General features: G+C 43.8%; 7 protein-coding genes and 2 long non-coding RNA genes across 19 annotated transcripts; 6 read left to right on the top strand and 3 right to left on the bottom strand.

Annotated features, from left to right (window-relative positions):
• Positions 1-34: 34 nt before the first annotated feature.
• lbx1a (ladybird homeobox 1a) lies at positions 35-3,815 on the bottom strand. The gene is made up of 2 exons (XM_080868374.1): positions 1,908-3,815; positions 35-1,479 (listed from the first exon to the last, which is right to left on the bottom strand). Exons 1-2 carry the CDS (start codon positions 2,209-2,211, stop codon positions 959-961), a joined length of 825 nt encoding a protein of 274 aa, XP_080724500.1. The 5' UTR covers positions 2,212-3,815; the 3' UTR covers positions 35-958.
• Positions 3,816-16,882: 13,067 nt separating this feature from the next.
• On the top strand, positions 16,883-23,126 carry LOC308388131 (uncharacterized protein). Of its 2 annotated transcripts, none has more exons than XM_080868655.1 (2): positions 16,883-18,192; positions 18,863-23,126. In XM_080868655.1, exon 1 carries the CDS (start codon positions 17,201-17,203, stop codon positions 18,179-18,181), a length of 981 nt encoding a protein of 326 aa, XP_080724781.1. In that variant the 5' UTR covers positions 16,883-17,200; the 3' UTR covers positions 18,182-18,192; positions 18,863-23,126. The 2 variants fall into 2 exon arrangements, with proteins under 2 accessions (XP_080724781.1, XP_080724782.1); XM_080868656.1 differs by having other exon boundaries at positions 16,883-18,202.
• A 3,268-nt stretch (positions 23,127-26,394) lies between these two features.
• On the top strand, positions 26,395-35,837 carry LOC308388067. Of its 7 annotated transcripts, none has more exons than XR_013970040.1 (11): positions 26,395-26,909; positions 27,035-27,187; positions 30,980-31,100; positions 31,467-31,549; positions 31,851-32,052; positions 32,164-32,947; positions 33,045-33,192; positions 33,309-33,374; positions 33,622-33,803; positions 33,901-34,010; positions 34,497-35,837. It is a non-coding gene; the product is annotated as an uncharacterized lncRNA (long non-coding RNA). The 7 variants fall into 7 exon arrangements; XR_013970044.1 differs by having other exon boundaries at positions 26,395-27,187; positions 32,164-32,313; positions 32,875-32,947; XR_013970045.1 differs by having other exon boundaries at positions 26,395-27,187; positions 32,164-32,313; positions 32,804-32,947.
• A 1,212-nt stretch (positions 35,838-37,049) lies between these two features.
• LOC308388531 lies at positions 37,050-38,273 on the bottom strand. The gene is made up of 4 exons (XR_013970124.1): positions 37,920-38,273; positions 37,721-37,776; positions 37,552-37,589; positions 37,050-37,115 (listed from the first exon to the last, which is right to left on the bottom strand). It is a non-coding gene; the product is annotated as an uncharacterized lncRNA (long non-coding RNA).
• Positions 38,274-89,781: 51,508 nt separating this feature from the next.
• Positions 89,782-109,576, bottom strand: qkib (QKI, KH domain containing, RNA binding b). 2 transcript variants are annotated; one of them, XM_080868653.1, is made up of 6 exons: positions 109,013-109,576; positions 104,009-104,145; positions 103,697-103,813; positions 100,891-101,034; positions 93,913-94,000; positions 89,782-93,699 (listed from the first exon to the last, which is right to left on the bottom strand). In XM_080868653.1, the coding sequence occupies exons 1-6, from the start codon at positions 109,140-109,142 to the stop codon at positions 93,293-93,295; spliced, it is 1,023 nt and encodes a 340-aa protein (XP_080724779.1). In that variant the 5' UTR covers positions 109,143-109,576; the 3' UTR covers positions 89,782-93,292. The 2 variants fall into 2 exon arrangements, with proteins under 2 accessions (XP_080724779.1, XP_080724780.1); XM_080868654.1 differs by lacking the exon at positions 103,697-103,813.
• Positions 109,577-116,816: 7,240 nt separating this feature from the next.
• prkn (parkin RBR E3 ubiquitin protein ligase) lies at positions 116,817-134,804 on the top strand. Of its 3 annotated transcripts, none has more exons than XM_080869488.1 (11): positions 116,817-116,954; positions 121,003-121,166; positions 124,263-124,494; positions 125,125-125,240; positions 127,649-127,732; positions 133,117-133,232; positions 133,325-133,461; positions 133,652-133,713; positions 134,100-134,330; positions 134,406-134,523; positions 134,597-134,804. In XM_080869488.1, exons 1-11 carry the CDS (start codon positions 116,948-116,950, stop codon positions 134,698-134,700), a joined length of 1,371 nt encoding a protein of 456 aa, XP_080725614.1. In that variant the 5' UTR covers positions 116,817-116,947; the 3' UTR covers positions 134,701-134,804. The 3 variants fall into 3 exon arrangements, with proteins under 3 accessions (XP_080725614.1, XP_080725613.1, XP_080725612.1); XM_080869487.1 differs by having other exon boundaries at positions 124,263-124,515; XM_080869486.1 differs by having other exon boundaries at positions 124,263-124,560.
• Positions 118,417-120,224, top strand: LOC308388650 (uncharacterized protein). The gene is made up of 3 exons (XM_080869490.1): positions 118,417-118,690; positions 119,007-119,142; positions 119,425-120,224. The coding sequence occupies exons 2-3, from the start codon at positions 119,029-119,031 to the stop codon at positions 120,211-120,213; spliced, it is 903 nt and encodes a 300-aa protein (XP_080725616.1). The 5' UTR covers positions 118,417-118,690; positions 119,007-119,028; the 3' UTR covers positions 120,214-120,224.
• A 28,047-nt stretch (positions 134,805-162,851) lies between the features above and the next one.
• LOC308388647 (uncharacterized protein) lies at positions 162,852-185,011 on the top strand. Its single transcript, XM_080869485.1, has 19 exons — positions 162,852-162,937; positions 163,105-163,207; positions 163,276-163,436; positions 163,521-163,607; positions 163,755-163,905; positions 163,988-164,149; positions 165,135-165,244; positions 165,322-165,433; positions 165,551-165,579; positions 169,296-169,387; positions 169,466-169,580; positions 169,679-169,849; positions 172,711-172,781; positions 181,421-181,588; positions 181,661-181,779; positions 181,855-182,059; positions 183,458-183,665; positions 183,739-183,797; positions 183,876-185,011. Exons 1-19 carry the CDS (start codon positions 162,863-162,865, stop codon positions 184,108-184,110), a joined length of 2,433 nt encoding a protein of 810 aa, XP_080725611.1. The 5' UTR covers positions 162,852-162,862; the 3' UTR covers positions 184,111-185,011.
• Positions 185,012-209,052: 24,041 nt separating this feature from the next.
• On the top strand, positions 209,053-266,477 carry ubr2 (ubiquitin protein ligase E3 component n-recognin 2). The gene is given in 47 exon segments (XM_080869333.1): positions 209,053-209,178; positions 220,400-220,668; positions 220,744-220,822; positions 222,519-222,632; positions 239,601-239,731; positions 239,826-239,964; positions 240,133-240,195; positions 240,421-240,541; positions 240,622-240,729; positions 243,024-243,112; positions 246,123-246,285; positions 246,288-246,388; positions 246,790-246,953; positions 247,254-247,353; positions 247,442-247,570; positions 247,737-247,920; positions 248,000-248,061; positions 248,152-248,262; positions 248,339-248,404; positions 248,530-248,646; positions 251,145-251,205; positions 251,291-251,415; positions 254,231-254,283; positions 254,400-254,502; positions 254,590-254,638; positions 254,720-254,874; positions 256,513-256,615; positions 256,860-256,969; positions 257,062-257,145; positions 257,249-257,427; positions 257,689-257,897; positions 257,978-258,071; positions 258,141-258,302; positions 258,454-258,542; positions 258,615-258,675; positions 258,759-258,907; positions 259,023-259,078; positions 259,255-259,351; positions 264,017-264,084; positions 264,175-264,313; positions 264,403-264,490; positions 264,568-264,698; positions 264,778-264,886; positions 264,964-265,098; positions 265,224-265,394; positions 265,472-265,573; positions 265,669-266,477. Coding segments are annotated over 47 exon segments (5,415 nt in total). The 5' UTR covers positions 209,053-209,097; the 3' UTR covers positions 265,811-266,477.
• Positions 266,478-288,358: the final 21,881 nt, after the last annotated feature.

The raw sequence follows: 288,358 nt of genomic DNA, 5'->3' as shown, positions 1-288,358 counted from the left end.
GCAGCAACCAACGAAACTGTCTGAATTATGCGTGACAAAAGGGGTATAAACAGATGAAAAGACGGGTTAAGTCAATCCATCAAAGCGACTCGTAATTGAGAGGAGAGCCCTCCAACCATATGGCCTCTGCAACACTGCCCTTTGTGCGCACTGAGCCGCCGGACGGTGAGGCAGGCGGACACGCTTGTCTCCATATCGCGCGACGGTGTAGAGCCGCCCCCGGGGAAAACTACGGGTAGGCGTTCTTTTTCCCATATTATGTTCAAGCACAGCAGGTCAGAAGGTGAGTTGGTGTTTAGATGAGTTTGGCATTTTCTCCCCCACAGTCCTCCTCAACGAGAAGCCTTTATCTCGAGTAACTTCGTTTAAACAGAAATGTTACACTTCAATAACGCTTGGTTCACCCCGGAAATCATGTTGAGCAACGTGAGATAATCTGCATATTTAAAAAATGCATTTTTATTAACATTTGTACATTTGTACAATTTGTAGAGATGTCTGCTATTATGGTTCGTTTTTGTATTTCTAAAGGCACGTGAAGTGTTACAAAACATCAAACCCTATTTAAGCCATGTTTAATACAAGCAACCGCACTTGTTCTGTGCAGTTATCGTTTGAGGGCTGATATATCAAAAGGTTAAAAACAGTCTTCTCAAGCTTACAAACTGATTCACAGAAGCATTTCAACCGCTTTATAGCACAAAGTAGGCTGCATTAAATGTGCAGTGAAATCTTTCTGATTGTAACCACAGCGGCCAATCGACAGCAGTGTTAGATTTAAGTATCAGTGTTTGAATCTGAAGAGTCCACGCGTTTTCAGAGCCTGGGCCTGTTCAGCAAGGCTTTTGGCAAATCACAGCGGAGGCGTCTATTTTTGAATCGCACCGCTATGTAAATCCTCTAAAGGCTGTCTGTTACTATCGCGTTATTGGGCAACACGCGACTGTCTCTGTGTTATTTAGTCACCAACGTCAATCTCATCTTCATCATCCAAGCAACACTTGGTGGTCAGTCGATAGTCACCGGTCGATGCAGGTGATGGAGGTAATAAATGCAGCGGGTCTAGGGTGTCGGTGGTGTGGAATCTGGAAGAGATCTGGTGTTGCTCGGTTTGGCCCGGCCCAGAAATCGTCCCCTCACCCATACCTCCTGCCGCCGCCGCGGACTTCTCCAGCTCAGCCAGCTTGGAGAGCTTTTCAAAGGCCACAGCGCCGGCGGCCTTGGCGGACTCCACGTCCGCTTTCATCTCCTCCAAGTCCCGCTTAAGCTTAGCCCGGCGGTTCTGGAACCATGTGATGACCTGTGCGTTGGTCAGACCAAGCTGCTGAGCCATCTGGTCCCGGTCCGCTGGGCTCAAGTACTTCTGGTACAGAAAACGTTTCTCCAGCTCATATATTTGGTGGTTGGTAAAGGCCGTGCGGGATTTCCGCCGCTTTTTAGGGGTGTTTCTCTGACCGAATAGGGTTAGCCCGTCTCTGCCTGTAGAAATAAGATCATACAGAATGTAAAACTGGAATAAAACACACGTTTATAAGTCACTAAAAACAGTGTTACACAAAAGAAACCAATTATAAGTCACCAAAAACTCCAGTACGACATCACTGAAATGATTCCGAAATTCATTCATTCAGATTCATTCATTTAGTTAGCGTGCTTTGTCAAATTTCAATGAGCACATTAAAAAACATACAGCGGTTTTCGAATAGGAAAAAATAGCACAGGATCATTCTTTGTTTAGAAAACAGTAGTACTTACAATTAGGTACAAGAAATAACGCTGAAAGCTTTTTCTCCAAACATCTACGGATATTTTTCATATTTCAGAAAAATAAGCTGCTGCTGTTGCGGTTGTAACAGTGAGGATGTTCTCCTTACCTACAACAAGAGAGGAAGAAAACAGCCTTTTACCTTCAGCAGCCTGCAGGACGCTGACCTCCAGGCCTTCAAAGGTTTTGCTGGCCAGCTCCTCCAGCGCGCAGAGCGGGGAGGTTTGACTGAGCAGCACCCGGCTGGACACGCCGTGACAAGCCGAGGGCAACTTCTCTCCGCTGAGAAAGTAGCTCCTTTTCACAGACGGTTTGTTGAGAATGTCATCTATGCTGAAAGGCGTCAGCGGTTTGTTGGTGTTGACCGGTGGTTGAAGCTGATCCAGCGGACTGCGACTACTGCCCTCAAGAACAGCTGGACGTTTAGAGTCTCCCTTAGAGGTCATGACGGCTCAGCAGCTGACTGAAAATGTCAAAGTTTGGACAAGAATGAAGGAAAACGAGCCACGGCAAGGATCACAGGTGTAACCTCATATCGCCCACTGCCTAAACACTTCTGACTCCCAGACTCCCACCGTCTCTCTGAAGCACTTTTTCGGAGTGACGTACAATATGAATATATATAAGACTGGCACTCACTCGGTGAACAGCGATGCACCAAGAGCTGGACCGACTAACTAACATGTTATTGCGGAAGGCCATCAATTACTCACTTCACCCCTCCCCTTATCTCTCTCTCTCTTTCTGCGTGCGTGAGGGCGCGTGCTGGGGGGGAGCTCTGAGACAGAGCAAACAGCGAAGAACAGTCCAATTACAAATCAGAGTAGGCTCTGTTTACACTTTATCTGTAAAACGACATCATTTGTCACCAAACGAGCAAATGTGTTTATCAGCACGATATCATCGTCATTTGCGTACACGGTGTAAGTAGCACAGAATTACTCTTCAGGCCAGTTACAGTCAGAAACAGACAATAAGCAAATTAGAAAATGAGAATGCGTGCTGAACTGTACAGACAGAGCCATGCACGAGCGTGACAGCGCGTTACAAGGCTAGTGGCGGAGCAGAGCAGGCCCTACCACACCTCCAGCCTCGCCACCCCCGCGGTAAGACGAGCGCTCTGCCAAAATCAGCGTCAGGCTCCCCGGACCACAGCCCGAGACAGGAACACATGGACAAACTGACAGGGAGGACACCGAGCACATATTTTTTTATGCCAATTAATCCTAAATAAAATCCAGTCAGGAAGATTATAAAATCATTTGTAGAGATGATTTCTTCTAAAACATTCTGCTATCAAGGCAGCAGTTTTCTGACGGTAAAGTTTTGGTTTTAGTTGTGTAGAAATACGCACGTTATCATGGGTTTTTATTTTGTTTCCATATTTTCAAATATTTGTATTACATTATGCACAATATGAAACTTCCAAAAGAGAAATAATTCGAAGTTGAACAATTAGTTCATCGATTTACTCGAGCGTTTTTATTTAGTCATTTATTTTTATATTTTATAGAGTTGGTCACACAAAGTTAAAAGGTATGTGCCTTTTTCACATCATGCTGTGAGCACGTTATTTTTTTTTACATGAGATGATTTGCAGAAAAGCAGATAGAGACAAAATACTGTTAATCTGACTATCGTCAGGTTTTACATACAGTTACTGTCCCTCTATTTAGAAAGGCAGAGGCATCACGGTGTGATTATTTTACATGTAGTTTTTTTGTTTTGTTTTTTCATGTGTAATAATGTTCAACATTCACTGTAAAAAGAATAACCCTATTCAAATGAAAAAAAATGATGTCCAGTTGTCACATCCAAAATATTTGGCTTTATAGAATCCAAATTGAGTCACTTGATATGACCTGATACTTTTATGTTGATATAAACAATATTACTAGACTTGACTGAAACTTTAAATTTTGCATTGATCCAAATTGATTTTTTTACATAGAACCATATTTTAATTATTGAACCAAGCTAATATATTGAAATTTAACCAACCTAATGTATTCACATCAAACCAAATTAACATGAACTAATATGTTTGTGTTGAAGCCAGGTAATTGATTTACATATATTCAAACTATATTTTTTACATTTCATTTTATTTCAGTTCAAAAACGCTCTGCATTTCCTATAAAAAACAAGACAGTTGGCCAACCAATTATTTCAAAATTATTTATTGTTCCAAACCATTTTAACTATAATCAATAGAGAGGATTAGTAATATACAGATTTAGTGCTACGGCAGAAATGATTAGAGAAATGTTTGTTTTATAAAACCTGCAATCTTTTGAAAACCAGTATAAAACCTGCAACCTGTCTAAAACTGGCATAAAACCATTATAAAAACTCTTTTTAAACCAATTTGCAAGTAGAGCAGGGCGATATGGCCAAAAATATTTATCATGATATATATTTGAAAATTTGCGATAACGATATAACCGACGATATAATTGATGCGAGACAAAATACAACTCCACAACATTACTAGTGCAAAAAGACAACCTTCCATTTATTTTCACTTAAACAAGAAGCTGGTTTTTATGTACATTAAAGCTTTATAAAAATGTAACAGTGCAAATGCAAACTCCTTGCTGAAAGTTTAACCAAAAGGCATTTCCAGTAGAAATGGGCTGACATATCCTGAGCATAACCATATATAATATCCACTGAAGTTAAAAAGAGGTGCTTTGCAACATTAAACTGCAGTGTGCAGTACGCATTTTTCGGACCATAAGGTGCACGGGATTATAAGGCACATTAAGCGAAACAAAGCAGTCAGATAAATCAAACTTTATTAAACTCATTCTTCTTGCTTCCTCAACTTCTGTACCATTGATTCATTAATGTTGAATTCTCTGGCAGCTGCTCTATTCCCATGTTGTTGCAGTATATTAATGACTAACCTCGTATTGTGGATGGATTATCTCAGTTGTTCTCCTGACTGAAGTTTGGTCCGTTTACAGCATCCTGCCATGCGATTGCATTTGTCTCTAACCATGAAGAACCTTCACGTTAACTTTTATAAGTGGAAAAGTGTTAGTGTTCGTCCTCCAGCTTCACTGTTTATGTTATGCTAACATAGCTGTGTCGCTAGCGATCACGTAGCACATCATTATATACCAGCTAGCCCAACTTCAGTAACCCTACAAACGTCACTGCTGTTTAGTTTCCTGTCTTCATTTATGTTGGAAGTGATAGCAGAGCTGTACGTTTGATTTTTTTCAGAAATCTCTGTCAGAACATGCTATATCATGCTTAGGTAACTAGCGAAACTAGCGAGCTAACTTCCGCTAGCTTCCTGCTAACTTCTAACTCCGTTAAATGTAATAACTTTTGTTTTCATGGATGCCTGGAAGTTAAACTTTATAGTTACACCTGGTAAAGCAGCAATGCTGATCGTTTTATTAAAGATGAAAGAATTTAGACAGTTTTTAACTCTAAGTGATGCTGCAGTGTTGTTTGACCTGAAGTATACGGAGTTTAGGACCCAGATTACTCCCAGATTTAAGAGCATCTTAGTCCGACAAATATGACAATAACAATGGCCGCTTGCATGTTCTGCAAAAAAATGTGCTTTGTTGTGTATCTGACGGACAAACACCAAACCAGTTCCACATCACGGAAGTTGCACCATTTTTACAAACCAATTCTGGTTCATCTGTTTCACTCAACAATCGGCCATGTGCGTATGAAAACAAAGGCACTGCGCATGCGCGTTTTACTCCCATTCTATCGCGATATTTCATTTTCCTATCGTTGCCTAACATTATACCGGTATTACCGTGAACGGTATAATATGGCCCAGCCCTATTTGCAAGTACTCAAAAATGTTTATATGTGCACTGTGCCTGTACAATGTAAAAAAAAAAAAAATCTACACATGTATCAATGAAATCAACTTAAATCTCCCTTTCAAATGGGTGTTCTTATAAATTTTGAATGTAGAATACCACTGCAGGCCAACCAAGCAAAATAACCAAGCACACATGCACATGCATGTGCACATACACATCCACACATGCATGCAAACACACTACTGTGCAGTGTTAAGTTCACAATTAAGTTTGCGAATCTTAGAGGTCATCTTGTTAAAGTCAAGCTCCATCATAATCTTTTGAAGAGCCTCAAAGGTGAACCTGAATCCTCGTGGATATTCCATATTAAGAGCATAACAGAGTCCAAAGACCATTGCCACTCCAGCTGCCACAGAAGGCAACTCATTCAGGACTTCCACACCATCAATGATTATCCCGATGTCTCGAGGCTGATGTAGGAGGCTTGAGTTGTCCCTGAAGACGAAGAGTGCCATGGTGGTACTCTGCAGCTCTTCCTCAGCTTCATCTTTCTGGGATATCTTGAGGTAAAATATGGAACAAAATGTACAAGTGAAGAACTGAAGTCTGGCACACCTGATAAATCTTTGACCATAATAAACTACTATTTTGATAGTTGTTTGGTCACAGACTATTAGAACAATTATTTGACTAATCAGATTGTGAATTGCATAATCATTAAATTAAATCAATGGTGGAACATTTTCATAAATGTTCCACAAAGCCCAAGAAAAAAAAAAAGAAAACAATACAGAACCCTAAGATATTAACTTGATGAGTTGATTAATCGTTGCTGTCCTACATTAATCACTGCATTTAATAGCAGAGTTGTCAAATTTACATCAAGAGACTGCATCTCATGTAGAGACAGAACAGATATGGACATACCATGTATTCTTTTATCAAGTCCTCAACACATCAGCAAGGTGAATGAGAGGATAATGAGGGAGAGTCTAGATTATTATGAAATGTTTAAAAAGGATGTGCAGTGTAAATGCAAAATGATACCTGTTCAGATTAAATGAAAATGTATGCTTCAGCCATGGAATGGATGGAGCGATCTGTGGTTCTGAAAGCATACAGAAAAAAAAGAATAATGTTACTTCTCTATAAAACACATTACATAGAAAAACCAAGAAATACGTAACATGACATACCAAACAGTCTACAGACCAGCCATTAGCGACTAAGTTTGGCATAGGGTCAATTTTTTGCTGTTAAAATTAAAATTTCTTCAGAAAATGCACATTTTTCCGAGCCGCGCCTGAAAGTCAATTGAAGGAATTAGTCTTATGTCATTGATCTTATATGCTGGCTTGTTATTTCTGTCTCTAAATCATGCACATTAATAATTATCTTTTGCGCTCGGTGTACACACACATAACACACAGATATTTATATGAAGAGAGACAAACGTGCGCGCACAAACACAAGCTTGTGTCTAGAAACCGCGAGCTCACCAGAAAAATTCAAACGAAGCGGAGCACGGAGTTATACTATGAATGTTATGAACTATGAACTTATGCTAGCTAGCTTTATCCACCACCGATGCATCGTGGTAACGCTAGGTAGTTAGGCAAAAAGCCGTTTTTTACCAGTATACTAACTTGTATTCCCGACTGTGATGGTCGGTTTCTGGTAACCAGTTCTAACGTTGCGCAGGATAGCTAGCTAGCTTATAGCTAGCAGCTACAATCATGCAAAAATTAGGGGTGGCTGTCGACCAGTGGCGGCTGGCCCATAGGGGGCGCTCGGGCTCCGCCCCCCCAAATGTGGAGGAGTAAAAATATATATTTTTAAAAAATTCATCAATGATAGTTTTACTATGTGTGTGCCCATATACAGCCAGGCGTATTTTAACATTTTCACCAGCTGACTCATTAAAGTTCAACCAACAAACGGTGTTTTTCTTCTTCTGGGGCGCTCGTCAAAGCGCCCTTGATATGCAGCGAAATAGCCTATCATTAAATGGTTGCCAGGGGAAAATAATAAATATTTGACCTATCAGCGTCGCTGAATTAAATGGTTTGGGGGCGGTTAAAATTGCGCCCCTGCAGAAAACGCGCGAAGATTTGCTGTTCTAGAATTTTACCTCAGTCAGTAGCCTAAGTGAGCTATAAGGTCAGAGAGAGACGATGGCAGCGGTATTGTTAACGGTTGAGGCACAGCCTCCCCCAAATTCGGTTAGATCGCTTCTAACCTACCCTTTTGCCAGAAGGACAATGGCAGAAAAACTGCAAGTTAAAGAGTTGGGACCTGACAAGCCCGAAATTCAACTAACCCAGGCAACGAAGGAGAAGTCAAAAGCATACAACAGGACTTTTTGTCGGAGTTGGTTCCAGCGCATTCATTCAAAAAAAAAAAAAAATCTGTTCATGTTCATTTTTACAAATCTATACAAATGGCCAGAATATGGTTGTTCATTTTTACAAATCTATACAAATGGCCAGAATATGGTTGTTCATTTTAAATTTAAATTAAAATTGTGTTGTTTGATGTACTCATTAAATGGGTCATTTTAGTCGATATCATAAAAATTGCCCCCCCTGAGATTTTTTTCAGGAGCCGCCACTGCTGTCGACCCAGCTTAAATGGGGTTATTTTCTGCAATTTTGGCAATACAAATTATAAAAGCTTTTGTAACACACTTGGCTTTACTTACGTTTATTTTCAGATGAAATTAATCAAAGATGTGACATGATGTTTCCAGCAGCCATGCAGAATAAAAATGGGTCCCGGTCTATTTCTGGTGGGCGTGTTCAAGTGCAAATCACTTTGACTCAAATTAAAGATATTATCTGTTCAACATGAAAAGAAATATATGTTTTGAGAGAAATCAAAAACTTTGCGTTGTGTCCTTTGTACAGATATTTAGTTTCATCCAAATCAAAAGTGGTATTTTAAAATGCAAAAAGAAAGGGTTTCACAATCAAATCAATGATTTTATTCTGTTTTGAATGGCACTTATTAGATTGAATGAATGACTGCATGTTAGACTTTTTTCAGTGTTGCTATCAATACATTTTTCAAAAAAATGCCTCTCTGTGCAAAATGGGTTCAAAAACATAAACAGCTGTGGGATCCTGTTAGTCTGTGATTGAAACAACCCAGCGCTGCTATCGATGCAGGGAAAACCAATCCTGCAGGGAGACCTACCTCAGCTCCTGTGCAGGTGAAGCCAAAGGGAAGATTTGCTTCACCATATTTTCTAGTCTTTAGCTTAGAATGAAGTTGGTTTGGAAACATATTCAGCGACGCTTCATCTCCTGCTTTGCGTGTCTGTGGGCGCCTGTGCCAGCAGGGTCCAAGCGTTTTGTTTTTTCTTCCCCCCCTTTTCATACCGCGCCCCCCTGCAATGGCTCTGCGCCCCCCTTTGGGGGCGGGCCCCACACTTTGGGAAGGTCTGCATTAAGCTATCAGTTCCAACATTAACGATATACTTCACAGTTTTCAGTATTCCGCAATGTAAAACCTGGCGTGTTAGCTCAGATTGCCTTGAATTATTTGAGTTAATAAAATCAAACAGTTTAAGTGGATTTATTATTGTTAACTGAGTGACAGTGACTGAAGTACTCATAATTTAAAAACAAACAAACCAAAACCCCCCGAAGTAAAGAGTATTGAACTTGCGTACGTTATTTTATTAATATGAATTGAGCCAAATGAACTTGAATGCATCTTTACACAGTTTTTGTCATGATCCTGGGTCCTTTTGACCCAGCGTTTTGTGTTTTTCTCTTCACGATTTTGGTTCTGCTCTTCCTCTGATTAGTGTTTACCCTGTTCCCCCCGTGTGTTCCTGTATCTAGTCCGCGTTTCTTAGTTTGTGTCCTTTCATGTGTAAGTTCCTGTTTTATTGTGAAGGTCTGCGTCTTATGTGAGTGTTTTCAGTTTGCCTCCCTAGTCTCGTCATGTTAATCACTCCCAGCTGTGTTTCCCACCTGTGTGTGTAATCTCCCTGTGTTCTCTGAGTGTATTTAACCTGGCTGGCCCTTAAAAATGCATCCTTTTAAGGCCCTAGTGTACAAAAATGTACACGCCCCAAAAAGTGCTATAAAAACTTTATATATTCATATTTTTTTTCACTTTAAATTGGTCAGTCTTTTAAAACTACTTCTCCCTGAAATATTCATATGAAGTTTTAATTATATTTTCGTTGTTTTAACCCTTTAAATCCCAGTTTTATTACATGAGTGCCCTGTTTTTTTAGCCCCAAAAAACAAAAAAACTAAATATTTTCCAAAAAAAACATTTGAGGTAATATTCAATTGTTATTATAATTAGGCCTTTAGATGGACCAAAGATTGGCACCAACATTCATTTCGATCGCCTTTTTTTTTTTTTTTTCAAGACCAGAAAATGGTCTCCAGGCGGCAAATGCTCCTCCTCTAGGCCGAAATAAGTGCATCGTCCCGGGGTAAGTCGCGACGATCACCGGGGCACGATCACCCCTTTTTCCAGCACACACATCCGATACCACGTGACAACAAATACGTCATTTCCTGTTGACTAAAAAAAAAAAATGCACCCTCTCACGGTCCTAGGGGCCGAAAATGGTCCTGCCCGATCAGCGGGCGAAGCCGCTGCTGCACGCCGGAAATGAGGCTTCATTTCCCGCAGGTCTGTTTAAGCAGCCCGCTGTTTTCCAGCCCGGGGTCAAATGTGGAACAAGGGCGCCACCCGGTGGACAAATAAAAAAATTACAACTCTAAGGCCCGTCCTGCAAAACGAAACGGAAACATAAGTAATCACCAAGACATTAACGGTAATAATTCTGCAGTGAAAAATAGCGTTTATAATGGAAGTCAATGGGGCCGTAAACGGCCCCTAGGGCTCTAAGAGGATGTGTATTGTTAGCTTAGCCACTGAAGCTAATTTAAGGAAGTCAGACTTGAATTTTGAAATGAAATTATGCCAAACTTTTTTTTAGAGAATTTGGCTATATTCTATTCAACACAGTGCAAATGGCTTGTAACTGAAAAACTACAATGTACAAAAATGGTCCCAGGGCCAGCAGGGGGTTAAGTTGTATTTTCTGTCTTAGTAATTGCTGGTTCGTCTGTGTTGTTTTCCCTCGGTCTCCCTGCGTCTCTCCGTATGTATTTCCCCGGACCTCCCTGCATCTTTTCTGGTTTGTTTTGTTAGTTTTACCCAGTTTAGGTTTTCCTGTTTCACCTTCACCCACGCCATTGCTGTTTGTATTTTCTTTTGTTAAATAAATACTCATCTGCACCAGAGCTGCCGCATTTTGGGTCCTTTCTCCAATTCCACGCGTCTGCCAGCGCGGTCGTGACAGTTTTATTCTCTTTATTTGCTTCCATTAAGATTCATCACAACATTTCAGTTGTGACAACCCTAAACTTAGTTGTGTCCTGCTTAATTAAGGAAACTGATTGTCTTAAATAGTTTAAGCTGCAGCAACACAACACAAGCAAACTTGTCTGAAACAACTTAAATTTCCTTATTCAGCTGAATCTCTAATATTGACGGACACTTGACTGCGTGGCCCTTTTTTTTTCAAAAGGTATTCAAAACTTTTCATCTTTGCTACACTAACCTGTATTTCATAGTTCACCTCAAAAAATACAAATAAAAACTCCCCATGTTCAATGAAAGACTCTGGAAAACCTTTGTTTTCAGCAAAATATCACTTTTTTTTTTTAATCTGAGCTGGCATAAGTGAAAGCTCTTCACTCTGTGAAGTGAAGCCTCTGATCAAAACTAATCGGGGGGGGGGGGGGGGGGGGGGATCAATAATAACCCACATGGCTCTATAAAACACAAAAGTTCTGCTATCAAACCAGTCTGCTGAAACTGTATAAGCAACTTCTTTTGTAGTCCCCTCTCAGGGGCATCTTTAAGAGCACCAGAAGTACAAGTAATACGAGTTTTTATTCAACACACACACACACACACACACACACACACACACACACACACACACACACACACACACACACACACACACACACACACGACATGTGTTTCACAGGAAACTCCTGCAGGTACCTGAGCAACTGCTCCCTTCTGTGTTGCTTCTCATTTGTCCTGGAAAGTAAATAAATATTCAGCAAATGCATTATCACAAAAGAACACACTGTAAGCTAAGAATGAAGAGGTAAAGTTTCTGCTTTCTTAAAAAGTCATAATGAAGATAACAATTTTTTTTTTTAAACCCCATTTGACAGCTGTAAGGCTGAAACTGCCTTCTGAACTGGTTCCAGTGCAAACAATAATCATCAAAATGGACCCCCCCCCCCCCCCCCCCCAAAAAAAAAAAAAAAAAAAAAAAAAAAAAAAAAAAAAAAACCACAAACAAACAAACAAACAATTAAATTAAAAACTAGTTCATGTCTTAAATAATCAGGCCCCATCTGATCTTAATGACCTTGTAGTACCATATCACCCTATTAGAGCACTTCGCTCTCGCTCTGCAGGCCTACTTGTTGTTCCTAGAGTATTTAAAAGTAGAATGGGAGGCAGAGCCTTCAGTTTTCAGGCCCCTCTTCTGTGGAACCAGCTTCCAGTTTGGATTCAGGAGACAGACACTATCTCTACTTTCAAGATCAGTCTTCAAACTTTCCTTTTTGCTAAAGCATATAGTTAGGGCTGGACCAGGTCTGCTATAGGTTATGTGGCTATAGGTGTAGGGTGCTGGGGGATTCCCATGATGTACTGAGTATTTATTCTTCAGTCACCTTTTTCACTCACTATGTGTTAACAGACCTCTCTGCTGAATCACACTTATTAATCTCTGTCTCTCTTCCACAGCATGTCTTTATCCTGTCTTCCTTCTCTCTCTCCAACCAATCACAGCAGATGGCCCCGCCCCTCACTGAGCCTGGTTCTGCTGAGGTTTCTTCCTGTTAAAAGGGAGTTTTTCCTTCCCACTGTTGCTAAAGTGTTGAGGTCTGTTGAGGTCACTGTTGAGGTCTGGGAAGCGCTTCCGCTCCCTTAAGGCCAAAACAGAGAGAATGAGGAGGAGCTTCTTCCCCCAGGCTATTCGGGCCCTGAACCAGGTGTAGGACTGGACTCTCACACACGTCACCACACGCACCACCACACATTTCCTATAATCCTATAATTCCTATAATTTATAATCCTTGTCTTTATAATCTCTTCTGCTATTTGCACATTCTTTACTGTAAATTCCTAAGTTAATTTGTAAACTTTTGTAGTAAATTGTAAATATTGTAAAACTTTTCTTCTGTCATTTAATGGTCGGGCATTGTACAGCTACAAGCATTTCACCCCCATGTCATACTGTGTATGGTTGTGTGTGTGTGACAAATAAAATTTGAATTTGAATTAAAGTGCTTGCTCATAGGGAGTCATATGATTGTTGGGTTTTTTTCTCTGTATGTACTATTGTAGGGTCTACCTTACAATATTAACCCTTGTGTGGTGTTCATATTTTTGTTACTCAGCCAGTGTTCATGGGTCTGGTGGACCCGCTAGAGTTTTGGCTTTCCAAATTAACACTATCAAACAATTTTATGTTAAATTACTCAACAGATGTTTACTTCATCCCAATTACAAACCATATGAACAGTAAACATGGTTAATTTTTTCCCTTTACCTTTGTTAGATCACATTTATGAATTAATGTGCTTCTCGTTTTTTTTTTTTTTTTTTTTTTTTTATAAAATGTTATAAAAAAATAAATCCGTTATAATCAAGTGGAGTGAGTGGAAAGACACAACACATTTACACGTGAAGCAATATGTTTCACAACTAAATGAGATCAGCTGCTCATCAATGGTGACATTAGGCCCAGGGTTGTAAAACAGGGGGAGGTGGTGCACACACTTATCCCACACTGTCCTGATGGCAACTACCTTGTCTCTCTGCCGTCGAGCTGGTCTGTCGTCTCGGCTATCAAAACGGATAATCCTGGAAATTTTGTGGAAGTTTTCCAGAGACACTGATGCACGGAAAGCTTCTTGCCGGTTTCTGCATCCCACAGGGATTCTGTGGATTCCCCTTTGGACCTGAAAACTCCTGCAAGGATAAGAACCCCAAAGTAGGCCTTTGGGGTTCTTAGATGAATTTGGTCCATCTCCTTCCACCTCTCTCCAAAAACACACCGTCCTTCTAGATTACTGCAATCCAGAATAATTTTCTGGATGGAATCTGGGATGAAAAGCTCAAATGAAGACTTGATGTCCTGCACATGAGTAACTGTCAGCCGTGTTGGCCCTGGCTTATCACAGTAACAGCTCTGCAGGGTGGCTCATTTCTTGGGCAAGAAGACCATTCAATTTCACCAGTTATTGACATCCATATTTCTTCACTTGCTGTCTGGTGGGCTTGTTCTGGTCCTGGAGCTGGCTGCAGATGGGGTACTCGTCTTCGTTTTGTTACTAAATGGTGCTCAACCTCCTCTTCTTCAAAGTCACTGTCAGACTCTGAATTTTCAGATATGTGAAATATTCTGAAACCTCTTTGTCAACATCATCATCCAAAGCCCCTCTCTCTTCCAAAATCAATTGGATGGCCCTCGCAGCAGATAATCTTTTGCCATCTTGATCAGTTGTGATAAAGAACCACACTGGCAAAGTCTTATTTATAGTATTATGCCCCTAATTTGCATGTGGAGCCAGCAGGTCTGTGGACGACGCCATCAGCATGGCCCTACACTTCATCCTGCAGCATCTGGACTCCCCAGGAACCTACGCCGGGATCCTGTTTGTGGACTTCAGCTCTGCCTTCAACACCATCCTTCCAGACCATCTCCGAGGCAAGCTTTCCCAGATGAATGTGCCTGATCCCATCTGCCGGTGGATCACTGACTTCCTGACGGACAGGAAGCAGCATGTGAGGCTGGGAAAGAATGTCTCGGACTCCCGGACCATCAGCACCGGCTCCCCTCAGGGCTGTGTTCTTTCTCCCCTGCTCTTCTCCCTGTATACTAACTGCTGCACCTCCACCCACCAGTCTGTCAAGCTAATCAAGTTTGCAGATGACACCACCGTTATTGGGCTCATCTCTGACGGGGATGAGTCTGCCTACAGGAGGGAGGTTGAACGTCTGGTGTCCTGGTGCAGCCACAACAACCTGGTGCTGAATGCCCAGAAGACAGTGGAGATTATTGTGGACTTCAGGAAGCACACAGCCCCACTCCCCCCCATCATCCTGACTGACACCCCCATCACCTCTGTGGACTCATTCCGCTTCCTGGGTACCACCATCACCCAGGACCTGAAGTGGGAGCCCACCATCACCTCCGTCATTAAGAAAGCCCAGCAGAGGATGTACTTCCTGAGGCAGCTGAAGAAATTCAACCTGCCAACACGGACGATGATGCAGTTCTACACTGCAATCATCGAGTCCATCCTCACCTCCTCCATCACCGTGTGGTACGCTGGAGCCACTGTCAGGGACAAACAGAGACTGCAGCGTGTTGTGCGCTGTGCTGAGAAGGTGGCTGCAGACTCCCATCTCTGCAGGACCTGTACACCTCCAGGACACTGCGGCGTGCAGCCCGGATCTCAGCTGACCCTTCTCACCCTGGACACAGTCTGTTTGACCTGCTCCCCTCAGGCAGGAGGCTCCGGTCCATTCGCACCAGAACCTCTCGCCATAAGAACAGTTTCTTCCCCTCTGCTGTTGGACACATGAACAATAACCATATGACTGTCCCCGCCACTAACACATGACCCTACGCTGTGTCACTGCATCATTCCATGTTTGGCACTGATCACCACCTGCACTCATGTATATATCTTTCAACGTAGCACTCTTAATTCTTATTCTCATGTATATATCTCATGTATATCTCATGCACATATCTTTCTACGTAGCACTTTTAATTCTTATTCTTTTATTTTTTCATGTCTATTTAAGTGCTATTTATGACACTATGTTTGCACTGAAGCACCGCAGCAATTTCCTAATGTTGTAAACCTGCTCAACATTTGGCAATAAACCCCTTTCTGATTCTGATTCTGAATTCTGATTCTAATTTGCAGGAGGGACAGGGTATGAGAAAATAAAATTTGGATCCCTCAAGAAAGAGGGTAAAATGTGCGGGAATGTAAGAGCAGACGGTGTTGGTAGTTGAATTTTCAACAATGTGGCAACTTTGTGCGCGAGCAGGAGGGGAAGAAAACACTATCAGCAGCACCAGAAAGGAGGAGGACAGAGTGTGGGAACACAGGACCTGCACTTTCAACACTTTTATTAGACCTGGGTCCAGTGGACCCGAACACCTTGTATGTAATGTAAATGCGTGGGGGGAGGTACAGTATGAGGTCATTGAAAATTAGTTCGGATTTATGTTCTTCACAGAAAATAAGCCAAAGCCAATGAATTTCAGGTTGAAAAAATAATTAATTGTTAAATTTTTCTTTTGAGAAAAACTGAAAACGGGTCTCACAGACCCGAACACCATACAAGGGTTAAGGCACCTTGAGGCGACTGTTGTTGTGATTTGGTGCTGTACAAATAACATTTAATTGAATTAAAAACAATTTGTCTCGAAAATGAGCTACTACTCTGAGCTGAAGCTGATTTTGTTCTCATCTTTGAAGATTGAAGAGAACAAGCGTCAAATATGATCAATGAAAAAGTCTAAACCAATTTGTAAGTCCACAGTTTGGGCAGCAGTTAATCCCTCTGGTGTCTCTGCTGTGAACTCTTAGAAGCTTTCCTTACAACACACAGTGGTGTTTTTGCCCTTAATCCAATGCAACAAGTCAACAAGAAATAGTTTTATTATGGGAGTGTGATGTTCAGAGTTTGGCTGTAAGTTTAATAAACTGCTGTTAAAAACTCAAATGCAGGTTATGTATGAAATAGAAAATGCAGTTACAATGAACATTTACATGATGTGCTCCACCCTGTTCATTATTGCAGTTTTTTTTAAATCACAATTTGTCAGATGTTCTTTTACAGTGACTGAGCTCTGTCTCCTCTCTTTTCATAAAGGACGCTCCAGTTTATCCTACGCTAAAGGAAACAACAAGGGAAGCACTGAAACGCCATTCCGTAGCATTTGGCGCATTGGAACAGCTCTCATTATGGCTGCCCGACAGATACTTCCGGGTCACGTGTCTCAGTTATAACCTTTTCTAAGCAAAATGCACTATTGGATACCCTATGGAATCAGAACGATGCCACCTTGAAACGAAACCGAAAAAAATATTGAAACCGAAAAAAAATATTGTAACTGAAATAAATGTACTGAAAAATCTTGTATTGAAACCGAAAAAAAAAAAATTGATAGTGAAAAACAATTAATTGAAACTGTAATTTTTTTGTTTTCGCTTACAATTTTTTTTTTTTTTGGTTTCAATCCATTTTCCGGTTTCAACCATTTTTCAGTTTCAATCTGCTGGCACTGTTTTGGCGTCCGGGGGCGCGCTGGGTAGGGGCGGGGTTTCCGGCCCGCATGTATTTGCATACATTATAGAGGCCACTAGTGCTGACCAAGCGGAGACCCCCAAGATGGCGCTCTGAGCAGTCACGTATCGCTGAGCTCTGCGAACCTGGCCTTTTTTTAAATATATATTCCACACAGTGAACAGAGATTTTATTTACGCCTACGCAATAGTCATCCTTTACTTCTCATTTTGGTATCTATTTGTGAACCAAAATGAGCAAACCCGAGAAGAGAAAGACCGATTCTAAGAAGTTGCATGCTAACAGCGGCTCCGTTAGCAAGCTTGCTAATGTTAGCCAAGCTGCTCAGTCTTCTCTCGCTACTGAGATGCCCGCCGACACTAAAAATACTCTCATCGACTCCATGCACGACTATTTGGAGGCAGTTTCCGAACCGCTTCAGTATTCACGGATGGAAGAAGAGTTTCCCCCTCTCCCTATCACTCCATGCGCCTCTCCCGCTGGTAAGCTAAGAAAAATTGCGGATACGGAGACATCTACGGTTCTCTCCCAGCTCTCATCACTTACCATGTTGATTAACTCGAGGTCGGACACTCTTGAAAAAATGGTGAGTGACAACTCCATAGCCATCTCCGAGATGAAAAAAGCTGTCCAAGAGAACACTGAACATATCACAGCTGTTAAGGAGTCATTTGATGCTGTCTGTGCTGAGTTAAATGATATGAAGAGCAGAGTTGTCAGTGTTGAGGCACAGCTCGAAAAATATAAAGCAATCGCTGAAGCACAGGAAAAGCGCATCTCTCACCTGGAGAGCTATTCACGCCGTTGGAATCTGAAGCTCTACGGTCTGACCGAGAGGGACAAGCAGGACGTGCGGCAGGAGGTACTCAAAGTCTGTAGATCAGTCCTACCGGAGATGCAAGATAAATTACCCGACGTCGTTGACACCGTCCACCGCATCGGTCCCAAGAAGTCCAACAACGACCAACCCAGGGGAATCATCATTCAGTTTACATCCAGGATCTACCGCGATGCTGTCTGGCGCGCTGCGAAGAAGTCCACCTACCTGAAAGGTAACAACCTAAAGCTGGCTGAGGATCTGTCTCCTGACGACCGTGCCCGAAGAAACAGACTCTGGCCGTCTGTGGAAGCTGCGCGCAAAGAAAACAAGCTGGCGTTCTTCGTAGGAGGTCGTGCATTCGTGGAGGGAAAAGAGATTTTTCCACCCCTATAACTTGATCCAAGGTATTTTGAGGTGAAAACTGAAGTATCTTAAGATTAACTTGGTTTCACTGCCGTTCTTTTTTTGTTTGTTTGTTTTTGTTGTTGGACTCATAAAACGATCAGAGTTAAACTGATGCAGTTTATTTGTTATAAGTTTATTGGTCTTCAGTTTGGCTGCAATATTTTTGCTGAAAATGTTATGAGCAAGCTGGATAAGCTTCTTTTTATTTTATTTTGTTTGTTTGTTTGTTTGTTTTTTTAATTCTTTTTTTGAATAATTAGTTATTTAAATGGAGCAAGAAAATTTCTATTAAGCTCCCTTTCAATGCTCATATGTGAAGCATTTATTTATTTTATTTATTTATTTTTTACCACATTGGTTTTATTGTTTTAGGCTATTGTATTCCTATTATTATTCAAGTTCACAATTTCCTTACTCAGGGGTTGCAGTTCTCATCTTATATAGGACTCTCTTAAGTGACCAGGTTCCCAATTCAACTGTTCTTCATTTACGTGGTCTAAGCTTTTTCTTATTTGTCACTTTTAATTTTTGTTACTATCATTATGTCTTTGTCTGTTATTTCTTTAAATGCAAGAGGTTTAAGAAACAATGTTAAGCGTAAGGCTATTTTTTTGTTTTGCAAGCAGTTCAATTCAGATTTCTGTTTTATACAAGAGTCTCACTCAATAGAACAAGAAAAAACATTTTGGAGATCGCAATGGGGAGATGATCTGTGGATGTCCCATGGTACAGAGCATGCTGCTGGTGTCTGCATACTTAAAGGAAGATTTAATGGTAAAATCTTGAATTCTGACATAGATAAAGATGGGCATTACATGTTTCTAATAGTTGAGGCTGCACACTATCTATGTTTTAGTCAATGTGTATGTATAGGGAGAATAAACTATATTTTGATAGGTTGGAGGAGCGCCTACTGCGCTGGTTATCTAAATATCCCAATTCTTTTATTATTTTTGGTGGAGACTTTAATACAGTGTTTAACAGCTATTTAGACAGATGGCCTTCTAGAAGTTCAGACTCTAACTCATTCATAAGACTGTTTGCACAAAGATTCAACTTAGTCGATTCTTGGAGGGATTCTCATTCGTCTCAGATAGCTTATACATGGTGCAATAAGACTCAAACCAGACACTCGCGTATCGATTTTTGGCTTATCTCAAAAGATTTAGAAAAAGTTAAAACGGATATTTATCCTACACCACTCTCAGACCACAAAATGGTTAGCTTATCAATCCCGTTGTCATCCTCCCTAATCACTAAAACCTCTTACTGGAAGTTAAATAGTACCATTCTTGAGCATAAAGAAGTGATTTGTGAAGTTCAGAGATTCATTAAACTTTATTGGAGTAAAGCTCTCACAGATAATACATTTTGTAGTAACTGGGAACTTTTGAAATTGGAAAATTCTTTAGAAAATATAGCAGTGATTTAGCAGAAAAAAGAAGATCTGATGAGACGCAAGTGATACAAGAGATCACATGCCTTACTTCCAAACCAATAGACACCCTCAGTGAATCTGATAAGATAGAACTGGTTGACCTGCAGCACAGGTTAGATGAGATTTACAAACGCAAAGCTGACGGAGCATTTATTCGGTCTCGCAGGAAATGGCTCGAAGAAGGAGAGCAGAATTCAGCCTATTTTTTCAGACTTGAAAAGCATCAATCTAACACCAACTCCATCCTACAACTAAATATTAATGGGACAATTTATAATGATAAGGATACCATAGCAAAATATTGTTCAAACTTTTATTGCAAACTTTATTCTTCTAGTTATTGCCCTGAAGCTTGTCTGACTTTTTTAAATTCTTTAGACAAAATCACTCAGCTCAATGAGGAGGATAGTCAGCTTTGCGACAGATCGATTTCTTTGATTGAGGTTGCAGATGCTATAAAACATCTGAAGATTAACAGATCCTCTGGACCTGACGGCCTTACTGCCGAGCTTTACAAACAGTTCGCTGACAGTTTAGCCCCGTTTCTTTTAGAAGTTTTTAAGGAAAGTATGGATAGAGGTGCACTCCCTCCCACTTTATGTCAAGGTTTGATCACCCTCATTCCAAAACCAGGAAAGGATCCTTTGCTCTTAGACAATTGGCGACCAATCTCTTTACTGAATAATGATTATAAGATATTGGCACAAATTCTGGCTAATAGAATGAAACCTGTATTAGATAAAGTTATTGATGAGAGTCAGTCTGGTTTCATGCGGAATCGTCATATCTCAAACAACATAAGATTAATTCTAGACATAATAGATTACCCAGAACTTGTACAGGATGATAGTCTTATTCTTTTTTTTAGATTTCTACAAGGCGTTCGACTCCTTAGAGCATGAGTTTATTTTTACTGCTTTAAATAAATTTGGGTTTGGTCAGTCCTTCTGTAATGCCGTTCGGACACTGTATTCCAATAGTAACAGCTCCATAAAGCTTGCCACTGGTACTTCCCCAAGATTTTCTCGAAAGCGTGGAGTGAGGCAGGGTTGCCTCCTGTCCGTATATTTATTCCTTCTTTCTGTGCAACTCCTTAATTCGCACATTAAACTCGGTTCTTTAAAAGGCCTGGGGCCCGTTCTTCGTACCTCGCTAAGTAGGTTAGCCGGATTAGATTGTTGACGATTTCGCGTGATCCTGGATCAGTCGGTTCCCCGAAGCTCATCCGGGACTTGCTGTCATAGCAACAGAGCCGTAAGCGTAAACCTGCTCGGGAGCAGGTTTACTTTATGTAAACAGGATTAGATCGCGGCCACGCAGGTATGTCCGCGTCATCATACGAAAGCAACAGCGATATTCCACCACTGTTTCACCATAAATAAATAACATCAATGTAACTAAAGACAATGCAGCACCTGATCCATTTATTGATTTCACACAGGTCATTTCCTAAAAAAGGGAAATGTACTATTAACATTCTATTACATGTATGTGATTATTACAGATTTAATTCATATTTCAGAGTAGCAATTGTAAATTACTTCGTGTAATCAAGATGAGAGACCACGGCTATAAAAGCGAAGGTGGATTTGGGAAGCCTGTCGCAGCCATGTCCTGTCCGTATACGCGAGCCACCCATTGCGGAAGGTGCAAGATTGATAAGGAGAGTCCTCAGAATTCAGCGTATATTGCGGGATAGACAGGATCCTTTAGCTCAGCGCGACAGTGTGCTCATAGAGAGATATCGATTTTCCCGTGAGGGTATTATTCACTTAACCAACTTGTTGACGAGGGGGTGCAGGACCACCACCTGTCTTTTTTTCCTCTGCCCTTTTCTTGGTTGCTGTTATAAACAAACAGATTATTTCAGGGTCTCTTTCCAAGAGACTAAAAGCAATATAAGTGATAAATATTACCATTCTGTAGAATATTCTTATATTTCACTTTTACTTGTTCCCATGTTCTAGTGGGTCCTGTCGTGGCTCTAATGTGAAAGAGGATAAAATATAACATATTATAATATAATGTAATATAATATTGGATAATATAGTGTAATATAATAAATCTACCCTACCGCCTACTGGTGTTGGCCAGAGGGGCCGATGGCGCGATATGGCAGCCTGGCTTCTGTCAGTCTGCCCCAGGGCAGCTGTGGCTACAACTGTAGCTGCCTCCACCAGTGTGTGAATGTGAGAGTGACTGAATAGTGGCATTGTAAAGCGCTTTGGGTGCCTTGAAAAGCGCTATATCAATCCACTCCATTATTATTGTTATTATTAAATTACTTACGAGTTTAATTTGTCAGCAACTTCCTGCCAGCCCTCTCTCCTTGCTTTTGCAGCCTTTGCAGTGTTCCCTTGCGTTCTGATTAAACTCTGAAACTCCTGAAATCCCTCACTCAAGAGTTCTTGCTCTGCTGCCGAAAAATACCGAGCCGAGCGCGCTCCGTCGACATTTTCGCCGACCAATCAGAGGGTTGCCGATCAATGTTTCTACTATCGATGCGTGGCCCCTTTTACGACACCCAGTGATGTCACATTACTGCGTCCAGCTGTACTAATCGTCAACAGCAGGTGTGTTCGGGGAACCGGATTAGCGAGCTCACGGTTAGCGCGATGATTTGATCTTGGATGTGTCATTTGATCTTGGATGTAGTAAGCGACGTACGAAGAACGGGCCCCTGGTCATTGCTAACAGAGAAATACTCATAAGTCAGCTGGCAGACGATACAGCTCTCTTCCTCAGAGACGCCTCGCAAGTTTCAGTGGCCATTAACAATATACAGCCATTCTCTAAAGCCTCCGGACTTTCACTCAACCTGCATAAATGTGAACTTTTACCAGTTAAAAGTTGTTTAGCAACTTCAATTCATGGAATACCTGTAAGAAACTCTGTAAGATACCTTGGAATTCAAATAATAAAAAATGAGCAATCCAGATGCTCCACAAACTTCATTCCTATTATAGATAAATCCCAAAAAATCTTTAATCATTGGCTACAGCGAGACCTGTCATTGAAGGGTAGAGTTCTGCTATCGAAGGCTGAAGGTATCTCCCGTCTAACCTATGCTGCCCAGTCACTACATGTTGATAATACAACCTGTAGTCGATTAACAAATTATTATACAATTTTTTATGGAAAAATAAAACTCACTACTTACGTAAATCAGTAGCTTTAAATTCATATGATAAAGGAGGCATAAATTTTATTGATTTCGGTGCTCTTAACAACACCTTTAAAATAAACTGGATTAAAAAGTATTTAAGAAATCCCACTTCTATCTGGAACTTTATCTCACATCATGTGTTCTCTAATTTAGGCGGCCTTAACTTCCTACTGCTCTGCAATTACAGTATTCCAAAAATACCACTGAAACTTTCTCACTTTCATCAACAAATTCTTTTGGCATGGGCGCTGACTTACAAACACAATTTCTCTCCACAAAACTGTTTTATTTGGAATAACTGCAATATTATTTATAAAAATAACTCTTTTTTTAAAATAACTGGTTTAATAATGGAATAATCTTGGTTAGTCAGTTATTTAGAGAAGATGGACTCTTTTATAATTACTCTGAGTTCCTCAGGAGATACAATGTACCGATAACGCCTAAAGAATTCTCAATAGTGCTCGATGCCATCCCATCTGGTCTGTCCATGTTACACAGATGCTCCCACAGGGCTCCACTACAGGTCACTCCCCCGGATGTGTTACATTCTTCTCCTGGCAATGTTTGCTTTTCCTCTCATAAGTCTATAAATACCAAAATAAGATCTCTCTTTCAGGATGCAATGGTCTCTGTTCCATCAGCCATATTTTATTGGGCCAATTTTGTAACAGATATTGAATGGAAAAAAGTTTGGACTTTACCACAAAGGTTTTTCTTAACCAAAAAAATTAAAGAGATTTCCTTTAAGTTGATTCATAGGTTTTACCCTACCAAACAATATTTGTCCAAATTTATGGCTGAAATAAATGTAAATTGTACCTTCTGTCAAGAGCAACCTGAAACAGTTTCTCATCTGTTTTGGTCGTGTAAATTTACGTGTAAATTCTGGAAGGATTTCCACAAGTTTATTACTGACTTTGTTCTTCCTAATCTCCAACTATACTATAAGGATGTTATCTTTGGCTATTATAATTTTAAAGACAAGGACAATGATGCTTTCTTTTTTATAAATTTGGTTTTATTTTTGGCAAAATTTCATATACACAAAAGCAAAGTCCTCGGCAGAAAGCCTGAACTTCTTGTATTAAAAATGGAACTTGCACAATATATAAGGACAATCTCCTCATCAAAAAACACTAAGGCTCTCAAGACTGTTAACATCTGTAACCGATTGAAACTGCTAACTTGATTTTGGCTCTTGCAAACTTTTGTTTATTTATGTTCCCCTTAATTTATTTTATTTTTTGTACTCACTTTTGTCTCACTGTCCTTGTCACTCTTTCTGTTCCTCATTGTACTACCACAATGTCATCTTTTATTTGATCCCTGTTTTACTTGACTGTATGTCTATAATGTGATAAATAAAGTTAAAAAAAAAAAAAAAAAGAAAAAGAAAAAACTAGTGCTGACCAAGCTGCCATCTTTCTCTCTTCCCGTTGTCACTACCCGATCCGAGGACCATCTATTCTTTTTGTGCAATTTTATACAAATATTTTGGTTGGATTTTCATACCTGGCTTTATTCCAGTGGGATTCAAATTACCCCATTTACCTTAAATATGATAATGTTTGGAGTGTTTTTGAAAGAAAAGAAAGCTAATTATGGTGTTAATGTGTTATTAATCTTGTGTAAGTATTTTATACATAAATGTCGCTTTTTTAAGATTAAACCAACACTGGCTCACTGGAAAAACGACCTAAACCTATTGGTTAAATCTTTGACTTTAGTTAAAAAGAAAAAGGCTGCTTTTTTTGTTTCCTTTGTAGAAGATTTTGATTTAGTGAGTTAATAATCTGTTAATTTATGTGACCCCATTGTAACGCTAAGTTATTTAAGGACTAGTTTATGTCAATGGATGAATTTACTGACTGACGCGCAGAAGAAATAGTTCTTTATGGAGCCCAGATGGTCTTTTAGTGTTAAATTCATTAGTCTATTGAAGTGCTCTTGAACTTTTTTTATTATTTGTACAAGCAAAAACGTCAAACTTGAGCCTTGCGGTGTCTTTGTTTCCCACATACCAGTTCCCCTGAGAATGGCTTTGACTTCTGCAGTTTTAAATCATTTAAACATCATTTTACTAATATAAGACTTGGAAGCATGAAATTTCATTAGCTACTTAAGAGAAAATTGTTCACTAGTTATCTGGTTCATCATTTGGTTCTTAATCGTGTAGTGTATATAGCCTTTGTCTCAGATTCTATCATTGTATCCTGGTATGATGCTACTTAATGTTGGTTATTGTGGAGATGGTTATTAAATAAACGAATCTTAAATCTCAAAAAAAAAATATATATATATATATATATATATATATATATATATATATATATATATATATATATATATATATATATAGAATAAATAGGGGAAAGGGGAAATGGAACAAAATAATTAACACAACACACAACGTAAATGTCCACAATTAAATAATAAATCAGTGCTGTGATTTTTCTGTGCAAGAGTCCTTTTGCTAAGAGTCCTTTTTTTGGTCCTTTTCTTTTTAAAGTTCACTTTTAAGGTATTCCTCCTTAGGGTCCAGCTTCATACAAGGGGGAAATATGTCCGTAATCCAAAGACGGCTAAGTGGGGGAAAAGAAAGAATGGTCCTACCGGCTCGCCACTTCAATATGAAGAAGATCAATTCAAAGAGGGAAAAAAAACCTGACCTGTAGGTCAGAAAAATGTCCATTAGCACATCAAGTTCGATTCAGTTTACCGGTAAACAAGTATATTCTTCTGCATGTCTAGGTAACAATGCAAACCATAAATCATCATCAATCCATGTACAACAGTTAAATCATTAATCATCTTAGCTACGTAGCTTAATCTATACAGTCCAGTAGCGTTCGCTACAAACAATACAAAAACAACAATAAAGGAAAACAACTGTCTAACAGACAGCATAGCCGAATTCAAGGCAACACATAACAATAATCATTCAATCGCACTTTGTTTCAAAGTAAGCCCATAAAAATGCTTAAGTAAAGAAAGTGTTCAAAAACAGCGGTTTTTGAACCGGAGTTCTGCTTGCGGTGGGAGCGCTGCCGCACAAAGTCATTTTTTAATCGCGAAAACGATCGGCTGGTTACTGACAACCAAAGGTTGAAAGATATTAAGGACACTTACCGCTGAGTTTAAAGTTTAAAGATGAATTGAGGGGAGAAAACGCTTTGTTTCCCAACACCGTTCTAAATGCCATAAGCTCACAGCCACAGCAGGAGTCGAACCCGGAAGTATCCCTCCACAGCCGGTTTTCAGAGTTGCCGCGACATGGAAGGAGCCAATCAGAAGAGGGACCTCAAATCAGCTGACGTGGGTCATGTGACAGGGAGTAGTTGATATGGGTTACACCATCTTTATATTTTATTTTCACTATATATGAAAGTTGCTAATATGTAAGAAATGTTTATTCTCTGAATCTGTAATATATGGTGCATTTTGTTTGTATGTTTATATTACTAATAAAAAAAAAAACAAAAAAAAAAAAACTACCCGATCCGTACCGGAAACCCGATCGGTACCCCGCATGCGCAAATCTTACGTCACTTCCTCTCTTTGCGACATTCAATATATTTGAATGATGCGGTTAGCGCCCAGTTAGCTCTTAGCATTTCTCAACAGCTCTGCCTTCTTTTCGACTGCCCGGGACATTTAAACAATGGATAATCCGTATACAAAGAAATTCATGCTTTTCTCGAGCGTTCCCCGATTGAGCAACAGCGCCGTAAAATAAGAAGAATGGCGCCTAATTACAGAGTTAATAATGCAGACTTTGTAATATCTCACGTGTAGATTCATCAGCCAGATGAAGTGTTTACTGACAATTGACAGTGATAGCGCACATCATCATCACTATTCCAACAATCCTCTCCTCACAGACAAGCATAAACACACTCGACTATCGCTAAATCAGATTTAACACACGTTTGTAATGACGATAAATCAGTTTATAATAGGGTTTATTCGCTCGGTCAGCAGGTGGCGGTATCCTCGTACACTGGGGAGTAAACTGCCATTAAACGAACAGAAGAAGAAGAAAACATCTGCACATGCGCGGTACGGATCGGGTAGACCCGATTTGTACGGTCAGACTTTACACATGCGCAGTAAGGATCGGAGAGTCCTGATCCGTAACTTTCTTTTTATTTTTCGTTTTTGTCTACATTGTACTGAAATGCTTCATTATTGCAAACATTTTAAGATATACTTGTTATTCTTAACATCTTAACAGATACTCTGACCCATAACTATCGTAAAACGCTACGACCGGAAGTAGAAACCTTTCGCGCATGCGGGGTACCGATCGGGTTTCCGGTACGGATCGGGTAGTGACACCCGTCTTTCAATGGCTGCTTCAATTTCAGCTTGAACCTCCAAACCGCAAGTAAGTAATCATTTTTTGTCATCTTTTCTTGCTGTCCCACTGGACTGGACATTAGTTTAGTTTTTTTTAGCTACATCTGGTGAAGTTGTGGTAAAATGCTGGTATTAGCCTATTCGTCGTAGCAAGCTAGCCTGAAGCTAATATTTGCTAAATTTAGGGACACCCGTGTCTCTTCAGGAGTTGGAGGCCGGTGTTCTAGGAGCGGATCTCAGGATCTCAACAGGCAGTGTTGGGCAGTAACATAATACATGCACCGGCGTTACGTATTTAAAATACAAAATATGAGTAAATGTATCCGTTACAGTTACCGTTCAATAGGTGATATTGAGAATACAGTTACTTTGTTGAAATAAATGGATTACATGGCGGTATTTTCCTGTTTCATATGTTAGGCTATGGTCTCTCTATTTTTGGTAATTCCACGCTGGTGGAAACCAAACAAAACACGCAATAAGAGCCTCTAAAAATTATTATACAAAAATTATTTAATGTGAAGGCAATAGCAGAGTGTTACAGGCATCGCCCTAAAGAATGTAGCCTCATGGGCAGTGTAGTCCGTGCTGCAGGGAGAATGGACTGCCATACCCGTTATGTGTCTGTGAGCGAGGGAGGGAGAGAAAGGAAAAGTGCGAGCTGTCACGGAGCAGAAACGGGAGCTGGAAGCATGTAAATATAATAATAACCACTAAAGCCAAAAAGAGTGCCTGACGAGCCCAGCTGTAAGTAAGCTGTTAAGACTCGACTGTACACCGTATTCGTGTTTTCCTCCAAAACAATAAGCAGCCTTTCAACGCCTCTCTCTGTCTCTCGCTAGCAAACTTGACCCAGACAACAAAGTAAAGCTAGTTTTCAGCTACGAGCCCAACACGAACCCGACGTATTAGCCAGAGGTCCCTTTAATACGGTTCGGAGCCGCTGACCTGTTTTATATACGCGCTGAATAGTTTTCTACACGAGATCACTGCAAAAAGTGCAGCCTTACCTAATGTCCACCTACAGTTACTCATTTATATTAAGATTTTAACATCTAGTTGGTGTTGGTATGGCGAGTAGCCTTCAGTAATAGTAATAAATCACACAGCAATAGCACATTCATGTAGTTGTAAAGTATTCAGAATACATTAATCTATAATCTTTGGTAGAATACATTTTAAAATTAACCTTCCCAACACTATATATTAGCAATAGTATAGATATGTAAGTATATTACAGAAATGGGTCTATTATGGTATGTTACAATGTACACGGTATGAAGTATGTTAAGAATATTCTATAACTATAAGTATGTACAGGCTGTAGTGAGTACAAACTGTACAGGCTATGAACAGGATATAAATATGAAAAACTACAGAAATCTGAGATATACAGTTATACAGAAATGTGAACTATGCAAATTATAAACAGTTGTAGGATTAAAAATCATCATATGTACAGAATGATTATTTACACAGAGCTATACAGTAGTGCAGGTAAGTAATAGCTATAAGCTATAGTAATATCTTTAAGTCCTGTAGAAAGTTAAATATATGTTGTGCTCTCTGGTTACTCTGGTATGAATGACTCTGAATTACTTTATGATAAATAACACTATTGTCAAAAACAGTGAAAGAATTCCAGATCACAAGTTTTTAGTTCAAATACAAGTAACAACCTTTGAGTTTAATCAGGTTTTATTTAATTGTGTCAGAGAAAACATCATGTGCTCTTCATGTAGCTGAGTACATTCAGTGTTTAAAACAGAAGTTGTGCAGGTCTGAGATCAGCAGTTTCCTGAAACACCAAACTGAGGTCCTGTTAATGCTGATGTATAGTGACACAGTTACAGGGGTGATTAATCCTTTTGACTTTTTGTCTTTAAATTTATCAATAAAACAGCTGCAGCTTTCACTGACAGCACATGTGGTACTTTAACCTTTGTACTGTTTTCTTCAGTTAATTTTGGAGTTACTACAAAGACTGAAGATATAGGATGATCTGTGTGCTGTCACTGGGTGGTGCTGAGGTCTGAATCTGAGGACAGCTCCTGTAATCACAAACAGAATCATCACAAACTGAAATATAAAGTTTATCTCTCAAATCTGAAATAGAGCTGATCCTTCTCCGTCCTCACACACTCGGGATCTGAAGTTGTTCAGTCCTACAGTTCTGCCGACAGCTGTTTATTTTTTTATTTGTTTTAAAGGCTTTACTAACACATTTTCTAACATCATGTTTACCTTTGAGTTGTTGATGCTTTATAAATGGACATCTGCAAAGATGAGATGATGGAGCAGGTTTCAGTCGAGGTTCAGTCTGCTGCTGCATCCTGGTCACAACATACAGAGGTGTTATCAGCTCAGTATTGAACAAGAAATATTAACGTTTCAAATTATTTGTCCTAAAGGATGCAAGCTGTACAGAGTACTGAACATGTGACTTTGTGAACATAACTCATTAAAAATAATTTGGACAGTTTTTTAACCTGAATATTTGTAACAAACTCAGTAAAAAAAAAAAAAAAAAGCTAAAAAAAATAATCGGGGGAAAAATGTAACATTTTAACTTAAGCTGACAAGCGGAAGTAGTTGGTTTCAGTACATAAGTATCGGGCTTTGCTATTTAATCCGTAGGTATTGACTAATGAGGGGAATTTAAAAGTTGGCTTTAATGTCCTTCCACATGTGGAAAGCGACAGAAAACATGCTGCTGTTTGCACATATTTAATAATCAGCTCTGCACAGGAGCAGAAGCAGAGTCCAGCCCGTTGCTCTTACAGTATAATACTCATAATAAAAGTACAGTAACCGTGGTTAGTCACTGAGCAGCCCGGTGCGTTTCTCTTGATTTCTTTAGTCAGGGTAAATTCATTCACCTGCACGGGTTAGCTAAACGAACTTTACAAAACTAGTTTCCCCGACAGCCGAGTGCTCATCTTAGCTAGCTAGATTGCGGATTAGCTTACAAACACATTTAATTTAGCAAAAATAATGCGGTGGGGCCTCAGGTCCTCCTGTCCGGTAGTCCAATTTACCGAAGAACACCTCAGGCTGTCACTTTGAAATAGTCGGTAATGTAAACGCTGGACCTCTCGGCATCTGCCATTCCCGAACAGACACGTGCGAGTTTGTCCGTGACCGCAGCCGCGTCGTCAGTGTTTTCTCCAGAGCAGAGTGAAGCTGACCCCCCACCCACTAGAAACGTAAAGGCAAATAGGCGGAGCGGTTAGTGCTACGTTTGTGCAGATTTGTGCAGGTAAAATTAGCGTTTGTGCTGCTACGGTTTTTGAGATATTAAACTTTATTTTAAAGGTCATTCAAAGGTCACCATCCCCCCAGACTGCTCCAAAACAAACCAAAATGGTCTACTGTTTAGTGCTACGTTTGTGCTGATTTGTGCAGGTAAAATTAGCGTTTCTGCTGCTACAGTATCTGAGATATAATGATTTTAATTATCACGGCCTACGCTGTATAACACCAGTGTCTGTGGCAGTGAGTTTCAGCAGCTGTGGAGTTTTGCACTTTTTCTAGGCTTGCTGCATAATAACTTTTATTAGTTTACACTTTAGTAACACAATTTATTCAGCGGAAAGGTCGATATTTCTTTTGTTACTAGTGCAGAAACGTACACAAGGTAGGCTAAAGTTTTTATTTTTTCTGTGGCAAAACTGAGTTTCATGTGAAGTGATTCACGTATCCCTAAATTATTATTATTTTTTACATACCCAGTTGGCCTCTGTGATTTTGTTTTGAATTATATATGTTCATTATTATTAATGTAGCTGTCTCAGAAAAAATGAAGTGTTTGCTTTGATAGGTTGTTACCTACGTGTAGAAAACTGAATATTCCACAGCACCCAGGCAAGGGATCTTCAACCTGAGGCTCTAAAGCAACATGTGGCTCTCCGGCCCCTCCACTGTGGCTCTTATAAGACCAAGTAAGTCATTTTTTTATTATAAAGACAACAAGAAAGGGTTCTGTTAACAGTTTGTTTTTTAAATGAAATATCTGCATTGACTATTCACTGAATGTACAAGGCTTTTAAAAGTGATTTAATGTTTCTTAGGTTCAAATCTGTTTACTGTAATTTTCAAGTTGGTTGCCCATCTTTCCTAATTTTCAATTATTATGGAAAGGACTCACATAGCTGGCTTCATTTTAACAAATACTTTTTTCCGTTATAAAGCTTTGATGATTCATTGTCTTATCAAATCTAAAAATAAACATTTTTATTTACATTTCCATAGCTTACCAGATACAACAACTCATTTTCTAGATATTTATAGGCTCTTCCTTTTTTTAGGCTCTAGACAGGTTTTGTAGCAGCAGGGGGAAAAGGGGCCCTTTGAAATGAAAAGGATGCTGACCCCTGACTTAAGCCACCAGGTAAACACAAAACAAATACAGGAAAATTATTGACAGAAAAATGGAACGGGTACTTTCAAGGCTACGGGTGAAGGTGACTGGGTGTGTAAACGCAAATATACATCAGACTGACAAAGAAAAGAGTGTTAAAAGATTTTTAATTTAGAACTTTAACTTTATGTGCAAAACTGAACTTACTGATAACACACACTAGCCATTTGAACACATGTAACTGTAATGAACCAAATAAAACAGAAAAATGCAGGCAGCACTCATTATACTGTGTATAACACAGCATGGGGTTGTATTTTTTTCTTTTCAGATGCTCCTGTCACTCCATTTCCCAGGTCATCATAGCACTCCCACACACATGGAGCTCTCCTGCAGTATGCAGTGTAATGACCCAAACCATCAGTGGTCATCTTTCCATGGAAAGCAATTAATGCCCTCAAAGTGAACGACTTTCCTTGGAGAACCAGGTTGGAGGGAAATTCATTCAGTGGAAATTCTGTTTGGTTTGCAAGGTCAGTATCAATCCACACGATATCTCCAATGTTGTAGCTGTGAGTAACTGTCCCTGCACAGAGCTCATTTCCTGTGGTGCTGTCTTCTGTTTTGAATTCTGATGGACACAGAGATGGATTGGAGAGTGGCCTGAGGCAGGTAGACTCAGGTAGGCCAAGTCCTGCTTCCACAGCCGTGCCAAGATGAGCCATACCAGACTCTTTGAGGACAGAGATAGCAGGAGAAACAAATGGCACTTCCCTTGTCATCCCTTTGCTGAGGTAGCAGTGCTGTGAAGAGCAGTGTTTGGTAAAATAAACACTTGAGATGTTCCTCATTGTCTTAGCAATTACAGCAGAGATATTGCACTGAGCATCGATTTGGATCGCAGCAGACCTCAACGAGACAGCTTCAAACATTACACTAGCAGCTCTGCTCTCCTTCTGGGGCGATCGTGGCTCAAGAGTTGGGAGTTTGTCTTGTAACCGGAAGGTTGCCGGTTCGAGCCCCGGCTTGGACAGTCTCGGTCGTTGTGTCCTTGGGCAAGACACTTCACCCGTTGCCTACTGGTGGTGGTCAGAGGGCCCGGTGGCACCAGTGTCCGGCAGCCTCGCCTCTGTCAGTGCGCCCCAGGGTGGCTGTGGCTACAATGTAGCTCGCCATCACCAGTGTGTGAATGGGTGGATGACAGGTTGTGTAAAGCGCTTTGGGGTCCTTAGGGACTAGAAAAGCGCTATATAAATACAGGCCATTTACCATTTTACCATTTAGGTTTGTTGGGTCACACCATCTGTGGCAATGGCTTTCACCAGCTGCAGGACTGGGTTTTCACTGTCTTTCAGAACAGCATTTTGAAATGTGGAGCTGTCACAGAAGGCACAACATAAGCACTGAAAAAATGCATCAAATGCACAGGTATTGAGCACAGAGATTGTCGATTCCCCTAATCTAATAGGCTGATGGAGGTTTCCATTTTTTAATAATCCCACTTTCACTCTTTTGGCCCCAAAAGTTTCATCTGCATGGAGCCATTCGGTACATGAAGAGAGGTAGGAAGTCATCTTTCTTTTTTTGGGTGGAACAGCTAGGCCCCTCCAGTTCTCAACTGCATCCCCATCAGCCGGAAGAATGTTTGTGGCAGCATCAGATCCCACAAACGGGTGAGCATCCATTTTTATTTTGTCTTCTGCATTGTGAGTCGTCATGGATCCAGAATTGGCATCTGTGACTTTCAGTGATCCCACTGTTGGCTCATCTTTGACCTTTTCTTTTGCAGAACAAATCCGCATATTTCCCTCGATGAAGGAAAGATGACGAGCAATGAAGCAATTGACTCGAAGAGGCAAGTTGTCATGTTTGAAAAGGCCATGTTTTATGTTTTTGAACTCAGCTTCAACAGTGGCTGAACTTGCTGTGATGCTGGTGCTTTGGAAGAGAGGGACCATTATTCCTGTCCAGAGTGGCAAGTAACTTGCCAGTCTTATTATATGAGGAATAATCTCAGGGAGAAAGTGAATATTATCTCTATCCCCGTTTGCTGCAGCAGGTGACCTGCTCTCCTCACATATTTCTGTTACCCACTGTCGTAGGTCAGTCTGGATCTCATCCACTGAATCCACTCTCTCACTTTCCTCCGTCTGTTCATCTGGAATGATGATGGAGTCTTGAGCAATTTGGGCTTTCAAGTATTTCTTACACCTTTCTGAAGGAAGAGGGGCTCCAGAACTGTCATCACCTTCTGCCTCACTGAGGGCCACAACAGTGATAGCACGTAGGAGCTGTTTTGCATGGTCCAAACATTGAGACTGAAGAAGTTTTGCTAATGACCTGACAAAGAAATCTTTAACGCGATGTGTTTTCTTCTTCAGGCAGTCCCACTGGCATATCATCTTGATGCAGTGCGCAACATCAACCCTGATATAACAAGGGGGAGTTTGGCAGACTGGGTTCCAAGAAGGGCATGAAAGCATTCATTAAGGTAGGACTTCAGATCAGGATGAGGAGTGAAAGCCTTGACCAGAGCTCCCAGAATTGCCAGAGAAAAGTCACTCACAGCTTCCTTTGGCACAGGTGCACCTGCACGAATCCATTCTGTCAACCAGTTTGCGATGGCATTAACATCATGTTTCTCTGACAGCATTTGCACCACTGGGACACTGGGGCAATTGTTTTCTTTCAGAATACCTTGATAAAGGAAGATATGGCCAGATTTGACATTTGGTCTCAGCAGTTTTTTCACAACTGAACCAGTTGCATCAAAACACACAGTTGGGGGAGATTTTTTTGACAATGTCTTATAAACATGCATCTGTGTTTGACTCCAGTAGTGACAGAAAAACCTGTCCAGTCCAATATCTCGGATGCTACCACTGTGAGGAACACTATATTTTAACAATTGCAGAGATGCAATGGGGTCCTTATCTCCTAATTACAAGTCTTTTCTCTCTTGTTTGGCTTTTCGCAGAGTGGCCAAATTTGGAAGGTGGCTTGGCTCAGGATCTCCAACATCCATCAGATCTGCTGCCCTCGCTGACCTCCATACAGCCGGTTCCATTCTGCCCTCACACAGCTCTTTAGCGATCTGTTCACGCAGGTTTCCAGACATGAACCGCTTGGAGTGGCCAGTGTGCAGGGAGAAATCTGTATTTCTCATGAAACACTGGAGCACCATTGGACTATTAATTGCTGGCTGTCTGTCACCTGACATTTCTAACTGGCCATGACACTCCTTACAGTCGCCTCTGATGTCCAGATAATTATTGTTGACAGTTGGATGGACCTTTGCTCTACGGAACACAAGTGTACATGTATTTTTGATCTTCTTCCATATAAGATCGTTGATGATATGAGTCCAAGTGCCAGGTTTCAAAATTGTGTATTCCCTTTTTTGGGTAGGAGAAAACTTGTCATTGTATTCAACCTTTTCAGGAATAAATTTAACCCAGTCCTCAAAAGGGACTTCTAGTTCAAAAGCTTGACAGTTTTCTTGTCCAGGAGAAATGCAATGTGAATCTAACTCTCCTTCACTATTACTTTCCTGATCACTGATTTCCAAAGCTGACCAGATGTTGTGTCTATTTAGCTTCACAAAAGTGTACAGGGCCTTTGCTGACATCTTGTCTTCTAGCTGCTGACTCAGCTCTTTCCAGACTGATGTAGCTGGAGTGGCTATTTTGCCATTTTGGACTATGGCCTCTTTTGAATTGCAAAGAACTGCAAAAATGGAAACCTTGTCTACAGATGGCTTTCGAGACATCTAAAAAAAAAAAACACACTGATTATGATGGAGCAAAATGTGATTTCTGAACTATATATACAGCCAGGAGCAACCCCTCCCCCAAGTTCTCCACCAATCTACACTTTCATATTTTGTGGAATTATTGTTTTTAAGATGGAGCTATTGAATTTGTGAGTTTATTAAATTGAGTCTGAGTATTTAACCCATGTACTGTACAGCACTTTAGTCCAGTGTGCTACATGTTTTAAAGTGCTTTAGAAACTTTTTTCTTGGACATTTTTGAAAATGTTTAACATTGAAAAAAAATCCTTTTGATCCAGACAGTTAGCTATATCATGTATTAACTCAGTAACTAAAACCTCAGTATTTTAAATGTAAGCTTACCTTGTTCAGAAATCAGATGAACGCTGTTCTAAGAATCCTTCAGACACAGTAATGCCAAATAATAGTTTTTTCTGCCAGAAAATGTGTATTTGATGCAAAAGACTGCTAGCTTGTTCGTTTCTCAAAAAGTGTTCATGGGAGTGTAAAATGTTCAAATGTAGTTTTCAATAAAGTTTTTTTAATCCACTCTAAAAAAAAAAAACTCAAGCATTTGCATCGTGGTTTTATGAACAAAAAGTGATTGAAGTAAAGAAATTGAAGTTAAAAAAAAATACACTCATTACAAATTTAGCTAATTAAATACAAGAGGGTTTTTTTTAACAGAACTTTATTGAACAAGTGAACACACAAAGTGAAAGGTCATTTGAAAAAGACATTTTTCAGCAGTAAACCATAACAGGATATCTCAAATCATAGCAGCACAAACGCTAATTTTACCTGCACAAATCACCACAAACGTAGCACTAAACAGTAGACCATTTTGGCCCGTTTTGGAGCAGTCTGGGGGGATGGTGACCTTTGAATGACCTATAAAATAATGTTTAATATCTCAAAAACCGTAGCAGCACAAACGCTAATTTTACCTGCACAAATCTGCACAAACGTAGCACTAACCGCTCCGCCTATTTGCCTTTACGTTTCTAGTGGGTGGGGGGGTCAGCTTCACCCTGCTTTTCTACAGTCATTGGTCAGCACATGCGGGTTGGAATCCCCGCCCCCCCCCAGCGCGCCCCCGTACGCCAAAACAGTGCCAGCAGAGTGAAACCGAAAAGTGGATTGAAACTGAAAAAAAAAATTGTAAGCGAAAACAAAAAAATTACAGTTTCAATTAATTGTTTTTCACTATCAATTTTTTTTCCCGGTTTCAATACAAGCTTTTTCAGTACATTTATTTCAGTTACAATATTTTTTTTCGGTTTCAATATTTTTTTCGGTTTCGTTTCAAGGTGGCATCGTTCTGATTACATACATGGTTTGATAATCATGTGGGCTACATACCAGTGGATACCTAAACGTAAAGGTGTGTCAGTTGCAGAATACCCATGTGAAGTCCTGTATAATGTAAATACACACGAATGCGCGTTATGTTATTATTGGACAATAGCATGTCAAAATGCTCCCTAACTGCTGATATTTTTGACCGTTGTGGTGGCTCCATACAGGGAGTGCAGAATTATTAGGCAAATGAGTATTTTGTCCACATCATCCTCTTCATGCATGTTGTCTTACTCCAAGCTGTATAGGCTCGAAAGCCTACTACCAATTAAGCATATTAGGTGATGTGCATCTCTGTAATGAGAAGGGGTGTGGTCTAATGACATCAACACCCTATATCAGGTGTGCATAATTATTAGTAGTGATGGGCAGATGAAGCCCCATGAAGCACTGAAGCTTTTCATCCAATTGGTTCACCCCAACGCGAAGCTTCATGAAGCTTCATTTGCTCTAGCAGGACACCTACTGGACGTAAAAATAATAGCTGGCATGAATTTGAAGAGTGTGGCATTTTGCACACAGCCTGTAAATGTCAACAACAAAAGGAGTGTGTAAAACATGTATATTGTAGTGATGGCAGTATACTGTGTATATTTATAGTGGCAGTATGGGAAATGATTATTTGGAAATGCTTGAAATGGAAATGATCATTTACTGTGAGGTGAGGTGTGGTTGGGGTGTGGACAGTAGTTGTGCTTTTGTAACGTTGAGGTATGGACAGCTACACACTGAGGCTTTGAGCCTCAGTCCTGCCTGTTCACATTTTATTCTGTAAAAACTAAATTTTCACTGCTTTTATGACCTTTTTAGTGGGGAGCACATAGCTAGGATTTAATGATTTAACAAATCTTTTGAATCCTTTGTCCTCCACAATGCTAAATGGCTGGGAGTCCTCAATCACCATGCTGACCAGGTCTTCATCTATTTGAGATTGTTCTCCTGAGGAAAGACAATAAAGACAAAGCACAAATATAAATATCACACACGTAACTTATAACAGTTGTATAATATTGTTATATCATTTAGTAACATTACTGCATGCTATATTATCATTGCATTTGATGGCTCACCTGGTCTTGCTCCACAATCGGTGTTCCTCTTATTCTCATGCAAAGCTCTGTAGTGCCTAAGCATGGATGTTGTTGTTATATCCCAGCTCCCTGGCACATAGCAAACACTTCACCTTGTACAAAAGTCAAGACAGCTCAACATAAATTGTATTGCACCATCAGTATCATGAAAATACATCTTCTGTAGAAATTTACATACCTTGTTGGGAGGAATAAAATCAAAATGTTCCCACACAGGGGAGGACATCCTCCTCTTCTTAGCTGGCTCCATTCTCTCCTGACTTTCTCTCCTCACGCTCATAAACCTCCAAACGGTCTCCAAACTCTCTCTAACCGCAACTCTCCATCAAACACCCACATTTTGAATGAAGTCTGAGGGGTTTATATCGCTGTCATATCTCGCGGCAAAGTTCGAACCACTTCATGAACCAGTCACGTGGTACAGCCGGGCAGCGAGGCTTCGGACGTCATCATTTTCAGCTCCTCCCATAAATGAAGCAAGCCTCGATACGCGCTTCGCGGAAACGCCCCCTCCATTACTCGACACACGCTCCGAAGCCTCGATACAGAACGTCCCATCACTAATTATTAGGCAACGTCCTTTCCTTTGGCAAAATGGGTCAAAAGAAGGACTTGACAGGCTCAGAAAAGTCAAAAATAGTGAGATATCTTGCAGAGGGATGCAGCAGTCTCAAAATTGCAAAGCTTCTGAAGCGTGATCATCGAACAATCAAGCGTTTCATTCAAAATAGTCAACAGGGTCGCAAGAAGCGTGTGGAAAAACCACGGCGCCAAATAACTGCCCATGAACTGAGAAAAGTCAAGCGTGCAGCTGCCAAGATGCCACTTGCCACCAGTTTGGCCATATTTCAGAGCTGCAACATCACTGGAGTGCCCAAAAGCACAAGGTGTGCAATACTCAGAGACATGGCCAAGGTAAGAAAGGCTGAAAGATGACCACCACTGAACAAGACACACAAGCTGAAACGTCAAGACTGGGCCAAGAAATATCTCAAGACTGGTTTTTCTAAGGTTTTATGGACTGATGAAATGAGAGTGAGTCTTGATGGGCCAGATGGATGGGCCCGTGGCTGGATTGGTAAAGGGCAGAGAGCTCCAGTCTGACTCAGACGCCAGCAAGGTGGAGGTGGAGTACTGGTTTGGGCTGGTATCATCAAAGATGAGCTTGTGGGGCCTTTTCGGGTTGAGGATGGAGTCAAGCTCAACTCCCAGTCCTACTGCCAGTTTCTGGAAGACACCTTCTTCAAGCAGTGGTACAGGAAGAAGTCTGCATCCTTCAAGAAAAACATGATTTTCATGCAGGACAATGCTCCATCACACGCGTCCAAGTACTCCACAGCGTGGCTGGCAAGAAAGGGTATAAAAGAAGAAAAACTAATGACATGGCCTCCTTGTTCACCTGATCTGAACCCCATTGAGAACCTGTGGTCCATCATCAAATGTGAGATTTACAAGGAGGGAAAACAGTACACCTCTCTGAACAGTGTCTGGGAGGCTGTGGTTGCTGCTGCACGCAATGTTGATGGTGAACAGATCAAAACACTGACAGAATCCATGGATGGCAGGCTTTTGAGTGTCCTTGCAAAGAAAGGTGGCTATATTGGTCGCTGATTAGTTTTTGTTTTGTTTTTGAATGTCAGAGATGTATATTTGTGAATGTGGAGATGTTATATTGGTGTCACTGGTAAAAATAAATAATTGAAATGGGTATATATTTGTTTTTTGTTAAGTTGCCTAATAATTATGCACAGTAATAGTCACCTGCACACACAGATATCCCCCTAAAATAGCTAAAACTAAAAACAAACTAAAAACTACTTCCAAAAACATTCAGCTTTGATATTAATGAGTTTTTTGGGTTCATTGAGAACATGGTTGTTGTTCAATAATAAAATTATTCCTCAAAAATACAACTTGCCTAATAATTCTGCACTCCCTGTAATGTCCTTACAATGATAATCCTCAGAATCACCTCAGATCCAGCTCATACAAAAACTAATTTCTGCCTTTTTTTTTTTACAGCTCAGATTGATAACGAAGCAGAGACATTTAAGAGAATCAGGACTTCGTTTATCTTTGGTCACGTGATATTCAGAAGAACAATAAGGACCGCAACACGGGCTTCATTTGGATATGCCCCCTTTACTTAATACTGGGACATATCACTGACAGACGTTTCTCCCGTGAATAAACCAGTGTAATTTAAACAGTACTCTCCACTGAGGTGATCATTCTGCTAGATCATGATAGTATTTTTGAAGACCTGGAATATAAATGAGCTTGCCTCTAAAGGACATTGAATCAGCTTCTGTTGCTTAAATGTGCTTTAAGTAAAATAGATGCTTCAGTTAACACAAAAATGTCATTTTATAGTGCATGCTTGAGGGACATTTTTATGAAATAATAATAACATGATAGCATTGATTCACTGTTACTACTATTATCAAGAGTTGGTGTAACTGTCCCTGAGACAGTTAAAATAAAGTTGGTTATTTCATGTTTCTGTGATAGATTCATGCTCAATTTAGTTCTTTTATTTACAAGATAAGATGATAAAAGTGTAACATTAATTAAAAAACATGTCTAAAATATGTGATTACAAAATATGGGTTTGTTAAATATGTAAAGTGCTGTAAAGTTTGTATGAGGTAAAGTTTGTAATTGTCACATGACCAGAGTTTGGTTGAGAGCACAATCACGGCATTGTGGAGCTAGCATGGATACGTGGCTACAGATGCATCTACAGCCTCAGCGTTAATGTTATTCTGCATGTGGTCCAAGAGGCGCACACGGTATGGTTCCATGTATATTGTTTGTATAATGTTGCATACGTGTTCTACAGTGGTAATGAGAGGACATTTTTGTGATATCCATTATTGTGCATTTTTCTGTTCTGCTTGTACAAGACTGTTTATGGACACTGATATGAGAGACTGATAAGCTCAAAACATTTATGTTGTGTACTTTGTGTTTCTTCAGTTTTCACGGTGTCTGAAGACAATAAGAGTGAGAGAGAGAGAGAAATAAATTTCCGAAGACATCAGTATGATGCGTGGCCATTCTTTGTTGGACCCCTGTAGTTACAGTGAAAACGTACCGCCAACGTGGCTGGAAGTTCGACGTTAGAAGCAATGCATGTTCCAGAATAAGAAAAGAAGAAACGTTCTTGACAGCGCAGTGTGTGTGGTTCGAGAACACAGCGGAAAAGAGGCTTGCAAACTTAAAAAGAGGAAACACCATTATTGGCGCTTTGGACGGCAACGACCACGACTTCACCAATAGAGGGCGACATTGACCATCATAAACTACAGCTCTGCAAATCTCTGCCGCTGCACACAGCAAGAACTGTAAAATCCCTGGCGGTCTTCAAGGAAAAGATAACGGCTCTTCAGTCAGCGCCAGGTTGGGCTGTGATATATCCACAACTTCATGGAGAGGTTTGGAGTTTGGAGAGGTCTATTAAAATAATAATTTATTTTGTTTAAGAAAGGTACTGAGTTAAAGGTAACCAACCTGTCATTATAGCCAAAGTGTTCCCTTTTATTTTACAAGTGGTGTTGTTTAAGTATTAGTATTTAGTATTTATTTATTTATTGTCATTGTCAAGAACAATGAAATTGCGTTTGGGGCTTCCATACAACCCAAAAAAAAAGAAGAAAATAATAAATACCCCTTAAAACCCAAGTGTACATATTTAACCCAGTGTGACTCCAATGCAATAAGACAATCCTTAGCAATAATGTTCGTAGAAATTCAGACAAAGACCTGAGAAACATGACAAAATACAACAATGCAACCCATTCAATATTATTGTACTGTGAGATATGATATCAGATATGATAGTTATCTATTTAAGAAAGAGGGGGGGGGGGGCAGGAGGGGGAAGAGAATAAAGATATGATGCACCAATGCAGACCAGTTCATTGCTATTAAGAAGTTGGATATGGTTATTGTCCGTGAGAGGGGGGCAGAGAGTTCAGGAGCCTCACAGCCTGTGGATACAGGCTGTTGGCCAGTCTGGATGTTCTGGCCTGTATAGACCTGTACCTTCTCCCTGAGGGCAGCAGATGGAAAAGGTGGCGCACAGGGTGATGTTGGTACCGCAGGATACTGTGCACCCTCCTCAGACAGCGAGTGGGGAAGATATTACTGATCTCTGGCAGACTTGTTCCAATAATTCTGCCAGCTTCTTTCACCACCCGCTGGAGTGCTTGCTGATCGGCCTTGGTGCAGCTGGGGAACCACACTAGAAATCCATACGTCAGAACGCTGCTGATGGCACAGTTGTAGAAGTTCAACATCAGAGATCTGGGAATGTGTGCGCTCCGCAGTCTCCTCAGGTAGTAGAGGCGCTGTTGGGCCTTCCGTACAACTGAGGTGATATGGTTGCCCCAGGACAGGTCCTCGGTCACAGTTACCCCCAAGAATTTAAAACTGCTCACCCTCTCCACCGCCTCACTGCCAATGAAGAGAGGCAGATGGTTGTTATGACCCCTCTTCCGGAAATCTACAATGATCTCCTTGGTCTTTTTGGTGTTTAAGACCAAGTTATTGTCGTGGCACCATGACTCTAGTTGTTGCACCTCTGTCCTATAGTTTGTCTCATCATTGTTGGATATAAGTCCGAGCACTGTAGTGTCATCTGCAAACTTAACAATGAGATTGGACGCGCAGGAGGAAATACAGTCATGGGTGAAGAGAGTGTATAGCAGAGGGCTCAGGACACACCCCTGAGGGGCACCGGTGTTGACCACAAGGGTGGAAGAGGTGTTCTTACCCACTCTGACACTCTGTCTACGGTTAGTGAGGAAGTCCACAATCCAGTTGCACAGAGAGGAGTTAAGTCCCAGTTGGTGGAGTTTGGGACGGAGTTTGTATGGCCGGATGGTATTAAAAGCCGAGCTGTAGTCTACAAAGAGGAGCCGTGCATAGGTGTTCCTGTGTTCCAAGTGCTTCAGTAATGTGTGCAGCACTGTGGCGATCGCATCCTCGGTTGACCGGTTCTCCCTGTATGCAAACTGGTGCGAGTCCAGGGATGGTGGAAAAGCAGCTCTGATGTGTTTAATGACCAGTCTCTCCAGGCATTTGGCGGGAATGGGGGTGAGTGCCACAGGTCTGAAATCGTTCAGACATGTGACATTTGACTGTTTTGGGATGGGAACGATGGTTGCTGCTTTGAAACAGGATGGTACCAGTGAACAGGACGAGGTGTTATATATAGAGGTGAAGACGTCCGCCAGGTCCGCAGCACAGTCTTTTAGCACCCGGCCCAGCACTCCATCCGGCCCGGCCGCCTTCCTGGTGTTAATGCTCCAGAACACACGCCTCAGCTCATGAGTGCTCAGGACCGGAGCAGGGTCGGTTGAGGGGAGAGGGGACAGGACAGGGTCGGTGTTCTCCCTGTCAAAACGGGCATAAAAGAGATTTAGATCCTCAGCCAGAGTAGAACTGTCGGCTGAGGGTGATGGTGTTCTTCTTTTGTAGTCCGTGATAGCCCTGATGCCCTCCCAGACCTGCCTTGGGTTTGTGTTGTTCTCAAACCTGGCCTCGATACGCCTCCTGTGCTGCTGCTTGGCAGTCTTGATGCCTCTTCTCAGGTTGGCCCTGGCAGCACTGTATGCCTCCTGGTCCCCGGATTTGAAAGCGTTGTTCCTTGTTCGAATAAGTTGTTGAACTCCATGTGTCATCCAGGGTGGATTATTAGGGAACACACGGAATCGTTTCCAAGTTGTTACATTGTCCACACAGAAACAGATGTAGTCCAAGACAGTGGAGGTGTACCTGTCCAATGCGACACGATTGTCAGTGTCCTGCACCTTGAATACATCCCAGTCTGTGCAGTGGAAACAGTCCTGAAGCATCGGAATAGCGTCCTGCGGCCATGTTCTCACGGTTTTGGTTGTAATCCCAGTGCTCTTGATCTTTTGTGTGTATATTGGGTGTAGCAGAAGGGAGAGATGGTCTTTAAAATGTTCTAATAATGTTTAAGAGTTCAACTTAAAAGAAGAATAACAAGGGGTGTAGTTAAGCAAATTGTTGCAAGAATCAGATTGTACTGAGAATTGTATATTTGCCAGGATCGCATGTACATATAGCAACAACTTGTTTATGCAGCAGGTTTGCTGAAACATGTACAATGTCAGTAAACACAGAAAAATCACATATTGAAGAATGCAGAGAACAAATTGATTCCCTTAAGGAAGAGCTAAGTAGATTGAATGAACAATTGAAATTACACACTGATGATGTCGAAAGAGAGAAATTGGAGTTACTCATAGGTGATATTCATGCTAAAATAGAAATCAAGCAGATAATGTTGAAGAAGCCTGCCTCTAATACTTCAAGACTAGAGCCCAGGAAATCCTCAAGGGAGCGAAAGTTAACGCCCAAAATGCTAGAACTTAAGCAACAAGAGTTTTCTCAGAAGGAGAGTAAATTTATCAAACCAGATGAAAGCTGGAAAGAACAAGTTAAAGCTACACGTTCCAAACTTAAAGATGAGTGCTCTGACCAGGAATTAGCTGACATGATGGATACTGTCGAAGGGCTAGAGTCACAAGTGAAAAATACATACGAAAATATGAGATCGCAGTCAGCCCCTTCTACTGAGACTAGAAGAAAAATGGATTCCTGCACAGCAGTAACAGCGGACTTGATGAGAATACTTAAAGTACGTATGAGTGAAGTGGGGCAAGAAGAGTTTGATGCTAAGGCAGAAAATGCGAGACTTCACATGGTGCTAGACAGAGAATATGCTCGGTCAATATTTGGGACTACAATCTCCCGACCTTCTGTACGTAGCTGCCGCTCAAGCTGTTTATCGGAGCAGCAAAGCATCAATGTAAAAAAGGCAGAGTGTGCTGCACAGCTTGCCGCGAAGCAGGCCGAGATAGAGATGGAGGAGGCTATTGCTACACAAAGGCAAGAGCTTAAAAGACTAGAAAATCAGCGAGATCTTCAGGTAATAACTGCAAAGCTAAAGGCTTATTCTCAAGCAGATTCAAGTGAAGCCTGTGGAGAAGACAAAAGCGCACACAGTGCGGCAGTCAGTTGTCCTCCATTAGCTCCTGAAGAAATCATACCAGAGCAAACCTACAAGAATAATAACAATGAACAACCAAACAATAATAACAATGAGTCATTGTTAATGCAAGCCTTGCATGACACAATGGTCCTCACCAGACTTCCTGCACCTGAGCCCCCAGTCTTCTCAGGGGACCCACTTAAGTTCTTAGAGTGGAGCACTAGTTTCAAAGCTTTGATAGAGCGGCGATGCACAAATCCAGCTGACAGGTTGTTCTACCTACGCAAATACATCAGTGGAGAAGCACGGTCTGTATTGGAGGGAAGCTTTTACAGAAAGGATGACGAAGCATATGACCAAGCTTGGGAAGCTTTGAATGCTCGGTATGGCCACCCCTTTATAATTCAGCGTGCATTTAGGGAAAAACTGAACAACTGGCCAAAGATTGGTTCAAGAGAGTCGCTTAAACTGAGACAATTCAGTGATTTTCTGACAGCCTGCAGCAATGCTATGCCATACATCAAAGAACTGCAGGTGTTAAATGACTGTGAAGAGAATCAAAAATTGCTCCAAAAACTTCCTGACTGGGTGACTTCTCGTTGGAATCGTCGCGTCACAGTGCAGTTACAGCAAAAAGAAGAATATCCAAGCTTCAAACAATTTGCTGATTTTGTTGCACAAGAAGCGGAAGTTGCATGCAATCCTGTAACATCATTTCATGCCTTGAAACACACTGAAGAAAGGTCAGCTAGAGACATAAAGCGTCCAAAAGCTAATGCATACATCACAAATGTGAAAGCATCAGAGAGAACAACCACAGGATACAGCGGAGTGGAGAACAATTCAAATGAGCCTGATATAGAAAGAAAAGCAAATGCTTTGCTATCAAACTCAGTCACATGTATTTGCTGTGGAGAAAGCCATTCTATTCACAAATGCCAGATCTTTGCTAAAATGTCCGTGAAGAACAAAAGAAAGTTCATACTTGACAATAACCTGTGCTTTGGTTGTCTCAGAAGAGGACACAATTCAAAAGACTGTAAGCGCAAGGCGACTTGTGGAGTTTGTAAAAAACATCATCCAACAGCTCTTCACGAAGACCGTCCAAAGACTCCAGTGAACACATCATCACATAGAATGCAGGCAGAAGAAAACATATCTGCACTTTCTTGTTGCATGGACAGAGGAGATGGTGGGAGCACATCCATGATCGTGCCTGTGTGGGTTTCTTCAACCACCACTCCAGAGAGAGAGACCTTAGTGTATGCTCTATTAGATACACAGAGTAGCAACACTTTTGTAGATCAAGGGGTATGTGAGGAGATGGGGATGAGTTTAGAGCCAGTGAAGTTAAAGCTAACCACTATGATGGGAAGAGATTCCATTGTTCAGAGCGAAAGAGTTAGTGGGCTCAGAGTTAGAGGGTTTTCCTCCAAAAGCTTTATCAACTTGCCACTTGCCTATACCAGAGACTTCATCCCACCTGAACGTTCACACATTCCCACCTCTGAAACTGCCAAAAGATGGGAACATCTAATCAAAATAGCACAGGAGATGCCTGAGTTAATGGATTGCAAGGTCGGGCTGTTAATAGGCTACGACTGTCCTAGAGCACTGGCACCACGGCAAGTAATCGCGGGAGGTGACGAAGAGCCATATGCAATCAAGACAGACCTGGGCTGGAGCATTGTTGGCAGTTCACAAAAAATGGCAACATCAGCAGAAGTGACAGGCCTGTGCCATCGCTTATCTGTTAAGGAACTTCCACCCTTGACACCAGCCACCATCATCAGAGTGCTTGAGTCAGACTTCAAAGACACAGCTCCTGGAGAAAAGAGCATATCACAAGATGACATACAGTTCACGCAACTGCTAAATGAGAAAATACACCAGAATGCTGATGGGCACCTAGAGATGCCACTTCCCTTTAAGGCACGCCCTGAGCTGCCAGAAAATAAGCGTTGAGAAAAATCCCAAATTTAAGGACGATTATGTAAGGTTCATGGACAATGTCTTCAAGGGAGGTGACGCTGAAAGAGCTGAAGATGATCCCAGAGAAGGAAATATGTGGTATATTCCACATCAAGGCGTCTATCACCCGAGAAAACCGGAAAAAATCAGGGTTGTGTTTGACTGCTCTGCAAAGTACAGTGGCACAGCTCTGAATGATCACCTCTTGACTGGACCTGATCTCATTAACAGTTTGACTGGAGTACTCTGCCGATTTCGCCAACACCCAATTGCAATCATCTGTGATGTAGAGAAGATGTTTCACAGATTTCATGTAAACAGAGAGGACAGAAATTACTTGCGATTCCTGTGGTGGGAAAATGGTGAAACAAACACAGAGCCAAAAGAATATCGCATGAAAGTCCATCTTTTCGGGGCCGCATCCTCACCAGGCTGCGCAAATTATGCAATGAAGTATCTTGCGAGCCAAAATGAAAGGGAACATCCCACAGCAGCCAACTTCATCAGAAGTAGTTTCTATGTTGATGATGGGCTAATCAGTGTAAAAACTGTGAATGCAGCCATTGAACTAGTGAGAGATGTGCGGAAGGTGTGTGCAAAGGCAAGACTAAGGCTCCACAAGTTCATATCCAACAACAGAGAAGTCCTGGAGTCAATTCCACATAGTGAACGAGCTAGTGGAGCCCAGGATGTGGACATCAGCCATCATGAACTCCCAGTTCAGACTGTGTTGGGAGTAAGGTGGAGTGTAAGCAGTGACACCTTCTCCTTTAAAGTTGCCCTGGAGGAGAAACCAGTAACACGACGGGGAATTCTGTCCATTATAGCCTCTGTGTTTGACCCATTAGGCTTCTTGGCTCCTTTCCTTCTAATAGGAAAGAAAATTCTACAGGAAATGTGTCTAAAGAGCATTGGATGGGATGAGCCACTGCCTGGTGAATTGAAGCCACAATGGTGGGAGAGTTGGGTCACTGATCTGAAGAACCTGCAGAGACTCCAAATCCCAAGATGTACCTGAAAGCCTTGGGAAAGTCCAGAGAATAGAACTCCACCACTTTTCAGATGCGAGCAATCGTGGGTATGGTCAGTGCTCATATGTTCGGGTGATGAGTGAAGACCAAGTGCATTGCTCCTTAGTCATGGGCAAAGCAAGAGTTGCACCCACAAAAGTTGTAACCATACCAAGGCTGGAATTAACAGCAGCAGTGGTGTCCTCAGCAGTCAGCAGAATGCTAAAAGAGGAACTGGAGCTCAAATTGACCAAGAGTATTTCTGGACTGATTCACAGGTGGTTTTGGGCTACATTAACAACGAAGCTCGCAGATTTCACGTTTTTGTTGCTAATAGAGTGCAAAGAATCAGAGAAGCAACTGATCCTGCACAGTGGCACTATGTTGACACCAATCAAAATCCAGCGGATCACGCTTCCAGAGGCCTCACAGTAGCGGAACTCATCAGTTCAAATTGGCTCATTGGACCTCATTTCCTGTGGGAAAGAGAGCTTGTCACACCAGACTCAACTCCAGACCTTCTGGTAGGTGATCCAGAGGTCAAAACGACACAAATACTACAAACAAAGGTAGTAGAGGACAGGAACTTCTTGGAGAGACTCAAAAAGTTCTCAAAATGGCATACAGCAGTAAATGTAGTTGCTAGGATTCAGCAACTAGCCAAAACGAGCCAGAATACAACTAAGAAATAGAAAACTATCGAAAGAGGGTGAAAGGCTCAATAAACCATCCACTCTTGAACGCCCTATACATAAATTAGTGGTCCTAATAGAAAGTAACTAGAATGTTCCAGTGGAGCTTCTGTAAATGTGTATGGGATGGTTAAAGTATTAGGATTGACTTGCAAGTTTGTCACAATTAAGTACTGTTTGGTTCTGTAAATTCCTAGATTTATTCAAATTATTTACAGATTTCATAAATCATAGTAATTTGGTGGGAGTGTAACTGTCCCTGAGACAGTTAAAATAAAGTTGGTTATTTCATGTTTCTGTGATAGATTCATGCTCAATTTAGTTCTTTTATTTACAAGATAAGATGATAAAAGTGTAACATTAATTAAAAAACATGTCTAAAATATGTGATTACAAAATATGGGTTTGTTAAATATGTAAAGTGCTGTAAAGTTTGTATGAGGTAAAGTTTGTAATTGTCACATGACCAGAGTTTGGTTGAGAGCACAATCACGGCATTGTGGAGCTAGCATGGATACGTGGCTACAGATGCATCTACAGCCTCAGCGTTAATGTTATTCTGCATGTGGTCCAAGAGGCGCACACGGTATGGTTCCATGTATATTGTTTGTATAATGTTGCATACGTGTTCTACAGTGGTAATGAGAGGACATTTTTGTGATATCCATTATTGTGCATTTTCTCTGTTCTGCTTGCACAAGACTGTTTATGGACACTGATATGAGAGACTGAAAAGCTCAAAACATTTATGTTGTAAACTTTGTGTTTCTTCAGTTTTCACGGTGTCTGAAGACAATAAGAGTGAGAGAGAGAGAGAAATAAATTTCCGAAGACATCAGTATGATGCGTGGCCATTCTTTGTTGGACCCCTGTAGTTACAGTTGGATTGATCTGTCTTCTTCCAATCAAACCTCTTAATGCAACTAGCGTCTCCTCTACGTTCCCTGTGTACTTGTGCACCTTGTGGAAAAGAGTTTCGTTGGAAGAAGTGGCTGATAAAGACGTATGAACAACAGCAAAAATGTTCAGAGGCTCAGAGAAATATAAACTAGACATAGATGCAACAAACTGTATCAAAAAACCGACATATTAGCTGTTGGGCCTTATGTTGACAGTGCAGTAGCAGTAGTACCAGTAACAACCAGTAACCAGACCTTGCAGTCGCAGGATGGGTTCTGCTGCTACCACTAGCAGGGGGTATGTGGAGGTGGTCTGATTTGATGGTAAGGATGAAGAGCATGATCACGTAGTATTTCCTGTTCTCCAGATGTCTCAGTGCTCAGTGAAGGATAATGGTGATGGCACCCTCACTGGACCGATTTGCTGTATAAGCAAACTGGTAGGGGTCGAGACAGGGAGGTCGGCAGTCTCTGCTGAGACACTATCCGTTCGATACACTTCATGACTACAGATATGAGGGCTATAGATACGAAGTCATTAAGGTTTTCTATTCCAGCCTTTTTGGCAATAGGAATGATGGTGGAGGCCTTCAGACAGATGGCAATGGTGGCATGAGTCAGCCTGGTGAGGATTTGAGCACAGTCGCTGGGATGGGTCTCTGACCAAGCAAAGAAGGTCTTGATATTCTCTGCTAGACAGAGGTTGGGGGACTCTGGCCTTTGCAGGTGGTGAGGGCCTGGATGCCTCTCCACAAGCCCTCTCTCCACCTCCTGTAGGCCTCCTTGGCCTGCTCCTCCTCAGGCTAGCTCTGGCAGTGCTGTACAGAGAACTGTCCCTCGGTCTGAAGGCTGAGTTATGTATTCTGAACCTGTTCTTCACTTGTCATCCAAGGTTTTCGGTTAGAAAAACTCTGATGGTTTTTGTCACTGTCACATTCTATACAAAGCACTTAATGTAGAAAAGGACAGAGTGAGTGAAGGTCTCCAGGTCCTGCTGTTGAAAGATGGAGCAGTCTGACAGATCAAAACAGTCCAGTAGCTGGAGGAGAGCATCATCTATGTTTTAATGGCCCAGGTGCTTGGAAGGTTTTTTTTCCTGAGGCAGATGTAGGGAGGGATGAGTAGCAGGGAGAGGTGGGGGAGGGGTGTTGTTCTGTAGGGATGCTTGATGTTACTGTGGTCCAGTGTCCTATTCCCCTGGTAGTACATGTGTTGGTGGAATTTGAGGAGTACAGATTTCAAACATGTCTTATTAAAGCCCCCAGCAACAATATGTCCAGCAACAATATGTCCAGCAACAATCTGCAGCTGATTGTTCAGTAAAATATTTTAGTCTTCTATCTCAGTGATAATGGAAGACATGTTTTTAGTCTCACTGCCACCAAGTGGCCAGAATGTAACATGTAATCACTTTTACTCTTAATTTCACAGATCTTATGCATTAATATTAGTGTGTAACATTTGCTAGATAAATTGTTTCTTCCCATTATGTATACATTTTTTCTTCTCTGTTTAAGTAGGACTTAAAGTTTGGCAATCTTATAAGTATAAGTATATATAAGTAAGTATGTCTTTTTAAAAAGATGGGATACCAGCGTCATTAAAAAACCTTCACATCTGTGAGAGTGTCTCTCTACACTGTTAAAAGAAATCAGTGAAAAAACAAAACAAATCAGTAAGGCATTGTTACCAAAATGAGGAAAAACAAAACAATTATTCATGGGCATTCATCTAATCAGCCCAGAACTTAAACAGAACCTCTGAATGTGAATGCCTGATATTGCTCTTTCACAGATATATAAACCAGATATATTAATGTTAGAGGAGAAAAACTGTTACGTCTAGAAAGGAGACTGTAGAAGTTTCCAAGCCAGTAATGAATGCTCTGGTCCTAAGTGATAAAGTTTCACGCTGCAGCAAATTGTGTGCACAGTAATTATAGTTCAGAAATCACAGCCCAGCAGGTGGGAGATTGCCTTCCTGGCTTCATCTCGTTCTGTTTCTCAGCCAGCACTGACATACCTCACCAGACAGGCACAAAGGCGAGAAATTAAGAGCAAGGATACGTTGATAGCACTTGCTGATGTTACTGGCCAGGGGGTTACTGACAAAACAGGTTTTTGCTCTTTGTACATATCCCTAGCAAATTGTTGCTATAGATGTAAGAGTTCTTTAAGTTTTCATCAATCTCAATGTGTCACACATGCATGCAGAAACACATGTAGACATACACACATACAGAAGCACACTACCAACTGGCCGCCAGCACTGGGGAGAATGTACTGGAGCAGGGTGGGCAAGTATGGATCAGTTAGCAGGAAAGTTGTCATCAGTGTAATGGTCAGTCGCTGTGACACTCTGTCTCTGGCCCATTGGCTTCTCTGGTCAGATTCAATTTCAGCCAGTATGACTGTGAACTTCTCTCTCATTAGTTGACAGTCATGCCTCACTGCTGCAGACTTTGGGGGTCTGGCCAAATTTTAAGGCCAATTGACTTTTAATATGAATCACGCTGGGATGCCAAGGACTCATCCCATCGCTGGAAATTAACACCCTGGAGCCCACACACACACACACACACACACACACACACACACACACACACACACACACACACACACACACACACAAAGTGACTCACAAACAGTTATTAATGGCTTGACAGAGTAGTGTGATTGTTTTCCCTACAACTAGACAAGTATCATGTGGTGCAGAATATCACACTTTTGGTGTAATGTATAGTAAAGGCAGACTTTTCCATTTAAGGCTGTCAGCCCTGTACACAATACAAGTCTAGCCTCTGGCCTCATTCTTCTGCTTATTTAGTTTTGATATCCTTGCCGGCTCATCCTAATCAGCATTTTAAACCCTGCTCTATTTGGTTGCCCGTCATAAGCAATTTTGTATTCTCCACAAGTGCACTACCTTCTATAATCACTTGTGTTGTTGAAAAGTTGGCCTGAAATTCTGATTTTCCACACCAAAAACATGGTCTGCTCTGTTCCTTGTTGTGATCCAATCTTTGTCTTGGTGTTATTTCTACCTTTATTTTTATAGCCTTTAGTTGTTTGTACCTTGTTCTAAGTTTAATCTCCCATGTCTTGTTATTCCTGATTTGTTCCTGCTGTTCCCGCTAACCATCTTTTGTTCCCATTGAGATTATTCCGTACTGCTTTAATAATGTTGAGATTTGGGTTCTGAGCAGGCCAGGTCATAATTAATAAAAAAAAAACCCACGCATAACAGAATGCTATCTGTGTACATTAGGTACTAACTACATTAACCCACCTCCGGCAGAGCTTCAACAGCATTCCAAGGGAGACTGGGGACATTGAGTCCGAATGGACCATGTTTAGCATCTCCATTGCCGAAGCTGCTGCATTGAGCTGCGGCCACAAATTGGTTGGTGCCTGTTGTGGTGGTAACCCCGGAACCAAATGGTGGACACCAGAGGTGAAGGAAGCCTGTGGGACTTTGGAGGCAGCTGACAGGTACCGACAGGCTCGGGCAGTAGCTGAAGCAAAAACTCGGGTGTGGGAGGAGTTCAGAGAGGCCATGGAAAAAGACTTTCGGACTGCCTCGAACAGATTCTGGCAAACCGTCAGGCGTCTCAGGAGGGGAAAGCGGTGCTCTACCTGGGGTAGTCTTAGATGATATTACAGGTTTTGCTGAGACAGCGTTTGTGTGCAACATGGATGCAAGTGAATGGATGCAAGGGAAGTGATCTCTTCCATCATCAACTTCTCTTCCTGGGAGAAGGAAGAGAAGTTTATGCAAGGTAGGCCTGGAGGAAATTAAATACCTTGGTCACATCTTCTCAGCAGATGGTTTGAAACCAGATCAGAGCAAGATAGAGGCAGTAAAAAAATGCCTACACCAAAGTGCAAAAAAGATGTGGAGCGATTTCTGGGTATGGTGACATACCTAGCAAAGTTCATTCCAAACATGTCACAACACACAGAGCCATTACGTGGCCTTACCAGAGATGATGCTGCATGGCAGTGGGAAGGTGAGCATCAGCACGTGTTCAAGAAATTGAAAACAATTCTTACTGAAGCTCCTGTGCTCAGATACTATGATGTACAGCTTCCAGTAACACTATCTGTCGATGCTTCTAAAAGTGGACTCGATGCTGTCTTACTACAAGAGGGCAATACAGTTGCTTATGCATCACGCTCATTAACAGAGACTGAACAGCGTTATGCACAAATAGAAAAAGAAATGTTGGCGATTGTGTTTGGTGCAGAGCGTTTCCATCAGTATGTATATGGAAGAGAAGTGAACGTGGAGTCAGATCACAAACCACTAGAAGTGATAATGAAAAAGCCATTGAGCAGTGCTCCAGCAAGAATACAGAGACTCCTAATGAGACTGCAAAAATATCAGGTACAAGTACAGTACAAGCCAGGAAGTGAAATGTACATCGTAGACACATTATCCAGAGCATATTTGCCAGTGACCAGCTCATCTGATAATGAGATAGAAGACCAGCGTAATTGGCAGTCCACAAATATAATCAAACAGTATATGAGCGACTTTGGTCTTTGCGATGCATGGCGCTCCCTTCACCCCACCAGTAAGGAATATACTTTTTTCTCACATGTCCATCACTCCTACTCTCGTCTGGATTATTTTTTGGTCAGCAGCTCACTGCTGAACGACATTTCAGACACTGAGATTCATCCTATAGCTGTCAGCGATCATGCTTCTGTATCTTTAACACTAATGCACAAGAATAATACTACACCAAGTAAAAACTGGAGATTTAATATATCATTGCTTAAAGATGAAGACTTTATCAAATATTTTAAAAAAGAGTGGACTTCATATTTGGACTATAATGACACTCCCGAAACATCAGCTTCTGTTCTATGGGAAGCAGGGAAAGCTGTGATGAGAGGTAAAATAATTTCTTTCTCATCACATAAAAAGAAAAAAGAAAACAAAAATATTCAGGAATTAGAAAAAACCATCAAATCACTAGAAGAAGCCTACGCGTCCCACCAAGATCAGGAAACATTGAACAAAATACGCAAAACAAAACTAGAATTAAATGAGATAATTGATAAAAAAAAACAAAATTCTTAGTACAAAGACTACGCCTACAAAATTATGAACATGGTAATAAATCCGGTCAATTTCTAGCAAACCAGCTAAAAATAAATAAAGAAAAAACAACTATATGTGCTGTTCAAGATTCATCTGGGAACACAATATATGATCCGATACAAATAAACAACATTTTCAGGGATTTCTATAAAACTGTCATGGTCCTGGGTCGTTGACCCAGCGTTTTGTGTTTTGTGATTATTTCCCTCTGTTCTAGTTATTCTGTGTCCTCCCCCCTTGTGTCCGGTTTGGGTTCTAGATTTCCTGTTTTACTTTGTAGGTCTGTGTCTCGTTATGCCCATTAGTTCCAGCTGTGTCCCCTCCTGTGTGCCATTTCCTCATTACCTGGTGTGTGTATTTATAGTTGGTGTCTGCCTGTGCTCCTCGTCGGCTCGTCTGCGTTCATCCATGTATCACTGCGTTAATCTACATTCATCTGCGTTCTATGGTGTTCCTGTCTCTGCGTCTCTCTGCCCCGCACCCCTTTTGTATGGTCCCAGGTTTGTCACTTAGTTTCTCCCAGTTTAGGTTTCCGTTTGTAATTACTCATGGTTCATTGCCTGTTTTTGCCACTACCACCCTGTAAATAAACGTCACTCGTATCATCAGTTTGCTGCATTTTGGGCCCTCCTTTTCCTCCACTCCACACGGCTCTCCGCCAGCCGTGACAAAAACGTTGTATTCACCACAAATAAACCCATCTAAAAAAGAAATTGATCAGTTTTTAGACAACATAACTCTTCCAAAATTATTGGACACTCAAGCAATGGCACTGGATTGATAAACAAAATTCTAATGAAAGTGAGAACATGTACACTGTTACATCTTTCAGAAAATGTTTTGAAATTGTGGTGCACAGTTCAGAATAAATGTTTTTCAAAAACCATTGCATCTTTTTAGTAAATGTTTATTTCCAAAAGAAATTTCTAGAAGTTCAGAACAGTAAAGTTCCCGCTTTTTAGAATGAATTAGAAGATAACTCTTACGTAGTTAAACTAAAAATACTCTTTGAGAGTTAATATATAAACTCTTAACACCAAGTGTTAAATTATCAACTCCAGACAGATTTGGTGTTTAACACTAAATCAGAGTTAACGTACCAACTCTCCAAAAAGAGTTAAATTAACACTCTCTGGTGTGGACCCATATAGACACTTTAATAGTGTTGAAGTCAAATCCGACAGTGTTAATTTGGACATGCTGGATTTGCTGTGTGGTTAAGAGTAGAGTAATTTAATCCATGAGGTAAATTTTGCTCCAAAGCCAAATCTATCAAGGACTGCAAAGAGATAGTGGAACTCAACTCGATCAAAGGCCTTTTCAGCGTCAAGAGAGACTACACATTCATCAGAATATGTGTGGCTGGAGTAGACTATATTAAACAGCCTCCTTATGTTAAAATATGAATGACGATTTTTAATGAAGCCTGTCTGGTCTTTTGAAATAATTTTTGGAAGAACTATTTCTAGTCTACGGGCAAGTATCTTGCCTAGTATTTTAGTGTCTGTGTTCATTAGAGAAATGGGTCTATAGGAGGCACATTCCAACGGATCTTTTCCTTTCTTTGTAATAAGTGTAATACAGGCTTCATAGAATGACTGAGGAAGAGATCACTGTCTGATGCAGTCTTTGAGGGTAATGAAGAGAAGTGTTTGAAAAACTCTGACGGAAAGCCATCTGGACCTGCACACTTCCCAGATTGCATTGAAGCTACAGCTAAGGAAACTTCTAACTGAGAGATGGGTTCATCCAGCCTTGTTCTATGTTCTGGTGGAATTTCAGAAATGTCAAGTTTAGCTAAGAAATCATTCACGGAATTGCAGACAGTTTGGGACTCTGAGGTGTAAAAATCCCTGAATACTTCATTGATTTTTTCATGATCTGTGACTATGTTGCCGTCTTGTTGTCGAATTTTAAGAATACTTTGCCTTGCCCTAGAACCTTTTAGAAGGCTCACCAGTAATTTATCAGGTTTGTCACCATGCATATAAAATTTTTATTTCTCATGTAAGAGTAAACGTTCAGTTGAGTACGTTGTGAGTAGGTCAAGTCTTGTTTTGAGTTCAACACGCTTTTTAAATATTTCACGACTCTATTTAAGAGCATACTGTTCATCGGTCTTCTTAATTTGTTGCATTAACTTATTCCTTTCACGGGTGGACTGTTTTTTTAATTCTTGCTAAATAACCAATAATCTGGCCTCTGATATACTGTAAGCCTTAAAGGCATCCCATACGACAAGGCTGGAAGTCTCTGGGGAAGAGTTGGTGGCAAAGTAAAAGCGTATCTCATCCTGGATAAACTTTACAAAATTTTCATCAGACAGAATGGTTGAATTGAAGCGCCACTGTGCAGCTTTAACAGGAAGATGTGGAAGAGACAGAAACAGAGTAAGAGAAATAACTACGCTATTGTAGGCACAGGAGTGGACCTGCTGCAGACAAGTAGTGTCAATGATAAAGTAATCAATTCTTGAATATGTATGGTGCACATGTGAAAAATAGGAGTAATCTCTTTTATGAGGATTTAGGGTACGCCAAACATCACACATTCCATATTCTGATAGAAAGGCATGAATGACAGATGCAGATTTGCTTAGAACATTACTCTTAGTAGATGAGTGATCCGGGGCTGGGTCTAACCAGCAGTTAAAATCACCCCCCAGAAAAAGAGAGTAGATGTTTAAGTCGGGTAAAGAGGAGAATAGTTGTTTAAAGAAATTCTCGTCATTTATATTAGGAGCATACACATTTACTAGGGCAACAAGACTGTTATACAGTTTCCCACTGACTATGACATATCTGCCATATTTGTCTGCTATGACATTGTGGGCCTCAAAGGGAATGTTCTGCCTGACCAATATAGAGACCCCATGTGCCCTAGCTTGGAAAAGTGAGTGCGAATACTGGCCCCTCCAACGGGAGAAGAGACGGACGTTATCAGAAGCCCTGACGTGGGTCTCCTGCAGGAAAGCCACGTCACTGTTATGGTGTTTAACATGTGAGAAAACCTTTTTTCTCTTGACTGGATGATTTAGATCATTACCATTCCAGATCAGAAAGTTTAACTGCAGACTCATCTGATTTATAGAGCAAAGACAATATGCACACTGGCTTTAAACGATAAGAACAGAATAACTGTACAGTGGGTGGAAATTCGTTCAGAACAGGTGAAAAAAAGGAACCAAGTCAGTGTATGAGGTTCATAGCAGTGCAAAACTTTATCTGCCTGTTAAAAAAAAGAAGATAATCTTATCACAAACTGGTGTTTGATTTTGAAACAGGAAAAAAGTGGGGAAACAACTGAAAAGTAGGGATGGGTACCGGTTTCTGGTGCCATCATGGCACCGGTTTTGACATAAACGGTAGTAACTAGACCGAAAAGCAGCGCACATTTCGGTGCTTCATTTCGGTGCTTTTTTCCTCCCTGAGATGTCACACACTTTGGATTCTAGCCAATCATTTTACCTTTCCGAGGATAGTAGGCGGGCCCAGGTACGTACATTCTTTTAGAGCAGAGCTACAGATTAAAAATGCCCAAGGTGAAGCGGTCAAAGTCTGGCTGTACTTCACAGCAAAAGATGCAAACTCAGCAGCCTGCAACACGTGCTTTAAGCTGATACTGTCAAAGGAGGTAACACCTCAAATCCGATGAAACACCTGGTAACGCATAGCGTTTTTTTTAAAAGCCGAGAAATGCACAGTATTTGATAGCTTGCTGCGAGACCTCACACCGAGCACATCTACTGCGGGTGGGTTGCCTGTTATCGGACCCAGAGTTAGCAACATCCCCCAAGAACCCGAAGAGGAGAGTCCTGGCCCCTAGCCCTGCCAGTGTAGCAGAAATGATGATGATGGCAGCAGCAGCTGTTCTTCTCTGCTTAATGTTGTTCGTGTGTAATTTACGTTTAGTAGGCTAACCACATTATTACATTAATGCATGTAAGGTGAACTAGCAAACACCGTCGTAGTTACATGCAGCTGTCTTCTTGTTTTGATGGCAGATACTCCCTTCACCCTGGCCAAAAAAGCTAAAATGACCAAAGAAAAAGTGGAAAACAGTTAAACATGAGAGGTTTTTGGACAAAGTGTCAGGGCTCTGTGTGCGGGCAGGCAGAGATGAGGATCCAAATGCAGGACTCGAACACAGAATTGAAACTCAAAAACCTCAGCTTTATTGCTGGCAGGAAAACAAACATGAAGTGATGATGGAACACTGAGACCAAGGACACACAGGCATAATCTGATGGTACGACGCAACACCGAGCATGGGAAAACACAGGGCTTATATACACAGGGTAGTAACGGGGGAATCGGCAACAGGAGGGAGACACAGCTGGGAGAGATCAGGGCTAACGAGACAGGGGGAACAAAGCTGCACACGCTAACATCAGACAGGAACAAGAACCCTCAAAGTAAAACAGGAAACAAAACACACTTTACTAAGACACAGACTAGACAGAGACAGACTTGACACTGACCAAAGGCTACTAAATGATAATCATAATCACAACAGTATCAGATCATAAATCATAATATAGAAAAACACCAAGATAACTGAAACACCAAGTACCAGAGAAACATAAAGGAAAATCCATGATGCAAAAATACCAAAACATAATGAACTCAAAATACTGGGTCCAACGGACCCAGAACCGTGACAGTACCCCCCCTCTAAGGGCTGACTCCCGACAGCCCCAAACAAAAAAAAGCACAACAAAGCACCAGGCCAGGGCGGGCGGAGGGGGTCCAGGATGGAGGGACAGAGCCCAAACAAAAAAACAAGGAGCACCAGAGTCCAAAAAACGCAGGAGAGCATATCAAAAACAAAACGAAACCAGAGCTCACCAAGAGTCCACAATAAGTTCAGGGGGCCGACCGTGCACGCGGCAACGGCGGCGACGGGCGTACAGTTCTGGAGGCCGACCGTGCACACGGCAACGGCGGCGACGGGCGAACAGTTCCGGAGGCCGACCACTTGGAAGGCAGTGGCGGCCACTGAGCAGGTTCGGAGGGCGGCTGCGATGCCAGCGGCGGCGACAAACCCTTTCCGGAGGCCGTCCCCGAAGGCCATGATGCCACCTTAGAGGCCCGGAAAACAGCCGGCAGAGGCGAGGCGGAACGGATCGAGCTGGCTCTGACGGCGGCGTGGCAACCACAGGACCAGACGAGGCAGGACCAGACGAGGCCGGACCAGGCGTGGATGAAGACACGGAGGCCGGACCAGGCGTGGATGCGGCTGCGGAACCTGACGGCAGCGGGACGGCTGCGGAACCTGACGGCAGCGGGACGGCTGCAGGTGATGATGTAAAAGTCGCGGGGGACGATTCAGCAGGTGATGGCTGAACCAATTTCCCCGGACCATCAGCAGGTGTGAGGATGGGCTGGCTGGGTCCCCCAGGACCCTCAGCTAACGAGGCGTGAGGCTGGACGGGCTCCTCGGGCCCTCCAGCAGACGTGGCTTGAGGCTGGACGGGCTCCTTGGGCCCTCCAGCTGACGAGGCAGAACGCTGGCTGGGTTCTCCCGAACCCCCAGCAGACGAAACATGAGGCTGGATGGGTTCTCCCGAACCCCCAGCAGACGAAACTTGAGGCTGGATGGGCTCCTCGGGCCCTCCAGCTGGAGTAGATGCAGGGCCAGAGGCAATAGGGACCCCTGACTGAGGGTGGAGATGAGAGGCTGATTTAGCAGAAGACAAAGCTAACGATTCCTGCACTAGTTGCGCTACTGACTGGGCCATGGACCGTAATAAAGTCTGCAAAAAGTCTGATTGAGGTAGCGACTGAGCCATGGATAACTGAACTTGAGGTGATAGTGGTGGTGGTGGAGTTGGTGACTGGGCTACAGACGGCTGCTGACCAGGTGACACGAAAAACTGAGCTGAAGGTGGCTGCTGATCGGAAAACTGAGCTGAAGGTGGCTGCTGATCGGAAAACTGAGCTGGGAACTGCCATAAAGGTTGTAGTGATGGTGGTTGTGATGGTGACTGAGCTAATCCTCCTGAGCCTTCTGAACACGACAAAAACTGCTGGAAGGGCTCACCTGAGCCTCCAGCTGACACAGGAACGGGTGCCGGCACCAGCTGAACACCAAACCCTTCCACCCGAGGAACTGAAACGGGTGGAGGGGAACGCTGGGCCCGAGCTACCCTAGAAGCAGAAACAGGAGGAGCGAGAAGCTCAGGAATGGTCTCAAAATGCCCAATATTGCCAACTGGGTCTGGGCATATAGTCTTAGCAGAGTGGGCAACCTCAGAAACATTCAACCGGGACACAGAACAGTCCCTGGGAAGAGCCACGGTCTTAATAGACTGTAGAGAGGTGCAACTAGAGTCCTTAAATGTCCTTGGGGAACAGACAGCCCCTTCCTTCAGAGAGCCTGAGTTACAGCCTGCAATTTCTGTCCCTACCAACTGCCTGCGCCCTTGCTGAAAAGTACATGGTTGAAAGGCTGGCTTAGAAACATTAACCACCCCCCTTTCAGCTGACTTGAAAACAGAACTTGAAGCCTCCGGAAATTTCACAGCAGTTCGAACATTTCTCCCCCCAGATTTAAGTGGAGTAGTCTTATTCATTTTAACACTAGGTTCAGATTGGGCAGAATGAAAACCGGTTCTTAAATCCTCAGAGCAGGGGTTCACAGGGTTAACAAACACAGACTCAACTACCTTTAAGTTAGTGGATTTAGATTCACTTGAATGGCAGGTAGTCTTCAGAATCTTAGGGGTGGATTTATTGTTTGTTATGTTCATGAGTTCAGGAGGTGCATGAGATAGACAGTCTTTGTTGCTCACCACTGCTGACTGTCCAGAGGAAGCGGAGCGACGGCTGCGTGAGCGTCGCTCACTCTGGGAAGAGGGAGATAAGCCAGACTGCGAATCCTCCTGCAGACCGGGCCGAAAGTCTTTCGGTGGGCCGGGCTGGGACGAAGAGGCGGGAAGTTTGTGTAGCTCGGAACGTGGAAGTCCCAAAAACAAAGCAAAGGATTGCAGTGGAGTAAGCCCAGTGTCTTCCACCACATAATCCTTCTTTCGTCGCTGCTTGCCCCTCCTGCAGGGCCTGAATTCTGAGAGCAGCGGTGGAGTGACGCCAGAAAACGGAGGAGCTACTGCCGTCGAGGGAGAGCGCTTGGCCCCTCGCATCCCTGACGGAACAGCTGATGGAACGGCGGTAGCCATCGCAGTTTGGAAGCTGCGGGGCCCACCCAGAGCCAAACGAGACCCATCGAATGGTGACTCGTGCTCCCAGGCACACCTAGCCCCCTGCCTCTCCCTCTCCTTGAGGAAGGTGGAGACTGCGGGTCGCCGATACCATACGGAGTCTGCTGGATCCATTACTGGTCGCGTCGTTCTGTCAGGGCTCTGTGTGCGGGTAGGCAGAGATGAGGATCCAAATGCAGGACTCGAACACAGAATTGAAACTCAAAAACCTCAGCTTTATTGCTGGCAGGAAAACAAACATGAAGTGATGATGGAACACTGAGACCAAGGACACACAGGCATAATCTGATGGTACGACGCGACACCGAGCATGGGAAAACACAGGGCTTATATACACAGGGTAGTAACGGGGGAATCGGCAACAGGAGGGAGACACAGCTGGGAGAGATCAGGGCTAACGAGACAGGGGGAACAAAGCTGCACACGCTAACATCAGACAGGAACAAGAACCCTCAAAGTAAAACAGGAAACAAAACACACTTTACTAAGACACAGACTAGACAGAGACAGACTTGACACTGACCAAAGGCTACTAAATGATAATCATAATCACAACAGTATCAGATCATAAATCATAATATAGAAAAACACCAAGATAACTGAAACACCAAGTACCAGAGAAACATAAAGGAAAATCCATGATGCAAAAGTACCAAAACATAATGAACTCAAAATACTGGGTCCAACGGACCCAGAACCGTGACACAAAGTTTGTGTTTTTTCCATTGTTTAAGCACTGCTTCCAGCCAAGAGTGATACTAAATATGCCCTATAGCTGCAGAAAATGCTAACATTGTTATCTTTTTACAAAAAAAACAGCTGAACATGAGAGGTTTTTGGACAAAGTTTCTTTAAGCACTGGCACCGTTTCAAAAGTACCGGTTTGGTACTGGTATCAGATAAAACCTAAACGATACCCATCCCTACTGAAAAGACTAACATTTGAATGAAACCTGAAAGCAAGTAAATACTTTCTATGCTGCCTTATGGTAAACTTTGGTAATATTGATGTATAAAGAACAACACTGGCTGATGATGAAATGCAGTCAGCTGGCATGGTGACACTACCAGTATTAACCTGCAGGGCTGGACTGTGACAAAAAAAAAATCGGGCATTTTGACTAGAGACCGGCCCAACAGGTATTAAAGCCATAAAGCCTTTGAATGAAAATAAACGTTGTTGTGACAGTGATGTAGAGTCTTTTTGGTATGTGTATGATTTCTATACATTTTACATCAGATAAAAACTTTGGTTGTAAGATTCAGATAATTATTTATTAAAAGTGAGACATTTTAAATGAGAATAAGAAAGAAAAGTATTTCTTTGTGCCCCCCTCTCCCTGTTAATGCCCTACCTGGCCCCCTGGCAAAACTTTCCTAGACCCGCCCCTGCACAGTTACCAGCTGTCAGCTACGTAAAAAAAGGATCCTGGTGTTATTTGTCTCTCAGAAACAGTTCATAACTTCAACTCATCCATGTCACCTAAAAGGTAAACCTGTTTCTCCATCACCTGTTCAGCTCTGATGATTCAGTAAGGACATCTCCTGGTTTCATCTTCATGTTTCCCTCTCACCACATATCCAAACCGACATCATGACCAGCAGGTTTACAGCTTGGCTCCAGCAAACATCAGCTGATACTAGAAAGTAATATTAAATAAATTCTAACAACAGCTGATCAAGCTTAAACGTGCTGCTGTTGTTTAGCGCGACATCCGCTGGTTTCCTCTTTCTGGCGCAAAGTGGGCGATAAACAAGCAAGAGAGCCAATCAGCTGATCATTGATCAGTTTCATGATTGAAGTAATAACAGGAGAGGGAGGGGGAGAGAATGAGAGAAGAAGAGGCAGCTGTGCAGCGTAAACACAGAATAACTCCAGCTTTGTGTCTTTTTTTCATTCTAGCTAAAGTCCGGGACAAACTGCATCTCTACTCAGCTCAATACGAAACGTGTAATATTTTCTCTGAATGAGGGACCATTCCATTTTTAAGGAGCCATTGGAAACTCTACTAACTAACCTTATAAATAAAATAAAGTTCACTATCAGTAACATCATAGCACCCACCCAGCTGTATAGAAACTCCGTCATGTTAGCTAGCAGTACAAGTTATTGTAACTGACTGTAAAAAGTCAGCACAACGAAAATAAACTCCACCTAAACTTGATTTACTACTAATTGTATTCAGTTGTGTTGCACCAGGGACACATGGAAAAGTTGCATGACACCGGCCCTCGAGGACTGGAGTTTGAGACCCCTGTCATACAGAATATGACAGGTGTGGTTGAACTGCACGAAGACTGAAGTTTCTCTTCTCTTCTGGCAGGACAGGAATGTGGCCTTGTCCTGTGAGCCACTGTAAGGATGTACTTAGAGTAGAACTGGACTGTCACCAGCCTCAGGCTCTTCACCTTTTCAAAGACAAAGCAGTCATTTAAATAAAATATAAGATATTGTTTACCTGTAAATGCACAAAGAGAATGTAGAAATGTAATTATTATCAAGAGTGAACAAGCACTGATAGTGTAATCTACAGCTGTGGCCAAACGTTTAGAGAATGAGAAGTGTTGTTTGTTTATTTACAAAGTTTGCTGTTTCAGTGATAGTTCAATCAATCAATCAATCTTTATTTATAAAGCACTTTTCATACAAAAAACAATGTAGCACAAAGTGCTTTACATAGTTAAAAACAGCCCACCCCACCCTCCAACTCACTCCCTACACTCTCATTAACATAAATGATGTGAATACACACAATACAGCCCAATTTTTAAAGAGTAAAAATTGGGCTGGGCTCGCATGAGCCAAGTGAGGAAACATTATAACAGGGAGCCGTCTGCACCGGGAGCCGGTCACAGACCGCAGCCTCCAGGCTGGGCACACAGCAGGAGGGAGGCCAAGGAGCCCCCCAGCCAGGCTGAGAGGACCCCCAGAGACCCAGCAGCCACAGTCGATCACAGCCCCGGTGCAGAGAGCGCCCTCTGAGGAAACACTGGAGATATGACACAATAGGATATATACAGGGTAAAATGATAAAATAAATAAGAACAGGATACAATATAAATATAAATATAAATAGAGTAAGAAGATTAAAAAATGAATAAGAATAAAATCAATAAATATTAGGTAAAGCCTAAATTAATAATAGAATAACAGGATAGAATAAATAAGCATAAAATAAATAAACGCTAAGTAAAAGCTAAATTAAAAAGGTGGGTCTTGAGCCTGTTCTTAAAAACATGTACGTTCTCTGCGGCCCTGAGCTCCTCCGGCAGGCTGTTCCACAGACGAGGACCATACCACTGAAAAGCTGCCTCTCCGTGAGTATGTGTCCTGACTTTAGGGACAATCAAAAGGCCAGTACCAGAGGACCTCAGGGTCCGCGAGGGTTCGTATGGTAAAAGCAGATCTGAGAGATAAGAAGGCCCAAGACCATTAAGACATTTAAAAACCAGTAAAAGAACTTTAAAATCGATCCTGAAACACACGGGGAGCCAATGCAGCGATTCTAAAACCGGTGTAATGTGGGCCCGCCCTCTGGTCTTCGTCAGCACACGAGCTGCCGAGTTTTGCAAAAGTTGTAAAGTTGAAATATTCTTCTTAGGAAGACCAGAGAGCAGGGCATTACAGTAATCAATGCGACTGGTAATAAAAGCATGCATCAGCATCTCCGTGTTGGCCCGAGAGAGAATAGGGCGGACTCTGGCTATATTTTTTAGATGATAAAATCCAATTTTGGTCACATGTTTAATATGTGGGATAAAACCAAGCTCAGAGTCAAAAATAACACCCAGGTTTTTCACTTGTAGCGAAGGACATAGTGAAAATGCCTCTAATTTAGACAAGAGTTTCTCTCTCTGAGCCTCGGGACCGACGATTAAAACTTCAGTTTTGTCCTGGTTAAGCTGTAAAAAGTTTTCTGCCATCCAAGATCGTATATCTAAGATACAGTTAAAAAGGGCATCCATTGGTCTGGTGTCATCAGGAGACACGGAGATGTACAGCTGCGTGTCATCAGCGTAACTGTGGAAGTTCACTCCATGCCTCCTGATGACACCGCCGAGAGGGAGCATATACAAATTAAAAAGTACAGGGCCTAAAACCGACCCTTGAGGCACACCACATGTCATTCTATGGATCTTAGAGGAGCATGTAATCATACTCACCATAAAAGTTCTGTCAGAGAGATAGGAAGTGAACCAATTATGTACAGCACCAGAGAGGCCCACCATGTGTTTCAGTCTGTTTAAAAGAATAGCGTGGTCTACTGTATCAAAGGCTGCGCTTAGATCCAGTAGCACCAGGACTGAGAGCTTTTGGGAGTCCCAGTTACATCTAAGATCATTTAAAACCTTTAGGAGAGCCGTCTCTGTGCTGTGGTTCACCCTAAATCCAGACTGGAATATCTTGACAATGACAATAAATAAATAAATACTAAATACTCCAGGATCTGTCTATCATTGAGAAAATCAGTAATCTGAGTAAAAACAAGTTTTTCTAAGATTTTACTTAAAAATGGTAAGTTGGATACAGGTCTGTAGTTATTAAAATCATTACAATCCAAATTGCTCTTCTTCAGAAGGGGCCTCACCACCGCCGTTTTAAAGGCAGCAGGGAAGACACCCAACTGAAGAGAGCAATTCATCATGTATAAAAGCTCAGCCTCAAAAAATCCATAAAGTGTTTTAAAGAGTGAAGAAGGGATTGGATCTAAAAGACATGTGGTGGGTCTCACTGTGGAGAAAACTTTCTGAAGGTTCTCAGCATTAACCAGGACAAAGCTGTCCAGTGTCTCCTCAGGTACAATCGAGCCCTCAGATGTGTTTACAAACATATCGCGATTAGATAAAATATCAGATCTGATGGCGCTGATTTTTCCCCTGAAGTGGTCTGCAAACTGTTGTATATCATATTATATCACTTCAAACAGAGATGATCCAGTAATGCTGCACTAATTAGACTAACTATTCACAGAGTTGGGATGCTGTGTAAGACATAAATAAAGCTAAAACACAAAGGTTTGGACACTGTTTTGCATGTTTCCCTACTGTAGGGTCTCTGCAAGCATACAGAGGGGGTACTCTGAGAGGGTCCAAGATGACAACTTTGGAATTCTGCTAGAAACAGTCTGAATTCAGGGTACGGCTATCATTTGTTAACATGACACTTGTTCTTATACATGTAATACATTTATTACCAATCTGAGAGTTTATCCGCTGGTCATTCAACATGACGAATGACTTCTGAAGTTTTAATTCAGCTCAAGACGCTGTAGATTCCCGTCAGTAACACTTTCGGTCCGCTAGTACAAAGTAGAGATGGCACGATACCACTTTTTTATGTCCGATACCGATATCATAAATTTGGATATCTGCCGATACCGATATGAATCCGATATAGTGTTTTTTAATCAACAAAACTGTTTTTTAAATATCTTGCTGCATTTTGTATAAGTTCATACTCAAGTTTAAAACAACAACTACACTAAAGCTATTCTGTTATACCTGTATGCAAAAAAAAATATTTCATAGTTCAGCAATACTGATCAATCTAATAAACTTACACCTACACCATCCTCCCTATTCTGGTATTTTAAAGAGTACTTAGCATAAATATTAAGCAACCTAACTAATAGGGTTCCAACTCCCAGCAACAACAAAAATAAATAAATAAAAAATAGGGAACCACCCTCCACCTCATGATGCTTAATCGACGTAATCAACCTTAATTTGATGCAGTGTGAAAAAAAATGCACAGAAATCAATTATTTTTCAAGAAATATTAAATAGATTCAACATCTTTCTTCAACAAAATTGCAGACTGCACAGATGGTAGCTTCCCAAAGGAAAAAGTACTATAGCTTACTAGGGTATATTAGACTTAACAGTTACTATATGCAGTAATGGACTTCTATACATTTTACATCAGATTAAAACTTTGGGTGTAAGATTCAGATAAATATTAAATAATTAAAAGCGAGACATTTTAAATGAGAATAAGAAAGAAAAGTATGTCTTTGTGCCCCCTTTTCCCTGTTAATGCCCTATCGGCCCCCCTGGCTAAACTTTGCTAGATGCGCCCCTGCACAGTTACCAGCGTCAGCTACGTTGAAAAAGATCCTCGAGTAGAAAGTAATATTAAATACATTCTAACAACAGCTGATCAAGCTTAAACGTGCTGCTGTTGTTCAGCCGCTGGTTTCCTCTTTCTGGTGCAAAGTGGGCCAAAAGCAAACAAGAGACACGGACTCGCGACAGAAAAGCCGATCAGCTGATCATTAAGCAGTTTCATGATTGAAGTAGCAGCCGGAGAGCGAGAGGCAGTCGCTCGTTAAGCTTAACGCAGGAATGCTTTACAAACATTCAGAGATGGACTTACACACTTGCTTTACTTCTCTCAGGGATAACTTTGTCGGAGATGAAATGCCGGGTTGCTAGCGAAGCTCCAAATGCTATCCAGACCACCGACAGGTCCCGCATGCCACAGCCGCTCTATCACGTGATGCCTACTGCTCCGACGTGCTAACGTTCTGAGGTGAGTTACGGCGTGTTGCAAGTTTTGTGAGGTGCTTTCGTGATATTTAATGGATCGGATTACATTTTTTATTTTTCTCCGATATCCGATCCAGTAATTTAGGTCAGTATCGGACCGATACCGATACGTAATATCGGATCGGTCCATCTCTAGTACAAAGTAGTTCTATTAATCTGAGCTAGATTAGTCTTCAATTCAATTCAATTCAGTTCAATTTTATTTATATAGCGCCAAATCACAACAAAAGTCGCCTCAAGGCGCTTCATAGATAAAGAGAAAAACCCAACAATCATATGACCCCCTATGAGCAGCACTTTGGCGACAGTGGGAAGGGAAAACTCCCTTTTAACAGGAAGAAACCTCCGGCAGAACCAGGCTCAGGGAGGGGCGGCCATCTGCTGTGATTGGTTGGGGTGAGAGAAGGAAGACAGGATAAAAGACATGCTGTGGAAGAGAGACAGAGGTTAATAACAGATATGATTCAATGCAGAGAGGTCTGTTAATACATAGTGAGTGAGAAAGGTGACTGGAAAGGAAAAACTCAATGCATCATGGGAATCCCCGGCAGCCTACGTCTATTGCAGCATAACTAAGGGAGGTCCAGCCCTTACTATATGCTTTGGCAAAAAGGAAAGTTTGAAGCCTTATCTTGAAAGTAGAGATAGTGTCTGTCTCCTGAATCCAAACTGGAAGCTGGTTCCACAGAAGAGGGGCCTGAAAACTGAAGGCTCTGCCTCCCATTCTACTTTTAAATACTCTAGGAACAACAAGTAGGCCTGCAGAGCGAGAGCGAAGTGCTCTAATAGGGTGATATAGTACTACAAGGTCATAAAGATAAGATGGGGCCTGATTATTTAAGACCTTGTATGTGAGGAGCAGGATTTTGAATTCTGGATTTAACAGGAAGCCAATGAAGGGAAGCCAAAACAGGAGAAATATGCTCTCTCTTTCTAGTCCCTGTCAGTACTCTTGCTGCAGCATTTTGGATTAACTGAATGCTTTTCAGCGAGTTTTTAGGACATCCTGATAATAATGAATTACAGTAGTCCAGCCTGGAAGTAATAAATGCACGAACTAGTTTTTCAGCGTCACTCTGAGACAGGATATTTCTAATTTTAGAGATGTTGCGCAAATGGAAGAACGCAGTCTTACATATTTGTTTAATATGTGCGTTGAAGGACATGTCCTGGTCAAAAATGACTCCAAGGTTCCTCACAGCGTTACTGGAGGCCAAGGTAATGCCATCCAGAGTAAGAATCTGGTTAGATACCATATTTCTAAGATTTTCAGGGCCGAGTACAATAACCTCAGTTTGATCTGAATTAAGAAGCAGAAAGTTAGCGGCCATCCAGGTCTTTATGTCTTTAAGACATTCCTGCAGTTTAACTAATTGGTGTGTGTTATCTGGCTTCATGGACAGATAGAGCTGGGTGTCATCTGCATAGCAGTGTAAATGTATGCTATGTCTTCTAATGATGCTGCCTAAGGGAAGCATGTATAATGTAAACAGAATTGGTCCTAGCACTGAACCCTGTGGAACTCCATAATTAACCTCAGTGTGTGAAGAGGACTCTCCATTTACATGCACAAACTGGAGTCTATTAGATAGATATGATACAAACCACTGCAGTGCAGTACCTGTAATACCTACAGCATGTTCTAATCGCTCTAATAGGATATTATGATCGACAGTATCGAACGCTGCACTGAGGTCTAGCAGGACAAGCACAGAGATGAGTCCACTGTCAGAGGCCATAAGAAGATCATTTGTAACCTTCACTAAAGCTGTTTCTGTGCTGTGATGAGCTCTGAAACCTGACTGAAACTCTTCAAATAAACCATTCCTCTGCAGATGATCTGTTAGCTGTTTGACAACTACTCTTTCAAGGATGTTTGATATAAAGGAAGGTTGGAGATTGGCCTATAATTAGCTAAGACTGCTGGGTCTAGAGATGGCTTTTTGAGTAAAGGTTTAACTACAGCTAGCTTGAAGGCCTGTGGTACATAGCCGATCATTAGAGATAGGTTGATCATATTTAAGATCGAAGAATTAATTAATGGCAGGACTTCTTTGAGCAGTTTTGTAGGAATGGGGTCTAAAAGACACGTTGATGGTTTGGAGGAAGTAATTATTGAAGTTAACTCAGAAAGATCAATTGGAGAAAAAGAGTCTAACTTAACATCAATGGTACTAAGAGTAGCTGTAGATAATATTACATCTGTGGGATGATTATTGGTAATTTTTTCTCTAATGCTAAAAATTTTATTTGTGAAGAAGTTCATGAAGTCATTACTAGTTAACGTTAAAGGGATTGTTGGCTCAACAGAGCTCTGACTGTTTGTCAGCCTGGCTACAGAGCTGAAGAGAAACCTGGGGTTGTTCTTATTTTCTTCAATCAGTGATGAATAGTAAGATGTTCTGGCTTTGCGGAGGGCTTTCTTATAAAGCAGCAAACTATTTCTCCAGGCTAAATGATGATCCTCTAAATTTGTGACACGCCATTTCCTCTCCAGATTACGAGTCATCTGCTTTAGGGTACGTGTTTGAGAATTATACCACGGAGTCAGGTACTTCTGATTAGAGACCTTAGTTTTCACAGGAGCTACAGTATCCAGAGTCGTACGTAGTGAGGAGGTGAAATTATTAACAAGATAATCGACCTCTGTTGGGTTAGCGTTCAGATAGCTGCTCTGCTCTGTGTTGGTACAGGTCATTGAAGATGATAACAGTGGGTGGATTATATTCTTAAACTTAGTTACAGCGCTTTCAGAAAGACATCTACTTTGATAAAGTCTACTCTCCACCGCTGTGTAATCAATTATTGTAAATGTAAATGTTATCAGGAAATGATCAGACAGGAGAGGGTTTTCAGGAAACACTGTTAAATGTTCAGTTTCTATGCATATGTTAAAACAAGATCTAGAGTGTGATTAAAGTGGTGGGTGGGTTCTTTTACATTTTGAGAGAAACCAATTGAGTCTAATAACAGATTAAATGCCATGTTGAGGCTGTCATTTTTAGCATCTACATGGATGTTAAAATCACCCACAATAATAATTTTATCTGAGCTCAGAACTAAATCAGACAAAAAGTCTGAGAAATCAGACAGAAACTCTGTGTAAGGCCCAGGTGGACGATAGATGATAACAAGTAAGACTGGTTTCTGAGTTTCACAGCTGGGGTGGACAATGTTAAGCATCAGGCTTTCAAATGAATTAAAAGTCTGTCTGGGTCTTTGGTTGATTAATAGGCTGGTGTGAAAAATTGCTGCCACACCACGCCCTCGGCCTGTGCTTCGAGATTTCTGGAAGTTAGAATGACTCGGGGGTGTTCAATTCAATTCAATTCAATTTTATTTATATAGCGCCAAATCACAACAAAAGTCGCCTCAAGGCGCTTCATAGATACAGAGAAAAACCCAACAATCATATGACCCCCTATGAGCAAGCACTTTGGCGACAGTGGGAAGGGAAAACTCCCTTTTAACAGGAAGAAACCTCCGGCAGAACCAGGCTCAGGGAGCCATCTGCTGCGACCGGTTGGGGTGAGAGAAGGAAGACAGGATAAAAGACATGCTGTGGACGAGAGACAGAGGTTAATAACAGATATGATTCAATGCAGAGAGGTCTATTAATACATAGTGAGTGAGAAAGGTGACTGGAAAGGAAAAACTCAATGCATCATGGGAATCCCCCGGCAGCCTACGTCTATTGCAGCATAACTAAGGGAGGATTCAGGATCACCTGGTCCAGCCCTAACTATATGCTTTAGCAAAAAGGAAAGTTTTAAGCCTAATCTTGAAAGTAGAGATAGTGTCTGTCTCCTGAATCCAAACTGGAAGCTGGTTCCACAGAAGAGGCCAGCTTGAAGGCCTGTGGTACATAGCCGGTTATTAGAGATATCCATCCATCCATCCATCCTCATCCGCTTTGTCCGGGGCCGGGTCGCGGGGGCAGCAGCCTAAGCAAAGAGGCCCAGACCTCCCTCTCCCCAGCCACCTCCTCCAGCTTGTCCGGGGGAATACCAAGGCGTTCCCGGGCCAGCCGAGAGATATAATCTCTCCAGCGTGTCCTGGGTCTGCCCCGGGGCCTCCTCCCGGTGGGACATGCCTGGAACACCTCACCCAGGAGGCGCCCGGGGGGCATCCTTGTCAGATGCCCGAACCACCTCAGCTGGCTCCTTTCGATGTGGAGCAGCAGCTGCTCTACTCTGAGCCCCTCCCGGATGGCCGAACTTCTCACCCTATCTCTAAGGGAGAGGCCAGCCACCCTTCGGAGGAAGCTCATTTCCGCCGCTTGTATCCGCGATCTCGTTCTTTCGGTCACTACCCACAGCTCGTGGCCATAGGTGAGGGTAGGGACGTAGATCGACCGGTAAATTGAGAGCTTCGCTTTTACACTCAGCTCCCTCTTCACCACGACGGACCGGTGCAGCATCCGCATTACTGCAGCTGCAGCCCCAATCCGTCTGTCGATCTCCGGCTCCCTTCTCCCATCACTTGCGAACAAGACCCCGAGATACTTGAACTCCTCCACTTGTGGCAGGAACTCATCCCCGACCCGGAGTGGGCACTCCACCCTTTTCCGGCTGAGAACCATGGCCTCAGATTTGGAGGTGCTGATCCTCATTCCCGCTGCTTCACACTCGGCTGCGAACCGCTCCAGTGCGAGCTGGAGGCCTTCACCCGATGAAGCCAACAGAACCACATCATCTGCAAAAATCAGAGATGAGATTCTGAGGCCACCAAAGCGAAAGCCCTCCGCCACTTGGCTGCGCCTAGAAATCCTGTCCATAAAAATTATGAACAGAACCGGAGACAAAGGGCAGCCCTGGCGAAGCCCATCACCCACCGGGAACGAGTCCGACTTATTGCCGGCAATGCGAACCAAGCTCTTGCAACGGTTGTATAGGGATCGAATGGCCCGTAGCAATGGGCCAGACACCCCATATTCCCGCAACACCTCCCACAGGACACCCCGAGCGACACGGTCGAATGCCTTCTCCAAGTCCACAAAACACATGTAGACTGGTTGGGCAAACTCCCATGCACCCTCAAGTATCCTGGAGAGGATAAAGAGCTGGTCCAGTGTTCCGCGACCAGGACGAAAACCGCATTGTTCCTCCTGTATCCGAGGTTCGACTAACGGACGAACTCTCCTTTCCAGCACCCTGGCATAGACTTTCCCAGGGAGGCTGAGGAGTGTGATCCTCCTGTAGTTGGAACACACCCTCCGGTCCCCTTTCTTAAAGATGGGGACCACCACCCCGGTCTGCCAGTCCACAGGTACTGCCCCTGATCTCCACGCAACATTGCAGAGGCGTGTCAACCAGGACAGCCCTACAACGTCCAGAGCCTTCAGGAACTCGGGGCGGACCTCATCAACACCAGGGGCTCTGCCACCAAGGAGTTGTTTAACTGCCTCAGTGACCTCGCCCCCGGAAATTGGCGGGCCATTCCCCTCATCCCCAAACTCTGCTTCCTCCTCGGAAGACGTGTCAGTGGGATTAAGGAGGTCCTCGAAGTATTCCTTCCACCGCCTGACAATTTTCTCAGTCGACGTCAGCAGCGCTCCGCCAGCACTATACACAGTGCAGGTAGAGCACCGCTTTCCCCTCCTGAGACGTCTGACGATTTGCCAGAATCTCTTCGAGGCAGTCCGAAAGTCTTTTTCCATGGCCTCTCCGAACTCCTCCCACACCCGAGTTTTTGCTTCAGCCACTGCCCGAGCCGCATTCCGCTTGGCGTGTCGATACCTGTCGGCTGCCTCCGGAGTCCCACAGGCTAACCAAGCCTGATAGGACTCCTTCTTCAGCCTGGTGGCTCCCTTCACCTCTGGTGTCCACCATTTGGTTCGGGGATTACCACCACGGCAGGCACCCACCACCTTGCGGCCGCAGCTCAATGCAGCAGCTTCGGCAATGGAGACTCTGAACATGGTCCATTCGGACTCAATGTCCCCAGTCTCCCTCGGAATGCTGTCGAAGCTCTGCCGGAGGTGTGCGTTGAAGATCTCGCGGACTGGGGCCTCTGCTAGACGTTCTCAGCACACCCTCACTACGCGTTTAGGTGCACCAGGTCTGTCCAGCGTCCTCCCCCGCCACCTGATCCAACTCACCACCAGGTGGTGATCAGTTGACAGCTCAGCCCCTCTCTTTACCCGAGTGTCCAGAACATATGGTCGCAGGTCTGCTGATACGATTACAAAATCGATCATCGACCTACGGCCTAGACCGTCCTGGTGCCACGTGCACTTATGGACACTCTTATGTTCGAACAGGGTGTTCGTTATGGCCAAACTGTGGTTAGCACAGAAGTCCAATAACAGAGCACCGCTCGGGTTCAGATCAGGGAGGCCGTTCCTCCCAATCATGCCCCTCCAGGTCTCGCTGTCGTTACCCACGTGAGCATTGAGGTCTCCGAGCAGGACAACAGAGTCTCCAGGTGGAGCACCCTCTAGCACCCCCCCCCCCCCCGGGACTCTAAGAAGGCTGGGTACTCTGAACTGCCACTCGGCGCATAAGTGCAGATGACAGTCAGGACCCGTTCCCCGACCCTAAGGCGCAGGGAACAAACCCTCTCGTCCACCGGGAAAAACCCCAACGTACCGGCAGCAAGCCGAGGGGATATTAGGATACCCAGCCCGCCGCCTCTCACCAGGGGCAACTCCAGACTGAGACAGAGTCCAGCCCCTCTCCAGGAGACTGGTTCCAGAGCCCAAGCCATGTGTAGAGGTGAGCCCGACTATATCTAGCCGGTACCTCTCAACCTCACGCACTAACTCAGGCTCCTTCCCCACCAGAGAGGTGACATTCCATGTCCCTATTGCCAGTCTTGGCAGCCGGGGGTCAGTCCGCCAGGGCCTCCGCTCCTGGCCGCCACCCGGCACACAATGCACCCGACCCCTATGGCGCCTCCTGCGGGTGGTGGGCCTGCGGGAGGATGGGCCCATGTCTGCTCTTCGGGCTGTGCCCGGCCGGACCCCATGGACTAAGGCCCGGCCACCAGACGCTCGCCCTCGGGCACCCTCCCCGGGCCTGGCTCCAGGGCGGGGCCCCGGTAACCCTATCCCGGGCAGGGTAAACTGTTCCCTCGGTGTCCTTTTCATAAGGGTCTTATGAATCGCTCTTTGTCTGGTCCCTCACCCAGGACCAATTTGCCATGGGAGACCCTACCAGGGGGCAAAAGCCCCCAGACAACATAGCCCCTGGGATCCCTGGGACACACAAACCCCTCCACCACGATAAGGTAGCGATTCAAGAGATTCAATATGATCAACCTATTAGAGATAGGTTGATCATATTTAAGATCGAAGCATTAATTAATGGCAGGACTTCTTTGAGCAGTTTTGTAGGAATGGGGTCTAAAAGACACGTTGATGGTTTGGAGGAAGTAATTATTGAAGTTAACTCAGAAAGATCAATTGGAGAAAAAGAGTCTAACTTAACATCAATGGTACTAAGAGTAGCTGTAGATAATATTACATCTGTGGGATGATTATTGGTAATTTTTTCTCTAATGAAAAAAATTTTATTTGTGAAGAAGTTCATGAAGTCATTACTAGTTAACATTAAAGGGATGGTTGGCTCAAAAGAGCTCTGACTTTTTGTCAGCCTGGCTACAGAGCTGAAGAGAAACCTGGGGTTGTTCTTACTATTCATCACTGATTGAAGAAAATAAGAACAACAAATCTAGAGGATCATCATTTAGCCTGGAGAAATAGTTTGCTGCTTTATAAGAAAGCCCTCCGCAAAGCCAGAACATCTTACTATTCATCACTGATTGAAGAAAATAAGATGTTCTGGCTTTGCGGAGGGCTTTCTTATAAAGCAGCAAACTATTTCTCCAGGCTAAATGATGATCCTCTAGATTTGTGACACGCCATTTCCTCTCCAGATTACGAGTCATCTGCTTTAGGGTACGTGTTTGAGAATTATACCACGGAGTCAAATACTTCTGATTAGAGACCTTAGTTTTCACAGGAGCTACAGTATCCAGAGTCGTACGTAGTGAGGAGGTGAAATTATTAACAAGATAATCGACCTCTGTTGGGTTAGCGTTCAGATAGCTGCTCTGCTCTGTGTTGGTACAGGGCATTGAAGATGATAACAGTGGGTGGATTATATTCTTAAACTTAGTTACAGCGCTTTCAGAAAGACATCTACTTTGATAAAGTCTACTCTCCACCGCTGTGTAATCAATTATTGTAAATGTAAATGTTATCAGGAAATGATCAGACAGGAGAGGGTTTTCAGGAAACACTGTTAAATGTTCAGTTTCTATGCCATATGTTAAAACAAGATCTAGAGTGTGATTAAAGTGGTGGGTGGGTTCTTTTACATTTTGAGAGAAGCCAATTGAGTCTAATAACAGATTAAATGCCATGTTGAGGCTGTCATTTTTAGCATCTACATGGATGTTAAAATCACCCACAATAATTATTTTATCTGAGCTCAGAACTAAATTAGATATAAAGTCTGAGAAATCAGACAGAAACTCTGTGTAAGGCCCAGGTGGACGATAGATGATAACAAGTAAGACTGGTTTCTGAGTTTCACAGCTGGGGTGGACAATGTTAAGCATCAGGCTTTCAAATGAATTAAAAGTCTGTCTGGGTCTTTCATTAATTAATAGGCTGGTGTGAAAAATTGCTGCCACACCGACCCCTCGGCCTGTGCTTCGAGGTTTCTGGTAGTTAGAATGACTCGGGGGTGTTGATTCATTTAAACTAACATAATCATCCTGCTGCAACCAGGTTTCTGTAAGGCAGAGTAAATCAATTTGTTGATCAATTATTAAGTCATGTACTAACAGAGACTTGGAGGAGAGAGACCTAATATTTAATAATCCACATTTCACTGTTTTACTCTTTGGTTCAGATGTGGATACTGTATTGCATTCTTTGTGATTGTTTTTGTTTAAGTTGTTTATTGCTGATTTTTAGTTTGTTTTTTGTCTGTTTGGGAGCTGACACAGTCTCTATGGAGATGGGTTTTTGGGGGGGTAGCAGGAGGAGAGAAGCTGCAGAGAGGCGTGTAAGACTGCAACTCTGCTTCCTGGTCCCAACTCTGGATAGTCATATTTTGGGGGGTTTAATAAATTTGTCCATATTTCTAGAAATGAGAGCTGCTCCATCCAAAGTGGGATGGATGCCATCTCTCCTAACAAGACCAGGTTTCCTCCAGAAGGTTTGCCAATTATCTATGAAGCCCACATTGTTTCTGGGACACCACTCAGACTGTCACGATCTGAGGAGACAGACCATGCGGTGGTGTGTGTGATGGACCCAGGTGCGAACACAAGAGAGTAGACCGGAGTAAACTTAAACTGAAAGCGAGCCTTTATTATGGCTGATGACAGGTCTCACACAAAGCAGAAACACCGTGACTAAACTGAACTTAACTAAACTGGGAAACAGATATGATAAACTAAGAAGACTCAGAGGACCATGATGATGACTGTAAAGACTGGCCGTGAGGACATGGAGGGTGGGAACACAGACGACGTGACACAGACTGCATGAAACACAGAGACTAAATACACATGAGGGATGATCAGGGGAAGTGGCCACACATGGGAGCACAGCTGACACACATGAACCTAAAGACAGGACAGGAGAAGTGAAACTAAATACACTGACATTGAATACAGACTTTCAAAGTAAAACAGGAAACATGGAGATTAGACATGACATGAACTAAACATAACCACGCAGACATGATGCATGACAGGTAGACGCACGAACCAGGGAGACTGAGTACAGGGAGATGACAGAAACAGCTAAGAAACAAAGGGCTAAACAGCACCCTAGAAATTAACTAGACGAACTAAGCTAAAGCATAAATGAATACAAAAGATACATAAAACTCAATACTGGGTCACACGACCCAGGACCATGACACAGACAGCCAACATTTTAAGGAGAACATGCGGCTAGTCCCACATTGTTTTGGCAAAGTTGCACACCGATTCAATATTGATTTTAGTGACCTCCGATTGGTGTAACCGGGTTGTCATTACTGCCGACGTGAATTATGATTTTACTGAATTTACGTTTACCCTTAGCCAGCAGTTTTAAATTTCCTTCAATGTCGCCTGCTCTGGCCCCTGGAAGACAATTGACTATGGTTGCCGGTGTCTCTAGCTTCACATGTCTGAGAACAGCATCACCAATTACCAGAGTTTGACCCCCGGCGGGTGTGTCGCCGAGTGGGGAAAAACGGTTAGACACATGAACGGGTTGGTGGTGTACCCGGGGCTTCTGTTTAGGACTATGCTTCCTCCTCACCGTCACCCAGCCACCCTCTTTCCCCAGCTGCTTGGGGTCTGCCGGGGAACAGCTAGCGGGGCCTACACTATCTTCGGCTGCACCAGCTACAGGGGCCTGGCTAGCTATGGGTGAATGAAGGGTGCGAAGCCGAGTCTCCAATTCAGTAATCCTGGCCTCCATAGCTGCAAATATGCTACATTTGTTACAGATATCATTACTGCTAAAGGAGGCCGAGGAGTAACTAAACATCTGACACAATGAGCAGGAAAGTGCAGGAGGGACATGTGAAGAGGCCATGCTGCTAACGAGTCGGCTACGAGCTAAGCTAGTTAATAAAGACACAGTGAGTGAATATTGTGAAAATAAATTTGTGAGCAAATCAAAAGAGTGTGCTTCGGATGAAGCCCGTGAAGATTATACTATGAAATTCAGTTAGTAAGTAAGAAGAGTCTTTGTTCAGAAACGAGGTGTTCAGTGACCAGGTCAGACCCGAGGTAATGTGGAGGCCCAGGAATTTGATGTTGTCCACAAACTCCACCACCTCCCGTTGGATGAGGAGAAGTGAGTGCTCTGTCCTCCTGGACCTCCTGTAGTCTACTATGACTACAAGACTATGCAAGACTTGGTCTTGCTGGTGTTAAGCACCAGATTGTCGACTTGGAACGGCGAATCGAGGACCTTGAACAATAGACAAGAATGGATGACTTAGTCATAAGTGGATTGGAGACGCAACACCAAACCTATGCCAGAGTAACAGCTGGCGGAGGTAAAGACGGTGAAGATGCCCCGGTAGAGGAGCTGCAAACGCTTGAACAGCAAGTGATAAAATTCCTTGAAACGAAGAATGTAAGTATTCAGAGCCATCATATTGCAGCATGCCACACGCTCCCCAGAAAAGACAGTAAAACAAAAACTGAAACAGGGTAGGAAGCTAAAAGGGACCGGTTTGTATTTAAATGAACATTTAACAAAAAAGACTGCTGAAATTGCAAGACAGGCACGCAGCCTGAGAAAAAAAAATAAGATACAAGCGACATGGATGAGGAACTGCAAAGTAATGATAAGACTAAATGGCAATCCCGAAGAAGCGAAAGTTGTGATGATAAGAGAACTCAAAGACTTAGAGCAATACAAATAATCAGGAATCTGCTATGGAATCTATTGGAAAAGTGACGATTGGATAATGAACAATGGGTATGGAAAGTGTTTCTGGCCTTACGGCTCAAAAAACAATGGAAACAACAAAAACAAAAACAAAAACACATAAATGACAAGTTTGGACACAGATTATAGGTTTCCATTCAGAGATATTGAAGAGGAAGAATTTGATTATGAAAAGGACTGTCAAGGTGGTTATTTTGCCACACTCTGAGAAAACGAACTTCAAAACGTTTAACTATGCAGAGCACAACATGCAAGACCCTGAAAGTAACATTGACCCAGATACCCACTTCTACAATAACACCAATAATACTTGTGCGTACTATACAGATGACCAATTCAATATGAATATTAAAATGGCAAATGCATTGTCGGTCATACATTTCAATAGTAGAAGCCTGTATAAAATTTTTCTAAAATTACAGAATGTTTAAGTAAGTTAAAAAAGTTTAATATAATTGCAATATCAGAAACATTGCTCGATAATGAGAAAGTTAGTGAAATGGGACTGGAAGGATACGAATTATTTACAATGAACAGGATGAATAAAAAAGGAGGCGGTGTTGCTTTATATGTTGATAAAGTTTTGAAATGTAGTCTGATTGAATGTATGTAAAGCACCATAGATGACGTATTGGAATGTGTTACTATTGAAATCCATGTTGAAAAAGCTAGCAATATAATTATAAGTTGCATCTATTGTCATGGTCCTGCGACCATGACTCAGTGACTTTATGTTTATGTTCTTTATTGTTATTACTTTCATTATTATTCATGGCTGTTTTGGGATGGTTTGTGTTTGGGATTTTAGACACTGGGTTCTGGGTTTGTGCTCCCTCTGTTGGTCCCTGGTGTTAGTGTTCCCCTGTCTCGTCAGGTTAATCAGGTCCAGCTGTTTCCCCCACCTGTGTGTGATTTCCCAGTGTCTCTTTGTGTACTTATAGTGTGTGATTTCCTCTGCTCCTCGTCGCGTCGTCTGTGTTCATACCTGGTGTAATCCCCTGCGTGCTCTCCCTGCTGTTCTCCCTTCATGCTCAGGTTTGCTATTTCTTTGTGTAGTTTCTCCCAGTTAGTTCATCCTTAGTTCTGTTTTACCATCCCCACTTTATATTGGATATTATCAATAAATCACCCTCACACCTGAATAAGTGCTGCGTTTTGAGTCCTCCTTCCGCTCTCCACACAGCCGCTGCCCCGGACCGTGACAGTACGACGCGACCACAACATGGACCCAGCAGCGCTTAACCCATCCAGGGAGCTACGGGAGACGCTCATCGATGCCACACAGGAGCTGATCGACCTGTGGCTGGAAAGCCCGGGTGGCACGTCCCAGCGCGCTATAGAGAGGCGGCTACAGCGTCTGGTGACCGGTCTCCCATGGCTTCTGGGCTCGCTCTGTTCGTGGGAGCGGGAGTTTCTCCTTTTGGACCTTGGACTACACCCCCCGTCTGCATTCACTTTCGAGCAGCCCGATGCGGTGAGTGAGCGGGATGCATTGCTTTCCCCACTTTCCGGGACTTTATTTTCTGGGGCTATTCAGAGCGGGATGGGAGACTGTACGGGTCGCTTACCTACCTTCGTGGTAACGGATCCTTCCCAAGTGGGCGTGTACAAACCCTCTGTAAAACCGAGAGACTGTTTCTCTGCCGCTCCTTCTGAGCCAGGACTTTATCGCCATTCTCCGGCTCAGTTCTGTGTCCAGCCACAAGCTTCCCAGTCTGCAGCTCAACCGTTAGCCTCCCTACGGACACAATTACCGGTTCTGCTGCCGCTCCAGTTAGCCACTCAGCCACCACCACCGCTAGCCTCGCTACAACCCATAGTTCAGTTAATGGCTGAGTCACAACATTCACACTATTTTTCCACCGCTGTTTCTAAGCAGGGAGATTAACTGTTTTACAACGGACCTGTTCCTCAAAAGCTGGCAACAATAGAGACTGTTGCTCACTCCGGGGCTTCCCCAGAGGCTGGGTTACTGCCCTCAGCTTACTCTGGACCCCTGGAGGCCAAGATGCCAGCTGGGAACTGCACCGGGCTGTCACTGCCTGAGCAGGGTCAGTGCTCTGCGCAGCTGCAGCCCTCCATATGTGTGCCGGAGGCCCACGTGCCTACTGGTTTTGTTTCATGTGTGCCAGAGGCCCACGTGCCTACTGGTTTTGTTTCATGTGTGCCGGGGGCCCCGGTGCCCACTGGTTCTGCGGCTGTTTTCGCTGGGGGGCCCGAGGAGCCCGTCCAGCCTCCTGTTTCGCCTGCTGGGGGGCCCGAGGAGCCCGTCCAGCCTCCTGCTTCGCCTGCTGGGGGGCCCGAGGAGCCCGTCCGGCCTCCTGCCACACTGACTGCCACGTCGGCTGGGGGGCCCGAGGAGCCCGTCTGGCCTTCTGCTTCTTCGGCTGGGGGGCCCGAGGAGCCCGTCCGGCCTCCTGCTTCTTCGGCTGGGGGGCCCGAGGAGCCCGTCCAGCCTCATGCCACACCGGCTGCCACATCAGCTGGGGGGCCCGAGGATCCCGTCCGGCCACCTGTGGCTGCTTCTCCACCTGTGGCTGCTTCTCCACCTGTGGCTGCAGCGCTACCACCTGCTACTGCCACGCCTCAGCCTGAAGCTTCGTCCTCGCCTGGCCCGGCTTCAGCCTCGCCTGGTTCTGGTCCAGCTTCATCCTCACCTGGCCCAGCTTCAGCTTCAGCTTCAGCTTCATCATCGCCTGGCCCGGCTTCATCCTCGCCTGATTCTGGTCCAGCTTCATCCTCACCTGGCCCAGCTTCAGCTTCAGCTTCAGCTTCATCCTCACCTGGCCCAGCTTCGGCTACAGCATCAGCTTCGCCTGGCCCGGCTTCAGCTACAGCTTCATCATCGCCTGGCCCGGCTTCATCCTCGCCTGGTCCGGCTCCATCCACGCCTGGCCCGGCTCCATCCATGCCTGGCCCGGCTTCATCCACGCCTGGCCCGGCTTCATCCACGCCTGGCCCGGTTTCATCCACGCCTGGTCCGGCTTCATCCTCAGCTTCATCCTCGCCTGATCCTGGTCCAGCTTCATCCTCACCTGGCCCAGCTTCAGCTACAGCTTCGCCCGGCCCAGCTTCAGCTACAGCTTCATCCTCGCCCGGTCCGGCTTCAGCCTCGTCTGGTCCAGCCTTCGTGTCTGCATCCTCGTCTGGTCCAGCTTCAGTCTCGCCCGGTCCTGGTCCGGCTTCGTCCCTGCCTGGTCCGGCTTCATCCTCGTCTGGTCCAGCCTTCGTGCCCGCATCCTCGTCTGGTCCAGCCTTCGTGCCCGCATCCTCGGCCACAGCATCCTCATCTTCACCCGCAGCGCCTGGTCCAGCCTCCGCTTCAGCGTCCTCTTCAGCTTCGCCTGGTCCAGCCTCCGCTTCAGCGTCCTCATCAGCTTCGCCTGGTCCAGCCTTCGTGTCTGCATCCTCGTCTGGTCCAGCCTCCGTGTCTGCATCCTTGTCTGGTCCAGCCTCCGTGTCTGCATCCTCGTCTGGTCCAGCCTCCGTGTCTGCATCATCATCTCTGCCTGCCTTCGTGTCTGCATCATCATCTCCGCCTGCTGCGGTCCCGGCTTCCGTGCCCTCAGCCTCGCCTGGCCCAGCCTCGTTTGGGTCTGGAGCTAAACGGCCGTTTTCTGGACCGCTGGCTAGGCTACTGGCCGGGCGCCGTCACCTGAGCGGCCGGCGTTGCCTTCCGCACGGCCGGCCCCCGGACCGCCATCGCCTGAGCGGCCGGCGTTGCCTTTCGCACGGCCGGCCCCCGGACCCTCTTCACCTGAGTGGCCGCCGTTGCCTTCCGCACGGCCGGCCTCCTGAACCTTTTGTGCGCCTCCACGGCCTTCTTCGTGGCCGGCCTCCTGAACTGTCCCATCCTGGCCTCCTGTGTTATCAGGCCCCTGAACTGTGTTTTGGACTCTGCTCCCCTGTGAGTTTTTTTTTTGTGAACATTTGTTTGGGACTCTGGGGCCTCCGTCTTTGGTCTTGGCCCGGTCCCTCCGTCCTGGGCCCCCTGCCGCCCGCCCGGATCTGGTGGTGTGTTTCTGTGGCTGTCGGGGGCCAGCCCTTGAGGGGGGGGTACTGTCATGGTCCTGCGGCCATGACTCAGTGACTTTGTGTTTATGTTCTTTATTGTTATTACTTTCATTATTATTCATGGCTGTTTTGGGATGGTTTGTGTTTGGGATTTTAGACACTGGGTTCTGGGTTTGTGCTCCCTCTGTTGGTCCCTGGTGTTAGTGTTCCCCTGTCTCGTCAGGTTAATCAGGTCCAGCTGTTTCCCCCACCTGTGTGTGATTTCCCAGTGTCTCTTTGTGTACTTATAGTGTGTGATTTCCTCTGCTCCTCGTCGCGTCGTCTGTGTTCATACCTGGTGTAATCCCCTGCGTGCTCTCCCTGCTGTTCTCCCTTCATGCTCAGGTTTGCTATTTCTTTGTGTAGTTTCTCCCAGTTAGTTCATCCTTAGTTCTGTTTTACCATCCCCACTTTATATTGGATATTATCAATAAATCACCCTCACACCTGAATAAGTGCTGCGTTTTGAGTCCTCCTTCCGCTCTCCACACGGCCGCTGCCCCGGACCGTGACATCTATAGGACACCAGGTTCATGCCTTGAGATATTCAATGAAAAACTTGCTGCTATGTTTAGCAACCTAATGATAAAAAAGTGCAAATAATTTGTGGTGATTTTAATATAGATTTGCTAAACCCAAATGGACATCAGAAAACAACAGATTTCATCAATACAATGTATAGTAACTCCCTTTTCCCTGTAATTATTGTCATGAGCCTGTGCCTTCTCGGCTGACTCTGTATGGCTACAAGTGTTTTTGTTGTGCTGCATCTCCCTCTCTCCCCTTCCGCGCACTGCGCTCTACCGGGGCGGAGTCATGACGGCTCCAGCCCCTGGCTCGGACACCTGCAAACAATCATCTCACTCACTTCTTAAGGCAGCTGCTGAGAGTGCTTCCTCGCTGGATTATTGTGTAACACTCGTCAGTGTCATCACCTATCTGAGCCTTTTTCCGAGTTTCTGTCGTGCCACTACTTACCTGCCTTTCCTCTCTGTGCCAGATTTCTCGCCAGCCTGAGGACCGCCGTTCGGTGACCTAAAGACCGGAGCCCGAGCTACCTGAGCTTCAGTGGATTGTGTATATAGCCGTTCCCTTCCCGTGCCTGTGTTCCCCGGAGACCCTCTTCCTGTGCCCCCTCACTTGTATATACCCGCACCTGGTGTCTACGTGTAAATAAATTGTGAACCTTAGTGACGGTCTGCCTCTGAGTCCCTCCTGAGCCTGACAATTATAAAACCAAGTAGAATAACAACTGATACAGCTACACTGATAGATAATATATTCACAAATAAAATTGACCATGAAATAGTAGGTGGATTTCTTATAACTGATATAAGCGATTATCTTCCTGTTTTTGCAATTTTCCAAAATTATTTTGGGATTAAAACTGAACAAAAGAATCAAACATTTGATATGATACGACATAGAACAACAAGAGCCATTGCTGTCCTCCAGGTGGACTGAAAGGAATACAATTGGAATGAGGTTTTTGCAAATGAAGATTCAAATAGTGCATATGATGCATTCCTATCAACTGTAATTTCACTATATGAAAAACATTGTCCTTTAATGAAGATCACTAGAAAGCACCACAGATCAAATAAGCCATGGATCACAAAGGGGATAGAAGATGCATGTAAAAAGAAAAATAATCTATATAGAGGACAAAAGATGCTGAAATAAAGTACAAGTTATATAAAAATAGATTAGTAAATATTATAAGAACAAGTAAGAAAGAATATTACCACAAATTATTGGAGCAAAGTAGAAGTAACACACAAGAAACATGGAGGATATTAAACAGTATAATCAAAAAGGGCTCAAAAAATAAGAATTATCCAGATTATTTTAAAAAAGATAAAGATATTGTGCTTGATAAAACTGAAGACATAGCAAATGAATTTAACGATTTCTTTGTAAATGTTGGCTTTAATTTAGCAAAAGAAATTCCAGAGTCAAGAAATAATAACGACCTAAATAAACATATTACTCAGAATGTGTCCTCCATGTTTATTGGTGCTGTAACTCATAGAGAAATAATTAACATTGTGAAGACATTTAAAAATAAAAAGTCCACTGACTGTTTTGGTATTGACATGATATTAGTTAAAAGTATTATAGAATATATAGTGCAACCTTTCGCATACATTTGTAATCTGTCCTTTCAAACTGGTGTGTTTCCCTCACAAATGAAAATAGCAAAAGTTATTCCAATCCATAAAAACGGAGAGATGTCAGTTTACCAATTACAGGCCAATATCACTACTCCCACAGTTCTCAAAAATTTTAGAGAAGTTATTTGTTAATAGACTTGATAAATATATTGAGAAGCATAACCTCCTAAGTGATAAACAACATGGCTTTAGAGCAGGGCTGCCCAATCCCAGTCCTCGAGAGCTACTATCCTGCAGCTTTTAGATGCATCCCTACTCCAACACAGCTGAATCAAATGGTTTGATTACCTCTTCAGCATGCCATCATGTTTGGCAAAGGCCTGATAACAAGCCATTCATTTGATTCGGGTGTGTGGGAACAAGGATGCACCTAAAAGCTGCAGGACGGTAGCTCTCGAGGACCGGGATTGGGCACCCCTGCTTTAGAGCATGCCTATTCAACTACGAAGTTAGTTGGGCCAGATTTTCAAACCGAGGAATTTATCTGGGCCAGATTTTTATTTTTTTTTTGAAGCCAGTAAGCAGCAGATCATGATCAGTTTCAAACCCACACAACTGTACTGAAAAACAAGTATTTTTTTTATTCCTTTTCCCCTATAAATCTGGTGGTGACCTCTCACAAATGCACACCAAAAGGTCCATTTAAAAAAAAAAGGGAGCTATAACTAAACTATTTTTTGCACATTTGAAATACTAATAATAATAACAAAAAACATTTTGATAATTCCCTTTCAAATTAAAATATATATTTCGCTGACCACTCACTTTTCCTGCCATGGATGGAGCCCCATCGGTCACAAGTATACAGACACGCTTCATATCCAGACCATTTTCCTCAAAAAGAGCTTAAATCTTCTCAAACATCATTTCGCCAGCTGTGTGTCCCTCTAACGGTAGCAAGCCGAGCAATTTCCCATCCAAAAAACGGACATATACGCACAACTGTGCATTATCAGTTCTGTCTGTGATCTCCTGCTATAGACATTACATCAGTTTTCTTCAGGTCATCTAACAGCATTTCAAATTCGTCTGACGCCTTCAATTCTACGAATATTTGAACTGTCCTACAGGGGTACGTTTTTAATAGCAGATGTCACACTTACTTTAATTTATTCATCACTTTTCACTGCATCCACCACGGCCAGCATGCAGTATTTCACCGTTTCAGAATCTGTGAAAGGCCTTTTCTTCTTCGCCAAGAAGCAAACACGAAGGGAAGATGCTGCAGCTCTCTCTTGGGCTGTACAGGACCCTCACCATGGTAGCACAACTCCGGTTGTAAGATTATTAAACTCGGTAAAATGAATAAGTATTTGTCAGTCCAGGCAGGGTTAAACCGACAGTTTTCATTGTCAATTTTGCGCCGTTGGAGTGAGAAAGACATGCTGTTGTCGCATCTTATATTACGATGATTGTTTAATATGTTTACATCACGGTGCATTGTGGGTTAAATATTGCTAGGCTACTAGGAGTGTTGCATTCACAGTCTACACTACGCTGTAGGAATTTTTAATTTTTTAAAAATTAATTAATGAATTAATTTTTTGCGTTTTCTCTGTGTTTCTGCCAGGACCACAGGCAGGGCCACTCGCAGGTTGCTTCTGGGCTGCATTTGGCCCGCGGGCCGCCATTTGAATAGGCTTGCTTTAGAGTGAAAAGGTCCACTTCGATGGCAGTGATGGAACTTGTTGAAGGGATATCTAATGCTATAGATAATAAGGAATATACTGTTGGTGTTTTTATAGACTTAAAAAAGGTGTTTGATACAATTGATCATTCTATATTAATGAATAAACTAGAGAGATATGGCATAAGAGGGTTAGCATACAAGTGGATGAAAAGTTACCTGGATGAAAGATATCAATATGTCGAATTCAATAATGTAAAATCTAAGCAGTTGAAGGTAACTTGTGGTGTTCCTCAGGGCTCTGTGCTGGGCCCTAAATTATTCAAATTATATATAAATGACATATGTAGTGTTTCCAAACTGTTAAAATGTGTATTGTTTGCTGATGATACCACTCTGTATTGCTCAGGTAAAAACCTAGAACAGCTTCTGACTACAGCGGAAAAGGAGTTAAATATATTAAAAAACTGGTTTGATGTAAATAAGTTATCATTAAATATAAAGAAAACAAAATTGATTATTTTTGGCACTAGACAAATGAAAAATGTATCTAAAATAAGGGTTAATGGAATTGAAATTGAAAGAGTGTACGAGAATAAATTTCTTGGAGTGATAATTGATGATAAGCTGAGTTGGAAGTCTCATATAAACCATGTGAAAACAAAAATGTCAAAAACCATTGCTATTCTCTATAAAACAAAGCATGTCCTGAACAAAAAATCATTATACACACTTTATTGTTCTCTGTTGCTTCCATATATGACTTACTGTCTGGAGATATGGGGTAATGCATATAAAACGAACACTCTTCCTATTTTCAAGTTACAAAAAAGAGCTATAAGAATTATAAACCAATCAAACTATATAGAACCAACTAACATTTTGTTTATTAATCTGAATACCCTGAAATTTTATGATTTAGTTGAATATAAAATGGCACAGATAATGTATAAAGCACAAAATAACTTGCTTTGCTGCAGTACTCAGAAGCTGTTTAAAGTCAGAGAGAGTCAATATGACTTAAGGGGAACAGATTTCTTTAAGAAAAACAAGATGAGGACAAATATAAAGCAGCGATGTGTTTCTGTTAGAGGAGGTAACCTGTGGAATAGTTATGACAGTGATTTAACAAGGTGTAGTTCATTTTCCTTGTTTAAAAATATGTTTAAAAATAGAGTATTAGAAAAATATATAAATCACGAATGAAAAGAGCAAAAATAATAATACTGAAACTCTTGACTGTTCTGCTTTGATGTAGTTACTTATCTAAGGTGGAAAGTTTTTTTGTTTGTTTTTTTGTTTTTGCTTTGCTTTGTTTTATTCTTTGCTTCGAGCCCTGTGTACAGGAGCTGCATGCAAAAAGATCTTTCGTTAAAAGGGTTGGCGTAATAAGAAAATGATTCAGCCAAGACCTTTTGATTAGCCTTGTCTCATGCTTTCTTGCTTTGTGGTACATCTTTATTCTGTATTCACTGAGATATTTGAATGCTAATCAATCAAATCAAATCAGATTGTTCAATAAACAGCACTGGGATCTCCTCTCTGTACATGGTTTGTCATGAGACACTACTGTGGTGTCGCTTGCAAACTTGAGAACCGTGTTTGAGGAGTGGATAGCTGTGCTGTTGGTAAGAGTGAAAAGAGGCGAACTGAGCACACAGCCCTGTCCCTGTGTGGGACCGGATTGGATGATATTCTGGTCCCTAGTCTCACCACCTGAGGTCTCATTTAAAGAAGCACAACTTTAACTTTCTGCATGATTATTGGGGAAACTAACCCTACATGGAGTTTGTTCAAATTATTTAACCCTGACTAAATTTTAGCTGAATTAACTCATAGGGTCAGGGTTATTTCTTCAATCCATTATAAGGGTGGGGTAAAGGTTTCTGAGAGGTAAAAGTTCAGCTTCAGACACTCTAAACTCTCAGACAGCCAGAAACATGACAGGTGGACTCATCAAAAGCTGTGGGCGCTGCCCCTCTGCAGGCTTCCTGAAACTGTCCATTCAGAAAAAGGTAGGCATGAAGTGAGTAGCTTCACTGAGGTTCAAGATCACCTAAAGAAGCATTATTTTGAAAAGTGACTCAAATCTGCTCTGATACAAAGCCTGAGAGCATTTCTGCTGATGTGGACCAACTGAGCTGTAGCAGTCGGAGTGAAATAAGACCGGTTTCCAGATGAGGCAGGAGCTAAAGCAGAGCCAAAGCAGGTTTAGTAGGCTACAGGTTAATATGAGAAGACTCACGATGTTCACTTCCTGCAGAAATGAAAGAAATTCTGAGTCATTTTTTACTCTGTAAAACTTTTATTTCTTTTTTAAAATGAATCATTTCTGTTTAGAACAAACATGAAAGTCATGAAGCAATGCTACATTTTCCTAACAGCAGGTTTGCTAGTGGTGCTGAAACACGTGAGCATCCATAGAAACATGCACCTAAACAGGAGGCCCTGTCTTCATCATAAATTCAAAAAGCTGCTACAGATTTTTACTTCTATTGCATCTCTTTGCAAAGTTTCACATTTCATAAACACTTCTGCTCTTTACATCTCACATATATATGTATACTTTTACACATAAAAGCTACTCTCTCTTTGCGATAAAACTAAAATAATAGAAATAAAAAGACAGTAAGACACGAAAGTGTCTGAAATGGTCAGATGCATTCATCAAGTCGAACATTTTTCTCTTCAAATCTTCTCTGAGGTTTGAACATCTGCTGTACTGACACAGGAGGAGGAGGAGGAGGTCTGTTCCAGAGATCAGACAGATACAGATTAAAATCTCATTAGGAACATCTGTCCCTCACCTGACCACCACCATCACTGCCAGACACCAGCAAACACTCTGGTTTACTGGTTACACCTGAATGCAACCCGCTGCAGACCAATGCTAACTCTCAAAGTTTGGAATCGCTCACAAACGTCCTCATGTTTAACTTAAACAGATCAGAAAGGTCAATTTTTTCTGAATGAAAGGAAAGGTATATGTTCATTTAACACCACGCTGCAACCTGTACATACTACCTGAACCACTTTAGGGCCAATTTCCTCCTTCAACATCTCAACGAACAACCAAGACTGAGTGGTTGAGCAATAAAGGACTCTTTAGATGAGCTGGTGTTGGCCAGCTGGAGCTGGCGAATATCTGAACCGACCGCGTTTACATCCAGTCTGAAAAATAATTCCGACATGAAACACGCATTAATGTCAGAGGTGTAAAATTACTGTCGGCTCAAGCACTTCCTGAAGGTCTCCTGGACCTCCACAGTCCTCCGTGTTAAATCTTCTAGGAAGAGGAAGTTTGTGTTCTGATCTGATCTTTGTATAAATGAGAACAAAATGAAACCACATTTTCTTGATCCAGAGAAGGGTGGACTCCCGTCCCTCACTCTGAAGACGCTTGCCGAGCTGTTCCTGTCGGTGTTTGCGATGAAGAGAAGCAAGGCGAGAGGCCATCACAGCCTGATGTGTGAAGTCTACAACATCTCTCGGCGTTGAGTTTTACCGTGAACCGTTTTCACCAGGGAGACACCATGATGAGAAAGGTCTCGTGATCACCTCGTGGTACTGCATGTGGACGATCCTTTAAGTTCGGTTCTTTCAGGTAAAAGTCTTTCTGTACGTCTCCTTTCACCCTGCAGATCATCTCTTTAACCAAAGTCCGAGTTTTAAAGGAAAACGTGACATCCTGTGAGAGATCCTCGAGTGCGAATAAAAGTTCACATCTGAGTGTTCGGACCATGAACTCGGTTAATGTGGCGGTCGGGTTTACGCCAGGTTTCTGTGCAATTTCATCGGATTTGTTTCATTAGTTGTGTCAGTGTTACCTATTGATTACTTTCCAACTACAGATTACAGTTTGATTGTTTTAGTACCAAACCCCCGGCAGACAACAGGTTTCTGATCTTTACAAGTTCACAGAGTAAAATCATGTTTCTGATTTCTGACAGGAAGTGACCTCACAGTGAAGCTGGGACTCTGATTAGCTGATTTAATTTAGTGGCCTGATTGGTCAACAGCTGCTAATATTTTAGCAATGTTTTACCATGTAGACTTTTGTTATTTCAAGAAATATAATACAACTTAAAAAAATCATTATTTATTTTTGATCTTTTGCCCTTTTTTGGAGAGAGAAAATCAGAAATGTTCACATTTATGTCTTGAGAAACAACAGCGTAGACTTTAGCTCTACACTGACCGTCAGCAAAAACACCTGGTTGGCGTGTTTTAATCACATAGTGATCCCAGAATACTTGATAAACCTGTCAGTAACCACCAGGGCTTTGGTCACATCACCAATCATCTCTGAGGTCAAAGTTCAGCATTAAATCCGTCATGAGCAAAGTCATTGATGTTTCAGACGTAGATCTGCACAGAGGTAAGTTTTGTTAGCAAACGTCATAGCAAGAACTTTAATTGAAAGCTTCCTGTTTACTGTCTCCTCTAGAGTCACACCTAACTTAGCTATAGGACTGTTAGCTCTGTCATCTATCCACGCTGTAACATGTTTAAAGTAACATATGAAATGGAAGAAAACGTAAAATAAACCCACAGACATCTGTAGCTTTACAGGCCTTACCCTAGCTTAACTTAAAGTCTGACCTGAACTGAAACCCAGATCAAAGTTGGTTTGTTAAAAAATTCACTCAAAGACAGTCCATTATTTTTCATTAACCTCAGAGGATCCGTAAAGTCTTCAAAAGCACGGAGCTGTCTGTTCTGCCTAAAGGTGAACAGCTGTGCCACTGTCACACATCAGGACTGCGTTTCCCAGAAGCCACCTGTTTTCTTACTGGTTTCTTGCTGGGCTGGTTTTCTCGGATCACGTTTAACTCTGTGTTCATTGACATAAAGCGTCCACAGCCTGAAGCAGGGGGCGCTGTAAGCAGTTTTGTTTAATTATAGACTGAGTCCAAATAAAACACGACTCCACGCTTGTTCTGGCTGTGTGATGAGTTATTCCTGAAATTTTAATTTAAAAAATCTAAACTTTGATTGGCCACAGCTGTGTCTGTGTTTGGTTAAAGCACGGTTTTATCAATCATTTCATTTTTAAAGCTCTGACCCTTCCTTTCAGGTGTGTTTGCATTATGGCTGTAACAAACATAGCTTCAGATCAAAGTGAATCTGTGGCGTGGGAAAGGTAGGCGTGCAGCCAGAAGGGCGGGGCTAGGCAGAAGTTTAGCCCCATCAGCCCTTGGAGGACAGGGACAGACCTGTCCATCGTGACAGAACAGGTACGTCATGACATCATCGTTGGTCAGTGATGAAAACAATAAGAAACTTGCATTAAGGCACACACTGGGAGACAATTTCACTCCAGATGAGATCTGAGAGGCTTTCAGGACGAGACTGAACCCCTTTGAGTGCCTCACTTTGATTGGTCACTGTGGCTCATAAAGGCCAAAGTAATATTTCATGCTTGGATGTGTAAATTTAGCTCTTCCTCTCACAATACCAAAGTCCTCATTATTCTGATATTTAAACCTTTCTAATACTTTTCTCTGAAATTTTATTTCCTGAAGATTACAAATTTTCAAATCACTTGAATCAACTTTTACTTCCTCTCCAAAAATCGGCGTGTTTGCATCGACCTGAAAGCGTCTGCAAGTGGAGGCGTGTTTTCAGTTCACAGGCGTGTTTTCAATGCAGGAAGCTGTGGTCACATGACATCAGTGCTAGAAGTCAGTTCAAACATTTTCAGCCAATCAAACGGCAGATAATGATGGAGCAATGACGACCTCATCCGTCCAGCAGGAGGCACAAGGCCGTGTGTGTGTTTGTTTGATCGTTTGTTTGTTTTGTCTCTCAGGAAGCATGTCGGAGGACCAGTGTAGGGGCAGGGCTCCACTGGCCATGAGTGTGGTGGTGAGGGGTGGGAGAGCATTCACAGGAACAGGGGGGGGCGGGCTTACCCAACATCCCCCCAGAGTCCAGCGGGTACTCCAAGATGGACGCTGGTGCCGCCAGAGTGTACGGGTAATCGTATGGCGTCGTGTAGATCAGGCCAGACTCAGGCCCCACCCCTGCCATCAGTGCCGGTGTTCCATTGGGCAACACTGTCTGGATCTGCCGAATCAGAGGCATGAGAGTGGGGCCTGTGGGGGCGGGTGTACGCAGGGCAGTGGGCGGTGCCAGTACGGGGGCGGGGCCTGAGAGGACACGAGAAGCCTGTTGCGAGACGCTAGATGCTGCGAAAGAAAAGGCGAGGGATGCTGGGTATGGGTAACAGGAAAGGGGAGGGTTTATAAAAAGGGGAGGAGTTTTAGTATGCTTGCTGTAAAAAGACAAAATGAAAATCTGAATCAAACGGTGTGAATGGCATCTAAAACACTGCATGCTTCATGTTTTTCATTTTAACCAATACATTTGGCACAAATGATTCATGTTTAAAATGACTGTGTATGATTGGCCAGTCTGTCTCTTACAGGTTTTGATGCTGGCGTCTCTGTACGTCCCGTTCAGGATGGCCAACTCCATCAGCTGCATCTTCTTCAGACTGTCCTCGCCCTCTGCCTGAAACACAGACACGACTTTCAGACACGCGTGTGCTGTGAGAACATGCAGAACCGACACACACAGCAGCTTAAGTTCACACAGAATTTCATTCAGCCTGAAAGTATCAGATGTATTAAAAAGTATGAAAAACTGTAAAATACATTTAAAAAGAATCTGAAATCAGCCACTACAGAAAGATTCATGTTGTATATAACAATCTGTAAAATATCCAAACATCAGTAAATGATCACAAAAGATCGTACGGTTACTGTGTAACCTGAGTTCTCTCCTATACTCACTCTACACCTACGACTGCACGGCCACTAACAACTCCAACATCATTGTGAAGTTTGCGGACGACACTACAGTGGTGGGTCGTATCACCAATGGTGATGAGACGGCTTACAGGGAGGAGGTCAGCGCCCTGACCCACTGGTGTCAAGACAACCATCTCACCCTCAACGTTGCAAAGACAAAGGAGTTGATAGTGGACTTCCGGAGGTGCAGAGAAGTACACACCCCCATCACCATCAACGGCGCTGCTGTGGAGAGAGTGAGCAGCTTCCGGTTCCTTGGTGTACATCTGGCTGAGGATCTTACGTGGTCAGTACACACAAACAAAACAGTGAAGAAGGCGCAGCAGCGCCTCTTCTTTCTCAGGAGACTGAAAAGATTCGGCATGAGCCCCCGCATCCTCAGGACCTTCTATCACTGTGCCATTGAGAGCATCCTCACTGGATGCATCACCACCTGGTATGGCAACAGCACCGCCTACAACTGCAAAGCTCTCCAGCGAGTAGTGCGGTGCTCTGAACGGATAATTGGAGGTGAGCTTCCCTCCCTCCAAGACATCTATAGGAAGCGGTGCCTGAGGAAAGCGGGGAGGATCATCAAGGATTCCAGTCACCCCAGCCATAGCCTGGTAGCCTAGCCTGCTGAAGTGGAGGGCTGAGCAAGGCGATGACCCGAAGGTCCACCCCCAGCACCGTCACCACGTGCTGTCCGCAGACAGATGAACCTCAAGAGTAAACTCGAACAAGACACTCGAGGTCAGTCATAAAGTCCCAGCTCACTGAGCGGGTCCGTGCTGGCCGTGTAAGCCCATGACACAAAGGCAATGCACCAGATAGGGAGTCAGCAGGCTGGAGAGCTTTCACTCACAGGCCGTGTCAGACACAGCGAGGTCTGACAAGCATGTAAACCCGCGGCACATGGTTAGCAGGCCAGAAAGCACAGGCAGTCAGCTACAATGAGCCTGTGTGCACGCTCTCCACATGATCTCCAGCTGGAGCCTGGGGTGCACAGGGCCTGAACCCGGAATCCTAGGAGCACAGTGAGGAGAGGAAGCGTCGCTCACCGAGCAACTGAGTGGGGACCCTACTGGACACACAACCCAGCAAGAAGTGGGCAATGCCAGACAGGGAGCCAGTGCTGCTGGAGCGTAAGCCGGTGAACCGTGGGCAATGTGCCAGGGGAACACAGCCCGCAGCGTCAGCACGGCCGCTGAAAGCAGAGGGCTGTAGGGACGTGACCCAAAGGGTCTGTCCCCAAGCCGCAACACCACCCTGCGCCGTCAGCAGACTGGTGAGGGGGCTGGCGGTCCAGCCAGCCGAAGCCCAAGTGGGGAACACAACCCGAAGGTCCACCCCAGGGCCGGGCGTCTGCTAAGTGCTGTTGCAGCAGGGGCGAACTCGCTACTTGTGCACAGTCGGCCCTACAGGCTGGAGAACACTTACTCACTTACTGACTGGCTCTGACTCACTGCAGTCAGAGCTGAGAAGCCACTCCGCTCGACAATGACAGGAGCCCCGCTGGTTGTGTGAACGGCGCACTGCGGGTAACACACCAGACAGAAAACTGGCTACACTAGGCTGGAGAATTCTCACTCGCCGCAGCGAGGTCCAACTGGCGTGTAAGCCAGCGAATACGGGCAATACTCCAGGAGAGCACAGCCTACCAAGCCACTTGAGCACGGCAGCTGGCTATCGCCATGACAGAAACCCGCGATATGCAGACGACGCTCCAGATGGGAAGCAAGAGTGGGCCCGACAAGACACCTGCGGACAGTCGGGAAGTGTCAGCTCACTGAGCGGGCACCTGATGGCCGTGTGACCTGTGACACAGGGGCAACGCACTAGACCGAGCCAGCGCCGCAGGCTGGAGAATTGTCAACTGCTGGCCCATGCCTGCAGCGGAGCTGGCCACTATGCCCAACTCAAAGGATGTCAGGAAGAAGGAGGGTGGTTGGAGGACAGCTGAACCTAGGCTCCGAGTCCTCCCCGCCTCACCTGAACACGGCCATCTCCACATCCCTGCATAGGCCCCTCAGCACAGCGAGGTGGCCACAGGGTAGACAGGCAGTCCCATCAGGTACAGTGGGGCAAAAAAGTATTTAGTCAGCCACCGATTGTGCAAGTTCCCCCACTTAAAATGATGACAGAGGTCAGTAATTTGCACCAGAGGTACACTTCAACTGTGAGAGACAGAATGTGAAAAAAAAAATCCATGAATTCACATGGTAGGATTTGTAAAGAATTTATTCGTAAATTAGGGTGGAAAATAAGTATTTGGTCACCTCAAACATGGAAAATCTCTGGCTCTCACAGACCTGTAACGTCTTCTGTAAGAAGGTTTTCTGTTCCCCACTCGTTACCTGTATGAATGGCACCTGTTTGAACTCATCATCTGTATAAAAGACACCTGTCCACAGCCTCAAACAGTCAGACTCCAAACTCCGCCATGGCCAAGACCAAAGAGCTTTCGAAGGACACCAGGAAAAGTATTGTAGACCTGCACCAGACTGGGAAGAGTGAATCTACAATAGGCAAGCAGCTTGGTGTGAAAAAATCAACTGTGGGAGCAATCATCAGAAAATGGAAGACATACAAAACCACTGATAATCTCCCTCGATCTGGGGCTCCACGCAAGATCTCATCCCGTGGGGTCAAAATGATCATGAGAACGGTGAGCAAAGATCCCAGAACCACACGGGGGGACCTGGTGAATGACCTGCAGAGAGCTGGGACCAAAGTAACAAAGGTCACCATCAGTAACACACTACAACGGCAGGGAATCAAATCCCGCAGTGCCAGACGTGTTCCGCTGCTGAAGCCAGTGCATGTCCAGGCCCGTCTGAAGTTTGCCAGAGAGCACATGGATGATACAGCAGAGGATTGGGAGAATGTCATGTGGTCAGATGAAACCAAAGTAGAACTTTTTGGTATAAACTCAACTCGTCGTGTTTGGAGGAAGAAGAATACTGAGTTGCATCCCAAGAACACCATACCTACTGTGAAGCATGGGGGTGGAAACATCATGCTATGGGGCTGTTTTTCTGCCAAGGGGACAGGACGACTGATCCGTGTTAAGGACAGAATGAATGGGGCCATGTATCGTGAGATTTTGAGCCAAAACCTCCTTCCATCAGTGAGAACTTTGAAGATGAAACGAGGCTGGGTCTTCCAACATGACAATGATCCAAAACACACCGCCCGGGCAACAAAGGAGTGGCTCCGTAAGAAGCATTTGAAAGTCCTGGAGTGGCCTAGCCAGTCTCCAGACCTCAACCCCATAGAAAATCTGTGGCGGGAGTTGAAAGTCCGTGTTGCTCGGCGACAGCCCCAAAACATCACTGCTCTCGAGAAGATCTGCATGGAGGAATGGGCCAAAATACCAGCTACTGTGTGTGCAAACCTGGTAAAGACCTATAGTAAACGTTTGACCTCTGTTATTGCCAACAAACGTTATGTTACAAAGTATTGAGTTGTATTTTTGTTATTGACCAAATACTTATTTTCCACCCTGATTTACCAATAAATTCTTTACAAATCCTACCATGTGGATTCATGGATTTTTTTTTTCACATTCTGTCTCTCACAGTTGAAGTGTACCTCTGGGGCAAATTACTGACCTCTGTCATCATTTTAAGTGGGGGAACTTGCACAATCGGTGGCTGACTAAATACTTTTTTGCCCCACTGTAACCCTGGTCGTCTGACCAGAGTCAAGCTTCATAAACATCATCCTCCTGAGAATCAACCTCCACCGGCACAGGCCTCACAGAGGCGGGGCAATGGGAGGCAACGCTGCAGCCATCATCTCCATTTTAGCCCAAGAGGCACAAGATTGGGGAGGGCTCTCCATGTCCCCAGCCTGCCTGCAGCTGACGTGTCAAGCTCCATCCCTGTAGAGGGAGCGACGAAATGGCCGCCAGCAGGGCATCAGTTACCCTCACGCCCCTGTTAGGGCATGCTGCCCTGCCCAGGGAGGGCCCGAAGGGGCGTCCAAAGAGACCAGGGACAGGGCTATTGGGGGAGGGGCCAAAGGCAAACTACTCCCACCATGCATAGCAGCAACCATCTGCGGGCAGGGGACCACAAATGCTGGGATGCAGCACACTCACTGCCTGCAACCAGACCAATCAGGCAGCAGCGGCACATGAGATAGGAGGCGCTGTGGCTGTATGACATCATCAACCTTGAGGTTCGCTCTACTAGATGGGACCTCAGGAAAGGCTAGTTCCCACACCCGTCATGCTCTAATTAAGAGCTGAAGGGACCCATTTTGCCCGACACTGTGCCTGGGGACCAGCAGGGGGCAGCCCAGGGACAGGTGGGTGACAGGTGACAGGTGAAAGCGTATGCTTGGAAATCTGACATCCTTCCCACTGTAGCCGAGCAACGAGCCGAGTCTTGCTGGCTGCACCCAAGCTATGGGCAACGGCAGACAGGCTAACAGACCGGAGAATGCTCACTCGCCAGCTGTAGCACAGCGAAGTCCCAGTGCCGTGAAGCCTGCAAGGCGGGCAAGATGCCGAGGGAACACGGGCAAGATGCCACACACACAGACGGCAGCTCGATCGGCAAAGGAACCGGGCCACAGGAGACCAACTAGGGGAAACCGGGGCCGAGGGAAAGATAAAGGGGAACCAAGCTAAGGGGAACCACGGCTGAGGGAAACCAGCTAAGGGAGACCAAGCTAAGGGAAAGGGCAGGGGAGAGGCTAGCACCCAGGGAGGCTGCCGAAAGAGGCTCCTGACGGATGCACACACACACAGCACTCTCGAAGAAAAGTCACTCACACACACGACACAAGTGGAGATCAAACAATCACGTCAAACAGTCATGTCATGTCTGCACAGCTGTTTTATACGTGAGCTGTGGGGCGTGGCCGGGCAAGCTGGAGTGTCTTAAAGAATTATCAACGCCCCACGACCAAGGGGGTTCGTACCCCGTATATATGGAATATATAACGGTGTGGAGAGATAGTCTCGATATGCTAGAGACCATTCAAGTCCCAGAAATAATTTGTCAAATTAAGATGACTTGAACTCATGATGGTTACAGTATCCTATGAGCACGCTCAGTAACCAGCCTGCTTAGGGCTGTGCAGACCACATGGGGCGCTGCTGTCCACCACACAACGGCGATTATTTCTACCAATTCCTGAGAGGAAACACAACACAACATCAAACACACACGACACACCTGCCACGAGCTCGTTAGACAATCAGCTCGTCAGTTAACATCTTTCATTTTCTTCAGTCCAACTACAAACTGACTTCTAAACCACTTTGTGTCTCTGCAACATGAAAGTAACTTCAATGCCTCCCTCCAACTTCCTGTTAGAAAACACGCACACACACACACACGCACACAAAGAGAATCATCAGGTGCCCAGACTCACTTCCTAGTTTTTTTTCTTCCTGCCTCTGCACAAATCAAGGAAGTGAGAGTGGAGGAAGTGAAGATCAGCAGAATCACTGCACTTCCTGTCTCTCTCTCTCTCACACACACACACACACACGCAAACACACACACACACACTCCTAAATCTAGAAGTGATTCTAACATGAACATGAAGGTTAAAGCCCAAGGGCTGAAACCCCAAAGTGAGGTTGATGTCAGCGACCCGAGTCCGTTTACCTGCCGAATCACCATGGTGACTGATGCTGAGCATCACCAGGTGAGGCTCAGAGTTTCCTCTGATTCTTTAATGCAGCATGTTTTCAGAGTGAGAGATTCTCTGTGTGCAGCATGTTCCTGAAAGCAATGAATGAAGAAGCTCCAGCAGATCAGACTGAAAGTGCACGTGTTCATGGGGCGATCGTGGCTCAAGAGTTGGGAGTTCGCCTTGTAATCAGAAGGTTGCTGGTTCGAGCCCCGGCTTGGACAGTCGCAGTTGTTGTGTCCTTGGGCAAGACGCTTCACCCGTTGCCTACTGGTGGTGGCCAGAGGGCCCGGTGGCGCCAGTGTCCAGCAGCCTCACCTCTGTCAGTGCGCCCCAGGGTGGCTGTGGCTACAATGTAGCTGCCATCACCAGTGTGTGAATGTGTGTGTGAATGGGTGGATGACTGGATGTGTAAAGCGCTATGGGGTCCTTAGGGACTAGTAAAGTGCTATACAAATACAGGCCATTTACCTTTCATGTGATCAAGTGTTCATGTGATCATGAAACATGAACGCCTTATAAAAACCAATCACATTCGTTCCCTCTGATCTGATCTCACGTGCCCTTCATCAGGCTGTGGGACAGGAAGCTGTCATGTTTCACAGCTGTGATGTGAAGCTGTCACCTAGGAAACAAACAGCAGCGCTGAGCGTGCTCAGAGCAACATCCTTCCTGCCATTCAAACCTTTATTCTTCTCTGTCACAAATCAGCAGATTAACCAGTTTCTGCTGCTCCACCTCTGAGGGGTTCACCTCTTTACAGGTTTCATCATCATCATAGACCTTTAATGTCTCTGGTCAGAGCACCTGGCGCTAATAGAGATCCCGGCTTAACAGAAAAAGTTGATAAATAGCAAGTTTTAGAGTTCATCAAGCCAGCGAACTTGAAGAAAGCCTGGATATGTAGAACTTCCTTTGTCCTCACAAAAACACACACAGGTCAGAGGTCAGGGGACTCACAGCAGGCACGAGCAGCTTGGTGACTTCATCTACAGCTCGTTTGAGTTTGATGTCGGCTCGGTTCTGGGCGTCTTCCACCATGATGAGGACATGAAGGTCCTCGTTCAGGTGCTCCCAGTTTGGCTTCCCTCTGTTCTGGTCTTCCTGCAGGTGGAGACATGAGTGAAGACAGAGACAAGTAGTAAATATTCACATGCTGTCTGGTGTTCACAATTGACTGACTTTGGTGAAATGCATCCAGGGAGTTACAGTTTGTTTTTACATTCACTGTCTGTAGTCCTCAGAAGAGGGGCCTCAAAGCTAAAGGCTCTGTGTCCCATTCTACTTTTAAATACTCTAGGAACTATAAGTAAGCCACCAGATCACAACAACAGTCACCTCAAGGTAATTTATATTATAAGGTTAAAAAAAACTGAGATTAACTGAAGGCTTTACAGGGAGTTTTTAGGACTTCCTGATAATAATGAATGACAGTCGTCCAGCCTGGAAGTAATAAATGCATGAACTAGTTTTTCAGCGTCACTCTGAGACAGGATATTTCTAACTTTAGAGATGTTGCACAAATGGAAGAAAGCAGTCTCACATATTTGTTTAATATTTGCATTGAAGGACATGTCCTGGTCAAAGTTTAACTAATTGGTTACACTTTTTAACTAATTGGTGTGTGTTATATGGCTTCATGGACAGATAGAGCTGGGTGTCATCTGCATAGCAGTGTAAATGTATGCTATGTCTTCTAATGATGCTGCCTAAGGGAAGCATGTATAATGGAAACAGAATTGGTCCTAGCACTGAACCCTGTGGAACTCCATAATTAACCTCAGTGTGTGAAGTAGATTCTCCATTTATACGAACAAATTGAGTCTGTTAGATAGATATGACACAAACCACTGCAGCACAGTACCTGTAATACCTACAGCATGCTATATATTGCGATCTTCTGCTGGCGTTCAGCCTGTTAGCGTGTTAGCAGGAAGTCTGCTGAGTTAGCAGAGGATCGGCAGATGATTGGACGATCGTTTTCTTGCACAGATGAGTGGTCTTAACAAAAACTGTATGAGTTTCAGCACGACATCAGTGCAAAACCAACACCCCCCTCATTCATTGTCCTCCCTCTCCTCTAGCTCCATCTGGCTTGTGTTGAACTGTTGCTACGCCTGTCTCATGTACCTCTGTTAGCGTAGCAGGTGGCTAACCTTGTCAGCGTCACACACGCAGAAACACAAACACGCATGTTTTTTCAGCAGTTTGACCTGAAATGTTTGAAATAGTTTCTTCACTGTGAATCATTCAGAGAGTCTTAATCCTGAGGAGACCGTGTGACTCGGCTGCTTCTGCAGACTCAGAGCTTTCACAGGAAGCAGCTCGTCAGCTCTTATTTTAGAGTCTCAGCTCTTCCTGAAAGTTGGCAGACAAACTTTCTGACACACGGGTGCATGAAGCAACATCCTGTTCGGAGTTGTATTTAAAATCTCAAGCTAAAGACAAATTCATGTCACAAGTCTTTCTTCAGTCTGACAGGACCTAACCCTAACCCAAAATGTCCTGTCCTTTCTGCCAAAGCAGAATGAAACTTTATAAAGTTCAGAATGCAAGCTGGGATTTTGGCTTCAGTTTGAAGTTCAAGCAACAGAAGAGTTTAAGAGCTTTTTTGGAAGGATGTGTGACTTTATTTTTATAGTTTTCAAACTGAACTCTAATCAGTGAAAGTCTCAGTTTTAGGGACAGACCATCCATCTGAGACAGCGACAGATTTTCGGGCTTCGTTGGAGCCACAGATACTTCCTGTTTCGGACATGAACTATTTCTCCAATCAGGCCCATCCCACATTAGTCTGCACCTGCATGAAGAAAGACCCTGCTCAAACTGGTTTGGTCCACTGAGCTCAGGCTGGATCCTGCATGTTCTTCTGCAGGTATCTGTTTCGGGTTGAGTGGACATTCGCTGTGATAGGATAGAAGTTCAAGTAAAAGGAAAGACGCAGCTCAGCGTTCGTTGATGCACTCAGAACCTGCAGATTCACAACAATAAGCGGTCACTTCACTGAGCGACCTAATTCTACTGACACGTTCTATTCTGACTGATCTCCTCTGTGCACACATCAAACCGAATGTTACAAAGTCCTTCAGAAAATGCACAATAAAACACAAGCAGAATGCAGAGTTAACCCTAACATCTGGAATAAAATTCATAAGAACACACTCTCTGTGATAAGGAAATGTGTCATACCTCAGCAGCCGTGCACGTTCTCACTCTTCTAGCTTCTCAAACAAAGAGAAGGCTCTTCGTTCGTTTTAAATGTTGAAACACATCTGAGTGATGCTCAGGCTCACGTGTTCTGTCTCTGGATCAGCCCTGCATATCTACACCAGATGTGTATTTTCATATGTGTTGTTCTTTAAATGAAAATCTGCTGACTGACCTCTGACTGTGTTTCAGTGTCAGGCATTTTCACTTTTTACGTCACTGCTTTGATTAAACCAAGAAAATCAAATATTTGAAATATAAGAAGAAAAATTTCATCTTATGCCTTCTGTGTGCGTGCGTATGAGCGTGTATTCGTATCTTTGTGGGTAGCAATAATTGGAAGTTTACTACACTTATGGGGACCAAAATCCTGGTCCCCACAAGTCTGAAGGCATGTTTGAGACTAAATGTGTTTTTAGTGTCAGGGTGATAGCTAGGGCTTAGGCTCAAGGTTAGGCATTCATTTTTCATGGTTAGGGGCTAAGGAACGCATTGTGTTAATTACATGTCCCCACAAGATATGAATACCTGACATGCTGTGTGTGCATGTGCACGTTACCTTCTTCTTGTCTCTCATAGAGCCTCTTCCTCTCACCATGATCTTACATCCAGTTTCAGCCTCCAGCTGCTTCGCTGTCAGACCGCGAGGGCCCAGAATCCTCCCCACAAAGTTAAACTGACATACACACACAGGTCAGCCTGTTACCATGACAACCTAAGCACTAATCAGCCAATCCTCTTTCAGAAATAGCCATAAATAGTTAGAATGAATCTACTGAGTCGTAAAACTTTGAAACAGAGCAACACTGATGGAAACACAGGAAATGAATTATTATTGGTGCATCACGATGATCCACACACACAGACATACGTCGGGATGCTCCTTCACGGGGACGTAGAGTTTCTCCTGCAGCTGCACCGTTGGGCCGACAGCGTCCGGCAGCTCGCTGCTCTTCTCCGATCCGTTCAGCGTGTCCGTGTACATGTCCTTCCTCACGCGGCTGATCTCTGAAACACACACACACGCAGGAAGTGGAAAACTGTTCTGCGGTCTGGCCAATCAGAAGCTGATTCTGTTTGGAGTTCGTGGCAGAGGTGAGTGGGACGCACAGGCCATCAGCACTAAAACACCTGCAGCAGGTAAAGAGGAGCTGATGGAGCTCGGAGGGAAACAAACAGCTGGAATCAAACTTAACTGAAAACCGATGTTTCAGCGCGCCGTCTTCAGACTTGTCCTTTATGTTCAGGTTTTCAGCGCTGGAGGCACTGTTTCTCTGCGTTTTGTTTTGCTGCTCACCTTTTCTTTGTGTTTGGAGTAAATCTGATCAGACATTCAGGTTTTATATTTGTAACTGATTTAAAGGTCGTGTTCATATTTTTCCAAACATCACCGTGCGAACCTCTGAAACCTGAGGTGACGATGATGTTCTCACCTGATTCCATGATCTGTCATTCCCGTGTCCTCTTTAGCTTCTTGTATCTGCAGGTGAGATGGATGTGATGGATGATGAAGGTGGAACTGATGATCTGTGTGACTGCTGCTCTCCTCGTGGAGTTTGAACCTTGAAGCAGCCAGACGATAACCTGACCTGCAAACATCGGTCAGCTTTCCCTTCATGTTGAGCCTGATCAGTGAACAGCTGAGTGTAATAATGTTCATGTTTCACAGATCAAGCTCAACTGAAGAGAACACTTTAACCTGTGTGGTTTCTTAGTCTTCTAGGTCCTGCAACTCCTTAAGTTCTTAAGTTTAAGGCATTTGGAGGTTCTTGCAAATGTTTCACTGGACAGAACGATGTGGTGTCTCGGGTCTTTGTCCTCTGGTAGGCTTGTCCTCTCGGGGGTCATCCTCACAGTTGCTGACCCACCCTGTAATCATGTGAGTTATGGGTCAAGCTGTGAGTTGGTGTCGAACCACCTGAGAGGAGGTCTGAAGACTGTGTTACAGGCGGCTGATTGCTGATGGGTCCCCCCTCTGTGGAGACCACCATCCACCTTTACTGCAGTTATAACGGTTGGTGTTCTCGGTCCTTTCTCCTTTACAGAGCCGCAGCTTTATCACTGTGATAACTTTGACAGATTTGGTCCTGCAAATGTTTAACACTGGGACATGTCTGGTTACAAAATAAAGCAAAAAAGCAAAACAACATGTGACAACAATCATTTGACATCACCCTGCAGACGAAGACTTAGGCCAGCAGACCTTTGGAGAGGTCTGTAGTTAGAAACCAGCTAAAAACTCTAACTGTGTTATAGCAGCTAGCTGTGGGGTTCCTCAGGACTCCTGTGTTGCTTCTGTATTCTTTCATGTGCATGTTTTTAGCATGTTGGTTTAACATGTGGCATTGAAAGTGTGTTTAAGCTGCAGCTCAGCTCTTTGTTTCTGTCTTGAAACAGCAGCAAGTAGGGACGTGAAACCAGTGCAGCTTTCACAGGAAGTTGCAGTATCCCAGGTAACTGTTTCCATGATGATCGCACATCTTATACTGACCACCACCCCGGTAAGATTTATTTCTCCCTCGCAATGCATGCTGGGAGACTTTATGAAGCTGTCTGTGTGGTGATTCAGAGCAACAAAACAGCCCTCACCATCAGCCAATCAGGAGCTAGGAGTGCGCACACACACGCACACACACATGCGCGCGCACACACACACACGAACATGCAACTCTGAGTTCTGAGTTCATCCTCATGTCAGACGGCTGTTTGCAGCAGACGTCTGTGAGCAGGAAACAGGAAACAAGCAGCTGCACAGGTAGGAAACACCTGAGCATCTCCTCAGCAGGTTAGAATCACACTAACCTGCTGGTTAGCATCAGAGACTTTCCATCACATCAAGTGAGCTCCTCACAGTCTGCAGCTCCTGCAGCATCACGGCCACAATAACCAGCAACATGGGAGCAGGCAACCCGCCCTCAGGACCAGTGTTGGTCAAGTTACTTGAAAAAAGTAATCAGTAACTAATTACTGATTACTTCCCCCAAAAAGTAACCCTCTTACTTTACTGATTACTTATTTTCAAAAGTAATTAATTACTTAGTTACTTAGTTACTTTTTAAAAACACGATTTACAACCTGAAGAGGTGAAAAAGCGATAGCTCTTTCAGCCCAATTCTACTTTTTCTGCATAATCCATCATACAAAATGTAATCAAATGGAAAAGTATCTTTTTAAAACTTGTTTTATTAGTTTTAATCTTTTAACTTTATGCATCAAGCAAAGATTTAATTATATGCAACATTCTCTGACTGGAAGAAATTAGTTTAACATTTAAACCTATTTTCTGCACATTCCAGCTCATAAAATAAAATATTTTGTGTGTTTACACTCAGTCTTTCAAATAGATGCAAGTAAAACACAGCAGAAAATAAATAAAGTCAAAGACTCAGCGGTCCTGTTGCTCTATTTTCACCTGTAAAGCAGGAGTGGGGCAGGCGGAGGTTTACCCTTGGGCAGGTGTGCCGCGGTCAGTGGAAGAATCCGTGAGTTTCTCTGTGAGTTTCCCATTACGTCGTAGCTACTCGGTGCTTGTTGGAAGTTTAGGGGTTTTTTTGCTGTAAAAAGAAGTTTTCTTCCCACGCACAGTGGACACTAATGTTTTTGTCACTTTTTATGGAATCAAACTCAAAGTAAGGTCAGTACTTCCACGCTTTAAACGCTGCACGCTCATACTCTCTCCCGCACTCGATATGTGATCCATTGTTGATCTGCACACAGCTGTTGTCACGGACGTCGCACTCGCTTACGTCACTGTCATGAGACAGACAAAAATCACGGTTTTAGTAACGCAGTAACGCAGCGTTCCTACGGGAAAGTGACAGTAATCTAATTATCGTTTTTGCAATAGTAATCCCTTACTTTACTCGTTACTTGAGAAAAGTAATCAGATTACAGTAACGCGTTACTGCCCATCTCTGCTCAGGACACACCTCCAAAATAAACCAACGTGCTTTCAGTCCGCCTACAACATTCACTTCAATGTCAATGCCCCGAGTCATGGCGCAGAGGAGGAGATCACCAGCCATGAAAGGTTATCGTATAAGCACCATGTCCTCACATGGTCTCTTCGTCACCCTCATTGTCGCCCTGATTCCAACGTGAACCATCACAGAGGTCTTCAAAGGATCATCTTACACTGAGGAGTCAACACAGAGACCTAACAGGCAGGAACGTCCTCTCTACAATGGTTAAAATGGGATGTTGGTCCTCACAAAGTCAGACAGACACACACACACTGGTACTAGTGGTTTTACTGTCTGAGGCTATTACAGCAGGGACGCCAGCCAGAGGGGATTCTGGGTAAATTGATTTTCTTCTCTCTCTCTGACTGACACACACACACACACACACACACACACACACACACACACACACACACTTCATCTGAGCTTTTGAATTAATTGATTAGACCAATTAAATGATGAATAGCTGCACTTAGTGTAATTGAGACGCACACAGAGGACAGAAATAAAGAGGAGTAAGGTTTCATACTGTGGTGTGTTCAGGTGCTGTTGGAAAAGCAGTGTTCAGACACATGCCACAATTCTCCCTAGCGTCAGGTCTAGCCGTCCAATCACAGCGCACTTTCTACATCAGTAACTCACAGGTAAACAACACACCTGACACGTTGGCCATGTTGGTCCGAGTTCACAGGACTCTACTGTAAACGAACCTAACTGTTATTAAGTGTTTATTAGGTAAATACCCCCTGTGGCCATCTAGTGAAATGCAGTCTAACCCTAGCATCTACAACCCGGCTCTAAAAAAGCTCACTCGCTGAGAAAATGTAAATGTAAGCAGAATATTGAGTCATATTTCATTATCTATAGAAATCAAGTGTTTAAACTGAGGAAATCATTTCACCGTTTTAATATAAATATCAGATATATTTGAATTGTCTCCAAAAAGCCTGGTGTTTAGCAGCCAATCAGGTGAGCGGGCAGCAGGTCAGTCTCATGACTGGGTATAAAAAGAGCTTCTTGGAGGGCGTGTGCTGTACAGACGTGTCTATATCCTGCACACCTGAGTGTCAGTGTAGTGATAGCAAAGCTCATCTGGGCATGTGTGGCTAACTTATAGATAGCCGGCCAGCCTCAGCGTGCTCGAAGTATGAACTTCATGGAAAAGCAGATCACCTGACAGAGACACAGGTGAGCTAATGTGAGACAGGTGGACGTCTGCTGCATCAGTCTGCAGATCAATCGACCCTCACTGACCATGAGCTTCTTGTATTTCAGTCCTTCTCAAACTGTGAAACTTTATTCAAACATTCACACCTGCAGAAAACATCTGTGCGCACACAAACTGAACCAGATGTTCTCATTCCTCCACCTCGATGTCCGCTGGAGCACTGCCACATAATGTCAGCAGTCACATGACCACAATAACCTCACAGCAGCCCAGAAGGCTCCAACAGCACAAACACAGCCGAGGTCCAGTTCAGGAGAAGCTAGCAGACAGCAACAAGAGCCGCCTGTGTCCCATCCACCTGTCAGTCACAGAGGCCATGCCCCTAATAATGCAATGAGGCTGTAAAGTGACTGAGTTGGATTCCTACTGATTAGTGAAAATTGTGGGTGGGGTTAAACGTGCCAGCTCACCCATTTGTTTTTTAATCTTTCTGATCAATGAAATCAATAAATGATGATCAGTTATTAAAATCCATGATCACTAAAGTATGATACGTTACTCGAGTATGCTTCAGACAGTACTTTTACTCTGAAAACACATAGCACACTTTCTGACAGTACTTACTGCAGTACATGTAGTACTGCCAGCACTTTAACTTGTAGAAGTTTTAAAAGAAAAAGTATCAGGATGGTTTCAGTAAACTTTTCCTTTGATTTAAACCCTCTCGCGCGCGTGCGGGTCTCACCTTCGTCCAGGAGCCTCTCCAGGTGCTGGAAGATTCCGCAGAAGTTCGGCAGACCGCTCATCAGCTTCTTGTCGTTCATGAGTTGCATCAGGTAATCCGGACCGGGTCTGGGCTTCTCCCTCCCCTCCATCCTCCCCACCACGACCCGCCGAACTACACGGATCCGGACCGCAGCGGACTGCACGGCATCAGCATGAATCCAGACCCGCTCCAGACACGGAGGCGCCTTGAGTCCCGCACGCTCGGCTCCGAGTCCGGGTTTAACGCTCCAGCTGCTTCGGCTTTGCCCGGCTCTCCGCCCTCCGCTCCGCGCAGAACAGCGCTGTGTGTCGGCCAGCAGCGGCTCTGAGCCTCCGCTCCGCGCACACGGGGGGGCTTCAAAATAAAACTCTAACTAACTAACTAACTAACTAACCAAATAACTAACTAACTAACGTGTGTGTGGTATTTTGTTCCCAGGCGTCACCATCAATAAAGCTGCTCCGTTTGAACGTGTCCCTCTAAATAGTTTTATTGGTTTTAATGGTTTTTTTCACATGGAAATGAGTCTCGTCCGCCTCCTCCTCTTCCTCTCCCTCTTCATCACCCACCTCCTCTCCAGAGCCTGGGACTCACAGAAGAACAAAGGAGGGGAAAACAAAAACTTTTCTTCTTTGTGAGTTTGGCTGAAAATCGCTTTGGGTGATGAAGAGCAGGAGGGAAATGAAGAGGAGAAGCGTGATGAAGAGGAGCAGGTGCAGCTGCTCCTCAGAGCAGCTCATGAAGAGTTTAAGGGTTGATCCGTCACCTCCGTGAGGAGGTGTTTACTTCCTGTAATGAAGGCATCCTCACCGTCGTGCTCACCTGTACACTTACCTCAGGGGTTGGATCATAAACACATCTAAAACCTGCAGGATCCCGGCCCTCGAGGCCTGGAGTTGGACACCTGTGCTCTACTAGCTCTGAGTTAACAATTACTGAAAGTAGTTTTTTCCTTGCCTGCCCAGCCCTTTCCTGGTGTGGACCCAAAGTGCCCTTTTGTTGAGGGTTTTTTGTGTATGTGTGGCGTCCTGCCTGTGCTCCTCAACAATAATATTTAACTTTTAATCACAGTTCTGCTAAATTAAAGGATCTTTCTTGCATCTGTCACATGATGACCATTAACCAGTGATCGCTCTTGACTGCAGATACGAGTCGGGAACCAGCTCGCAAAGAGCCCCTACATGTTTTGACACTTGAGCTGTGAGGAGTTGTGAGAAACAGAAAGTAACTGGGAGACGCAGACTGAGGCAACAGAAACCATTAAGTAGGTGAATAGCCTACACTGTAGTCTACAAAACACAGGAGTGTTAGCTTATTATGGACACGTGGGTCAGCTGTTCTGTGGAAACATGGTGTGTGTGCCTGTACATTACCTGTCCTTTATTACCTGCACACGTGTCCTGGTCATTAGCTGCTAGCTAACTGTGTAAGGCTGTCATGGATCTGCAGCTCTGTCCACCATCTCAGGGAACAAGTTTAAGAAATCTTATCGAGTGATATATCACATGAGAGGAGAGAGCTACCGCACAGATTTTCATTATTTTAATATGATGCTCTACGACGTTACAACGATACCAGAAAGTTCCTCAAAATTACACACAGCACAGATAAAATCTCAAAATTTTATAGAAGCCAAACATTTCCGCAGATTTTGCTCCAAGCATATGTGTAAATATCATAAAACTGGATAATAAAACGGAGGCTCCTCAGCCTGAGCTGAAGGCTCTGAGTCTGAACAGACAAAAAGTCACCGTTTTGGTTTTAGGACGTCTTTCAGCTGGTGGAGGTCAGTCGGGTGGACAAACAAGCCCATCTGGGGTCAGCTGACAGGGTCACGTGACCAGAGCCTGGACGACCTGTTACGAGTGGAACAATGAAAGTTTTCTCTGACGGACAAACAACAGAGTGAGAGTGTGTGAGCGCAGGCGAGGTGTGTGTGTCCACTGGTTTCATCAGGAGGTCACTCCAGTTTCTCCCCTTTACTTTGATCACATGATCAGAGCACCACATTGTCAGCTGAGCACTGACGAGTACTACAGACTACTTCAGTGTACTGAGAGGTACTACAGGGAACCACAGTGTAACAGAGATTTATGCAGTACTTGTACTGGCATTTTGTTTTCGGATGAATTTCTGGAACGACAGAAATCTGCGGACCTCTCTGCCCACTCTGATTGGTGGGAACAAACAACATCGCTGTCATGTGACCTTTAGGAGACCTTCAGACTGCGTAGGTCACACTGACCTCAGATCATAAGGTCAAAGGTCACGGTGATAGAATCACAGCCTCCTCTGTCTGCATGGGGTCTGTTCTGAGCTGGCTTGAGCTTCTTCTGCTTCTCCTTCGGTTCGATCCACACTGTGGACAAGCGCACGCACCTGTGACTCACCTGTGCACAGATGCTCTCTGTCATCAGGCTCTCTGAACGCTGACTCAGTGAAGCCCTTTCATATCCACAGCCTTCAGTCTCATCTTTAGAGGAAGGTTTAAAAGCTCAAAGACAGACATCAGCAGTCTTCTTGTGGTGTGTGTGTTTGTGTGTGTATGTGTGTCACAAAATGTACTTGATAATGAGGGTGGGAAGTTGCAATAATCCCCCCAAGGACCAGAAGCAGACAGAAATGGACCCAGGAAAATCGGACCATCCGCAGCCACCAAGAGTACCGAAGACCCGAAGCCACACATCTCTGCGATATCCACCTGCCTATCCCAGCAGGAGAAGGAGGGAGGCTCCAGATGTGGTGGCAGTCCCAGACAACCAGTGGCGAGAGCAGCCGAACTCGCCAGAGGACGGCCACCCCAGTGCGAGCCGGAATCAGGGTTCCAGGGATCCAGGCACCTATAAACCGCCCGGTACCTGGCAGGTACCTGGGAGCCCCCTCCCAACATATTTAAGATTGAATCATTAACTAATGGCAGGACTTCAGACATGAGAATGACACCAACAGAATGATCTGCCATTTGACTTTCTTACTTTTCCCTATGAAGCACCGTTGCCTGTGGGAGGGCTTCCAGGAGATTCCACAGCTGTTTCTGTGCAGGTTCATCCATCCATTCTTTTCCACTTATCAGGGTCGTGGGGCATGGGGGGGCTTACCAAAGGCTGAGAAGCAGGGTACACCTTGGATAGGTCGCCAGTCTGACGCAGGGCTAACACAGACAGCCATTCACACCTACGGATAATTCCAAATCATCGATTAAACTAACCCCACTAACTGTGTGTGTTTAAACTGTGGAAAGGCCCCGGCCACATGGTGCTTTATATTCTAAGGTAAAGCAAGCATTTGGTGACAGTGGGAAGTAAAATCTTCCTTTTAACAAGAAGAAACCTCCGGCAATACCAGGCTCAGCGAGGGGTGGGCGTGGTTACAGGAGGGAGATAATAATAATAATAATAATGGATTGGATTTATATAGCGCTTTTCAAGGCACCCAAAGCGCTTTACAATGCCACTATTCATTCACTCTCACATTCACACACTGGTGGAGGCAGCTACAGTTGTAGCTACAGCTGCCCTGGGGCAGACTGACAGAGGCGAGGCTGCCATATCGCTCCATCGTCCCCTCTGGCCAACACCAGTAGGCGGTAGGTATCTTGCCCAAGGACACAACGACCGAGACTGTCCGAGCCGGGGCTCGAACCAGCAACCTTCCGATTACAAGACGAACACACAATCGCCACGATCGCCCCTAGATAGGCGATTTAGTCATTATCATACCTGCACACAGCTGCACAGGTGCGGCTCTGCAGGAATCATTGACAGAGTCAAACTGAGTTAAAGCTCAGTCAGCAGCTGTAGTACTGCACAGAGTACTGCAGTACTGTAGTGTAGTGCTGGGTGTCATACAGTGTATGATACAGTATATAGTAGTAGTACTGGTAGCTCTTTATGTGTTGACTGTCCAGGTTCAGTTTGTGAGGACGTGCAGTGAGCATTCCTGCTCCCCTGCGTGCCTACCCTCTCTGGGACTCCTCCTCCTCCTCTGATGGACGAAGGAGGTCCTGGGAAAAGGTCGTGGTTTTTGGTTCAGACTGATTACCAACCCCACAAATCACCACAGACACTTTCATTAAAGGAGCAGCTCCTCTAAGATGAGGAGGCCGAAGAGGAGTCAGGGAGACGCCACCACGTCTTCCTCTTCGTCCTGCTCCTTTCACATTTTCTCCCACAGTCGGGCCTTTTAGGAGTCCTGGATCAGCTCTGGCTGTTTGGGTTCAGTCCAGCCCTCCGAGCTGTTTGAAAGGAGGCCGGAGCGCACCCCCGCTCCCCCTCCTCCTCCTCCCGTTGTCAGCAGCGTTAGACTCTCAGAGCGTCTTTCAACAGGGAAGAAAAGAAAACGGTCTTCATGAAGAAGGCCGGCTGGTTTCAGGAAGTAAGGGGGGGCACAGTGAAGGAGTCTTTGTGTCGGCTGTTTTCCGCCCAGCGACCACTGATTCATATTCAAATGGAGTTCTGAATGGACACACACAATGATGTCATTCGAAAGAAAGAGAGAACTCAGTGGGAAGAACGTCATGTGACATGTTAGTCACATGACGTTCTACAGAACAGAACCATCTGTAGAGCACCTCCTCAGTGGTCCAGCTGCCTCAGCCAGCTCTGATTGGATGATCTGGGGTTTTATCAGGTGGGTGGAGCCACCAAAATTGACTGAAACCTATTGGTTGGTTTCTTGATGACCTTTGACCCTGCACAAACAGTGTTACTGAGGAACAGAATGAAGCTTTTTAGGACGCCCGTCCTGATAAAGCCTCCCTCCTGTCCCAGCAGCAGGGAGAACACGTTCAAGGTTGAAGGTTGAAGGTTCTTTATTTGTCACATGCATAGTTATACAAGTATAACACACAGTGAAATGTAGCCTGACACGCTCCTCGACATGCGCAAAAATGGGGGGCGGGGGGGGGGGGTAGAGGAAGAACATTATATATATATATACAGACATATAGTATATACACTGGGTGAATGTGCAGTAGTAGCAGCAAGCAGGTGAATTCTGTACATTAATATGAATAGACATCTGACTATTTTACAGGATAGACAATATAAACATATTTAAAATTAAAGGAATTGAAATGTACATTGTGCCTTGGTTTAGAGTGTTTGGAAGAGTCCTGACTCAGTCAGTTATAGATGATGTGAGAGGGCGGGTGTGTGTGTTTAGGGCACGGATGGCTTGGGGATAGAAGCTCCTCTTGAGTCTCTCTGTCCTTGCCCGGATGATGCGGAACCTTCTACCAGATTGCAGAAGTTGGAACAGTTTGTTGCCAGGATGGGACGGGTCCTTCAGTATCTGCTCTAGTCCGGCATCTCCTGGTGTAGGTGTCCTGAAGCGGGGGGAGAGCAATCCTGCAGCAGCGTTCTGCTGTACGGATCACTCTCTGGAGAGCTTTTTGGTCCTTCACACAGCTGTTCCCAAACCACGATGTCATGTTCTGTGTGAGGATGCTCTCCACAGCGCCTGTATAGAAAATCCTCAGGATCTTTGGAGAGACCCTGAACTTCCTCAGTTGTCGTAGGTGATACAGGCGCTGCCTAGCCTTTTTGGTCTGGACCTGAATGTGGGCAGCCCATGTCAGGTCTGAGGAGATGTGGACACCAAGATACTTGAAGGACTGCACCCTCTCCACTGGAGCTCCATTGATGATAATGGGCTTGTAGTCTCTGTGCTGACCCCTTCTAACGTCCACGTTAGACTTCATGCAGTAAATTGTGTCACATTTACATAACTCGTTTAAATACTCTCCTCCTGGGAGTGAAACAAACACATGTGCATAAGGCCCAAAATGTTGCTGTTCACAGCTGTCGGGACAAACAGACTCTGAGCCTCTGCAGGAACCCTGTGTTTGTTCTCTGCAGACATCAGTGACTCTGACCCCAAATGCTCCTCTTCCTTCCAGCCTCTGTAGTGCACGATACATTCACAGGCTGCTCTCATTTATATGACCTCCAGAAGATTTGCGTTTTGTAGTCCATCTTCTGGATATTGTAGTTTCAGCACGGTGGACACGCAGCATCCCATTGTTAAGCAGAGACGAGTGTGAGGTCGTTCCACTTCTCAGCGCACCGCTCTGCACTTCTCCTCACCTCCTCTCTCAAGCTCTCGAGGCCTTTAAACCCAGAGTTCAAATAAATCAGCCAGGCCCTCTGCAGGGGAGCAGGTGAACTGTCAGAAAGGGAAACTGAGCCACTTCCTGCTGCAGACGTCATTTCCTTGAAAATCATAATCAATAACTGGGCATCAGACAGAGGTCGGGATGTCAGAACAAGAATTCAACCGGCAACTGTGAGGAACCCGGACAAACACATAGACACAGATACACACACACAAACACAGATACACGCACACACAGACACACACACGTGTGTGTATTCATATCCTCATGGGGACATCTCATTGACTTAACCCTTCCCTAGCCCAGGGGTCGGTAACCTGCAGCTCGGGAGCCGCATGCAACTCTTTGGTCCTTATACTGCGGCCCCGCGTGGTTTGGGTAAAATAAATGAGAAGTGTTTAGCTGAAGTGTATTTTATTTGTGTTTAGTTCTTTTTTTAACTTGTAGTTCTACATTGGAAGATTATTGTGATATTGAAATATAAAAATAAAATTATATTTCATTATTTTTCGTTGCTCAAAATAAGCGTCACACTGGCGGAAGCCGGTGTAGCCGCTGAAACGCTGTGCATTTATCGAGACTTTCGACCCCAGGTAGGCCAGTTATGGATCTTCGGATCCACATTATGTCACCAGCTGTTCTCCACCGTGAACTGTGTTAAAAACAAACACGCTCACGCCTCACAGACGACAGCTTACAGTCCTGTAAAGATGAAAGTGACTTCGTACAGCCCTGATCTGCAGACGCTGTGCACAGAGGTTCAGGAGCAGAAGTCACGGCAGGCCCGACGATGTTTGCATGAACACGTTTTTCAGCACACGGTTGCTGTACGCACACAGCAGGCTGTAGCTTTGCAGCTCACAGCCCGACACACACCAACACAACAGCATAGAGAGCACAGACTTGTGATTTTGGGTGCCGCTCAGGTGCATCCGACTCCCTGCAGCGGCGCTGCAGACCACGCCCCGCCACACACATTAACATGGTAAAATACATATTTATGCAGAATTTTGCAATATTTTTTTTAGCAGCATAGTGTTTTTTTCCAATTATTTTTTAACATTCAGGTCAAAGCTCCAAAAACCCAAAGGCGATACAAGGGTGGCGGCTCTCAACAGTTTTTCTTTGCTACATGGATCATTTTAGTTCAGCTTTTAAATTCATGTAAGAGACCTTCAACTGAGTGTCTTTCCTTTTTGTTATATTTCTTTAAGAGTTCAAAATGTGTTAATTACATAAATAAAATGTAGTTTTCTCTGTAGCACTTCATGGATTTCATAAGCAACACACCTTAGTTGCTCACACAAAGCATAAAGGTAAAAAAACAATGTATACAGTGTTATCTTCATTTTAGATGTCAGAAAGTATTTGTGGCTCCCAGTGTTTTTGTTTGCGTGGAAACCGGGTCCAAGTGGCTCTTCGGGGGTTAAAGGTTGCTGACCCCTGCCCTAGCCCCTTAACCTCACCTAAATGTAACCCTGACATTAAAACCATATTTTGAGTCTCAAAAGTGTCTTCAAACTAATGGGGACCGGGATTTTGGTCCCCACGAAGACATTAATACCCATACACAGGTACACACACACACACACACACACACACACACACACACACACACACACACACACACACACACACACACACAGCCCTAAAGCTACACCTCCAACCAGTAGGTGGGGGTAATGCGCCTGATTGTTGGAGTCAACTGAAGACGAAGAAAAAAGAACTACAGCCCCCAGGGGGCACTGCGGCCCGCAGACTGTAAACACACATGAAGGACGGAGAGAGCAGAGAGAAGCATGATCGGTGAGTCTACCGGACCGATCAGCTGATTGATCCGGTCAGTCAGCTGATCTGCTTTTTTTGGTTGATGCGGGTCAGTGAGGGTTCTGTGTGGGCTGTCCTGTGTGCGGATCGGTGGCTGTGTCCCAATTCAGGGTCTGCACGCTTGAAATACGCATTTTAAGGGCGATTACGTCACCGCCACGCGACGACGGCTGTCCCAATTCGAAGTGTACTTCAAATGCGCCGTCGATTTCCCCAAATATCAAGCGTGGTCCGGTGCACGCTTCGTGGTCCCATATATCACACAGTGGCTGTCTCCCAATTCAGGGTCTGCAGCCTTAAAGTACGCAGCCTCAACGATCCTCAAGGGCCGCGTACTCAAAGACCGCTAAGGCCGGAAGTGCGAGGCTTGTGAAATGGGACGGTCTAGCCTCCGTTGCGCTGATACTGTTGTTTGTCAATAAAGTTTAAAAAAAAAAGCCTCCGTTGCGCTGCCCAGGTTGCCTAGCAACCATGATAATAACAGCTGGAAACGTGTCATACAGCTGTGTTTGACAGAAATGAAGGAGAAAATCGTTTGTTCATTTGTTTGTTTGTTTCTACATGAGCTTTGATCATTCTCTGTGAGATGAAGCTCAGCTATTGAACGGCGTATATTTTAAAGTAAAGACTTTAAAACCAAGTTAGTACAAACGTCACTAATGTCACATGACTTTGCCGACATGTGGCCAACAGGAATGTTTAATGGTCTTCGTTATTAAACATTTGCACATAAATAAGTGACATAATATTCAGTACTTAAAGTGTACTCTTCGGGCGCCCCTCATCCGCCGTTTTTTTCTGCAAATTTATCCACACCCACTGCTGCGCTATGCATTCTGGGATATGTTGGGCCACGAAGTCTACTCTGCCACAGCCTTAAAATTCAGGGAAATGAAGGACGCATTTGAGGGCCGCATTTTGAGCAGCCTTTGAATTGGGACAGCCTTCGGCGCGCCGCTGTGACGTAATCGGCCTTGAAATGCGTACTTTAAGGCTGCAGACCCTGAATAGACTACTTGCACTAGGGCATGTGACGTATTTCCGTTTCCAAATAGTACCGCTTGTGCGTTTCCGGTACGTTTGCTTATCTATCGGTAGCTATGCTAATGTCGCTTCAGAATGAGTATAAAAAGGAAAGTATTTAAAACAGAACATTTTCAAAAACAGGAGAAGAAATACTCCGAGCATCGCTGTGTCCCACTTTGTTCAGCTTCAGCCAAATTTAACGGCATACTAAGTTTTCATGCCTTTCCGACCCATTCCGACTTGAGAAGACAATGGCTGGTAAACATACACCGGGATCATTTCACAATTACCTCTCACACCAGGGTCTGCTGCAGACACTTTGCCAGTGATCAACTCATAGAGCCAACAACCCTCGATGGTCGAAGGAGGCTTATTAAAGGTGCTGTACCAACACTTTTTGAGTAGAATGGCTATAAACTTGGACCACCGCGGCGTAGTGTTTGGGAGAGAACGGAGCGACGCCTTGAACTAGTTCCTCCTGACGATCAAGAAGAGCAAAGTCTTACAAGAGATCATGACTACTGCTCAGTCCCCGAGCCGTCTGCATTGGACATATCTGCATCAGCTGCAGAAGACCTGTTCAAAGACGTGGAGACTCTGAGGAAGGAAATACAGGAGTTACGTGTCCAGCGAGAATTTGGGTTACAGCGTTTTGCTGGCTCCGACACTGACATCCGATTCTATACCAGGTACATCTAAGTTCTATTCAAGCTAACTGTTTAAAATATACCAAGGTCACCATCAGTTAAATTTCGAAAGTTTTTCCAGTCTTAATGAAAACAAAATAGATATTTACTTTTTCTCTGCTGATTGTATGTTTTATGTAGATGCTTTAGTATTTAAACGATATCCTAATGCTACAGGTAAAATACAACACCAAATACTCTTAATCAGACTATTTTATACAGCATTCCATTAGCATATTTGTCACAGTTCACATTATTTTTATGTCAGTGTGTAATGTTAATTAATGATTGACATGATGTATGTCTCTCTCGTGAATAGATTTCCAAGCTATGATCATTTGATGGCATTCTGGGTTTTGATTGAGCCTTGCATCTATAAAATGATCCGGGTTTCAAGAGCCAAGTCAGCTGCCAATCGGAACGAAGAAGTGTTGACACGTGCACGCACATCAACAGTAGGTTATGGGTTTGTTGGTAGTTAGAACTAGAGGTGTAATGTTATTGTATTTATGTACAATAACATTACATTATGTACAGTAGCATACATACACAGGTGTATGTATGCTAGACTCAGTATCCTTTACATACATACACCTGTGCACTACAGCACCTCATTGTTTACCCCATGGTACAGTATGGTATGCCTAACCATTACAAAACATTTAGCCAAGAAAAGAATAATTTTACTAGTTCATAGCTTAAGGAGTAACATTTTCCCTTTTGTTTTCACCTTCCAGAGGCAGCTGCTACAGCCAATTGATGAGTTTTTTCTTTTCCTGGTTTTCCTGTCAGTTGGTTTGAAGGAGAGGGACCTGGCACACCGCTTTAACATACACCAGTCCACAGTGAGCCGCATTATTGCAACATGGACAAATTTTCTTGCCACTGCACTGGGGTCTCAATGCATCTGGCTTACACGTGAAGGAGTGCAAGCTTACCTCCCTGAGGAATTCAAAGATTTCTCAGACACCCAGATGATCCTTGACTGTACAGAGCTGAGGTGTCAGACACCATCCTCACCACTTCTCCAAAGTGAAATGTACTCTTCGTACAAATCCCACTGTATGATGAAAGCCCTGGTTGGCATAGCTCCACATGGTCCAGTGACATTCATCTCTAATCTGTATGCTGGTTCGGTTAGTGACAAGGAACTATTCAAACAATCAGGCATTGCTGAGAAGTTGACTGAAGACATGGCAGTGATGGTAGATAAGGGCTTCCTAATCACCGATTGTTGTAAATGCAAAGTGTACTGCCCACCTTTTCTATCTAAGCAGAAGCAGATGCCAGCATACCAGGTTAAGGAGACGCAGGCCATAGCCAGACTCAGGGTACATGTGGAGCGAGTCATTAGGAGGATCAAACAGAACAAACTTTTTGATAGCATCATTACCATGTCACATGTTTATAATATCAACCAACTGTTTGCAGTGGCATGTATGCTGTCAAATTACCAGAACACAGCATTAGTTAAAAAATGGGTTAAGGCTCTGATATCTATTCTGTGTGACTTACAGCAGTTATGACATGGTCTGATTTTCTCACCCAATAAAGGAATATTTCATATATCAGTCTACTCTTCATTCTATCAGACACAGTTATCACAGCTCGTACATTTTCCTTTTTACACATGTATGTAAGCATTGAGCCAAATTTAGTAATGTCAACATATTAAAAGAACAATATTTGTCTCTTATATATAATACATCTATATATACACTGTCACAGATACTCGTCTTTGAGTGAAGATTTGAGGTGATAAGAAATATAAATAACTGCAACTTGAATCTTTGACCCAGAGTTCAAGCTCACTGCTATAACACACACACACACACACACACACACACACACACACACACACACACACACACACACACACATATATTTACAGTCCCGTGGTCTCAGCCTCAGATACTCAACTAATCAAAGTGATGTCATGACAAAAATGAATGACCAACAAAACATTTTTTCTCCTTCATTAATTTCAAACAAAGCTGTATGTAACGTTTCTCGTGGTTAGTATCATGGTTGCTAGGCAACCTGAACAGCGCGACGCAGGTTAGACCGTCCCGTCCCATTTCACAAGCCTCTCACTTCCGCACTTCTCGTACTTATAGTACGCACTGTACGTAGTACGCGTAGTGCGCGTAGTGCGCGTGCCTCAAGCGTGCAGACCCTGAATTGGGACACAGCCAATGACCTGATTAGAGTTCAGGTGCTACACGCAGTGACGTCATTTTACTTTCAAAAGAACACGTGGCAAATAACCTACGTGAAGCTGAAGTGTGTGTGTGTGTGTGTGTGTCTGTCCTCAGTGTTTGTGCGCTTTAACCTGGGCCCTGGCGTCCCGGTGGAGTTGCAGGAGGAGGCGAGCGTGGCTCAGCTGAAGGAGGTGGTGGGGAGTCAGCAGGGGGTGCGGCCGGAGCGCCTCAAGGTGCTGTTTGCAGGCCGGGAGCTGCAGAGCACCGCCACACTGCAGGTACGCTAGAGGTCAGGGGTCACTGCGGGGTCGAGGCATCTGCAGGAGGAAGTGATCACTCAGAGGGGTCTACATGCCAGTGATCTCCTCCTCTTCCTCGACTTTCAGTAAAATTCCGGTTAAACTATCTAGTTTTCTCAAACAGGTCCTCTCCTTCTCCTCGTCTCACATGTGGACACTTTGGAACAATAGACTGATAACCGCTAGAAAGCCATTATTTACCAGAAACTGGTTTGAGAGCGGCATCTTGTTTGTAACTGACTTGTTAGACTCTAATGGTGCTTTACTGGATTATGTATCTTTTCTGAAGAGACACAATTTAGACTGCCCACTAAAAGATACCAGAAAGGTTTGTCATGCTATCCCATTAGCTCAGCTATTATGCAACACATTGTTACATTCTAACATCAAACCAGCGCTGCCAAGCTTCAAAATTGGAAACTTTAATTTAAATGATAGTACAATAAGTTTATTAGAGTGAACTTCAAATCGATTCTTTTCCATGAGTTTGACTCGGGTAGACGTGTGCAGGCCTTTCACGGGGATCAGTCACTAGTGGAAAAGGTGTTTTCTGAATTTGTTAAGTAGCCTGTTCCTCCAAAAGTTAAAGAAACCCATTTTAAGGTCATTAATAATAAATACCCCGTATCTGAATTTCTAAAAAGGAGGTTTACATTTGGACCCGTGTTCTTTTAGTGATTCAGCCTGTGAAACATTACACCATCTGTTTTTCTCATGTCCTGTATCAGCTGGTTGTCACTCAAATCAGTGAAAATAACTCCTCCCAGACTGAGCTCCAACAGGGAGATCAGTTTGAGAACAGAAAAAAACACCTCTGCACATGAAAAAACACTTAATACACCAAAGAAACACATGACAAGCAACGGGGGGGTGCAGCATCGGGAGGGAATAAGTGTCGAAGGCGTTTGGAAAGGGAAGGGAGATGAGTGTGTGCATATCAGTGTATATGTATGTGTGTGTCCAGAGTTCAGCTGGGACAGTGTCCTTCGCCCTGCCAGGCTAAGTAAACAGTCTTCCTGCCAACCCAGGTGGCCTTTATTCCTCTTTTAGGTTTTAGAGAACAGACTGTGAGAGAATGTTCCAGGGAAAGTAATACAAAAAACACGAGACTAGACAAGGACACAAGAGGCTAAGCAGGGAAGCTAAGGGAGAGGAGGAGGAGAGGAGAAAAGTGCGACCGCCTTCGTCAAGAGCAAGAGCAGAATATAGATTACCTTCTATGCAATAATAACTCCAGTACTGAAAAGAATGGTTCAGATCCCTCCAATCTAAATAATTTCAGGCCAATTTCAAATCTGCCTGTCTTAGCCAACGTTCTGGAAAAGATAGTGGCTGCACAGGTTCATCGTCATCTCACTGGAAATAACCTGTACGAACAGTTTCAGTCCGGCTTCCGTTCATGTCACAGTACAGAAACATGTCTAGTAAAAATCACCAATGATCTTCTGCTTGCAGCTGACTCTGGACTCATCTCCATCCTCATTCTTCTTGAGCTTACAGCAGCTTTTGCCACAATCTCCCACCACATCCTTCTTCACAGATTAGCATCTATTGGCATCAGTGGTACAGCACTCGCCTGGTTTACTCTGGCTGCTCACAGTTTGTTCAATTACTCTCTCACAGATCAGTATCTACTCCAGTTAATTCTGGTGTACCCCAAGGCTCTGTCCTGGGTCCTTTACTTTTTATCATCTATCTCCTACCCCTAGGTAATATTATCAGGAAGCCTAACTTCCAGTTTCACTGCTGCGCAGATGACACCCAGGTCCAAACCCACAGCTACTCTCCCACCCACATCCATTTCTGACTGTTTAAGTGAAATCAAGGTCTGGTTTACTCACAACTTTCTTAAATTTAATAAAACAGAATTCATTTTAATAGGCACCAAATCAAAACTGACCAAAGTCCCAACCAGTCTTTCGTTATCCATCGATGACTGTTGTCACACCCTCCCCTCAGGTTAAGAGTCTTGGTGTCATCATCGACAGCGCTCTGTCCTTCGCAGCACATATAAATTATATTTTCATCTCTGTAATATTAACCGCCTTCGTCCTTCACTCACTTCAAACAGTACCGCCATACTTGTCGATGCTCTTGTCACATCTCGTTTAGCTTACTGTGAATCCCTTTCTTTGTGGTCTACCTCATAAATCTCTCCATAAATTGCAGTTAGTTCAAAATACAGCTGCTCGTATTATTTCCAGAATTAGATCCACTGAACATATAACAGCTGTTCTTAAACAGCTCCATTGGCTTCCAGTTCACCACCATGTCAATTTCAAGATCCTTCTTCTCACTTTCAAAGCGCTTCATAACCTCGCTCCTCCATATTTATCTGATCTTCATACGTACTCACTCCATCGTACACTCCGCTCTTTTTCCCTTCTGTCTGTTCCACCTGCTCGCCTGACTACCATTGGACTCAGAGCCTGTCACTAATGAGCCAAACGCTCTCACCACTTTTAAATCATGTCTCAAAACTCATCTATTCAGCATTGCATACAGCTGATCTGTCTTAGTCCATTTTTACCTTGCTCAGTTTTTATATTTGCTTTTATACTTTTATGACTGAATGACTGACTAAATTAGATTTTACCATGTTTAATATATTTTTTGCTGCTATTGCTCACGTGTTTTTGTAAGGTGACCTTGAGCGTCTGAAAGGCGCCTATAAATAAAATGTATTATTATTATTATTATTATTATTATTATTATTATTATTATTATTATTATTATTATATGGATCATTTACATCCATCTGTCTCTACTGTGATTAACAGTATCATCCGCTTAGGTAAATACCATCTACATTACAGCCAGTGGAGAAATACTACACCGTCCTCCACGTGGGTCATTATTCACGTCACTGAAGAAACTGAAATCCAGCAGATCTGTTAAAATCTATGATGACGTTTCTCATCTGTTACTGTTTTGATTTTTGCCTCCAGTCTTTTGTTGTTTTTGTTGTCTTTGAATATTGTTCTACAGTTTTATCCTCTACGACAGTTTGTATTTGCATTGTTTTAATTATTAATTTAAAAAAAAAAACCTCCTCTTCCTCCTCCTGTCACTCAGGGCTGCGACCTCCCAGAGCAGAGCACCGTCCACGTCGTCCTCCCTCCTTCAGGCGCCTCCTTTCAGCGGCTCATGCAGGAGCACCGAGCTGAGGACGGAGAGGAGGAGCAGGAGCAGGGCTCTTTGACCAGGCTGGACCTCAGCTCTTCTCGACTCCCTGCCAACAGTGAGGGAGGAGAGGGCAGAGCAGAGGGGGAGAGTCTGAAGGAGGTGCAGGCTGGAGCTCACAGCAGTGAGTGTGTCATGGTTACAGGTGCCTCGATGCCCCGTCCCTTGCTGCTGCTGAAATTCCTGAAATGTAATGTTTTTTCTAATGAAACAAATAGCACACTGGACTCTCAGAAAGACTTATTTATTTATTTTATAACCGATTTTTATTCAATTTAAATTTTATTTTAACTGTTGCCTCAGCTGACAGTACATCCTGTTTGAGTCCCGAGTTTACGAGGGCACCTGAATGCATCACCTGTCTCTGATCAGTGATCCATCACACACCTGAGATGGAGGTGTGAGGGAGGAGTCTGATATATTTCTGATGAAAGAATTAAAAATGAGCTGAAACACGTTTTTATACATGAAACACATGAAGTGCTGTAATACTCCCTTCAGAGTAGTATTACTCAGTACCTCGCTGGAGCTGTGAGTTCCAGTGCTTCTTGTTTCTTATGTACGATGATAAAGTAAAACGTTTGTATAGAAATGTCCCTGAGCACTTGAGCGCCACCTTCTGGTTGCAGTAGCACATTACATTCTTTCTGCTGCCTGGAAAAGACGAGTACCACCAAATACCCTGAAATTGTATTTATAACCCTAATCATGCTTGGCAGCACCTTACTACTCTGACTGTGTACTGTGTGTAAAGGTGTGCGTACCTGCAGTACCTTCTTCGTGTTCTGTAAGAGCTGCCGCTCCATCGAGCCAGGAAAACTGCGAGCGCGCTGCCGACGCTGCAAACAGACGGCGCTGACGCTCAGCAGGGTGAGAGACGTTTCTGCTTAAACTACACAGCAAAATCTCCAGTGTTAAATTAACACTAGAGAGTGTCTATATGGGTCCACACCTCTGAGTGTTAAATACAACACTGTTGAGTGTTAAATTAACACTTTTGACAGTGTTATATGTTTAAAAGTAACCTAGTCAGTTTTGAAGATTAACAATGGCTAACACTGAGCAGTGCTGATTTTCTAACACTGGAAAATAACTCAAAATATTAGAAATATTCCAGTGTTAGAAAATCAGCACAGCTCAGTGTTAGTCTTTGTTAATCTTCAAAACTGACTAGGTTACTTTTAAACATATAACACCGTCAAAAGTGTTAATTTAACACTCAACAGTGTTGTATTTAACACTCAGAGGTGTGGACCCATATAGACACTCTCTAGTGTTAATTTAACACTGGAGATTTTGCTGTGTACAGTACTTTTATTACAGTGCTTATACTGCAGTACTTGTACTACAGTGCTTATACTGCAGTACTTGTACTGCAGTGCTTGTACTACAGTGCTTATACTGCAGTACTTGTACTACAGTGCTTGTACTACAGGGTGGTCCACTTATATGGATACACCGTAATAAAATGGGAATGGTTGGTGATATTAAAGTCCTGTTTGTGGCACATTAGTATATGTGAGGGGGCAAACTCCTCAAGATGGGCGGTGACCATGGTGGCCATTTAGAAGTCGGCCATCTTGGATACAACTTTTGTTTTTTCAATAGGAAGAGGGCCATGTGACATATCAAACTTATTGGTAATGTCACAAGAAAAACAATGGTGTGCTTGGTTTCAACGTAACTTTATTCTTTCATGAGTTATTTACAAGTTTCTGACCACTTATAAAATGTGTTCAATGTGCTGCCCATTGTGTTGGATTGTCAATGCAACCCTCTTCTCCCACTCTTTACACACTGATAGCAACACCGCGGGAGAAATGCCAGCACAGGCATCCAGTATCCGTAGTTTCAGGTGCTGCACATCTTGTATCTTCACACCATAGACAATTGCCTTCAGATGACCCCAAAGATAAAAGTCTAAGGGGGTCAGATCGGGAGACCTTGGGGGCCATTCAACTGGCCCATGACGACCAATCCACTTTCCAGGAAACTGTTCATCTAGGAATGCTTGGACCTGGCACCCATAATGTGGTGGTGCACCATCTTGCTGGAAAAACTCAGGGAACATGCCAGCTTCAGTGCATAAAGAGGGAAACACATCATCATGTAGCAATTTCAAATATCCAGTGGCCTTGAGGTTTCCATTGATGAAGAATTGACCCACTGTTGTTGTACCCCATATACCACACCAAACCATCACTTTTGTTGGTCCAACAGTCTTGGAGGGATCCATCCAATGTGGGTCAGTGTCAGACCAATAGCGGTGGTTTTGTTTGTTAACTTCACCATTCACATAAAAGTTTGCCTCACTGAACAGAATCTTCTGCGTGAACTGAGGGTCCTGTTCCAATTTTTGTTTTGCCCATTCTGCAAATTCTGTGCACCGATCTGGGTCATCCTCGCTGAGATGCTGCAGTAGCTGGAGTTTGTAAGGGTGCCATTTGTGAGTAGCTAATATCCGCCGAAGGGATGTTCGACTAATGCCGCTCTCCAGTGACATGCGGCGAGTGCTACACTGTGGGCTCTTGCTGAATGAAGCTAGGACAGCCACTGATGTTTCTTCATTAGTGACGGTTTTCTTACGTCCACATTTTGGCAAATCCAACACTGAACCAGTTTCACGAAACTTAGCAAGCAGTTTGCTAACTGTAGCATGGGAGATGGGTGGTCTCGTAGGGTGTCTTGCATTGAAATCTGCTGCAATGACCCGGTTACTGCGTTCACCAGATATCAACATGATTTCGCTCTTCACGTGTTAACCTCTTCAACATGTCAATGGCTGTGAACAAAGAGAAACTTGTAAATAACTCATGAAAGAATAAAGTTACGTTGAAACCAAGAACACCATTGTTGTTCTTGTGACATTACCAATAAGTTTGATGTGTCACATGGCCCTCTTCCTATTGAAAAAACAAAAGTTGTATCCAAGATGGCCGACTTCTAAATGGCCACCATGGTCACCACCCATCTTGAGGAGTTTGCCCCCTCACATATACTAATGTGCCACAAACAGGACTTTAATATCACCAACCATTCCCATGTTATTACGATGTATCCATATAAATGGACCACCCTGTACAGTGTTTGTACTACAGTACTTGTATTACAGTAGTTATACTGCAGTGCTTGTACTACAGTACTTGTATTACAGTACTTATACTGCAGTGCTTGTACTACAGTACTTGTATTACAGTACTTATACTGCAGTGCTTGTACTACAGTACTTGTATTACAGTACTTATACTGCAGTACTGCACTGACTGTGTGTGTTGCAGGGTCCGTCCTGCTGGGACGACGTGCTCCTTTCCGGTCGCATCCATGGCATCTGTCAGTCAGAGGGTTGTCAAGGCAACGAAGCGGTAAGGGGCGAGGCTTCACCAAAAAGCTGAATCAGTGATGAATCAGAAAATAAGCAGCGGCTCAGAGACTTATCTGCAAACTATTGATCAGCTGTCAGAGGGGTGGAGCATGACTTCAGTTTTTTCCCCCAGATATTTTTATTGAATTTTCTGCATCCATTTTACAAAAGACAACTTGAACAATATGCCGTTTTCTTTTTGAAGAACGTAAAACAATATGAAACATACATTCCACCTCATAATTACAAGAGTACCAGTAGGTGTACAAAAAGGAAAAAAAAAAGGATCCAAGCTAATAATACAAATAGTAAACCCTGGAGTACAAGATAGCAGTTCCTGAGTGGACAAGAGAGATATGCAGAGTTTCAGAACCCACACCCCTACACAAACAAAAAACAAAACGGAACAAACAAAATGAGTGGTCAGCTTAGTCGTCGAAATAAGTCAAATCCGTAAGAAAAAAGAAATATGTATAAAGTAGATAAATAAATGCCATCATAAAGTGCAGGCACAATAGAGTCTGTATAGTTAAGCATTAGATAAAATAGAATAAAGTCTGAGCTGGCTAACTGGGAGTGTTACGGGACTGGAAAGTCTGCACATGATCAAAAAAGGGTTGCCAGATCTTAAAAAATTTGACCATAGACCCACGCAGGGTGAATTTAATCTTTTCGAGTTTGCTAAAATGCAAAGCATCTCTGATCCAGATTTCCCAGGATGGGGGAGAAGGGGACTTCCAACATAACAATATTCTGCGTCTTGCCAATAAGGTGAGAAATGCTACCAAATCCGCCTGGGGCGTCGGCAAGACAACTGTATCAGGAAGAACCCCAAACAAAGGGGTTGAGGGCACAGGTTGGAGGGTTAGCTGGATGATCTTTGATAGAGTCAGAAAAATATTAATCCAGTATTGTTTGATGGATGGACATGACCAAAACATATGTATTAAAGAGGCAGGTGTTTGATGACAGCAGTCGCAATCAGGGCTAAGGTTGGGGTATATTGGAGCTAGTCTGGCTTTAGTCCAGTGTACGCGGTGTAAAATCTTACATTGAATTAACCTGTGTTTGGCACATAATGAGGAGCCATGGACCTGGTAAAGAATTTTATCTCGAAAGACATCCTGAATCACACATCCCAAATCCTGCTCCCATGCCATTTTAATAGCCGAGGTTGAGGAGTTGCCAAATGAACATATTCTCCCATACAGACAAGAGATCAGGCCCTGTGATGAAGGGGGAGGCAATAGAAGGTTATCAAAGTCATGACAAGGAGGTCTAGATGGGAACTGAGAGGATTTCTCCTTAACAAAACTCCGGATTTGTAAGTAGCGAAAAAAGTGACTTTTTGGAAGGCCAAATTTAAATGAGAGCTGTTTAAAAGAGGCAAATGTATTCTGAATATACAGATCAGAAAAAGACCTGATACCCAAGGAGGCCCACAAACAAAAAGCACCATCAACTAACGAAGGCTGAAAAGAGGGATTTTTCAAAATGGGTGACTGAAGGGAAAAAAGTTCAGCTTAAAATAACGACGAAATTGATGCCATATTTTCAAGGTAACTTTGACAATAGTGTTATTATAAAAACCTGCACTCGGAGGCTGCTTTTGGGCATAAATCAGGGCTGGTAAAGAGGATGAGGCACAGGAAGAAATCTCCAAGCTCAGCCACGCCGGGGCATTATTCATACCTTCCCCCTGTAGCCAGTACCTGAGAATACGAATATTACATGCCCAATAATAGAACATAAAGTTTGGTAAAGCCAACCCCCCCATCTTTTTCGGTCTTTGAAGATATGTCTTGCGTATTCTAGGGTTTTGGTTTTTTTTTTGTTCCAAATGAACCGAGAGAATCTTGTCTAATTTAACAAAAAAAGAAATTGGGATAAATACAGGGACACACTGAAAAAGAAAATAACATTTTGGAAGGATGTTCATTTTAATCGCATTTATACGCCCTGCCACAGACAGATGGAGAAGAGACCATCTGTCCAAATCCTGCCTAACTTTCTCCACAAGTGGGTTGAAATTAAGCTTGAAAAGATTATGAAATTGACTTGTAATTTTAACCCCTAAATATGTACAGTTGTCCAATACAAGTCGAAAAGGCAGTGCTGTACACTGATATTTCTGTGCAGCAGCATTCAGAGGGAACAGTTCACTCTTGCCGAGATTCAGCTTATAGCCAGAAATAAGGCTAAACTGTTCAAGTATTGAGAGCACCAAAGGAAATGAGGATGCTGGTTTTGAGACATAAAGAAGCAAATCATTTGTATATAAGGAGACCTTTTGTTCCATACCATTTCTAGTAACCCCGGTGATACCTGGGTTAGATCTCAGCGATATGGCCAAGGGCTCCATTGCAATTGCAAAGAGCAATGGCGACATGGGACAGCCCTGCCTAGTCTGAACAGAGGAAAAAAGTCAGAATATGTGCCATTTGTTTTGACAGCGGCAAACAGGGAAGTATAAAGAAGTTCCAACCAGGAGATGATTATCCACACGCATCGCTAAAAGTTTAGCAAGGATTTTATAGTCCACATTTAACAAAGAAATGGGACGGTATGAGCCACATTGTAATGGATCATTATCCTTTTTTAAGATCAAGGGTATAGATGCCTGTAGTAGAGAAGGTGGGAGGGATCCAACTTCAAGTGAATGCTTATACATATTTACCATGAGTGGGGCCAGTCTAGGCATAAATTTACGATAGAACTCAACGGGAGACCCGTCCTGTCCAGGACACTTAGAACACTGCAATTTGCTGATAGCTTTCAGGATCTCTTCTACAGTTATTGGTCCCTCCAGCCGAAGACTGTGTGTTTGATCAATTGATGGGAGTTTAAGATGATTGAAAAAGGAGTCCAAAGATTCAGTGCTAAATACAGATTCAGACGCATAAAGAGAATAAAAGTCTCGAAATTGGTTATTAATTATTTTAGGATCCATAGAAACACTGCTTGATGTCTGAATCCGAGGAATGGAATGTGCAGCTGCTGCACTACGAAGCTGATGGGAAAGCAGTTTACTGGCCGTATCCCCATACTCATACTGGGAGTGCTGACACTTCAACAGCATCTCTTCAGCCCGAGCAGAGGACAGGTGATTAAACTCAGTCTGCAAGGACAGCCTGTCGTTATAGGAATGGGTATCGTTTAGGTTTTATCCAATACCAGTACCAAACCGGTACTTTTGAAACGGTGCCGGTGCTTAAACGGTGCTCGAACCGGTGCTTAAAGAATGGAGAACACAAACTTTGTCCAAAAACCTCTCATGTTCAGCTGTTTTTTTGTAAAAAGATAACAATGTTAGCCTTTTCTGCAGCTATGGGGCATATATGGTATCACTCTTGGCTGGAAGCAGTGCTTAAACAATGGAAAAAACAAACTTTGTCCAAAAACCTCTCATGTTTAGCTGTTTTCCACTTTTTGTTTGGTCATTTTAGCCTTTTTGGCCAGGGTGAAGGGAGCATCTGCTATCAAACAAGAAGACAGCCGCATGTAACTACGACGGTGTTTGCTAGTTCACCTTACGTGCATTAATGTGATAACATGGTTAGCCTACTCAACGTAAATGACACACGAACAACATGAAGCTACTCACGCAGAGAATAACTGCTGCTGCTGCCATTATCATCCGTTATCATTTCTGCTCTAATCTTCGGGTTTTTGGGAGATGTTGCAAACTCTGGGTCTGATAACAGGCACCACACCCGCAGTAGATGTGCTCGATGTGTGTGGCTTTATTTTTGTGCCACTATTCTGAGTGTACGTAAAAAAAATTTGAACGCACGTAAAAAAAAATTGCAGTTGCAAGTGTTGCATTTTGAGGTGAAATTTATTTTGCCTCAAACGAGGCAGTGGCAGAGGAACACAGAGTGGCAGAGTTTGAAATATTACTGTTTCTGGGTCACAAAATAAACTTTAAAGATATTTTCATGCCAGAATGGTGCTGTGTAAACTTCTAATATCTGCTCGATTCATCAAGACATCACATATTTGCACAAGTGCTCTAACGTTTTTGGAGCACTTACGAAGTCTAAAATGATCTGAAATTTTTAGGTGTGTTTCTTGTAAAAACACAATCTGGGCACCAAAAATTGCAAATGATGGAGGACCTTGCTCCTTTTAATAGGCTGATTCAGACCTTTACAATTCCAGCTACAGAACGTAAACGAGTGACCTGCTTGTTGGTTATTAATATTTAGTTGCGATACCATGTTAGAACAAAGACAAAAAAACAAAAGCTGACCGGTGAGAAGCACAGAAAGAACAAAGTCAGTGTACAGAACAGTACAACATAAAAACAAAGAGAACGCCCAAACTTCCCCCTAAATGCTGAAGCATCTTCCCAAACAAGATGCGCGCACCCCCCACCAAATACACCCCTGAGCACTTCTTCCCAACCATCCAAAGTCTCAGTTGAGTTCAAGCTCCTTACAATACAAGGCAGAGACAAATCAAGGATTGTATAAAAATATATTAGAACAAGACACATCCTATAAATCAAGTTCACCTCAAATAAATGTTACTAAAAAAATAAAAAAAATAAAAAATTTCACAGAAGTTAACCAAGATGAACATATCAGCCTAACGGGCTAAGACACTTATGTGTCCTGAGAGGCAGGGCCCCCCAGGATCTTATTGGCAAAGTCCGTGGCAGACGCAGGATCAGTAAACTTACGTACAACTCCATCTGGAAGTGATATCCTCAGTTCCGCTGAATAGAACAGGCCGAACTTGATCCCAGGACTAGAGTGCAGAAGGTGCTTCAAACTAGTAAACTGCGAACGTTTTTTAGCCACTGCAGGTGTGAAGTCTGGAAAAATGGAGATCCTTCTGCCCTGGTAAAGTAGAGGAGAGTTTGCTCCTGCAAGACGTAGCAGCTGTTCCTTGACATGGAAGTAGTGGACTCTAATGAGCAGTGGGCAAGGAGGTGCTCCATCTCTGGGCTTTGGTCCAAGGGATCTGTGAACCCGATCCAACAGAGGTGCTTCATTCCGTTTCAGAAGATCTTGCAGGAGATGGGAAATAAACTCGCTAGGGTTAGATTCAATTCAATTCAATTCAATTTATTTATATAGCGCCAAATCACAACAAAAGTCGCCTCAAGGCGCTTCATAGATACAGAGAAAAACCCAACAATCATATGACCCCCTATGAGCAAGCACTTTGATGACAGTGGGAAGGACAAACTCCTTTTTAACAGGAGGAAACCTCCGGCAGAACCAGGCTCAAGGAGGGGCGGGGCCATCTGCTTCACACCATGGTGTCTAACAGCGCCCCGCCTCACTTCAGTTTTTCCGGGAACTTTTGATTGTCACATGAGCCATCACAGATAATGTCATTGATTAAGCCAGGTGGAGTGTGTGTGTCTGTCTTCAGGAGTTTTACATGAAGTGTGCGTCTCACCCGACGTCAGATGATGACCTTTCCGTGGCCCTCGACCTCATCATGACCAACACCAGAGGCGTGCCCTGTATCGCCTGCACCGATGTCATGTACAGCGCGCACACACACACACACGGACACACACACACACACCACCCATCACCCATCAGCCAGGTGTAATCCCACCCCTTCTGCCTCTCAGGGGCGTGGTCCTGGTCTTCCAGTGCTCGGAGCGTCATGTGATCTGTCTCGACTGTTTCCAGCGTTATTGCCAGACGCGCCTGAATGACCGGCAGTTTGTGTACCATCCTGTGATTGGCTACTCGCTGCCGTGTGCAGGTGGGGACAAGGGGTGTGGTCAATGCAACCTTCACTCTCTGTAGAAATATGTCAGAACAAGACTGCCCAAGAATCTGAATTCATTTTCAATGATCATTGTTCATTAACTGCAGACAGGAGCATGCGACATTATCAGACATGTGTGAGTGTGCACACGCGTGTAAACATGTTTCATGTGTTAATGTTTCAGTCGGCTGCGACGACTCTCTGATTAAAGAAGTTCATCATTTCAGGATCCTGGGAGATGAGCAGGTACACGCAGTACTGCATCACAAAGATAATTATACAAATACTCTCACACTTACTGTGAGTGAAACATTGTGAAGTCTGTCAACACTCGGCCAACAAAAAATGATCAAAAAATAAAAACAAATAAATAAATAAAAGAGTGAACGTGGCAGACAGATGTCAGACAGACTCTCAAATATGAAATCCCTGAAGAAGATTTTTGTAAGCAAATGGGAACCAGTAAGAGCCAATGAGAGGCCTCTGCCTCAATCCTAGCCAATTACTGTGAGCAGAAAGGGGTTACCATGGCAACGATAACGCAAGAAAACCAAAATTCATCCAGTGAGCATGCTCCAGGTGAGTCAGCTGAACCACCTGCACCCTCAGTCACCTTTGCTGTGTCCTCTCAGTATGGGCGCTACCTGCAGTATGGCGCTGAGGAGTGTCTGCTCACCACTGGAGGAATGATGTGTCCATCACCTGGCTGTGGGGCGGGGCTTCTCCCACCTGATGGCAGAAGGAAGTTGGAGTGTGACCGCCGGCTTGGCTGCGGCTTTGTCTTCTGCAGACTCTGCAGGGGGGAGTACCATGAGGGGGCGTGTCAGGCAGTGACAGCCCCGCCCACAGGGGAAGCAGCACAGGTGAGCTGGCCAGTTACAGAGGTTGTAGGACGATGACGAAAATAAAACAATCAGCTGACTCCTCTTCTTCCTCAGGGCTTCGTGGTCGGGGAGGAGGCGTCGCTCATGGGGAGATGGGAGTCAGCGTCTCTGCTCGTCATCGCCGAGTCGACCCGGCCCTGCCCAACGTGTTCGGTTCCCGTGGAGAGAAATGGTAAGGGACGGCTGTGGTGTCATACATGTCGAGGATCGTGTGACAATGGCTGACACGCTGTCTCCCCCTGCAGGCGGCTGCATGCACATGCACTGCCCGCTGTGCAAGGCCGAGTGGTGCTGGCTCTGTGGAGTCCCCTGGAACAGAGAGTGTATGGGAAACCACTGGTTCAGTTAAACGGGTCACATCACTGCTTGCGGTCACAGAAAAGACTGATGGCTTTAACATGTTCTTCCTTTTTGTTGAAGCCCTTTCACAATAAAAGTCAAATGAAGTTTTTAGTCTGACTGACTGACTGTTTGAATAAACATGTGGATCCAACAGTGGGAAAAATGTTTATTTTCACTCTTGGACTTTCAGGTTTTACTGTCTCCTTTGTTAATTTGAGTAAACATTTCTGAGTTAAAATATCTTCACGTGTATGCTGAATCGTCCAGGTAAAGAAAGTTGATTCTGTTCATCTGGACGTTTTCAGATGAGAAACGTTTCATCATCAGGTGCTACGGTGGCCCCTAGAGACAAAGCACGTACAAACTCCAAAACACAACGGAAGTGCTCCAGGACGTAACTACACAAGCCAGGTACTTCCTGGCTTGTGTAGTTACTAGGTACCAAAGGCTGCTTGAAATGCGGCCCTCAAACGCATCCTTTATTTCCCTGAATTCTAAGGATGGGTCGGTGTAGCCTTCATGGCCCAACATATCCCAGACTTCATAGTGCGGTGGTGGGTGTGGATAATTTTGCCAAAGAAAACAGTTGAAGCGGGGTGGCCGAAGAGTAAAATTTCAAAAGTAAGTACTGAATATTATGTCACTTATTTATGCGCAAATGTTTAATAATGAAGAACATTAAAACATACTGTTGGCCACATGTTGGCAAAGTTATGTGCCATTAGCGATGTTTGTACTAACTTGGTTTTAAAGCCTTTACTTTAAAATATGCGCCGTTCAATAGTCGACCTTAATCTTACAGAGAATCTGATGATTTTATGGATAATTAAAGTCAGTCATTGTGGTGGAGGCGTGGCCCCGGGCGCAGCTGCAGGGGAGGAGTGGAGCGGAAGGCTCATCAGGGCGGCGCTGCGAGGCCGGTAAGAACAGCTGATGTTGTTTATGGACTGATGATGGTTTCCCTCCCCTGTGTTATAGTGAGACGGAGAGGAGCGGGAGAGGAAGAAAGAGACACACATAAGCTGGGATGGACAGCTGTCATTCTGTGCGATAGTATCAGTGTGTGAAAGTGTAAATAAATGTGGAACTTGGCGATAAAGACCTGTGTGTGCGTGTACCTGTGCCTAGTATATTCCACAGTCATATATCCACAAACACAACAAGCTGAAAGTCAGTGATGCTGCTCGGTTTGCAGTCCTAAATATCACGGCACAAGCAGGATTCACTGCACTGTTAATGTTAGCTATGTTATATTGCTGCCTCTGTTCGGTGGTGTCGAGCCAAACGGACTTTAACGTGTGTTTGAACGAGCTGACGGTTCACTCGTTAAGCTAAAAGAAAGATGCTTTAATCACAGGAGTCAAACATGTGTCCACTGTATATGTTTAAAAGTAAGCTAGTCAGTTTTGAAGATTAACAAAGACTAACACTGAGCAGTGCTGATTTTCTAACACTGGAAAATAACTCAAAATGTTAGAAATATTCCAGTGTTAGAAAATCAGCACTGCTCAGTGTTAGTCTTTGTTAATCTTCAAAACTGACTAGCTTACTTTTAAACATTTAAACACTGTCAAAAGTGTTAATTTAACACTCAACAGTGTTGTATTTAACACTCAGAGGAGTGGACCCATATAGACACTCTCTAGTGTTAATTTAACACTGGAGATTTTGCTGTGTATAAGGATGTTATGTGTTTGTAGACTTTCTGCCCAGTTTGACCCATTTAGCAGAAGTCAGCCTGTTTAAGGCTCTGATATCTATTCTGTATGACTTAAAGCAGTTATGACATGGTCTGATTTTCTCACCAAATTAATGAATATTTCATATATCAGTCTACTCTTCATTCTATCAGAAACAGTTATCACAGCTTGTACATTTTCTTTTTACACATGTATGTAAGCATTGAGCCAAATTTAGTAATGCCAACATATTAAAAGAACAACATTTGTCTCTTATATATAATACATCTATATATACACTGTCACAGATACTCGTCTTTGAGTGAAGATTTAAGGTGATAAGAAATATAAATAACTGCAACTTGAATCTTTACTGAAGCTCAGTATTTGACACAGAGTTCATGTTCACTTCTGTAATAACTAATAATGATTAATATAATAACTATAATATTGGCCATATTATATTTACATTACCAAAGTGATATGACTTTAGTCTCACGAACAACATTACAGGGCTCTAGAGTGCGACCAATTTGGTCGCAAATGTGACCAAATTTTTCAGTGGTGCGACTAAAAAGAAAAATTTGGTTGCACCTTTGCGACCAAATGTTCGGGTAGCAAAAAAACAAAAAATCTGCAACCTTCCCTGTGGTCAACAACAGACACACATTATGCCCCTATCGTGGACTAAACCAATCAGAGATAGTAAGGGGCGGGACCTCTCTGATTGGCCGTGGTCCAGTTGTAAGTGCAGGTGGAAGTGGGAGGTGAGTAGCTTGAATAAAGCGATATCAATTCATTAAATCCTGAATCGACTTTTAAATATAACAGTGTTTTGCCAGAAACGCCAGATTCTCAGATTAACACCAGCACTGCCCAGCCTTCTACCTTTCTACCTTTAAAACCCACCTTCCAGCCAAATGGCTGGTAGGCTTTTAGCTAGGCTTTAGCTTCAGCCAAGTGGAAGCTAAATTGTCTAGTCATTCATATGTAAATTAGGTTGTTATCTGGGAATTCTGGAGGGGAGTGGGGGTGTGTGAATGAGGGGGTGGGGGAGTTGCTAAAAGCTGTGAACTTCCTTTTGTGTTCGTCTTGATGCATTCTCAATCATCCAGGGAAATAAATCTCCAAAAGTCACCAACTTGGAGTGGTTAGTTTCCTGAGCCACAAGGAAACTTGTGTTTCAGTTTGCCATCTTAGGGAGAAATCAACACACATGGGTGTATGTCCTTTGTTGCTGAGATTTATTGATAAAAACAGTACAAAAAACCAACCATTTGTACACATATTTACAAATAATAATAAAAAGTGAGTACATTTCAACATTTTCTGTCACCCTTTACAACAAAACAAAGTGTGGCGTGGATGTGATGGACCAGATGGTTCGGGAGTACACTGTCCGCAGAGGAACACGGCGCTGGCCAGTTGCCGTGTTTTATAACATGATTGACATGGCAGCACTGAATGCACATGTGCTGTATCAAGCATGCACCGGGACGAAGGAAAGACGGGTGGACTTCCTGGTGGAGCTTGCAAGAGAGTTGGCTCACTCTCATGTAGCTGCGAAGAAGGCAAGAAAAGAACAGTTGTTTTGGACACAACCCTCCACACATAGCCCTGGAAAAAGAGCCATGTGTCAGGTCAAACACAAATGCAAGAACAATCATGCCACTGTGCGATGTGTTCACTGCAACAGATACACATGTGGTAAATGCAGACTACAGATACCATGGCAGTGCCAGGATTGTGAGTGATTGCTGAAAATGTTGAAATGTACTCACTCACTTTTTATTATTATTTGTAAATATGTGTACAAATGGTTGGTTTTTTGTACTGTTTTTATCAATAAATCTCAGCAACAAAGGACATACACCCATGCGTGTTGATTTCTCCCTAAGACGGCAAACTGAAACACTCCAAGTTGGTGACTTTTGGAGATTTATTTTCCTGGATGATTGAGAATGCATCAAGACGAACACAAAAGGAAGTTCACAGCTTTTAGCAGCCCCCCTCCCCCCCCCCCCCCCCCCTCATTCACACACCCCCACTCCCCTCCAGAATTCCCAGATAACAACCTAATTTACATATGAATGACTAGACAATTTAGCTTCCACTTGGCTGAAGCTAAAGCCTAGCTAAACACCTACCAGCCATTTGGTTGGAAGGCGGGTTTTAAAGGTAGAAAAGCCGAATGGCTGCTCTCTGGGACTCTAAGTGTTTTAAAGCTCACAAGACCATTTCAACAACAACCAAACAGCAAATGAGAGCAGGGGTCCGTTCTTCGTACCTCGCTTACTACATCCAAGATCAAATCATCGCACCAACTTTGAGCTCGCTATTCCGGTTCTCCGAACACACCTGTTGTTGACGATTAGTATAGCTGGATGAAGTAATGTGAGATCACTGGGTGGCTTAACAGGGGCTACGCATCGATAGTAGAAACATTGATCGGCAACCCTTTGATTGGTCGGCGAAAATGTCAAAGGAGCGCGCTCAGTATTTTTCGGCAGCAGAGCAAGAACTCTTGATTGAGGGATTTCAGGAGTTTCAGAGTTTAATTAAAACGCAAGGGAACACTGCAAAGGCTGCAAAAGCAAGGAGAGAGGGCTGGCAGAAAGTTGCTGACAAATTAAACTCGTAAGTACTTTATTAATAATAATAATAATAATGGATTGGATTTATATAGCGCTTTTCAAGGCACCCAAAGCGCTTTACAATGCCACTATTCATTCACTCCCACATTCACACACTGGTGGAGGCAGCTACAGTTGTAGCCACAGCTGCCCTGGGGCAGACTGACAGCCCCAGGGCAGACGCAGGCCCCTCTGGCCCACACCAGTAGGCGGTAGGGTAAATCTATTATATTATATTACATTATATCCTCTTTCACATTAGAGCCACAACAGGACCCACTAGAACATGGGAACAAGTAAAAGTGAAATATAAGAATATTCTACGGAATGGTAATATTTATCACTTATATTGCTTTTAGTCTCTTGGAAAGAGACCCTGAAATAATCTGTTTGTTTGTTCATAACAGCACCCAGGAAAAGGGCAGAGCAAAAAAAGACAGGTGGTGGTCCTGCACCCCCACTTCAAGAACAGTTTCCCGTCTCCAATCTCTGTTTTCTGTATTATTCATTCGCTTATTACCCACCAGTCTACTGTTGTTCACAGCGCTGTGGCTGCTGTCTTTTTCTTTTCTTTTTTTCACTTAAATGACCTCGGACAAGAAAGCCTTTTTTTTCTGTTGTTCAATACTGAAGAAATTTAAACTTCATATGCAGAACATTGTAGAATATTTTTAAGGTTATCTGCTATAAAAAGCCAGACCAGGAAAATCTCCTTCATGTTTTTCTGTGTTTTATTCTCAGTTACTTTCACACAAAGGCATCTGCTGTGATGTTCACAATTCTGATGAAGTCAGTGCTGATAAATGATCAGAATTATAATATTTCTGACTGTCTGAGGCTAAGTTGAATCGAATCGGGACTTTGAAAACCGGAATCGAATGGATTGTAGAAATCAGTGATGATACCCAGCCCTATGAGCAGCCTAGGCACGACAGAAGTGGATGTAGCTGTAATAGGAAAATAACTATTGCTAACTTTTCTGTTAAGGCCTGATGCTTCTGAAATTAATAGCCAGTGCTCTGACACGGTGTCATCAATCTTTGAATGCTGAAAAAGCACAGTGTATCCAGAAAAACACATTATATTATATAAATTATTAGAAAATTTGTGTGCGCCTAACTTTTGTGCCGTCCGCCCATGGCAAAAAGTTAGTCTAGAGCCCTGCATTAGCTAATTGTTATTTACTAGCTTTTATTATTATTAATCCTTTATTTATCCAGGTAAAAAATCTCATTGAGATTAAAAATCTCATTTCCAAGAGAGACCTGGCATCATAGCAACAAAAGTCACATATCACATAGGTATATAACATTTAAAACAAATACAATATCCCATACAAACATGTGTAAAATATACAATAACAGATCAAATTAAGAGTACATTTAAAAGCAATCACACTGAGTAAAAGAGCTGTTCTCTCGTTCCTTTAAAACAGACTTAAACTCTCCCAAGGTAACCAATTCTGATAATTTCAGTTCCTTCTGCAGATTATTCCAGGAAGCAGGGGCAGCATATTTAAAAGCCCTTTTCCCCAATTCTGTTCTAATTTTTGGGACAATCAATTGTATGATTTAGCTAATCTTAAAATGACTGTTCAGTACAGAAATGAAGCCCAACAATCATGTTTTACAGTCCTGTGGTCTCAGCCTCAGATACCTATCAAATCACACAAAGCTCATGTAGAAACAAACAAACAAATGAACAAAATATGTTCTCTTCATTTCTGTCAAACAAAGCTGTATGACACGTTTCCAGCGGTTAGTATCATGGTTGCTAGGCAACCTGGGCAGCGCGACGGAGACTAGATCGTCCAATTTCACAAGCCTACAAGCCTTGCAGTTCCAGCCTTAGCGGTCTTTGAGTACGCGGCCCTTGTGGACCGTTAAGGCTGCGTACTTTAAGGCTGCAGACCCTGAATTGGGATACAGCCCATGTGTTTGCAACAAACTTGCCATTTATTTTGCAAATCGAGCTCAACACTGCCCCTAGCATCCTGGAGCAGTTCCTTTGTGTTTTGGAGTTTGCATGTGTTTTGGATTTTGTACGTGTTCTGGGCCCTATTTCAGGAAGCCGGTTTAGAAAACTCAGAGTTAAAAATGATACACGGGGTTGAGTAACCCCGAACTGTCCAACTCGGAATATTCGGTTTCAGAAAGGCTGATAACAATTAGTTCAATCAACGCGGAGTTGCTTTAACCCCAAATTAAGGGCACGCACGAGGATACATAAAGCCCTGATTAGTGGAGCACAGATTAAGCGAGTCACCATGGAGACGGAGGGAAAGAAGGCGCGGTCAATGTATTTTACAGCGCTTGAGGCCGAAATTCTGATGGCAGTATATGCCGATAACATGCAAATTCCGCGGAAAAAAGGTAACACAGCCTCAGCTGCAAAAGAAAGGGAGCATGCATGGCAAAACATAGCCGACAGAGTCAATGCGTGAGTGTTAATTTAAACATTGATCTAGGGATTTCCACCCATTTAACACGTTATTTTATTATATTTTATATTTTATACTGTCACGGTTCTGGGTCCGTTGGACCCAGTATTTTGAGTTTATTATGTTTTGGTTCACTTTTGCATCATGGATTATTCTTTGTTTCTCTGGTACTTTGTGTTTCAGTTATCTTGGTGTTTTGGATTGTTTCTCATTCTCTTGTTGTGATGTTTATTATTCCATCCATCCATCCATTCGCTTCCGCTTACCCTTTTCAGGGTCGCGGGGGGTGCTGGAGCCTATCCCAGCTGTCATAGGGCGAGAGGCGGGGTACACCCTGGACAGGTCGCCAGTCTGTCGCAGGGCCAACACACAGGGACAGACAACCATTCACACTCACATTCATTCGAACATTCACACCTAGTGACAATTTGGATTATCCAATTAACCTATCCCCACAAGCTACATGTCTTTGGACGGTGGGAGGAAGCCGGAGTACCCGGAGGGAACCCACGCAAACACGGGGAGAACATGCAAACTCCACACAGAAAGACCCCGGCCTGATGGTGGAATTGAACTCAGGACCTTCTTGCTGTGCGGCAACAGTGCTTGCCACCGTGCTGCCCATGTTTATTATTATTATTATTATTATTAGAGTTTCATGTTTCTATTATCCATGTTTTAGGAATGGTGGTTTAATGTATAGTTCAGTTCCATGTTTCATTTTCTGTCTCTGTGTTGAGTCCATGTCTCTGAGTTGTGATTCATGTTTCCTGTTTTATTGTGAAAGTCTTTGTCTTATGTTAGTGTGTGCAGCTTTGTTCCCCATGTCTCGTTAGCCCTGATCTCTCCCAGCTGTGTCTCCCTTCTGTGGCCCATTTCCTCATTACTACCCTGTGTATTTAAGCCCTGTGTTTTCCCATGCCCAGTGTCGCGTCGTACCCACAGATTATGCCTGTGTGTCCTTGGTCTCAGTGTTCCATCCTCACTTCATGTTTGTTTTCCTGCCAGTAATAAAGCTGAGGTTTTTGAGTTACATTCCGTTTTCCGAGTCCTGCATTTGGATCCTCATCTCTGCCTGCCCGCACACAGAGCCCTGACATATACATTTTATTTTGTGATGTGATGTGTGCGCAGGTGCAACCCAAAAGGCCCCAAACATTCCTGGCAGCAAGTAAAAATGAAATATAAAAATATAGTCCAAACAGGTAAGGTGTAATTGTATTATGAGCCATAGTGCTTGGTCTGTTTGTCCGATGTAAATCAATTGCAGTTAGAGGCTACATTAATTTCCCCTCTGTAAGCACTTATTGAAATTATCTGAGCACATTACAAGTACATATTTGCTTACTCTGTATGCTCAAATGTGACCCGTTATAGCCAACAGAAAAAAAGCGGAGGCCCGAAAAACAGGTGGGGGTCCTCCGCCACCACCACTCAGAGGCTGAGCAGTTGGCTTCCACATTTGTGATAATGTTGGCAGCATCACATATGATCTTCACAGTGCAGAGAACACAAATTAGCATCCATTACTATAATGAAATAATTTGTTAGTTTGAAATGCCACAGGGAACTATGTACCTGTACATTAATGCTGTGGAAAGACTTCCTGTTCACATAGTCTCCTTCATTTACTGAAGGAGCAATGATTGGAATGTGAGTGCCATCTATACAGCCAATCACGCCTGGGAACCGTGAGAATAAATGTAAAATTTAAGTAGTAGTTCAAGTATCACCACATCATGAATTAAGTTTCGTTCATCCTGATACCTGCAATTTTGTGGCATCCCTCTTTGATAAATCTTGTGGGTCTATGACCGGGGAACACCACAAATGAGTACAGGAGACGTTTCAGTGCAACTGTAACATTCCTGACTGCCCGAAAGACGGTAGCCTTGGAAACGTGCTCAGCGTCACCAATATTATACAGAAAGCTCCCGTTTGCAAAAAACCGAAGTGCAATACAAATAATATGTACAGAACTGAGAGAATGTCTGCGATGTGTCACATGAGCAATATTAGGCCTGAGGATGTTATTCAAATAAATTATAGATTGTGCTGAAAAACGGTAACATTCGCACAGGAGATCATCAGGAAATGATAAAATGTCCGAACGCGCTCTAATCACTCTCTCCCGGCGGAGAGCTCTGCGGAGAATTTGGGCTTCAACATCTACTGGCTCTTCAAGGAAGGGACACGCCATGTCTGACACTTCCTACAGTCAGGTTTCTGACAAAGAGGCGGAGAAAGTCAGGGTTAGTTGAAGTAAACCTGCTAGGGGGCAGGTTAGCTTCACGGAGTGTGTCGTCATAGTAACTCACTCAGAATTAATTTAACTCGCTTTGTGAAACCGAAAACCCAGAGTTTTCGTTAACTCAGGGTATACTTACTCAGAGTTTGCACTAAACCGGCTTCCTGAAATGGGGCCCTGGCGTTTGCATGTGTTTTGGATTTTGTACGTGTTTTGGAGTTTACATGTGTTTTGGAATTTTGTACGTGTTTTGGATTTTGTATGTGTTTTGTATTTTGTACGTGTTTTGGATTTTGTACGTGTTTTGGAGTTTGCATGTGTTTTGGATTTTGTACGTGTTTTGGAGTTTGCATGTGTTTTGGATTTTGTACGTGTTTTGGAGTTTGCATGTGTTTTGGATATTGTAAGTGTTTTGGATTTTGTACGTGTTTTGGAGTTTGTACGTGTTTTGGATTTTGTACGTGTTTTGTATTTTGTACGTGTTTTGGAGTTTGCATGTGTTTTGGATTTTGTACGTGTTTTGGAGTTTGCATGTGTTTTGGATATTGTAAGTGTTTTGGATTTTGTACATGTTTTGGAGTTTGTACGTGTTTTGTATTTTGTACGTGTTTTGTATTTTGTACGTGTTTTGGAGTTTGTACATGTTTTGTATTTTGTACGTGTTTTGGATATTGTAAGTGTTTTGTATTTTGTACATGTTTTGGAGTTTGCATGTGTTTTGAATTTTGTACGTGTTTTGGAGTTTGCGTGTGTTTTGGAGTTTGCATGTGTTTTGGATTTTGTACGTGTTTTGGAGTTTGCATGTGTTTTGTATTTTGTACGTGTTTTGGAGTTTGCATGTGTTTTGTATTTTGTACGTGTTTTGGAGTTTGCATGTGTTTTGGATTTTGTACGTGTTTTGGAGTTTGCATGTGTTTTGGAGTTTGCATGTGTTTTGGAATTTTGTACGTGTTTTGGATTTTGTATGTGTTTTGTATTTTGTACGTGTCTTGGAGTTTGCATGTGTTTTGGAGTTTGCATGTGTTTTGTATTTTGTACGTGTTTTGGAGTTTGCATGTGTTTTGGATTTTGTACGTGCTTTGGATTTTGTACGTGTTTTGGAGCTTGCATGTGTTTTGGATATTGTAAGTGTTTTGGATATTGTAAGTGTTTTGGATTTTGTACGTGTTTTGGATTTTGTACGTGTTTCGGATTTTGTACGTGTTTTGTATTTTGTAAGTGCTTTGTATTTTGTACGCGTTTTGGAGTTTGCACGTGTTTTGGAGTTTGCACGTGTTTTGTATTTTGTAAGTGTTTTGTATTTTGTACGTGTTTTGGAGTTTGCATGTGTTTTGGATGTTGTACGTGTTTTGGAGTTTGCATGTGTTTTGGATATTGTTAGTGTTTTGGAGTTTGCATGTGTTTTGAATTTTGTACGTGTTTTGGAGTTTGCATGCGTTTTGTATTTTGTATGTGTTTTTTGGAGTTTACATGTGTTTTGGATTTTGCATGTGTTTTGGATTTTGTTCGTGTTTTGGAGTTTGCATGTGTTTTGGCGTTTTCATGTGTTTTGTTGTAGTTTTCTCTTGTCCCCTCCCCAATAATACCAGGAGTGACATGTTTAGCTGCATGTTTTCCTTAAACTGGTGGCTGTCTGAGTGGTGTCCCAGAAATGATGTGGGCTTCATAGATAATTGGCAAACCTTCTGGAGGAAACCTGGTCTTGTTAGGAGAGACGACATCCATCCCACATTGGATGGAGCAGCTCTCATTTCAATAAATATGGACACATTTATTAAACCCCCCAAAATATGACTATCCAGAGTTAGCACCAGGAAGCAGAGTTGCAGTCTTACACGCCTCTCTGGAGCTTCTCTCCTCCTGCTACCCCCCCCCCAAAGACCCATCTCCATAGAGACTCTTTCAGCTCCCAAACAGACAAAAAACAAACTAAAAACCAGCAATAAACAATTTAAACATAAAAAATGACAAAGAAATAATACAGTATCCACATCTGAACCAAAGAATGAAACAGTGAAATGTGGATTATTAAATATTAGGTCTCTCTCCTCCAAGTCTCTGTTAGTACATGACTCAATAATTGATCAACAAATTGATTTACTCTGCCTTACAGAAACCTGGTTCCAGCAGGATGATTATGTTAGTTTAAATGAATCAACACCCCCAAGTCATTCTACAGTAACTACCAGAAATCTCGAAGCACAGGCCGAGGGGGCGGTGTGGCAGCAATTTTTCACACCAGCCTATTAATTAATGAAAGACCAAGACAGACTTTTAATTCATTTGAAAGCCTGATGCTTAGCCTTGTCCAACCCAGCTGTAAAACTCAGAAACCAGTCTTACTTGTTATCATCTATCATCCACCTGGGCCTTACACAGTTTCTGTCTGATTTCTCAGACTTTATATCTAATTTAGTTCTGAGCTCAGATAAAATAATTATTGTGGGTGATTTTAACATCCATGTAGATGCTAAAAATGACAGCCTCAACATGGCATTTAATCTGTTATTAGACTCAATTGGCTTCTCTCAAAATGTAAAAGAACCCACCCACCACTTTAATCACACTCTAGATCTTGTTTTAACATATGGCATAGAAACTGAACATTTAACAGTGTTTCCTGAAAACCCTCTCCTGTCTGATCATTTCCTGATAACATTTACATTTACAATAATTGATTACACAGCGGTGGAGAGTAGACTTTATCAAAGTAGATGTCTTTCTGAAAGCGCTGTAACTAAGTTTAAGAATATAATCCACACACTGTTATCATCTTCAATGGCCTGTACCAACATAGAGCAGAACAGCTATCTGAACGCTACTCCAACAGAGGTCGATCATCTTGTTAATAATTTTACCTCCTCACTATGTACGACTCTGGATACTGTAGCTCCTGTGAAAACTAAGGTCTCAAATCAGAAGTACCTGACTCCGTGGTATAATTCTCAAACACGTAGCCTAAAGCAGATGACTCGTAAGCTGGAGAGTGTAGAATAAGGAGGGGATGTTTTTCTCATTATCATTTACTATTTTAATATGGCATTATTAGTTCATCAGAAGTATATAACCAGCTTTGCATTAAACATAAATTGAAGTTTTTGACCTTACATTATCCTTTGCATTACAGTGATTGTTATAACTTTAGTTTGATCTTTTCTTACAGGTACCAGAATAATAACATGATTTTCCATTGCAGATGTAACCATGATCATTCCATACACATTGCAGTTTGTTGCTTATTCTAGAGTTGTGCTCAAGTTAATTAAAGGTTAAAAGCTACAGCCAGCGCGAGTCTGGCTGATCTATGGAGGGCAAAGGCTTTGAGCTTGGAAGGCCGCACGCGCTTACACAGCACTTATAAGATGTTATTCTTGGTGATTTTGTGCTTAGTCATGTTCTAATATGTTTTAAGTAGAAGTAGCTGATCCAGCAATATTCATTTAATATTATATACTTGATTTAGAGCAATACACACTGATGGTCTTAACAAATGAAAGAGTCCTTGTAGCTGCCATGTTGTGTCTTAGCAGGGTACAGACGGTTCCAGGAGATGGGGGCAGTCAGCGTCTGCCCTCGGGAAGGAGACAATGTTATTCTTTGTGTTAAATAAAATTGTCAACATTGATTGTATTACACCTGTCACTACGCATGAAGGGGCGTTCTAATACCCTGATTTCATAAAACTATGGTGATGTGTTTTTTGAGATGAGATCTGAGGCTGTCTGCATACAGTGTCCATCTCCCACGTGTGTGATTATTAAATCATCGTTTGACTCAACCCGACCGGACCAGTGTTGTTATTGTGGGTTTTTCCTCTGGTGTCCATCCCCAATATTTTGAACTCGTAACAAGAGGAAATGGTGTGTCCCAAATTTAGAGGATCATCATTTAACCTGGAGAAATAGTTTGTTGCTTTATAAGAAAGCCCTCCGCAAAGCCAGAACATCTTACTATTCGTCACTGATTGAAGAACATAAGAACAACCCCAGGTTTCTCTTCAGCACTGTCGCCAGGCTGACAAAAAGTCAGAGCTCTACTGAGCCAACCATCACTTTAATGTTAACTAGTAATGATTTCATGAACTTCTTCACAAATAAAATTTTTATCATTAGAGAAAAAATGACCAATAATCATCTCACAGATGTAATATTATCTACAGCTACTCTTAGTACCATTGATGTTAAGTTTGACTCTTTTTCTCCAGTTGATCTTTCTGAGTTAACTTCAATAATTACTTTCTCCAAACCATCAACGTGTCCTTTAGACTCCATTCCTACAAAACTGCTCAAAGAAGTCCTGCCATTTATTAATTCTTCAATCTTAAATATGATTAAACTTTCTCTAATAATCGGCTATGTACCACAGGCCTTCAAGCTGGCTGTAGTTAAACCTTTACTTAAAAATCATCTCTAGACCCAGCACTCTTAGCTAATTATAGGCCAATCTCCAACCTTCTTTTCATATCAAACATCCTTGAAAGAGTAGTTGTCAAACAGCTAACAGATCATCTGCAGAGCATCTGAAGAGTTTTGAAGAGTTTCAGTCAGGTTTCAGAGCTCATCACAGCACAGAAACAGCTTTAGTGAAGGTTACAAATGATCTTCTTATGGCCTCTGACAGTGGACTCACCTCTGTGCTTGTCCTGCTAGACCTCAGTGCAGTGTTCGATACTGTCGACCATAATATCCTATTAGAGCAATTAGAACATGCTGTAGGTATTACAGGTACTGTGCTGCAGTGGTTTGTATCATATCTATCTAATAGACTCCAATCTGTTCATGTAAATGGAGAGTCCTCTTCACACACTGAGGTTAATTATGGTGTGAATGTGAGAGTGAATGAATAGTGGCATTGTAAAGCGCTTTGGGTGCCTTGAAAAGCGCTATATAAATCCAATCCATTATTATTATTATTATTATTAATTATGGTGTTCCACAGGGTTCAGTACTAGGACCATTTCTTTTTATATTATACATGCTTCCCTTAGGCAGCATCATTAGAAGACATAGCATACATTTTCACTGCTATGCAAATGACACCCAGCTCTATCTGTCCATGAAGCCAGATAACACACACCAATTAGTTAAACTGCAGGAATGTCTTAAAGACATAAAGACCTGGATGGCCGCTAACTTTCTGCTTCTTCATTCAGATCAAACTGAGGTTATTGTACTCGGCCCTGAAAATCTTAGAAATATGGTATCTAAGCAGATTCTTACTCTGGATGGCATTACCTTGGCCTCCAGTAACACTGTGAGGAACCTTGGAGTCATTTTTGACCAGGATATGTCCTTCAACACACATATTAAACAAATATGTAAGACTGCTTTCTTCTATTTGTGCACCATCTCTAAAATTAAAAATATCCTTTCTCAGAGTGATGCTGAAAAACTAGTTCATGCATTCATTACTTCCAGGCTGGACTACTGTAATTCATTATTATCAGGAAGTCCTAAAAACTCAGCTAATCCAAAATGCTGCAGCAAGAGTACTGACAGGGACTAGAAAGAGAGAGCAGATTTCTCCTGTATTGGCTTCCCTTCATTGGCTTCCTGTTAATTCAAAATCCTGCTGCTCACATACAAGGTCTTAAATAATCAGGCCCCATCTTATCTTAATGACCTTGTAGTACCATATCACCCTATTAGAGCACTTCGCTCTCGCTCTGCAGGCCAACTTGTTGTTCCTAGAGTATTTAAAAGTAGAATGGGAGGCAGAGCCTTCAGTTTTCAGGCCCCTCTTCTGTGGAACCAGCTTCCAGCTTGGATTCAGGAGACAGACACTATCTCTACTTTTTTATTTTTATTTTAAATGTACTGAAGAAGCACTCCAAAATTATTCAGGTTTTTTTTTGTGATTAATATTTTATTGTGCTTTTAGACCACTACAGTCCACTGCAGAGACCGGTTACATCACATAAAACATCAGCATAGCAGCAGAACAGCAGCAGAGAATACAAAACCAAAATGAGGGGGACAAACAAAGCAAGAGATGAAAAACAAAACAAAACACAACAAAACAACAAAAAAGGAAGCCTGTATGAGCAGGGTTTTAAAAGTTTTGCAACTTTCATTAGTTTTTATTTTTATTTAGTTTTGACTTCAGATTTTCAATTTTATATCAGTTTTAATTAGTTTTTACCAATTGTTTGCTAGTTTAGTTTAGTTTTTATTTTTTTGAAAATCCTTAGTTTCAGTTTAGTTTTGATTAGTTTCAGTTATAGTTTTAGCTGTGTTTGCAATAATTAAGTGTAACAAAAGGTCAACAGGTCGCCTGTCTGTCGCAGGGCTAACACGCAGAGACAGACAACTCACATTTCCACCTATGGGTTCTCAGTGTTGGGGAGTAACGGAATACATGTACCGCCGTTACGTATTTAAAATACAAAATATGAGTAACTGTATTCCGTTACAGTTAACGTTTAAAAAGGTGGCATTTAGAATACAGTTACTTTGTTGAAATAAATTGATTACAGGACGGTACTTTCCTGTTTCATATTGTGGCGGGTCAGGACTGTTTGGGTTTTGTTTGACAGCTATGTTCTGTTGTTCCAGGCGGCAGCGTTACGGTTGCCATGGTTACAGGGTGACTCTCTCTCTGCGTGTTTCCTGGGTGAGAGAGCGCCTTTTTGTTGTTGTTGTGCTAAGCTAATAGGCAGAATGCTACAGATATAGCTCTAAAGAATGTAGCATCATAGGCAGTGTAGTCCGTGCTGCAGGGAGAATGGACTGCCATACCCTTTATGTGTCTGTGAGCGAGGGAGGGAAAAAAAGGAAAAGTACAAGCTGTCATCGAGGAAAAACGGGAGCTGGAAGCATGTAAATATAATAATAACCACTGCAGCCAAGAAGAGTGCCTGACGAGTCCAGTTGTAAGTAAGCTATTAAGACTCGACTGTACACCGTGTTCGTGTTTTCCTCCGAAAACAATAAGTTCCGTTGGAGCAGCCTTTCAACGCCTCTCTCTGTCTCTCGCAAGAAAAGTTGACCCACACAACAAAGTAAAGCTATTTTTCGGCTACGGAACCCACGGTATTAGCCAGAGGTCCCTTTACTACGGTTCGGAGCCACGGACCTTCAGTAATAGTAATAAATCACACAGCAATAGTACATTCACATAGTTGTAAACAGCATGATAATATATTAAGTAATCCAAAGTATTCAGAATACGTTACTCTCATTGAGTAACGTAACGGAATACGTTACAAAATACATTTTGGGGCATGTATTCTGTAATCTGTAGTGGAATACATTTTAAAAGTAACCTTCCCAACACTGTGGGTTCTTTAAATAAATAAATAAATAAATAAATAACGGCAGATGAACAACCATTGATACCAGGCAACTTTAAATTTTATATCTTGGCCCCAATGAGACTATTAACTCTTGCAGCACCGGGTGTTCGTAATTTTGGTTCAAGTGAATTGATAAACTTTTTTAAGGCAATTGACTCACACAGTTATGTAGATATCCCCGTCCTGTTGTCCCGGGATGCATCACGCTGCCTTGCCTGGGGTTAGCTTCTGTTTTCTGGGAATGAGAGTTGAGTGTGCTCCCTTCTCAAGGTAAGCTAGGTTAGCCTTCTTGTGTGAGCTTTTCAACTGCGCTTTAAGGTTTGTGGGATTTTTTCCCTTTAGAAATGTCCCTCATAATTAGTCTCTTTCCACTACAAGACACTTGCTTTATCCAAAACACAGTCATATTCAAAGTAATCCCAAATTGGACTCTGGCGCGTTCTCCCGACTTTTCCTGACATGATTCTGCGCGTGGACGGAGCAGCAACACAGACGACTTGACTAACGTACTGGCCACCTGCTGGCATAATGAGACAGCAAGAAAAAATCTGGAAACTAAACTTCATTTTCACCCTTGACTATTGTATGACACGCACACATCAACGAAAACTAAACACATTTTTGCTATAAATTCAGTTAATTTTAGTTAGTTTTGTGAACACTCATTACAGTTTTAGTTAGTTTTCCTTTTTTTGTTTTTATTTTTATTTCCGTTAACGAAAATGTTTTTTCACTTCTAGTTTTTGTTATTTCGTTAGTTTTCGTTAACGATAATAACCTTGTGTATGAGAGTTGTTCTAGTGCAGCGAGTCTGCCTAGTTGAACATGCCATACAGAAACAGGTGGGGTGGAAGGGGCCTTCAAAACTTCTGAACTGGTGGACAGAACCAAAGAGCGTGGATGTAATTGTCCGGTGAATTGGTTTGGCAGTGTGAGCAGTTGTTGGTAGACGTAAAGCCCATCTTGAACATCCGATGACCTGTATAGTGCACTCTATGTAGTATTTTGTATTGAATTAATTGAAGACTGGGATTTCAAATTCAAATTCAAATTCAAATTTTATTTGTCACGTACACAGTCATACACAGTACGATATGTAGTGAAATGCTTGGACAACTGCTCGTGACCTAAAGAGAACAAAAAAGGAAAAGGCTATGAATAAGATAGGAAATAAATATGAAAAATTAAAAAGGGTAAATTTAACTAGGAAGGAATAAAATATAAATTAAGGTTAAAAATGAAATAACTGTACAACACAAATTAGAATGAAGGGTAAATTTAACTGGGAAGAATAAGATAAAGATAAATATATAAATTAAAGTTGAAAATAAAATAACTACAACAAAATACACAATACACAATATAGAACTATATAAGAATGTATGAAGGAATCTAAATATAAATAAATATATACACAATAACAGCAGCTGTACAAGTATTAACCGGAAATGAAGAATATAGTGACCAGTGTTGTGCAAAAACAAAGTCCAGAAAGTCCAGTGTGTGTGTAAGAACCATATGTGTGGGTCAGTACTGTGTGGTGGTGTGATTGAGAGACCGTATCGCCTGCGGGAAGAAGCTCCTCCTCAGTCTCTCTGTGTTGGTCTTCAGGGAGCGGAATCGCTTTCCTGACCTCAACAGAGAGAACAGTCTGTTGTTGGGATGGCTGAGGTCCTTCACGATCTTCCTGGCCTTGGTCCAGCACCGCCTGCTGTAGATTGAGTGCAGGTCAGGGAGCTCGGAGCGGATGGTGCGCTCAGCTGACCGCACAACCCTCTGTAGAGCTCGTCTGTCCTGCATGGTGCTGTTCCCGAACCAGGTTAAGATGTTTCCCGCCAGGATGCTCTCTATGGTGCACGAGTAAAAGTTCCTGAGCACCTTGGAGGGCAGTTGGAAGTCTCTCAAGCGTCTGAGGTGGTAGAGACGCTGTCGGGCCTTTTTCACCACGGTGTTGATGTGACAGGACCATGACAGGTCCTGCGTGATGTGAACTCCGAGGTATTTGAAGCTGTCCACTCTCTCCACTGGGCACTCGTTGATGACGGGGGTCTGGTAGTTCCTCTCCTGCTTAGTGCTGAAGTCCACTATCAGCTCCTTTGTCTTACTGACGTTTAGAAGGAGGTTGTTCCTCTGGCACCAGTTCTCCAGATTCCTAATCTCCTTCAGGTAGGCCGTCTCGTTGTTATCAGAGATCAGGCCCACCACGACGGTGTCGTCAGCAAACTTGATGATGGTGGTGGAGCTGGTAGTGGCCACACAGTCATATGTGTACAAAGAGTACAGCAGGGGGCTCAGAACACACCCCTGGGGGGCTCCAGTGCTGAGAGTGGTGGAGGCTGAGACATGTCCGCCCATCCTTACTGCCTGTGGTCTGCCAGTTAGGAAGTTGGAGATCCACTGACACATAGATGAGCTGAGTCCCAGATGCTCCAGCTTGGTGGTGAGTGTGGAGGGAATTATGGTGTTAAATGCAGAGCTGTAGTCTATGAAGAGCATTTTAACATAATTCCCCCTTCTAGTGTCCAAGTGAGTGAGTGATGTGTGGAGGAGATGAGAGATGGCATCGTCTGTGGAACGATTTGGACGGTAAGCGAACTGTAGTGGGTCCAGTGTGTCTGGTAGTGAAGAAATGATGAAGTCTCTGACCAGGCGTTCAAAGCACTTCATCACTACTGAGGTGAGGGCTACAGGGCGATAGTCATTGAGAGAAGCAGGGTGGGGTTTCTTCGGGACAGGAACAATGATGGACTCTTTGAAGCATGTGGGGATCACCGACTGAGATAAAGAGATGTTCCCACATGCTTCAAAGAGTCCATCATTGATTTCTGATTAGATGAAAGGTTTTTAAGCAAATCTGAGACCAGAAGTTTTGGTCTAAGTTAACTGATAAATCCGCTTCCCATTTTGCAATAGGAAGTGATGTTGATTCATCTGTTTTAGAAAGCATTCTGTATATTTTGGATAGTAATTTGGGGTTTTTTTGTTGTTTTTTTTAATATTTTTATTGAAAAAAGAAAACAACAGTACTTGCAGTTACCAAAATACAATCAACCTTTCTTCATTTTCCTAAGTAAATAAACACACATATATATGAAAAGAAAACCCACAACGCCCCCCCCCCCCCCCCCCCAGTCCCACACAGATCAACACAACCATCAATTTGGGGGATTTTAAGAGTAAGAAATTGAACCACACTTGGTGGTGTTTGTAGTTCAACTTGACCCGGTTTAAATTTCTTTTTTACTATGGATTTAATTTGTTGATATTCTAAAAATCTTTTCTTGTTGATCCCATATTGTGTAACTAGTCCGTCAAATGAAATTAATTCTGTTCCTTCTAGTATATGTTCTAAATATTTTTTCCTTTACCACTCCAATCTGAAAAGTTTATCATATTATTGTTTTGTAATATGTCAGGGTTGTTCCAGATAGGTGTACGTTTGCATGGGATTAATGAAGACGCCGTCAATTTTAGAAACTCCCACCATGCTGTCAGAGAAGAGCTGATGTTGATGCTTTTAAAGCATTCACGTCGTTGGATGTTTGAGCTGATAAATGGTAGGTCTGAGATCTCTAGATTATTGCAAAGTGCTTGTTCTACATCTAGCCAAGGTTCATCTAAGAGGGTATGTTTTAGCCATCCTGAGATAAACTGAAGCCTGTTGGCTAAGAAGTAGTGCTGAAAGTTAGGTAGTTCTAATCCTCCTCTATCCTTGGTCTTTTGTAGTGTTTTTAAGCTTATACGTGAGGGTTTATTTTTCCAAAGGAATTTGGACATACATGAATCTAGAGATCTGAACCAATCTTGTGGCGGTTTAGTTGGGATCATTGAGAATAAATAATTTATTTTTGGTGAGACCATCATTTTTATAGCGGCAACCCTTCCCATGAGTGATATGGGTAGACATTTCCATCTAGCCAGATCATCTTCTACCTTCTTTAAAAGTGGGATATGGTTTAATTTAGTTAGATCTGCAAGCTTGGGAGAAACATTAATACCTAAATATTTTATATTTCCCGATTGCAGTGGTGTAGAAGAGGAATTACAGTGGGGCAAAAGAGTATTTAGTCAGCCACCGATTGTGCAAGTTCCCCCACTTAAAATGATGACAGAGGTCAGTAATTTGCCCCAGAGGTACACTTCAACTGTGAGAGACAGAATGTGAAAAAAAAAAATCCATGAATCCACATGGTAGGATTTGTAAAGAATTTATTGGTAAATCAGGGTGGAAAATAAGTATTTGGTCAATAACAAAAATACAACTCAATACTTTGTAACATAACGTTTGTTGGCAATAACAGAGGTCAAACGTTTACTATAGGTCTTTACCAGGTTTGCACACACAGTAGCTGGTATTTTGGCACATTCCTCCATGCAGATCTTCTCGAGAGCAGTGATGTTTTGGGGCTGTCGCCGAGCAACACGGACTTTCAACTCCCACCACAGATTTTCTATGGGGTTGAGGTCTGGAGACTGGCTAGGCCACTCCAGGACTTTCAAATGCTTCTTACGGAGCCACTCCTTTGTTGCCCTGGCGGTGTGTTTTGGATCATTGTCATGTTGGAAGACCCAGCCTCGTTTCATCTTCAAAGTTCTCACTGATGGAAGGAGGTTTTGGCTCAAAATCTCACGATACATGGCCCCATTCATTCTGTCCTTAACACGGATCAGTCGTCCTGTCCCCTTGGCAGAAAAACAGCCCCATAGCATGATGTTTCCACCCCCATGCTTCACAGTAGGTATGGTGTTCTTGGGATGCAACTCAGTATTCTTCTTCCTCCAAACACGACGAGTTGAGTTTATACCAAAAAGTTCTACTTTGGTTTCATCTGACCACATGACATTCTCCCAATCCTCTGCTGTATCATCCATGTGCTCTCTGGCAAACTTCAGACGGGCCTGGACATGCACTGGCTTCAGCAGCGGAACACGTCTGGCACTGCGGGATTTGATTCCCTGCCGTTGTAGTGTGTTACTGATGGTGACCTTTGTTACTTTGGTCCCAGCTCTCTGCAGGTCATTCACCAGGTCCCCCCGTGTGGTTCTGGGATCTTTGCTCACCGTTCTCATGATCATTTTGACCCCACGGGATGAGATCTTGCGTGGAGCCCCAGATCGAGGGAGATTATCAGTGGTCTTGTATGTCTTCCATTTTCTGATGATTGCTCCCACAGTTGATTTTTTCACACCAAGCTGCTTGCCTATTGTAGATTCACTCTTCCCAGTCTGGTGCAGGTCTACAATACTTTTCCTGGTGTCCTTCGAAAGCTCTTTGGTCTTGGCCATGGCGGAGTTTGGAGTCTGACTGTTTGAGGCTGTGGACAGGTGTCTTTTATACAGATGATGAGTTCAAACAGGTGCCATTCATACAGGTAACGAGTGGGGGACAGAAAAGCTTCTTACAGAAGACGTTACAGGTCTGTGAGAGCCAGAGATTTTCCTTGTTTGAGGTGACCAAATACTTATTTTCCACCCTGATTTACGAATAAATTCTTTACAAATCCTACCATGTGGATTCATGGATTTTTTTTTTCACATTCTGTCTCTCACAGTTGAAGTGTACCTCTGGTGCAAATTACTGACCTCTGTCATCATTTTAAGTGGGGGAACTTGCACAATCGGTGGCTGACTAAATACTTTTTTGCCCCACTGTATGGAGGCAAGGCAAGGCAAGGCAAATTTATTTGTATAGCACAATTCAACAACAAGGTGATTCAAAGTGCTTTACAGAGACATTAGAAACAAAAACAAATAAAAAGCATGATTTAAAATTGATTAAAACAAGCAAACAAACAAACTAACTAAACACACACATTTCACACCTGTTCGCGCGATCTGAACCCTTATCGTAAGGGGAGCTACCAGTCCTTCTGTGGACGAGCTACTTTCTATTTTAAATTCCCTGAATTTAAAATACTCTCTAGACCCAGTCTAGACCCAGTTGGGGAGCTACCCAGAGCTCTAATCCCACACCTGTTTGCGCGATCTGAACCCTTATCGTAAGGGGAGCTACCAGTCCTTCTGTGGACGAGCTACTTTCTATTTTAAATTCCCTGAATTTAAAATACTCTCTAGACCCAGTCTAGACCCAGCTGGGGAGCTACCCAGAGCTCTAAACCCACTTAACAAACAAACAAACAAACAAACAAACAAACAAACAAAACAGTATATAAAATCAAAACAGATAAAATCAGAACAGTAGATAAAATCAGTAGTTAATGTAAGTTTTGAAATTTAAGCTTAACAAACAAACAAAACAGTATATAAAATCAAAACAGATAAAATCAGAAATAGATAAGATCAGTAGTTAGTGTAAGTTTTGAAATTTAAGCTTAAAAGTGTGGATTTGGTGCTTTATTCAAATGCAGCTGAGAATAGGTGAGTCTTCAACCTGGATTTAAATAAACTGAGTGTTTCAGCTGATCTGAGGCTTTCTGGGAGTTTGTTCCAGATATAAGGAGCATAAAAGCTGAATGCAGCTTCTCCGTGTCTGGTTCTGACTCTGGGAACTGATAAAAGACCGGATCCAGATGACCTGAGGGATCTGGAAGGTTCATACTGGGTCAGGAGGTCACTGATGTATTTTGGTCCTAAACCATTCAGAGCTTTATAGACCAGCATCAGGACTTTAAAGTCTATCCTCTGACGGACTGGCAGCCAGTGTAAAGACCTCAGAGCTGATGTGGTCCACTTTTTTGGTCTTAGTGAGGACTCGAGCAGCAGAGTTCTGAATGAGCTGTAGTTGTCTGACTGATTTTTTAGGTAGACCTGTAAAGATGCTGTTACAGTAATCAAGCCTACTAAAGATGAATGCATGGACTAGTTTTTCCAGGTCCTGTTGGGACATCAGATCTTTTATCCTTGAAATATTCTTGAGGTGATAGTAAGCTGACTTTGTTATTGTCTTAATGTGTTTTTCTAAGTTTAGGTCTGCATCCATCACTACACCCAAATTTCTCGCCTGGTTTGTGGTTTTTAGGTGTATAGATTGAAGTTCTCTGGTGACCTGTAATCGTTTTTCTTTGGCGCCAAAGACTATTACCTCAGTTTTGTTTTTGTTTAGCTGGAGAAAATTGTGGCACAGCCAGTCATTAATTTCCTCAATGCATTTACCAAGAGCCTGTACAGGGCCTTGGTCTCCTGGTGACATTGTGATATATATTTGTGTGTCATCTACATAGCTGTGGTAGTTTATTTTGTTGTTCTTTATAATCTGTGCCAGTGGGAGCATGTAAATGTTAAACTGAAGGGGTCCCAAGATGGAACCTTGGGGAACTCCACATGTGATACTTGTCTGCTCAGATGTGAAGTTACCTATTGATACAAAGTATTTCCTGTTTTCTAAGTACGTTTTGAACCAGTTTAGTACAGTTCCTGAAAGACCTGCCCAGTTCTCCAGTTGTTTGAGTAATATGTTGTGGTCGACTGTATCAAATGCTGCACTGAGATCCAGTAAAACTAAGACTGACATTTTTTCACTGTCTGTATTCAGACATATGTCATTGAACACTTTGGTCAGAGCAGTTTCAGTGCTGTGATTCTGTCTAAAACCTGACTGGAAGGCATCATAGCAGTTATTCTGTTTTAAGAAGTAATTGAGCTGTTGAGAAACTGCTTTTTCAATGATCTTACTTAAAAATGGGAGATTTGAGATCGGCCTGTAGTTGTTCATTTGTGTCTTGTCAAGATTGTCCTTTTTCAGTATAGGTTTTATTACAGCAGTTTTTAGTGGTTCTGGAAACACGCCTGATATTAAAGAAAAGTTGGCGATCTGTAACAGGTCTGACTCCAAAGTCTTTGAGACCTTTTTGAAAAAACTTGTTGGCAGGACATCTAAACAGCAAGAGGAGGAGTTCAGTTGACCTAAGATGTCCTCCAGGTCTTTGCTGTTAATAGGGTGAAATTGTTTCATGGTGTTTAAACAGTTTTTCGGTGGACACAGTACATATTCTGGATCTGCTGTTGATGTACCAATTGCTTGTCTAATTTTTTGGATTTTTTCTGTGAAGAATTTGGCAAAGTCATTGCAGGCCATGGTTGAATGAAGTTCAGCTGCCACTGACACAGGAGGGTTTGTTAGCCTGTCTACTGTAGAAAATAAGACCCGAGCATTATGGCTGTTTTTAGTGATGATGTCAGAGAAGTAGGACCTCCTTGCACTCCTCAGTTGTAAATTATAATTGTGAAGTTTCTCTTTATAGATGTCATAATGAACCTGGAGGTTTGTTTTTCTCCATCTGCGCTCAGCTTTCCTACACTCTCTTTTTTCTTTTTTCACCAGTGTGGAGTTTCTCCATGGAGACTTTTTCCTTCCAGAGATAACCTTCACCTTAATGGGAGCAATAGTGTCCATTACATTTAACATTTTAGCATTGAAGCTATTGACGAGCTCATTGACTGAACCTGTCACGGCGGGGTGCGCCGATGTGAATGGAAACAGGACCCAAAAGCAGATGCTGAAAGGCGGAGTTGCTGGCTGAACAGAAGACGATCCTTTATTTGGATGTTGGCACACGAAAAAGCATGAAGCTATGAAAACTAAGAAAACTGTGAACACTCAGAAAACTAAAGGACTAAGAAACTCAGTGAAAATGCGATGACAAACTATGAACACTGAGTAAACTATGACGAAACACTATGGGGATGCAAACAGACGACCTGACAATGACATGCAAAAAACAGAAGGCTTAAATACACACATGAGGTGATCAGGGGAAGTGGAGACACACATGGGAACACAGCTGACACACATGAACTTAACGACAGGACAGAAGGAGTGAAACTGAATACACTGACCGTGAATACAGACTTTCAAAGTAAAACAGGAAACATGGAGATTAAACAAGACACATGAACCGGGGAGACGTAGTACAGGGGAGATGACATAACTGACAGCATGGACTTGACAATATAAGACACGCAGACATAAACACACGAAGGGCAAGGGAGACTTAATACACGGGTAATATGTACAAATGGCTGGACTGCCTTAGTGACCCTAAACAAAGAATAAACATCAAAATAGGCTAAAACACAAAACACTGGGTCGCACGACCCAGGACCATGACAGAACCTTTGGACAGGTCAGGTGTTAATGGGAAGACCTGGTTAAAAATTGCACTACTGTGTTCAGTTATACACCGTTTTGTGATCACTGTTGTTGATATATTTATGTGGGCTGAGATTTTACTTTCAAAGAAAACACAGTAATGATCAGACAGGCCCACATCAGACACAGTAACCTTTGAAATGCTCAGGCCTTTGGAGATCAGTAGGTCAAGAGTGTGTCCTCTATTATGTGTGGCCTCTGTTACATGCTGAGTCAGCCCAAAGTTGCCCAGAGTGTTACTCAGGTCTTTAGTCCCTTTGTCCTGAGGGTTGTCCACATGAATGTTAAAATCCCCAGCAATAATTACACAGTCAAAATCAACACAGATCACAGACAGCAGTTCACTGAGGTCATTAAAAAAGTCTGTGCAGTATTTGGGAGGCCTGTAAACATTAACCCTCCTGCCATCCTTTAAAAAACTCACACCCATCACCCTAGGGACCATTCTCAGCCACGCCATAAAAAGACCATATATCCATATTTTATTCCACTTTAAATTAGCCAACCTTGTAAAACTACTTCTCCCTGAAATATTCATGTAAAGTTTTAATTATATTTTCGTTGTTTTAACCCTTCAAATCCCAGTGTTATTACATGAGCGCCCTGTGTTATAAGCCCCAAAAACCAAAAAACGAAACTAAATATTTCCACAAAAAACCAGTTGAAGTAATATGTGATTGTCATTATAAGTAGGCCTTTAGATGGACCAAAGATTGGCACCAACATACATTTTGACCTGCCATTATTTTTTTTGCATTTTTTTTGCAATTTAAAAATTAAAACTTCAAGGCCCTGAGTCTTCATTGACATCCAAGAAAAGAAGAAAAAATAAAATCATATGATGATAATTTGGGGTTGAAAAATAGCGTTTATAATGGAAGTCAATGGGCAGAAAATGGTCCCCAGGGTGATGGGTGTGGGGATTTCTGCTGCTCAGCCATTTTAGGCTGATTTAAGGAATTCACACTGGAATATTAACATTGACAGGTAAAAACTATCCTGTGGCAAGTTTGGTTATATTCCACTGAACACAGTGGAAATGGCAGCCATTTAACACATAGCAGTGGCACAAAAAGGTCCCAAGAAGGCAGGAGGGTTAAGAAACACAACTTTGGATGGGGCCTTCAGCTGTAAAGCCACATACTCTGTGTTTTGACCAGGCCACATGTCTCCTGTCACCTAAAAGTACAGAGATTTTAAAACCTTCTAGTAAACAGGGTCCCAGCTTCTCCTGGGAAAAGTCACCACTGCCATAATCCTCGCAGCCCGGACCCTCCACACATCACACATCAGACTGCGGAGACAAAGCATGAAGGTGGTAAGGAGGAACTAAGGGGGGCGAGGCTGGGCAATGTGACTTCGATTGCTCTGTTGAGGGTGGGGCTCGATGGCGAACCTTTGGCCGCTCTGGTGGGGGGTTTATGGGGGACAAAAAGGGATTGGGCCGGGGGGTAGATCTGAGCCCAGCATTGACCCGCTCCATCATCTCCTCAGTGAATTAGACGTAGGCTGTCGGGGATTCCCATGATGCATTGAGTTTTTCCTTTCCAGTCACCTTTCTCACTCACTATGTGTTAACAGACCTCTCTGCATCAAATCATATCTGTTATTAATCTCTGTCTCTCTTCCACAGCATGTCTTTATCCTGTTTTCCTTCTCTCACCCCAACCAATCACAGCAGATGGCCCCGCCCCTCCCTGAGCCTGGTTCTGCCAGAGGTTTCTTCCTGTTAAAAGGGAGTTTTTCCTTCCCACTGTCGCCAAAGTGCTTGCTCATAGGGGGTCATATGATTGTTGGGTTTTTATCTGTATCTATTATTGTACGATCTACTCACAATATAAAGCGCCTTGAGGCGACTTTTGTTGTGATTTGGTGCTATATAAATAAAATTGAATCAAATTGAATTGAATTTTGTATTTTGTAAGTGTTTTGGATTTTGTAAGTGTTTTGGATTTTATACGTGTTTTGGAGTTTGTACATGTTTTGTCTCTAGGGGCCACCGTAAGGTACCATCTTCAGTCTCAGCTGACTGCAGGTTTCCAACCTTAAACAGGACATTTACACAATGACTGAAACCAGCACCACTGAATGAACAGTGGTTTGCATATCAGTTTATGATATGCAAACTGTCATGACCATTGATCAACAACCACTGATCAAGAAGGTGACGTGATGACGAAACGTTTCTCACACTGAAAACGTCCAGATGAACAGAATAAACTTCTTGGGATTTCTGAGCAACTTTAGGCTCATGCAGAGGTCACATCAGTTGGCTTTGTTTGGTCCCTGCTGAAGTCTTGGTGGTTTGAAGTTGGCGTGTGTGTGTGTGAGAAAGAGTGAAAGAGAAAGAAAGCTCTAACTATATATGAAGCCCTTTATGAGTTTGCACAGATGCTTTTTGTATTAAAATGAGTTCATTCACGCTCTGAATCTGGTCCTCGTGTTGGGACCGATGGGGAGCACATCATTGATGTTTAGGAGACAGCTCAGATTCATTATGTGACTAAACAGGAAAACAAAGAATTTGTACAGCTTTTGTTTTTTTTCTACTAACAAAGAAGTAAAACTGAAGCATATCATATATCATACTCGTCTGCTTGAACCTTGGGTCAACACCTGAACGTGGACCGAGGTGGAACAATCTCCACCCACTGATAAGATAAACCATAAACCTTTGAGCTGCAACACGTCACCATCAGCTGACTTTAAAGGTTTGTTTTCGTCAACTGAAACCAGCAGAGAGCTCAGAGGTACATCAGAAGCAGGATGAAGAGAGGAGCCCAGGGGGGTCTATGTAATACTGGACTGGAGCTGGAGGACATGACAGGAAGAACCGTCCAGGTGAGTGGGATTTTCCTCATATGCAGCCAGCTGGAGCTTAACTCCTCAATGCTTAAAAATATTTGTACTCATAAAAACTTTATTCGATTGCTTGGTGGGTGTCTTTAACAGACTTTAGCAGAAAAAACAGTGTATCCAGGTGTCCTCAGGTATTTACTTGTCCTCAGGAATCAGGGTGTCCACAGGGATCCAGGTCCTCTGTGTCAGCAGCAGCTTGGTGGGTGTCTTATTACAGAGGTCGCTGGAGGCAGAAAAGAAGAAAGCTTACAGGTAAGTCCAGCTGAGCTCAGTCGTTGCAACAAGTCTGAGTTTGGTCTTCATCAAAGCTTCTTTTTCAGGATTTCAGGTGGAGGTCAAATACTGTGGTCTGGCTGAGGATGATGAAGATGACAAAGAGCAGAGGGACAAAATAGACAACATCAACAAAAACCAACAACTCAACAAAAAACTGCTCGATCACTTCAGACATCTGGCTGCAACCAACCAGGACACTGACCAGGTAACAATCAGTGAGAAGTGTCCGTATAAAATCAAACCATTTTTCTTTTCCTCTGTTTGTATTCATGTTTGTGTGTTTGTTCAGGTGGACCTTCAGCTTCTGGACCGGGCGATCTCAGACGGAGCTGATCCGAACGCCTCAGACAGATATGGACAGACCGTCCTGCACGAGGTCACACGGGAAGTCACTTCTGCCCTGTTAGCCGTTTGTTCACACACCTGCAGGACGGTCACTGAGAGCTTCTGGAGAGCTTGTGCTGTGTCTGTGTGGTACAGGTGTGTGTCTGCAGAGAACTAATGCAGGTACGTGTGTGTTCAGATCTCCAGAGCGTGGAGTGTGGATGTGATGCGGTTCTTCCTAGACCGGGGCTCAGACCTCCTGCGGCCAGATCAGTTTGGAGTCACTGCGCTGCATGTGGCCTCGGCGCTGGACTATCAGGACATGGTGCAGTTCCTGCTGGACCGAAAAGGTCTGTGGACACTAAAGCATGAACAGTGTGTGATGGGAAGTCATGTGATAGAGTCACATGACTGCATGTGTGTTATGATCAGCTGATCCGGAGGCTCGCACCTTTCTGGACAAGCAGACCCCGCTTCACTACGCTGCGAAGAATGATGCCGTCGGTTCGATCAGGCTTCTGCTGCAGGCCGGAGCCTCCATCAGCTGCACCGACTACAAACGCAGGACACCACTGCAGCTCGCCGCTAACGCAGGTACCACTGACACACACTGCAAAAATTGCCTGTTTAGAAATAAGGAAAAATAATAATTGACTTTAAAGAAGATCCTGACTATAATAAGTGAAATAAGATAATTACACTCGATAAGATTTCTTGAAATAAGAAAAATTATGTAGACAAGTATGTTTGAAGTCAGATCAACTGAAAACAAACCCGTCAGTAATGCTTTCAGTGTTGTTTCTTTTTCACTTTGAGAGGAAGGATCTTCTGGTCACCCGTCTGTCACAGGGCTAACAGTCTTGCCTGTGGACGATTTGGAATAAGCGATTAACTTCAATCTTTGGACTGTGGGAGAGAACCCAGAGGGGAGGCACAAGGCAGATGCTGGAGTTGAACTCAGAACCTTCTTGATGGAGGGAGTGGTGCTAGCTACTGGACCAGTTTCCTGTCCATGTTTTTAAAAGTCTGTACAAGAAAAAACTGCACTGCAAAAATCGATTTTCAAGAAAGTAAAAAAAAAAACTTTGTTTCTGAACATTTTTTCGTATTTTTTGTCTAAAAAGAAACCATATTCTTACCAAGCAAAATTAAGCACATGCTAGGAAAATATGTCTAACTTTTCTATAATAAGATATTTCAGAGACAGACACTATCTCTACTTTTAAGATTAGGCTTCAAACTTTCCTTTTTGTTAAAGCATATAGTTAGGGCTGGACCAGGTGACCCTGAATCCTCCCTTAGTTATGCTGCAACAGGTGTAGGCTGCCGGGGGATTCCCATGATGCACTGGGTGTTTCTTCTTCAGTCAGCTTTTCACTTATTTACTTCGTTGCATTTGATTATTCGTTATTATTAACCCTTGGCTCTCTTCCACAGTACTTCTTTGTTGCGTCTTCCTCTGCTAACCTCCAGATGGCCCCGCCCCTTCCTGAGCCTGGTTCTGCCAGAGGTGTCTTCCTGTCAAGAGGAAGTTTTTCCTTCCCACTGTCTGATTGTAATCATCTCTTTGTGTCTTCAGAGCGTAGTGATGCAGCTCGTGTGCTGTTGGAGCTCGGGGCGGAGGCGGGGCTGAAGGACTCTGATGGACAGTTCTGTATAACAGCTCTGATTGGCCGGATGAGCCCAGTGGTATAACGTCCCACATAAAAACAACACAGCTGTGATTCGTTCACAGACATTGTTATGTAACATGTGGTTGTGTTTAGGCTCAGCTGGCTCTCAGTCAGTTCCATGTTTTCGACCGAATGACCAGGCAGCACTACTACTACCTGAACCTGCTGGAACCAGAACTACACTCACCTGAGGACCAGCTGTCAGGTGATACTACAGTGTGCAGTCTGGCGTACAGCAGCCTCACAGCTGCAGTAGTACTTCTGCAGTAGTGTTGATATTACAGCTGCTGGTCTTGCCTAACACCCCTCTGTCTGTCTGTAGGTGTGTGGGTCGGTGAGCCAATGTCTCCGGTAAGTTTCAACAGTAAGTGAAGGGATTCAAACCTCGGCATCCCCATTAGCACCACCTGAGCTACATTTAAAGAAAAAAAAATCATCTTGTCCGGAGGGATCCCCATGATTTAATAAGGCATCCTATAATATTACTCATGGATTAGTGTCCTCTTAAACTAAAATTAGGATCAAACTGTAGAAAAAAAAATGATGATGATGCAGATGTTTACTGGGAGTTGGGGCGTCTACATGACTGAGTCAGGTTCCTTCACTAAGTGCCTGTCTGAAGTTCTAAACAGCTCTTTGGATCAACTCCTCGTCCTCTGAAGGATGTATGATGGTGTGGGTACACATCTACTCTGTGGCCTTGGGATCACCGCTCTGCTTTTTGTGTTGATGCGGTTATTTTAGCCTCATTGAGCTATCCTGATGGTTCACTGCCGAGCGTGAAGGGCAGAAAAGAGAACGCCTCAGGTTTAAGGTCATAGTCCTCAATAGGAAAAGGGTGGAGGCCGTACTCCAGAACAGGGACAAAGTGGAGGAGTTTAAGTATGTTGGGTTCTTGTTTAAGTGAGGGCAGACACATGTCAACACATAGTTTAGCACCATGACTGCAGTGACAATGTAGCTTTGGTGAAACCAAAGGTGTCCATTTACCAGCTGATCTACTCCCACCCTCATCTACACTCACAATAGTGATGGGATTTCCGGCTCTTTTTGGAGAACCGGCTCTTTTGGCTCGGCTCACTAAAAAGAGCCGGCTCTTCAGGTTGTTTTGTTGCTTTAATTAATTTATTATTAACAATAATATAAAATTATGCACAAAAGGAATTACTAATGTAAAAAAAAGTGGTTTTATTTATATATGTTTATATATAAATATATACGGTAGCCCCTAGAGACAAAGCACATACGAACGGCAAAACACATTTCTAGCGTTAACTGAAATTCCAAAACAGAGCTAACTACATCACTTAAATTACACAATTGAAAGCATATGTGTATTGTTTGTGTATTTATACTAGAGATGGACCGATCCGATATTACGTATCGGTATCGGTCCGATACTGACGTAAATTACTGGATCGGATATCGGAGAGAAATAAAAAATGTAATCCAATCCATTAAATATCAAAAAAAGCACCTCACAAAACTTGCGACACGGCGTAACTCGCCTCATAACCGTAGCACGTTGCAGCAGTATGTGTCACGTGATAGAACGGCTGTGTGTATTTGTAGCCTCGCTACCAAACCGGCATTTCATCTCCGAGGAAGTTATCCCAGAGAGAAGTAAAGCAAGTGTGTAAGTTCATCTCTGAATGTTTGTAAAGCATTCCCACGTTAAGCTTAACAACCGATATATGGAGCGACTGCCTCTTCTTGCTGCTACTTCAATCATGAAACTGAACAATGATCAGCTGATCGGCTTTTTTGTCGCGAGTCCGTCTCTCTTGTTTGTTTTTGCACCAGAAAGAGGAAACCAGCGGCTGAACAACAGCAGCACGTTTAACCTTGATAAGCTGTTGTTAGAATTTATTTAATATTACTTTCTACACCAGGATCTTTTTCTACGCAGCTGACGGCTGGTAACTGTGCAGGGGCGGATCTAGCAAAGGGGGGCCGATAGGGCATTAACAGGGAAAAGGGGGCACAAAGACATACTTTTCTTTCTTATTCTCATTTAAAATGTCTAGCTTTTAATAAATATTTATCTGAATCTTACACCCAAGTTTTAATCTGATCTAAAATGTATAGAAGTCCATTACTGTATATAGTAACTGTTAAGTCTAATATATCCTAGTAAGCTATAGTATTTTTTCCTTTGGGAAGATACCATCTGTGCAGTCTGCAGTTCTGTTGAAGAAAGATGTTGAATCTATTTAATTATTCTTGAAAAATAATTTATTTCTGTGCATTTTTTTTTCACACTGCATCAAATTAACGTTGATTACGTCGATTAAGCATCATGAGGCGGAGGGTGGGGGGTGGTTCCCTATTTTTTTTTTGCTGGGAGTTGGAACCCTATTAGTTAGGTTGCTTAATATTTCTGCTAAGTACTCTTTAAAATACCAGAATAGGAAGGATGGAGCAGGTTTAAGTTTATTAGATTGATCAGTTTTGCTAAACTATGAAATATTTTGGGTGCAGTGTATTTTTTACATACAGGTATAACAGAATAGTATTATTGTTGTTTTTTATTTAAACTTGAGTATGAACTTATACAAAATGCAGCAAGATATTTAAAAAAGTTTTATTGATTAAAAAACACACTATATCGGATTCATATCGGTATCGGCAGATATCCAAATTTATGATATCGGTATCGTATCGGACATAAAAAAGTGGTATCGTGCCATCTGTAATTTATACACAAGCACTCATATATATTCAAATAATTTTTAAAAAAATGTTTATTTACCTGTTACTACCACACACCAAATCCGGTCATTGATAATTCTTGGCTTATGTAGCCACTAGGTAACAAAAGCTCAACACTGCGCCCTAGCATACTGGAGCACTTCTGTTGTGTTTTGTTTGTGCTTTGGAGTTTTTACGTGTTTTGGAGTTCGTACGTGTTTTGGAGTTTTTACGTGTTTTGGAGTTCGTACGTGCTTCGGAGTTTTTACGTGTTTTGGAGTTTTTACGTGTTTTGGAGTTCGTACGTGTTTTGGAGTTCGTAGGTGCTTTGGAGATTGTACGTGCTTCGGAGTTTGTACGTGTTTTGGAGTTTGTACGTGCTTCGGAGTTTGTATATGTTTTGGAGTTTGTACGTGTTTTGGAGTTCGTAAGTTTTTTCGAGTTTTTACGTGTTTTGGAGTATTTACCTGCTTCGGAGTTTGTACGTGTTTTGGAGTATTTACCTGCTTTGGAGTTTGTATGTCCTTCGGAGTTTGTACGTGTTTTGGAGTTCGTACGTGTTTTGGAGTTTTTACGTGTTTTGGAGTTCGTACGTGTTTTGGAGTTTGTACGTGCTTTTTCTCTAGGGGCCACCATAAATATACTTTTATTTATTCACTCCGCATAAAATGTAATAAATAAATCATATATCCTGTGCTACTGCGAGTGTAACTACCGCCCCTCCCCCCTCTTCCCAGCGCAAAGCACAAGGCTTGCATGCGGAGTGAAGCGGAAAAAAGTGAGAGAGAAAGAAAAAAAAAACCCACAGCTCCCAATAAGGAGCCGACTCGCGTTGTTCACTTCAAAGATCCAGCTCTAAGAGCCGTTTCTCTCGTGACCGACACATCACTAGCTCACAAGCTGTGCTTAGTGACCAAAAGTATAAGACTGAAGATAAATGAAGCAGAAACAAGCTTCCTCTGCAGAGGATCTGGGCTCAGCCTTACAACAGGGCAGGAGCCTGGAGTAGAGCCACTACCACTACACTACTTAAAACGGCTTCTAGTATGTGTCAACACAATTCTCATCATCCTTGGGCTAGGAGTCATTGCTTGAATAATTCATGGGTCAGAGTTCAGAGGGTCAATAACCAAAACCATCCAGTGAAAATGGTCAGGTACAAGGACTGTACTGAACATGAGTGAAAAGCAGCCAATGTCCAAAGAGGAACAAAATAAAATACATAAGCAATGGCTCAAGACTTTTGCACAGCACTGCTTGACGGAGCTTAAGAACCAGTGCAGGTTATTTTTGTTTGATGGCATCAGTGCACAGAGGATTTTATTTTACGTGCTATAAATGCAGTCGGACATCAGCTGTACCTGTATCTGTTCAAGCTGCAGATGGTGATTCAGGAGGAGAAACTTGATCTCATCATGAATCCCGTCTTCCTCAAACTGATCCACGTCAAATGGAATCTCTACGGCAGGTAAAGTCTCTCTGACTGACGGTTATGTCAGGTGATAGGACACTTTTCTACCTGCATGTCTGTCTGTCCTGCTGACAGGTTTGGGGCATGGCTTCTCCTTATCCTTAACTTCCTGTTTAATGTTTCCTGGACGACTGTCGCTATCTCAGTGTCTGTCCACCGAGACTCACCTGATCGTTATGTCCTCCCCGAGGTAACCTGTCTGTCACACCTAACCTATCTATCTATGTGTCACCTGTGTATCTCTCACATGCGTTACTCTAACATTTATGTTACACCTGTCTGTCTCAGGACTGGTGGTGTGTCCTCTTTGTGGTCTTGGCGCTCCTGTTGACCCTAGAGGAAGTGCTAAGGGATGTGCGGGACATCCTGCGCTCAAGGAAAAAGCTCCACCTCTGGCAGCAGTTGGTGAAGCATCGTCTCCAGAGTGACCTGAGCTGCTCACATCCCATGTGGCCACAGGTAGGAATCAGGATGATGTGGTGGACAGGAACAGGAAGTATCAGATATTTCAGGTGTATGTCTGTGAAGGTTCTCAGTCATCCAGGTCATCGTAGTCAAAGGAGCTTGCAAAGAAAAGTGTCTGGACTTCTTTAAGTTACTTGAAGACGTTTCACCTCTCATCCGAGAAGCTTCTTCAGTTCTAAGGTCAAATGGTGGAGAGTCCCAGATGTAGACAAAGCAGAGTTGTTCCTAAGAGCCTGCGCCTTGGATCCACTGTCAGGGGATACAGAGCAGACTTGATTCTACAGAGAGCACAAAATCACCTTTTAAGTGAAAGGATAAGACAGGTCCATTTCACTATAGATGCCCTCCAGATCAAGATCAGCCAGACCCTGCAGGAACTGGAAACCCTTCTACCCTCTCCAATCTTAGAAGAGGTTTACAAGTTTGTGGACAAGGCTCAGCGGGCCCAACACTCTAAAGGAAAAGAAAGACAACGCAGGAAATTTCACACCTTGCTTTCAAAAACACACACTCCTCATCCCGAACCTACACAACCCAGAGAAGAAAACACACCTGAAGACAGTCAGGAGAAATGGGTTAAGAACTTTTCAGACAGGATTCTCACTGAACCTGAAAAGAGAGTATTAGCCAAAGGACTACATTTTTCCATTTCTCCACAACAGTTGCCCATAGTGGACCTCATCACAGCCACAGAATCTGCCATACGGATTAATAAATTATCACAGACAGAAGCAGAGCAAATCAGGATGAAAGTCTCAGCCACGCTCTCCAGTGCCAAAGTCCCTCCATCCAACCTCACAATACAGGAAAAGAAGGCCGTTGCTTCCCTGAGCAAAGACCACAACATCACTGTTTTACGAGCTGATAAGGGAAGATGCACCGTGGTCCTAAACACTACAGATTACCATACAAAGATCACTACTCTCCTCAGTGACAACAATACCTACGAAGCCTTAAAGCGAGACCACAAGCAGCTACAAAAAGAAAGTTATAGTTTGCCTTCAAGACTTTGAAAAGGACAAAATCATTGACCGCCTTACATATCACCGCCTTTACCCAGGGGATGCCATACCCTGCATTTACGGACTTCCTAAAATCCACAAGGAAGCTGTCCCACTCAGACCCATAGTCAGTAGCATAAACTCAGCCACTTATAACATTGCTAAACACCTTGCTACCATCCTTGCTCCTCTCGTGGGGAACACCCCACACCACATCAAGAACTCCACCGACTTCACCGACAAGGTCCAGAAACTTACCCTGGATCCAGATGAAACCATGGTGTCCTTTGATGTAATCTCTCTCTTCACTTGCATACCCACCACGGAGGCCGTGGAGACTGTCAGAAAACGACTACAAGAAGACGGCTCCTTGGAAGACAGGACCAACTTCACACCCGATCAGATCTGCACACTGTTAGACCTCTGCCTCACCACTACATATTTCAAATACAACGAAGGCTTCTACAGACAAAAACATGGCTGTGCCATGGGCTCCTTCGTGTCACCTATTATAGCCAACCTTTACATGGAGGAAGTGGAAAGGAAGGCTCTTGGCTCTTTCAAAGGAAGAGTACCCAGCCACTGGTACAGATATGTGGACGACACCTGGGTCAAAATCAAGACACAAGAAGTGGAATCCTTCACTGCGCACATTAACGCTGTGGATAAAAACATCAAGTTCACCAGGGAAGACACAAAGGACAACTGTTTGCCTTTCCTGGACTGCGCTGTGCACATTGAAGAGAACGGCAACCTCAACATCGAAGTTTACCGGAAGCCCACACACACGGAACAGTACCTCCTCTTTGACTCCCATCACCCTCTGGAACACAAACTTGGAGTAATCAGGACCCTACACCACCGGGCAGAACATGTTCCCTCTAAGCCTGAAGGAAAAAAGAAGGAACACACACATGTAAAGGAAGCACTCAAAACGTGCGGCTATCCTAAATGGGCGTTCTTAGAGTCAGCAAAGAGGCACAGAAAAGAAGATCAGACACCAGCAAGGGAGGATAAGAAAGACAGACGCAACAACATTGTCATCCCCTATGTATCAGGTGTATCAGAGAAACTCAGGAGTTTTCTCCAAGCATGACATCCCAGTGTATTTCAGACCCAGCAACACGCTCAGACAAAAACTGGTTCACCCGAAAGACAAAACGCCAAAACACAGACTTAACAATGTGGTGTATGCTGTACAGTGCAGCGAGGAATGCCCAGACCTCTACATTGGAGAGACCAAACAGCCACTTCACAAGCGCATGGCACAACATAGTAGAGCCACCTCCACAGGACAAGACTCAGCAGTCCATCTGCATTTAAAAAAGGTCAAAGGTCACTCTTTTGAAGATGCCAATGTTCACATTTTGGACAGAGAGGACAGATGGTTTGAAAGAGGAGTGAAAGAAGCCATCTATGTCCACTGTGAGCGACCATCTTTGAACAGAGGCGGGGGTTTACGACACCAACTCTCTGCCATCTATAATCCAGTTTTGAGATCCCTTCCCAGACGCCTTAACGCCCACTCACATCCTGGGCCAGCTGACCTCAGGAATTCGCATGATAAGGTGGGGCCAGGTTTCACAATGAACACACCCGAAACTCTGGCTGATTGGGACCCACACCCAGTTTCACACCTTGGCTCAGGCGATTAGAGGATCATCAGGGGGTCCTTTTGTCCCTCTGTGGGGGGATACTCCCACTAGGTTTATATCTGGGACTCTCCACCATCTGACCTTAGAACTGAAGAAGCTTCTCGGATGGGAGGTGAAACGTCTTCAAGCAACTTAAAGAAGTCCAGACGCTTTTCTTTGCAAGCTCCTTTGACGTTTCAGGTGTATGTTGTGTTTACAGGAGAGAGAGTTTCTACTAAACCAGTTCAAACTGGTTGACAGGAAGAGAGGAAGCTACTGCCGGGACCTGTGGTACTGACACACACACACACACACACACACACACACAGAACAAAAACCAAATGTAATCATGTGTGAAACAATCACTTTATTACATTTTAGCTTCACTATGTCCCAGTGTGAATGCATGGTCAGAGCAATCAGAAAGAGTATCTGCATCACGATGGACATCAGGTGTGCAGATCAATATCACAGCAAGAAATCAGGACATTGAAACCCCCACCATCAAAAGTATAACGCAGAGAAATCAGGTTCAGCTCTAGTATCTACTATCTAGTATCAGTCCACATTAATCCACTGAAGGAGGCGGAGAAAAAGCTCAGAAAAGGTTAAAATATGGTTGGTGTGATCTTTAAATGATCATTTGTATGGATCAATGAAAAAGGAAGAAATTCATCATCAGCTGAGCAGGGGGTAGATAAGAGAAAAGAGTGAAAACGTCAAAAGAGCATCTGGCTGTACTTTTGTGATTGTTGAGAATGAGAAGCTAAGTGCATCATTTTTTAAAAATAGCAGCTGGATAAAGAGAAAATTGCTTCCTTGAAAGAGAATAAATGTGCAGTTCAGTATTGAATATTAAATGGTAAATGGCCTGTATTTATATCGCGCTTTACTAGTCCCTAAGGACCCCAAAGTGCTTTACATATCCAGTCATCCACCCACACACATTCACACACTGGTGATGGCAAGCTACATTGTAGCCACAGCCACCCTGGGGTGCACTGACAGAGGCGCGGCTGCCTCGCCTCTGTCAAAAATTTACTATTACAAAAAAATAAACTATACATAAAGTGTGTTTGAATGGCAGCGTTGCAGAAATGTGTGCATGTAGCACAGAGCCATGGCTTGGAGTCTGAATGAGTCTCACAGGCCTGATAGTGCGCTTCTAGCCATTCATAATTATAATTACAATTTATAATTCTTAATTTGTTTAATCTGCTGCTCTCTGTAAATAAGCACAAGCAGGAATGTTGAACTTTTAACTGTGTTTCAATAACTTTTACAGCTTTTCCTTCTGATAAAAACCTCCCTTATGGCCATTCATACAACACAAAGTCATGAAGCCATAAACCATTAAATGACAGAATAGTTTCTGTTTTTCACTTTCTGCAATAATCATAAAGAGCACAAGTCTGTATAGTTAGAAAAAAAAATCTGAACAGTGTGCGCAATGAGCTAGCAGACCTTTTTCTGTAATTTCACTCATTTATTTCTTATAGTTTAAAGAGTTGTGCTGACAGATTTCCTTCTTTATCACAGCAATTTTTCTTCATCCATCCACTTCTTCTTCATTCACTTATTCGGGGCATGGGTAGCAGGGGCAGCCTAAGCAGAGAAGCCCAGATTCAAGATTCAATTCAAGATTCAAGAGCTTTATTGTCAATACAACAGTATACACAGTATACTGTTTCACCCCAAGCCTCCCATGGTGCATTTATAAGTATATTAAAGATATATCTCCAAGAGATATAAAACTGGGATTTACAAATAAATAACGTGCTAAATTTAGGTAAAATTAAGGTAAGGCAATTAAGGTACTAATCACTAACTACACAATACTAGCTGTATGATAAAGAAAGACACGACAGAGACAATACAAAGTGGATTGTGCAGCGGTATTGAATACCAGGTTCAAGTTATTGTCAGGATTTTACAGACGAGACATGACAAAGACACGTGCAAAATGTGCAAATGTAGTATAATTTAGATGTGTGCAAACAGGCATATTAAGCAGGTGGATTGTGTAAGTTTAAGTCTTTTGATGAGTATTGTAAGGTATTTATAAGGGTGTTTGTGTTTATCAGTCCTTTTGTGGTAGTGAGATGAGAGCTTTCCCTGCTTGGGGGAAGAAGCTCTTGCAGTGTCTGGTCGTTAAGTTTTGATACTGCGAAACCGTCTGCCAGATGGAAGGAGGGAGAACAGTGCATGTGAGGGGTGGAAAGTGTCCTTCACTATGCTGTTCACACATCGGATAATGTGTTTGTGGTTGAGTTGGGAGATGGGTGGGAGAGGGCCTCCAATGATCCTCTCTGCTGTCCTCACTATCCACTGCAGAGACTTCTTTTCAGCGAGGGTGCAGATCCCGTACCAGATAGTGATGTAGCAGCAGAGGACGCTCTCAATGGTTCCCTGGTAAAATGCTGTGAGAATGCGAGGAGGGTAGGGATGGGCATGGATAAGATTTTTACAATTCCGATTCCATTTTCGATTCTGTTTAACGATTTGATTCTTTATCGATTCTCTTATCGATTCTTATTTTTAAAAAAGGAGAACACTAAGGTCGATTAGCTTAGAACTTTGTTTTATATCTTCTCTTTGAACAAGATAGAAAATTAGGAGTAACGTGGCCTTACAAACCCAACAGTGAGATCTTAAGAGATCCACAGTGATAGGTTTGTAGCTTGAACCTATTCGCTGGAACGTTGAAGACAATATAATTACACAGCAAGCAAGACACAAAGTAGGCAAAGTTCTTCTTGTTACTCATGCATGAGGGAGACCTGCCTGGAGTCAAGTGTTGTCCCACCACTTGACCTCCGTCAGACTCTCAGCCAGCCCACAGCACTCCTTTTATTGTGGTTACATGAATATGCATAGGGTCATTAACATATAACATCTTACATAGGTATACATGTGAACAAAGAATACTGTGTGTGTGTGTGGGGGGGGGGGGGGGGGGGGGGGGGGGATCAGAGTGTGACCCCATAAATGACTTCCCTAAACCTGCTGGTCTGGAAGTCCAACAGTTCATCTAAACAAAAGGCACTTAGCCTAAAACAGATACAGCCACGTTTATCCTGCCATAAAACAATAAAACAGGGTATGACCTCTTCTCATGCTCCCAGGATGTAGGTGTGCATTCCAGTGTGGAATACACACCAAGCCTTTGCAGCCTGCTAAAGATCACACATCCTATCACTACACAATTGATTATACACCTCTAAGCATATATGGTTAAATATTTCTAAGCATAAATGACAATCAACAATACAAAACCTAACACACAGCCTCTTCAATGGGGTGTCACAGGGTCCCCAGGAAAAAACATTGTAAATGTAAAATAAAATAAATATTCTTCTGTAGCAATAACAAAGTGCAAACGTTACCGCTGCTGCTGGGTTGAGATTCACCGAATTAAAAACACGACATTCATTTAAGGTCATCGTGTGTTTTGTGAGCAAATGCTTTTGCATATTCGTAGTGTTTCCTCCCTTAAATGAAATATCTACTTTGCAAGTATTGCAAGTTGCCCTGTTGTCATCCGTTCTCGTAAAGTATAACCAAACTTTTGAGCGTTTGAGCCACTGTGTTTCCTGCCAGGTAAATGACGCTCTGCAACGTGCTGACGTCATTCGGGGCGACTGGAATCGATAAGGGAATCGTTTGCAAAAATGACAAACAATCCCAAGGAATTGAAACAGTGGGAACCGGTTCTCAACAAGAACCGGGTTTCGATACCCATCCCTAGAGGAGGTAGACTGGCCTTCTTCAGTTTCCTAAGAAAGTGAAGACGTTGTTGGGCTTTCTTCATGATGGTGGTGGTGTTCAGGTTCCAGGAGAGGTCAGCTGATATGTGCACTCCCAGGAACTTCACACTGTTGACCATCTCAGCAGCAGACCCGTTGATGTGCAGTGGGGTGTGGATCATTGAGCTCTTCCTGAAGTTAGCAACCATCTCTTTAGTCTTCTGAGCATTTAGAGACAGGTTGTTATTCTGATACCAGTCCACCAGGTGTTGTACCTCCTCTCTGTATTCAGACTCATCGTTGTTGATGAGACCCACCACTGTTGTGTCATCTGCAAACTTGATAATGTGATTTGAGCTGTACTGTGCAGTACAGGCATGTGTTAGCAGGGTGAACAGCAGTGCACTAAGCACACAGCCCTGTGGCGATCCTCTTCTCAGTCTTCTGCACTAAGGGACACCCTTCGAACATGGTATTTGTTATGGACAAACTGTTTGCACAGAAATCCAACAACAAAACACTGCTCTGAAGTCTTCCAGTAGGACAATAGAGTCCCCAGGTGGAGCACTCAGGGACACCAATAAGGCTAAACCATCATTTGTCGCATAAGCACAGACAACAGTCAGGACCCGTTCCCCAACCCAAAGGCACAGGGAAGAAATCCTCTCATCCACTGGGAGAAACCCCAACATACATACCTGGTCCCTCACCAGGCAAAGAAGGACTAAGTGGGACAAATAAGTCCCACTCAATAAATTTATAATGATAATAAATTTTATTTATGAAGCACCTTTCAAATGGTAAATGGCCTGCATTTGTATAGCGCTTTTCTAGTCCCTAAGGACCCCAAAGCGCTTCACACTACATTCAGTCATTCACCCATTCACACACACATTCACACACTGGCGATGGCAAGCTACATTGTAGCCACAGCTGCCCTGGGGCGCACTGACAGAGGCGAGGCTGCCGGACACTGGCGCCACCGGGCCCTCTGACCACCACCAGTAGGCAAACATGGGGTTAGTATCTTGCCCAAGGATATTTGGCATGCAGCCAGGAGGCAGCCTGGGATCGAACCACCGACTTTCTGATTAGTGGCTGACCTGCTCTGCCACCTGAGCTACAGCCACCCGACAAGACACCCAAGGAAAATTAACAATAGAATAAAACACATAATAGAACAAAGACAAAATGAAGAACAATAGAACAAAAGCACAAGATAAAATTAACAAACATTGGGTTCACAGTGAACTTGCAGATTTGAACAGATGGGTTTTGAGTTGAGATTTAAACTGGAGGAGAGAAGCAATGTTTCTTATATGTGGGGTCAGAGAGTTCCACCGCCTGAGAGCAGAGCAGCTCTGGTGATGAGGCGGAAGGAAGGCACAGTAAGCTGGATAGAAGAAGAAGATCGAAGTGAGCGGGCAGAAAAGGTAGTGCATAACAGGTCAGAAAGGTAAGGAGGTGCGAGGTTATGAATGGCCTTGAAGGTGAGCAGAAGAAGTTTGTACATTATCCAGAATTTCACTGTGAGCCAGTGAAGTTCCTGAAGAACAGGTGATGTGCTGGTAGGAGGGGTTCTGGTGAGAATGCGAGCAGCAGAGTTCTGAACCAGTTGAAGCTGATGGAGGGATTTTTGGGGGAGACCATGAAAGAGAGAATTACAACAGTCAAGGCAGGAGGACAAGAATGGACATAGGCTGTCTCCCAATTCAGGGTCTGCAGCCTTAAAGGCCGCATTTCAAGGCCGATTACGTCACAGCGGCGCGCCGAAGGCTGTCCCAATTCAAAGGCTGCTCGAAATGCGGCCCTGAAATGCCTCCTTCATTTCCCTGAATTTTAAGGCTGTGGCAGAGTAGACTTCGTGGTCCCATATATCCCACAATTCATAGCGCAGCAGTCGGTGTGGAGAATTCTGCCGCAGACGGCAGAAGCGGAGCGGCCGAAGAGTAAACTGTGAAAAGTAAGTACTGAATATTATGTCACTTATTTATGTGCAAATGTTTAATACCATTAAACATTCCTGTTGCCCACATGTCGGCAAAGTCATGTGACATTAGTGACGTTTGTACTAACTTGGTTTTAAAGCCTTTACTTTAAAATATACGCCGTTCAATAGCTGAGCTTCATCTCACAGAGAATGATCAAAGCTCATGTAGAAACAAACAAATGAACAAAAGATTTTCTCCTTCATTTCTGTCAAACAAAGCTGTACGACACATTTCCAGCTGTTAGTATCATGGTTGCTAGGAAACCTGGGCAGCGCAACGGAGGCTTTTTTTTTTTAACTTTATTGACAAACAACAGTATCAGCGCAACGGAGGCTAGACCGTCCCATTTCACAAGCCTCGCACTTCCGGCCTTAGCGGTCTTAGAGTACACGGCCCTTGAGGATCGTTGAGGCTGCGTACTTTAAGGCTGCAGACCCTGAATTGGGAGACAGCCATAGACTGGGTGGAAAGAGAAGGACGTAACCTGTTAATGTTGTGTAGATGGAAACAGGCAGAACGGGTGAGATTACTGATGGGAGAGTTAAAGGATAGTGAACTGTCTAGGATGACACCAAGGCTCTTAACCTGAGGAGAAGGGAAAACTGTGGAGTTATCGATAGTGAGAGAGAAATGATTAGCCTTCACTAGGTTGGATTCAGTGCCAATAAGGAGGATTTCAGTTTTATCCTCATTGAGCTTAAGAAAATTAGAGCTGAACCAGGATTTTAGTTCAGATAGGCATTCTTTGTCACTCCTTTGTCACGTGGTGTGAGCAGAATCATCTGCAGCTCAACGTGGCAAAGACCAAGGAACTGATCGTGGACTTCAGGAAGACCAGGAAACACTTGACCCCTGTTTCAATCCAGGGGGTCAGTGTTGACATTGTGGAGGACTATAAATACCTTGGAGTACACATTGACAATAAACTGGACTGGGCTAAAAACACCACAGCACTTTACAGGAAGGGCCAGAGTCGTCTCTATTTTTTGAGGCGACTGAGGTCCTTCAACATCTGCCAGAAAATGCTCAGGATTTTCTATGAGTCTGTTGTGGCCAGTGCGATCCTCTATGCTGTTGCATGCTGGGGGAGCAGGCTGAGGGTCGCAGATGCCAACAGACTTAATAAACTGATCCGTAAGGCCAGCAATGTTGTGGGGATGGAGCTGGACTCCCTCAAGGTGGTGTCGGAGAGGCGGATGCTGTCCAAGATAAAGACAATGTTGGATAACACCTCCCACCCACTCCATGACATGTTGGTCAGTCACAGGAGCTCGTTCAGTGAGAGACTGAGATTACTGAAAAGCACCACTGAACGACACAGGAAATCATTCCTGCCTGTGGCCATCTCCCTGTACAACGCATCCACTTAACACACTGTTTGCTGCTACAGCTACACATGTTTCTTTTCCAAATATTTATTTATAAGTGACTTATGTATGTATGTATGTATATATATGTATATATTGTACTATTCTTAGTTAGCGTATTGTCTGTCTTGTCTTAATGTTGGTTTAAAATGGAGCACTGTAACAAAAAATAATTTCCCCCAGGGATCAATAAAGTATTCTGATTCTGATTCTGATTCTGATTCATTCTGTGGGGAAAGAAGGTGGGAGGGAGGAATCAGGCCTGATTCACCTCAGCAAAAAAGTGAAGATCAAATTTGTGGAAAATGGTACCTAGAGGGAGGATGTAAATTATGAAGAGAAGAGGGCCTAAGACTGAGGCTTGGGGTACACCAGAAGTGACCAGGAATAGATGAGAGCGGAATGATTTCTGTTGGGTCTGTGTTTCCACAAACCCCGCTAATTCTAGAGACTTATTCATCATGAAGAAAACAAGACAGTCGATCGATCCATTACTTGCACAAGGGAGGCCTCGTCTGTGTCCAGCACGACAAAGAACCCCAAAATGGTGGCCTCCTCTCGCTGCCTTTTATTGACAAACTTCAAACAATAGTTTACAAAGCACCTCCCCTTGCAACCCCCCTTTGGTTACAAAGACAAGGCACTGTATGTAAATGTATACACTGTGTGTGTGTGTGTGTGTGTGTGTGTGTGTGTGTGTGTGTGTGTGTGTGTGTGTGTGTGTGACCTCCTGCTGACCAAAGGGTCATAAACCCAGGAAGCTTACATCAAAAGAAACAGATCTTTCAGATAGGATGTATCTACAATAAAACCTCCCCCAGCACAGAGTGGCTGGAGAGGTGGTCAGAATCAAAGGAATGGCTTTGATCCTACTGCTTAAACTAAGACTGTACAAATTTAAGAAACACAATGGCAACATTCAACAATTAGACTTAACAATTTCAGCTGAATAAACTGGGACAAGGAGATATGATTGGAAACAGGCTAGGGGTGTGTCAGAAATGCCGAGAGAGAAAAGTCTGTTTAGAAGGATGGAGTGAGAGATGGTGTCGAAGGCTGAGCTCAGATCCAAAAGGACGAGAATGTTGAGAAGACCAGAGTCAGCTCCGAGAGGAAGATCATTAGTAACTTCACGTAAAGCAGTTTCTGTACTGTGACATGAACGAAAACCAGAAATCTCTTGTAAATGTTATTATTAAGCAGGTGTGAATGAAGTTGAGCTGCAACCGTTTTTTCAAGTGTTTTAGAAATGAAAGTTAGGTTAGAAATCAGACGGAGGTTGTTAAAGGGCTAATTTGGACTAATCAGGACTAATTTGTCATGGGAGACCATACCAGGGGCCAAAAGCCCCTTGACAACATAGCCCCTAGGATCCTTGGGACACACAAACCCCTCTGTGACTTCTTTACACCAACAGGAAGTTTCACTACACCCACGGCACCCCAGCTCCACTTGTGCCCATGTTGTTCTCTCCAGGTATCTGTCTGCTCGTCAGTGTTCTCACCCATTTGGCTGCTGTGTGCTTCATTTTACATTTTGAGTCCTTGTCTTTTCGTTTGTTTTTCTCTTCATTAGATTAACTAGATTTTCACAACTGACTTTTGTAAAGTTTCTTTATTCTTTCCCAAATTTTAAAGAAACCTCAACTCTCTGTTGTATTAATTCATTTTTTAATATCTGAAGATGTCGTCTTGTTGGATCATGCTGATGGGTTTGTGTGATTTTTCTGAAGTTTATACAGATGCATATTTGCTTTTTCAGAGGTTATATTCATGAAATCTTTATTTAAAACTTTTTTAAATCACAAAGCAACACTCTGACTTCAGGAATGTCTTTGATTGGCTGGTGTACTTTCTGCTGACTGCATCGTTCAGTGTCCATGTGGCCGATGTGATTGGACCGTCCACCATTCTTAACACCATGAGTTTGCGTATGTTCTCCATCACTATTGTCTTCCTGTGGTTGCGACTCATGAAACACGTCAGAGGCTTCAGGTACTGAAAAGCTACAGTCTACTGCAGAACCGTATGGCTATTGCACAGATAAAGTTTAGTGTGTACTTGCAGGCTGATGGGGCCGTTCATCGTCATGTTGGGGAAGATTGTTGGGGATGTGATGCGTTTCCTGTTCCTCTATGCGGAGATCTTCATCCCGTATGCCTGCAGCTTCTGGATCATGTTCGGAGGTCTGTGTGTGGGAGTAGGTTGGTGTGTTGGTAGTTGATGACATCATGATAACAGTAAGTTAACCCTGCCCCCAGGGATGGCTTCAGTTCCCAGCATGCAGTCTGTCCTGGGCCTGCTGTACAGTCTGTATCGGATCACTCTGGTGGACGAGTACGAGTACGCTGCCATGGTGGCTGTGGATGATGTCATGGCTCCTGTGCTGTGTGGGACGTTTCTGGCAGCGTCTTCAATCCTGTGTGTTAACCTGCTGATTGCCCTGCTGACTGATACCTTCCAGAGGTCAGAGGTCACACCTGCATTTGATAAAACTTTATGTTGGGGGGCAGAAACTGGGACTGCTGCACCAACAAGCTGAAGTCAATAATCATTTCAGCTTGTTATAAACAGCCGCTGTGAGAGTAGCAGGGGCGGATCTACGGGGGTGGCATGATCCTAGAGCCACCCTAGTTTGCTTAGCAAAATGCTGTTTATTTAAAATAATAAGCTAGCATTTGGACTTTGAGCCTGGCTGCAATTAACACTCAATATAAATTCTAAAACGAAATATATTGCATAGTGTTACCTCCCCTCCTCCACACACACACACACACACACACACACACACACACACACACACACACACACACACACACACACACACACACACACCACTAAAAAGTGGTTTAGCCCATAGCACGGACTGGCTTTATTTCTTGTTGTCAGTAGCAACCAATGCTGACAATTGTCCCACACAATCATTTTGAATCAATACGTGGACATTTTCAGATTTCAGCACAGGCGGTTGGTTGTTACACTCTGGAAATGGAATGAATATGAGTGTTATTAACCCGCTGGGGTTGACACGCGCCGCACCCCCGAATCACGTGACCGATTTAAGCGGACATAGCTACGAGCTGCAGACATGCTGAGTCTCCATTTCAGCTTGTGTTCAAGACTTCAAACTATATGCCAGTTTTCCATTTTATTTTATTTTATTTATTTATTTATTTATTTAACCTTTATTTAACCAGGAAGATCCCATTGAGAGTTAAAAAATCTTTTTCAAGGGAGACCTGGCCAAGATTGGCTGCAGCAAGTGTCTCACAGTTACAGAAATTACTAAATCAAACACATGCAGCAACAACACACATGCAATACAACTTTCTAAATACTATCTTACGTTTTGTGCGGGAAGAAATGGTGAAAACCACATTTTCTAAGGACAGTGCTTGGATCATCATGTGTGCACCACCAGCTGACAGCTGCTATGAGGTAAACATGCTGCTGTGCATTTTGGACACACATCTACACTTTGGTCTCATCTGTCTGAAGGACATTGTTCCAGAAGTCTTTGTGTTTCTTGATAATGTAACTGCTGATAGAAGCAGCAGGATGATCTGTGAGGTGTACACGTCAACACTCTCTGCTCACATTCAGACTAATGCAGCACTTCCAAGTGCAGAGGGATAATGAGCCAAAGCAACAACGCCACATTTTAGGAAGATACATTTGATTTCTCTGCTTTATGTCTCAGTAAAATCCACTAATTCCAAACATTCTGTCGCCTCATTTCATGTTAAAAATGTCACAATGCCCCAGTCATTCTTAAGAGGATTATGTACAAAAATATATTTTAAAAAATCACATCTTGACTTTATTTAAAATGAGAGAACAAGTGTGTGTGTCTATGTGTTTTAGGGTTCACGATAACTCACAGGCCAATGCTATGATGCAGCAGGCCGCTGTCATCCTGCAGGTGGAGGAATCCATGCCCCTCCTGCGTCATTTCTACGACAACCAGTACATCTCCAGCCACTGCTCGCCATTGGTCGAACCCTCTGATGATGGCATCACAACAAACTTGCATTACCATGATGAGATGGGACGAATTACAGTGCAGATCAAAGTGCGTTTCTGAAGAACAAATTCTGATCTAAAGTCATGTGCTTCAGGTTCTCATGGTATCTGTGTGTCTGCAGGAGGTTCTAGACCAGTTCTTGGTCCTGCAGCGGGAGGCGGAGACCACAGAAGGTCCACGGTGAGATTAGCAGAACTCCATCACTACTGACACACAATTCTTCTTCATTCAGCTTCTCTAATGTGGATTCTCATTCAGAGTCCAGATGGACCAGGACCAGCAGAACCAGCAAGAGACCCAGAGGAATAAGTGCCAGCAGAGCCAGGATCTTCAAGAGGACCATGATAAACAGAATCAGAACCAGGACAACAAAGACAAATGTCGCCAAATCCTACAGAGGCAGACCCAGGAGCTTCAGGCCTTGCGAGCAGAGCTGAAGGAGCTCCAGACTCTGGTCTTGCAGCTGGTTAAAACCAAGACCAACTCTGTATAAGAGCTGTGGGTTAGACTGGGAGGAATGTCAGAACCATTGTTTCATGTTTCTGTTTCTCCAGAATCTCCTCTGGTCCAGGACTTCCTGTTTAATTGTTATTTACAAACTCTCATAAATGAAAATACCAGTAAGAAGTTTGCTAAAGGTTCAGTGTCATTCATCTTTAGCTGGTATTTTGGTAGCCATCTTGGAATGAATGTGGACTGTTATTTGAAAATAAAGTCCCCCCCGAAAAAATAACATCACAGCTTCATTAATGGTTCAGTCCAGAGACATTAGCTGTGTCCCAATTCAGAGGCCCCATCCTCCTCAGGACCCGGCCTTCACAGTCTACGTGGGCCGGGTTCTCCGAAGACTGAGAAGGCCGGAAGTGTGAGGCTGTGAAATGTGATGGTCTAGCCTTCAGATCTGCGTCACCGCTGTCTCGGTGGAATTTAATAAACTCAGCCGTCTGCTCCTTGCTATCTAAAATATAACAGGACACTGGCGTAAACTCTCGACCATCTCACACTTCTGTTTAATCAGTTTTCTGTTTGACGTTTATTCAGCTGTGTGAAAACTAGAACTTTAATTTCAGCCAAACTGATTTACTCAGAAACAAATAAAACACTGAAAGAAGCCAAACAATAACATTTTTAAGTTATCTAAGTGACTTATATATCATGTTTAACCTGAGTAGTGAAGACTGCAGGGGATTGAAACAGGGGCGGATCTAGAGAAATTTTCTTAGGGTGGCAAAATCAAAGCCTTTTTTTTTTCAAACACATATGCAGGTGGTTACATATGGTTAAAATTATTCAAATGCAGTAAGTATACACGTTTTTCATATAAACAAAATGACATAACTTAATTATTGTCTGTAACCCACATAATTAAACACTTTAGTTACATAAAACATGTGAGTTTTGATGTTATGTACTGTATAGCCTGTATGATAAATAAATATGTAGCCCAATAAGTATCCAGAAAAGCTACACAACATCGGGCGGTTCATTTACAAACACAGGTCTAACTCCAGTTAGAAAATAATCAAAGTGTTACATGCTTAAATTACACAAAATGTCAGAAATCTGCACTGTCAAGAACAAAAATGTAAACCTAATTCTTCATGATTTGTTGGAGTCACCCTCCGAGGTCCAAAATATAACTGGTCATTTTGGACATTTGTATTTCACCTTCAAATTCTTTCATTTTATTTTTTTCCTGCCTTGCTTGGTATTGTGGAGGTATGTAATAATGACAGGAGAGGTCTCAGTGTCTCACTCCAACTTTATTAACTGACTCTCAGAACTTCACATATAGTGAGCGCCAAAATCTCCACCCCAACACTTCCCTTCAACTTGGGTGTGAGTGGAGCCACCTGGTGGTCCGCCACACATACCCCCCCCGAACACACAGTTAGGTCTCTATTCAGTCCAGGACCCTGGGTCTAAGCAAACGACCCGAACGACTGAACCTGGGAGGGAGAGAACAGGCAGAGGAAGGTCCATCCTGTGAACGAGGCTGGTGAAGGCGAGCAGGAAAGGCAGGAGGAGGCTCAAACGCCGGTGGTCCGGGGGTAGTCCTGGGGGGAAAACCAGAGTCTGTCAACCCCATCGAAGGAGGGCGGCCACGGCGAGGGGCCTGGGCCGGCACTACATTACCGTCCGGAAAAACGTGCAGGTTTAAGTCTGTCAACACACACAGTCTCCCTTCGACCCCCAAAATCCAAAACAAAATGTTTCTGGCCCGGTTCATTAACCCTGAATGGGCCGTCATACAGCGGCCGCAGCGGTGTCCTGTGGGCATCGTGCCTGACAAAAACAAACTTAGCAGTCTCTAAAGTCTTTGGAACAAAGGTGTCAGGCACGCAATGGTGCACCGGACCAGGAACCCAAAGCGAGTGCAAAAGCGGGTTGAGAGATAGCACCGATGGATCGAAGCAGGGAGGAGGATTTTCGGACAAGAATTCTCCAGGCACGCAGAGGGGCTGACCAAACACTAGCTCAGCTGGGGAAGCGCTGAGATCCTCCTTAACCGCAGAGCGCAGCCCAAGCAAAACCCACGGGAGGCGGTCAACCCAATTGCCATCCTTTAAGGAGGCGCGAAAAGCAGCCTTAAGCGACCGTGGGAACCGTTCACACATCCCATTAGCTTGCGGGTTGTATGCAGTTGTGCGGTGGACTTTAGCCCCCAGTCCATCAGCCATGGCTGACCAAAGCTCGGAAATGAACTGGAAGCCTCTGTCTGACGTAATGTCCGCGGGTGGGCCGAAACGCGAGACCCAGCTTGACAAAAACGCCTTGGCCACCACTGCTGCGGTAGCGGACGCCAGGGGGACCGCCTCCGGCCACCTGGTGGTCCGCTCAACAACAGTCAAAAGGTGCGTAAAACCTTGTGACTGCGGCAGAGGACCCACCAGATCGACATGCACATGATCGAAACGTTTGCCGGGTATGAAGAACGGCTCCAGGGGCGCCTTGGTGTGTTTATGAACCTTCGCACGCTGGCAGGGAATGCACGCCAACGCCCATTCCTTAACAGATTTGCGAAGGCCTGGCCAAACAAATTTAGAGCTGACCAGTTTAACAGAGGCCCGGACCCCTGGATGAGAGAGAGCATGTACCGAGTCAAAAACTTGACGACGCCAGGAAGCGGGAACCACTGGGCGAGGGCAGCCGGTGGAAACGTCACAGACGAGGAGGGGGCCACCGTCCTGCACGGGTCTGTCCTCTAGTATGAGGCCCGTCTGGGTGGATTTAAGCGTGAGGATGTCCGGGTCACCGCTCTGATCGGCAGCCATGGCGGAGTAGTCTATGCCGAGAAAGACGGGAGAAACCAGCGCACGGGACAAACAGTCAGCCACATGATTGGATTTACCAGCCACGTGCCGAATGTGCGTGGTAAACTCAGAAATGGCTGCCAACTGGCGCTGCTGGCGTGCACTCCATGGATCAGAAACCTTGGACATGGCAAACGTCAAGGGTTTGTGGTCCACGTATGCGGTAAAGTGACGACCCTCGAGAAAAAAATGGAAATGACGAGTCGCCAGGTGGAGCGCCAGTAGCTCCCTGTCAAAAACGCTGTAATTGCGTTCGCTGTCACGTAGCGTACGGCTGAAAAAGGCGAGCGGTTGCCAGACACCCGAGATTCGCTGTTCCAGCACCGCACCCACCGCTATGTCCGATGCATCGGTGGTCAACGCAATCGGCGCTGAGGGGGATGGGTGGGCCAGAAGGGCAGCATTAGCTAACACTGACTTAGCATCAGAAAACACTTGGATGCTTTCCGGAAACCAGTCAACGGGGTCATTAGCTTTCTTACCTTTTAACGCCCCATAAAGGGGCTTCAGCAGATGTGCCGCTCTGGGGAGAAAACGGTTGTAAAAATTCACCATCCCCAAAAATTCCTGCAGTGCCTTAACAGTCGTGGGACGCGGAAATTCCGAAACAGCTCGGACTTTGTCAGGCAACGGAACCGCGCCCTCGGCGGAAATACGGTGCCCAAGAAAATTGAGAACGGGCAACCCAAACTGGCATTTAGACGGATTAATAATCAGTCCATGCTCCGCCAAACGCTGAAAAACCTGCCGCAGATGGAACATGTGCTGCTCCTTCGAGCTGCTGGCCACCAGTATATCATCAAGATATACAAAAACAAAGGGCAGCCCGCGCAAGACCGAGTCCATCAACCACTGGAAGGTTTGGGCGGCACCTTTCAGGCCAAACGGCATGCGCAGAAACTCGAAAAGGCCGAAAGGTGTAATCACGGCGGTTTTGGGGACATCCTCCGCGCGCACGGGAACCTGGTGATATCCCCGTACCAAATCGATCTTCGAAAAAACCGAAGTCCCCGCAAGATGGGCGGAAAAATCTTGGATGTGGGGAATGGGATAATGATCGTTCTCTGTGACATTATTACGACGACGGAAATCCCCACAAGGTCGCCACCGACCATCAGATTTAGGCACCATGTGTAATGGAGAAGCCCAGGCACTGTTCGAACGCTGCACAATGCCCAGACGCTCCATGGTGGCAAATTCTTCCCGAGCGACAGCCAGTTTGGCAGGGTCGAGGCGGCGCGCGCGCGCGAACACCGGGGGCCCTACTGTAGTTATGTAATGCTCCACCCCGTGCTTCGTCACCGTGCTCGAGAAAGTGGGGACAGAGAGTGAGGGAAACTCAGAAAGCAAACACTGAAAAACGTCACCCGAATCTACTGAGTTAGCATGCACCACAGGCTGAGCACCCCGAGTCAAACAGGGTAATGAGGAAAATGACACAGCATCAATTAAACGTCTGTTAGCAACATCAACCAGCAGTCCGTGAGCACAAAGAAAATCAGCGCCTATTATAGGCACAGAGCTAGCAGCAACAACAAAGTTCCACTGAAAGTGACTTTCAGTGGAACTTTGTTGGTGGAACAAACGGTCGTGTTTGCTTTCACGACCGTGACGGTCGTGAAAGCAAACAGTCACCAACCTTTCACCGAAGGTTTTGATGGGAGAGCCATTAGCCGCTGTTAGCAATGGCCCGCAGCCCTTAGCTAGCCTGTCCGAGCCAGCCGGGGGAAGAAGGCTCTTCTGTGAGCCGGAGTCCACCAGGAAACGCCTCCCCGAGCGTGAGTCCTCTAAGAAAAGCAGCCTTTCCTTGTTGCCAGCGGTCGCGGCTGCTACAGAGCGCTGACATGCCCATTTCCCTGGGTCTGGAAACTGCAAGGCGGGAGACAGCGCCGTGCCTTCGCTCCAAAACGCTGGTGATTAAAACAAAGCCCCTTTCCGCGGTGCCGCCGTGCAGCGATTCCGGCCACCGTGGACGAGTCAGAGGGCCCCTGGAGCATCGGTGAGGGGGCGGGGGAAAACGCTGGTGAGTCCTGAACAATCGCCTGGACGCCGAAAGTCCTGGTAGCCAGGAGGATGCGATCCGCCTCTTCCGCAAGGGAGCGGTAATCCTTCATGGCCAATAGCGGGGAGTTGGCAAGGCCAGCGCGCACTGGAGCCGGCAGCTGTCGGAGAAAGAGGTGGGTGAAGAGAAATCCTCCGTCATCCGCGCCCAGCAAGGACAGCATGCTCTCCATGAGCTCAAGAGCGGTGCCGTCGCCCAGGCCCGCGAGGGAAAGGAGTTTCTCGGCTCGCTCAGCATCAGAGAGGGAGTAACGCCGCAGCAGCAGCGCCTTGAGGGCGGCGTACTTGCCTTGGGCTGGGGGGTCCCGGAGGAGAGTCATCACGCGGCGGGTTGACGGCGGGTCAAGTGAGGCCACCACATGGTGGTATTTAGTATCGTCGGCTGAAACTCCACGAAGAGCAAACTGAGCTTCTACGTGCACAAACCATGAAGGAGGATCGTGAAGCCAAAAATCCGGCAATTTAAGCGCCACAGCAAACGCAGCCATTGGCGGAGGTGAAAGTCCGGCGGCAGCCGATGCTTCCAGGCCGGAGCTGGCTTTGTCGTCGAGCCTTAGCATGTTCGCTACAGGGGTCACCAATGTGGAGGTATGTAATAACGACAGGAGAGGTCTCAGTGTCTCACTCCAACTTTATTAACTGACTCTCAGAACTTCACATATAGTGAGCGCCAAAATCTCCACCCCAACACTTCCCTTCAAGTGTGAGTGGAGCCACCTGGTGGTCCGGCACAGTATCATTATTTTCAGCTCAACCTCACGTGTTTGAATTTAGTTGTTTTTTCATTGACATACTGTGTTAACACAACTGATATGAAATCACACAAAGAACTTAAAATCCTAGAAGTTTGTTTTTTTTACTGCAAAAACCACAGACATGTTGACTAAATTATTTTTATAACTTAAAATGCTAAATAAATAAATAAATAAATAAATAAATAAATAAATAAATTGTACATTTTGAAAACTTATGCACACATTTTGTAAACACATTTGGCCACAACTATTTAAAAATATTACTAAAACTAACACGAGAGAACAATCAGGTTTTGCAATAAGATGCCCCACAAATTATGTGTGCCAGTAAAAAAAAATAAAAATTTGTCCACCACAAGACAGGAGAACAGCACAGGGATAAACATGCAGGCCTGACAGCAGGAGGTGTATCACTCCGCTGGGTTTCTACCTGCACACTACAAAGTGCCTTTGTGAATTCATTAGTGCCCTCACTGACACACAAAACAAATCAACTGTTGCGGAGTATAGCATGGTGGAAAAGAATGGAGAGAATCCCCCACTAAACTTTTGGGTTGGCATTACTTTAGTTTTTTTGTATTAATTGCATGCTTTGGTGTTTTTGTGTGTGTTTGGTGTGAGGTGGGAGTGGAGATTCTACTCTAGTCCAGCTGCCAGTTATTTGGAGTCGAGTACAGGGAGCAGCTGATTGGGAAGGATTGAAGCCCTTCTCTATAAAGGGGAGAGGAAACGGGAAGGGGGGTTGTTGTTTTTTTAGTAGGACACTGGTGCAGCAGGGAAGCCTCTGAGACTCCAGGATGAAGTGTGCACATTTTAAGGGAATGGATTTTTAACCTGGCCTGGTTTTGCTTTTAAAATAATCCAAGGATGTTGGGGGGAGGACTCATTTTAATTAGGATTTGTGTGGCTCTGCTGGGATTAAAAACACTGGATTGGAGACTCTCTGTGCCCATGGAAAGGAAACTGGCCAAGTTTTTTTTCCTCTTTATTTATAGAGTTTTTACATGTAAGTTGACATATCAGGCCCAATAAAGCAAGTACCAACCAATACAAAGACATATCTCAATACAGATTAGCCCATTAAAATTTGGATGATAACAATAAAACAAATAAAATAAAAATAAAGAAAAAAAAAGGAAAAAGGGAAAAAAACAAACGATGTCAAATATTAATGCCAGACTCGACCGTGAGAACTTAACATTTCCTCTGAGTCTGAATTTTATTTTCTCCATTTTTAAAAAGAACATAACATCTTCCAGCCAACATGATCGGGCTGGAGGGTGAGGAGCTTTCCAAGACAGCAAAATTCTACGGTGTGCCAGCAATGAAGTGAAAGCGATAACATCCAGCTGCTTACAACTAAGGTTTAGGCTGGCATCTTCAGAAACACCAAAAATGGCAACTAATGGGCATGGTTTGAGCGTAACGCTCAAACCATGAGAAAGCACTTCAAAAAAAATAGTCCAGTATAACTGAAGTGTCGGCCAGGCAAAAAACATATGAGTTAAATCACAGGTCAGGAATGCCGGGGTATATTTTAGATAGTCTAGATCTTGAGAAGTGTAATCTGTATACAGTCTTAAACTGAATAAGAGAGAGTCTTGCACATGAGGCTAAGGTATGAATTTTGTCAATTACTTTGTCCCAGTAACCTTCCCCAAGCTTTTTTTTCCCCTTTCTCTCTTTAAAAAAAAAAAAAAAAAAAAATGCATATATCAATCACCTGGATCACCTGTTGAGAAAGAAAAAAGAAAACAAGCAGAAGAGAACAAGAGTAATAGAATAAACAACATCACAATGATATATGGGAATATGACAGTAAATACTAAATATTAAACATTATTGTGCAGCACATAAGATCAACAGAACACAGTGTGCTTTGAGGTAGGAGCCAAAAAGGGTGTAGTTTGTGGGTGTGATCACCCGTGTGTACACCTGTGAGCATGGACGCGCTTGTTTTTTGTTTTTTAAAAGGTTCCTTCATGTAATGATCTGCTAGAGGGTGTGGGGGGGCCACAGCCCCGTCCTCCAGGGCATGAAGCAGGTATGGAGGAGATCAAAACTCCAGACATCCAGAGGCCCACAGAACACAAGAGACCAAGGAAGACCAACAGAGGGGCAGCCGCGCCACTGTCCCAGAAAGAGCTGAGGAGAGCCCCAGATGAGGGCTCACTTAGCAGCCGCGGAGCAGAAGCCAGGGGGGGTTGCAGTGACGCGCCCGTGAGCTCCGCCGGCAGCCAGCTGTGCCTGAGAGACCGAGCCCCAGGCTGAGAGGCCGGGGGCACCCCACCTCTGAATTGGCCCGAGCGAGCCCCAGGCTCCAGGCCCCGATAAGCGGCCGCCAAGGAGTGGGCTGGTGTGTACCTGGACGCCCACCCCCAGACACAAAGAACCACCACCAACGCACCGATGTCTGAGGGAGTCCGCCACTGGCAGGGGAAAAACCAAAATAACCACCGGGTTGAGTCAAACGATGATTTCAATGATCACACGCGTGGGAGATGGACACCGTACGCAGACAGCATTAGATCTCAAAATGGTGGAGCATTGATCAAACTCTTATAGCCTCTAGTGGCCCCCACCTAATCATAAAAGCCTAAACATTCACATGCTTTCTCTCACACGGCGCCTAAGCTACGACCTTGGCTCCCTGTTTATCTGCTCCTGCTGAGATGGGGCAGAAAACTCCAGTATATTCTGTTCTCTTCTAATCAGACAAATAAGGCGATGACTTTCTGCGAACAGTATTTCTTATAACTCAGCAGTATAATGCATCATAAAACAACATCATTCATTCACAATAAATCAGCAGTCTAATGTAATGCAAATCAGTTTAACAGATGCAATAGTTATCACCTTCTTCTAATTCAGGAGAATAATGCAAACTAAAACTACATAATAATTCACAATCTTTAATTAGGGGTATAACATGGCATAAAATAATATTCTAATCTCACACTCCCCCTGATGAGCTCTTTAGAATAAAGAGCTCACCTACACTCTGCAATCCAGTGTGGCCGAGTTCATTTCTTCTCACTCCTGAGGCCCTTTGTCCCCCTGATGGGCGAACCATATGTGAGATGACCTCTGTGTTTGCACAGTTCAGATGCAAGAAAAACTGTTATTACAACAGTAGCAGGTACAGATGACACTCCCCAGTTCTCCCACAGCTTTATTTTGGTGCTACCTTATACCCTTCAGACGTACTCAGACTAGAACCTCTGTCCAAGGAGCTTTTAGCCTTTATTTTATTGCTGCAGCTACCAGTGTTGTCCAGTTGGGTGATCCTCTGCTCTCCTTTCTTCAACCTCAGGGGTTAGACAACCCTTCAGTCGTTGCACAGATCAGGGGATTATTCTGCCCCGATTTCAAACAACGATCTGTGTATCCTCGGGTCCTGTGTATCCTGTGCATCCCCCAGAAAAAGGAACAGGAACGTGTCCCCCTTTTGACCATGAGCCTCTCGAACCTTGTTGGTCTGGTCTTCCTGGATTTCCGCCAACCCCTTCATGGTTATTGCTGTGTTTATGGGATCCATCCTTTGAGGTGACTAATCGGAGCCCAAACGCCATGACCCTTGGACCCAGTTGGTGTCTCGGCAGTCACTGTGTCTGTCTCTGCTGCGAAGGATCCTCGTATATTTGTGACCTCGTCTGGTGTCTGTTCCTTTCTCTGTAAGAGACAGAAAACCAAAACACCTCTCTTCCTAGCCCTAATAATCTAATGTTGTTATCTACTGACCTTCTGGTGATTCAGAATTGGTTTAGAATATTCATATGCACTCAAGGCATTTCCTACACTTTATCAGTCCGGACCATCACGCAGAACAAAGCTTATGACCTTCAAAAGACCGAGTGCCAACTCATTATAAGCACATTTGCAAGGCGTGTCTGAAAATTATTAAAACCACTCATTTTAACAAAAGACATCAAAAACAAATTAGCCATTTTTAATTCTAACATTTGCCCCCCCCCCCCCCCCCCCCTTTTGACACATTCCCATGTGTCAAATCAACGGAGCTAGAAAATTAAAAGAAAAGGTTAGTGACCTCATATCTTAGAAAGTATGAGACCTTCTCCTATCCAGTGTCGTTGCTCCAGTCTGTCATCCTGTGCCAGGGAATGAAGTCAATTTAATTGTCATGTTAGATCTGTTCAACTCCTGGCTCCGCCCAGAGCCTGCATCCGCAGAATTGCCATGAAACAAAACCTGTATTAATATGAACTTCACTTGAATATGAACATGTCGACACAGCAAAGGAACATGCTCTCCTTCTCGAGGACAGGCACTGACTCCCACTTATCTCCTGGAGCCAACTGTCCCTTAGGGAGACACAACATTGCAGCTACAAGGTTCTGCAGATTGTTAAGTTGATCTGTGTGTAATGCTCTGAATCAGGTATGTAAAATTAAATGAATGTCGTTTAATCAACTGCCACTACTTAAAACTTAGCAAAAGATATAACTGAATAAAAGATCACAAAGAAAAGCATGACATCGGTGTTATGTAAGCGCGTGCGGCCTTCAGTGCTCGAAGTCACTCCAGTCTATAGATCAGCCAAACATCGCGCTGACTGTAGCTTTTAACCCTTATTAACTTGAACACAACTCTATAATGAGCAACAAACTGCAATATGTATAAAAATGATCATGGTTACACCTGCAATGAAAGATCATATGATTATCCTGACACCTGTAAATAGAAGATTAACCTGAGGTTATAACAATCACTGTAATACAAATGTTAATGTAATGTCAATAGCTTCAAGCAATGTTTAATGCAATGCTTGTTATATGATTCTGATGTAACGATAATGCTGATGCTGAAATAACAGTAAAACACCCCCTTTTACACCCACTTTACATTCATGGGAACTGTGTGGAGAGGGTATGCTCCATGAGGTTTCTGGGCGTGCAGATCTCTGATGACCTCTCCTGGACTGCAAATACTACGTCGGTGGTTAAAAAGGCCCAGCACCGTCTCCACTTTCTGAGAGTGCTCAGGAGGAACAACCTGGAGGAGAGGCTGCTGGTGACATTTTACAGAGCCACCATAGAGAGCATCCTAACGTACGGCATAACAACATGGTATGCAGGGTGCTCAGCTGCGGACAGGAAAGTACTGCAGAGGGTCATCAACACAGCCCAGAAGATCACTGGCTGCTCTCTGCCCAGCCTGGAGGTCACTGCAAACTCTCGGTACCTCAGCAGAGCTGGCAATATCATCAAGGACCACTCTCACCCCAGCAACCAACTGTTTGAACTATTACCGTCAGGCCGACGGTACAGGTCACATAAAACCAGGACAAACAGATTCAGGGATAGCTTCTTTCCCAGAGCTATCACCGTAGTAAATAAGCACAAAAACAATTGAACCTATTCCATACCGTCACTGTCATTATATTATGCTGCTATTCATACTGTCATTATATTAATGCTGCTATCCTGTATATATTGTACATACTATTGTTTGAGTACTTACGATTGTTTTTTTGTACTTTTTATATTTTACATTTATATTTATTATTGAATCTTGCACCAAGGGAGTGGCACTCCAATTTCGTTGTACTCTGTACAATGACAATAAAGTCTATTCTATTCTATTCTATTGTATTCTATTCTATTCTATCCCGTTCATAAACTTCACACATAAACGTTTATAAATGCCTCTTTTAAATTATATTTCCCCCTGTTTTTCCCTTACTGACCACAGCAGGGGAAGCTTTGTTTTGATTCAGCCATGAATCCAGCTCACCTGATTCATCACTGAGCCCCACCGTCACTGGCAACTGACAGAGTGGCGCTGCATACTCGTCCTTTAATGTCACTATTTCCAATCTGTTAATTAGAGTGCTTAAACATGAAGTAGACTACGTCCACAACAAGTCAATACAGTTGTAAATGTGGCCAATTATCAATCTATTACCAATCAATAATGAAAAATAGCTTTTATTTTATGCATGCTTTTAGTCAACCACTCACCCAGAGGATCTCCAATCCCAGAAATTTCCTTCTCCTTAATTAATGAGTCCGTCCTCCTTCCATGCCCTGGTAACTGGTCCATCCAGAGCCATATCATCTTGAAATATACATACAACAAGCCAAACCACACCTTGGTCACACCAACCCTTTTCCGCCCTGAAGATGTCCAACGCCATCTTAGTCTGGACCAAGGTTTTAATAGTTTTGCAATTTTCATTAGTTTTTATTTTTATTTAGTTTCGACTTTGGATTTTCAATTTTATGTCAGTTGTAATTAGTTTTTACCAATTGTTTGCTAGTTTAGTTTAGTTTCTATTTTCTTTTTGAAAATCCTTAGTTTCAGTTTAGTTTTGATTAGTTTCAGTTATATTTTTAGTTGTGTTTGCAAAAATTAAGTGTAACAAAATCCCAGTTTCATCATATCAGTCATGCTCTTCTGCTTATCCTTGGGTATTGAGACTAACTATTAACTTTTGCAGCACCAGGTGTTCGTAATTTTGGTTCAAGTGAATTGATAAACCTTTTGAAGGCAATTGACTCACACAGTTATGTAGATGTCCCCGTCCTGTTGTCTCGGGATGCATCACGCTACCTTGCATGGGGTTAGCTTCTGTTTCTGGGGATGAGGGTTGAGTGGGGGGAGCTCTTTGAGGAGGGGGAGTGTGCTCCCCCTTACCTTTTCAAGGTAAGCTAGGTTAGCCTTCTTGTGTGAGCTTTTCAAGTGCACTTTAAGGTTTGTGGGATTTTTTCCCTTTAGAAATTTCCCTCATAATTTGTCTCTTTCCACTACAAGACACTTGCTTTATCCAAAACACAGTCATATTCAAAGTAATCCCAAATTGGACTCTGGCGCTTTCTCCCGACTTTTCCTGACATGATTCTGCGCGTGGATGGAGCAGCAACACAGACGACTCGACTAACGTACTGGCCACCTGCTGGCATAATGAGACAGCAAGAAAAAATCCGGAAACTAAACTTCATTTTCACCCTTGACTATTGTAGGACACGCACACATCAATGAAACTAAACACATTTTTGCTATAAATTCAGTTAATTTTAGTTAGTTTTGTGAACACTCATTATAGTTTTAGTTAGTTTTCCTTTATTTTATTTTATTTTTATTTTCGTTAACGAAAATGTTTTTTCACTTCTAGTTTTCGTTATTTCGTTAGTTTTCGTTAACGATAATAACCTTGCTCTGCACACTGGAATAAACATAATCAACATGAGCAACATTTTACTGCGTGTTATTTCACCATCTTATCGATTCCAATGCTCCATCCTTATTTGGTTTGCGACATTATGTTTATCTAGAACTCCACTCTGTCTCTAAATGTTTGAAGAATTTTTCATGTTTGGGGTCAAATTTTGAGAATTTGACCATAAGTAAAATTTATGGTGTCATCACCCCCTTCGGGGCTTACCTTTCCCAATGTTGATGATATTCCTCCCTATTCTTTGCAAGTACCCCCTTTTGGTGGCGAGAAACTGTTGGTGTGGTCAAGTGGGTGCTGTAAAAACAAAAGCTCAGGACAGAACAGTTATCAGTCATGTACTTCATACAAAATTAGCATATATTTGATTTCATATTGATCCTCTGAGTGTAATGGTACATTTTAATTTGAATTTATCGAAGCTAAACACAATAATTTTTCTTTATTTGGTCTTGTTCTTGTGCAGCACCACCTCTCAGCACATGCCCCTGTCGGTTCTATCCTACTTTTAAATTGCTGACTATTTCAAGAAAGCACCTAAAAAACGGAGACCAGTGTTTGTTATTACATATCTCCATTTTGAATGTGACAAGCCTACCATTTCCCTGTTATTCCGAGCGAGCCCTTCCGAGATGTATCCAGTCTGCAGTCAGAGATCTTATTCTGAGTATTCACAGCAGCCGTAGCCTCTCCAAGATCTTATCCGTGCTGACTCAATGAGCCCATTTTGAGAAACTCATGCCTCTCCCATCGTTCCAATCCCAGTGGGCAGCCTTGTGGGGGTTTGAACAGCCGGTTCCGCTTTCTTAATTCTTCGATAAGTCAGGGCCAAGCCAGCTCCGATCAGCCAGAACCCTGTTACCATGGTTCCGAATAGGTAGATATCTTCAGTACTCAGGCTCACCCAACCCAAACTTCTTGTTGAGAAAGGGGTGTCAATTGCATTTAGGGACCAGTTGATCCAATCCATAATTCCTCTTTTAGGTTTTAGAGAACAGACTGTGAGAGAGTGTTCCAAGGAAAAGTAATACAAAAAACATGAGACAAGACAAGGACATAAGAGGCTAAGCAGGGAAGCTAAGGGAGAGGAGGAGGAGGAGAAAAGTGCGACCGCCTTCGTCAAGAGCAAAAGCAGAAAGAAAAAAAAAAAAGAGGGGTCTGTTAAGAGGGGTCTGAGGAAGAGGTTAGCATAAGCCTGCAAAGGTTTTTATCTGGCTCCAAGACCATTATCAGTCCTTCCTTTCTTCTTGCCTCTTTTTTGGCCATTTTGCAAGCTTATCCCATGGCTATTAGCTAAATGTTTCTATACAAGCTAACACTTCACCGTGTTGGAATTCGGCAGGGAAAAAAAAGAAACTGAGTTCGGCCTGATTTTATGTTATAAAGATGTCCTGTACGTGCGCAAAATACAAGTGCAATGAGTCACTTCTAATAATCTGAGTCCGTTTAGATCTTTTTTTTTTTTTTTTTTTTTGCCTGTCCCGTTTGGCTCTTTTGCCATCAGAATTGTTGTCTAAAGGCAAAGAAAGATGCCCAACGGATTTACTTTACCAAATTGACCATCCCAGCCTTGCCGTAATGGTCTATTTGATTCACCTTTTATTGTTCATTTTATTTTCACTTACTGAATACGGGACAGACTTGACTGGGGGAAAGAAGGGGAGAAAGAAAGAGGGAAAGAGAAACAGCTGAGAAGAGGGACGGGGGAGAAGGGCAAAAGACAAAAACCAACAGAATGAGCAGAAGAAAAAAAAGAAGAAAAAAAATGCATATATCAATCACCTGGGTCACCTGCTGAGAAAGTTTAGATCATTTAAAACGTTAGGTACTCATCAGAAATTCACGAGCTTACAGAGAAGTGTCCACACAGGTCGCCATCTTGGCTCCTCCAGCAACTGATATAAGATGCCATAAGCTGAACACAGCTTCAACCGTCTGTTTGTTGAAAAATAGTAACGGACTGCATTTTCTTGTTAGTAACTTTAACGGCGTTGTAACAATAGGAATAGTAATTAGTTAGATTACTCGTTACTGAAAAAAGTAACGCCGTTTGTAACGCCGTTAATTGTAATGCAGTTATTCCCATCACTGATTATTAGAGAGGCACTGGGTTTTTACATTTGTATTGATCCGTATTTGATCTGTTGATTGTCATCACAATAATCGGCCTGTCTGGATCCATTTTCATTCACTTGTGATGAAAATGGACCAAAACAGAATAACTGACACACCACACTAACGATACTATGAGGTGACGTTATAATACACTAAAACAATCATAAAATGTTGTATTATTACTGTTAACCATTCCTCGCCGTCAGTCCCTTGACCGTGGTCGGGAGACGCGAGGGGAGATGCTTCCTCCAGGGCCGAAGTTTGTCCTCCTTCGGGGTTAACTCCCTTCACTTTTGTGGAGTAGTGAGGCAGACAGAAATCAGCCGAGGCACCGGAGAGTACTGAAGAGATGAGGCTTTAATAACAGTACTGCACACTTCGAAAACACACTGCATAGCCTGTAGCCCGTTAGAACGCTGCTCCCGGCCGCCCTCTCTACCCATGACACACTCTCTCCATTTTTATTTTTAGATAAAAGTGTTAGCCATTACCGCATATAAGGTGAGGTATAGTATCAACGAGTGCACTTCAGTGACAAAGAGGTTGGCTCAAGTAAGGTGTACATACATGTGCAAAATAAAGCATTTCAAGTGCTGTTAAGTAGAAAAGAAATTACACAACTGTAACTATTACATGGCGACCGGGAATAACTAACTTATCCTAGCATCTAGGAAGGCACAAATACAAATGGTTAAGTGCATGTAGATAACCCCGTAGGTCCTTCAGACGTGACGTGTTCCTTTGATGAGATACCACACAGGATCTCCAGTCTTATACTGTGTGTGGCAACAGTTCTTGTCGTATTGCCTTTTTGCACGCTTGACTGACTCACCCAGGGCTTCCCTGGCAATGAGGTGGGCCAGCTCCAGCCGCTCACGCATTTGCTGCACATACTCTGGAGCTGAGGGTTGGTTGTCTGGATCAGGAGGTAGACCTGCGACAAGGTCCACTGGCTCACTCAGTTCGCGGCCAAACATCATGAAGTTCGGGGTGAAACCTGTAGCACTGTGTTTGGTCACCCTGTAGGCCATAACAGCGTACGGGATCATCAGGTCCCAGTCCCAATGGCAACGCTCTGCTGTGGAGGCCAGGATCTTCTGGAGAGTGGCATTGAAACGTTCAACCTGGCCATCTGACTGGGGTCGGAATGGCGTTGTATGAGTCTTATCTATGCCAAACAAACTGCACACCCCCTGGTACACATTAGATTCAAAATTGCGTCCCTGGTCACTGTGCAGTGCTTGAGGTATCCCGTAGCGGCACACCCACTCAGATGCAACGACCTCGGCAACGGTTGCAGCCCGTTCATCTGGGATAGGAAAGGCTTCGGTCCACTTTGTAAAGTAGTCTTGTATCACAAGCACATATCGGCTTCTGCGCTCCGTCTCATTCAGTGGTCCCATAATGTCCAGCGCAACGCGCTCCATTGGGGCTCCTACCCGGACAGTTCCCATCGGAGCTTGCGGTGACATGTCTGTTCTAGTGTGCATTGTCTGTTCTGAGATGTCTGTGTTGGTAGGAGTGTTTTGACATAAAATGTCTGACTTTGTAAGAGCAGTTTGGTCTAAAGTCTTTGTTTCTGGTGTAGTGGTGTTATGACTTACCCCCACTAGACACACCGCTGTAGTAGCCGGTTGTCCCTCCACCCTCACCGGACTCAGCAACAGGGAGCTGGTGTCAGAGTCCAACTCGGATTGGACTGCCTGATGACTGGTCCCCCCGAGATGCTTGGGGGGGTCCTGCACTCTGCATGGACAGGACTGGCGACAGGGTCTTCTGGAGAGGCTATCAGCATTGGTGTGCACTCGACCTGGACGGTGGATGATCTCAAAGTTGTACTCAGCAAGCTTCTCGAGCCATCGAGCTAATTGTCCCTCTGGCTCTTTCATTTTTGTTAGCCACCGTAGACTGCTGTGGTCTGTGCGCACTTTGAAAGGCCATCCAAGGAGGTACTGGCGAAAATGGGACGTGAAATCCACGACGGCTAGTAGTTCACATCGTGTGGTGCAGTAGTTTTGTTCAGTTCTTGATAGCTTACGACTGTCATATGCCAGCACACGTTCCACGCCCTGTTGCATCTGTGACAGCACCGCGCCGATGCCAGTGTCGCTGGCATCAGTGTCTAGTGTCATTTCTCCCTGGTCAAGTGGATAGCCAAGAACAGGGGCAGAGGTGAGTCGACACTTCAGCTTGTCGAAAGCTGCTTGGTGCTCAACATGCCACTGAAAATGTGCATTCTTCTTGGTCAGGTTGTGCAGGGGTTCGGCTATAGAGGCAAAATCTTTCACGAACCGGCGATAATATGAGGCCAGGCCGATGAAGCGTCTGACCTCCTGGATGGACGTAGGTGTGGGCCACATCTGAACTTTTTGAACTTTGCTGGGGTCGGTAGCCACACCATGCTCGGATACCACATGGCCAAGATAAGCAACTTCGCGGCGAAAGAGGCAGCATTTGGCAGGTTTCAGTTTCAAGTTAGCTTGTTGAAGTCTATAGAATACCTGGCCAAGCCGTTGCAGCATCCCCGACACATCCTTAGCCAGCACTATGATGTCGTCCAAGTAGACCAGGCAGGTCTCCCACTGCATGCCAGCCAGGACGCGGTCCATCAGCCACTGGAACGTTGCCGGGGCATTGCATAGTCCAAATGGCATGACGTTCCACTCAAAGAGGCCTGTCCTAGTGCAGAAAGCAGCGGCCCTGCGTGCTCTAGGTGTCAGCTCAACCTGCCAGTAGCCTGATGCGAGGTCTAATGTGCTGAACCATCTGGCAGTTGAGAGTGTCCAGCGTGTCCTGGATGCGGGGCAGCCGGTAGGCGTCTGTTATAGTGTGGTCGTTGAGAGCCCTGTAGTCAATGCAGAGACGGTATGTCCCATCTTTCTTACGCACCATAACGATGGGCGAGGCCCAGCTGCTGCAGCTGCGTTGGGCGAAACCGCTCTGTAGACTGTCTTTGTTTCAAGATGGCGCCGAGTATGGCAGCCTCGTCGCGAGCTCCCCCAAGCAACGGCTTTCTTCTGTGTTTAATTTTCCTTTTCCTTTATTTTTTCACGAGCAGCACTTGTCTCCTTGTGTACGACCGACAAACCTTACTGGACATAAAAGACGGTCTTTCTTATAACTTTCCGGAGTTCAAGTTTTGCAACACGGACGCTCCGTTTGCAGACCCCCCATTCATCTCACCTGAGACGCCTTTGTTCTCTGGCCCTGGAGGCCGCAAACGCCGACGCAGAGGGAGAAGATCTGGCGTTCTGGTTCGACTGAGACGGCGCACTTACAGACCACCGTTACCCAGTTTATTACTGGCTAATATGCAGTCTCTGGAGAACAAGCTGTGCGAGCTTCGGGCACGGATCTCATTCCAGCGAGAGATGCGGGACTGCTGCGTGATCTGCCTCACAGAAACCTGGCTATCGGACAAAGTACTGGACTCCGCAATACAACTGCCGGGGTTCTCTGTGCACCGCGCGGACAGGTCACAGGATCTTACTGGGAAAAGCAGAGGCGGTGGTGTGTGTTTCATGATCAACAACAGCTGGTGTGATTATGCGAACGTGCACCCGGTCAAATCCTTCTGCTCACCGGACCTGGAGTACCTGATGATTAAGTGCCGGCCATTCTGGCTACCGAGGGAATTTACAGCAGTGATTATTACGGCTGTTTACATTCCCCCACAAGCCGACACTGACCGTGCACTCAGGGAACTGTACAGCGTGATCAGCAGCGAGGAAACCGCACACCCAGAGGCAGCGTTTATCACAGCCGGAGACTTTAATAAGGGAAACCTGAAGAAAGTCTCACCAAAACTCCATCAACACATCCTTTTCAACACACGTGGAAACCGGCTACTCGACCACTGTTACACCTCCTTCCGGGATGCGTACAAAGCCCTCCCCCGCGCCCCATTCGGCCAATCAGATCACTGCTCCATCCTGCTCCTGCCCGCCTACAGGCAGAAGCTGAAACAGGAAGCTCCAACCCGGAGGGCGGTGCACTGTTGGACGGACCAATCGGAGTCTGCGCTGCGGGACTGTTTTGATCACGCGGACTGGGAAATGTTTCACGTGGCCGCCAGAGACATTGATGAATACACAGACTCAGTCTGTGGATTTATCAGGAAATGCGTGGAAGATGTCGTCCCATCCAGAACAGTCAAATCCTTCCCAAATCAAAAACCCTGGATTAACGGAGATGTTCGCGCGGCACTGGCGGCACGGAACACCGCCTTTGCCTCCGCGAACACATCGGACTACAAACACGCACATTACCAACTCCGGAAGACGATCAAAGCAGCCAAACGTGAGTACAGGGACAGGGTGGAGCAACAGTTTGACAACCCTCGGAGTATGTGGCAGGGACTAAACACGATCACAGACTTTAGAGGGAAAACCAGCACACCGCAGACCACAGCCTCTCTGTGTGAGGATCTAAACGTATTCTACGCTAGATTCGACACAGCGAACACCATGAGACCAGACAGTGTGCGCACCGCGGATGACGTCAGTGCGCACACTGTGTCTGAGGAGGATGCGCGGAAGTGCTTCAGGAAGGTGAACGCACGCAAAGCTACTGGTCCGGACGGGATTCCCGGCCGCGTCCTCAGGTCATGCGTGGCTCAGCTGGCTGGAGTGTTCACGCACATCTTCAACCTTTCCCTCTCTCTGTCTGTAGTCCCAGCCTGCTTCAAAATGGCCACCATCGTCCCTGTACCCAAATCCTCCACCATCTCCTCATTGAACGACTGGCGACCTGTAGCCCTGACCCCCATCGTAAGCAAATGCTTCGAGAAGCTGGTCAGGGACTTCATCTGCTCTGCACTACCCGACTCACTGGACCCTCTACAGTTTGCATACCGCCACAACAGGTCCACTGATGATGCCATAGCCCTGACACTACACACTGCCCTGTCACACCTGGAGAAGAGAGACACGTATGTGAGGATGCTGTTTGTAGATTACAGCTCAGCATTCAATACCATCGTTCCCTCGAAGCTGGACAGGAAACTGCAGGATCTAGGACTGAGCAGCTCCCTCTGCAGCTGGATCCTTAGCTTCCTGTCTGACAGACGCCAGGTGGTCAGACTGGGCAGCATCACCTCATCCCCCATCACACTGAACACTGGTGCTCCACAGGGGTGTGTACTGAGCCCTCTCCTGTACTCACTCTACACCTACGACTGCACAGCCACTAACAGCTCCAACATCATTGTGAAGTTTGCGGACGACACTACAGTGGTGGGTCTTATCACCAACGGTGATGAGACGGCTTACAGGGAGGAGGTCAGCGCCCTGACCCACTGGTGTCAAGACAACCATCTCACCCTCAACGTCGCAAAGACAAAGGAGTTGATAGTGGACTTCCGGAGGTGCAGAGAAGTACACACCCCCATCACCATCAACGGCGCTGCTGTGGAGAGAGTGAGCAGCTTCCGGTTCCTTGGTGTACATCTGGCTGAGGATCTTACGTGGTCAGTACACACAAACAAAACAGTGAAGAAGGCGCAGCAGCGCCTCTTCTTTCTCAGGAGACTGAAAAGATTCGGCATGAGCCCCCGCATCCTCAGGACCTTCTATCACTGTGCCATTGAGAGCATCCTCACTGGATGCATCACCACCTGGTATGGCAACAGCACCGCCTACAACTGCAAAGCTCTCCAGCGAGTAGTGCGGTGCTCTGAACGGATAATTGGAGGTGAGCTCCCTCCCTCCAAGACATCTACAGGAAGCGCTGCCTGAGGAAAGCGGGGAGGATCATCAAGGACTCCAGTCACCCCAGCCATAAACTGTTCAGACTGCTTCCATCAGGAAGGAGGTTCTGCAGCATCCGGTCCCGTACCAGCAGACTGAGAGACAGCTTTTTCCATCAGGCCATCAGACTGCTGAACACGTCATAGACACCTCAGCTTCACTACTGGAACTTCAACATTATGCACTCCACACTGTATATAAATGCCACTTGTTTTGCACATATTCAACTCTGTATATTTTATATATTTTATTATTATTATTTTTATTTATTTATTTTTTACTATTTAATTTGTAAAAATGTGTATACACACACACACACACACACGTAGGAAAATATTTAGTATACACATCCAGAAATGCACACACTATTATATATTGTACATATATTTATTAGTTTCAGGTTGGCCATTCTTGTATTTTGCTCGTTTGTGTTGTTGTGTTTGCACATCTCTGTTGCTTGTGGGGCTCGCACACAAGAATTTCACTCGCATGTGCTGTGCCAGTGTGCCTGCACATGTGATGTGACAATAAAAGTGATTTGATTTGATTTGATAGATCTGCTGATTAGCATTTTGCTGCTTTTCCCCTGCCATTCTTCGTGGATTTTGTTTGACTGGGGCACCAGGACGGGTTATGATGTCATGCTGCACAAGGCTGGTTCGGCCCAGGTCAGCAGGCCCTGTAGAAAACACATGTCCATAAGTGCAAAGCAAGCGTTTCAGTTGGAGCTGTTCATAGTCATTGAGGTCTGTGGAGCTCTGGGCATAGAGCTCCTGCAGGTGCAGAGGAACCACAGGAGGGCTGGTCAGAGAGTCTGCAGCTGGGGAGACCATGGAGGGTTCCACAGTCTCAGCTGGCTGGAGGAGCCCGGCAATGGATCCCGCCTTAATTGTTACTGCTTTATTGCCAAGGTTAAAAAGGCGAAGTGGGACAGCTTTAGAAGGCTGTGCGTTGACTAGGACTCTGGCGATAAGTACTTTGTGCTTCTCAACAAAACCTTTGGTGGGACTAAGCATCATGTCACCTCGAGCTGCTGCACCAGGATGCACATTGCCTTTCACCATATACTCTTGCCCCGGTTCCACCACCATAGTACTAGCTATTCTCACTGCGTGTGACTTTGTACTGGCTTCGGTTTGGTAGTCGAGCACCTCTTCACCGAACAGAATGATGCGGCGTTTGCCGAAATCAAGACGTGCTTCAGCTTGAGTGAGGAAGGGATGCCCAAGCAGCACCTCATTTCCTGCTATATCTGCCACCAGGAAATCAACATCCACCTGTCGATTGTTGATATTGACAGGTATCTGGGCTTCACCTAGCACCGGCACGTCCCCAGGTCCCACACCAAGCAAGGTCTCAACAACTGAGGGCTGTAGTGGTGGTCTCACGTCTGGGTGGATGGAGTTGTAGTAGCGCAGCAGCAGCACGCTCCTCCGGGCTCCACTGTCCAAAACAGCACATACCTCCACTTCGTAGAGGCGCATGGGGATACTCATTTCTTGGCTTTGGCACTTAAGGTGGAGCACAGTGGGTTTTGGGCTGTCCCAAGGGCTACTGTTCAATGTTAAGGCCTTGGTGGTTTTGTGAAGGGAAGGGCACTGCTTTTGGACATGGCCCCAACCTTGACAGTTATGGCAGCAAACCCCACTCCTTTTAAAATTTCTGTGATTGTTCGGTGTTGTCGAGGGTGTGTGTGGGACAAAACGATTCGGTGAGGGGCTAGCTGCAGGTGCATGCTCAGCAACAGTCTCATCTTTGTCTTTTTCTCTGACGACAGCAGCTCGGGGCCGGCGTTCAGCTGCGTTACGGGCTCCTTGCTGCATGGCACTGGTTACATAAGATGCAGCCCTTTTAGTGGTTTCGTGTCGGTGGGCTATTTTGTATGCACAGGCAAGTGTGGCTGGGTGCCTCTCTAGCAACTTCTGTACTATTTCTGCATCACCCAGCCCATTGGTGAAAACTTCAACAGCTATAGAGTCTTGTTCAATCTCTGCTCTATTACCATATGCAACAGCCACTTTCCCATAAATGTCATCTCTGAAAACATGCAGGGCCTCACCAGGTTTACGCACTCGCTGCCTCAGTTCTACAGCAACAGCAGCTGCATGGTCAGAAGAAGGGCCATATGCAGTTTCCAGTTCGTCCACCAGGCGGCGGTAATCCCATTTAGATGAGCGGGGATTTCTGTGGATAATGGCCCCTGCTGCTCCAACTAGGCAGAATTTAAGCTGAGTTGTCATTGGTTTTTCTGACCAATAGTTGGCTTCAGCGCAGCTCTTAAACCTGTGCAGAAATTCCTTCCACGGTGTGGTGCCGTCATATTGGCCCGGACGTAGGGTGGGGACTCTCTAGTGTCACCGTCCTCTTCACTGTCAGGTGGGGGCTGACGGGGCACACAGCGGGTCTTGCCTGGTTTCGAGCGGGGTTTATGCTGTGCAGTGGTTTCCCCATAGCTTATGGCTTCATTAAGGCTACTGGAAGGCATACATTGCATGGGTGTATTTAACATTGCGTTAAACTGAGCCGGTGTGCTGTGTACAAAACTATCCATGTGAGCGGAGGAAAATGGGTTTGAGTCTGGATAGTGGATTTTCATTTGGGGAGTAGGAGCTGGATAATAGTTCATGCTGCTGCCCGTGTTTCCCTCACGGCCGTAGCTGCGGCATTCAGCTTCAACGAAGGGATTCATGCGGGAAAACTGCGGCCGGGCAGGACCATCGGGCGGCGCGAATACACCCTCTCCATTAGCATGTGTGTTAGCACAACTTTCGGCACACAGGAATGGGTTCATATGTTCACATTTAGTCACAGCCCTGTCTCTGTTAGCTTCCCTAATGCTCGCGGCACCCTCGGAGACACTGGTCAGCGATATGAACGGGTTGGAGTAATTGGTCTCAAGTCCGTACTTTTCACAAGAATGGCGAGCAGCGGCCATCGCGAGTTAGCTTAGCTACGGGCTAATACACTTGTAATTACGGTCACTCGGCTTTATCGTTAGCCGCTTTAGCCTGTCGGTTTTTCTCAGTGCTCACCACTCCTTTGACAACGTGAGAGGGTCCCTTCGTGGTTGCCAGTGTTAACCATTCCTCGCCGTCAGTCCCTTGACCGTGGTCGGGAGACGCGAGGGGAGATGCTTCCTCCAGGGCCGAAGTTTGTCCTCCTTCGGGGTTAACTCCCTTCACTTTTGTGGAGTAGTGAGGCAGACAGAAATCAGCTGAGGCACCGGAGAGTACTGAAGAGATGAGGCTTTAATAACAGTACTGCACACTTCGAAAGCCCGTTAGAACGCTGCTCCCGGTCGCCCTCTCTACCCATGACACACTCTCTCCATTTTTCTCTTTCGCTCCCCGCGTTTCCTTCACGCGCATGCTCACACACACATCACATACACTCCTTACTGCACCCAGTCACACACAAGACGGCAATTCCCGCAACATTACTATTGTTATTAATACATTTTGTTCTTATTAAACTGAACTCGTGCCCAGGAGCTAAACGTTTGTGTTCTTTTAATCTGCGAGTTAAAACCAGTGCAGGTGGTGGAAGACAGAAGGACTCTGGCCAAAATAACATCACTGATGGACAGAGTCTCCCACCCTATGCATGTAAATGTTGTTGAACTGCAGAGCTCCTTCAGTGACAGACTGCTGCATCCTAGATGCATGAAGGAGCGTTTCCGCAGGTCCTTCCTCCCTGCAGCTGTCAGACTGTACAATCAGAACTGCTCCCAACAAACATAGATGTTTACATCAATGCTGTAACTGCAATAATTTAATCAACCGATTCGCACTACAACCTGGTTTTCCTCTTACCTGTAGTTATTTTTATTTAATTTTATAACTGTACAGTACTCTGTTTATAGTAACCATTGTCCATGTGTAAATATGTAAGAAAAATTGTGTATGTTTCTGTTCTGTGTACTGTTTGTTTATATATATGTGTCTTTCTGGCTGCTGTTACAACCAAATTTCCCCTTGTGGGACAATTAAAGGATTATTCTATTCTATTCTACTCACATATGTATACATATACACTGTTTTTTATTTTATTCTATTTATTTGATTATTTATTTATTTTCCGCCTTCGTTGTATTGGTTTCTCTTCTTACTTTAGCACCTTTGTGGTTCAGCTACCCAATTTCGCTGTCCAAGAAACTGCACAATGACAATAAAAAGCTCTAAGTCTCTATTCTAAAAACAAACACCGGAAAAAACAACATTGGCCACGCCCCCCATTCTGGTCATTTCCAGTTCCAGGTTCTTCCTGCTCCAGCACCGAGCAGAGGGAGGAAAGATGGCGGCGACCGAGGCTGACAGAGATCCGTCTGCTTTATGCTCGGAGTTCCTGGATTTCTCCGCCAAAGACACCGCGTCGGTAAGCGGCTCCAGGAGCCTTGAGCCCCGCGGACGCTGCGCAGCGTGTCCCGGTGTGTGGCCGAGCTCCGGCCGCTGCTGTCCGCGCGGGTCAGCGATCCGTGGTTGTTTTCATGCTAATGCTAATGGTAACCCTAAAGCGCTACAACTGTGTGTTCACGCCTGTTAGTAACGCTGATTAAGCTGTTAACCCTTTAATGAGACGGTCCTGAGCGCCTGTTTAACGTCAGAATCACCTGGTTGCAGAAGGTCACCTGACCTGAGTACACACAGGTGAACTTGCCTGTGCAATTGTGAGAGAACAGCTGGAGCAGGTGAGCATCTCGGGTGTGTTTGACAGCTGATGGATAGATACATGAGGTTCAGGTAACGGGGTGGAACAGGTCCTGAGAACGCTTAGACCGCTGCACAGGTACGTCTCACATTTAAGTATGTTTCTTTTTCCTACCTACAGCAGGTTGTTTACCTGACTGATCACCTGATTGATCAGGCCTTACAAAGTGTACCCTGACAAATTCTCCTGATGGAGGATCGTTACCTTTACCGCTGATTCTGAGACTCACCTTTATTTTGTCCTGCTGGCTGAACATAGTTGTGCCGCTCTATAAGAACACTACACCTGTGTGTACCTGCTGACCTCATCAACCCAGCAGGTAGTGTAATCACCAGGTGGGCTAAAACTTTGCAGAGGCTGGAGCGGAAATACAAATTTTAATCTAATGAAACACTCAGAAGATCATCAGGTTCTCTGATCGATCAGGCTGCTCACACAGCTCTCAGGACACGGACAGTTTCCAGTCTGACGCAGCAAAGTGTTTGAAATGTGCGCACCTACACACACACACACACACACACAGCCTCACTGCTGCTCTGTCAGCAGCAGCTGTGTTACAGTCAGTCTGAGTTTAACTCTTCATGTTGCTCTAATATTTCAGTCTTAGGCTCTGTTCACACTGCAGGCGAAGGTGCATCAAATACAGCTTTTTTGACCCTATGTGACCCATCTATCCGATCATGGTGTGACAGTGTGAACGGCACAAATCCAATATTTTCAAATCCGATCTGGGTCACTTTCGTATGTGGTACTGAATCCGATACATATCTGATGTTTTAGAAAGCGACTGCTATTTGAATGGTCATGTTGCATTAAATCCGTCTTTTAGAATAGAATAGAATAGAATTCAACTTTATTGTCATTGCACATGCACAGGTACAGGGCAACGAAATACTTGTGTCAAGCCAGCCTCCAATTCGAGACTTGCAGTCAAGCCAGCCTCCAGTTTGTTTTACGTTCCCTGTGTATTCAAAGTATTACGGGAATGGATGTGGAAACCGGATTTCAAAATAAAAGCCAACTTCGAGTGAATTAACAGATATGTTAAGAACATAATAACATATAATTTAGGCTTTTTTTTTTTCTTTTTTTTTTTACAAACTCTAATGTTAGATCTATATGACACAGCCTTGTACCCTAATTGTGCCCTGTCACTATCAAGGCCATCTTATTTTGGATTTCAAAGTAAAAGCCCTGTGAATCTTCATTTTTGAACTACTCTTTCAATGACTTAATAATGCTCTTAAAAGCAAAAGTCGTATTTCCAAATACTATTTGAACTTTATATCAACGCTTTCCAACCACAGTCTTTTTCACAGTGATACCATATCAATATCAAGTCATTCTGATTTTGCTCTCAAAAATAAAAGCCTTTTCAAATTGTCCATAATTGACCTAACTTTCAGTGATTTCAAAATGCTCTAAAAAGGAAAATTCCTGTTTCCACAGGGTAATTCCACCTTAGATCAACAGTATACAGCCCCACAGTGATACCATATCAATATCAAGTCATTCTGATTATGCCTTCCAAAATAAAAGACTTTTTAAATTGTCCATAATTGACCTAACTTTCAGTGATTTCAAAATGCTCTAAAAATGAAAATTCCTGTTTCCACAGGGTAATTCCACTTTAGAGCAACAGTATACAACCTCACGATGTTACCATGTCAATTTCAAGTCAGTCTGATTTTGCCTTTCAAAATAAAAGCTTTTTCAATTTGCCCATATATGACTTACTCTTGGAGCGAATTCAAAATGCTCTAAGATGGAAAATTGCTGTTTCCACAGCATAATTCCACTTTAGATCAATAGTATCCAACCCCACAGTGATACCATATCAATATCAAATCAGTCTGATGTTGCCTTCCAAAATAAGACTTTTCAAATTGCCGATATACGACCTACTCTTTTAAAGAATTCAGAACGCTCTAAAAATGAAAATTGCTCTTTCCACAGGATAATTCCACTTTAGATCAACAGTATCCAACCCGACAGTAAAACCATGTAAATTTCATGTTGGTCTGATTTCGCCTTTCAAATTAATGGCCCGTCGAATTTGTCCATATGTGATATACTCTTTCAATTATTTCAGAATGTTTTAAAAATGAAAATTGCTGTTTCCACGGGATAATTTCACTCAAGATCAACAGTGCACACTATCACGGTGATATCAAGTCAATTTGCCTTTCAAAGTAATGGTCCATTGAAATTGTCCATGTATGACCCACTCTTTCACTGACTTCAGAATCCCATTAAAAGCAAAGTTGCTGTTTCCACAAGATCATTTCACTCTACATTGACAGTATACAACCCCACAGTTTTATCACGTCAGTATCGGAATTATAATTGTTCATTTGGTACTTTTAATAATTAAACGCGGATGCTGTTAACAGGAAAATTACTGTTTCCACTAAGTAATTGGAGTTCATGCAAACCATACACAACCTCTACAGTGGTAACATCTCAATCTCGTTTTGCATTTCAGAGTACAAGCCTTTTGACTTTGTTTATAGGAGCTTCTCTTTCCACAACTTCAGAATGGCATTAAATGGAAAGTTCCAGCTTCTATGAATTAATACCAGTTTGTGCCAACACATATCATTGTATATAATCTAACAGTGGAGTTGGTGACCATACTTTTCGGTGACATTAGAATGCTGTTAAATAGGAAAATCCCTGTTCCCATGCAATAATTTTTCCTCTAAATCAATAATATACTCCCTCAAAGTTGTACACTGTGAAAATCAAGTCTTTCTTGTTTTGGATTTAAAAATAATCGCCCTGGAAATGGTTTGCAAGTTGTTTTGTAATTTCTTTATATAGAATGACAGCTTCCTTTTACATCTTCATGATTCGAATTCTGTCATAATCAATTGAGTCTGATTTTGCTTTTCAAAATGAAAACCCAATATGTGTTGAAACAGAAATTTTCATTTTTAAAACATTCTGAAATAATTGAAAGAGTATATCACATATGGACAAATTCGACGGGCCATTAATTTGAAAGGCGAAATCAGATCAACATGAAATTTACATGGTTTTACTGTCGGGTTGGATACTGTTGATCTGGAATGGAATTATGCTGTGGAAACAGCAATTTTCCATCTTAGAGCATTTTGAATTCGCTCCAAGAGTAAGTCATATATGGGCAAATTGAAAAAGCTTTTATTTTGAAAAGCAAAATCAGACTGACTTGAAATTGACATGGTAACATCGTGAGGTTGTATACGGTTGACCTAAAGTGGAATTACCCTGTGGAAACAGGAATTTTCCATTGTAGAGCATTTTGAAATCACTGAAAGTTAGGTAAATTATGGGCATTTTCAACAGGCCTTTATTTTGGAAGGCATAATCAGAATTACTTGAAATTAATATGGTAACATCGTGAGGTTGTATACGGTTGACCTAAAGTGAAATTATCCTGTGGAAACAGCAATTTTCATTTTTAGAGCATTTTGAAATCTTTAAAATAGTAGGTCGTATCTTGGCAATTTGAAAAGTCTTTTATTTTGGAAGGCAAAATCAGAATGACTTGATATTGATATGGTATCACTGTGGGGTTGTATACTGTTGATCTAACATGGATTCATCCTGTGGAAATAGCAAAATTCTGTTTAAGACCATTTTGAAATCGTTAAAAAAGTAGGTCGTATATGCTCAATTTGAAAGGGCTTTTATTTTTGAGAGCATAATCAGAATGACTTGATATTGATATGGTATCACTGTGGGGCTGTATACTGTTGATCTAAGGTGGAATTACCCTGTGGAAACAGGAATTTTCCTTTTTAGAGCATTTTGAAATCACTGAAAGTTAGGTCAATTATGGACAATTTGAAAAGTCTTTTATTTTTGAGAGCAAAATCAGAATGACTTGATATTGATATGGTATCACTGTGAAAAAGACTGTGGTTGGAAAGTGTTGATATAAAGTTCAAATAGTATTTGGAAATACGATTTTTGCTTTTAAGAGCATTATTAAGTCATTGAAAGAGTAGTTCAAAAATGAAGATTCACAGGGCTTTTACTTTGAAATCCAAAATAAGATGGCCTTGATAGTGACAGGGCACAATTAGGGTACAAGGCTGTGTCATATAGATCTAACATTAGAGTTTGTAAAGAAAAAAAAAAGCCTAAATTATATGTTATTATGTTCTTAACATATCTGTTAATTCACTCGAAGTTGGCTTTTATTTTGAAATCCGGTTTCCACATCCATTCCCGTAATACTTTGAATACACAGGGAACGTAAAACAAACTGGAGGCTGGCTTGACTGCGAGTCTCGAATTGGAGGCTGGCTTGACACCAGTACCACAATGCAGTTTGCATCCATCCAGAAGTGCTTTAGTGATATAGATATATTACAATATATATTAGCAATAGTATAGATATGTAGGTATATTACAGAAATGGGTCTATTATGGTATGTTATAATGTACACGGTATGAAGTATGTTGTGAATATTCGTACTGTAATGTACAGGCTGTAGTGAGTACAAGCTATGTACAGGCTATGAACAGGATATAACTATGAAAAACTATACAGAATATGAAATAAATAACTTTACAGAAATCTGAGATATACAGCTATACAGAAATGGGAACTATGCAAGTTGTAAACAGTTGTAGAATTAAAAATTATCGAATGTACATAATGATTATTTACACAGAGCTATACAGTAGTGCAGTTAAGATAAGTGAGGGTGTGGATAGTTTCTACAGAGGCTATATAAAGTGCTGGTGGTTGTGAGTGGTGGTTCAGTCCATGTTATTATTGTGTGTTTGAGGGTACAGTTGTCCATTGTGGGTGTGTGTGTGTGTATGTTCAGTCCAGTTCAGGAGTCTGACAGCTGTGGGGAAGAAGCTGTTCCGGTACCTGGTGCCCTCTGGGAGGCTCCTGTAGTGCCTCCCAGAGGGCAGGAGGGTGAAGAGTCCATGTGATGGGTGACTGGGGTCTTTGATGATTTTCCCAGCCCTTTTTAGACACCGCTTCCTGTAGATGTCTTTTATGGCAGGAAGTTGTGCTCCGGCGATGCGCTGGGCAGTTTTCACGACCCTCTGCAACGCCTTCCGGTCCGAGGCAGAGCAGTTCCCGTACCAGACTGTTATACAGTTGGTCAGGATGCTCTCGATGGTGCAGCGATAGAAGTTCACCAGGATGTCTGAGGACAGGTGGTTCTTCCTCAGAGTCCTCAAGAAGAAGAGGCGCTGGTGAGCCTTCTTGACCAGCTTGGAGCAGTTGGTCGTCCAGGTGAGATCCTCGGAGATGTGGACTCCCAGGAACTTGAAGCTGCTCACATGCTCCACAGCCGTCCCCTTAATGTGGATGGGTGGATGTGGGTCAGCATTCCTCCTGTAGTCCACGATGAGCTCCTTGGTCTTCTCGGTGTTAAGCAGCAGGTTGGTTCTGTCGCACCACTCAGCCAGATGATCCACCTCATCGTTGTCACTGATGAGGCCAATCACCGTGGTGTCATCTGCAAACTTAATGATGGTGTTGGAACCATCAGCAGGTCTGCAGTCGTGGGTGAAGAGGGAGTAGAGGAAAGGGCTCATCACACAGCCTTGTGGTACACCGGTGTTCATCGTGATTGTAGATGAACAGTGGTTATCCAGCCGGACATGTTGGGGGCGGTTGGTCAGGAAGTCCAGTAACCATTTGCAGATGAGGGAACTGATGCCCAGGTCTGTCAGTTTCCTGATGAGTTGTGAGGGGTGGATTGTATTGAACGCTGAACTGAAGTCTATAAACAGCATTCTGGCGTAGGTGTTGTTGTTGTCCAGGTGTGAGAGGACAGAGTGCAGTGCGATGGAGACTGCATCCTCTGTGCTCCTGTTCTGGCGGTATGCGAATTGGTGGGGGTCCAGGGTGGGGGGGAGACAGGATTTGAAGTGTGCTAGGACCAGCTGCTCTAAGCACTTAGTGATGATGGGGGTGAGTGCTACTGGGCGGTAGTCATTGAGGCAAGATGGGTTGGAGTTTTTGGGTATCGGGACGATGGAGGTGGATTTGATGCAGGCCAGTACCACAGCGTGGGCCAAGGACAGGTTGAATATGTCTGTGAGCACTCCTGCAAGCTCCCCAGAACACGCTCTGAGAACACGCCCGGGGATGCCATCAGGGCCTGCAGCCTTGTGGACATTGATCCTGCTCAGCACCGCTCCTACATCGGTGGGGGAGAGAGTCAGAGGTTGGTGGTCTGGCGTCATGTCTGCTGTGGTTGTGGGGTTCCCTCGCTCAAAACGAACATAAAAGTTGTTGAGCTCGTTGAGGAAGGAGACATCAGAGGATGCGGGGGAGGGTTTGGTGGTCCTGTAGTCTGTAATGGTCTGGAGTCCTTGCCACATGCGTCGGGGGTTGGAGTTGGAGAAGTGTTCTTCTACCTTTTTTTTGTAATGGTGTTTGGCTTTTTTTGATGCCCTTCTTTAGATTAGCCCTGGCTGTGCTGTAGGCGTGTGCATCTCCTGACCTAAAGGCGGTGTTGTGGGCCTTCAGGAGGAGACGAACATCCCAGTTCATCCAAGGCTTCTGGTTGGAGTACATGGTGATCCGTTTCTGGGTGGTGACACTATCTGTGGTTTCGGAGATGTAATCCAGTACAGGTCTGTGTGGGTGAACATATTCCAGTCTGTGTTTTTAAATCTGTCCTGGAGCACTGCGTCTGTCCCCTCTGGCCACACTTTAATTGTCCTCACAGCAGGTTTCACACGTTGGATGAGTGGTGAATACCTAGGTGTGAGGAGATGGTTACGTCGCTGACACAAGACAGACGCCAATTATCAGCGCCGGAGAAGACATCGTGAACGCTTCCTGGGCATCCAGTGAAACTGTTGGGAAGACAATGTTGGAGAAACGTGAACATTTTATTTGTACTGTATATTCTGCAGATTCTGACAGAAATCTGCAGCTATCCTTTGAAGCACCGCTCCTCTAAAACAGCAATAAGGATCATTATTAGGCCAAATGTAGATAACAAAATAACTTTATAACTTAAAGCAAAATTGGGAAACGTAAAGCCCGAAACAGTCAAACAACACTGGTTGCTCTGGGTCTAAACAGAGCGCGTTGTGTGTGACGTCTTCTGTTGCGCATGCGGGCCACTTTGAGGGTTCACACTAGATCGGAATTGAGCATTAAGACCTGCAGTGTGAACGTAGCCTTAGTTTCTAAAGTCAGCTGTTTTGCTGTCACTACACTTGAATCCAGGTTTGATTGGTTCAATGCTGAGAGCCCCGCCCCTTTCATATGAACACATAAAGCACTTTGAGTAGAAAAGCACTATGTAAGAACCAGTCCATTTACAATTTACCAAACTAGTCACAATCGTTGACGGCTAATTCAATAGTCGACGCGTCGTTTGAATCTTTGTAAAATCCTGAAAGACGCAGGCATAAGTAGGTTTTAAGAGTGTAATAACGAACTGAAACAGAAGATGGCAGCAATGAATCTACGAGAATGCCAGCTGCCGTTAAACCCGAAGAAGAAGAAGGAACCTCCGGTCCAAATTCAGGGGCCACATCCTTCGGAGGCCGCATTTGTAGGCTGATTACGTTACAGCGACGTGACGAAGACTGTCCAAATTCAAAGACTGCTGCAAATGCATCCTCCTTTTCCCCAGGATCCCAGGATTCATAGCGCGGCTCAGACAATTCAAGTTTCCAACAATGGCGGCCGCTGCTTAGCTTTAATAGTACACTTATTACTCTTTCTGGGTCACAAAATAAACTTTTAACTCCTGGCACATCATTTTCAGATCACCACAGTCTTTCGCTACTTAGTTAAACATGATATATATAAGTCACTTAGATAACCTAAAAATGTTATTGTTTGACTTTTTTCAGTGTTTTGTTTGTGAGTAAATCGGTTTGCCTGAGATTAAAGTTATTAGATTAGATAAAATAAAACGTTATTAATCCATCGAGTGGGTTCCTCCTTTGTTTTCACACAGCTGAATAAATGTCAAACGGAAAACTGATTAAACAGTAGTGTGAGACGGCCGAGAGTTTACTCCAGTGTCCTGTTATATTTTAGATAGCAAGGAGCAGACGGCCGAGTTTATTAAACTCCACCGAGACAATCTGTAAATTTTATTAAAAGTTTAATAAACTATCATCTGCTCTTTATTGTTAGTTAGCACCTTAAACACTTCACGCTGTCAGCTAATGATAGTTATATAAGAGCAGATGCATGCTGGTTGTAATCAGCTGTACAATTTATGTCTAATGGATGCATGATCTGACCAGTCGACTATTAAAATAATCGTTTGTGGCAGCCCTAATGTCAGCGTTTACTGGTTGTTTGCTGGTTTGTAGCTCAGTGTTTACTGGTTGTTTGCTGGTTTGTAGCTCAGTGTTTACTGGTTGTTAGCTGGTTTGGAGCTCAGTGTTTACTGGTTGTTAGCTGGTTTGCAGCTCAGTGTTTACTGGTTGTTTGCTGGTTTGTAGCTCAGTGTTTACTGGTTGTTAGCTGGTTTGGAGCTCAGTGTTTACTGGTTGTTAGCTGGTTTGGAGCTCAGTGTTTACTGGTTGTTCGCTGGTTTGTATGTCAGTGTTTACTGGTTGTTCGCTGGTTTGCAGCTCAGTGTTTACTGGTTGTTAGCTGGTTTGCAGCTCAGTGTTTACTGGTTGTTTGCTGGTTTGTAGCTCAGTGTTTACTGGTTGTTAGCTGGTTTGGAGCTCAGTGTTTACTGGTTGTTAGCTGGTTTGCAGCTCAGTGTTTACTGGTTGTTCGCTGGTTTGTATGTCAGTGTTTACTGGTTGTTCGCTGGTTTGTACAGGCAGTGCAGAATTATTAGGCAAGTTGTATTTGTGAGGAATAATTTTATTGTTGAACAACAACCATGTTCTCAATGAACCCAAAAAACTCATTAATATCAAAGCTGAATGTTTTTGGAAGTAGTTTTCAGTTTGTTTTTAGTTTTAGCTATTTTAGGGGGATATCTGTGTGTGCAGGTGACTATTACTGTGCATAATTATTAGGCAACTTAACAAAAAACAAATATATACCCATTTCAATAATTTATTTTTACCAGTGACACCAATATAACATCTCCACATTCACAAATATACATCTCTGACATTCAAAAACAAAACAAAAACTAATCAGCGACCAATATAGCCACCTTTCTTTGCAAGGACACTCAAAAGCCTGCCATCCATGGATTCTGTCAGTGTTTTGATCTGTTCACCATCAACATTGCGTGCAGCAGCAACCACAGCCTCCCAGACACTGTTCAGAGAGGTGTACTGTTTTCCCTCCTTGTAAATCTCACATTTGATGATGGACCACAGGTTCTCAATGGGGTTCAGATCAGGTGAACAAGGAGGCCATGTCATTAGTTTTTCTTCTTTTATACCCTTTCTTGCAGCCACGCTGTGGAGTACTTGGACGCGTGTGATGGAGCATTGTCCTGCATGAAAATCATGTTTTTCTTGAAGGATGCAGACTTCTTCCTGTACCACTGCTTGAAGAAGGTGTCTTCCAGAAACTGGCAGTAGGACTGGGAGTTGAGCTTGACTCCATCCTCAACCCGAAAAGGCCCCACAAGCTCATCTTTGATGATACCAGCCCAAACCAGTACTCCACCTCCACCTTGCTGGCGTCTGAGTGGGACTGGAGCTCTCTGTCCTTTACCAATCCAGCCACGGGCCCATCCATCTGGCCCATCAAGACTCACTCTCATTTCATCAGTCCATAAAACCTTAGAAAAACCAGTCTTGAGATATTTCTTGGCCCAGTCTTGACGTTTCAGCTTGTGTGTCTTGTTCAGTGGTGGTCGTCTTTCAGCCTTTCTTACCTTGGCCATGTCTCTGAGTATTGCACACCTTGTGCTTTTGGGCACTCCAGTGATGTTGCAGCTCTGAAATATGGCCAAACTGGTGGCAAGTGGCATCTTGGCAGCTGCACGCTTGACTTTTCTCAGTTCATGGGCAGTTATTTTGCGCCTTGGTTTTTCCACACGCTTCTTGCGACCCTGTTGACTATTTTGAATGAAACGCTTGATTGTTCGATGATCACGCTTCAGAAGCTTTGCAAGTTTGAGACTGCTGCATCCCTCTGCAAGATATCTCACTATTTTTGACTTTTCTGAGCCTGTCAAGTCCTTCTTTTGACCCATTTTGCCAAAGGAAAGGACGTTGCCTAATAATTATGCACACCAGATATAGGGTGTTGATGTCATTAGACCACACCCCTTCTCATTACAGAGATGCACATCACCTAATATGCTTAATTGGTAGTAGGCTTTCGAGCCTATACAGCTTGGAGTAGGACAACATGCATGGAGAGGATGAAGTGGACAAAATACTCATTTGCCTAATAATTCTGCACTCCCTGTATGTCAGTGTTTACTGGTTGTTAGATGGTTTGTATGTCAGCGTTTACTGGTCCTTAGCTGGTTTGTAGCTCAGTGTCTACTGGTTGTTTGCTGCTTTGTAGGTCTGTGTCGGCCTTTTGTCTGTATGCTGTCCCCTGGTAACCAGGTCAGTGTGTTATTCTGACTGAGTGGCTGTGACAGTCTGAGCTGATTATCAGTGACCTGCAGCTCCTATTTCCTGTCAGCGAGCAGAGCCACCGATCTCCATCTGTCACTCTGTTTTTGTTACTTGTATTACATTTAAGCAACACTTCAAAAACCTTCACCATTACTCACCTGTCAGTGCACGCCACAGTGCCACAATTTGAAATTGTTGCACACAGGTGTGAATTTGTACACACCTGTGTGCTGCAGGTGTCTGTTGTGAACAATGAGCTCGAGTTTATTAAAGAATAACTGAAGCTGATGTTTTTTCGTGCTTTGTTTGCCAGAGCACTCACAGTCGTACTGTTTAACCACTGTTCATTAAAGCATGTGTGAGCCGTCACTGATCTCCACCTCTTCCTCCATCTCAGCGGTGGCTCGCAGCTGCCGACCTGCAGCAGGAAGTGTGCCGTCACCTGGCCATATACGTACCCAGAATCTTTTGCTTGGGGCTGAGCAGCAGTGACAGAGAGGAGCAGAGGGAGGAGCTCGCTTGTCAGCTCCTCCTCCTTGCACCACTGGAGTGGCTCCTTCTGGGGGAGGAGCCAGCAGGTGGCCTGGCGCTGCTGCAGGAGAACAACCAACCATCAGCGCTTTGCGGGCACGTGTTTAAGGTGGGAGAGCCCACCTACTCCTGCAGGTAGGAGACGCACGTCCACAGGTGACACATGCAACACAGGTGACTCATTTTAAGTGATGATCTGTGTGTGTGCAGGGAATGTGCGGCCGACCCGACATGTGTCCTCTGCATGAAGTGTTTCTTGGGCAGCGTTCATAAAGAGCATCGATACAGGGTAAGCGCGCGCGCACACACACACACACACACACACACACACACACACACACACACACACACACACACACACACACACACACACACACACACACAGAGTTTGGTCATCATGGGTATATGGCGTCCTCTGTTATTCAGTGGACATCACAGTCTATGTGTTGGAAGACAGCGGTTAAGGTTTTTAAGAAGTTACTGATATTTACAGAGTTTTAAAAGGATAAAATAGTTAAAGAGGTTTAAAATAAAGGAGGAGGTCAGTTTAAGAGAACACGCCGAGCAATAATCCAGTAACTCAGGTGTTCTTGCTCAAGTGCTGCAGATGGAACAGAGAAGAGGAGGAAGACCATCTCGGACTTGATCATCATCAGCTGGATGTGTCTGACCTCAGATCTACAGAAAATAAACTGCTTAAATACGTGAAAGGGACACTTTAAAAGAAACAAACGTCAGATCTCAGATGTAAAACAAAATCCTTATCCTGGATAGCTGTACTGATATTACTTGGGTAATGTGTTGGGAAAGAAAAGAAGCCACATCGTTTGATAGACAGAAAAATGACCAACCCTCCCGATATGCCCGATGGGGATTTTTCGTTTTTATGGGCCAATGTCTTTTTTTTTTTTTTTTTTTTTTTTTTTTTTTTTGGTTCGTTTTTGTAACGGTATAAACAATGAAAGGGGGTGGATTGGCCAACTGGTCATGATCGACTCTGGGCTGGACTAATTACAGCCGAGGAGGTCGGCTGCGCCCTCCCTCTGAAAGCAGTCTTATTACCGAATATTACTGAGGTGAAAAGGAAGCGATTTGTCCTGGACTTCAGCTAGAATGAAACAAAGACACAAAGCTGGACTTATTCCTCCCACTCCTGTTGCTACTTCAATCATGAAACTGATCAAATTGGCTTTGGTGTTGCAAGTCCCCTCTCTCTTGTTTGATTATTGCCCATAAAGCATAAAGATTTTGACTCAGTCTGCACTCCAGATGGGTTAATTGTTAATCGCGTTAGTCGTGATGACTGTGCATTAACGCTGACAGCACTAAAAAAAATATAAAGTCGGGATGAAAGAGGTAAATTTGGGATGAAAGAGGTAAACCTAAGGATGTAACCAAAGCGGTGTGCCACTTGTGCAGACGTAAAGTGCGAGCAGAGTACTCAAACACGACTAACTTGTATGAGCATCTCCGTGTCCACCGTCCGGCTGAGTATGCGGCTATCACCAGCTTCTGCAGCTCCATCATTTGGGCATACTCTGAGGAGGGGGCATTTGCTCTCAGATGAAAGAGGGTGCTGTTAAAACAGCGGTATTAATTTTTATTTTCCTGTAATACCCGGTGGGCCGGTCTCTAGTCAAAATGCCTGGGCTGATTTTTTTTTTTTTTTTTTTTTTTTTTTTTTTTGTCCCAGTCCAGCCCTGCCTTGCGAACGGCTGAATTCAAAGAAACCCCCAAAAATCTAAATGAAAAAATGATCCTAGGCTAGTCCATTTTGCTGAAATTTAATTGGAGCAACTAAAAATGATACTCAGTTATTTGTAGGTCTGATTCTGACTGTTTGGTTTAAGACAATCAGACCACCAGCACATCTGCTGGTGGTCTGATTGTAGCTCTGGCAGCTCTCATCCTGTTCGTCCCTAAACAAATGAGCAGAGAACTTTTCTGGGTTTTTTGTGTGTGTGTGTGTGTGCGCGCGCGTGCAGATGACAACGTCCGGAGGAGGTGGTTTCTGTGACTGTGGAGACTCTGAAGCCTGGAAGACCGGCCCTTACTGCCAGAAACACACACCGGGAGATGGCAACCAGGACACCGAAGAGGTCAGACTGATGTCTCTCTGTGACTCTCTATTCAATTCAATTCAATTTTATTTATATAGTGCCAAATCACAACAACAGTCACCTCAAGGTGCTTTATATTGTAAGGTAGACCCTACAATAATACATTCAGAGAAAAACCCAACAATCATATGACCCCCTATGAGCAAGCACTTTGGCGACAGTGAGTCCAGCCTGGAAGTAATAAATGCATGAACTAGTTTTTCAGCGTCACTCTGAGACAGGATATTTCTAACTTTAGAGATGTTGCACAAATGGAAGAAAGCAGTCTTACATATTTGTTTAATATGTGCGTTGAAGGACATGTCCTGGTCAAAAATGACTCCAAGGTTCCTCACAGCGTTACTGGAGGCCAAGGTAATGCCATCCAGAGTAAGAATCTGCTTAGATACCATATTTCTAAGATTTTCAGGGCCGAGTACAATAACCTCAGTTTGATCTGAATGAAGAAGCAGAAAGTTAGCGGCCATCCAGGTCTTTATGTCTTTAAGACATTCCTGCAGTTTAACTAATTGGTGTGTGTTATCTGGCTTCATGGACAGATAGAGCTGGGTGTCATCTGCATAGCAGTGTAAATGTATGCTATGTCTTCTAATGATGCTGCCTAAGGGAAGCATGTATAATGTAAACAGAATTGGCCCTAGCACTGAACCCTGTGGAACTCCATAATTAACCTCAGTGTGTGAAGAGGACTCTCCATTTACATGCACAAACTGGAGTCTATTAGATAGATATGATACAAACCACTGCAGTGCAGTACCTGTAATACCTACAGCATGTTCTAATCGCTCTAATAGGATATTATGGTCGACAGTATCGAACGCTGCACTGAGGTCTAGCAGGACAAGCACAGAGATGAGTCCACTGTCAGAGGCCATAAGAAGATCATTTGTAACTAGGGCTGTGCGATATGACTAAAATCTCATATCCTGATATAAGACATCTATCGTCTGAAAACGATATAAATCACAAAAATGTAACATTTTCTGTAAATTCTGTGAATCTCGGGCAGCTCGTCTTGCGTGAAGTGTTTCCAGCTGCGCGTCATGTTGCTGGAGTCGAGTGTTTTATCCGATGCATGAAACGATACATTTTTAGACATAAGTTGTAACGGCCGCCGTTTTCTTTGTAAGTATTTATTACACGGCGTGCTATGGGGAAAAGCCTGTTCTAACGTTTGAGTCTAAGGTTTAATTTTAGCATCTGGCGGCTCTTTTTTAATTCTCATCCGTAAACAATCTGCTCTTTCACGTGATTCAGTTTATTTTGAAAAGTCTCAACAAGATCTTGAGCTTTATTGTGAAAGGTTTATGTGGAACATAAACAAACGGACACGGATGCTGTTACCGTCGTTGTTGTTAACCACAACGCATAAAAACAGGCACTTGTCCGTCCGTAGTGTGGTTATATTAAATATAAGAGAAAGAGAGAACTTTAAGAAATTAATATAGTGACCATCAAAATGGTGAAAAAATATTGCCGTAAACAGTTTATTTTGCGACACCACGAAACAAATGATAGCATAAAATGAAACGATAGATGTTTTTATATCGTCATCCGATATATATCGTTATATCGAACAGCCCTGTTTGTAACCTTCACTAAAGCTGTTTCTGTGCTGTGATGAGCTCTGAAACCTGACTGAAACTCTTCAAATAAACCATTCCTCTGCAGATGATCTGTTAGCTGTTTGACAACCACTCTTTCAAGGATGTTTGATATAAAGGAAGGTTGGAGATTGGCCTATAATTAGCTAAGACTGCTGGGTCTAGAGATGCTTTTTGAGTAAAGGGTTAACTACAGCCAGCTTGAAGGCCTGTGGTACATAGCCGATTATTAGAGATAGGTTGATCATATTCAAGATCGAAGAACTAATTAATGGCAGGACTTCTTTGAGCAGTTTTGTAGGAATGGGGTCTAAAAGACACGTTGATGGTTTGGAGGAAGTAATTATTGAAGTTAACTCAGAAAGATCAATTGGAGAAAAAGAGTCTAACTTAACATCAATGGTACTAAGAGTAGCTGTAGATAATATTACATCTGTGGGATGATTATTGGTAATTTTTTCTCTAATGATAAAAATTTTATTTGTGGGGGACTTCTGGTGAGCGCTCCAAGATGGCGGATTAACTTTTTGTCCGCTCCTGATCATAAGTGAGGAAAACTCCACAAACTCGATACAATAAACGTATTCATACTGACGATGATATACAATGCGTGGAGGCAGATGTAAAAAGACACAGGTAGCTCCAAAAGTTACGGAGAGGCAAAAGACACCTTACGCGACGGTGACGGAGCTAGCATGAAGAGGAGCACGGAGCAAAGTGAGGAAAACGAGCTAACAATGGCTAAAGCAATGCAAAATTTGAGCGATAACATCCGAGAGATGAGGAAAGAAATCAAAGAAGATCTGAATAACCTAAAGGCTGAGATGAATCAGAAGCTACAAGATGCCATCGTGGATATTCTTAATCACGCCACTAGGCTAACTGAAGCAGAACAACATGTGAACGAATTTGAGACAGTGAATGTGGACCTGAGAGATGCGCTAATTCACTGTCTGGACCAGCAGAAAACTCTCCAGACCAAAGTCACGGACCTGGAAGGAAGATCGCGCCGCAACAACCTCCGTATATACGGAATTAAGGAAGGTGCTGAGGAGAATGATATGATGGCATTCATTAACAACTTCATAAAGAAAGAACTTGCCCTTTCCGAAGATGAGGAGTTGCAGATTCAGCGTGCTCACCGATCACTGGGACCAAAGCCGCAAGACATAGCGATTGCAAGGTCTATTGTGGTTAATTTCCAGAGGTATGACATAAAAGACAAAATCCTGAGAGCAGCTTGGGCTAAGAAAATTTCTTATGAGGGCAAAACTATCACTTTTACACACGACTTACCGACTGAGATTAACAACAAGCTCAAAGAATAGAAGGACATTAAGAAGATCCTCAAAGAACAAAAAATTTGTTTCCAGACACCATACCCAGCTAAAATGAGAATTCATATGAAGAAGCGGGGTTACGCTGTGGAGATGCCACGCTGCGGGGACGTCAACTGGGAACAGGTTCTCACCCGAAGCGCACACTGGGAGAAAATGGATAGCTCACACTCCGAACGTGTCCGCGGAAGGCTTCGTGGATTTCTCAGACAATAAGTATTAACTATCTTGTGTTAAGCCTCACTGGACTAAGCGGCTAAAATACCTGTTTTGGCTCTGTAAGTACTGTTTCCTAATCTCAGTTTAATATAATAGAGGAAGAGGTGTTTACCTTTCTATTACATCTTATTTAAGATTTATAAAGAAATACCTCTACCATATGCTGGCATTGTACGTATTGCTCCAGTAACATTTTTACTTTATACCATTTTTTGCGTTAGACCTGTGTCGTGTAAAACAGACTATGTTGATCAGGACCGAGAGAGATATACTTAAAATGCGCAGAGACAAGAGAAAGCTGCTGGATGCAGCGATGGAGCTCCTATATATGGTAGGATTTTTTTTCTCCAATATTGTAAGAATGGACACTATAGAATGACAGGGCACTATAAAGCCCCAGGAGTGGAAGTCAAGGTAACATATGTTCAGTTTTTGTGGTTAATCTGTTCTTATAGTTCTAACTATGTTCAGAGCGTCGACATAAGTGGTTGGAAATACCTGTATGAGTAACTGTGACTTTAGAGCAGCTTCATGGAATGTAAATGGACTTAACAACCCTGTTAAGAGGAGTAGAGTCATGTCTAAGATAAAGCGGGGAAAAATACAGATTGTGTTTCTCCAAGAAACTCATTTATCTCAAACAGAGCATGAGAAGTTAAAGAAGTTTGGATTCACAAATACATTTTACAGCTCTTTTAAAACAGGTAACAAAAGAGGAGTTGCGGTATTGATACACAACTCCCTACATTTTGAACTTACCAGACAAGTAAAGGATAATGAAGGCAGATATGTGTTAATTCAAGGTAAAATAGAGGGCAAAATGGTAACTCTTCTTTCAGTCTACCTACAACCAAATTATGATTTGAAACTTCTTAAGAAAATCCTTGAATTGATCTCCTCGGAGTCTCAGGGTGTGTTAATATGCGCAGGGGACTTTAATACAATCATGCATAAGGATGATACCTCTAATAATAAGAGGATAGTGACTTCACAGAGTAAATTGCTAAGAAAGGGCCTGGATGACTTGGGCTTATTGGATATTTGGCGAGAAATGCATCCAAAGCATAGAGATTTTACTTACTTTTCACCCCCCCATGCCATATATTCAAGAATAGATCTTTTCTTTGTCTTTAGAAATGATAGACATAGGGTAAAAAGTTGTGACATAGGCACTAGGAATATGTCAGACCATTCACCAATTTATCTAACAATTAACCTAGAGACTAGACCAAAAAAAACTGTATGGAGGCTAAATACAGGTCTACTTAACAATAAGGCTATTATAAAAGAGATAAAAGCTGAAATAAAATATTTTCTAGAAATAAATGATAATGGCCAGGTAAATCCTAACATTTTATGGGACACCTTAAAGGCAGTTGTTAGGGGCAAATTTATATCACTAAGTGCAGCTCTGAAGAAAGCTAAAGAGAATCAGCTGAATGGACTTGAAAATACACTAAAAGATTTAGAAAACAGACACAAAAATACTCAATCTGACCAGACCTTGAAACAAATTCAGAAAATTAAAAAACAAATTCTTGATATATATCAGGAAGAAGAAGAGAAAAAATACAAATTTATGAGGCAATCATATTATGAAACTGGGCCAAGGGCAACAAAATTACTTGCTCGAAAACTTCGTAAAAGGCAAATGACGCATTCTATGTGCTCAGTCCTTGGTCCCCAAACTGGGAAATTACAAAGTGACCTGGAAGGAATTGACTTGGCATTCCAAACCTATTACAAAATGTTATACGCACAACCTGCACAAGCCAATACAGAAGATATGAAAATGTTTCTTAATTCATTAGATTTGCCATCAATTGGCGAGTGTCAAAATGAATGCCTAACCAAACAGATTCAGAAAGAAGAACTGGAAATGGCCTTAAAGAAACTAAAAAATAACAAAACACCAGGTACAGACGGCCTGCCGGCTGAGTGGTATAAAGCATTTGAGGTGGAGGTGCTTCCAGTTTTGCTAAGGTCATTGAACTGGACATTAGAGAATATGTCCACCCCCCCATCATGGTCTGAGGCAATCATAACAATTATACCTAAAGACGGTAAGAATAAAATGCTGTGCAGCTCATATAGGCCGATATCAGTCCTAAACCAAGATTATAAGCTTTATGCCTCAATTATATCTAATAGGCTAAACTCGTTAATCCCAGATTTGATTGATGAAGATCAAACTGGATTTGTTGGGGGCCGGCAAATCCAAGACAACATAAGACGCTCTCTCCACATAATCAATAATGTAAGAGAAAATAATCATAAAGCGGTACTAATTAGTCTGGATGCCGAAAAGGCCTTTGATTGTGTCAGCTGGTCGTATTTGTTCTTGGTCTTAGAAAGGTTTGGTTTTGCTGAAAACTCCATTAACAGTATTAAGACATTATATTTAATGCCTACCGCGAGAATCAAGATAAATGGACGAGTCACGGACCGTGTAAAGTTGGAAAGATCTACTCGTCAAGGTTGTCCCTTGTCTCCGACTCTTTTCGCTCTTTACATTGAACCTTTAGCACAAGCAATAAGAGAAAATAATAGTGTTCATGGGGTCGTAGTTAATTCAAGAGAACATAAAATAGCACTATATGCTGATGATGTCCTCTTGTACTTGTCGAATCCAGACCAGTCCATCCGGACCCTTTTAGATTTGCTGGGAAGGTTTGGGATGTATTCTGGTTAAAAACTCAACATAGGAAAAACACAAATTTTGAGTTTTAACTATAGCCTGTTGAATGAGGTTAAATTATTATTTTTTTCTGTTGATTGGTCTCTGAAAGCAATTAGATATTTAGGAGTATGGCTGACTAAATCGTTAGATGACTTGTATAAAAAAAACAACTTTGAACCCGTGAGCCAAAAGATTAAAGAGGACCTCACTCAATGGTCAACACTTGTTTTTGATTTTAGCGCGAGAATGGAGGTCATTAAAATGTCAGTCCTACCCAGACTACTGTATCTGTTTATGTCTCTGCCTATCAAAATCCCCAAATCTCAGTTCCATGTCTGGGACAAACAAATATCTTGATTTATTTGGAGGGGGCGGAAACCTAGAATTAAATATAGCACATTATTATTCCATAAAGATAAAGGCGGCTTCTCCCTCCCAAGTCTCAGGGATTACTACCTTGCTGCTCAACTCAAAATAATTATACAATGGTATGTTGACACTTATGGGGCCCGATGGAAAGACATTGAGAATATGTGTGGGGTCATTCCAATACAAGCCTTGATAGGAGATCGGAAGCTGGCAAGAGCCCACCAGAAAGAACTGAACCCTTTCACATCTTTTACATTGCTTATCTGGTTTGAGATAGTGAAGGAACTAAATCTAAGGAACCACATTCAAGTACTTAAGTAGGTGGCTTATGACTCTGAGTTTAAACCAAACCAATTGGATTTACAATTTAAGAATTGGTCGCATAAAGGCAATGTATACTGTAAAATACTGGATAAGAATGGCCTGCAAAGTTTCCAAACATTACAAGAAAAATATGAACTAGGAAAAAGGGATTTTTTTTTCAGATACCTACAATTACGGCAGTATTTATCCTCAAAAGTGACTAAAGAAATTAATACACAACCCAATGAAATAATTAATCTGATTTCACAAACATATTATAAGGGCTGCAAGTCAGTTATCTCTAAACTCTACCAGGGCATATTGAAAAGTAGGGGAACCTCAACAGCTTACTGTATATAAAGGAAAGATGGGAGAGAGAGTTGTCCTCAGTTATAACTTCTGAGCAATGGGACAATATGTGTGAGACTGCCAGTTCAACCTCATCCTCTGCATACTGGCGAGAATTTAGTTGGAAAAATCTGGTACGATTTTTCATAACACCAAAACAACAAACACGGGGAAATTCTTCATGCTGGAGGAGCTGTGGGGAAACTGTTGCAAACCATACCCACATATTCTGGTCGTGTCGAAAAATTTTGGGAAGATGTTATATCAAAGATAGAACAGACTATAGGCTTTAAATCAAAACAACGGCCTGTCATAACATTTTATTTAGGAGACCTACCCGAAGAATTAACAAGCAATGACAAATATCTCCTGAAGATTCTTACTGCTGCAGCAAAAAAAGCAATTACTCGTAAGTGGCTCTGTACTGACCCCCCTGTTCTGGACGACTGGTTGAGCGTTGTTGAGGAGATTCATAAAATGGAAAAACGTACCTTTTTGTTAAGACTGCAGGCTAATATTTATACCACAAGATGGTACAAGTGGTTGAAATATATCCGAAATTAGAATGTTGTTTGTTTTGTTTTTTGTTTTTAAATTAAATTTATTTTTTCTTTCTCCTGTTTGTGCCTACTCTATATAAATACACACACACATATACATCTATATAAACCTCTGTATGCCTCTCCTAGGCTGCTCTTACATCTGTAGATCTGCTGTCAATTCATGAATATAAAGTCATGTTCTCACTGCCAGAATTGCTTTGTGGGAAAAAGCTGTGCTTTTCAGTCAACTGCTTGTTTTGTTATTGTTGTTTTCGGTTGTTTGTTGTTTTCCTTTTCTGTTGTAAAAATATGTAAAACCTTTATTAAAAGCTAAGTAATAAAAAAAAAAAACATTTTATTTGTGAAGAAGTTCATGAAGTCATTACTAGTTAACGTTAAAGGGATGGTTGGCTCAACAGAGCTCTGACTGTTTGTCAGACTGGCTACAGTGCTGAAGAGAAACCTGGGGTTGTTCTTATTTTCTTCAATCAGTGATGAATAGTAAGATGTTCTGGCTTTGCGGAGGGCTTTCTTATAAAGCAGCAAACTATTTCTCCAGGCTAAATGATGATCCTCTGAATTTGGGACACGCCATTTCCTCTCCAGCTTACGAGTCATCTGCTTTAGGGTACGTGTTTGAGAATTATACCACAGAGTCAGGTACTTCTGATTTGAGACCTTAGTTTTCACAGGAGCTACAGCAGGGGTGCCCAATCCCGGTCCTCGAGAGCTACCGTCCTGCAGCTTTTAGATGCATCCTTGTTCCCACACACCTGAATCAAATGAATGGCTCGTTATCAGGCCTTTGCCAAACATGATGGCATGCTGAAGAGGTAATCAAACCATTTGATTCAGCTGTGTTGGAGTAGGGATGCATCTAAAAGCTGCAGGATAGTAGCTCTTGAGGACTGGGATTGGGCAGCCCTGAGCTACAGTATCCAGAGTCGTACGTAGTGAGGAGGTGAAATTATTAACAAGATAATCGACCTCTGTTGGAGTAGCGTTCAGATAGCTGCTCTGTGGGCTGGCCTTGTGTTTTGGTTTTTCTGTTACCTGTTTCTTGCAGGTAGGTGGAGCTGACCCAATTATAGATGCAGCACACCTGAGAAGGCCAGTCCCAGTGTATATAAAGACACCTTGACTGAACCAGCTGTCTTGCTCTGGCTCTGTCTGTCTGGCACCCATCATATTCATTTGGAAGTTTCAGTTATGGCTGTTATGTCCTTTAAATTGTGTTTAAGTTGCTTTACCTTATTTTCATTAAATATGTCTTACAGCCTTTAAATGAATTTTAGGTGAATCAGGTTATGATCTGACTTGGTAGGTCAGATCATAACCTGATTCACCTAACCCCTCGCTATGTGCCAATTGTGAGGAGGGAACCTGTGACCACCAGGACTGTTAGGAGGTGGTCAGAGGAGGCAATAGCGGAACTACAGGGCTGTTTTGAGGTGACCAACTGGGAAACACTCTGTGAGCCTCACGCTGAGGACATCAATGGGCTTACTGAGTGTATCACAGGCTACATAACTTTCTGCACCGACTCCATTGTTCCAGCTCAGACTGTTCATTGTTACCCAAATAACAAGCCGTGGGTGACTAAGAACATCAAAGCCCTCCTCAACAACAAGAAGAGGGCTTTCAGAGGGGGCAACAAAGAGGAGGTGAGGAAGGTCCAGGTGTTACTAAAGGACAAGATCAGAGAGGCTAAGGACAATTACAGGAGGAAGCTGGAGTGGAAACTCCAGCAGAACAGCATGAGAGAGGTGTGGAGGGGCATGAAGACCATCACTGGATTCAGGCCAACCAACAGCAGGGGAGCTGAGGGAGGTGAGAATAGAGCCAATGAGTTTAAACTGTTTTTCAATAGATTCGACACCACAGTGTCTGCTCCCACCCCCACAACCTCACCTGTAGTCAGCCTGGAACCCAGAGCCACACCACTGTGCCAGCCTCTCTCTTCACATGGCGCTGTTGCCTCCTGTGAGATTCCTGACACCCCACCCATCACCTTCACTCAATAGGGCTTTGGAGTTGACGTCACGCCGCAATGCATTATGGGAGCGCAGCGCCATTTTCGGGGTCTACGAATCAACACAAACACACTGTGTTGGAACGACGACTACAAGAAAGATGCTTAAAAGCAGCTCAAAAGAGAATGAACTGTATAGAGACCGATTGCGTCCAGAGGCGAAGCAGCGGTACTTGCAGAAAAGAGCGTGCATTGGAAATGTGGACCCGTATGAAATACGGCCGTGGAGTAGAAACCCTGAAGACCAACCGCTACTGACGTAGCCTGACCTTGTCTGTGGAGTCAGCGCGTACAAGTCGTCATTCAAACAAAGGTAAGTCAGCTTGAGTACTGCGAGTGAAATGCGTTTGATTTCCCTGCAAACATTCACATTAGTGCAGCACAAATTCATTCATGAGGGGAAATTACAGTGAGAACATGCGGAGGCTGTTAGATGGATAACATAGTGAGTTCAGTGCATTGATGTGACATTGTCCTGAAGGATTGTTGTTCTTTATGGTTAAAGAAATTGCACTAATTTATTCATATTTATTATAAATAATCCTAATTATACATCTTGCTTCCATGTTTGTGTCCTGTGTCACTAAAAATACATTTTATTTTAATTTTATACATTGATTAATGACCTGCAGAATCTCCTTATCATATTAAGTGATTCATAATTGTCACTTTATGCTTTCTCCATCTCTAAAGTGATGACATCCTTGCATTACATACTTTAGGTTCATTTTCTGCAGGCAGATTTACACTATAACCTGCAGCGTTCTATAGATGGACACATAAAGAAATGAAAAATGACATGTATGTGCTAACTTTCTAAACACTTTGTTACATTTATGATAAAGTAGATAAAACACATTTACGTCGGCCTTGGCTCATTAGTTCTTGTCTTTAAATGAACTTTGTCTGTGTGTGTTTCAGGTCCTGCACTCTCAAAGACTGAATGAACCAGCATTGCAGCCATGGGTCACTGTGAGCATCACAGGGAAGGTTGAAGCCGCCCACTGCACCTGTAAGGCCGGAGTCGCGGAGACCTGCACCCACGTCACTGCTCTTCTGTTTAATGTAGAAGCAACAGTGTTTATCTGTGGCACAAGGACTGTTACAGATGAACCTGCATACTGGGTTTTGCTGGGTAATGTGACCAAGATACAGCAAGAGGTTGGCCATAAGATAGACTTCTCCTCTTCAGCTGCCCAAAAAAGGCTCTTGATCAAAACCTAAACAGACCATCTGTATTGACAGGTAAAAGGAGCCGTCCTCAAAACAGAAAAATCCCACCTGCTACTGTGGAGGAGTCGTCACTGCTATTGGATACTTTGCTGGAACACAGTAAAGCTGTGGGTTGTGGGAATGACCCATAATGTTTTATCTAGGGGTCTAGATTTATGCCTGTAGTGCACTGCTGTGTAAATAATTTGCATTTACTGAATATGTACTATATATGTATATGTACATTTACTGAATATGTACTGACTGAGTCCCACTGTTCAAAAGTTGAATAAAGAAACAAACTAATTTTTGCCTTTTTATTTTATTTTTATTAAAACCACCTTATAGAACATCACATCAGTTACAATGTAGAATCCATGTCATTTATAGTTTACAAATGACAAAATGTTTACACAAAATCATGAGTGTTTACATGATATCACCCACTACTAACATTACTTTATTTACTGTATCTTTTGAAAAAATACAGCAATTTTAACAGCACAAGACTTAAGAATATTTAACAGGAGCAGGTTTCATTCTTCCCTGGTTTTATTATCACACTGTTCACCAAAACGCAGCAAACCTTCACCATCTTATCCAGGAGGGTCACCTCTTCACCCTCACATGGAAGAAGTAATCTGATTGGCATGGTGGTATGTTTGAAGCAGGTCCCTTGTGTAGCGCTGGAACCCAGTCACGATGTTTCATCCATTTCATAGGTTGGTTTGCTGCAATAATGCCAAATAATTAGCAACTCTATAAATAGAAGGTAGTTCTGCAAAATCACTCAGTAGGATGTTTGTTCTAATTTGCTATGAGCTCAGAGCGCATCGAAAATAAAACTAATAGGCTATAAAGAGTGAACATATTTAGAACTTACCGGAATGAAAATGTATGGAGCACCAACAGATATTTGGAGATGGAAGAGAACTGGATATCAGCTCGTCTCACAGCTGCTATCCAGGCTAGATGCCTTCGTTTGGTAACATCGATACACGAGCTGCCTCATGTTGCTTCCAGGTTGGGAAAGAATGAAAAGATAAACCATTTTCAACCTTATTCTCTTGCCGGTCGTGTGATCGTACATTGCAGCCGACCACACAGCAAATACGAACCATGGCTGTTGTGTGTGCCTTCGCTCCCTTTTCACTTGCGCTAGACCCCCAAAATGGCGGATCGGGCCAAAATCCTTTCCACGCCCACCCCTGTGACATCACGCTCCAAAGCCCTATACCAGGTTGAGATGCAAATGAGGAGACTTCACTCAGGCAAGTCTGCTGGACCAGACGGAGTGAGTCCCCTCGTCCTCAAGACCTGTGCCCCCCAGCTGTGTGGAGTCTTTCATAAACTGTTTATGCTGAGTCTGAGTCTGCAGAGGGTCCCGGTGATGTGGAAGACATCATGCCTCGTCCCTGTACCAAAGACGCCACGTCCCAGTGCCCCCCAGGATTACAGGCCCGTGGCACTGACCTCTCACATCATGAAGACCCTGGAAAGGCTCATCCTGGACCAGCTGCGACCCATAGTAAGACCACATCTGGATCCCCTTCAGTTCGCTTATCAGCCTCGTCTCGGAACTGAGGACGCCATCATCTACCTGCTCAATCGTGTCTACACCCATCTGGACCAGCCGGCGAGCACTGTGAGGGTCATGTTTTTTGACTTTTCTAGTGCTTTCAACACCATCAGGCCGACCCTCCTGGGTGATAAGTTAGCAGCGATGCAGGTGGATGCTTCTCTGGTGTCCTGGATTGTTGATTACCTGACAGGAAGACCACAATATGTACGTCTCCCACAGTGAGTGTGACAAGGTAATCAGCAACACAGGGGCACCACAGGGGACTGTCCTCTCCCCCTTCCTCTTCACCCTCTACACCACAGACTTCAGCCACTGCACAGAGACCTCCATCTTCAGAAGTTTTCTGATGACTCTGCGGTGGTTGGATGCATCAACAGGGATGATGAGACAGAGTACCGGGCTGTGGTTGACTCCTTTGTCACGTGTGTGAGCAGAATCATCTGCAGCTCAACGTGGCAAAGACCAAGGAACTGATCGTGGACTTCAGGAAGACCAGGAGACACTTGACCCCTGTTTCAATCCAGGGGGTCAGTGTTGACATTGTGGAGGACTATAAATACCTTGGAGTACACATTGACAATAAACTGGACTGGGCTAAAAACACCACAGCACTTTACAGGAAGGGCCAGAGTCGTCTCTATTTTTTGAGGCGACTGAGGTCCTTCAACATCTGCCAGAAAATGCTCAGGATTTTCTATGAGTCTGTTGTGGCCAGTGCGATATGATAAACACTCGACAAACTCTTGGCTTGTTCTCCTCGTCATCAGTGCGTGTGACGTGATATTGTCGGCATGGCAACATGTTTCATTTAGAAGAATACCACAGTGGCTCTTTGTGAAGTGCCCGCAGGTACAAACGGCTGCCTCTGTGTGATGACGGCATTGTGGACGGTATGTTAGCACCTTAACCATCTGTGGCTCTGTCCGTCGGTCTGACTTAATGTTTTTTAAATTATTGTTAAGTATAAACCTTCCTGCCGTGAACAGAATTAGAAAATCAAGCAAATTGAGCAGAGCTGATGACATGACCCCATCTGTCTGTTCCCCCCCCCCCCCCCTCCCCCCGGTGCTCAGTCTGAACGTGAGTCGCTCCTTTGACCTCGATCATCTGTTCGATGTATTTAAACTTTTCTGCATGTTTCAATCCATTTGATTATTCTCAGTTTAATGTTCACGTCATTCTCCAGAGAGCAAGTGTTCAGGTGAAACTTAGAGTTTTCTGAAGCGAGGATTAGCTGGTAAGCGACGCTGAGTCACCTGTGGTCAGACAGTTTGTACGGAGGGGCATTTTTCTTCCTTGTCCCTGCTTGATTATGTAGGGCCTGGACCTGTGAGACTATGCTACCTCAGGAGTGTTTATACAGACTTTCCAGTTGTTTGGCCTTCTGTCCACACAGTGAGTGGAATTTACAAAGGTCGCGGATCAAAGCTTCAGTTTTTATGTTCCCTAATTTGGGCCATTTCTGTTAATGATTCAACTTCTACCTCGCAGAGCATGGCGCTCTTTAATGCCCAATCAATGACAAATAAAACGTTCTTGTTGAACAATTTTATTCTTTCCAAAAAAAACCTGGATTTCTTATTTCTAACTGAAACCTGGCAGCGCGATGGTGAGTACTCATCCCTCATCGAGCTTTGCCCGGGCGGGTACTCCTTCATCAGCCAGCCTTGGACGTCCGGTCAAGGAGGTCATCTCACTGCAGTGTTTGGAAGCCGGTTTGACTGTCGCTCAGTAATGGTTCGACATTTTTCATCATTTGAATTACAGCTGGTTAAAATTGGAGATAAAGATCTGTGTTACTGTGCTGTAGTGTATCGTCTACCTGGTCTAAATGGTCAGTTTTAAAGGTGTTCAGTGACTTTTTATCCTCCACCTTGAAGCTGTTCAGACTGGTTACAGTCGGGGATTTTAATATACACATTGACGATGACTCTGACCTCTTTGCCAGAGGTTTCCTTAGCGTCATGGATTCTTTTCATTTTACACAGCATGTGTCTGGTCCCACTAACACCAAAGGACACACACTGGGCCTTGTTTATACTTTAGGTTTAAACAGTGATTTTTTTTGTACTGAGGACATTTTTATTTTGGACCATCGTTGTATTCTTTTTAACTTGTCTTTCCATCTGTCCCTCTCTCCTGTTCAACATGTGGTTAGCTCTCGCATCTTAAATTCCTCTACTGCTGCCAAAATTTCTGATGTTTTTTATTTAGTCTTACCTTCCTATAATTTTGATTTATTAACAAATGTTTTTAATAATCTTTGTCTTTCTATTTTAGACAATGTTTGTCCTGTTTAAACTAGACTAGCTCCGGTTTCAAAGTTGTCCCCCTGGATAAATGACAGCATTTGCTGTTTAAAGCGTTGCTGCCGTAAGGTTGAGCGTTTATGGAGGAAAACTCGTTTGCATGTCCATCTCTTTTATTTAAAGGACCTTTTAGTTTCTTTTAACTCTTCAGTTCAAGATGCGAGGGCTGCCTATTTCTCAGAGCTAGTGTCTTTACTGACTTTTTCAACAAAGAAAGACAATGTGAGGAACAATGTCTCTCCTTCTGTGTCTCTGTTGTCAGCTTCAACTCAAGCTAGGCCTGCTATTTTAGAAAGATTTTTACCTGTGTCCTTACCTGAGCTGTCAAGTTAGTTGATTCAATGAAAGCATCCTCCTGCTCTCTTGATATTTTACCTGGATCTTTGTTTAAAAATGTCTTTCAGTTTATTGGTCCCTGTGTGCTTACAATTATCAATGCCTCACTGGTTTCTGGTCAGGTCCCTGTTTATTGTAAGAATGCTGTTATTCACCCACTGTTAAAAAAAACAACAACAACCCCAAGCTTGACACTTCTCTGCTTAGCAGTTGTAGACCAAATTTAAAACTATCATTCATCGCTAAGATTTTAGAAAAAGTTGTTTCTAAGCAGTTCACAGCTGATTTAGATAAATACAACATTCTCGATAAATTCCAATCTGACTTTCGTAGCGCTCACTCTATTGAAACTGCACTTCTTTAGAGTGTCCAGTGACATTTTGATGTCTTGCTGATGTTGGACCTGACCTGTGCCTTTGGTACCGTCACATTTTGTTACATAGGCTGAGACGCTGGATGGGTATATCGGGGTCTTGTTTGTGTGAACGATCCTTCTCTATGGCTAGCTCTAAGTTCAGGTCCTCCTCCACTTGTCTTGCCTATGGTGTGCCACAAGGTTCTGTGTTGGGACCCTTATTGTTTTTTGTTGTATATACTCTCTCTTCAGGACCTTCTTAGCACAAGGACATTTCGTATCACTGCTATGCAGATGATATTCAGTTGTATATCTCTTTTAAGCCACATGATGTTTCCAAACTACAGATCTTGCATAGGTGCATAGACTCCATGAGAGGTTGGAGGCTGATAACTTTCTTCAACTTAATGAGGAGAAAACTAAAGTCCTTGTTTGTGTTCCTGATAAATTTGTGCCCTTGGTAGTGGAAAATTTAGGCCCTCTTGCTTCATTTGCCAAACCTTCTATCAGGAGCCTTGATGTAACTTTTGACTCAGCTCTGACTTTGGAGGCTCATGTTAAATCTCTGGTCTGCTCCTGTTTTTACCATTTAAGAAACATTGCTAAGCTGAGTACCATTGAGTCACGCTCTGAACTGGAAATAATCATTCATGCATTTGTCTCATCTCGTTTGGACTATTGTAATTCCTTGTTCACCTGTTTATGTAATGCCTCTTTGAAATATCTGCAGGGTGCTCAGAATGCTGCAGCAAAGCTTCAGACCAAGCCTTCCAAGTAATGCCACACCCCTGCTGATATAGCTGCACTAGCTCCCCATAATATTCAGAGTCCACTTTAAGATTATGATTTTGACATTCAGGGCTCTACATGGACAAGCACCAACATACATCAGTGATGTTTTACATCCGTACATCCACAGGTCTCTGAGGTCATGTGATCAGGGCTTGCTGGTTGTCGAGCACACGAGGCTGAAAACAAAAGGCGACAGAGCTTTTGTAACTGTGGCCCCCAGACTGTGGAACTCTCTCCCTTTGAGCCTGAGATCTGTGGACTCAGTGGTCTCTTTTAAAAAACAGCTAAAAACTCTTCTTTTTAAACTTGCTTTTGGTTGATTTTTGTTTTTATGTTTTAGCTTCTGTGAAGCACTTCGTGATTTTATCTTGAAAGGTGCTGTATAAAAATTTCTTTACTTACTTATTCACTTTCAGCAGACCTGAGCGCTGATAAGTTGTCCTCTGAGAGCTCCCCGACTAAAACATTAAAAGGAGGTTCCTATTTGAGGAGGTTCCTAAGCGTCTTTTCAGAGAATATAAAAGCAGCCATGCAAATATTTCCTCCGTTCCCTGGATCCTGTAGTTTGGATTTTATTTTTATTTTTGAGTGGCAGTAATCGTGGGTTGTTTTACTCGGTGTTGGATGGAAGGAAGAAGGATCTTCACAGCTGTGGTCTAAGGAGCTTGGAAAGAAAAACCATTTGACCCTAGAACTGAACAAGCTTCTCAGATGAGAGGTGAAACGTCTTCAAGCAACTTAAACAAGTCCAGATGCCTTTTTCTTTCTTAGACTATGATGACAGGGATGACTGAGAACCTTCACAGACATACTTCACAGCTGTGGTTTGAGTGTGAGAGACTGATTAGAGGCTGGTGTGAACTGAGCTGGCTTAGGATGGTAACCCTGTCTCTCAGAGTGCTCACTCTGTGCTGTTTGTCCTTCCAGGACCCCGTAGCTCAGCTACCCACTGACATGGTCGGCCGTGCGTTCAGTGTCTTTTTCATCATCCTGAAGTATGCCGTCGACCTGCTGACCTGGGAGCACGAGGACCTGCTCCCCACAGGACTGCAGCCACCGTAGGCTCACTCTACCTTTACCTGAGACACGTGACAGTAAACGCGTCATACTGCAGCGTTCACACTGTGTGTGTGTGTGTGTATGTGTCTGCAGGGAGCGAGAGGACACCTACTACTGCATGCTGTTCAATGATGAAGTGCACACGTACGAGCAGGTGATCTACACGCTGCAGAAAGCTGTCAGCTGCAGCCAGAAGGAGGCCGTGAGCTTCGCCACTACGGTGGATCGAGATGTCAGTACACACACACAGTAACACGCTTATAGGAACTCAGAAATGTGACAAGGAGCTTCTTGTTTTTCATGTTCTGGTGATTATTCTAAGAATCTGTTTTGTTTGTGTGTGTGTGTGTGTGTGTGTGTGTGTGTGTGTGTGTGTGTGTGTGTGCGCGTGCGCGCGCAGGGCAGGAAGTCGGTTCGGTATGGAGACTTCCAGTTCTGTGAACAGGCCAAGTCCGTGATTGTGGTGAGTGTTTCCAAGTTTGGTAAATGACAGGAAGTCTTGAACTGATGTGGGGGGGTGCTGACGGTGCCTGCTTCAGGGACGTTCAATGTCGCACTCATTTACATTCACTGCCTTCTGGTTTTACTCATCACAACAATTTAAGAAAACAAAGAATGTCTCACCTCCTCCTCTTCCTACATCCCCATCACCTCCTTCTCTGCTCCTCCTCCTATCCTATCCCCTCAGAGAAACACCAGCCGTCAGTCAAAGCCTCTCCGGGTTCAGGTGATGCACTCGTCTGTCGTTGCTCATCAGTGTTTTGCTCTGAAGGCTCTGAGCTGGCTGGGTCAGATCATTCAGTACTCTGGTACGTGTGGACTTCATTACCCACAATTCCTCTGTGTGTGTCTCTGCTGCTGCATGTGGTGACTGTGCACTGTGTTTTAGATGGCCTGAGGAGGATCCTGTGTCAGGTGGGATTGCAGAAAGGTCCAGAGGGAGAGAACTCCTCGCTTGTCGACCGACTGATGCTCAACGACTCCAAGATGTGGAAAGGTAACCGCACGTACCGCTGCTAGTCATATGGCGCTCGAACGGCCACGGTCGTGAAGCCAACGGATGTGAAACAGTTTGTGTTTATCTGTGAGTTGGTCCTTCAAAGACACACAGCAGAGATACAGTCTCAATTAAATGTTTAAGACCACTTGAAAAGTGGCCAAAAGTCATATTTTGCATGGTTGGATCTTCACCAGGTTCCAACTAGAGCTTTAACATGCAGAAATGTGATTGAGACAAAACATTTGAGCATGCAGTTTATTGAAAACAACACAAACTGAAACGGGCTGTTTTACGGCTGATCAAAAGTTTCGGGCCACATGCCTTTAAAAGGACAAATCTGGGCACAAATGTGGATTCACTGTCATTTCCTGTCAGGTAGTCACACTGTCATGATGTTCTGATGGCAAAGGCAAACAAATGTTCCCTTTTTGAACGGGGTCGGGTTGTTGAACTGCATAAGCATGGTCTCTCACAGCACCGTCACTGCTGAGGTGGGACGCAGTGAGACAGTTATTTGGAATTCCTGAAATGATCCTGAGGTTTATGGAACAAAAGTCAAGTGGAAGACCCAAACAAATGTCATCAGCACTGAGCCGGAGGATCCAGTTGGCTGTCCGTCGAGACACTGGATAACCCTCGACCCAAATTAAGGCCGTTCCTGGTGCCGACTGCAGCCCCATAACCATCAGACGGCCTCAAAACACGTCTTCAGAGGCCTCGTCTCCATGGACGCCACAGAACTGACCGTTTTGACCAAACATGGGACATTGAAAGGTCCTCTAGCTAATCACATGAGCCTCTTTCACACCTTGGCTCATGTGATTAGGTAGAGGATCATTAGGGGGTCCATTGTCCCCTCTCGGGGGGTTACTCCCACAGGGCTTAAATCTGGGACTCTCCACCATTTGACCCTAGAACTGAAGAAGCTTCTCGGATGAGAGGTGAAACGTCTTCAAGCAACTTCCAGAAGTCCAGACACTTTTCTTTCCAAGCTCCTTAGACGATGAGAACAAATGTAACTTTGATGGTCCTGATGGTTTGCAGTGTTACTGCCATGATAAGCAGGTCTCACCTGAGGTGTTTACTACGCCTACAGCGAGGGGGCTCCATAATGATCTGGGGTGCTTTTTCCTTCAATGGAACAACGGAGCTTCAGGAGGTGCAGGGGTGGCAAATGGCTGCTGGCCATGTCCAGATGTTGCAGAGAGCGTCCTCGTGACTGAGGGCCCTCATCTGTGTGATAAACACTGGGTTTATCAGCAGGACAACGCTACAGTCCACCTCCCCTGCAGCGGCGCTGCAGACCACGCCCCGCCACACACATTAACCAGGTAAATACATATTTAAGCAGAATTTTGCAAATATCTATTTTTTTTTAGCAGCATAGAGCTTTTTTTCCCAATTACTTTTTAAAAGTCAGGTCAAGGCTCCAAAAGCCCAAAGGCGATATGAGCGGGGCGGCTCACAACAGTTTTTGTTTGCTGGATCATTTTAGTTCAGCTTTCCTTTTGTTATATTTCTTTAAGAGTTCAAAATGTGTTAATTACATGAATAAAAGGTAATTTTCTCTGTAGCACTTCATGGATTTCATAAGCAACACACCTTAGTTGCTCCGTGGATTCTTTTAAAAAGCAGTTAAAAACTTTTCTGTTCAAACAAGCCTTTTGTTGTACGTATTTTATAGTCTTTACATTATTTACATTTGATCTTTTACATTGTGTATAATGTCTGTTGATTGTATTGTTTATTTTAATATTTGTGTACAGCGCTTTGTGACTGCTTGTCTGTGAAAAGCGCTTAATAAATAAACTTTACTTACTTACTTTAGTTGTTCACACAAAGCATAAAGGTTAAAAAAACAAACAAACAAACAATATATACAGTGTTATCTTCATTTTAGATTTTAAAAAGTATTTGCGGCTCCCAGTGTTTTCTTTTGCGTGGAAACCGGGTCCAAGTGGCTCTTTAGGTGTTAAAGTTTGCAGACCCCTGGTATAAGTTTTGTTTTTAGTAAACTGCATGCTCAAAGCATGTTATGTCTCACTCCCGTTTCTGCATGTTGAAGCTCTACTTGGAACTTGGAAGATCCAACAATGCAAAATAGGATTTTTGGCCATTTTTCAAGTGGTCTTAAACTCTCGATTGGCGCTGAATGTGACTGACAGGCACTCTAACTAGCTGAAGTTTGGATGCATGGCAGTCTCCTTGATCTGTTTGTTCATGGTGTGCGAGTTGATGAGCTGCAAGTAAATGCGAGCAAGTTGAGGTCAGCTGATCTGTCATGTTTGCAGGAGCGAGGAACATCTATCACCAGCTACTCATGAACAGCCTCCTCATGGACCTCAAGTACAAGAAGATCTTTGCCATCCAATTTGCCAAGGTAACACACCTGTGCAGTATACCTGACACCCGCCAGCCACTTCATTAGGTACACCTTGCTGGTACTGGTTGGTTCTCCTTTTTCTTTAAGAGCTGCTTCAATTCTTCACGGCTGGTAAGCTGCTGGAAACACTCAGAGAGGCTGGTCCATGTGGACACGGCATGATGAGAACTTCTGTTCCATCTGAGCACAGAGGAGCTCTGCTGCACTGAGATCTTTGACCGTGGAGGCCCTTATACAGCAAACTCACTGTCATATTTAAGACATGGTTGGTGGGAACATGACATCAGATCAGCAGTCTGAAACACCAACAACCATCCCACGCTTAAAGTCTCTTAAATCACTTTCCTTCATTAATCTGATGTTCATTTTGAACTTCAGCTCGTCTGATATCTACATGTCTGAATACACTGAGCTGAAGCCCTGTGATTGCCTGATTACATATTTGCATTAAGCTGTTGAACAGGCATACCTAATAAAGTGGCTGGTGAGTGTATATACCTGATCGGAACACCCATGACAGCTGTGGAGCTTTATATAGTCTGGGGGGGTTTATGCTAGTAGAATCTCGATGATCTGTGATTCCCTGGCAGCATCTGTTTCCTCAGTGCAACAGCCTAAAACCTCACCACATGACCTTGTTGGCTTGTTTACAGCTAAAATGAAAAACGTCATCCAGCCAGTCGTGTGTCGATTGAATTTTTAGATCCAAATAAATCAAAGTACTCAAAAAGATCCTCTGGAGTGAACTTTGTTCATTGAAACAGACTTTACTAAACAGTGTCATATAAACAACAAAACATGTAACAACAAGACATCACAAAGTAGAACAGAGCAACCCTGAGGTGTAGAGCCTTCATGCTCATGTAGCAGACAAAAACAACAGAGAAAAGGGGTTACGCTGCCAAAAATAAACCATAAATCTCATTAATTTGGGGTTTTTCTCTCTTTGGAAAGTGTGTCCTGTCAAAGAGCGCCATAACTCACATTAACCCCTCCATGAACTGCTGTCTTAGTGTGGTAGACTAGTTTGTTTGTCCTAGGGAACCCAGGGGCTATGTTCTCAGGGCCTTTTGCCTCCTAGTAGGGTTTCCCATGGCAAATTGGTCCTGTGTCAGGAACCAGGCAAAGAGATATTCAAAAGACCCTTATGAGTTTAACAACAAGGGAGTTCACCCTGCCTGGGATACGGTTACTGGGACCCCGTCCTGGAGCCAGGCCTGGGAAGTGTGTCCAATGGGAGAACGCCAGGTGGCCAGGCCTTAGCTCAAAAGGCCCGGCTGGGTGCACCCGACACCCGACGTAGGCCTGCACCAGCCCCATGGGGTGCCGTAGAGGTCTGGTGCAGTGTGTGCTAATGGCAAGAGATCCTGACCGATCGATCCCCGAGTTTGGCGTTCGGGACACGGAACATCATCCCTCTGGTGGAGAAGGAGTATGCGAGGTTGAGATGTACCGGCTAGATATAGTCAGGCTCACCTCAACACACAGCTTGGGCTCTAGAACCTGTCTCCTAGAGAGGGGCTGTACTCTGTTCCAGTCTGGAGTTGCCTTTGGTAAGAGACAGTGTGTTGATGTGGGTATCTTGGGCCCTGTATGTTGGATTTTTTCCCAGTAGACCAGACACCTTCAGGTTGGGGAGTCTTTGGGTGGGGTGCTCGAGGTGCTCCATCTGGAGACTCAACACTCATATGAGCAATTGACAGTGAGACTTAGAGGGGCGTCATTGGGAGGAACGGCCTGCCTGGTCTGATCTCAAGTGGTGTTCTGTTACTTGTCTATAACAAACACCATGTTCAAAGGGCGTCTGTAAATGCACATGGCAGCAGGGACACCCTAGGTTGATGATCGATGCTGTAATCGTATCATCGGATCTGCAGGTGTATATTCTGGATACACGGGTGAAAAGAGCTGCTGAGGTGTCAACTGATCACCTCCTGGTGGTGAGTTGGATCAGGTTGTAGGTTAGGACTGTGGACAGGCTTGCCTCACTTAAACATATAGTGAGAGTGCAATGTGAACTCTTACTTCCAACTGAGCCATCAGGCTGAAGAACAATCCTATTGGCCTTTGTTAGCCTGCGGGACTTCACAGACAGCTGATGGGTACTGGAAGGTAAAGCGGAACACTTATTCAGACAGTGGCTGAAGCAAAAACTTGGGTGTGGGAGGAGTTCAGTAAGGTCAATGACTTTCCTTGAAAGCGATTCTGGCAAACTGCAGCGCTCTACAGCGCTCTACCCGCACTGTAGAGCGCTGCTGACTGAGGATATAGTTGGACGATGGAAGGAATACTTCCAGGACCTCCTTAATCCCACTGATACAACTTCTGTAGAGGAAGCAGCAAATGGGGGTGGTGAGTCATCCATCACTGGAGGCGAGGTCACTGAGGCAGGTAAACGACTCCTTGATGGCAGAGCCCCTGGGGTGGATGAGGTTTGCTGTGAGTTTCTGAAGGCTCAGATGTTGTAGGGCTGTGTTGGACACGTCTCTACAGTGTTGCATGGAGATGTAGGGCAGTACCTCTGGATTGGCAGACTAGTGGTTCTCAATTTGAAGAAGGATAGGATGATATATCAGGATAAAAATTCACTGAAGTTAAAGATGCTGGTGATCACTCAGCTAGAAAATGAATCATTAAAAAGTCGACTGACAGAAAGACTTCAGTGATCAAAGCACGTATGTCCACATATTATTCACAGGAATCGGTCTTCGGACTGAAAATAACCCTCAGGTGGGAAACAAATAATTTAAAATGGGTCATGCTGAGCTGATCGCCTAAAGCTGCTGCTGATCTTGATTAAAGAACCAGTCGCTGCTGTGCATGTGCTGTGTTAAGGTCAGGTTTACAGAACTAACAGAAGTCTTGATACACTTTTCTTTTGTGAGCTGTCTTAAAAATATCAGAGTTTTAGCGACAGGTTTTTAAAGGAGTCAGTGTGTGGGTGGTGGTGGGGTGTTGGGCGGACAGCAGCGACCTCTGACCCAGAGGTGAAATGTCGTCCCTCCAGAACTACAGACGCCTACAGACAGATTTTATGGAGGACGACCACGAGCGAGTGGTGTCAGTGACGTCGCTGTCTGTCCAGCTCTTCACCGTCCCGACCATGGTGAGTACTCCTCCTGCACCTCCACACAACTCTCTCTCTCTGTGTTCCCCTCTCTCTCCCGCTGCTAGAATTACGAACGCTTGCAGAACGACTATGTGAAAGACGACCACGGCCGTGAGTTCTCCATCACTGACCTGTCAGTGCAAATGTTCACCGTACCGTCACTGGTGAGTTCAGGTGGCTGCCGCCGGAGTAGATGTCATCCCACCGGCTGAGTTGTTTAAAGTGGGTGCTTCACCCTCAGGTGGAACAGATGTCAGACATCACTGAAAAAATGTTATGATCTAAAGTCATCCCTGAAGTTTCATTGAAAGCTGATTAGTTGATAATCAATAATTATAACAGATATAATTATTATTAATATATTATGTATTAATAATAGTATTAATAATAATCAGATCAATCACCTTTAAAGTTTAGTTCTTCAGAATCCACCAAAATAAATGTCACAAGCAAAGAAACACAGATCGAAATGATAACAGGCCCAACACTGAACATGAGGAACGACATGTCTGTACGTGTGTGGGGGTGTGTGTGTGTTGGTGTGTGGGTCTCAAATGTTCTGCAGGCCCGGATGCTGATGGTGGAGGAGAACCTGATGACCACCATCATCAGGACCTTTGTGGATCACCTCCGCCACAGAGACCCGCAGGGGCGCTTCCAGTTCGACCGCTACACCGCCCAGCAGGCCTTCAAGTTCGGGAGAGTCCAGAGCCTCATTGGTGACCTCAAGTGAGCCCCAGTTAGAGGTTATGAAGAGCCAGTTAGAGGTTATGAAGAGCCAGTTAGAGGTTAAGGGCCAGTTAGAGGTTAAGGGCCAGTTAGAGGTTATGAAGAGCCAGTTAGAGGTTAGTTGGAGACTAAACAGAGACTGGTTCTTGTGCGATGACCCTACACTGTGTATGCAGGGTACCCATGAATCCTGTTCTGTAGCTTGATGAATCTTCTTTCACAAGTGTAAACGCTGTGGGTGTGTGTCGTGTTTTATGATAAAACCAGGCCTGTCAGTGTAACCAGTGCTTCTACATGCAGGTATGTCCTGATCAGCCCTCCGTCCAAGTGGAGCGATCAGCTCAGACTCAAGTTTCTAGAAGGTTTCTACGCTTTTCTGGAGCTGCTCAAGTGCATGCAGGTAACATGGAGACAGTGTGAGGTTTACCTGTACAGGTGCAGCCCGAACATCTCTGAGCCTGTCTGTCTGTGAACCCACCTCCCTGCAGGGCATGGACCCAGTGGTGAGACAGGTGGGGCAGCATATTGAGATGGAGCCTGAGTGGGAGGCGGCGTTCACGCTGCAGATGAAGCTGACAAACATCATCACGATGATCCAGGAATGGTGCTCCACTGATGTGAGACAACACACTGAACACGCTACATGTAACATTACAAATGTTACCTTTTATGTTCCTACAGTTTATTTTTTGTTTTCTGGATCAATAATCTGATCAGTTTTAAATAAACAGATTGATTGAGTGAGCCATCCAAGCCTTTTCTTTGCTCCTTTGTGTGTGTCAGGAGCGTGTGCTGATCGAGGCCTACAAGAAGTGTCTGAGCGCTCTCAGTCACTGTCATAACAGCCTTCCAGATGGTGAGCAGCCAATCAGCTTGAGCCTGGCAGGCCACAGCGTGGAAACATTCAGGTATCAGGTGTCTCAGGAAAAAGTCTCCATACACCTGCCGGTCTGCAGGCTGCTGGCAGGTAAACACACACACACATTTTAAAAGTCACACCATCTGTCTCCACGTCCTGTTTGAAGTTGTATCAATCGCCTCCTCAGGTCTGCACATCCTCCTCAGCAGAACAGAGGTGGCGTCTCATTTCCCTGAGCAGCTCCCATTGGTCAGTAACAGATTATTATTGATCCCTGATTGGAAACGCCATTTTCCAACCAGTTTGATTCATTGATTGTTGATGCCACGTGTCCCTCAGGGTGAACTAAGCCCCCCCCTTCTGATCGAACTCCCCCTCCGTTGCCTGGTGCTCTGTGCCCAGGTGCATGCTGGGATGTGGAGGAGGAACGGATTCTCACTGATTAATCAGGTGAGTTCTAACCTGTTAATCTATGCTGAAGAGATCAATGCTGATTAGCTAAGTTTTTTGCTGTTTGTTGTTTCAGATTTATTATTACCACAATGTAAAGTGTCGAGTCGAGATGTTCGACAAAGACATCATCATGCTACAGGTACAACTCGCCTCTACTGACGCTCCACTTATTCTACCAGTGCTGATTCAACAGCACTAATGCCTCTGTGAAGCGTTGGTGCAGACTCTCTGCTCATGCTTGCTGCTGTTTTTGGTTGGGTGCAGGCAGGGGCGTCCATGATGGATCCAAACCACTTCCTGATGATTGTTCTGAGTCGATTTGAAGTGTTTCACGTTTTCAGCACCGCTGACATCAGGAAAAGATACAGAGAGGCCAACAAGGTCAGTCCTCTTCTGTTGTCAAGACGCCATGATTTTACTGCTAAGCTTATCCGCCCCACCCTCGACATAGATACATTTCCAAAGATTGTTATGTTAAAGCTCCTGCAGCGTCAGGTGATGCAAAGCTGCAGCAGATTAAATTCAGACACCTGCATGAACAGACAAGAAGTCAGATTTTGCAGCAGGTCGCTTTGACTTGTCTGTTTATTTGCACGTAACGAGAAATTAGAATCACATCTGCAGGTCAGACATTCACATTACGTCGTGTTTGACATTCAAATCAAATCACTTTTATTGTCACATCACATGTGCAGGTACATTGGTACAGCACATGTGAGTGAAATTCATGTGTGCGAGCTTCACAAGCAACAGAGTTGTGCAAAATACAATAATGTAAACAAGCAAAATACAAGAATGGCTACATCTGAAACTAATAAATATATGTACAATATATAATAGTATATGCATTTCTGGATGTGTATACTAAATATTTTTCTACGTGTGTGTGTGTGTGTGTGTGTGTACACATATTTTACAAATTAAATAGAGTAAACAATAAATAAAATATATAAAATATACAGAGTTGAATATGTGCAAAACAGTGGCATTACTGTACAGTATGGCGTGCATAATGTTAAAGTTCCAGTAGTGAAGCTGAGGTGTCTATGACGTGTTCAGCAGTCTGATGGCCTGGTGGAAGAAGCTGTCTCTCAGTCTGCTGGTACGGGACCGGATGCTGCAGAACCTCCTTCCTGATGGAAGCAGTCTGAACAGTTTATGGCTGGGGTGACTGGAGTCCTTGATGATCCTCCCCGCTTTCCTCAGGCAGCGCTTCCTGTAGATGTCTTGGAGGGAGGGAAGCTCACCTCCAATTATCCGTTCAGAGCACCGCACTACTGTCTGGAGAGCTTTGCAGTTGTAGGCGGTGCTGTTGCCATACCAGGTGGTGATGCATCCAGTGAGGATGCTCTCAATGGCACAGTGATAGAAGGTCCTGAGGATGCGGGGGCTCATGCCGAATCTTTTCAGTCTCCTGAGAAAGAAGAGGCGCTGCTGCGCCTTCTTCACTGTTTTGTTTGTGTGTACTGACCACGTAAGATCCTCAGCCAGATGTACACCAAGGAAGCGGAAGCTGCTCACTCTCTCCACAGCAGCGCCGTTGATGGTGATGGGGGTGTGTACTTCTCTGCACCTCCGGAAGTCCACTATCAACTCCTTTGTCTTTGCGACGTTGAGGGTGAGATGGTTGTCTTGACACCAGTGGGTCAGGGCGCTGACCTCCTCCCTGTAAGCCGTCTCATCACCGTTGGTGATAAGACCCACCACTGTAGTGTCGTCCACAAACTTCACAATGATGTTGGAGCTGTTAGTGGCCGTGCAGTCGTAGGTGTAGAGTGAGTACAGGAGAGGGCTCAGTACACACCCCTGTGGAGCACCAGTGTTCAGTGTGATGGGGGATGAGGTGATGCTGCCCAGTCTGACCACTTGGCGTCTGTCAGACAGGAAGCTAAGGATCCAGCTGCAGAGGGAGCTGCTCAGTCCTAGATCCTGCAGTTTCCTGTCCAGCTTCGAGGGAACGATGGTATTGAATGCTGAGCTGTAATCTACAAACAGCATCCTCACATACGTGTCTCTCTTCTCCAGGTGTGACAGGGCAGTGTGTAGTGTCAGGGCTATGGCATCATCAGTGGACCTGTTGTGGCGGTATGCAAACTGTAGAGGGTCCAGTGAGTCGGGTAGTGCAGAGCAGATGAAGTCCCTGACCAGCTTCTCGAAGCATTTGCTTACGATGGGGGTCAGGGCTACAGGTCGCCAGTCGTTCAATGAGGAGATGGTGGAGGATTTGGGTACAGGGACGATGGTGGCCATTTTGAAGCAGGCTGGGACTACAGACAGAGAGAGGGAAAGGTTGAAGATGTGCGTGAACACTCCAGCCAGCTGAGCCGCGCATGACTTGAGGACGCGGCCGGGAATCCCGTCCGGACCTGTAGCTTTGCGTGCGTTCACCTTCCTGAAGCACTTCCGCACATCCTCCTCAGACACAGTGTGCGCTCTGACGTCATCCGCGGTGCGCACACTGTCCGGTCTCATGGTGTTCGCTGTGTCGAATCTAGCGTAGAATACGTTTAGATCCTCACACAGAGAGGCTGTGGTCTGCGGTGTGCTGGTTTTCCCTCTAAAGTCTGTGATCGTGTTTAGTCCCTGCCACATACTCCGAGGGTTGTCAAACTGTTGCTCCACCCTGTCCCTGTACTCACGTTTGGCTGCTTTGATCGTCTTCCGGAGTTGGTAATGTGCGTGTTTGTAGTCCGATGTGTTCGCGGAGGCAAAGGCGGTGCTCCGTGCCGCGCGAACATCTCCGTTAATCCAGGGTTTTTGATTTGGGAAGGATTTTAAGAAGGATTCAAGTCCTCAAAAATCCATTTGCAATGTTGAATCTTTCGAGTTAAACGCTACAGGTGTATGACTGACTCCTCCCACTCTGTCCTGTGTTTCAGGACCTGGTCCAGCAGAACACTCTCATCGAAGAGATGCTTCATCTCATCATTATGGTGGTCGGTGAGTTTGTTTCCTCTGAAAATGAGTCAGAGAGGTCGCCTTGTCCAGGTGCAACATTAGCACTGCCTCTGCATGTGTGTTACAGGTGAGCGGTACGTGGCGGGCGTTGGCCAGGTGGAGCCCTACGATGAGGTCAGAAGAGAAATCATCCACCTGCTGTCCATCAGACCGATGGCTCACAGCGAGCTTGCCAAGGCTCTACCTGAGAATGTGAGACCCTAACCTGTCTGTTAATGTTTTTTTAGTTATGCTGTTACATATTTGTAAGTATTTGTGAGTTCTGCTTTTAAAAGTTTATTAACCCTCTGGGCTCGACGGACGCGTCGGCACATCCAAATCACACGACCAATTTAAGATGACTTTGCAACAAGATGCAGCCAACCCGAGTCTCCAAGTTTAAAGTCTAAGTGCGGACTTCAAACTATATACAAGTTTTTAAGTTGTGTTGATAGGACACGAAAAACCAGAGTCATGATCAAAAATATACCTGATGTTTTTTGCTGAATACTATCGGCACTCTCTGCTTGTGACCAAATAAAAGAAAGAAAAAGCACCGCTTTCCTATTGGTGGAAAAATGTACCATGTCAACCAATCACAAACTGATATGGCAACATGTGACAATTGGTTGTTTAGGAAGAAGGAGAGGTTTTAGGAGTGACAGCGGTGAGAGAGTGTTTAGACACAAGAGATTTGTGACATTCAGTGTGTTTGGAGTGTGTAGTTGATGTGTACTTTTATGTAGTTTGCAGTTTTATGCAGTTACCCTGTACTTTTGTGTAGTTAGTGCGTACTTTTGTGTAGTTGGTGTGCAGTTTTGTGTAGTCTTTTGTGTTGTCAGTGCGTACTTTTGTGTAGTGTGTGCAGTTTTAACTACACTCAACAAAAATATAAACCCAACACTTTTGTTTTTGCTCCCATTCCCCATGGGATGGACGTAGAGACCTAAAATTCATTCCAGATACACAATATAACCATCCCTCCCAAACAGTGGTCACAAATCAGTCCAAATGTGTGGTAGTGGGCACATCTGCCATATTGAGATAATCCATCCCACCTCACAGGTGTGCCACATCAGGATGCTGATCTGACATCATGAGTAGTGCACAGGTGTACCTCAGACTGCCCACAACAAAAGGCCACCCTGGAATGTGCAGTTTTGTCTCACAGCAAAATGCCACAGATGCCACAAGCAATGAGGGAGCGTGCAATTGGCATGCTGACAGCAGGAATGTCAACCAGATCTGTCGCCCGTGCATTGAATGTTCATTTCTCAACCATAAGCCGTCTCCACAGGCGTTTCAGAGAATATGGCAGCACATCCAACCGGCCTCACAACCGCAGACCTCGTGTAACCACACCAGCCCAGGACCTCCACATCCAGCAGGTTCACCTCCAAGATCGTCTGAGACCAGCCACCCAGACAGCTGCTGGAACAATTGGTTTGCACAACCAAACAATTTCTGCACAAACTGTCAGAAACCGTCTCAGGGACGCTCAACTGCATGCCCGTCGTCCTCATCGGGGTCTTGACCTGACTCCAGCTCGTCGCCGTAACAGACTTGTGTGGGCAAATGCTCACATTCGATGGCGTCTGGCACGTTGGAGAGGTGTGCGCTTCACGGATGAATCATGGTTCACATTGTTCAGGGCAGATGGCAGCTGAGAATGTCCCAGTTCTTGCATGGCCAGCATACTCACCGGACATGTCACCCATTGAGCATGTTCGGGATGTGCTTGACCGGCGTATACGACAGCGTGTACCAGTTCCCACGAATATCCAACAACCTCGCACAGCCATTGAAGTGGAGTGGACCAACATTCCACAGGCCACAATTGACAATCTGATAGACTCCATGCGACGATGTGTTGCACTGCATGAGGCAAATGGTGGTCACACCAGATACTGACCGGTTCTGGGTCCCCAGACCCCCAATAGCGCAAAAAACTGCACATTCCAGGGTGGCCTTTTGTTGTGGGCAGTCTGAGGTACACCTGTGCACTACTCATGATGTCAGATCAGCATCCTGATGTGGCACACCTGTGAGGTGGGATGGATTATCTCAATATAGCAGATGTGCCCACTACCACACATTTGGACTGATTTGTGACCACTGTTTGGGAGGGATGTTTATATTGTGTATCTGGAATGAATTTTAGGTCTCTACGTCCATCCCATGGGGAATGGGAGCAGTAACAAAGGTGTTGCGTTTATATTTTTGTTGAGTGTAGTTAGTGGGTAGTTTTGTGTTGTTGGTGTGCAGTTTTATGTACTTAGTGTGCAATTTTGTGTAGTTAGTCGACTGCTGAATGTCACAGTTGCTGCCAAAAAGCCACCAAAGGCAGATTACAGTGTAAACTGTGTCTCCAACACCTGCTGCTGTCTGGCCTGCAGGTATCAGGCTGTGATGTTCTCCTTTATCTTATAGTGGACACAAATTATATTTTAGAGTGGCGGAAATAATTTGTGTGGCATGATATTTGATGCAGAACAGCTGATTGTTCTGTGAATTGTTTGAAATGGTTTGAAATGGCCCGCCTTGGCTGCATTTTTAGGTAAATAGATGCAAATAACTTGTGCATAGGTTATTAAAATGTACAGTTTATATTTGCATTTCAAATTACGAAAATGATTCATTAATGTTTGTGTTAGTTACAGCAAAAAATATAACCTTTTTTTCTACTCAGATTTTATGTTTTTTACCTGACTTTAGATCAGTTGTGTTAATACAACTGTAGTAGTTTGACTGTAAATTCAGACATGTGAGGTCGTGCTGAAAAGAATGATACCAAACAAGGCAAAGTAAATGAGTAAAATCAAAGGTAACCCCAGAGCGTTAAACTCAGACACTTTGTAAGGCTCGATCATACAAGATCTGCTGAACAGGTGAACCCTGACTTACCTGAGGCTAAAATGTTTTGTTTGTTTGCTATTCAGTGTTTCTGAGCGCAGGGAATTTACTGTTTTTACTTCTGTGCGCTGAAACATTTTTAGTTTGATGTAATAACCTGAGTTTGTGTCTTCAGGGGAACAAGGAGACGGGGCTGGAGAGAGTCATCGACAGCGTGGCTTCATTCAAGTCAGTCTTCCACCTCAAATATCATCAGTCCACCTTAAATACACGTGCATCCTTACAATTTCTCTTTGTTCTCTATGTTACAATAACTGCAGTACTGAGTGTATTTGTACTAACAGGAAACCAGGTGTGACAGGTAGAGGGCTGTATGAGCTCCGCCCTGAGTGGAACAGATACTTCAACCTGTACTTCCATCACTACAGCAGAGCTGACCAGTCAAAGGTACGCTCACTGATCTGGATGCGGATCAGAGCGTTATTGATTGGTGTACGTGTTGTTGCTATGGTAACGCTGCGTCCTGTGTTTCAGGCTGAGGAAGCTCAGAGAAAGCTGAGGAGACAGAGTGGCGAGGACACAGGTAAGCACACCTGTACAAAACACCAGCAGGAAGACTGATGGATGACATGGTCACCTTGGTAACGTGTCTTTGTGTGCATAGCCCTGCCCCCTCCCCCTCCTCCCCCCCTCTGCCCTCTCTTCGGCAGCCTGGTGAACCTCCTGCAATGTGATGCGCTGCTCGCCATAGAGGGCGCCGTGCTGCAGTGGGCCGTGGAGCCCAGCGGGGGGGGCTGGACTGAGTCCATGCTGCAGAGGGTGAGTGTGTGTGTTTAGAATACAGTAGCTCTTTATTGTCGTTGCACATGAAATAAAATGTAAATGAGGGAGCAGGAATAAATAAGCAACAGGAGGGACACACTGGAGAGGAGAGGTCTGGGAACCAGTCCAGAGACTTTGTCTGAACACAGTGTGAGTGGCCTGAGTGATGGGGGGTTAGTCAGACCATGGGCCTTTCTCAATACGCAAGTCCGTACTCGGGTTACAGACTCACGATTTGTACAACTGGAACACCAGCGTACTTGATGATGTCACAGTTTTTACTGCTGTCACCTCTTAATTTAACTGTGAGTAATATGTTATGAAGCTGAACTTTCATCTCAGCCAAACCGATTTACTCAGGAACAAATAAAACACTGAAATAAACCAAACATTAACATTTAGAAGTGATCTACGTGACTTATATATCATGTTTAACCTGAGTAGCCAAAGACCGCAGGTGGTTTGAAAACGATCTGCCGGTAGTTCGCTGTTCCTGCTGGCTCTAGTGACCCTTGACCTCCCGGTCAGCTATCGAGTTGGTGGGTACAGACGTCTCTGAAAACGTCGGAGCACTTTTGCAAGTATGTGATGTTTTGATAAACCGAGCAGATATTTGAAGCTTACACAGCTACATTCTCGCCTGAAAGTATCTAAAAATGTTATTTTAAGAGTAATATTTAAATTTAAACGTTTTTAGCCGCACTCCTCCACCATTGCCATGTTTGAGCTTTGGACGAAATGCATTCTGGGATATTTAGCTGTACCAAGTACACACAAGTCACCGCCGATGTATGCTCGATAAAATTTGCGGAGCGAGAACACATCTGGGAATTTTTCACGTTCTCGGCTTGATGTGTACTTTGAATTGGAACAGTACTTGGTCTCCGACTGATGACATATCACGAGTCCACGAGTACTGTATTGTCCCCCTGGTAGGACGCTTGACCTGTTGGTGGCATTTGTAGAGTACAGATTGCAAACTTGCCTCATTAATGTCCCCAACAATGATATGGACAGATATGCTCTCTCTGCTGTTTACTAATAGTAAGTTGGAGGTGGTTGAGCGCTGAGCTAACGTTAGCATCAGGGGGATGTAAACAATGGTAACTATGGCTACCGTTAGCTTGCAAGGTAGATCAAAGGGACATGACATGACCTCTGAGTCCGGTGAGCAGTGACTGTTTATAGTTGTGTTGTTACGACTGTAGTCCTACAGCCCCTGCCCTTACCTTTGTTGTGGTCCTGGTGGTGTAGGGTCCAGCCTGGTGACTCCACTGGGGCATCAGGGATGTTAGGATGGAGCCAGGATTCAGTTACACTCAGTAGACAACACTCCCAGACAACACGGTTGTAGTACATCTCTGATTGTAGCTCCTCCCTTTTGTTTGTGAGGGATCTGGTGTTGGTGAGGAAGCTGGGTGAAAGCGGAGATTTGCGTTGCTGTTTTCGATAGTCAGCTCTGCGTCCCGCTTTTGTTTTCTCGTGTGTTCATCAGTGTTAGATCAGGTGACCAGCTTTAATGGCTGACTGTAATCATCACTGTGATCTTCAGAAACACCTGTAGAGGCCGCCCTCTGTCCTAAATAAAATGAACATCAGATTCAAAGTGTGTGTGTGTTTGTACCTCACCTGCAGGTGCTCCACCTGGTGGGCATGGCTCTGCTGGAAGAGCAGCAGCAGCTGGAGAGCAGCAGCGGAGATGAAGATGTCACTTTCAACTACACCTGCAAGATCACACGTTAGTACACCTGTGTGTATGTGTGTGTGTTTGAGTGTTTACCTGTGTGTGTGTGTGTGTGTGTGTGTGTGTGTGTGTGTGTGTGTGTGTGTGTGTGTGTGTGTGTGTGTTTGAGTGTTTACCTGTGTGTGTGTGTGTGTGTGTGTGTGTGTGTGTGTGTGTGTGTGTGTGTGTGTGTGTGTGTGTGTTTACCTGTGTGTGTGTGTTTACCTGTGTGTGTGTGTGTGTGCGTGTGTGTGTTTAGGTCCAGGTGAAGCACCCAGTACTTCAGGAAGTGTCCTGGCTCTGCTGGAAAGTCTGCAGAACACTCCTCACCTGGAAGTCCATAAAGACATGATCACCTGGATTCTCAAGGTAACCGCTGATGTCACTGTGATGTCATTGTGAATTAACACCAGAGTGAAGGTGTGAAGCTGAATCAGTATGATCTCTGTGTGTGTGTGTAGATGGTGTCAAACATCAAAATGATGAGAGAGCGAACATCGTCAGCCTCCTCTTTTACCGTCAGCCTGGAAAGAGGCTCTGAGGAGGTGAGACTCAGCACCGCTTCCTCTTCCCTGGTTATCTACTGACTGATTGGCTCATTAACGTATGTGTTGATTAAGTGATGAATTGATTGGTTCCGTGCTGCAGACGATGAGGGACAAAGATAAGGCAGAGAGGAAGAGGAAAGCGGAGATGGCGAGGCTCCGCAGGGAAAAGATCATGGCTCAGATGTCAGAGATGCAGAAACACTTCATCAACGAGAACAAAGAGCTGTTCCAGCAGAGCATGGAAGAGCTGGAGGCGTCCACGTCAGCTGCCGACCACAGGTACAACTGCATATTTACACCAGTACATTCCTAATACACCTGTATACCCACTTTCATTCACATTTACTAGATGTCTTACTATCAGCTGAGCACAGGTATGACTGTACAAAGCCGTATTTATCTGTTGGAATATGAAATGCACTTAACATTAAGTGCAGGCAAGGACTGGTACACCTGTGGACTCACCTGCTGCAGAGCACACGTGTGATTGAAGAGCTTATTCAGAGAATATTAAAAGATCCTCTCCCTCCTGCTTTACAGTCCTCCCAGTGCAGAGCTCACCTGTGTGTCCCAGGTGGCTGTTGGTCCCAGGAGGGTGGGAGGGACTGAGCGCCGACAGCTGGTCACCTGTATCCTGTGTCAGGAAGAGCAAGAGGTCAGAGGTCACAGCAGAGCAATGGTGCTTGCAGCATTTGTCCAAAGGTCCACTGTTCTGTCCAAAAACCGCCACTGCAACCTGCCCAACCCAGGTGGGCAGAGCTCCAGTTTGACATCATCAGGCGAGTGACCAGTCGAAGTTCAGGTGTTAACCTGTGATCGTGTGTTTCAGAGCACCGTGACCCCCTGTTCATGCACCCCGACCTCTGTCTGGGGATTCACACCGCCAGCTGTGGACACATCATGCACGCCACCTGCTGGCAGAGGTGACTCCCCTCACTTGCACACCTTCCAGTCGGCTCTCAGGATGTTACACCTGTCCTCACTCTGTTCAGGTACTTTGAGGCGGTACAGCTGAAGGAGCAGCGGCGTCAGCAGCGTCTGAGAGGCCACACGAGCTACGATGTGGAGAACGGCGAGTTCCTCTGTCCACTCTGCGAGTGTCTGAGCAACACCGTGATCCCCATGCTACCGCACGCAGCCTCACCTGACCACAGGTACGCTCACCTGACTGCAGTGAGACACTCACACAATAAGCACACCTGTGCTGACCACAGGTACACAGGTTCCTGGCTTTTACCTGATGTTGCGTGAATGGTTTTCTCTCTCTCTCTCTCTGTTTTTTTTTTTTTTCTTCTTCTTCTCCAGTGTTGAAAATCCTAGTTTCGAGGTGTGGCTTAAGACAACCAATCAGCTGATAGCAGCTCTGCACTCTGCACACAGGACGCAGTCTGAAGGTGAGTTACCTGTAAGAAAACGGAGTCAAACTGAGCCGTGTGTGTTAATGTTAATTAATGCGTGTGTTACAGGTGCAGCAGAAGAGGCGGAGCCTGTCGTTCCTCAAGGGTTCAGAGTAGACTTCACGCCACAGTGAGTCATGTGCTGTTTGTACTGATCCTGATCAATAACCTAATGGGACATTACGTGGTGATGATGTCATTGTGATGTCACAGGAACCCATTCTCAAGCAGCATCAGTGAGATGATTACCACTTTCAGCCTGTCCACCTATAAGGTGGGACTGAAGGTGAACCCCAACGAGCAGGACCCCCGAGTCCCGGTGCTGAGCTGGTCCTCCTGCGCCTACACCATCCAAAGCATAGGTATACACACCCGAGACAGATGCACGCACAACCACCCGAGACAGGTGTACACCTGACACAGGTGTGCTCCCACCTGAGAGGTCACAGGTTGTCCTGTTATTTTGTTTTTCTGCAGAGCGCCTGCTAATGGATGAGGAGAAGCCACTTTTTGGAAGTTTACCTTGCCGACAGGTAACACTGTTTATGACAAAGAAGAGCTGTGAATGGTCAGGCAGAGGGGGTGGGGTTTAAGAAGAGTTCACCGAATATATTATAGATCAGTGTATTGATTACTGAGTTCTGTGCGTCGATTGGTCTCCGGCGGATGCTGTGGTTTCCTTGGTAACCTGATAATGTGTGTGTTGCAGGACGACTGTTTGAGTTCTCTCACCAGGTTCAGTTCAGCGTGTTGGACTGCAGCTCCTCTGAAAACTGTTCACACCCACTTCATCAGACTGTTGTCAGGTACAAACACACACAGTCTCATTTACACTCAATGCCTCAATTTACAAAAGAGACCTATTACTGACAAACACACTAAAATTTCAACAATAAAAGAAACAAAATGTAAAAGAGTCCCCAGAGACGATTTCACAGACGCATTTGTACGTCTTTTGAAGTCTGCAAGTGAAGAGAGCTTCAGATCGTTGTGCAATGAGGACAGAGCAGAAAAGGAGAAAGCCTTCTTCCCAAGCTCTGTACGAACTGATGGAACAACGAACGTAATGATGTCCTGAGTCTGCAGTCTGTGACTGTTTGTGCAACATATACTCTGATATATAAGAGGACAATAAATCAGAATAGATTTTATAGAGAAAGTGATACCTGCGTGGGGCCAATGAGGACCAGTCAACCTGAGAACAGTGGTGTGTTAAAGGTTTGCAGCCAGTTATAAATCTGAATGCCTGGCCATAGACAGCAAATCTAACAGGTGAAGAGAGCAAGCATAGGTATCCAGTAATGTCTGACATAAAATGCCATGATCAGCAGTGTCAAAGATTTCTGCTAGATCAATAAAAAGAGCTGCACTGTAGTTCTTTGTGTCCAAGGCTTCATAGACATCATTGAGAACAGTTAGAGTACTGCGCAGTTTCCTGATGAAAGGAGATAAAATACTATTTTCATCCAGATAACTTTGAAGTTGATTATTTACCAGTTTGGAACGACCACCCTCTCCAATCCAGACTCAACGACCCCCCTTTCCTCCTCCCTGAAACTCAGAATACACACTCAGGATGTGAGCCGACTATTCCAGAAACAGAAGCCCAGGAAAGCCCCCGGACCAGACGGCGTCTCACCGGTTGATCTGATATCCTCGTGTTGGTGTTGTTCCCAGATCATCATACTAAATGTTGTTCCAGGATCAACGTTGCAAGTGACCAATCAGAATGTTGTGACGTCATACTTTTGCGACTTCGGGAAAAACCGGCGTAAAACAAAAAACTGTACTTAAGCTGCGTGAAACCGCCTCTGTCCGCCGATCAACGGACCCTGACCCTAACCGTAACCCTTTAATAAACAGTAAGCAGAATTGATATTGTCCTTGCAACATTGGAATTTCATAAATGCATGAATGGCTTGGTGCGCAAAGGAATAACGTCACAACAATGTGATTGGTCACTTGCAATGTTGAACCTGGAACAACATTTTCATGATGGTCTGGGAACAACACCAACACGAGGATATCAGATTAGAGCAGGGCGATATGGCCAAAAATATTTATCACGATATATATTTGAAAATTTGCGATAACGATATAACCGACGATATAATTGATGCGAGACAAAATACAACTCCACAACATTACTAGTGCAAAAAGACAACCTTCCATTTATTTTCACTTAAACAAGAAGCTGGTTTTTATGTACATTAAAGCTTTATAAAAATGTAACAGTGCAAATGCAAATTCCTTGCTGAAAGTTTAACCAAAAGGCATTTCCAGTAGAAATGGGCTGACATATCCTGAGCATAACCATGTATAATATCCACTGAAGTTAAAAAGAGGTGCTTTGCAACATTAAACTGCAGTGTGCAGTACACATTTTTCGGACCATAAGGTGCACAGGATTATAAGGCACATTAAGCGAAACAAAGCAGTCAGATAAATCAAACTTTATTAAACTCATTCTTCTTGCTTCCTCCACTTCTGTACCATTGATTCATTAATGTTGAATTCTCTGGCAGCTGCTCTATTCCCATGTTGTTGCAGTATATTAATGACTGACCTCGTATTGTGGATGGATTATCTCAGTTGTTCTCCTGACTGAAGTTTGGTCCGTTTACAGCATCCTGCCATGCGATTGCATTTGTCTCTAACCATGAAGAACCTTCACATTAACTTTTATAAGTGGAAAAGTGTTAGTGTTCGTCCCCCAGCTTCACTGTTTATGTTATGCTAACATAGCTGTGTCGCTAGCGATCACGTAGCACATCATTATATACCAGCTAGCCCAACTTCAGTAACCCTACAAACGTCACTGCTGTTTAGTTTCCTGTCTTCATTTATGTTGGAAGTGATAGCAGAGCTGTACGTTTGATTTTTTTTCAGAAATCTCTCAGTCAGAACATGCTATATCATGCTTAGGTAACTAGCGAAACTAGCGAGCTAACTTCCGCTAGCTTCCTGCTAACTTCTAACTCCGTTAAATGTAATAACTTTTGTTTTCATGGATGCCTGGAAGTTAAACTTTATAGTTACACCTGGTAAAGCAGCAATGCTGATCGTTTTATTAAAGATGAAAGAATTTAGACAGTTTTTAACTCTAAGTGATGCTGCAGTGTTGTTTGACATGAAGCATACGGAGCTTAGGACCCAGATTACTCCCAGATTTAAGAGCATCTTAGTCCGACAAATACGACAATAACGATGGCCGCTTGCATGTTCTGCAAAAAAATGTGCTTTGTTGTGTATCTGACGGACAAACACCAAACCAGTTCCACATCACTGAAGTTGCACCATTTTTACAAACCAATTCTGGTTCATCTGTTTCACTCAACGACCGGCCATGTGCGTATGAAAACAAAGGCACTGCGCATGCGCGTTTTACTCCCATTCTATCGCGATATTTCATTTTCCTATCGTTGCCTAACATTATACCGGTATTATCGTGAACGGTATAATATGGCCCAGCCCTATATCAGATCATCCGCGTCTCACCCTCCTGCCTCAAAACCTGTGCTGAACAGCTGGCTCCCATCTTTACTCGCATCTTCAACAGATCCCTGGAGCTGTGTGAAGTTCCCTCCTGCTTCAAACGCTCCACCATCATCCCTGTTCCCAAGAAATCCACCATCACAGGACTGAATGACTACAGACCTGTCGCCTTGACGTCTGTGGTCATGAAATCCTTCGAACGACTGGTGTTAGCCCATCTGAAAGACATTACAGGCCACCAGCTGGACCCTCTGCAGTTTGCCTACCGGGCAAACAGGTCAGTGGATGATGCAGTGAACATGGGGCTGCATTACATCCTGCAACACCTTGACCGCCCGGGAACTTATGCCAGGGTCCTGTTTGTGGACTTTAGTTCGGCTTTTAACACCATTGTGCCTGAACTTCTTTCCTCCAAACTCTCCCAGCTCAGCGTGTCACCAGCTACCTGTCAGTGGATCACCAGCTTCCTGACAGACAGGAAGCAGCAAGTGAGGCTGGGGGAGATCACCTCTGAAACCCGGTCCCTCAGTATTGGTGCCCCTCAAGGATGTGTCCTCTCACCACTACTGTTCTCCCTCTACACTAACGACTGCACCTCCAGTAACTCAGCTGTCAAACTCCTAAAGTTTGCAGATGACACCACTGTCATTGGCCTCATTCAAGATGGTGATGAGTCTGCATACCGGCAGGAAGTTGAGCGGCTGGTACTCTGGTGCAGTCAGCACAATCTGGAGCTGAACACTCTTAAGACTGTAGAGATGACAGTGGACTTCAGGAGACATCCCTCAACTCTGCTCCCCCTCACCATATCAGACAGCCCTGTGTCAACTGTGAAGACCTTCAAGTTCCTGGGTACAACCATCTCCCAGGACCTGGAGTGGGAGACCAACATCAACTCCATCCTCAAAAAGACCCAGCAGAGGATGTACTTCCTGAGACAACTGGGGAAGTACAGTCTTCCACAGGAGCTGCTGATCCAGTTCTACACTGCGGTCATTGAGTCTGTCCTGTGCTCCTCCATCACAGTCTGGTATGGAGCAGCCACTAAACAGGACAGGAGCAGACTGCAGCGGACTGTACGGGCAGCAGAAAGGATCGTCGGCACCCCCCTGCCCTCCATCCAGGATCTGTACCTCTCAAGAACCAGGAAACGGGCAGGGAAAATCATCGCAGACCCCTCACACCCTGCACACAGACTTTTTGATCTGCTGCCCTCTGGCAGACGGTACAGAAGCCTGCAGACCAGGACCACCCGACACAGGAACAGTTTCGTTCCCCTCTTTCTTTCCCATCTCCCTTCTTAACAGTTGACCTGTCACACTGCTCCCACTGCCAGACTGCAGCTGCCTTATGCACATTTTGTAGTATTCATTCCACCTCATTCATTTCTGTATTTTATGTATATAAGTTAGATTCGTTATTTATAGTTGGTTTACACAGCTTTGTGTATGTGTGAATGTGTGTGTGAATGGGTGGATGACTGGATGTGTAAAGCGCTTTGGGGTCCTTAGGGACTAGGAAAGCGCTATATAAATACAGGCCATTTACCATGTATGTGTAATGTGTATATATAGACGTGTGTGTGTGTGTGTGTGTGTGTGTGTGTGTGTGTGTGTGTGTGTGTGTGTGTGTGTGTGTGTGTGTGTGTGTGTGATTTACATTGCTGTGCTTGAGAGCCACCATCTACCGGAACCAAATTCCCTGTATGTGTCTGCACATATACTTGGCCAATAAACACGATTCTGATTCTGGAAATTATCCTGCAATTATTAACCATTGAGGGCGATAACATTTATTTGATATATATATACACATATATTTATACATGTGTGTGAGTGTGTGTGTATATATATGTATATCTGTTATGTATATATATGTATATATATATATATATATATATATATATATATATATATATATATATATATATATATATACATATATATATATATAATTGTGTGTGTTTGTTTGTTTAGCTCTGGTTCCAGACACTCAGGTAGAAAATACTCCGAGTATCCTCGAGATCGACATGTTTCACCTGCTGGTGAGTTTATACACCTGTCCATCGTGGACCACTTAAAGCTCCGTTTTCGTCGGGTGGGTGCAGGTGACTCTGATTTCTCGGCATCTGCAGGTTTACTCTGTGCTGGCATACTCCTCCGTTCACTGTTTGGACCAATCAGGATGCGGTGTGGTGGACTCGAGCCACCTCCACCTCCTTCACTTGGTCACTGTGGCTCACCTGGTTCAGATCCTGCTCACCTCCACCACAGGTGTCGCTCTCTCTCACTCACACACAGTCTCTTGAGTTTTGTGAACCCGATGCTTCTGTCTCACCTGTGTGTATTACCTGTGTGTGCAGAGGAGGTATGTATGGATCAGGACAACAGTGGATCAGAGGAGGAGCTCACCTGTCAGCTGTACAGCACACTGAGGAAACACCTGGGCAGGTGAGTTTGGATTGTGAGACATATTTACCCTGTTAGTACATTCAAAATCAGTAAAGAGGACTTCATTTCATCATCAGTGTGTTACCTGAGGTGTCCTCTGGGTGGCAGCTGTATCGTTGTCTTAAAGCTGGTGTCCTGCCGTTCCTCCGAGCTGCCGCCCTCTTCTTCCACTACCTGAACTCCACAGCGCCTCCCGCTGAGCTGATGAGTAAGACGAACACCGAGCAAAGTTCCTGTAACGATTCTGTTACACTGTGTGTTCACAGAAGTGTGTGTGTTTGTTGTAGTTGCAGGTCCTGGTCAGTGGGAGGCACTGTGCAGCTACCTCAGTCTGCCCTCCAACCTGCTGCTACTTCACCACAACCAGCAAACACTGCTGAAGCCGCTCATACACAGGTAACACCTGAATGACGCATCTCATACTCCAAAGTACCTGGAAAAGCATTACCTGACACTCCTGTGTGTGTGTTCAGTTGGTGTTGTCATCCAGGTATGAGACAGACCCTGCAGGGGGGCGGAGCCATCATCAGGTTCCCCAGAGAGTCAAATCGACTCATCGAGTTGCCGGAAGATTACAGCGTGCTCATCAATCAGGCGTCCAGCTTCACGTCAGTGAACACACAGTGAGATCAGAGTGATCGATTTAAAAAGGATCAATGCTGTGAAGTTCTTTTGTGAGGTGACCTGAAACTTTGCCGGCCCATCTGAACTCACCTGAGTGTTACATGTGCAGGTGTCCGCGCTCAGGCGGGGATAAGTCTCGCGCTCCCACGCTGTGCCTGGTGTGCGGCTGCATGCTGTGCTCTCAGAGTTACTGCTGTCAGACGGAGGTGGACGGCGAGGACGTGGGCGCCTGCACCGCACACACCTTCACCTGCGGAGCTGGCCTCGGCCTATTCCTCAGGTAACGCCTGCACAAGTGAACTGACGCATGTCGCTCGGCCATGCCCTGCTAACCTGTGTGTGTCTGTGTGTGAGCAGGGTCAGAGAGAGTCAGGTGTTGTTTGTAGCAGGTAAAACAAAGGGCTGCTTCTACCCGCCCCCATACCTGGATGACTATGGAGAAACTGACCAGGGCCTCAAGTATGTACGTTTGGTTGTTCAGCCCCACCCCCTCTACCAGTTTGTTTGGCCCCACCCCTGACCACACCCTCTACCTGTTTATTTGTTTGTTACAGGCGTGGGAATCCTCTCCACCTGTGTGCCGAGCGTTACAGGAAGATCGAGCGCCTGTGGCGCCAGCACGGCATCGCTGAGGTCATAGGTCACGCCCAGGAGGCCAATCAGGCGCTGGTTGCTATCGACTGGCAGCACCTGTGATGTTTGACTCTGCGCCGCCCCTGCCCTTAGAGAGACACTGATTGGCTCTCAATTGTGTCCCGCCCCTTTCTATATAAAACCACATCCTTGAACCAATAAGCTGCCTGCTTGATGCTAAGTTGCTTTCAGGGATTTTTCACCTTTGACCCTCCACATGTCTCTCCACCAATCAGTGTGGGACAGGAACAGGAAACTCGAATTCGGTCCAGTGACGCCCTGCCTCCTGACTTCAAACACATCACCACCTTCATTTCTGATTGGCTAAGAGCATAAAGCAGCCATCTCCATGGTAGCAGATTGATGGATGGATGGTCAGTAAAGTGTCTGGTAGGGGTTGAGCTTCAGCTGAAGACTGATCAGTGAAGACATATCAGAGCACATATCAGCGATCGATCGCTTTTTACTTTAGTTTAACATTTTGCTTAGAACTGATTGGTGGCGTGCTGTGTGATGTCACTTTCTGTGTTTTACTTTTGAATGCTGAGAATTATTTAAAACATGGCGCGGTCAGGTCTTCAGCTTGATGTCTTTTGTTTTTTGGGGGTATTTTTTAATGGCTGTCAGCTGAGCGCCTCATTGATCACATGATCTGTTAATATGTGAATTCCTGTATAAACGAGGACGTGTATGATAAAAACAATAAAAACTTTAAAGTGACATCACTTCCTGTCAGTTCATTACTTCAGGGGCAGATACCCTGTTATGAGGACATAGACATTCCAGTAAGCCTGCTCTCACCTGCCAGGTGGGTCAAATCTGTGGAGGTAAAGAAGTAGCTAATCAATAAACTGAGAAAACACCTGCTGGAGGTGGAGCTTGTTCAAGTGAAGCAAAGATTGGTTGTTGTTGTTTTTTTATATTGACAACTTTTAATTGCGCTGAGCAAACATGAAAATGTGGAAATCCTATAAAAGGTAAGAATGTGTGTGTATTGCTCATATTGAGGTGTATTCATTTATAGGTGATTTACTGTATCAGAAACTTCAGTCAGACTCAGTTGAGTCGCTTTCTTGTGGAAGGCTAGGTGACGTCAGCGACACGACAAATCGTCAGCGATTTGTCAGGAACCTGATAAGTTGATGACATATACTTGGAGGTGAAACAATTTTTAATTTTATTCTATTTTATTAAGTTTTGTTTTTTGTTTTTTTTGCTTGTCAGTGATTGATACATCCATTCTTAAGTTGGCTCATAAAAGCTCCTTCAGCTTTGCCTAATCTGACCAATGCCGCTTGTAAGTCCTCTCAGACTCACTCAGGGCGTCTTTAGGGTTTCCTTTTTTTTTTTTTTTTTTTTTTTTTTTTAGGTTTTCCCAGTCTTCTCATTTTTAGTAAAAACTCACTCAGAAATTTGACAGTTTTAACTAACAGACTCCAGTTTGTGCATGTAAATGGAGAGTCCTCTTCACACACTGAGGTTAATTATGGAGTTTCACAGGGTTCAGTGCTAGGACCAATTCTGTTTACATTATACATGCTTCCCTTAGGCAGCATCATTAGAAGACATAGCATACATTTACACTGCTATGCAGATGACACCCAGCTCTATCTGTCCATGAAGCCAGATAACACACACCAATGAGTTAAACTGCAGGAATGTCTTAAAGACATAAAGACCTGGATGGCCGCTAACTTTCTGCTTCTTAATTCAGATCAAACTGAGGTTATTGTACTCGGCCCTGAAAATCTTAGAAATATGGTCTCTAAGCAGATTCTTACTCTGGATGGCATTACCTTGGCCTCCAGTAACGCTGTGAGGAACCTTGGAGTCATTTTTGACCAGGACATGTCCTTCAACGCACATATTAAACAAATATGTAAGACTGCTTTCTTCCATTTGTGCAACATCTTATCCATCACCTTAACACTAAACTGAACAGATCACACAACACTCGCGCTCTGTACCAGAAGGGCCAAACTTGGCACTAGTGGATGATGAGAGTCAAACCTTAGATACTGATCCGTATGCGTAGGTTTCCGGTACACATCAGCTTTTAGATGTCCCCCATTACTGATGGAAATCTCACAGTCTAAGAAGACTAACCTGCCACTTTTCATATCCTCCCTGGTGAATTTGATGTGTCAGTCCAACAAGTTAATGTGATCTGTGAAATGTGGTACGTCCTGAGATTTGATTTTCACCCAGGTGTCATCCACATATCTCAACCAATGGCTTGGTGGTGTTCCAGGGTAGGATAGCAAAGCCCTCTTTTCCACTACCATACCATAGTTTATTTCTAAAGCACTTTGGTCAGCCATGTGCTGTTTTTGAAGTGCTGCACAACAGAAATATAAGAGGGACAGTAAGAATAATAAATATGATGAATAAATAACAATAATGATAACAATAAAATAACATTATCAGTTACCCACCGAGTCAAAGGCCAGCGAGTGAAAATAAGTTTTTAATGTGGATTTAAAAACCAGCACTGATGTAGACTGCCTGATGTGAAGACGAAGATCATCCAAAGCTTCGGAGCCACAATAGAGAACACTCTGTCTCTAAGTTTCAGCTGTGCTTTCAGGACTGAGAGCATTTGAGAAAGAAGGCTTGACCTTCGACAGACGGCTGAGGTGATAGGATGAAGATTTCACCACCCCGTTTACGTGGCCATCAAAACTAAGTGCAGAGTCGATTTTTATCCCAAGATTAGTAACTGAGCTCTTCAGGTGAGGGTCAGAGCAGCAAAGTCAACATCTGGGGTACCAGAGGAACGACTGGGACCAAATAAAATTGCTTCTGTTTTATGTTCATTAAAATTTAAAAGATTTTGAGTGATCCCTGATTTATCATCACTAAGACGATCAAGCATGTCCTATGGAGGAGCTATGAGAGTGACTGAAAGCTGGCAATCATCAGCATATAGAAGAAATGCAATTGTGTTTCTGAAGATCGTACCCAGTGCAGGAGATACAATGAAAACAATAATGGCCCAAGAATAGATCCCTGCGGTACCCCCCATGGCAGAGGGACCAGAGAGGATGAGGCCTAACCCAACGTAAGACAAAAGTTCCTGAGGGATATGATTTTATCCACGAAAGTGCCAAGCCACCTCTAATGCTTCCATGACTGGAACGCAAGTGAAGAGAGATGTAACATCGTACAAAACCATGGTTTCATCTGCCTCCATAACGACATCTCTCACCTTCTCAACAAAATCCAAGGTGTTCTGGATGTGGTGTTCAGAGCTGCCTACCAACGGGATGAGGATCGAAGCCAAAAACCTTCAGAGTTATAGGATCATTGGTGATTGATCAGTGGTTGTTGATCAATGGTCATCGCAGTTTGCATTTTAATCTTGATAAACTGACCTCACAGGCCATTCTTAGTCAGTGGTGCTAGTTTTTGTCATTATGCAAATGTCCTGTTTATAAGGTTGGAAACCTGCAGTCAGCTGAGACTGAAGACGTCACCTGATGATGATGAAACGTTTCTCCAAACGTCCAGATGAACAGAATCAACTTTTGGGATTTCCTTCCCTGGATGATTGAGAGTGCATCAAGGTAAGCGACGGTAAGTGACGAGTAAGGTAAGCGACCCATGTTGTAGGTGACGTCAGACGCCGGAGAATTGGCGGAAAAAAAGCAAATGGTAGCATAGAGTTTAACAAAAGTTTTTCAAGCTTCAGTATTACCAAATATACTAATCAATTGTCATATAACTAACAACATCTGTTTTATCATCTCTAACACCCTGGAGGACAACGGGGAGAGTTTAGACGCTCTCCAAGATTACATCGACCGCTGTTTTCAAGATTTAGTAATGAAGAAGGCCCAGAGTGCATCCTCCCCGACCAAAATTGAGACGCCGTCATCGAAGAGATGTCGCCCGGCAGACTCCCCCGGTACAACATCGCCTGCCGGCAAAGACATCGCAGACATCCTGGAGTCAATCGACAAGCGATTGTCCAGTTTCGATGCGAGGCTGTCCCTGGTGGAGATTTTACACCGGGAATTTAAATCTCTGAGAGAATCCCTGGAATTCAGCCAGCAGCAGGTGGAAACGCTTGCCGCTGAAAATGCCACGCTACGGGAGTCGGTCAAATCTCTCACCAATAACGTGACCCAGCTAAACATTGAAAATAAAAAAATAAAAGAGTCCGTTATCGATCTACAAGCCCGTAGCATGAGAGATAATCTTGTGTTTTCTGGTATTCCAGAATCTGCCGGAGAGGACGCGGAGGCAACGGTGAAAAGCTTCATCAAAATCCACCTGAAGCTGCCGGAGGACACCGTAAAGAACATCGACTTTGATAGAGTACATCGCTTGGGGGGCGTGAGGTCGCGGACCGGGAGACCACGGCCTATTGTGGCCAAATTCGGTCAATTCAAACAGAAGGAACAGGTGAAGAGTCGCGGCAGAGAGCTGAAAGGAACGGACTTCAGCGTGAACGACCAGTTCCCCAAAGAGATCCTGGAACGACGCAAGGTCCTGTTCCCAGTTCGACGTAGCTTCATCCAGAAAGGCTTCCGTGCTGTCATCGCCGTGGACCGGCTCTACGTGAACGGACAGCTGTACCGCGACCTCGGCACCACACCGTGGTTATATTGACTGCACTCCAGATAAGAACCCGCTACACTCTTTTCTTATTCATTCACACTTTCCCCTTTAACATGGGTTTAACCTAGTAATATCAATATGATGTCATAGCAGATATAACACCGTCACCCTCCGTCATTGCTTTAATTGGAATGTTTCCGTTTCGTTTCTTTTCTTTTGTTGTTGCTCACAGTTCATGTGGTTTCTTTCTTTCTCTTGTGTTTCACCTCTGTGATCACCCACTTCCCCACTCACCTACAAACAACACCCTCTATTTCTCCATATTTTCACACCACGATCACGCAAACACATCCGCTCAACGGCAGCACATTCACAACAGCCTCACAGCACGCACAGACTTGCAGGACACATAAGCAAGCCACGCTTGTTCATATTAGTGAATATTCACACACATAGTCAGACTTATGGAGCCTCTCACCACACTTCTTTTTCTCTTTCTATTTACAAACAAGGGATGCTTCCACATTCTCTCCACCTGTCTAAACGAAACACCCAGCGTACATCATTAGACATACACACACAATTATGGGCATGCTGAGGTTTGTCACATGGAATGTAAATGGAGCTGGCACCAGAGGAAAGAAGTTAAAGATATTTAACCAGCTTAAAAAACTACAGGCAGATGTTGTTTTATTACAAGAAACTCACAGACCTGTCACAGGTTTAAACGAACTTAAAACACCTGAGTTTCCTAACGTGTTTGCAGCCTGTTATAATTCTAGACAACGGGGAGTAGCAATTTTAATACATAAAAATGTTAATTTTACAGTACTCGATACAGTTATAGATCCAGAGGGTAGATTTCTAATTATTAAACTATCAATATTGAACAAAAAACTATGTATTGTAAGTATATATGGTCCAATGGTGCAGGAGTGCTGACAGACATATTCAACCTGTCCTTGGCCCACGCTGTGGTACCGGCCTGCTTCAACTCCACCTCCATCGTCCCGATACCCAAAAACTCCAACCCATCTTGCCTCAATGACTACCGCCCAGTAGCACTCACCCCCATCATCACTAAGTGCTTAGAGCAGCTGGTCCTAGCACACTTCAAATCCTGTCTCCCCCCCACCCTGGACCCCCACCAATTCGCATACCGCCAGAACAGGAGCACAGAGGATGCAGTCTCCATCGCACTGCACTCTGTCCTCTCACACCTGGACAACAACAACACCTACGCCAGAATGCTGTTTATAGACTTCAGTTCAGCATTCAATACAATCCACCCCTCACAACTCATCAGGAAACTGACAGACCTGGGCATCAGTTCCCTCATCTGCAAATGGTTACTGGACTTCCTGACCAACCGCCCCCAACATGTCCGGCTGGATAACCGCTGCTCATCTACCATCACAATGAACACCGGTGTACCACAAGGCTGTGTGATGAGCCCTTTCCTCTACTCCCTCTTCACCCACGACTGCAGACCTGCTGATGGTTCCAACACCATCATTAAGTTTGCAGATGACACCACGGTGATTGGCCTCATCAGTGACAACGATGAGGCCGCCTACAGGGAGGAGGTGGATCGTCTGGCTGAGTGGTGCGACACAAACAACCTGCTGCTTAACACCGAGAAGACCAAGGAGCTCATCGTGGACTACAGGAGGAATACTGACCCACATCCACCCATCCACATTAAGGGGACGGCTGTGGAGCGTGTGAGCAGCTTCAAGTTCCTGGGAGTCCACATCTCCGAGGATCTCACCTGGACGACCAACTGCTCCAAGCTGGTCAAGAAGGCTCACCAGCGCCTCTTCTTCTTGAGGACTCTGAGGAAGAACCACCTGTCCTCAGACATCCTGGTGAACTTCTATCGCTGCACCACCGAGAGCATCCTGACCAACTGTATAACAGTCTGGTACGGGAACTGCTCTGCCTCGGACCGGAAGGCGTTGCAGAGGGTCGTGAAAACTGCCCAGCGCATCGCCGGAGCACCACTTCCTGCCATAAAAGACATCTACAGGAAGCGGTGTCTGAAAAGGGCTGGGAAAATCATCAGAGACCCCAGTCACCCATCACATGGACTCTTCACCCTCCTGCCCTCTGGGAGGCGCTACAGGAGCCTCCGGACTAAGACCACCAGGTACCGGAACAGCTTCTTCCCCACAGCTGTCAGACTCCTGAACTCTGCCTCCTGACATCTGACCCACGTTAACTCATGGACTGAACATACACACACACACACAATGGACAACTGTACCCTCAAACACACAATAATAATATGGACTGAACCACCACTCACAACCACTAGCACTTTATATAGCCTCTGTAGAAATTATCCACACCCTCACTTACCTTAACTGCACTACTGTATAGCCCTGTGTAAACAATCATTCTGTACATACGATAATTTTTAACCCTACAACTGTTTACAACTTGCATAGTTCCCATTTCTGTATAGCTGTATATCTCAGATTCCTGTAAAGTTATTTATTTCATATTCTGTATAGTTTTTCATATTTATATCCTGTCCATATCCTGTACATAGCTTGTACTCACTACAGCCTGTACATACTTATAGTTATAGAATATTCACAACATACTTCATACCGTGTACATTATAACATAATAGACCCATTTCTGTAATATACTTACATATCTATATTATTGCTAATATATATTGTAATATATCTATATCACTAAGCACTTCTGGATGGATGCAAACTGCATTTCGTTGCCCTGTACCTGTGCATGTGCAATGACAATAAAGTTGAATTCTATTCTATTCTATTCTATTCTATTCTATTCTATTCTAAATGTTGATGAACCCTCATTCTTCCACGGATTTTTTAGTGCACTCTCTGAACACCTCGAATGGACACTCATTCTTGGCGGTGACCTCAACCTTGGACTAAATGAAGACATGGATAGGCTCAACACAACAGGAACTCAGCGCAATTGGCAGTCCACAAATATAATCAAACAGTATATGAGCGACTTTGGTCTTTGCGATGCATGGCGCTCCCTTCACCCCAACAGTAAGGAATATACTTTTTTCTCACATGTCCATCACTCTTACTCTCGTCTGGATTATTTTCTGGTCAGCAGCTCACTGCTGAACGACATTTCAGACACTGAGATTCATCCTATAGCTGTCAGCGATCATGCTCCTGTATCTTTAACACTAATGCACAAGAATAACACTACGCCAAGTAAAAACTGGAGATTTAATACATCATTGCTTAAAGATGAAGACTTTATTAAATATTTTAAAAAGGAATGGACTTCATATTTAGATTTTAATGACACTCCTGGAATATCTGCTTCTGTTCTATGGGAAGCAGGGAAAGCTGTGATGAGAGGTAAAATAATTTCTTTCTCATCACATAAAAAGAAAAAAGAAAACAAAAATATTCAGGAATTAGAAAAAACCATCAAATCACTAGAAGAAGCCTACGCGTGCGACCAAGATCAGGAAACATTGAACAAAATACGCAAGACAAAACTAGAATTAAATGAAACTATTAATAAAAAAACACAATTCCTTATACAAAGGCTTCGCTTGCAGAATTTTGAACACAGTAACAAATCAGGTCGATTTCTAGCTAACCAGTTAAAAATAAATAAAGAAAAAACAACTATATGTGCTGCTAAAGATTTATCGGGGAACACAATATATGACCCTGGAAGAATAAACAAAATTTTTAGGGATTTCTATGAAACTTTATACTCACCACAAATAAACCCATCTAAAAATGAAATTGATCTGTTCCTTGACAGCGTAACTCTTCCAAAATTACTAGACAGTCAAGCAATGGAACTGGATTTGCCACTGACGCCAAGTGAATTCCAGGAAGCCCTGATAAGTATGCCCAATAATAAGGCTCCAGGTCCAGACGGCTTTCCTGCAGAATTCTACAAAGAATTCTGGACAATTCTGGCACCAGTATTCCACAGCATGTTGCAGGAAATCGAGGAAAATGGCAGACTACCACCAAATATGAATTCTGCCAACATTAGTCTCCTGCTAAAACCAGGCAAAGACCCTTTATTTCCCTCAAGCTATCGTCCAATTTCTCTTTTAAATGTAGACCTTAAAATAATCTGCAAAGCTCTCTCAAAGAGATTAGAGAAAATAACCCCCCTCTTAATTCATCCTGACCAAACTGGTTTCATAAAAGGTCGGCACTCCTCAACAAACACTTGTAGATTACTTAATTTAATAGACTACTCATACAATAAAAACATCGAAACCACAATATTATCTCTAGATGCAGAAAAAGCATTTGATAGCGTTAACTGGAAATTTTTATTTGCAACTTTCATAAACTGGATAAGAATATTATACAATTCCCCAACAGCTCGTATCAGAACAAATGACCAGACATCCTCCAGCTTCTGTCTTCTGAGGGGCACCAGACAGGGATGCCCACTCTCCCCTTCACTTTTTGCAATTTTTATCGAACCTCTAGCAGCAGCATTTAGACAGGCTACAACAATTAAGGGCATAAAATGTAAGAACATAGAACATAAAATCAGTCTCTATGCGGATGATGTGTTGCTTTTTCTGCAAAACACACAAACCAACCTCTCTGAGGTAATTACTCTACTAAACTGGTTTTCAAGAGTTTCAGATTATTGAATTAACTGGCCAAAATCCACAGTTCTCCCCATTAACTGCTCCTTCCATAATTCTTCCTCTGCCCCACTGCAATCCGGAAATATTAAATATTAAGGTATTAATGTTTCTCCTAAGCTTTCAGACTTAACTAAATTAAACCACATCCCACTTCTAAAGAAAGTAGAAGGCGATCTGACTAGATGGAAATCTTTACCCATATCACTCATGGGAAGGGTCGCCACTATAAAAATGATGATCTTGCCAAAAATAAATTACTTATTTTTGATGATCCCTAACAAACCATCACAAGATTGGTTCAGATCTCTGGATTCATATATTTCCAAATTCCTTTGGAAAGATAAACCCCCGCATATCAGCTTAAAAACGCTACAAAGAACTAGAGATGGACCGATCCGATATTACGTATCGGTATCGGTCCGATACTGACCTAAATTACTGGATCGGATATCGGAGAAAAATAAAAAATGTAATCCGATCCATTAAATATCACGAAAGCACCTCACAAAACTTGCAACACGCCGTAACTCACCTCAGAACGTTAGCACGTCGGAGCAGTATGCATCACGTGATAGAGCGGCTGTGGCATGTGGGACCTGTCGGTGGTCTGGATAGCATTTGGAGCTTCGCTAGCAACCCGGCATTTCATCTCCGACAAAGTTATCCCCGAGAGAAGTAAAGCAAGTGTGTAAGTCCATCTCTGAATGTTTGTAAAGCATTCCTGCGTTAAGCTTAACAAGCGACTGCCTCTTCTCGCTGCTACTTCAATCATGAAACTGCTTAATGATCAGCTGATCGGCTTTTCTGTCGGGACTCCGTCTCTCTTCTTTGTTTTCGGCCCACTTTGCACCAGAAAGAGGAAACCAGCGGCTGAACAACAGCAGCACGTTTAAGCTTGATCAGCTGTTGTTAGAATGTATTTAATATTACTTTCTACTCGAGGATCTTTTTCTACAGCTGACGGCTGGTAACTGTGCAGGGGCGGATCTAGCAAAGTTTAGCCAGGGGGGCCGATAGGGCATTAACAGGGAAAAGGGGGCACAAAGACATACTTTTCTTTCTTATTCTCATTTAAAATGTCTAGCTTATTATTATCCAAATCTTACACCCAAAGTTTTAATTTGATGTAAAATGAATAGAAGTTAATTACTGTATATAGTGACTATTAAGTCTAATATACCCTAGTAAGCTATAGTACTCTTTCCTTTGGGAAGGTACCATCTGTGCAGTCTGCAATTTTGTTGAAGAAAGATGTTGAATCTATTTAATATTTCTTGAAAAATAATTGATTTCTGTGCATTTTTTTTCACACTGCATCAAATTAAGGTTGATTACGTCGATTAAGCATCATGAGGTGGAGGGTGGTTCCCTATTTTTTATTTATTTATTTTTGTTGTTGCTGGGAGTTGGAACCCTATTAGTTAGGTTGCTTAATATTTACGCTAAGTACTCTTTAAAATACCAGAATAGGGAGGATGGTGTAGGTTTAAGTTTATTAGATTGATCAGTATTGCTGAACTATGAAATTTTTTTTTTTGCATACAGGTATAACAGAATAGCTTTAGTGTAGTTGTTGTTTTAAACTTGAGTATGAACTTATACAAAATGCAGCAAGATATTTAAAAAACAGTTTTGTTGATTAAAAAACACTATATCGGTATTGGACATAAAAAAGTGGTATCGTGCCATCTCTACAAAGAACCAAGGATAGAGGAGGATTAGATCTGCCTAATTTTCACCAATACTTCTTAGCCAACAGGCTTCAGTTCATCTCAGAATGGTCAAAACATACCTTCTTAGATGAGCGCTGGCTAGATGTTGAACAGGCACTATGCAAGGATCTAGAGATTTCAGACCTACCATTTATTAGCTCAAACATCAAAAGACATGAATGCTTTAAAAGTATCAACATCAGCTTCTCTCTGACAGCATGGTGGGAGTTTCTAAAAATAACGGAGTCTTCATTAATCCCATGCAAACGTACACCTATCTGGAATAACCCTGACATATTACAAAACAATAATATGATTAATTTCCCAGAATGGAGTTGTAAAGGAATTAAATACTTAGAACATATATTAGAGGGAACAGAATTTATTCCATTTGACAGACTAGTTGCACAATATGGGATCAACAAGAAAAGATTTTTAGAATATCAACAAATTAAATCCATAGTAAAAAAGAAATTTAACCTCAGTCAAGTTGAATTACAAACACCACCAAGTGCGGCACATTTCCTTACTCTTAAATCCCCCAAATTATTATCTAAAATATACAGAACACTTTCTAAATTAGATGAATCAATATCCCTTCCTATTGCAAAGTGGGAAGCAGATTTATCAGTCAGCTTAGACCAAAACTTCTGGTCTCAGGTATGCTTAAAAACCTTTAAATTGATTAAAAATCCCAGTCTGCAATTAATACAATACAAAATACTACATAGAGTGCACTATACAGGTCATCGGATGTTCAAGATGGGCTTTACATCTTCCAACAACTGCTCACACTGTCAAGGCAATACACCAGACAATTACATTCACACTCTTTGGTTCTGTCCACCAGTGCAGAAGTTTTGGCGCAAGATATGTGAAGACTTATCAAAGTGTCTGAAATGTAACATTCCAACTTCCCCCTTAGTGTGTTTGTTGGGCAGCTTAGATAATGTCACTTCAGAAAAGAATATAGCCCATATGGTTTTCACTGCCCTATGCATCGCCAAGAAAACTGTCCTCATGAACTGGAAAAATAAAAACAATCTTAATTCTAACCAATATAGAAATTATCTATTAGATTACATTAGTCTTGATACAGCCTCTGCCACCACATCAGATCAATTGCTCTGGGCTCCTTTGATCAGCTCCATCACCTAGTGGGGGTGGGGGGGTCATAGTTTGGTCCCGCCTTCACTGTTGTGATTGGTGTGGGGGTAGGGACAGGCTTAGGGCGTCGGGGGGTTCCCCAGAGGCATCTTCCTTGGGGGGCTCAACCCGGGGTAGCAGTCATGTCCGGGTGGGGGCTCTTTTGGCTCTCGGGTGACTGTTTCCTCGTGGCTGCGTGCAGCGGGGCTAGGGGAAGGTCTGTGCTGACGGATGTGGGTTACTGACCTGGTAGCCTGTCTGCTCCTGGGTGGGTCCGGGATGGGCGTGAGGTTCTGGGGGCGCTCCGTCTCTGGGCTGGGGCCCTGGCCGGGCCTCGGGGCCTTGGGTCCTGGTTGGTGTGTTGCCGGGGTTGTGGGCGGGTGGGTGCGTGGGGGCCCATCCCTGGCGCAGGGTGCCGCCGGTGTGTCGAGCCGCCTGGGGGGCTCTTCAACTGGTGGGGGAGATTGTCACACCTTGCAGGAGCTTTTCTCTCCTCAGGAACTCTTTGCAGGAGGGGGAGATACAGGAGAGGTGGAGGAAGATCTCAGCCTGGGCGTCTATTGTCTTATGTAGTCTGGAAGATGAATGGATGGTGGGGTGGGTGCAGTTTTCTCTGTGGTGGGGTTGGGTGGACTGTCCCGGGCTCTGTGGGGCCGGGGGGCGCTGCTGCGCTGGGCCCCGGTCTGGATGGGGCTGGGCCCCCTTTCCCTGGCGGGTCGCGGAGTATGGGAGTGCCTAATGGGGTCAGCGGGGGAGCTGGCCCCAGGGAGGGGTCACCTGCCCCTCCATTCCTTCCCTCCCCATCTCCAGCTGCCTCCCTCTTCCCGCTCCACCACAACCACCCACACATGCAGGGCCTTGGAGTAGGGGTATGTCACCAGGGTGCAGAGGAGGCTACCCCCCCTCTGTCCCCTTCTGGCTGCCTCTGCCTCAATTTTATCCCACAACTTAGACATTCACATCACTCACACTCTCATTACACATACATATAGGACCTTGGGGGTGGGCACGATACACGGAGTCCAAATTACCATCAGGGTGTACACCTCACCCCTGGCGTCGTTGCCCACCTCTCAATTTTGAATACACGTAGACATTGAGGGCTAGCAGGAGGGACCATGCGCTTACCTGCTGCTCTCTGGCAGGTAGCTCCATGCCCTCCTGGGTTTTAATTGCACCTTAGAACACACATGCATCAACACTACAATGAGCGGGTGGAGGGAGGTTTGGAGTCTTCTCTCACCCCCGTTCTCTGCGGCCTGCTGGAGCGGGGGGGGGGGGGGGGGGGGCTAGGAGGAGTTGGCCGTCCGACTGCGGTCTGGAGTGTGGGGCCTCCCTGCTGCTGCGGAGTCGGGGCGGTCTGCCTCTCCCCACCGCAGGGAAAAGGGTAACACCACCTGGGTCTGGGTGCAGTTCCCCCCTCCAGGGGCAAGGGTACCTAGACCCGGTTCGTAGAGTACGCTTGGGGAGTGTGATCGTGTGTACAGCGTCTCTTTATGTCTGTCTCCACGTTGGTTGAGTGTGGAGTAAGTGCATATGAGAGCATGAGGGTGGGAATGGATGTTTGTGTCTGTGTGTGCCTGTATCTATATGTCAGGTTGGGTATCAGACGCCACCTCTCTGGGGACATCTCAGGCCCTCCAAGGTTTGGAGGCCTATCTCCACCCACCACCACTTCGCCTGCCAGTGGCGGACTCCCTCAGGTGTCGGTGCGTTGGTGGTTCTTTGTGTCTGGGGGTGGGCTCACTCCTTGGCGGCCGCTTATCGGGGCCTGGAGCCTGGGGCTCGCTCGGGCCACTTCGGAGGTGGGGTGCCCCTGGCCTCTCGGCCTGGGGCTCGGTCACTCAGGCACGGCTGGCTGCTCACGGGCTCACGGGCTCACGGGCGCGTCACTGCAACTCCCCCTGGCTTCTGCTCCGCGGCTGCTGAGTGAGCCCTCATCTGGGACTCTCCTCAGCTCTTTCTGGGACAGTGGTGCGGCTGCCCCTCTGTTTGTCTTCCTTGGTCTCTTGTGTTCTGGGGGCCTCTGGATCTCTGGAGTTTTGATCTCCTCCATACCTGCTTCATACCCTGGAGGACGGGGCTGTGGCCCCCCCACACTCCCTAGCAGATCGTTACATGGAGAAACCTTTGGAATGCAAGCATGCTGATCCACACAGGTGTACACACGGGTATTCACAGACGCGGACTACAGCTTTCTTGGCTGCTGCCTCAAAGCACATTGTGCGCTGTCTATCTTGCGTGCTGCACAATATCGTTTATTATTTAGTATCTACTGATATCTACTGCTAGCTAGTTTATTGTGATGGTGCCGTTTTTTTTTATTATGTTGCTCTTTGTTGTTTGCTTTCTCTTCTGTTTTTTTTCTCCATACAGGTGACCCAGGTGTTTTTTTTTTTTTTGTTTTTTTTTTCTTTCTTCCCCCCCTTCTCACCGTCTCTTCTCCCCTTTGGTTTTCTTTCTCTCCCTCTCTTTCTTTCATTCTTTCTCCCTGTCCTATCCCCCAGTCATGTCTGTCCCGTTTGTAGCAACTGAAAATAAAATAAATTCATACCGTATTTTCACGACCATAAGGCGCACTGTGCTAAAAGGCGCAGTCTCAGTTATGTGTGCCATTACTGTATTTAACACACACATAAGGCGCACTGGATCATAGGGCGCATACAAGTACCGTATGCGTATTTAAAAATAAAGCGGGAGCAAACCTGAGTTCGGTACCTTACTCACATTTTTATTACCAGTAATCGTCATCATCAACAACACACAAGCATACAAGTGTGCGTATTTAAAAATAAAGCAGGAGCAAAACGAAGTTTGGTACTCACATTTTTATCATCAATCAAACCCATCGAAGTCCTCATCCTCTGTGTCTGAATTGAACAGCTGCGCTAAATCTCCATCAAACATGCCAGGTTCACTTTCTTCACCGTCAGAGTCACTTTCCGTGCCGTGCGGCTCCTCGGAAATGATGCCGGCTTTTGCGAAAGCTCGAACAACAGTGCCAGCAGACATGTTAGCCCAAGCATTTACAATCCATTGGCAAATTGTGGCGTAACTCGCCCGGCGCTGCCTTCCACTCTTGGTGAAACTGGTCTCCATCGGTCATCCATCGCTCCCAGGCCGCTCGCAGCCTTACTTTGAACGGGCGGTTCACACCGATGTCCAGCGGTTGGAGTTCCTTTGTCAGGCCTCCTGAATGACAGCAAGCTCACAGTTCATTTGTTTCACTAGTTTTTTCACATCGGCTGTGAGATGGGCACGCATAGAGTCACAGATTAAGAGCGATGGTGATGCGTGGAAAAAACCACCTGGTCTCCTTACATACACCTCCCTCAGCCACTCTTTCATCATTTCCTCATCCATCCAGCCCTTTTCATTTGCCTTAATGATGATTCCTGCTGGAAACTTCTCTTTAGGCAAAGTCTTTCTCTTAAAAATCACCATAGGCGGCAGTTTCTGTCCATTAGCATGGCAGCCAAGCACAACAGTGAAAGAAGACTTTTTGTGCCCCGTTGTGCGTATCGCTACCGTGCTGGTCCCCTTCTTCTCCACAGTGTGACTCACCGGGATGTCAAAAGTGAGCGGGACCTCGTCCATGTTTGTGATGTGGCTGGGCTGGATGTTTTTGTCGCCGATGTGTTTGCTGCAGTAGGAGCGGAAGATGGCCAGCTTTTCCTTATAATCCGCTGGAAGTTGCTGCGCTACCGTAGTCCTGTTCCGGATGGAAAAATGGCACCGTTTCATAAAACGAAAGCACCAAGACGGACCTCCTCGGAAATGTTCAATGTTCATCTCTTCAGCTAGTGAAACTGCTTTTAGCCGAATGGTGACCGTCGAAACGCTTCTCCCGCTCGTTCTTTGCTCGATGATCCACCGCTCGAGTCTTTCCTCCAACTCGGGCCACCTCGCCTTATGTCCGCGGAAACTCAGCTGCGTTTTCTTGACCTGCCGGAGCTCGTTTTCTAGCTTCCTCCATTTGCGAACCATTGATTCGTTAATCTTAAATTCTCTCGCGGCTGCTTGATTTCCATGTTCCTCCGCATAGCTGATGGCCTTCAGTTTAAACTGTGCTTCATAAGCGTGTCTCTTTGCCATTTTCAGGGTTGTTAAAACAACGATGTTCCACATAATGCACATACCTGTCCTTTTATACAGGTATGTGCGATTGTCCCGGTATATACGATCAACGCCCACACTTCACCCTTTAGCGTTCTCATGGTGTTCTCTACTACGTCCTCCTTACAACACACAGGGCGCACTGCGCTATAGGGCGCGCCGTACTTTTTGAAGAAAATCTAAGGCTTTTAAGTGCGCCTTATGGTCGTGAAAATACGGTAATTATAATAAAGGTCAATCAAATGGACCAATATGGCAAGGCCATGATGATCCACTTGGTAAAATAAATCCGCTTGGCAGCTTTCTTGGCCTTAAGACAACAATTCTGATGGCTAAAGATCCAAACGGGACACAAAAAAAAAAAAGAAAAAAAAAAAAAGAGAGTGCATCAAGAGATTTAGCATGGTGGTTAGTCTGCCAAGTAATTCTGGGAAGACTTTTTGATTTCTTTTATTTTTATTTTTTTGGTTACAAAATTGTAGGTCGCTGACAGAAGTCTGCTATTTTTCTTTTCTGTTTTTGTATTACTACTAAAAGGTTTTCTTCAGTCACACTTGTAAATGGCTCTAAGTGGGTGTATTATGTTCCGTTATCTTTTATTTTTGTTGCTGTTATGGTATCTCCAAAAGTTGATTCTGTTCATCTGGACGTACCGTTTTGTGGGAGAAACGTTTTCGTCACTCATCCAGGTGACTTCTTCAGTCTCAGCTGACTGCAGGTTTCCCCAAATCTTATAAACAGTAAAGGAAGGAACAATGGACTGGGAGGTCAGTTCCTTAATCATAATTATGCAAATTCTCATGACCAGAATTTGCATAATTTACTGTCTATAAGATTTGGGGAAACCTGCAGTCAGCTGAGACTGAAGAAGGATGACTGACAAAACGTTTCTCCCACAAAACGCTACGTCCTTTTGGAGATACCATTGCATATGTTAAGAAGCTGTGTTTTGTGAACCAAACAACAAATGAGATTAGCCCCAAACTTGTCGAGCAGCTGTGTATAAGGAATCTCTGTATATGATACATGCAGCAGCATTACACCAGCTGACTCCACTGCAAAGCTTGTTCACACTCCCTGGATCCTGTTGGTAGGTTATGACATATTTTACCCTGTGTGCTCGATCACAATGACTGGACTGTAACTGTTACCACATCTTTTCAATTTTTCACACTAAACAAAATAATAATGTACCCACCACACAAATACTGAGGGATGTGTAATGCAATTATAACACAGGCACACTCATGAAATCTCCAGTATCTCCAGTTGTGAAGAGAAAGTTGCTAGAAGGCAAAGAAACTCAAACTCAAGATATCTTTTTCATGCATACATGGACGATCCCCCCTCATCGCCCGATCCATCCTGCAGCAATGTGTGCAGGACAGATGTGACAGAGAGGAAAGACCGCCCAGGGCTTTCAGAGCTTTCTTTCTTTATACTTAAGCAAGTTTTCAAGGAGGTAGGAGTGGCATGTTCAGAATATAAAACATTTCCATAAAAGGAGAGACTGTTCGCTTGTCAGCTGAAACAGGAGATAACTTGGTATGTATAGAAATTCAGACATTCCCATAAAAGGAGAGAGAGAGAGAGAGAGAGAGCGACAGCTTGTCTGTTAAAACAGGAGGAAGTGTCGTATGTCACCGCATTCCTCTACACATATGGCTTCAATCTCTTTTCCTGTGTTGGTTCCAATTCACAAGCTCTTCTTCCTTTAAATGAAGCTACAAATAAACATAACACAAACTAAAAAATCTTATATCACCATTCCCTCCTGTTGTAGCGAATTTAAAGAATATACATCAATGTATTTCAGACACAGACCCTACATTGTGAGTGCTTTCGGTCTGGTTGTCATAAAATGTATATCATTCAAACATAATCATTCATCACATTAGTTTCATACTCATCGTCTTCTCCTTCTTCCTCGTCTGGCACAGTGACATATGCAACAAGGGATTAGGATATCATTCTTTATACCATTCCTCTTACACAGGGGATAATGCATGTAGTAAAGATACAAAACATGATAAGTATTTGTCATGATCCTGGGTCCTTTTGACCCAGCGTTTTGTGTTTTCTCTTCGCGATTTTGGTTCTGTTCTCTAATTGGTGTTTACCCTGTTCCCCCCCGTGTGTTCCTGTTTTATTGTGAAGGTCTGCGTCTTATGTGAGTGTTTTCAGTTTGCCTCCCTGGTCTCGTCATGTTAATCACTCCCAGCTGTGTCTCCCACCTGTGTGTAATCTCCCTGTGTTCTGAGTGTATTTAAGTTGTATTTTCTGTCTCAGTAATGGCTGGTTCGTCTGTGTTGTTTCCCCTCGGTCTCCCTGCGTCTTCCCGTATGTATTTCTCCGGACCTCCCTGCATCCTCGTTTCTGGTTTGTCTTATTAGTTTACCCAGTTTAGGTTTCCAGTTTCATGTTTTGTCGCCACCGTTGTTTGTACTTACCCACCTCTGTGAATAAACACTCACCTGCACCAGAGCTGCCGCCTTTTGGTCCCTTTCTACAATTCCACACGGCTTGCCCCGGCAATCCGTGACAGTATTAGGTCAATAAACATCAAAACCTTAAACATCAATGTTCTCCATGAGCCGCTCATAAACCAATTCCACCAATTTACTTTGTGAATTTGCCCAATCGGTTACCTGTGCCTGTTGAACATTTCTAAGTAATTGTAGAGCATTTGTCATATTATCAGAATGCACATTGTCTGAAATATATGTACAACAAGCTGTATCGAACAAAACACACAGTCCGCTCTTTTCTGCCAAGATCATGTCCAGGGCAACTCGGTGTTGCATAACAGTTATTTTTATGGCATCAATTTCCTGATTTTGCTCTTTGTTGATGGTGGTCGATGCATTTAAAAACAGCCCAAAACGATAATCCAATAGTCAGGGGGTCGCTGTGGTTTAGGACAATTCCTGAATATTGATGACCTAGATTGGCAAAGCTTGCTGCGCATGTCACTTGAGTCATGTTCATAGGTCTGCCATATAATGTAGCATGCTGTGTTGTAGTAGGCATGTGTGAGCATATATAACAATCTTTTCCTTCTGTGCGATTATATATGTATCTATATCAGGCGTTGTTCATCCAGGGATGGATGTGGTCCTGTCTCACTTTGACCAGGTGTGAGTTGTCATATGTCCATGTCCTTCTATGCAAGTTGGCTTCTTGATCCTTTAAGTGCATCAGGGTCCATGCTATAAGCAGCAGGGCCAAGGTGGTAAACAGAATAATCTTCATGATGACCAGACACACCGATTTACTCTGGTGAGTAGACTACAGGCGAGAAGTAGAAGGCGGGATATACCCAATCAGCCCTCCCTTCACCAAAGAGTCGGGGTGGTGGTGTCTTTTAGGTTGTGCTGTCACTCACTTCCACTTTTTTGCAATGGCTCTGGTGGATCCAAAAGGGCCTCTCAGCAATTTTGCAAACTGTTGGCGTCGTTAGGAGTACTTGGCATGGACCTTATCGCCTGGGTTTAATCTGCAAGAGACTTGAGAAGCGTCGCACAGCAGTTCAAAACAATATCCCTATTTTCTACTAAAGTTGTCTCTCTAACAGATTTATCTATTAGTTCACTTGCATCAATTCATGCATCTTTTCACTGAGGTCTGATTCAAACTGTCTTCCAAAAACAATTTCACATGTAACAATTTATACAGTATATGTGTGTTTTCTATTTTTATTTACCTCTTTGTTGTGATCTGGTGGACATCTCATGCACATGCAGGCAGGCCTGACGCAACAGAGTCTAATTTACACGAGTCTAAATTTCACCAGGAATGTTAATGAGCGTTGTTTTTCTCCAAATGCCTGTGTTATCACAGCTTTCATATAACCTGCTCCTCTATCTACATGTAAGTAGAAAGGCTTATCATAGTCAGGCAGTGCTAAAACTGTATCTGTCTGTAATGCCTATTTTTAAATAACTGAATGCTTCTTTTTTTTCCTTCTCTATAGATGCAACATTACATTTTCACTTAAGGCATTTTTAGACAATTTCTAGTTTTTCAAAGAATTCACACATCTCACACATCTTACATACTTCAAACTTTGAAGTTAGAGTTTTTATATATATATATATATATATATATATATATATATATATAGCAGCTGCTAGTTAACGAGAGACACCCGGAATGGCTAACTGAAGGCCGGACGGTCCTGATCCCCAAGGACCCCAAGAAGGGACCGGTCCCCTCCAACTACCGACCAATAACCTGCCTCAGTACTACATGGAAGCTCCTGTCAGGCATCATATCGGCTAAGATGAACAGGCACATGGGTCAATACATGAGCGGGACACAGAAAGGAATTGGCAAGAATACCAGAGGTGCAAAACACCAGCTACTGGTAGACAGAACAATCAGCCGAGACTGCAAGACCAGACTGACCAACCTGTGCACTGCCTGGATTGATTACAAGAAGGCCTATGACTCAATGCCCCACAGCTGGATACTGGAATGCCTAGAATTGTACAAGATCAATGGGACCCTAAGAGTCTTCATCAGGAACTCAATGGGGATGTGGCGTACAACACTAGAGGCCAACTCCAAGCCCATAGCACAAGTCACCATCAAGTGCGGGATCTACCAAGGAGATGCTCTGTCCCCACTGCTGTTCTGCATAGGCCTGAACCCCCTCAGTGAGATCATTAACAAGACTGGCTACGGATACCGACTATGGAACGGAGCAGTTGTCAGCCACCTCCTGTACATGGATGACATCAAGCTGTATGCCAAGAGTGAACGAGACATCGATTCACTGATCCACACTACCAGGCTATACAGCAATGACATTGGAATGTCGTTCGGACTGGAGAAGTGTAGTCGGATGGTAACAAAGAGAGGGAAGGTAGTCAGAACTGAGGGGATTGAACTACCAGAAGGCAACATTGCAGACATAGAGGACAGTTACAAGTACCTGGGGATCCCGCAGGCAAATGGGAACCATGAAGAGGCCGCTAGAAAGGCTGCAACCACCAAGTACCTGCAGAGGGTCAGGCAAGTCCTGAGGAGTCAGCTGAATGGTAAGAACAAGATCCGGGCCATCAACACATACGCCCTGCCCGTGATCAGGTACCCTGCTGGGGTAATAGGCTGGCCAAAGGAGGAGATAGAAGCCACTGACATAAAGACAAGAAAGCTCCTGACCATGCATGGAGGGTTTCACCCCAAGTCCAGCACCCTGAGGCTGTACGCTAAGCGGAAGGAAGGGGGCCGGGGACTGGTGAGTGTCAGCACCACAGTCCAGGATGAGACAAGGAACATCCAAGAATACATTGGGAAGATGGCCCCAACTGACCGAGTGCTCAGTGAATACCTCAGGCAGCAGAAACCCAAGAAAGAGGAGGGAGACGAGGAACCATCATGGAAGGACAGGCCCCTGCACGGTATGTACCACCGGCAGATAGAGGAGGTGGCTGATATCCAGAAATCCTACCAGTGGCTGGACAAAGCTGGACTGAAAGACAGCACAGAGGCACTAATCATGGCAGCACAAGAACAAGCTCTGAGCACAAGATCCATAGAGGCTGGGGTCTATCACACCAGGCAAGACCCCAGGTGCAGGCTGTGTAAAGATGCCCCAGAGACAATCCAGCACATAACAGCAGGGTGCAAGATGCTAGCAGGCAAGGCATACATGGAACGCCATAACCAAGTGGCCGGCATAGTGTACAGGAACATCTGTGCCGAGTATAACCTGGAAGTCCCGAGGTCAAAATGGGAGATGCCCCCAAGGGTGGTGGAGAATGACCGAGCTAAGATCCTGTGGGACTTCCAGATACAGACGGACAAAATGGTGGTGGCTAACCAACCGGACATAGTGGTGGTAGACAAACAGAAGAAGACGGCCGTAGTGATCGATGTAGCGGTTCCGAATGACAGCAATATCAGGAAGAAGGAACACGAGAAGCTGGAGAAATACCAAGGGCTCAGAGAAGAGCTCGAGAGGATGTGGAGGGTGAAGGTAACGGTGGTCCCCGTGGTAATCGGAGCACTAGGTGCGGTGACTCCCAAGCTAGGCGAGTGGCTCCAGCAGATCCCGGGAACAACATCGGAGATCTCTGTCCAGAAGAGCGCAGTCCTGGGAACAGCTAAGATACTGCGCAGGACCCTCAAGCTCCCAGGCCTCTGGTAGAGGACCCGAGCTTGAAGGATAAACCGCCCGCAGGGGCGTGCTGGGTGTTTTATATATATATATATATATATATATATATATATATATATATATATATATATGTATATATGTGTGTATATATGTGTATATGTGTATATATATATATATATGTGCGTATATGTGTATATATATATATATATGTGTGTATATGTGTATATATATATATATATATGTGTGTATATATATATATATATGTGTGTATATATATATATGTGTATATATATATATATATATAT

Source organism: Rhamphochromis sp. 'chilingali' (assembly GCF_963969265.1).
Source record: "Rhamphochromis sp. 'chilingali' genome assembly, chromosome: 20".
NCBI classification, from domain to species: Eukaryota; Metazoa; Chordata; class Actinopteri; order Cichliformes; family Cichlidae; genus Rhamphochromis; species Rhamphochromis sp. 'chilingali'.
Note: the sequence above shows the minus strand (reverse complement) of the source record. Positions and strands in the feature narration are given on the sequence as shown.

Bases quoted from the DNA above. Each gene is read 5' to 3' on its own strand.
- lbx1a (XM_080868374.1), bottom strand. From the start codon at position 2,211: ATGACCTCTAAGGGAGACTCTAAACGTCCAGCTGTTCTTGAGGGCAGT. The intron at 1,480-1,907 runs GTAAAAGGCTGT...TTATTTCTACAG, and splicing joins CGTCCTGCAGGCTGCTGAAG to GCAGAGACGGGCTAACCCTA.
- LOC308388131 (XM_080868655.1), top strand. From the start codon at position 17,201: ATGAGCAAACCCGAGAAGAGAAAGACCGATTCTAAGAAGTTGCATGCT.
- qkib (XM_080868653.1), bottom strand. From the start codon at position 109,142: ATGGAGGGGAGGGAGAAGCCCAGACCCGGTCCGGATTACCTGATGCAA. The intron at 104,146-109,012 runs GTGAGACCCGCA...TGTGTGTTTCAG, and splicing joins GGAGAGGCTCCTGGACGAAG to AGATCAGCCGCGTGAGGAAG. The intron at 101,035-103,696 runs GTAACGTGCACA...CTCCACCTGCAG, and splicing joins CTATGAGAGACAAGAAGAAG to GAAGACCAGAACAGAGGGAA.
- prkn (XM_080869486.1), top strand. The intron at 133,233-133,324 runs GTACAGCGCGCA...TCTGCCTCTCAG, and splicing joins ATCGCCTGCACCGATGTCAT to GGGCGTGGTCCTGGTCTTCC. The intron at 134,524-134,596 runs GTAAGGGACGGC...CTCCCCCTGCAG, and splicing joins GGTTCCCGTGGAGAGAAATG to GCGGCTGCATGCACATGCAC.
- LOC308388650 (XM_080869490.1), top strand. From the start codon at position 119,029: ATGGCATTCTGGGTTTTGATTGAGCCTTGCATCTATAAAATGATCCGG. The intron at 119,143-119,424 runs GTAGGTTATGGG...TTCACCTTCCAG, and splicing joins CACGTGCACGCACATCAACA to AGGCAGCTGCTACAGCCAAT.
- LOC308388647 (XM_080869485.1), top strand. From the start codon at position 162,863: ATGAAGAGAGGAGCCCAGGGGGGTCTATGTAATACTGGACTGGAGCTG. The intron at 165,580-169,295 runs GTAAGTTTCAAC...TATCTGTTCAAG, and splicing joins TCGGTGAGCCAATGTCTCCG to CTGCAGATGGTGATTCAGGA. The intron at 169,850-172,710 runs GTAGGAATCAGG...TTGTGTTTACAG, and splicing joins CACATCCCATGTGGCCACAG to GAGAGAGAGTTTCTACTAAA.